We start from the raw sequence: 230,885 nt of genomic DNA on the forward strand, positions 1-230,885 counted from the left end.
TCATTAATAACATTTGTGAAATTCATGAAATTCTTATTTGATGATCGAACGCGGCTCGGAGGCGATACGTGGCCGTGGCTCCTGTCACCGAGACGGGCTTGAGTCGTCCCTGAATCGTTCGCGCTCATGTGCGCAGCAGCACGAAAACGCGTCGGTGCGCAACCAACTTTAACTGTTAATAACTCGTTAACAAAGCCGCAGATTGCATTTCGGAAAATGAAAAAGTCACTTGAAATAGCCTCAGCTACCCCCCATTTCCCGGTGTTACAATATTTGAAAAACACCCTGTATAGGTGAGGTCGCGTATTAAATGCTTGTGATCACTCGAGTGGATTCTCTATATTTTATTAACCAATGTATAAATATTAACGAATGTATATATATTAACCAATGACGACGCGCCACGGTTCTGCACCACGTGATGGAATTATAACTTAGGTTTTTGAATCGGGAGGCACACGTGTTTCTCCGACGGAAGACAATGTAGAAGTAGGAAGAAAGAAAGGAAGGAACAAAGGGAAACGGTCAGAAACAAATTCGACACAGTACGCGCGAACTATGTACCATGAAGTATGTAAACTCGCCTCGACAACCCGCGCTGCGGCGGTCGAGTGCGGAACTACGCATCCGCCACATTAGACTGCGCTCACCTGCCATCTAGCAGTAAAAATGTGTGACCCAGAAAAGTGTATAGTATCTGTAGATGCGTGCACTGAAAATGAAAGAAATTTGTACCTGCACGTTAAATTGAGATCTCGATATCTCAGCTATTTCTAGCCCAATTCACATATTTGAGGACTTTTTGTACGCGCATGGTGATCCTTAACAACTAGACAATCGTTAAAATTAAATACAATGATGTTGAAAAGAATAAATCGCAGTTGAAATTTTCGGCCGCTCTAGTCAAAGATAGTTATCCTTATCCTTATCCTTACCTTACCTTATCCTTAGCAGCGTCGCGCGCGCTAACTCAACTACTTGGCGCGAGACGCTACCGCCTCTCATGATAAGCGGACTACACGCACCACTGTACCGATCAGCAAACCGAATCACTATTAATGATTTGCACGCACTGTCTCCATACGTACGGCGAATCGTCTCTAATATTGTAAATGTTACATTTGAGAAACCAGTAAATCCTTTTTAAATGTGATTATTTGTGATGTAATAACATTGAAGATGGATTCTATTTGGAAAAATACTTTGGAAGCGTTAAAAGACTTTACAGATGCGTTAGTGTGTAATAAGTGGTAATGTATCATTCGGAACATTGTTGTTTATTTTGTATATATTTGAAGGTACAACTTACTTAGTATGTTATTAAATTTAAATTTCTGTTACTCGTTTATGTCCTTGATGATCATTGTGTATATTTATTGGAAATATTGTTTCAGTCATGGTGAACCGTTAGATGCTGTAACATTTACCAATTGTGGTCATTTCTTCTGCAAAAATTGTGTTAAAAATCAAACAGTATGTGTAAAGTGTGGCACACCTGTCCAGCCAGTTGAAATTTACAGTGATCATTTAATTAAAAGTCTCGCGTCTTACTGCAATAGTATCGTAAAAGTTATTGGAGAAAGGTATGTAAAATAAACAATATACATTTGCATGTATTGTCAAATTAAGACTTTTAAATAGTTGAGTATATTTAATATATTTAATAAAAGTGCAATTATATGAAAACATACACTTTTGTAGATCTAAATATTTCATAGATGTTGTTGATAATAATTAATACATTAACTGTCAATGACAGATATTTATGAATATGTATCACTATTGTATTTTGTGTTGTGAAAACTAAATTAATAACATCCATTATTTTGAAATGTTTATGGGTGCGCAGTTTAATTTACTTTATTTTTTAGATGTAGAACTTTTGTGATTGTATTTATACATTTTGGTTGGTAACACTAAAGTTAATACAATTCAATATATGTTGGATTGTAACATATGTTTGTTCCATTTTATTCATTTAATGGCAGAATGTTTATTTTTTCATTTTGTTTTAAAGTATGTATATGTGAATACTATTTGTCACTTTAACAACATTTCTACTACCAGTCTAATAAAATTTTATTATAATCTCCACTTGTAACATTTTCAACATATCAAAAAATTAAGAAAGTGCCTGGAATTCTATAAGAAAATGTTATTTTTTAAACTTTTATCATCTAAAGTGGTCCATTTGTAAATTAATCTTAAATGTACAAAAATTAATTTTTAAAATATTAAAGAAGTAGGACAAATATATGTTATTACCAACTGGATAACTATGTAAGCGATTACTTTTTTAATCAAATACTAGCTCTATAAACAAGTTAAAGTGCAAGAAAATTAAAATATTAATTACATATTGTAAAATTAATCTGGAAAATATTGCTGTAATTTATTGCTTTAATTATTGGTTTACAATTGCATTAGAAATATTCAGTACCGAACTGCAGATGCTTTTTGTGTCTCTCAAGTACTTTCCACGCCATTAAAAAGAATTTCTGGAAGTTCTAACCAAAAACACATTCCACAAAAAAATATAAATAAGAAAAATGGCAAAGGAGAGACAAAATTACACGTTGCTTGTATAAAGGTAGTTATTTGTTTCTCATTTATTTTTTAAAAATTGAAGGAAATGAATTAAAATAAATTCCATAATTATTTAAAAATTACAAATTATTCATAAATGTTAAGAAATCCTTGAGTGTTTTCAGAATGATATTGAATATGTAAAACTTTTGTTACTTGCTGGTGCAAATCCAAATACAAAAGATAATGCTGGTTGGACGCCTTTAGTGAGTTATTAAATTATATTTTAGTACCCAAAGCTTTAAAAATAACTATTTGTCTTACTTATACATATTTGTAGCAAGAAGTCGTTAATTCAGGATACACTAGTTTGTGTAAAGTGCTTCTAGGCCTTGGTGCACAGCCTAATATACCAGGAATAGAAAATAGAACAGCATTACATGATGCAGTGATAAATAAAAGACTGGCAGAAACAAAATTACTTCTGCAACATTCTGCTAAGACAGATGTATATGATAGCTATGGAATGAAACCTATGTATGTATTATATAAAAACGTTTTGAATGTGTTTATAGGGTTATACTAGTTGACTTATCATTTATAAATATCATCTTTGAAAGGATAACTGCATGTAAATTACTGAAAATTACTGCATTTTTGTGAATTTATTTTAAACGCTGTATTAAAACAGTCTTTTTAAAATTATTAGGATAAGTCAACAAACAGTTTTTGTTAAAAAGTGTCGGAGATAATATCGTAGTGGCTTATGTTCATTCTGACATGTCGTGTTTAATGTATTCATTAAAAATTCGAAATCCAAAAATAAATCTTTAGATTATCTTACAGCATATAAATATTTGTAAGTTGAGAAATCAAAAAATTATATTAACTTGACAAAATATTTATTTTTGAGAGAAATCATTGTTGTGTGCAAACTTAGGTAGATAATGTGCACAACATGTTATCACTTAAGTGTACAGAAAGTAAATTGTTATTTTTTATTAATTTAACTAATAATCCTTTTACTCTGTTATGTCACAGTATCCACATTGTTATAAATATATATTGGATTTATATTAACACTTTACTGACCGGCCGTCGATTAATCGACGTTTTGTTCTCAGCGTTTACCGACCGGCCGTCGTTTATTCGACTTTTATTCCACAGCGTTTACCGACCGGTCGTCGATTAATCGACTTTTGTTTTTTCCGTTAGATTTGGTTAGGTTAAACTGACAGGTAACAAGCAGCAAGCATTTCGAATTCTGTATTCAGATAATCGTTGCTTTTTTCTAAAATTTAGCCCTTAAAGATGAATGAAAAGGATAGTGTTGGTGAGTTTTATCTCGACGACCTGTCAGATTGTCTTTATTGCTGTTCAGCAAGTAGTACTGATGACGAAAGTGATAGCAGTGGTATAACGATTCGAAAGCGACGTTCTGTATCACTAATATACAGTGATTCAGAAGACGAGGACATAAATAATAACGTTGAAGACAGCAGTGGTACATGGTCAACGAACGACAAGAATATAATTTTAGAACCTTTTGAAGGCAGCCCCGGCGTAAAAATTATGCCAAGTTCCTCTGAAAGCATAATAGATATTGTGAATTTATTCATTGGAAGTGACCTGATTGAGCACTTCGTGAGGGAGTCTAATAGGTATCATGATCAAATTATGGAAAAATATAGAATTACATCAAAAACGAAAAAATGGACAGTCATCACAGTGTCTGAAATGAAGAAATTTTTGGGCCTGATCGTTCTTATGGGACAAGTAAAGAAGGACGTTCTCTATGATTATTGGTCCACAGACCCAACTATAGAAACGCCATTCTTCTCGAAAGTTATGAGCAGAAACAGATTTTTACAAATAATGCAAAACTGGCATTTTTGTAACAATAACCACATTTCTCCCAATTCGCATAGGCTTGTGAAAGTCCAGCCTGTCATCGATTATTTAAAGCAAAAATTTAATAATGTATATAAACCAGATCAACAATTGTCTCTGGGTGACTGTATAATTCCGTGGAGAGGTAGACTTTCAATCAAAACATATAATCCCGCAAAAATCACAAAATATGGATTAATGGTCAGAGTGCTGTCTGAAGCTCGTACAGGATACGTATCTAACTTTTGTGTGTATGCTGCTGATGGAAAGAAATTAGAAGAGACTGTATTATCTGTCATTCGACCGTATAAGAATATGTGGCACCACATATATCAAGATAATTATTACAATAGTGTCAACATGGCTAAAATTCTTTTAAAAAATAAATTGCGAGTGTGCGGGACAATTCGAAGGAACAGAGGCCTTCCTCAACCGCTTCAAACGGCCAAACTTTCAAGAGGTCAGCATCAATTTCGTAGAAATGGCCACATTCTATTACAAGTATGGAATAATGGCAAAAGGAACATACATATGATCTCGACAATACATTCTGCACAAAGGGTGAAATCTAGAAGCAGAAGTAAGACATCAGATTGCCCCATACAGATCTATATCTGTCCTATTACTCCATTTTTAGGAAAACAAAAAAATGGACGAAACGTGTCGTAATGTTCTTTATCAACTGTGCACTTTTTAATTCCTTTAAAGTATATACAACTCTGAACGGACAGAAGATTACATATAAAAATTTTCTGCACAAAGCGGCACTTTCATGGATAGAAGATTGCGAAGCTAAGGAACAAGATAAAGATCTTCCTAATTCCGAATCCACGAGAACCACATCCCGATTTGATCATCCCGGAAGACTGGCAAATTTCGGAAAACATAAACTGGTAAATATAGTGACCAGCGGTCGATGTAAAAAACCCCTAAGACAATGCAGAGTTTGTTCAAGTAAAAAAAAACAAAGCAGAACAGGTTTCGTCTGTAAATTTTGCAACGTTCCACTACACAAAGGTGACTGTTACGAGCGGTATCATACTTTAAAAAAATATTAAACAACTTCTTTTTTCGACAAATATTGTTATATGGATTATGGTATATTTTATGTAAATATTAAACTGAAAACGATTGTAATAGATAAAATAAATATTGTTTAACACTAATATCATTAAAGTAGAAGATTTTATTAAATTTGGTTACCCTATAATAACACGAAGCGTACAATTTTACCCGGAGTATAAAAAAAGCGCATATATTCCCGCGTGGCAGTCTAAGCCGAAACCGAGCCGGTGTCTCGGATGATCTGCGGCTGAGTGGCCAGTGAAAAGGCCATAGGATGTTCGAACCGCTACCGGACGGTAAAGTGTTAATTATGACCAAATTTTTGTTATCAATATGTTATTTGTCTTATGTCGTGTCCTTTGTAAATGTCAGAATGTAAAAAATATCGTCAACAGTAAAATAAAATTATTAGAAATATTGCAAATGTACTAATCCTATTTTAGTTTTCCATATAAATGAGTTACTTTCTTATTTCTTTATTCTTTAGAGATTATTGTGAGCCATCTAAGGATAAAATATCACATGAAATATGGACCATTCTAAAAGAAGAAAGTGGAATGAATAATACATCTATAACTTTAAATGCTACTTTGGATCAATCATATGCTGTTCCACATTCACTTAATACATTCATTATATTTGCATCAGCTTTAAAAAAAGAAAATAAAAGAAAACTGCTCGAAGTAGCTGAAAAACATAAAATTAGAGTTGTTTTCAGGAATCAGTAAGTTATAGGCTACATATATGCTTTTTAATATAGCTTTAACCATTTTTACTAAAAACATTAGCATGAAATCATATTCTAGAGCATCTGTAACTCATGTCATAGTGGAAGCAAATCAGCAAAATATAGCAAAAACATCGTACGATGTAATGATGGCGATTTTGCGTGGAAACTGGCTACTGAATACTGAATGTAAAGTTGTAAAACAGATTAATTTTCACATTTAACAGTAATTTATACATAATTAATTTTTGTATTTGTTTTATGTACAAGGGTTTCAAATAGCTATGGATATAGAAGATATATTAACAATGGAATTAGATTTTTTTGAAATTAACGGTGCACCGACTCCAGGAATTCCAAGAAAAGCTAGAGAAAATTCACAAAACCAAGTAAAATTATTTACAAAAGTTTTATACTTAGATTTAAATAACAAAGTTTTACACATTATTTTTTGTGCTTTCAGAATCCCGGTCTTTTTGATAATTGTTGTTTTTATTTTGCTTTACAACAAAACAATATTTATGATATAAATGACATGGAATTAACAAAAGACGCTTTGGAGAAACTCATAAAATGTGGCAGTGGAACAATTCTAAAAAGACAACCAGATCCAGAACACTTGAAAAAGGAAGATATTATTCCGTTTCACGTTGCCAGCAATCCTTCTCATTCTCTATATAAATGTACCCATTATATCATATATGCACTAGGTCGAGATGAACCACGTGTGAAATATAATATGCCACATTTAAAATCATTACCACTCGTATGGCTAATAGAATGCATAGATAAATTTACATTAGTGGACCCTTTGTGTCTGGGTATATTGTAAATAATTATAAACATTTTACTTTATCCTTAACCAAAATTCTGATATTTTTTTGTAACTTTACAGACGTGTATTTTTCATACTAATAATATTTTTATTATTATCTAATAGTAAATGATTATGGTAATAAATAATAAGAATAATGACTATTTTAAAAATTTCATAATTACATAATTTACGCTTAAAAATTATTCAATTTATAAGGTTTTTTTTTAACTTTATGAAATACTTTCTAAAAATAGGTTATTTATATAGTTGGAATAATCATAAATATCTGAATGTATTTTAATGTCAACTATACGATATAATACAATAAATAAGTGAATCAACATTGGTGACTTTGAAAACTCCTAAAAAATGGCCTTGACAAAAGATTAGATTTTTTATACAATATTTGTTGTAACATTATCCTAATGAAGGCGATACGAATTTAGGCATCCCATTTTAAGCTAACTATCCTATGTAATATTCATAATGCGTAAACTTTATTGCATACTTTGTACATATGAAACATATTTATTTTAAAAAATTGGATTCTTTTGATATCAATGGTTATGGAGCTTTACATTAGCATAAATTATTCGAAATGTGCATGCTTACAAGTTGGCAATTCATGAGAGTGTCAAGCCATTGATAACTTTAGGTATAAAACATATCAACATTCAAAATAAAAGAGTGTTTCACTAAAAGTGTTATATAGGAATATCTTTGTTATTGTAAATAATAATAAAAAATGACAAATTAATCCCTTGTACAGGGTTAATAACGAGTCATATTAAATCGAAATAAAATTTGGATCACCTGTCATCGAAATCTGGAAATGAAAGTAGACGAGAACAATCGGAACACTAATATCATTTTATGGCATCAAAGAAATAATTAAGAATGATATAGTCGTAATCAACGTAGCTCTGAAAGACATAGTAGTGCAAGGGGTTAATAGATGGATGGTTTGAAGGGACACATGTTTTAGTAGAAATAACTTTGATGTCTATTTAAGTAGGATTACATGTTTCTAATATTATATTGTGATAGTTAAAATCAAGACGAATCCAATTATCTGTAGTTTTATGACCCCATGTGACTTTGAATAGCTAAAACAGAGAGATCAACAATGAGTGCTATAACTGCTAAACGAGTAGTGCTATGTTCGACCAGCATATATTGTTATGTCATTAAATTCCTCTTCATCTTAGCTATCATAATTTTTGTTATAACTTCTTAATAAAGCTCTAGATGATCTATGTTTACATAACATTTTTTTCACTTTATGCCATAGAATAAACTGACAAAATTTGAACATTAAAATTTGGAACACCCTGTATAGTAAGAAAAACATTTAATGTCGTTTGAAATTGTTTCTACTATAACATGTTTCATCGAACAATGTAATTTGATCTTCTGGCATTCTGTAGTTCATTAACAGTAACAAGGATTTTGCTTTGCAACACCTTTTGTGTATGTACTAATAAAATGCCAATGATGCCAATAATTATTTATTTAGTCTATCAAAATACTGAAGACATTGCCCAATCAGTTGGTTGGTAGCGTACTTTGCGAGAAAATTTATGTAAATTTAGTGTCAAGGTTTTGTTGAAGGAAGGTACTAGCTCAGTGTTTAGAATCAAAGCATGCCGTTGCCAAATCAATGGCAAATCTTCGTGGAATCTTGTAGCGGAACGTATTGTTTGAAGAGGGCAGATCGGTCACACTCTTGTAGTAGATGTGCAGCGCTATAATATTTGGTAGAGGTAGACGAGTACTCGAAAATTTCGGGTACCTGAGCCTTGGATCAAGTTGAAGTTGATTAGATTAGAACCTGAAAGGTTGTGATACTCGGGAACTTGACATCAAAAACGCATCAAGTAGTGCGGGAAGTATAGGTAACTTACCGACTCGACTATAGCCCCACCTAACCCGAGTTTGATATGAGGTACCTGAAATTGTCGGGTACTAATACCAAGAAAAATACTCGACTGAGTAAATTCATAATTAGTGAAATAATTAATAAGTTTATTAAAAAAAAATAATATAGTATAAGATTAATTTCAGCTAATAAATTCATAAGTATCTTATTCATACTGTTATTAAGTAAGATATGATTTAAGTCATAAAATATTTTTGCGACATAGAGTCATACAATTTTTCAAAATCACAAGACGCTAAACATTCGTTTGCAAAATTTTTAGCCACAAACTTCGAATTACGGAAAATCCTTTAGGCAAACTTTATTTTTATGCAACATGAAGCTATGCAAATCGTGTGTGATCATTTACGGGAAGTTCCCCAATTTTGAATTATAATTTTTTAATTTTAATGATCATGTTTTGGATTTTACATTTTTCATTGAAATTTTATTGGTAAATATAATTTTTTTGGTTATTAAAACTTTACCTACTAATAGGATTTTCAAGAACCGCACATATTGTATCCAAAAAAATTGTTTTTTAAAATAGTTATCAGGAAGAAATCATAAATTATATAATTAAGAGTAACTTTTCGATTTATAAATAAAATTACTATTATCATTGAAAAATTGTTTAATAAATCTTTAAAAGATACAAGAACATATTTCAAAAATAATAAATGAATAAGAAAATTATGATGCAAATTATCTACTGGCGGTAATGGAACTATCAGTAGTGTCGACATTGACAAAATAATTTGCAGTATTAGCTAATGTTCCTAAATTTGAAAAATTGAAAGAAATTTTTGTGTTAACAATGAACATTACTAGTAGTGAACACTAGTAGTATCTAATATTCCTGTACATAAAAGAACACGTTCATAAACATATGTTTAAACATGGAAATAGAGTTGTTCCTACGTCAAAATAATTATAATTTAGCAAATTATATTCTGAGTATTCCCATCCATATTTTGCAACTGGATTATAACAACAGGTGTATACATATTGGTTATATTTTTCGCTACTTATCATTTCAAAAACGAAATTTCAATTAAAGAATAAACGTTACTGCCTCAAGTAATAAATTTTTCAATGTATTAATTTTCTAGTTATTTGTGCAGTTATGAGTTAATTTCTCAAAGAAGAGGACGTCAACTAAATTGCTTGCATTAACAAATAATAATTAGCGTTAATTGAAATATTTATTTCCAATTTTTGTTCGTTTACCCAAAACATTCCAACTACATCTGTAACAATCTTATACAGGGATTCGCCAATGCTTTGCTCTATTTTGTGAAATAGGAAATATTTTGATTTTGTACTATGATTATGAGAGATCAACCGTTGCGTAAAGAACGATAAATTCCAAAGGGAAATATCGTACGGTATCTTGTACATTTACGGGTAAAGTACCGCTAGTCGTGCACATATACATCTATACGTGCACGGCGAGAAAGAGAGAACTAAAGAAAAAAAGACTGGAGGGGACCGAGAGAGAGGTAAAGAGGAAGAACAGTGCGAAGATGGGAGAATATAGAGAAAAAAACGATATTCTAGCATAGGCGACACAGTCACGAAAAAGTATCCAACAACGATCAACAGCATGATTCTATCGAAAAGTCATTGGGACTTTTGAAGATTCCAGCAAGAAATGTATATAACGAAATTTTGCTTCTAATAGTATTATTAACAAAGGAATATATGAGACAATCTCTATAAGGCTTATACAATTGATTTAATATTTACAGCATCCTAGAAAGTAAATTTAATAAATTTATATTGATAATATATTGTAAATTGTATATTGTATATTGTAAATTTAATATTGAAAATGTTGATGTGTAACCCGAAGGTTGTAAAATGTTATGCGTTGTATTTTTAAATTGAATATATATATAAAATAATATCTGAAAGGTAAATTCAATAATTGTTACTCTTTTTAACTGATCAAAAAATCAGTCTAATATTTTTTTTATGTTATAAAAATAATTGTAAAATAATAAATATCAGTAGAATTTAATAAGCAATTTAGTGTTCTCAACTTAATTTTTTACGTGAGTTTTTAATGCAAACAAACAAAATGGTGTTGTTTCGTTTAAAAGATTTTTTTCTTATTCTATATGACGTATATTTAGGTAGTAGAAAACGATTAATTAAACGAACTTTTCGCTCTGTCTAATAAATTATTTTAAGCAATTAGAATTGGGATTACATCGATAATTCCGAATACTTATTGGTACGAAATGAGATAATTTGGCAGAAATTATATCAGTATAAATGACGCGGACGCGTATTAAACATTGAATTGCAAAAATAGGTAGTTGCGTTGTACAATACTGTAACGGTAGATGAATACATGGAGGTTTGAATGTTTGTACGTACTATTGTCTAATAAAAATGAAGCGTAAAACATTTTACCCGATATTGATTTAGTTCGATTATTTTGTTATAGAACTTCCCTTGTATTATATTTTTTAAGTGTTCTTTTGGACAATTATGTATCTAACAGTTATCACAGAATATATGTGTGGACAGTGTTATTTATTCAACGCAACTAAAATTTAGTAAAGAATGCATAATACAGTAAATACTAATCTAAATCATTTCAGCTGAAGATCACATACATAAATACCTGTAATTTAAGTGGCGTAAATGTAGTGAAATATATCATCTCTAACTTGTTATTATTATTTTCTTATAAAAATTATTATACAGTGTAGTACAATGAAATCTATTAAATTGTATAATGTAGAGTAACGCATAGATTAAATAAACACATTTGTAACTTATAACTAAGGACTCTGCCACATATACATATAAAAATACGAATTTTCGTGAAGTAAATGTAGTGATTATTAGTTTAGATAACAATTAAAAACATAAATATTAGTATGCATAATTTGCTAAAACGAATTTGTAACTACAATAAGTAATGATAATAATAGAACGAAATATATCAGTTATCTTGAACTAAACATGGTAAAACACAGTAATTACACATTCCTATTGTTATTTGTTTACAGAAAATCGTGTGAATTATTTTAGATAAAACTTATAAGTTTAGATACGAACAGTTCTAATTATATATAAACATGTACAGTATATTAATATCAGAGATATCATCGCAACCAAAGAATAGAAAAGTTAGAGACAATGATAACCTATATAAATTATTTTGGAATAGTCTAGACGCAACTTATAAACACAAATATAAACAATTACAATAATACATAAAAAAGCAGAATAACAATAAATTAATTTTCTAGCTAAATACAATGGGCAACATATAAAACTACAAATTTTCTTCTGGTAAATCTAACGATGATAGTAATTGTATATTTTTTTATCTCTTATTCATAAAAGAGTGACCGAGCAAGGAATGAACCGAATTAGTAGATATAGAAGCAATAAGTGATAGCAATAGCCGAAAGATGCAAGTTTTCCCGGTGTGTATCGAATATTCATACTAGTCACCCCTACTCCCCGGTTTGACTGATTCTCAGCGAGGTCGGACGGTGTGTGTAGTTCTCTCTACTTCTCCGGGTTCGTTCTTTTCTCTCCTTTTTCCGGGCAAAGCGTAAAAGAGGGGGCCCGCACCCTGACCCACAAGTGGGCCCCGGTACCTCCCCAGTTAGTCAGTCAGTCAGTCAAACAAGCCAAGCAGGCGATGCGGGCTCGCATAATACCGTGGCTGCCGAACTCTCGCGGTGAAGTAGTTTGACACGCACGTGGTCAAACCTGTCGGACACACATTGAATAAACGATACGGCGCGTCTTCCTTCTCCTCTCTTCTTCGTTCTTCTTGTTGTCACTGTTATTGTTGTTGTTATTGTTGTTGCTGTTGTTATTCCTTCTCTTCGTTGGGCTGTTTTTTCGGCCGCCGTTTCGAATTGACCGACGGGGAACAGAAACAGTGAACCGGGAACGAACGTGGGAGGCTGCCGAAGATGATACTGCGAACAGCCCCCGGGGCCATCGTCCTTTTTCTCCTACTTACGGGATCCATTGCTCAAGACGACGATTCTTTGGCTGGTAGTTTCCTGACAGGTAAATAATTCTTATCCTTGCTGCTCGTCGTTCTGTTAACGGGAATACTTTATTCTCTTATTTTGTAAATAGAAGATTTTCAGTTTTTAACAAATCTCAGAAACTGGACAAATTAGGTTCGATAACACTGTCTATATGAATATATTTTGCATACTTATTTTTATTGAATCAATTTTATAAAAGTTACAGGAAAAAGGTACTGTCTTTCCAATTAAGGAAATCTGATTCTTCTTGGAAAATAAATTTATACAAAAATGTTAAGAGTTGTGTCTCGATCTTTTACTTTCGTAAAAGTAGTGTTAATCTCAAAATTTGTATACATTTTTGATGTGCTTGTGATACACACTCAAATTTTGCTTGACTATAATGTCTATGTGTGTTACCGAAGAATTATATATTTGAAGTTGGTAAACCGGGATCTCCCCCTGAATGCAGTCATTTTTTACATTATTTTTTACATAATTTCGTTTTGTTGTTGTCATTTTCGGAGAAGAATTTGCTACAAAAATTTTAATTGATTGCACATGATTGTAATTTAAAAGAGAAAATAAAATTGAAACTTTTATCCGATTCTGGATTTCTTTATGCATAAATTCAGAAGAATTTAAGGCTTCCGCTACGTTATCTTCAAGTTATTATAAAACAATTTCGAAAATTTTAAAATAATTTAGAAATTATGTTAAAATAGTTAAAAGAAGAGAATTAGGATTTTGTATAAATACCTGCAGACACTTCTTTATGATAATCTTCTAAAAATTAGGGGAAATTTTGAATTTGAAGTTGAAAATTTGAATTAATATATGAAATACTTTGAATTGATATTTATACGTAGTATAATATAATCGAAGGAAGGCAAATCATTTAAATTTGTTATAGTAATCTCCTAAAAATCGGTATCATATTTTACGTATCATTTTATTTAATCATTTGAATAAATCTCAAATAAATTTAACCAATTAATTTTGTAGGTTTTAATATACGGATCATTATATTTAATTATTTGAACAGGTTTTAATAGAACAATATCTATAAACTCCACTAATGTTTTTACATCACAGATCGAATAAAGTATTTAGTTTTTGTTTTTCGCAATTTAAACAATTGTTGCTTGTGCGGAACCCTACAGTTTAGTTACAAAAATCTTCTAATCGGTATTTAAGTGTAATTAATCAAAATTCAAGTGTAATTAGTATAATCGAAAAATTAATTGAATTTAAAATCGTTGCAATAATCTTCTAAAAGTTAGTGCATATAATGAAACATTTTTTAGTAACATGTGTATTCAGAAACTAATACTGTACTGGAGAAATTGGAACTGTATTAACGTAATCAGCTGGTAAGGCTTACAAATATTTAAATTCGGAATTGTTATGCATAATGATATCGATGTTTGACTGAATCGTAAATATGTATTAATATCTAAGACACATTTCATTCAAATTTGTAAAAAAACAACTGACATTGTTTTTTTTGTTTTTTTTTTTTCTCAGAGGTATTACGTCGCATCAGCTGCAAGGCTATTAGCGACCTTCTATTTAAATAGATCTTATATTTTGTTTATTAAGCCTGTATCTCTCAGAAATTTTAATAGGTCCTTGATTTTGTTGCTGTTTTGAGATTGTTATGTAAGTTAATTCTTGTTAAAAAAATTATCAGGATGTCCTGAATTATTTATTACTGATTCAAATTATTACAAAAAACATTTACCTAACACAGTACGTTTGAAGGCTGTAAAATAAATTTACAATTAGAATAAGTACCAGGTTCACGAGGCAATTTTATATTTGACGTGTTTTTGTTTTATCGAAATGACTGTAGAACTATTAAGGTATATTATGATTAAATTTACAGTAAATACAAAGTTGACACAGTAGTTTTATACAGTGTGACCCGCATTTTTCCTTGTATAATTTGGCAGCGTATTTTACAAATAAATATAAAAATGAATGTTGTATCAAAAATATTCATAAATGCTTTGTTAAGAATTTATGTCGAAAACACAAAGTATGATTTAAATGTTGCTAAATATAGCAATTGTATTTCCATTTTAAAGCGATGACCGTCTTTATTGACATAAAATTTTCACATTGACAAGTTATTTTGTTTAATCTCTTCGCACGCGATGTTATCGTATCTTTTATATTTCTCATTTCTGTGATTATTTTTAACAAAGCATTTATGGACTTGTTTATTTATTTGTTACATAACGTTATAGTCTTGTACCGAAAAATATGGGATACTCTGTATTATTACAGAAAATTGATATTTCAATACAAATTGATTAATCAAGTCAACATTAATTTCATAATTTAATAAATTCAACATTAATTTAGTCTTGAATTTTTTATCAGCACATAATTTTGTTGAATGTTCGATGTAATCATTTAGGAAGAAATTAATTAACACCACTTTTAACAAACGAGTCGAATGACATTTATTCAAATTTGTAATTAAAATTATTATTAACAGACAAACCAAAGGCCTCCTTTAAAATTTTAATTGCGAATTATTTTCTGAATTTAAACACTTTTTCTGAAATAACTTAACACGGTAATTTTATTTTAGAGCATTTCTTGGAGTTATAGTACAAGCTGTTTATTTACCTTCGATTCGTAAATGTTCATTAAATAACTTACGCAATATTGAGTAACTATTAGCTAACTCGAAACCTTTCAAGACTGTATTGTTTATGTCTCAATATATCGAAGCATTTTTAATTTCTCGAGCATACGTATAAAATCAAATATCGATAGGTGTTCGTGATAGTCAATCAGTTGTCACATTGGATTAATTAGAAGGTAGTAAGAAGCAGCCGTAAATAAGATGAGTTCGTAGTTGAGGAGGTTTCGAGAAATAGAAATTGGCGCGCGATAACGTACGCCGTGCACGCTTGTGCACAGACCGCAGGTAGTCAGTAGTACTGGATAGGTCGTGTAGTATCTGGAAGGATGTGACTGTCCCACTTACTTAGGACTCGCACAACGCACAACGCAATGCGGATGACGCTAGAGTTCAATTCTACTGCTACTGCCATTGCCATTGCCATTGCCATTGCCATTGCCATTGCCATTGCCATTGCCATTGCTGCAACCGCACCGGTGAGAAGGCTGTTGGTGTACTTGAAAACCGTGTGAAAACCGATTACAAATTTCAACACAACTAATTATCGTATTATTTTAAATTGAATATAATTGCTGTTTCTATTTTTCATTATGTTAGTGCAGAATATTTAACAATTATTCTTCATTCGTACCTAATCCTTCTAATTATTATTTCTTCATGTTCACTCATAAATTTTATAATTATTCTGTCGCTATTTGTGGACTTCACTTAAATTGTTTGAAAATTTTTATTGAAAATATTTTCTATTTCTTTCTCTATGTTTCCAATGCGTGGTAAAGGAAATTTTTAAAATGTGATGAAAAAAACGACTAAATGTCGTTTAAAGTTAAAACCATCCGCGAATACCAAAACAACTAACAATTTATTACAAACAAAAGGAATTCATGGAATCCTTCATGGAATCGGAATCACAAATTCAAGACAAATTTTTAAAAATTTTCTTTCATTCCAGACAAAAGGATATCTTAAAATAAATCTTTTCTCTCAAAATATGCTTTTTAATCTGGCATTTAATTTTAGTTTCACGTTGTTTTGCAACTTCTATTATCTTTTTCTAATCTTTTTTTGTCAAAATTTTACCGAAAGCAAATTCTATTCTGCTATATTGTGTTAGCCGAATTCATACAATATTACATCCTCATCTCGTCTTACTTTAATCAATAGTTATTATTTATTTAAGCTTCCACATCTCGATTATGTCAATACTCTTCGTTTTTATTTTTTCATTTTTTTCACTTCAACTAGACCCCAATGTTGTATTTATATTTCATTTTGTTTAACAAATAATCAGAGTTTAAATTTCTATGTTCTTCTTGTTTGTTTATTATATTACTTGTTAATTATCACATTTTTCTCACCGTTCACTTGGGATCTGTATCTTTATTTTTCAGTACACTATTATTAATATTTATATTTCACCTTTGCAACTATGAATTGTGAACTTGATTTACAATGTTTTTATATACGTATCTTTTCTTATTTGACATATTTTTGTCTTTTGTTTTCTTTTTCTCACTGTTTATGCAGTTAAAAGTAGTCGATATAGTTCCAAGAAAAGTTAGTCAGTATTTAGTCGATTATACATTGAAGTACAATAAAAGAACTATCGTCTTTCAAGTAAAAGTCAAGATCACTTTGACTTTTTTAAATGGTACCCTATATTTTGGCGTTCGTAGGATCATTGCTGATGGAGAAATGAACTGAACGATCATACTATGACCTTCAAGAGACCATGATTTTATCACTTTGTTATTTTCAAAAAAGTAACCGACTGGATACTAATTAACTTTCATTCCAAACATTTTTTTGTCAGAGTAGCGAAAGTCATTTACGTTACGTATCATATCCTGTATATCATGATCTGAGTATGCCAGTCATTTTTGTGAAATTCATTATAATAATCAAGGATACAATATCGTGTTAGCTGTGCGCAATGCTTCGCACAAATATAGAATGTATAAATATAATGCTTGTGTGTATATGTTTCTTGGTTTTCTATCATCTCATTTTCTGCCTTTAGCTACACTAATATTGAACCCGTTTCTTCTAAAACAATTATATATGTAAATCTGTAAGGAGAAAGTTTGTTGCACTAAAGTAACACATTTCTGTTAATCTACCGTTATTATTTGGAATGAACAGCTTCAATCATTTTGTATTCATTGGTACGTGTTTAAAAAGTTAGGGATTTTTACGATGACCAGTGACTTGAGTTTGCGCCTCTTTTAAAAGAGAAAAGACCACGTTATTTAAACGAGCTAGCCATGGAATGGGGAAGGCGACACTAACCTTGAGACTTACTGCAAAACCGTTCAGAAATGTGTATAATTATACAGGCGAACAATTTTCGTTAACATGCACGGTGGATTATGCACCGTAATCAGCTCAATTTATTTCTTTATTCTACTGGTAGTAGTTCGATTGGAAACTTTTGGAGCTAAAATAACATGGTTTAAAGTGAGATTTAATATGATTGTATCAAATGTTTTGTAAATCCTTCTTTTTTAGAATTATCAAGGCTTTTTAATAGGTAATGCTACAGCTTTTCTTGTTTACATTTTGCAAATATGTTACGATGCTTGCCGAATTCGTCTCAGCATTTCCTAAATGATAGGTACAAAAAAATTGTAGGTCTACCCTAAAAAAAACTGAAGAAAAAAACTGACTTTGACAAATCCGGGGAGAAAAGGGTTAATAAAACATGTACAATCATCTTAAAAAAAGTTTCCAATCGAACAACTAGCAACGAAATGAATTAAGATGGTAATTCCTACTGTGTCTTTTGTTTATTTATTCATTCACAAACCTTTGCATACGTTTATTCAGACACAACGCATAATACAACCAAATGCATAGATTACAAACTTTGAGGGAAACATCAATAATAATACAAGATTCGATATTAGTGTTGATTATGAAGACATCTACATTTAGAGGTAGTTAAAAATTTAAATAGAGACTTAAAACTGTTTGCAAAATATTCAGTTTAGAGAAGCAATCTTAAATTTCAAGGACCATCTCTACTGTCAAAGTCCGGATTCTGAACAAGTTCTTCATATACATAAAGGGTGAGTCATGTAACTTGGACATTTCGAATAATTTTTAAATTATACGTTTTATGACAAATTCTTAAATGTAAAAATTGACGAGCCATCATTTGGTTGCTTTAAAACTGTAAAACTTTTGTGTTTAACAATTATTCGTAAAATGTATAATTTATAAGTTATTTGAGACATGAAAGTGACTCGCCCCGTATAAGAGGTTTCTTCTGGTTTTTGAAATATTCGTAAGAAAAACTAAAAAAATGGAGATACAATGAAATTAGAAAATTCATGTTTTAGAGATTCAACTAAAAAGCAATGTTTTAGATTGTTTAAAAAAGAAAATGTTATATTTTTACTATTGTTTTCAGTAGAGCTGGATTAAATTTGAATTAGGTTTAGATTAGGTCCGAAACAAAAAGATTTTTATACTATTATTATTTTAATAAGTTGGGTTTAATTTAAGTTCAAGACCAAAAAGTTACTATATTATTATTATATTATTCAGTTAAGTCTGGAGTAGAACTGGGTTAGACTAATGTGGGTAAAAACTAATTGCAAATTAAGATTTGAAAAGGTGTCTCTCAACTTCTTTGATAAAAATAGTATTAATTAATTTAGGGAGACCTAAATTTTTGTATCGTGTAAAATTTTATGCTGGCGTAATTTAAAAGTATTTAATTCATTATACCGTTCGCATAAATAAGTTCCCAATTTCTGTGTCCTCGAATTAAAAACGTGTAGAAGAAAAGTGTTGTATATAAATTGATGTTTTAGTTTTTTTTTATTATGTTTATCTATCAATATTTTTATTAATCAATAAAATATAATATAAATCAATATTTTTATTAATAGAGGCACAGAACTATGGACGAACACAGAAATACGGGGCACAAAAATATGGACAGAGCTCGTTCAAGGTCGCGAAATTAAGGTTAAAAATACCTTCCTTTATTTCATTAATGACATTGTTAAATTACTAATTTTTATCATGCAAAAAATACATTTAATATTCAAAATTTTAGAGCATTAATAATTGAAACATCTACCTTCTATAGGAAAAAATATTCGTGTTTTTATAGTCACGTTTCGAGGAAAATACGTCAAATATGTATGCCGTTAGAGGAAAATTGACGTTGTGCTTGTTGCTAACGTATAGCATGCGAAACAAAATCGAATCGTTCGAATACACGTCTTTATACCACAGACTCGAATGCTACGCCGTACCGGCTTGAGTAACACTTGAGGAACCGGTTGTACTAGGAATGTACAATTTGTGAGCAATTCATTGAATTCAAAGTCAAATACTGATACAAATTTTTTTAGAGGACGTAAATCATGAACATATATTATCATCATTAAATAGTTCTGGTATGACTCTTGTTGAATCTTTTACTGAAATAAGATGACCAATATACTCACATTCGAAAAATAATCTATGTTATTACCGTTTCAATTTGATTCACGTTGAATTAAAAATAGTTATACGCTATAGAATGCCGATTTTATTTATTTATAAACAAAATAGTTATATAGAATAACAAACTGTAAAACATTAGAAAAATGTATAAGTACATAACCTTCTCTCTACTTGATTAAAATGATTAAAATTTCATTTCTGTTCTCTGTAATTGATTCAAAAATGTTTAGAAAAAGAAATCGACGAATTGAATGTAGCGTAACACGTTCGGTAATGTTACAAAAAGACAAATAGAATTTCGATGTTCTAATTTTGTTGAAAACTTCATAATAAATGTACTAAATCTAAGCTAGATCTAACCCAGTTTTAACCCAGAATGAGTTTCAAATTAAAAACAAAAATATGAAACATGTTCAGATTGTTGTTAAAAGAGAAATCAAATTTCAATGATCTAATTATTGATATCTTGTGCAAAGTACGTAATAAATATCAAACTCAGAGCTAACCCAAAATCAATTCAAATTTAAATTCTCAAAAAATTTATTGTATAAATTTTGTAAATGAAAACCGAACAACGATAACATTTTGTAAGGAAAAGCTGTTCAGAAGAACGGTATTGATTACGTATTTCAAATTCATCGAAATCGGAGAGTAAAACAATTACCGAAGTTGGTATCGATTAAAGATCGAGCGTAAATGAAAGAAGCATAGGTATGCTTAATTCCATAAAGGATTCAAAATTTATTGAATAATGATGAAGCGATTGTGAGATGTTCCGAAATAGAATAGCGTGGTGGCGTGAATCAAGGACTACGGATGAATACTAAATGCAGCTGTCATTGGCCTACGGTCTAAAACGATTACGTTAGAAGAGGCACGTGTCCTTACACATACATACAACATGCACGCATGCGTCCCGACACGCCTACCCGACGGAATCGAGCTGTTTAATTAACTACCGTTATGTTTGTTTGGGCCGTTATGCCTGCCAAAATGAACACAGCTAGGAACTCTATGGCGGCTACACGACTCCATGCAAATTTTCTCAAGTTCGTTTGCTAACATGTCGGAAACAGTTCGGCTGTATTTATTACTTTTACCGAACTTTCATCGGCTTTCAGTCTTTAACGTTTAACTCTTAATGTTTTTACACCACTTGTTACACTTAAAATAATTTACTTGAATAATGTAATCATTTATTGATGGTGGAATATTTTCTCCTCTTTGTATCATTATTCACGTTTTACTTACATTGGCGTTATTATACACTAGCGAACAAGTTCTCTTATTTCAATTTCAATATTGTATATATGCAGTTTTTAAGTAAATTTAACTCATTAATAATTTAATTTGATACGTGTATTTTGTTTAAATTTCCGTACTTGGTCTTTTATTTACTCTAAATTAGTTATTTGCATTCAGGTATGAAATACATTTAAGTCTTCGCAATTTGTTAATGTTTCAATGTCACTTAGACTAACATTTCTGAGCTTATAGACTAATAGATATTTAATAAAAGTTTTAATATTTGAATAACTGGTCATAAATTTATTTAATATTTTATTCTATTTATTTAATAATAAATAGCGAATTTCCATTCCAACTTACAATAAATCTGATATTTTACGAAAAAGAAAAATTCATTGATGGTGTATAAGTAAACTAGCATTTCTTAGAAATAATTTCGTAAATTTATTATAATAAAAATTATTAATATACATATAATATTCATATTATTAATAAATTTATTTGAGTTACATATTCCAAGAAGGGGACAGTAGTTGTTAATCATTACGACGATTAACTTGTTTTGTTAATAATGTTTCTACATTTTTAATTAGTAGTAAATAAAAACATGATTAATAATTATTATATTGATGAAATACAGAAGCTATACATATACATAGATTTTGGTAATTGACTGTAATATAGTAAAATATAATGAAAAAAGCACTTAAAAGCATAGGATAAATAAACCTTATACAACTATTAATCAATAACCATTCACGTGTAAGAAAGTTAACCGAACAATAATGATGATTCATATTTTCAAGAACAGAATACATGATAACTGTATGAGTCAAAGTAGTTAAAAATTAAAACAAACCGGATGTATGGTTGTGTGGAAATAAGTATAGACACCGTAAAAGGGTAAGTGTCGCCGTTCGGCCTAAATTTCCAAGATATTCATGGAAACAGTAACGCTACTGTACTAATGCAGACTTAATTTATGCTTGTTCAAATATGAAGCTTGCAACGGTTGCAATGAACAATATTTTGATCATTTTTTGCATTAAAAAATTATTAAAGAATATCTCGAAGAACATTAGTTTCTATATCTCTGTTATTTAGAAATTTTTGCTTTTGCATTTAACAGATTTTGGAATGACATGAGTAAATGCACATCATAGGTAAAAAGCCAAGACGGCCCTCGTGAATGTATAAAGGAAAGTAAATAGCAAAAAGTTAATTTTCGCTTTGAACGTTTCTTATACAACATGTAGCTTACAAGAAAAACTAAGTTGAAAGAGTTAAATAACACACCCTGCATATAACGGTTGAAATATTATTTCTTAAAGAAATATTCAAGGCTTCAAAAAATATTAAAGAATTATTCAAGAAATAGTCCAGACTTAACACCTTTGTTTATAATGTTTGCAAGTTTATAGTTTTCCAATCTGTATTAAGTCTGAATTAAGTTTTAAATATTTGCTTTAACTTTTTCTAGATGCAATATAGTGGTAGGTACAAGTTTCGCGACAAAAGTTATTCAGAATATTGAGTACTTCAACGTATTTAAATGTTATCAAAATTAATGACGTGTAATCTCTTGTGCGCAATTACCAACTATGATTTTGACCAGTAATGAGCTACTCAAATTTTAACAATGTTAGAACCAATCGTATTTTCTATATTCTGACTTTCACAATAGTACAGGATGTAAACAGAACATTCACGTGATCGGTTATGTTAAGGTTATGCTGAGTGACTATTAAGACCAATATTAGAGGACCCTCATTAAGAGCCTTTCTGCGCAGAGTAGGCTCATGTAGAAAAGCCCGAAAATTGTGATTCGTTGAACGAAGTTCAGTTCTATAGTCCAAATTATATTCGTAGATGCTATGCTTTTGTTCATGACTAGGCTAGAGATTCATCTATAAAGTAAAACTTTTTTACTCCAATGTTAGAAACGAGGTTCATGTTGGAATTTCATTAATTTCTTTATTGTTACTTCGTTTTTTAAAATAACTGATCTTTCTAATATTAATTCCCAGACACTAAATTTGATGTACTTCTGATAAAAATTTTGTAAACAAATGCGGTATTAAATAAAAATAAATATTATTGTTGTTATTATTTTCATTATTATGGAATAATTATAATATTCCAACAAAATATCAGGTGGTTTTATGGAAATATTGTCCGATCAATATATTAAAAACAATACATCAAATTCTAGGAATTTTTGTAGTCCTTGAGGAACAGTCGAGTTTATGACATATTTTAGCCAATATCAACGTAGGCTGTGGATCGAGACTCGCTTTACGGAGTCTGGTAGCGGACAATTTAGTGCTTTACTCAAGAAAAAATTATTATGAAAGAAATTTAAATTTAACGCTAAATTAAATATACCAAGTAATTAATGAGCATCGAACTACAATACACAGTTTATAAAATTTTCAAATAATATCGGTGCTAGATAAAATAGTATTTCAGATGGTAAATAGTAAATAGATATTTCATTTTAGATCGTGTGTACATTTTTCAAAATAAAATATTTTATTTGCTTGAAAGAATGTACATACTTTTAAAAGTAGAAAATTTGTTCATTGCAAACTATTAGGTCGTTCGGAAAATCGTTTCGTTTTTTTCTTGGTGGAAATGAAACACAATAGATTACTAAACAAAAACTATTGCAAAGAATCGAACAAAATTTTTAGCAAACAAGACTTACTACATCAGTTGTCCAATTATATAATGATTATGTAGCTTAAGCGAGAAGTTGGCTGTGAAAAAATTAAGTCTTTTCTTGGGAAAAACGAAATTACTTTCCGAACAACCCAGTAATTTCATTTGCAAATTTTGTTTTCTTGCGTTATTCCGTTTTACGTCACATTAATCGTTTTGAGAATTTATTTTCAGATTAAGTATTATGGAAGGTATTCTATTTTATGCTTTATGTTAATAAAATAAAAAATATTTGATTTTATATTTTATTTCTTGATATTTAATTTCCCATTTGAAATTTTTTTTTGTTATATTTTGAAGAATTTAAAAATTCACGAAAAATTTAAAGTAATATCTTAAATATTTTTTCGATGAAAAGTCAGTTGTAATGCCTCTTTTAAACGATACAGAGTATGTGTTATTCCATATGATTGCAGCTGTCGTCAAACAAAGTTCAACAATCTACAATGCACAATATTATTTTATAACCTTTACATGACCTTGAGCTCTAATATCAGTATTTGAGTCATGGGTATATTTTTTACTATGAAGAATGATAAAAAATTACCAATACAAAGATGTCTTCTTTTACTGTAGAAGAAAAAATTCACGAAGAAAAAGCTTGATTTCTATTTAAATAAAGCCGAAAGACATTCAAGTAAAATAGACGGGATTGATGTGTTTATTCTCAAAATTTGTATGTAGTATTTTTCCAGCCAGAATTGAAGTTATCATGTTTCGTGAACAATATATTAAAATATTCAAGTTAGATATTCTAATTAGAATAGATATTTGTGAGTAATCTTTATAATATTCAAATGGAGACTTAATCCTCATTTATCTGTTGCAGTTCTTATTTAGTTTTAATATTCAAAACAGCTGTATAATGTTTTTAAAAGATTTGTTACTGAGACAATTGCCTCATACGTTTTAGAAGTTTATTATACCTTAGGTTATAAGAAAATATTGTACTACATATTATGTCGTTATATGAAACGTTTGTATTAATATTAATACATACTAAATTATATTAAAATATAATGAAATAATTATATTAGTAATTAATGCAATACGTAAAACTAAATATGTGATGTATATACTATAAAACTAATTTAACCTAAGAATCAATTAACAATAATAAATTTAATAATGTAAATGATTCAATCACTAAACTGTGTTACATTTTCAATCTTATAAGGAAAATATATAACTATTAAAAGTTAAGTGGCACTACTAGTTTTTCAATGCGCAGACGTTTTCAAGATTATTTCGAGATCATCTTTTTTTTTATCATAAACCTATATTCAATATCCAATATTTTTTAAGATATCTTTTATGTTTATATCAAGGGTAATTTTGTGTTTCTATTGAAATGACAACGTTATACTTTCTCCTAAAAAGTATATTATTTCATTGTAGAACGTCATATCACAAAAAGTTGTTTCAAAGAAAGTTATTTAACGCTAAACCTCTAAATGAAAAAGTTCTGCACTTTCTTACATAGTATATGATCCTGAAATAAAAAATATATGTTTATGATAATAAAATACTAAAATACCATTAAAAATAACTAAAATACAAAATACTAAACAACATGTACTAGTTTGTTTTCATAAGTCACGTGTCTACGAGATTTATTACAATCTTAATTTAAACGGAACAAATTAAGGAAGTGTCCCAAAATTATTGTAACATAAAATTTTCCATTTTTAGAATTTTCTTTCATACTAACGCTATTATCAAGAAAAAACTAGCCGCATTGTAGAAATTCATAATTCATGCTGCATTTTAACAGAACTGAACTCATTTCTGTACACAATTGTATAACTATTCAAAATATAGAGTCTAAATGTATGTCAAAGCTATACTGGTGTCCCAATATATTCGTGACCTACTGTACATGTATGGTAAATGTACCAATTACTGTGGGTGTACACTTTATATACTTTATTAGTTAAATCTCATTGGTTTAAATACCTCAGTAATGCGTAAATCCGCAATAATAGATAAGTACATACAACCTACCAATCGATACAATTTTTTAACGTTAATGTTTAAGGTTAGTATATATTTTTCTAATTATAGCAGGGCTTAAAATCTATTTAACGACCTATGACACTGAGATCTCCGCGTAGCCTTGAATACAAACAATGTAGAAGACGATGATTTTCGAATCGCGAAAAATATGACGTCGAGAAAAATATTTCGTTTACCAAAAGGCTTGCTCGTTCAAAATAAAAAAAAACCTGTCACTCTGTCAATAGTCGCATCATCGAAAACAAGTAAAACATACAAAGTTATCAAATTCGTTCACAAAGTTATCTTGATCACTCTGTACATGAGTCGATCGCCAGAAAATAATATTTGTCAGGTTTTCGATGGAAATGCCCCCTATGCGACGTAAACGCTCTGTCTGAGATACAACGACTCTCAAGATCAAGTTTAGTCATCCTTGACCATTTTGTTTTATAAGTGGAGCATAGGATTACGTATGCAGGAATTTCTCTCGACTCACGGTACCTTCGCACCTGCACCCGATATACAGTTAATGTTGAGAATGCGTGATAGGCAGTTTATTTGTCATAGATAGATTACACCCCCGATATACGGAAAGGTGATACCGACAATGGGAATGTTTTAAAAGTAACACCATGGAATGTTCAATGTCCATCTTCCTATACCGTTTTCCAAAAATACGTTGCACACTCGAGAGCGGTCATTCTTGTGCATTCAGGATTTTGTCATGTCAAAACAGCTGAATATAAAAATAATATCTTGAAATAATATCTTGAGGAATGTAAACAAAAATTTTTCATTTAGAAAATTGACTTTTTAATGAGGTATCTTGACCTTTTGGGTTTCTTCTTTAGAATAATAGTAAACGTTTCTTTCAAAATTTTGGATACCTATACTGATATATGTAAATCCATTTACTACGATTGAATTGTGTTTAACTCAAATAATGTCCAGCTTAGAAAATTGATCTTCTAATAAAACAATACAGTGATATCAATTCTTTGAGGATTCATAGTACCGAAATGGTTTACAATTGAGTTTCTGATGGAGTGATATGTATGAAATATGTATGAATATGTTTTTTCATATGTATGAAAAAAATATTTGACCACTATTTTAAATAATAGATTCTTAAGAACTGAAGTAGAATAGCATTTCAAATAATAAATTAAACAGTACATAAAATATTTTATTTTGTAAATATATTTTGATGATTGAAAAAATAAAATAAAATCTGTTATTTTAATGATCTGAAGTATAAAATAAAAATCCTTATCAATGAAGATTAGTATACGCTGTTCTGATAAAGGTCCGCTGTCCTGTTACAGAATGACATAAGCTGTCTACGTTTATTAAATTGTGTTGATATACAGAAGAAACGAATTAGTTTATCAATCAGATCATGTTTCCTCGGGATCACATTACTTTTTGAAGGGTAGATACAACATTGATGCCTTTCGGCTAAAACTAAGTAAAATAAAATACAAAACATGTTTCATGTTTTCCGTTAATAATTCGTTAACAAAGTCGCAGAAGACATTTTGACTAAGGAAAACGTTACTTCAAATGACTTCAGTAATTGTACCTTTTAAGGTTAAGAGTTAAACAAATAATATACAGTAAACATACGACGGTACTGTGCTGACCCAATGTTGTCATGGGGCATAGTATGGCCACTCGGGACAAAGTACATACATATACATATAGTAAGTAAGAGAATGTCAATCATTTTTTATGTGAAGCTTGAAGTTACTTCCAACTTCAAGTTAACATATCCCAGAAAGAGCACAAGTATCCTGAGATTGAAATAGCTACTAATTTGTTGCTTAATATATTATGTATGTTGCGTAATATATTAATATATTATATATAATATAATATATTAATATATTATATATAATATAATATATAATATATATATATATAATAATATAATATATAATATAATATATTATATATTACTATATAACATGTACGTATATATAAGTATGTAATAATTTAACAAGATCTGATATCGTTATACGAGAACGTTTGAATTTTACATTTTCATCCCGCAAGACTTTATTCTTATCGCATTGCGCGGCATATGCGAGTGCACGCAAAATACAATATAGTAAAAAATTAATGCCAAGCAACTAGTTGGGTGAATCTACTTATTATTATGTGTGTATATTTCACTGCGATATTTTAACCTCCGATATTATAACTTTGATATATACATATGTCCTATATTTTTAATAATTTCCTAAATTATTTCCCCTTATTTCCTAAATTGTGTAAATTATAGTATAAACTATGAATTCATAAATTGTGGCTAGTTTCTTATTACTAATAGTGTTAATATAAAAGAAAAATTCGAAAAATGCAAAATTTTGTCACGAAAAGGTTTGGTTATTTCATTAATTTGAGCAAACAGTTAAAAATAATACTTTCAATATAATTATTTAATTCCTTGTTGGATGCCTTTTATTTTTAATTAATAATATGATTTAAGCGACTTGCAAATAATTTTTATTAATTTTATTACATTCTTTTCTTAATTTGTTTTTCAATTTTTTTTGTTGCTGACTGCCTTTTGTTAGATTGTACGATAAAATTCATCCCAGTTTATTATGGGATTTAAGTAACCGTTAAGTTTTACACAATTGTACAGTAAAAATGTCAGTACGACATGTCTTGGATTATTATCTTGGTTAAACGTCCGTTTAGATACTATATTTTTGACACTTCTTCGGTTTGTTTCAGGTTATATATGTACTTATTTTTATCAAAAGTATCTGTCCGCAGTAAATACAGTTTCAGGAAGACAGAAAGAGAGTACACCTTGAAAATAAGTAATTTTTATTTACTTAATATTATAATTAAAGTTTTGTTTTTATACAATCTTGCAGAACACTGCCATAAATATATTCAAATGAGATAGAATTAAATTCGGTCAGCCCAAACAATTTTATTTGAAAAAAGCATTTTTTTTATTGAAACCTGATGCGAGAAAATGATGGCACATTTAACTAAAAATTACGTGCAGTAGGAATCAATGAGTAATATTTATTCCTTAATATTTTATGGCTCCTCCCTTATATTTATTAACAGTTACTTTTATCTTTGGCAAAGTTTTATACAGATTTTTAATAGCTGTTTGCTCTAATAGCTCTTACTCATCTTAAATACATTCTTTTTCATTCGATAACGTTTCAAAATGACTTGCCGTCCAATCTAAAACGCAATTCTTTTTTTTTTCTTGAGAAAAGTATTCTTTTACTAATTTGCAGTGTATATTGCGACGTTATCTTGCTGAAAAATACAGGGTGTTTCTGAAAGTATATACACTCGGATATCGGATAATTCTTTATAAAAGAACATGAGAAAAATAGAATAATTATTTTTGTTTAGGTCTTAGTTCTTAAGAAAATCGAGTTTGAAAGTTATTTGCGACGTACAATATAGTCTATATATACAATATACAATGTATATAGCCAAAAAACTTTGTTTCGTTTGTTCTATTTAAAAAATCTTGTTTGCCATATTAAAAAAAAAAATAAAAAAACACTTACTTTTAGAATGCATATTCTTTTTGTCGCGCATTGTACTTCCGTCATTACGACAAAGATTAAATTGACTTCCGTTTGAAAAGCTCGCGGTATCTCACCAAAAGGCTTGTTTTACTATGTGTATACTTGTTCGCAAATTTCAACTTCTTTTTCGATTTGTAGCTTTAACGAACAATTTTTTTTTTGCCAAGGATTCGACCAAGAATTCTTCATACGTTTTCCACATTGTCTATTAGTCCAAGTTCTTTGCGTAATTCAATTTGCATTTTTTCAATTATTCTCAGATCTTTCTTATTTTTTACATGTAGAATTTGGGGTACCAGTATGTGCGAAAAACGTACGTAGGGTCATTGATAAATATTTCTAGTATTTTGATGATGCTACTTTGAATAGTAGTTCGGAACTAATTGCTAGCAATAGTGTCACAGAACAGTTAAACATAATCAACTTTCTGTGTATCGTAATGAAAAACACGTTATGCATATATTTTACATATACAGTGATTTGTTGTAACTTTGTTACAAAATGTCTCCTAACAATCATTATAATCATTATATAAATACATTTTGTCTTAATAGTGATGTGTAAAGTAGAGCCCGATAGTTCAATTTTCTACTTTTTGGTAGCTATAACGATATTCCAATCAAAAATACAATTTTGAGCTTTGGTTATGCAAATTAATCATGATAATATTAATGTTCAATGATGTAACATTTATGTCGACAAGATGCTAGATCCTTAGTAGTCGTTATAATAAGTAGTCTGTCTTTACTGTCGTTCAAAAGTATGTGGACATCTCGTTAATTTTTACTACCATTGGTAATGCTCTTTCTTAGGTAATGTCAAGTTTTAGAACGAATTTCGACACTTAATTCGTTTCTCACAGTACTTATTATGCAATCGCGAGCTTTCCAATTCGAACTGACTTGGAAAAAAGAATAGAACGGAAATGTTTTTACACTAGATCATGTTTGAAAATACTTACGTTAGCCTAAAGGAAACTGGAGAACGCTCTAAAGTAGATCAGTCACTGTATAATGAAAAAAGAAAATCATACAAACCATCCACATGGAAGCAGAGAATAATGCAATGTTACATATCCTGCGCAAATTCTTATTAATTTAAAGGATTTAAATACTTAAATTGTTTAATTTAGTGTTATCAATATACATTATAAATATTAGGATATAATTTAGCAATAATCATTTAAGAATAGTAATTCACATTATCCTTTGTTATTTCTATAAAATTGGTAACTGTCCATATACTTTTGAACAGCAGTGTACATGTGTAACGTGTTTGAATAATAGCTCGATATTCTCTGAAATAGTTCTGCATCCTCAAACATCGAAAAATATAACCTTGAGAAAAAATATTCTCTATGCATTTTTTTCTGTATACATTTATTCGTATCGTTAAAAATAATAAACGGAGAATTGATTTAAAAAAAAAAACTGCTAAGCGATTCATCCCGAGTATGCAAATCTGTAATTATTAATTGCTTAATACCGCCTCATCTAAATCATATATTCAAGATCTTATAATTAATACGTTAAGTATCACATCGTCAGCCCTTTGCTAAAGGAATAACTTCTTAAAAATCTGTTAAAATGCTTTTAATTTTTTGGGGATATTAGTTTAGTACACAATGTTTAAAAAATGTTTACAAAAGTGGTTGGAATGAAAAACAAAATAAAAACGTTATAGAAAATTAATTATTTATCTGAGTTTATTAAAAAAATTTAAACAATCGGTTTACTATATGTCGCTAACTTATGTGAATGTTGTAATATGGTTTAGATTTTTTACAATTATTGATCGAAAGTTGTAAAAAGATTACGATTTTTCTATTTTTAATTCTTTGTAGCTCATAACAATTAGTACATATAAGTTAACAAGATTTACAAATTGCGTCGCCGGTGGCTAAATCTCACATGACCCATAATGGAACGCATATACATATACATATTTGTACAGAAGAGCTTTATTGTAGTTCCATTAATTTAATTATTTCTTGATTATTGCTGATATTACCATAATGTATAAAAAAATTCAAGTTCTGTGAAGGAATTTTAAACAAATTGCTCCCCTGTAATAGATTTTCGAATATGTTAGTGAGTAATTATAGATCTTAAAGAAGTTCGGTTCATTTAATCGTAGATTGTAAGAAAACAGTTTTTAAGAGTTCTGAGACAAGAATTGTGTCAATTATGTATGGACAGCGTGACATTCAATCCGTTGAATAAATAAATAATTTTATGGAATAGCTATTGTTAGAATAATATTACGGTACGGTATGTTACAGGCTTGCTCGATTCCATAACGAGTACAGCTAACAGTGCAGACTGTCCAGGAGTATGCGTGCACGCGTTCGCAACCTTGATATGCTACGAAGTACTCGAGCATGTGCAATGCCCTACTAGCATGCGATGTTGCATCGAGGCACCGATAAACGGTACCGGAACATCTACCGAGAATCTTCTCGAAGATGACAATCCAACTTCGACGATGCTCACCACCGTTAAAACGACGATGACGTCTATGAACGTCACTACACCTCCGCCAACAACAACTACAACGTCTGCGACATCATTGGCCCCAGTGAAAACTACCTCTGTAAGTGAACATCTCAGTGTTTTCAATAATTTTTGTACTTTCAGTCAAACAAGCCAAGCATACCTTGAGTTATACTGGTATTCTAGACTTCTAATTTAAACGATTTTCTGCTATAATTTTTGATACTTAAACTGTCATTATTTCATAAAAAGAATAGTGAATAGTTGCAATTGGGGAACATCCCAAAATGATCTTGATCTTGATGACGGTTGTACCGATCATACCTCGAAGTAACAGTCAGTGTTTTTGCTTCGCTTGTTTTTCGTTAAAAAATTATTAACGAAAGAATTTGATACCTGTATGCAATAGGGGAACATCCTCCAGTATTGTTAACACCATCTCCGCCAGTGTGTTTGTTTATTAAAATATAAGCTTGTCGCCTATTAAAAAGTTATTAATACAATAATAATGGTTTATTGTCAATGTTTAAAAGAATGATCGGAGTAGGCCTAGGTTAAGTCTGGTTTCGTTATTTGTTCTAACAACGTTTTCCTGTTATACATAGAGTTTCATGTATAGTTTTTCCCATTTTAATATTCCATGGTGTGCAAAAATGTTTCAGATAGACGTTGTATGGTTTGGCGGGGAGGGGGGGTAGATGATATTGTAATTTATTTAACCTTAAAATAATCTTTGAAAAGCTTACAAATGTAAATGTTGAATTTTTAAAACAGAGCCTGCATTTTTCATTACATATTGTTGTCGTGAACGTCAAAACGTTTTCAAGATACTACTAAAATGTAACTTTTGTGTATCCCCTATTCGATATTGCACGAATTTTCTATTTCAATTGTATATATGTATATGCTTGAAGGAAACACGGTCATCATTGTTTTTTAAATGAACTGAAATAACTCCTATGTACTCGATTAGATGCACCTTGTAATTCTGAATAAAAATGTGTTAACCTATTTACGTCAACTATCCAATCTATTATATCATCTCCCCTGTACATTCATTCTCTTTTACCTTCCTTTACAACATGTCTTCGCAGTAAAGTCTTTTTCTCTAAATGGATCTCTCTTCATCACCTTTTCTTTAAATACACTTCCGCATCTAATATAGAACTATTAAATAGATGAGGACTTATTTAGCATCCTTGAGTTATCCCTCTAGTTGTCCGAAAGCCTTCTCCCTTGTTTCCTCCTGATGTTGCCCTGTGTCCCCCCTCCTTGTACATCTCCTTCCTTCTCTTCGTCAGTCCCTCGATCTCTCTTCTTTCCCTCAGCACCTATAACTTGCGTCTAACTTCCCCTTCCGTTTCACGTACTTCACTATACATACAGTGGGCCGCATTAATATTCGGACACCATCGTATTCGAGAAATTTTTACACCGTCTCTTTACTATTTGTTGAGTTAATGAATTTATATGTTTTTAATAAGACAGGACACTTACTTTAAATTCTAGAAACATAAGTTTTATTTACATAATTTGTATAGTTTTAGTGTTAATTGATATTAAGTGAACTAGTACTTAATTTTGACGTCGTTAAAATATTCGGATACATTACAAATTAATATCTGGTCATTAAGGATATCCATATAGTTTAACAAAAACAAATCGATGTTAATACTTTGTTGGATTACTCTTTGGCCTAATTACATGGTTTAATCGTTTAGGCATACCAGAAATAATTTTATTTAAATATTCTAATGGAGTTCGTAACCATTCTTCGGTTAATCACAATTTTAATTCTTCTTTGGACTTTATTGGCGACATTCTGATTCGACGATCTAAGTAATCTCATAAATTTTCAATCGGATTTAGATCCGATGAGTGGAGGAGTTTTCAATACTTTTGGGCAATTATATAATAAATATTCTTGAATTATACGTGATTTATGTTTGGGGTCATCAGCTTGGTAAAATTTAAAATCGCTACGAAAGTTCATTTTAATAAATTTTAATAACTTTTTAGTAAATTTTGTTTCAAAATATTTAAATATTTATTTTTGTCTAAAATTCCATCAATAAAAACTAATTCGCCCAATCCAACAGCTGAGACACAACCCCAAACCATCACACTTCCTCTCCATCTTTTCCATCATGTTTCTTCTTTAGAAGTATATTTTTTAGCGAAGAGTAATTGCTTCTTTCGATTAATAGCGTTATATATGGCTTTTTTCTTGTAACTATGCCACGATTTCCATTCTCATGAAGCATCCGACGAACTGTTTTGGATGAATTTTCTTGCCGGTCTGCTCAAAAAAATCTGCTGTCAATTTTGTGGCACTTAAACTACGGTCTATTTCTATTTTCCTAATAATATCACGTTTATCGCGATCGTTAAGAAACTTTGGACGACCTTTTTGAGGGATAGATTCAATTCTATTCTCACGATTTGATCTTCGTACAATGTCCGCAATCGTGCTCTTGCTCAAATTTAATAATATCCTTTTTTCGCGATGATAAATGACAAGTTGGCGTATATTAAACGAGATATTATTCCCTTTGCGTGGCATATTCACAGCTAATATGTGCAACACGAACAAGATTTGAAGTGAAACTAATTCTATGAGATAGTGCTTACATCAGATGTTTACAAACATTGCCGTTAAGCAAAGTATTCATCTTAACCCTCTTAGTACCGAACAACGATATATCGTTGTTGGCTATTTTTTGACGTCAAAATTAAGCACTAGTTCATTTAATATCAAGTAACACTAAAACTATACAAATTATGTAAATAAAACTTATGTTTCTAGAATTTAAAGTAAGTGTCCTGTCTTATTAAAAACCTATAAATTCATTAACTCAACAAATAGTAAAGAGACGGTGTAAAAATTTCTCAAATACGATGGTGTCCGAATATTAATGCGGCCCACTGTATAATGTAGCGCATACGCATTATCCACGGGTTCTATTAATTTCCTGAATCTAGCTTGAATATTGTTTGGCATTTCCTTCTTCTCTACTTTCTTAACTAACCCTTCTGATACTCTTACATTTGTGTAAACCCTGCATACTGCACTCATAATTATCACTCCCCTGTAAAACTTTGTTTTCTTCCTCCCTTCCTTTCTCTTAATTAACACTCTCTTACTTTCTCCCCAGTTTTGTGGTTACCCTACTTTCCATATTTTCTTTCACATATTTTCTACACTTTCCGTTTCGTATATCCAACCCTCTTATCCTATCGTGATCTCTTTTGTTGCTATTTGTACCTCCTCTATCGTGATTCTTATCATTGCTTTGTCCCCTTAATCTACAATTCATTCCATGCAGTATCCTCACGAAGTACACTCCTCATTCCTTGGTTGTTATATAAAACTTCTCTCTATTTCCTTTCTATCTTTCTGTACTTATTTATCACTTTCCTCGCTCCAATTTCGTTACTTATGCCTCTCTCTCCTTTTCTTCTGTTTTTCTCGTCGGGCACGATTCATCAAACTCTCGTTACTGGAAATGAGCTAATGGAGTCCTTATTTCTCGATTGCAAGTGACTTTTGAAATATCTTGTATAAGCGACGTATTTGAAAATGTGTTGATGTGCAGGGTAGCGTGCTCGCGCATTTGCAAACACCTCTGCATTCCAAAAAATAAAAATGCCACGTGTGATACTACAGAAATGTACTCTTATGTTCTAATAATAGGGATTCATAACTTCAAAATATCTCTCAAAATAATAGCTTTCGATATAAATAGATTAATAGATTTTTATTTAGAATTTCAATAAATTACTTGATTCGAGTTAGAAAACAATGGTGATTTCTGCGTGTCCTTGAAGCGTATACATAGAAACAAAACGTGAACCAGTGTTCACGTATGTCCCTCTCAAAATAGAAAAAGTTTCATACGAAATATTTTTTTCAAATAAGAAATAGTTATTGAAATGAAGCCATAATGGATGTACGTTATAATTGTCTACTACAATCGTATCATACAATAGAATAGTAACACCTGCTATACCTCCATCTCCGCTGTGCTGGAGTATGTGTATTCCATCGATTTGAAATCGAATTTATTCTTCTGGCTACCGTCAACTGGACTAATGTACAACTCATAACACTCTTTCGTGAGTTACGTACAGTAACTCGCGAAAGTATTTTAACACTTTTTCAAATGCGCAACTTTTTCAAAATTTAACTAAATGACTTGAATTTTTTGTGACACTAGTGGAACTAGTTTATCGCAGAAGTTTCAAAATAATTTCTCCAAAAATTGAAATTGATTGGAATTACGAACAGAAATAAAAAATGTATGTTCTTTAATTTTATTATTTGATGCTAAATAAGAAGTTATTTGAAAGTTTATGAAAAATTTTATTAAAAATTTCACTTTCTCCTTATTTCTGAAAAGAAAATTCCACCTCGCAACATGCTATGCACTTTATAACTGTTCAGAGTTTCAAGATTATATTTTAGTAGGTCGTTAAATATTATGAAATCAAAAATATGTATTTTAACTTTTGAAAAAACACAACGACTTTAATTTCTCAATAAAGAAGGACATTATTATTGGCATTTTATATATCGAGGTTTGTAGAAAAAATGATGTCCGAGGATACTGGAACACAGATGTAATGTATTGTATAAAAAGTTTAAAAAACATTTAATTATCGATAATTAAAAATTTTTTAATCATGTTTGGTAAAAATTTCATGTGTTTAATAGTTCAAAAGTTATAATAGAATGTCACTGAATTTCTCGATCCCAGCTATTGTGGTGTCGTTGTGTCAACAACAATTTTTGTAAAGTAAATCATTGCAAGCGTAGTCCGACTGTTTCTCACACATTCATAAACACTAATTAACCGCCACTATAGCTTTTTTAAAATCTTATATATTTGTTCTATATATTTTAATTGCCGTTCGGTAACGATAGAATTCATCATCCTTAGTCTTCACCTCATTTTGGTTGATAGAGTCATCTTGAAATATTTCCGACACACGACAAAAATCTTCTGTAATAAATTTATGCTTCTTTTATTTTTCAGGATAACCAAGTGGATACAGTCAACAAAACGTTGCGTACGTATCTCCTATTTTTAACGATATCATTTCTAGATATCAATTGTATAAGGGGTTATGTTTAACGCTAAGTTTCTTTGCGATAGTTTGCAGGCATATTATAAAATTCGAGACAGTATTATTAATTTTTTTACAGTATCCTTTCCATAATTATCAAATATATCTACTGTAACTGAAGAAAGTTTTGCTAAAATTACAAATGTGATTGATAAATTCTTGCAGAACTGTTTACAGTGATATTCAAGGAAGAAAATATGTATGTTCTTAGTAATTTTTCGAGACGTGAAAGGAAAATTGTCAAAAATACTGCAATCTATTGTAATCTAAGCAACAAGAATTCTCAACTATAGTTGCAAGGAGAAATGTTTATTTTCCATAACTTATATTACAAATCGCATAAAGAACCTCTATCTTTTCAGATGCTATTCAATAAGTAAATATAGATGCTAGTATGCCATTCCGAGCATAGTGGTAGTGTTATTGTGAATTATGAAACTGTTAAACATGTTCCTTGCAAAAGCATTACATTCACTTTAATAAATGTAGTATAAATGTTAATATAATATGTGTATTAATAAAGTAATATAACATAATTGATGTAGTATACAGAGTGTCCTAAAAGTTACTCAAAATCACAAAACGATGGATTCCTGAAGTCATTTGAAGTGATTTTTTCGGAGCGAAACTGGTCTTCGACCGTTCGTTGGCTCGACTGCTTTAAGCTAGCCGACCTCATCCACCATTGGTCAGTGTTTCTTGTTAATACTCGTAAACAAAGCAGCGGATTGCATTTATGTTAAGGAAAAAGTTCCTTCAAATAACCTCTCATTTTTCGATTTTGGGACACCTTGTATAATTCCAAGGTCATTCAAGATCATTCATGATCTTTTTATATTTTCTGTTTGCTACAAGATTTTTCTCACTGTGTTTGAAATGTTATTATTTCATCCTACCTTAACGGAGCATTCTATGTCCGTTTTTAATAAACGCAGATCTATTTTTACAGCGAAAGCGTGTTCCGGAATTTGCATGGCGGAGAGAATCGCGGATTACTGCGATGCCGTTTTGGTAATAGACAGTCTGTGTAAGCCAGGATTAAAGTGCTGCGTATCTAGAGACGCGTTCGGGGATTCACCGCCACCGGAATTGTTGATAATCGATCGGACAAATTCGAGTCGTTTCGACGAGAAGACCGGCATTAGCACGTTGCACAAAGGATCCCCTTCCTCCACGATCGCGAAACTGAATGTATCGACGTCGACGAGTGTATCTACAACTGCGTTAACTACGACCGTCGCAACGACAAAACAGTCAACGACAACGATAAGGCCGAAGATCACATCGAAGAAACCATGCAAAGGTGAATGCGTCAGCGGTTTCTTCGCTTTGCTTTGCGATAAGGTCGACGGCGAAGCTGAATGTCCTGACGATGGGTCCTGTTGTGTCATCGATGCATTCTTAAAAACGGTAACAAATTCAATAGAAACTGTATGATACACTTATAGTCCTCACGCGACAAGAATGCACTTTTGTGTTTACATTCCCCCTCTTACTAGTTGCCCCATTGCTACAATTATCGCTTGCTATTGGCCGAAAACAGTGACGAAGATCAACAAAACACTATCGAGCAAGTTAGCATTACCGAGAAAAGTTATTAAACTAAAAGTTATTAAATAGTATACTAATAGTAATGCTATCTCTAAAAATCTGAAGAATTTCAGTTTTTGTAAATTTTGTAATTTTAACCTCTTAGACACGACGCGCCATTTAGTGAATTTCTTGGTGTTTCGTACTTTACTCAATTGTATGATTAGTTATTTAAGTAAACGATTAAAGTGAAAGTGTATATGTACAACACACTAATAGAAGAATATATATAGTTAATACTATATGTAGCAATACCAAAAATAGTTATAAAAAATTTCATTCGCGCAAAATCCAGTCGTGCTTAAGAGGTTAATATCCCAATTGATACACAGTATTATTAATAATCGGCAAGTATAAAAGCTCTTCTGTTTCTTGTAATTTCTTTGTATATGTGGCATTCGAAAAACAAAATGGTATCCCATATCTGACTGCATTCTCTCTACATGTACATAGTTTCGTTCCAGTGACAATAGTGTATAATAGATATACAGTATTTTGTTAAAAAAAATTAAATTGCAATATTGTTTTTACTAACACTAAGCATCGTACAAATACATTTGCCATCGTTTGTAGTAATTTTGACTTTATTTGAACAATCAGGAAAGTACAACAACGATTCGGCCAACCACAAAATCGCCGCAGCCGAAACTGCAACCATGCCCTGGATTTTGTTTATTAACAATTATGGCAGCCTTCTGTGAACGACCAAATGTGATAATACCGAAAACATCCACCTGCCAATCTGGATCTATCTGTTGCGATAACAGGAAAAGCCCGCCGCAGGTAATGTATATTTATTCAGTCTCGTATAACAATGGTTATCAACTGAGGATACACAATGTTGTAACGATTTAGTAACACTTTACTTTAAACATTTCAATTCTGTCGTATCGAAAATTACATGATATTTATTTTAAAACATGTAATTAGAAGACACATTGAAAAAAGTAAAATTTTACACATATCATTTTTCATCTAGGAGATTACTTTTCTCGATCGTGATAAATTTTAAAAATTGCTGATAACGTTATTTATTATTTCATTTATAATTTTTATTCAGTCACACGTTGAATTAGGAATTACTGTTTATAATTTTTTAAAACAGAATTATATTCAATGGACTAATGCAGACTTCTATAAATTGAAGTACTTTCAATTGAAATTTTCTAAAAAAGTTCTTCTGATATCAGGAAAAAGAGAATTTAAGTTATATCATTTAACTTCTACAAAGATAAAATATCTTAACGGAAGAGCGGATATTGTTTGACTGATTGTGCATTTCTGGCAGATGCATTAAGCTTAAACGGTTTAGTACCACTGTTATACAGAGTGTTTTAACTAAAATAGTCTACTTAAATATCTCCCTTATTTTGAATGTTCTGAAAAATGTTTTTAAAACGAAAACGAACATGTTTATTCATGTTTTTTTTCAGTTTTGTTCAACGCCACCGACATTCTTGTGCAAAAAAAGTTAATTTTTTTCTGTTGTACTAATTTTTACCATGAGACTAATTTTTTACTAATTTTAAAAATCCATTTTCATTGTGATATATTCGAACAACCTGAATTTGACTTTCCAGTTTCGGTGTAGTTAATTAAATTTTAACGGTGGCTTGTCGATGCTAAACATATTAAATTCACCGTTGTGTAAACATATTAAAAGTGCCTTTTAGTATGCTATAAGACACAATAGAAAAATTAAACGTTTCCTGCATAAGAATATTTGCGAGTAAATTAAGACAATTTTTCTCTTGTCATATTTTTTTAAAATTATTCAAGTTGTGCCACAAATATTTCTTATAAAAAATGATGGAAATATTTAGATGGCCTCATTTAGCTGGACCTTCTGTATAAAACAGAAAAAACACATACACATTAGGACAAATAAGATAACGGATAATCTATAATTTAAAAAGGACTGAAATTAAACATTGGTACGTAGAAAATAAAGATAGTGACACCATCTTCTTCGTATCAGACTCCAAGGCCGAGGCCCAAGCCTACATCACGGCCGCAGATTACAACGGTTTTATCGTCGCCGGATCCTCGCCCAGAATGTCCTGGTTCCTGTATCGTTTCTTACTTATCTTTCACTTGTTTCAGTAAGTATTCGTCCATTTTAGATTTTGTTTCTTACAAAGGGTTTGATGCGCCGAGTGGAATTAATAAGTATTTTTTGAAATATTAATTTTTTTGCCAATTTCCCATTTCTGAATGATTCATTAAGTGTTTAGCCACAATGCCATATAGTCAAAATAACTTTGTCTTATACAGGGTATCCCAAAAGTTAGGATATAATATCCCAAATCAGGAAATAAGAGTTTCCTGAATTTAAAGTATTTTTTACTTAGCGCAAACACAATCCATCGCTTTGTTTACCAATTATCAATATGAAATAGTGACTAATGAGCCAAGACAAACTGATTCAAGGCTGCCGAGCGGACGAACGTTCGAATCCTAGTTCCGCTTATTGGCTTGACCGCCTAGCGCCAGCCAAGTTCGCTTCTCATTGGTCAATGTTTTTCGTTAATAACTCGTAAACAAAGACCCGGATTGCGTTTGTGTTAAGGAAAAAGTTACTTTAAATGACTTCAAGAACTCTTCATTTCACGGAAGTAAGCGGTATAATTACAATTTTGTGATATTCATAAGTCGAGATAATTTTTTAAAGTATGTTCATCGCATATTAATTTCTACTGCAAAAGATGAATGTCGAGTAGGGATCATCATTCAAATACTGAAGAAAGTCTGTGATTAATAATAGCACATTTGGTACTATGAAAAGTCATTTGCAACGGATACACATGATGGAAACAAATATTTGAATCTAACTGATACTTTTAAATATTTCGAGATTGTTGTTCTATTTTTCTGATATAATAGACACTGAGGCATAACCTTTTGCTGTCCTTTATACAGCAACAATGCATTATTATATGCGCGCGCATATGCACATATGTACACAGTGTTAACTTGCGTTAGTGTCGTTTGTTTTTATACCAAACATGTCCAACATCAAATTCTGAATTTGTATTTTTTTTAGTATTCTAAATATTGAAATGCGTACATTGAATTAACGATACGATTGTTCCATAATACATTTGATATTATGAAATTTATTTCCCTAGCTACCAGATTATAAGAAATTAAGTTCGCACGAGAAAAAATTGTTCTTATACTATTTTTAGGAAATGCTGAATTAACAAATTTATTCAAATGCAAGAAACAAGGACATCAATGTTGCGCGCCAAAATCATTGATACGAGAATTTAGTGGTGGAAACTCAAGTGAACCAGTTTTTGATAATAGAAATGATACAATGTATGTTACATCGAGACCATACACAACGCCGCTCACAACGATGACGTGTAAGTTGTACAATTAAGAGTATTTCTTTACTTTTTTGTTTATTTTTATACAGACTAGAAACTCACTAACAGTAAATTTTTTATTATTGTTCACAACGGTTTACATTTAATTTGATAAGAAACCAGTTTTTTTCATTATTGATAGATGGGATAGTGAAATTGATTACTGTTAGAATAATCAGTGGTTGAGCCTTTGTTGTTTCCCAGACTAATTAACTGTTAATTTTTTAATAAGTTTTTGTATTTTTGTATTATAATGTATTTATGATATAATTATTATTATGCTATTCCTTTATTTTATTTATCTTTGAATAAATAAATTTAATATGTCTTATTCGATAAAAATAAAGTTAATTATGTTCGAAAAAAAATTAAAGGCACGGCAAATAGGTCATTCAACGGTAACTAGATCTACCAATCTATATGAAAGAAATTAAAAAGATTAAAGTGGTACTGTTTGTTGTAAACTTCTAATTATAAATTTTGAAAATTGAAGACCATACGAGATCATGAATAAAGAAAATATTTCGAACATTTCATATCACTGTATTTAATGATATTTCTTATTAATGAATTTACATGTCACATTTTATTATAATATGAAAAGAAGGATGATGTGATACGCACTTAAAGTGCAACAACGAAACAACGGAAGTACGAAAAAGAATATCCATTTGCTTGCAAGAAAAATCTTTAACTAGCTACTGAAGTTTTTAAATTACGTGGTTACAGACGTTTTTCTATAAACCTAATACTATATGGTATAAAAACCAGAATGGCCAGACGCAGCGTTGCCGAAAATGGGGACAAACGGAACATTGGTGACGTCACGTGAATAGTAGAAATGGAGATTGGGGAATGGGAAGGAAACATATTTGTTTTTGCGGCTAGCAAATAACACGAAATTGGTTGTGCATACATAAAATTAATGACTTTAAATTACAAAATCCTCAGTATTATTAATTTTCACTCGATACAAACAAATCACGAAAATAAACGGAATATTTTATGACGTCACGCAGAACAATTTGTATCTTTGTTTTTGACAACGCTACTTCTACGTAATGTTACGGAAAGAATTCCCTACCTTGAGGACTAACCACATGGTCATTATTTTATTCATACAAATCCCATTCTTTTCTTTCTCTGTTACTCTACTATGTATGTCCTCATGGTTTCTACGCGATCACATTTATCCTACTTCTGAAACTCTGCTTTTAGCCACTGCAACAAAAGCTAATAGAAATTGATTCGGTACGTTTGATTTTTGTGGATTTTGGGACAAAATTAATGACTCCTAAACTAATTTGTTTTTATTAAAAAAAGACAACAACCTCTTTTCTTTCTCAACCTTTTTCCTTTTTGTAAAAAAATTTAATAAAAAACTAATAAGGAACTTTCTACTTGTAACAAATAAAACTGATTTTAATGTAAAAGTTTAATGTATCCGATAGTAGTACAAAAAAAGTAGTAAAAAGTTTCACCTACAAATTAGTGTACACTCAACAAAAATTGTGAGTGGTTTAAAAGAAATTACATTTCGCCATCAATATTTCGCGAAAAATGAATTCTTAGATTTTACACATGGAATTTCTTACTTTATTATTGTAATAGCAGAAAATCTAAACAAATTGTTCACGTCATCGACCTTAATTTGTACTTTCGGTTGCTTCCTTATTCACGTTATGTTATAATAATATTAATAGTATTTAATTAACGATATCACATTCAAATTAAGAAAATTTTAATTTTGATACCTACAGAAAATTACTTAGCTTCTTTCCTATTATGTGGGTCTTTTTTCTCCAGTTTCCTGAGTCATTCCTTCAATTCCTCTACTTCCTTTCTAGCGGCCTACACTTTACTATCATGTGTTCTAAGTTTCCGAACGAATCACGTATCGAATTTCTATTGCTTTTCACTACTTGCTGACTCCAGTCTTTTGCTTCTCTTGCCAGGTATTCCGATAACTTAAAAATCTATACCTTTCTTAAATTATCTCAAGTGCATGGTTTTAAAAACCTATACCTTTAGTTGTGTCTAGGACTTATACTATTATATGACACTTGCTGTTACACTATATCCATATTTGCTTTATGGTATTTGCGTTTTTAATCCGTCTAAGTTTTTTTGTTTCCTTTCCTTTTTCTTTGTTTCACATATTTCCTTTTCTAATTTCTCAGTTTTTTCAAATCCTTCTCTATTAATTATCTCATGATCAATAATTCATGCTCCTCTTCCACCAAATTGTGTATATTCTTCTTCAAATCATTTTATATTGCTGTTTAAAATATACATTCCTCCTCCTTGCACCATCTTAAACCTCTCATCCATCAGTCCTCTCTTACATCTATCAAAATCATAATTTCTTTTTTCATTTCAAGAACACTTTTACAATATTAATAATTATAAAGAAAAGGTCAGAAATTAGTTACTTTTACTAATTCGGTATTACAGTTTTAATGCACAAAAATTCAAGAGAGCAATAATAAAGTAAAGTACATATAAAATTTGTTATCATCCATAAAATAGGTCTACCGAGTTTTATAATTACTTAATTGGCAGGAAACGGTATTGCTGTTTTTTTTTTTTCATTTTATCCATATATGTATTTGCAATTTAAAATAAAAATACTAGTTTACTATTATCTGCAATTTAGTAGTTAAGAGATTGGAATAATATTATTTATTTAACAGATGAAACAACAACAATGACAACTACTATAAGAAGTCCTGTATACAGTAAGTATGTATGTGGTGTAAAAGGAACCTCTCGTGGACCGGTCCAAGCACGTAGCTTTGAAAGAGGTGCACGTGTTGTTGGAGGAGAAGATGCTGATGCAAATGAATGGTGTTGGCAAGTTGCTTTAATTAACTCCCTCAACCAATACCTATGCGGAGGTGCACTTATCGGGACACAGTGGGTTCTCACAGCAGCACATTGCGTTACAAAGTAAGTTCTAGGGATAGTTCATTTGAAATCAACAATTAATTTCTATAGTTTGAACTTCCAATATCTAAGTGCCGAATATGTGTGCCATATTGCAAGAAACTTATTAAATTAAAACCTAGATGTTATATAGAACTCTAGTAAACTACAAATAGATAATGATTCAAAATAAATAAAATAAAAACAAAATAGAAGTTATTTATGACTCGACCTAATATTTTATTTGTCGTTTCTGCATGATCATTTAAAATTAAAGTGATTTCCCTGAAAAATGTATCTCTTTAGTCATTATTATGTATAAGTAATGATTGTTTGTAGCATTGTGAGATCGGGAGATGCAATATACGTAAGAGTTGGTGATCATGATCTGACACGGAAATATGGAAGTCCTGGTGCTCAGACTTTACGAGTTGCAACTACATACATTCATCATAATCACAACAGTCAAACACTGGACAATGACATAGCACTGTTAAAACTTCATGGACAAGCAGAATTGAAGGATGGTGTTTGCCTTGTGTGTTTACCTGCACGGGGAGTTAGCCACACAGCTGGAAAGCGATGCACTGTCACTGGTTATGGTTACATGGGTGAAGGTAAAGATTAACACGAAATTGAACATCTTTTTATTGTAAATGCTGAAATTAGACTTAATAATGTAGTTTAAATGTGATCAGTTGTTGCTTGACACATAATAAAATGAAAAATAAATGCGAAATTAATAATATAAACATAAACTGTATAAACAAATTGGTGGGTCCATAGTAGTTGAATGAGATGAATAATTGTTTGCATAATTACATTTCTGTTGCAAGATTTGCTTTTGTAAGTAAACCCTTTTTGTCATGAATACTTTAAATGTAATAACAATACACGGTAATTTGAAAAAGAGATTATAATCATCTCAATCATTTTCTAAATGATAGAGAGATCAGTCCCAATATATTTGAGAAGTCATCCGGTATAAGCTTAAGTTCATTTGTAGTACATACAGGATGTTCTAAATTTTAATGTTCAACCTTTGTGAGTGTATCCTATGGTACAAAATAAAAAAAATGTTATATAAACATAGGTCATATAGATCTTTATTAAGTAGTTATAACAAAAATTCAGAAAACAAATAGTAATCAACTTGCTGCTTGAATAGATTAGCACATGCCGTGTGGGATCTTTAGCTAAAATACTAAATCTAACAAATCTCATTAAAACAGAAAGATTCGATAAATTTCAAAAATAGCCTGAAGTCACTTGCGCACCGTAATCATAAACTACGCCCTTGATCAGCACTCGGTACCCTGCCGCGGCCCACACTGGTCGCGAACTCTCAGATCCCTTACACTAATAGCTATTACTGACGAAGATTCATTTAAATGTTTGGTGACCTCAGATAGTAAACATAACTTACATAAACACACTGAAAAACACAATATTGTCGATCTGAGTAACAGCAAGTTGATTACTATTCCTCTTCTGAATTTTTCTTATAACTTCTTAATAAAGCTCTATATGACCTATGTTTACATAACATTTTTTTCTTACTTTGTGTCATAGAATACACTGATAAAGTTTGAACATTAAAATTTGGGACACCCTGTATATCACTGACATGATTGATTAATAGAACATAAACTTTCTTAATTTATATAGCTGGCCCCATTCCTCTGAGAGTACGTGAAGCAGAAATACCAATTGTAAGCGATGCTGAATGTATAAGAAAAGTAAATGCAGTCACAGAAAAAATATTCATCTTACCAGCAAGTAGTTTCTGTGCTGGTGGTGAACAAGGCAATGATGCGTGTCAGGTAATATTATTAATAATAATATTAATAGCACTTATTATCCATAAACTGGGATATCTTAAAGGTTTATTTTATTGCAAACTAATAAAATCCTGCACACAATCATTTATTTGCAAAGGATGCATTCTTGAAAGTAATTTTAGTATCTAATGGTACACTTGTAACATCTATCATACTTCACCAGCATTTTATACAACATACGTTTATAAAATTTTTAGCTCAAAGATGTATTATTCAGTAAAATATTAAAATTTTTATATGTGTTCTCATTTTAGATAAGTAATTCATTACTCTGACTTCAACTGTCTAATGTTTAAATGTCTAATTAAGAAGATCACATTAGCTTTTATAAGAATAAGAAATAGTTTATTTATAGGATTATAGTTTATTAATTTATTACTTGTACAGTGAATGAAGAAATCTTTAGCCAATTAACAAAATGACCACTATTCCTTATTGGACAATTTTTCTTAATATTTCTATGCATAATACATAATACATTTTATAAATTATGAGATCTTTTCATCCAGCAATATGCCTCTTACAAAAGTTTTATAAAAATCTATGTATCTTGTATTAATTTAATTATTGTCATCTGTTAGTCATATTAATAGTTTTTATATATTTTTTAAAGAAGAGAATTGTAATTGTAATTATATATTATCTAGGGTGACGGAGGAGGACCCTTAGTATGTCAAGATGATGGATTTTATGAATTGGCTGGACTTGTTTCATGGGGTTTTGGTTGCGGAAGATTGGATGTACCTGGCGTTTATGTGAAAGTTTCAGCATTCATCGGCTGGATCAACCAAATTATTTCTGTAAACAATCTTTAGCTTGTTTTACAATCTATTTATAAAAATTAAGAGATTTATTTATTAAGAAGACGTGTAGTACCTTTACGCGCTTGATGACGTAGCATATTTTGCTGCGTATCTAGCAAAGATTGCGAAAAGAATTTTGTTTTCAATGTATGATAAATACGTACTTTCCTCGTGATGAATTCGACTTCAGAAAATGTTACAATATTTGTAACATATTAACATAAATGTTTTAGCTTTAACAAAGTGAATAAAATTTTCTTATTAATATTTTATATAATCTTGCGTAAAACGGCAAAAACTTCCGTTTGTTCAATTTTTTTAAGATACTTAATCAACATGTAGAATTAAAGAGTTCATTCAAGAGTTATTTTCGCCAAAAATATAAAATATATTTATTATTTCAACAAAATTTTGACGTTGTATAAACTCTGGATGAAGCGTTGGATTTGCGTTTTTATAATACCAAAAACATACTTATATTAAAAAGTTATAATAATTTGTACATACCGTGATAGGAGAATAATTTGTTTTAATGTATCTTAAAAAAATTTGTTATTCAATTAATCATAATTGAGTTTATAGCATAGAATAAATGGAAGTTTATTGTATCTTAAACGAACATATAAAATTTCTTAAGTATTGGTAAGATATGTGAAATGAGGATTTCAGTGTAACAGCTCTAAAAATAAGAAATTTGTAAGAATTTCTCAGAGATAATTGTTAACGATGGCAGAGTAGATTTTTATAGAACATAACTTCAGACCTGATTAAATATTATCTTAATCTCTTTTTATCTTATACAGTGGGTCCTTGACTTTCGCACACAATTGGCTCCTGAAAGTGTGTGCGAATATTGAATGTTTGAAAGTAGATAAACAGTATTTTCAAGTATTTATTTAGCTTTTGAGGGTTATCTTTTTTATAAACTTGTCAAGAGTAAGTTAATTACCACCCTTTTTTTCGTGATAAAGATTTCTATAACACACAGTGTCTTTTGTATTGCCCTACATACTTAACATATACGTTCTCCATTGTGATCACATTCTTCTATAACAGATAAAAATTTGTCTAAATGCATAACGGCTTCATTCATATTTTTAATTTTTAAAGCCTTGATTTCTTGATTGGAACAACATTGTAATTTGATGGCTACAGTTTTATGTCCCCTGCGAGGGGCCATCCAATTACAATGTAGTCTGTTCGACTCACGATGTCCGTTCAGAGGGAACATTCAACCGCAAAGAACACAGTTGAATTTTTTAAAATGAGCGAAATAGCAAATTGTGCGAAAGTTGAGAACCACCTGTATTGTTAATGTAATCGTTATTGGGGTGCAGTATTGCTTCCGGTACATGAATGTAAGAAACATTAAATTTTCTGGATGTTTATTATTTTAAATAGAAAACGATGATGTTCATAAAGGTCTAGCTCTTAGAAGAAAGTTGAATTCTGTGGATAGGAAAATTTACAAATAAGAAATAGCATTGTAATTTTGATTATAATTCACAGAAGAAAGTAGAACAACTAAAATCAACCTTTTGTAAAAAAAGATATTAATTGATTGGTCTATGAGTTATCGTACACATCAACATAGAAAACCTGATTTCGCAATGAAACTCCTAAAACTTCTGATACTAGAGTCTCGATGTAACAATAGACTGACTCTAATTGTAAATAAAAACTTGTATTACAGACATTAATGATCTGTAAGACATATTTCTGGAATGTTGTATTTTTTATTCAGAAAAAAAGAAGCATATCGTTTCTGTAAACTTGTTACACGAAAATTCCTCGTTAAAATAATTTACGATTTTTCTTCGAGTAATCGTGCCATCAAGTGCGTCAATACTAGGTAACAAAGATAATTCTTACGCAATCTGTGGTGTTGATTAGCGCAAGCAATTATTTAAAATTTGTAGTAAGGCAATTATATGCATGTTATTTATTTATATTAAGCTTTGCAACATGAGCATAGACTAATGTCATAGAAAACAAATTAGTTTAATGTCGCGTAATAATGGCATCAAATTTCACTAATTAAATTTATGCAATTTACATGGTGTATTTAAACATTGAATGATAGCTATAAATGTACAGTATTTTTTCTATATAGTTATTACCAAATTAAATCATTATATCAATTTTTCACTTTTTAAACCGTATTTAACGATATTAAAGCGTAGAATAATATGAACGTAGGAAATGGTTATTGAATTTGGCTGATACTGCTATAATGTGAATGGTAGCAAAAGAATACTACCATTTGTGTAATTTATTTTTCTAAAATATTATACAAGAAGGTAAATAGATAGCTTTTTATAATTGTGAAATTAAATTATTCAGAAAACTACATCATATAAGAAAGATTGTTTCGAAAAGACCAATATAATTTATAAAAAACTGCAATAAAAAATCATTATTTTCATGTTTGCTCAATACGTTTTGAAAATTAGAAGATTAATAATTTAAGCAACAGTATTTGTTAACTGTGACATTTGTTCCAGTTGACAATGCATGGATTTAACGATATTTCGAAATCAGCGACCATGGAGTTTTCTTTGGTCATGTCAAGTCTGATATTTTGTCGGTTTCACTACAGTTTCTAAAATTTAATTTAAAAAATAATTTATTTCGGACTGATTGTAAGAAATTTTACTAAGCTACTGAGAACATTTTACTGAACATTATTTTTAAAAAACACTAAATCAATGCAATAAATTGTAACTAAGTGAATTCACACTTTCTACGTGAAATAAAGATACTTGAACACCTAGACTTCTGTATTTTATTTTATGATCTGGTCGTGTCAAGTCTTCAAATTAATATAATGCCTACTTAATAGAAACATGCACTATAAACAAATAATAAAAGTATTTTAAACTTAACATGTTATTGTATTATTATGTATAAATATTCTGTTGATCCCACACATTGGCATTAATATCTTTCAAACTCAACATTTCATTGTAGAACGAGTCACTTAACATGTTCACCTGTAGTAAACCTAATGGTTATTTTTAATAATACGAGGAAATGTGTAATGAAAACATGTGCTTCGGTAAGGAAATTATCATTGTGAAGATTTCAGGATCATCGTTTCCGGCATTTCAAGGTTATCATTGCTTTTCAAATGACATGACATATTTTGATCACTGTCATGACGTACAGTCTGAAACTTAATAACAATGGCTTACAAATATTAAAAACAAGGCTAATGTTAAGGACTTCCTTTTGACTTTTAACAAATATGATATATGTTACCCCCAAAAATTATACAATTATAACATAAACGGATAAAAATTCATAAATTTTGAAGGATCATAACTCTGCGAAAAATCATCGTAGGATGATGACTTTTCCTATACATCCTCATCACTATTAAGTGTGAGTTTACGTTTGCCATATTGAATATGGCAAGATTTCACGAAATGTACTTTACAACATTTTTTCCAAGATACAGTTTGGAGTGAAGTGATGTTTAATCCTTTCTCTCTAATTGAAAAAAGAAGAAACATGGCTACGGTTTTTTCCAAGTTACAGCATCTTTGAATAATGCTTCACTTTTCTCATGTACCTTCGGCGTTTACCGATGATTAAACATCGCGTGTGTATGAATGTACATATCGTTTTTTAAAAAATATTTCTTAGCAGACAGTTTGCAGTATTTTTTCATTATCTTTCCTATAAATCAAGGCTGTTTGGTATACATTGTTACGTACGGAGATTACTCCCGACGTTTTTTCTGCTCCTTCTTGAGGGTTTACGCTAGCTAACGTCGGCCGGGAGCACGGTTCCGCGATCATAATATAAAAATGTTTAGTCTTCCGACGAACGCCAGCCTAAGGGCTGGGACCACCCGTTTCCGAGTCACTGTATCATTCGCGGTGTAGGCCCCCACGATTCAATCTTCAAAAATGTTTAGTCTTCTAACGGACGTCAGTTTAAGGGCTGGGACCACATGTCACTGTATCATCCGCGGTGGAGGCCCCCACGATTCAATCTTCAAAAATGTTTAGTCTTCTAACGGACGCCAGTTTAAGGGCTGGGGCCACATGTCACTGTATCATCCGCGGGATGATCTGGTCACATAGGCCCAGTCCCCACCACCAAATATTCTAGTTCAGCCTAATATAAAAGGGAAAAGATTTTTCTTCTCAGGGGGCAGTTTTAAATCAAATCGCGACGCGAGACGTAGCAAGATCGAGCCGAGTTCTCCTTCGAGCAATAGTTAACCCCCGCCGACTTGGTGCGTAAACCAGGGAGCGTGTCTTAGGACCATCGCGAATCTTACACTACACTCATACACTTGTAATAGATTGAAGTTGTTAAATTATATTAGTTTTACTTTCAATTCAGTGTACAAGCTTATTTCATTCCATCTCCCAGTTCGAGTCAGTTGTTGGTAACGATCTCACAAAGATACACCTTTGCCGCTCGAGGTGTATCAATTAATATTTCTTTCGAAGTTACGAGGCAAATCTAACCTCCGGCCACGTGTGCAGTGGCCCTCGGCTCGTAACAACATAGATGAAGACGTTAGACAGTATAAACAATATTCCTAATATTTTAACATGAAACCCTGTATTTTCTTTATTTATAATATTGGATCGTTTGTTGAGACGAATATAATGGCTTACTACGTGATATTAATCTAGTGACCGTAACTGTCGAAACTCTCCATCGAACCACTATCAATCGAAAACATGCTAGCGATGAGGAGTGCAGTGCTCTATTGTGCTAAAACAGAGGTCGGCAACCTATGACCCTTTTGATAATTTCAAGTGACCCACTTTAGTTCCGAAAATAAAGTATAATATCACCATATCATAAAAAGTTAAAAAAAATGTCTCGGAGTAAAATGACGAAATAAATTGCACAATGAATTTTAAACAAGTGTTTTTAAAATGATTCATGTGACTGTTAATAGGAAAACTGTTTTAATACGAAAACATTTCTGACTCTAACGTCTCTTTAATACTTACATTTTACTTGATTTTGACCCAAAAAAGTGCGGCCAAAAAAGGTTGCCGGTATTTGTGCTAAAATGCAGTAATTACTTTATTATCGGAAGGGAGACGGTTATTATTCTAAGAAATTGTAACCCTAACAAACCGGATTTTTTGTTATGATAATATCTAATGGCCTGAGATCACTCAAGCCCTTCTTGCGTAGAATGTATAAATCGATTTATCATTACATTCTAAATACATCCAGCAAAATTGATTGCGACATCTCCAAAGTTGGCGAAACTACGATAAATTTTATATTGACATGTGTCGTTCGTGAATAAGATTAATCGTCATGTTTCATACCACTCTGTTTGACAAACACGAACCTTTGGTGAACGACAATTTGTGCTAGAAATAGGAGAATTGCAGTTTTCTTGTTCAGCGATAAGAAGTTTTTATCGGAGTTAAAGTTTTTGCCTGAGAACGTTTGGAGTCACGAGTCCCGGTCGAAAATCGTCGACTCGGCGATCGTTGAAACTCGGCGACCTCGGCAAAAACGAACGATAATAGAGACGATATCAAAATCGGGACAATAGACAAAGGACGAGGCAAATTTAACGGTCACCGTAAATTTGCCTGGTAACCAGGTATAGAGAGAGAGGGAATCGCCAAGTTAGAACGGCAACGCTAACTCCCCGAATTTAGCTGATGCACCGCGACGGTACCCGAAGCTACTCTTCGCGGTCACCTCTGCTCATGGTACGTAGATCATTAGTGCTGTGAACCTCGTAAGAGACACGTTGGTTTTCGAATGCTAGTCTACATTCGTCGCTCGGCCTGCACTATTGCTGTGCTCGAGCTTTGAGTCTGTATGGCCGTTTAAAAGCAGTCAGGTGATACGCGAACAGTCCGAGTTCTGCCCGTCCTGTACTTTTACAGTGCATGTGCAGAATGATCAGGTCGCTTTAACAACCTTTCCCTGACTTGCTAGACAGTTGATTCCGATTTGGGCAACTGTCTCGCACTTCGATTCGAAGTACATACACGGCGTCTGGCGCGGATCAACGAATAAATGTGGTCCCGCTGTGACCACCATCTTGGGTGGATCCACGAATAGATGGGGTCCATCCGGGCGTGTGAGCGTATCGTTTCACGCCCACCCTAGGCAGGCTTGTGGGAGGTGCACGAGCCACCTTTGCCTAGGCATCGAGCTCCGGTAGTCGTCTAAGGACACTGCTCAATGTGGTATATTGGGTATAGCTGGGATGCTGCAGATCCCAAGTGCGGCCCCTCTCCCCGTTGCTCCTCGAGGCCCGTGCACCTCGGATGAGGAGTGCGTAGTTTCAATAAGAGAGTCAAAACGTCCTGTCGTTCACAGAACAGATCTGCTGGAGATTTACGACCTCCAGTAGACGAGTTGCGGACAGAAGTGCATCTCTCAAGCAAAGGACTGCCCGCGAATTCGACGTAATATTCCGAATTTTCGTGGCGCGGTTTTTGCCGACCATCGTGGTATATCCGACGAGACATCGGCTGTCCTTGTCTAGAGAGAACGAGACCGTGGTTTCGGAAACAAAGTATAATTCCACGCGCTCGCCGCCGAATGCTTTCCTTGTCTTTCCAAGGAGGTATCGGTGTGGCCAAACAACTGGCTCACTCAGTACGGTTCAACGACTGAGTGGTCTCCCTCCTCTCGCTGAAACAAGCGTTTCGCTGCTGACCAACTGAGATGGAGAACGAAATAGCTGATTGACAGCTTTACTATTTTTGCTGGTGGCTTCGGCCAATATTTCTTATTTCCAGAAATCAGACGCAAGCCAGCACTTGAGCGGCGCCCGGACCGAGCAGACTGCGCCAGAGGAAGCGGCAAAGGAGGCCACAAGCGACGAATACCGCCATGTAGAAGCCCCGTTAATAAACCGCTTGGGTTGCATTCTAACCAGCAAGAGTAGATTTTGTTCAAGACCTTTAACACTCTCCTATCCCTCAGTACCGCAACACGTTAGAGTCACGGTTAGCCGATCTCCTAACAATGATAATGAACTAATTTTGCTAAACCCTGTGGGAAAAAGACTTCGTCAGGAGGATACTTTAAAACGTAATTATAGTAAAAGATGGAAAACTCAAGCGATGACAGATTACAAATAAGATTTTTAATCCAATCCTTACCTGTTGCAGCAATAAGCGTTAGAGGTGCCCATCTTGCATGCCAAAAAAAATTGTATATTAATCTTTCCAGGACCTCTACTTATCTGGATGCATGGTGTGAAAAATTAAGTCTAGGAGTATTAACTCAAAATAGAGGCCGCATGAAGTGAAAGTGTTTTATCATATGTAATAGGGTTGTTAATTTATAGTGTGTCAAAAATATTTGCTTCAACTTTTTCAAATTTTTGCGATCGCAACATTGGATTATATTCAAAGGAACTGAAAAAGTTCTGCGTTGTTACCATTCGACTAGATTATGATAAAATAGCAACAAAAAATGCAGAAGTCATTCATGGAAGGGGCATTAGAAAAACATGTAACAGATCTTGAACTTCTTTTTATTAGAAGGAACCTGCAGCAAAGGGTCACGCTTCACGATGCAAAAATACTGCCGTATTAAATATCAACATGCTGAACTAGCGGCAATATTTTTTCATATCATAGCAAATCAGAAAATCAGAATAGCTACAAGTTGGCATGGTTTTTGGAATGGAGATAAAGTAAATTGATCTGAAGGACAAGTTAAGAACAATTTATCGGGAAATATACAATATGTAGATTTTGATTCTACAATATTTTGGATGGACCAAGTGGCATTGAAAATATGGATGAAGCCGGATAAATTGAAGTAGATAGCCGGCACTTTTTCATTTTTACGTTATGAAATTATCCTTTTTAATATTAAATATTTATAAATATTATATAAAAATTATAAACAATAATAAAAATTGTGGTATAAAATTCATTTATTACGTAATTCGTGTTACAAATAAAAAAAATAAAAAGAAATAAAATTGAGATCATAAATACCCTAAAGAGTAGTACAAAAACTTCACTAGGCACAAGAAATTTGTGTCTTCATAATGATTAAAGACTTTTCTCTCGATACTCGCTTTCATTATTCAGGCCCTCTTTACATCCAAGTGTTTAAAAAGCTATTAAGGTGAAGCAGAAAAAATTGTATGTACAAATGTTTCAGACAATTAAAAAAATACGTACCTTGACCACAAAACTTTAAGGAAACTAATGAATAAAAAATATGCGAAACAAAAGAAGGATTTAAAGAAGGAATTACTAAAAGTTAGGCATGTGCATAACTACGGGCAGTTGGACGAGCATAAATACTGATGTCTTTTTTTCAATTATTTGTCACGTTATTAATCCGAATTTTTAAATGATATCGTGTATGATTGGAAAAATTTAAATTACCAGAAAATCGAATGGCTACGACAATATTTGATTATTTACGTGGAGCATTTGTAAGATTGAGAATAGATTACGATTTCAGTAGTACGATTAGAAAATGGTTACACTAGTTTAATGTTATTGTGATTATTTTAATCATTTTAAATATGAAATAAATATAGATGTTTTAATAAAATATTGAATAGATAATTAAGTAGGTCTCGAAAAGGGGTGAAAAATAGAAAAGGGGAAAAATCGAGATATTAAACATCTCGAAAGGAGTGAAACGAGTGTTCAAATCCTCACAGAAGTCTCAAACTTTAATATTTTTAATATTTTGTTATTGAATTGCTTCAATATCATTAATGGAATCGGTATCGGTTCTCGACCATATTATCCAGCGTTGGACCATATTGTCCTTTTGCGAACGTGAAACGTAGATTTGTGAATTTGACTTCATTTGAAACGGAGATAATTTCTCCAATTATTAAAATTTACGAAAACGCATAAGCTACATTTTAAATAATAGTTTCTAGTTTATAAATCTGCAAATTCTTTTTACGTCAGCCATCCCAATATTTATCAGTTGTGGCGATCAGTAATCAATGTTTAATTTTTAAGGGTCATGCTCAGTTAAGAGTTAAAAAAATGATATTTTTTGGGAATTTTTTTCTCAAGATCTCCTTTGTACACATTGCATACAAATCTTCAGTCACTATGAAGTCACATAGTAAAAAAATCAGAAAATTCACCCTACGCGATTTGTTCATGCCTTTAAATACGGTTCAAAGCATAGACCCCTCTTACCGTCGACCACGAAGTAAAACAGGGTTCCCCTCCTTGACTCGACCATGTAGCAACACATTGAGTTTGCGCGCTATATTCTCATCGGCCACACTTTTTGTTAATAACTCATAAACAAAGCCATGGATTGCATTTAGACATTTAGTATTTAGCATTTAGACGCCTTATACATTGCAGGGACTGCAGTCCTTAGGCAATGATGCCACGGTCACTTGAAGCTGCCTCACTCTAACATCTGCAGCCCGCGTGTGGCCGTAGAAGGACTTTCCGTAATTTTCACGGTCACAGTCTTTTCCCTAATTGCTTGCGAAAGATCCTTCGATGTTCTAAAACACTCGAGACATCTGTTTCTTTCATTCCCTATTTTATGACTTCCACTCTCGACTATTCTGCCGACGTACCAGTCTGGCTTTAAAACATATGTCCGTTGCTCTAACAATCGTCACAATCTGTGTGAACATCTTCGTGGAGACCGTCAGTTCCGTTCAAGATTTCGTCGCTATAACTTCTCCGTTCTTTAAAATGTACATGTCGCAAGAGCAGTACCAAATATTGTTTGTGTATGCGCAATGCAAAGGCAACGTGACTGCTGCAGTAAGAAGATTACAAGAGGAGATATTACAACACCGTATTTGAAATTAATCGGCCCTTTTCAGGATCACACAAAATAACGCTGAAAACTTCGAACATGTGTCAATTGTTGAATAATTCGTGATCAGTGTGGAATAATAGTGCAGTGAAAGTGAACGTTAGTGAAATCTGTATCGTTTTACATACGTGAATTACAACTTCTACATTACAACATTTACAAATGTTGTAAAGTGGTTAAGTTTTCTATTAATTATATGTGTGAGATTTGTGAAATTAATAGAAAATTCAGAAAACCCTTGTTCGTTACGTCGAACGCGGCTCAAAGTCTGAGCGCAGATTCCTTCTGCCCTACCCTGGAGTAAGGTAGGTTTTAGCTCATTGGCTCGCGAGCGTAGCAATAGGTTGAATTCTCATGTGCTTTCCTCTCATTTGCGACCGTTTTTCATTAATGAGTTGTTAACACAGCCGCGGAATGCATTTTCGCAAAGGTAAAGGTTACTCGAATCGTCGGATGACCCGTCTTCCGGTTGCAGATTGGTGGTAATTGGTGGTTCGACGGTGCGCGTGCGGATGGGAGTGCGCGAGAGTCGAGCGCGGAGGGGTAAAAAGCCCGCCGAAACGAACGGTGTGGGGGTGTGCCGCGCGCGAAGATTTCGGCTCGAGGACTGAGTAAGAAAGAGAGGTCAGAGAGGGTTCCGAGAAGTCCTTGTCTAAAGATTTACGACGTCTTGTAGTTGAGAGATCCGGGTTTGCTATTGTGACTCGTCTAGTTCATGTGAAATTGGAGAGGGACTTACGAGAGGCTACGTGACTTTCTCTACATTCCTCGATTAGTCTCGCTAAATAAAAAAAGGCTCAACGAAGAATTTCGTGGGAACTCTCTCATTATCTTCTTACATATTCTTAGTTATTCCTCTCGAGCGATACAGTGTCTCTATATAAATATACGATATAAATCTGTATTTATATTCGAATTTCCCTCCTGTCGGCATCAACTAAGTATATGATTAGCATAACCAGAGGCACTACATATTTATAACTACGTTCGCGTGATTTTTTTTTTTTTAAATGCTTGTGGTGAGGTGGGGGGAGGCCCGTTCCTGCCGGTAGTACCGGCTCACCAGGCAAATGAGGTAGATGGCGTTAACTACAGGAAAATGTAACCTGGAAGGGAAAACATTTAGTAAAACGAAGGAAAATTTCAAAAAACTTCGTAACATGCAAACAATTACATGAAGAGATAGGGGGAGGGGGAAGAGGGGGTGGGTAAGGAGGAGCACGAGATAAAACAAATGGAAATTATAGAACAAACAAGTAGGATGTAGGAACGAGCAATGCCGACGCATGGAGATCAGTCGGTTACACTCACACACATAAGCATTAGCACGAAACTCCACACAGATGCCAATGGTAAAGCTGGTCGTGTTTACGTGATCCGACCCGAGCGGCGATCCAGTTTAAACAGACGCCAATGTTTTGACGCTGCGTGCAGGAATTTTTGATTGATAAGACACTGGATCAAGTATGCTGGGTTTTATAAAAATTTGATGCAGTACAAAACAAGGGAGTAATAATCAGGAACTTGAGTATAACTACGTTCGTGTGATCACCCAACAATTGAATATATATTAGTACATGTAGCGACGCCACTTCCGACGGGACTAAAACGAACCGGTCCTTCTTTTTCTTTACGTTCTTCTTTATCTACTGCACTGACTTCTCTGGTCACACATAACAAATACGTGTGGCGTCACAGACGAAAATAGTATCGTAGTCACAATATTTAATTAAGAAGAAGCTTTTTAAATAAAAACATAAATAAATCTTGCACAGTTAACTTTTTAAATTTACTAAACGTGCAAAGATTTCTTATAATAATATACATCTGACATATCGGTAACGCTGATGGCAATACGGAAATGGCACTAAGCTCCTGAATTCCATTTGCTGAATGACAAAATACAAATGTATTGAGTATCTAGTCTAATCTTATATTTCGTTTGTAACATGTATTTATGCTTTATAGTTACATGTATTTGCCTGCGCGGCTAGGGATGCTCAGTTCTGTAGATAAAGACGAGCAGGACGAAAAAGAAATGAATATTTCGCTTCGGCCGCCGGAAATGGTGACGCCACATACAAAGATTGAAAATTTCAAAACGGAACGCTAACCGTTTGTGCGAATTGTAAGCCTAACGAAAAAGAAACGGTGTCAATGATTATTTTATATTAATTGTTCAAGTTTCTGTATAATTTCATAAGTGGTTTTCTAATTTTATAAACGTAAAAGACAGGTATGTATACATTTTAAAATAATTATTGTATAAAGAATACCAATTATCGGTCAATTATTTACTGTGAATTTTTGTTTAGAAACAAATCATGAATTATTCGTGCACTAAATTTGAACATTAATTGATTAAAGAAGTCAATTGAATATCATGAAGTGTTTAATCGATTAATCTCAATGGAAAAAATTATAGTAGTTAATTTACTTGATGTTCAAACAATTAATTTAATTTTATTCGAATAATAAGTTACTAATATCAGTTAATTACAAATTAATAATTATAAATTAAATTCTTAATTACACATAATTACATATATAACATATATGGCTAATATTTTTGAATTATTGTAGATGGACAATACATTAGATTCCATTAGACCTTCTTATAACTTAAATTCGCAAGATGAAGTATCATATTTATTTGGAAGAGACCCAAGTATTTTGTCTTATGGACAAAGACCACATATTTCAGAAAGCACAAAAAAGAATTTGATGTCTGTTTATGACATTGAAGAATGCGATTCTATAGAAGTGACGAACAACTCAGTGTCAAAGAGTTTTCAGACTATTCAAGTCTACTTACGACTGAAACCATTTCCCAAACAGATTAAATTAACACAGGAGCAACAAGAGGCATATAAAATTCTGAATTCCACCACGTTGCTGACAAAACTTCCTACTTTGGATAATACTAGTAATTGCTTGAAGAGATCTAATAACAGTGATATTGTACATAGAAAATATACATTTAGTCAAACATTTGGTCCAGAGGTTACTCAGCTAGAACTGTTTGAACAAGCTGTCAAACAGCACATGGTAGATTTTTTAGCTGGTCAGAATTCAACTATCATGACTTATGGTAAAGATATAAGATATCTTATAGATAATATTTATATTTCAAGTGATTAAACGAACGACTTGATTACTTCTGTTATTAATTCCTACATGAGTATTATAACTTTTATAGGTACCACCAGTTCAGGGAAATCATTTACTTTACAAGGAAGTACTACATCTCCTGGCATTATACCTAGATGTTTAGAATTTGTTTTCTCCAACATTACTCCAAAATCGTCTCCATCTTACAAACCAGTGAATCATTGTGATGTTGTTGCCTTAGGTCCCCTTGAACGTCCTCAAGAATTAGAAATGAAAACAAAATTGTTAACATTTGCTTCAATGGATAAAAATCACTATATCAATGCTTACACGGAAATGCAAAAGTTGTTGCAAGAGGAATCACCAATCAGACCCAGTCAATGCACTAGTGCATATTACTCAGTTTGGGTATCTTTTGCAGAAATTTATAATGAAATTGTGTATGATCTTTTGTCGAATGAGACACAAAAAAGAAGAACCCCTTTGAAATTAGTAACTGATACACAAGGTACAGCTTTTATCAAAGGTCTCAAAACAGTATGCGTTAGTTCAGGCTCTGAGGCTTATCAGGTTTTAATGGCTGGACAATATAATTTAAAAGTAGCTGCAACAGCTCTAAATGCAAGAAGTTCCAGGTCGCATTGCATATTTACTATCAAATTATTGAAATATTCTGTTGAGAATGAACCAAATGCTGTTGAAGTTAGCACGTAAGCAATAGTATTTCTTATTGATTATAATGTTTAGCCGAGAGTAATTCTTATATATGTAGTTGTTTTTATAAATATTACAGTTTTGCCTTCTGCGATTTAGCTGGTTCAGAGCGATTGAAAAAAACATTAAATATTGGGGACAGATTAAAAGAAGCACAAAATATTAATACAAGCCTATTAGTATTAGGAAAATGTTTAAAAATGACTCATGACGGACAGTTATTTAAACAAAAATCACAACATATAGGTCCATTTAGAGAGTCAAAATTAACAAGACTGTTTCAGAAAGCACTTTCTGGTAAAGAACGTATGGCTTTGATAGTGAATATCAATCCTTTACCAAATTTGTATGTAGAAACACAAAATGTTCTGAATTTTGCTGCTATTGCAAAAAAAATAGTTTTAGAACAGAAACGGAAAGAAGATAAGAAAAAGTCGAGATTTTCACAAATAGTTAGAAAAAGTATAAAAACAGTTACTGATTGGGATGCTACAGAATTAGAAAGTGAAGGTACAGGTATTTTTTAAAATTGCTTATATGTTTTAAACTGATTTATGTTAAGTATACTTTATCTACATTGACAGAATGTCATAACACTGGTAGTAATCATTCTATACCTGATTATGTTCATACTGAAGACTACGATGAGTTGCTTTGTGAAAATAAAAATCTAAAAGATGAAATAAGATTCTTAAAGAGTTCTGCATTAAGTCGCGATCTAGAGATTCGTCAAGAAATGGCGGATACTTTTACGACTATGATGAAAGATCTCGAAAGTGAATGGAAGTATGTTACTAATTTTTATGATTTGTTGTAAGAATAGATTAGAAAAGTATAACCATTGTAATTAAAAAATTATACCATTAATTGTGATGTAGGAATCGTATGAACGACGTAGAGGAACAACATGAGGATACTCTTCAATGGTCCTTGAAACAAATTGAGGATTTCTATAAACAAAAATTAGATGAACGTAGCTCTAACAAGAGAAAACGTTCGTCCGTTTTAGATGACAATGTTGACGATAGAAAAAACATTGACAACTTGGAGATTCAAAACTCACAATTAACATCGAAGCTTGTACTACTCAAAAGTAGTGTGAAGCAACTAAAAGAATCAAATCAGACTTTGGCAGTCGAAAAGAATAAGCTATCTTTCGAATTAGAGTTATTGAAAAAAGATGTGAGCAACATGAAATCTTTGTTGAGTGCAGCTGAGAAAGATATTTGCACTAATGAAGAAACAACATGTTATGTAGAAGAATTAGAGTCTCAATTGTTTGCTAAAAAGGATCAAGTGAAGGTGCATGCATTAATAATTATTTAATATTGTCTATGATCGTAAATACATACACCATTTTATATTTTAATGATATCGTTTTAGAAATTGAAAGTATTTTTAAATGAAGCAAAGGAAGAGTATATTACTATTACTTCGGAAATAAGAGAGAAAGAGTATACTATTAAAGAACAGGAAGAAAAGTTATTAGAAAAACAGGAGACGATAAATGATTTAGAAGCCGAGCTTATAAATATTAATATTTGCCTCACAAAGGAGAGTAAAGAAAGAGAGGTGCTAGATGAAAAATTAGAAAATCAAAATGAGAAATTGCTGGATTACGAGTGCAAAATACAAAATATGCTGGAGACAATAAATAAATTGGAATGTGATAAATTGGAATTATTACACGATGTGCAAGTATTAACAAAGTCAGCTGCGTTTAAAAGTTCAATACATGATTCATCATATAACAATGATGTATGCTATACCTTAATTTTGTAAAATATGTAAATAATCTTATGAATCGCAATTGACATCGCTAATTGTCACAATAGGTTCCAGAAACATCTCATGATTTTCCAAAGGATGTTGAATATCAAGGGATCGCGATTAAAAAGGAAATTTCTACCGATTACAAGGTAGGATCGTTAGATAAGTCTACTGAGACTGATAATAGCGATCCAAATATAGGTAGGTATAAGATTTTGATTTATGGTATTTAACGACAGTATTTATCATATAATTATTTGCCGATTGAATAGGATATGCAAAGATTGATGCTCAAATGAGAGAAAAGATACTTGCTGTAGAAGTAGAGAATTCAACACTAAAAGAGAAATTATCTCAAAGTACGACCGAGATACAGAGTTTGAGAGACGAACTGGATAATGCTAAAGTGAAATTAAAGGTTATATCTGACCAAATAAGTAATTTGCAAATGGATAACATAAAAACTAAAGTTGGAAGTGAAGAACCCGTTCAACGGAAAATTGACGAAGAAGCAGCAGAAATCATTTATGTGAATGGATATAAAATTCAAAATGAATGTAGTCAGCCTATTAGAAAAGAAGAAGATACTCAAACAAGCTTTGGTGGCGAATTTGATAAATGCGAGCTTACTCTGAACGAATTATCGAAATTAATGGTAAAATACGATGATGCGAAAACCCGGCTACGGAAAAAATGTAAAGTACGTAGATTCATAGTAATATATACACATCAGTTTCTGACACATTTCTGATAGAACCATTATATTTAAGATGTTAGTTGAGTTTCGGCAAGAAATATCATCGTTGACGCAGAAATTGGAAAGTCTGTCAGAAGAAAACATAAAAAACAAGCTTGTTTTAGAAGAATATCGAAACTTGATTGAATCTTTGACAAAGCAGCTTTCTCAAGGTGTGGTTGATGAAACACACAGTCAAAAATTATTAGAAGATAGCGATCAATCTAAGGCCAAACTAGATATAAAGATAGAGGATTATGAAAGACTTATTAATGAAGTTCAAAAAGAACTTTTACATACTAAGAGTAATTATAACAAGTGTATGAAAGTACGTAGAGTTTCGTAATCTTGCAATTGCACAGCACCATAAATTTTAACCATTTCAACTTCTTTAATTCCTTAAAAGTCTTGTCGCTCACGTAGTTTAGGTTTCTTAAAACATGGCAATTTATTCTGTCACATTATATTATTCTTGCAGTACTGGAACGTACATGTTGCGAAAATCATGGAACTGGAGCTCAAACTTGAAACCGTAAAAGAACTTGAGCATCAAATAGAAGAATTAAATAAGAAGTTGGAAATATGTCAAGATGAGAAGGAACATCTGCAAAAGTTATTAGATGAAAATAATTATAAGCTCTTGGAATGTGAGGAACGTTTGGAAAGTGCAAAGGATATAGAACAGGAGAAAGATGCCGAAATATTGTCGCTTCAACAAGGTCAGATATATATATTTATAGTTGAGTAAGTAATTATAAATGTTACCTCTGTAGTGAAGAAAAAGAAAATTTGCCATTATTCCAGAAATGAAACTTCTAATTCAGAAAACGGATGTTGCTGACAGCGACGAAAATCTTATGGAAGTAGAGATGAAAAATACAATAAAAGAATTGACAGAAACAAAACATAAACTTTCTCAAAGTGAAGAACATATTGAAAACTTAAAGTCACGTGTTAAAGCATATGAACAAAATGCCAAGATTTTGGAACTTCTTCAACAAAGTACTCAAGAGAGGCAAATAGAAAATGACAGGTTACGGAATATGAATGAAGAACTAAAGAATAGTTTGATTGAGAAGGAACGGGAAATGGAAGCATTTATGAAAAATAGGGATGAGATGGTTTCCAAATATGAGACATTAGTAAGGAATCAACAAGAGGATTTAGAGAAACAAAAACAAGTAACACTTCCTCATTAAAAATTGTTTAATAAAATTTAATGCTTACGAGTAAGTTGTACATAATGATACTTCTTTTATAGACAACAGTACATCATGTTAAAATGAAAGGCCGTTACGAAGACGCGTCAGAGGATGAAGTGATAACAAGAGAACGTAGGACAAGGCGGCCACTGAGAAAATATTCTCCTACCTCAGATGATGTATCCATAATCGAACTACCTGGTTCAGAGACTAAGTATGAACATAAGCGTTATTGTATACATTGGACTAGATGAAGAGGTTCTGAACAGAACATTCTTCATAAACATACCTGGACTATATTTCCATTTTTATAACTACATACTCGTTTTATTTCGTCGGCTTCCTGTACTTCTTCTTAATAGAGTGAATCAAAAAAGGCAAATAAATGCAAAGAACTTTTTCGTTTTACTATTGTATAACTATGAGTTCTTGGCATGGTAGTTCGAACAAATGTTATTCAAAACGTATTCAAAATGTTATTACTTAACCTTAGGCGGAGTGATAAACGTACTGTGCTTCCACCTCCCACGGAGTCTCTTTCGGACAGAAGAAAAAATATCCGTAAAAAAAAATTATACGTGACAGAAGATGAATCTTTTCATGATATTGAACCAGTCGAGGTAAATTTGTATGAAATAATTTTAATAACTCCATAGATTATTAATATATTTTTTATTTTTTTCAGTGTACAGTAACAAGTACGCCTACAGAAGTGAAAACTCGTAGTTTAAGATCCAAACGAAAATGATAACTATGAAAATCAAAGAAGCGGAATGATCACAGCATTGGTGACTTTGTACAAAAGAATATGTTTACAATGCAAGATACGCATGCAATCTGTGATATTTCTCTTTTATTATCTGTAATTTAAGGGATACTGTAAGATGAATAATTGAAACCAGTATTTTTGTATCATTAAATTATTGTCTACATCAAAATAATATATTTTTTAAGTACTGCTTGGCTTTCCATGTTTATTCAACCACGTGCTTGAAGATTCAAGGTGTTACGTGGACACTGTGCTATAATTTATCCCAGTACTTATCAACTGTGATAGTCAGTACTCGATGTAAGGGATTACGTTTAGTCAAAAGTTGGAAAATATGGTGTTTTATAGAAACCTTTTATTACTAAATATATTTTTTACTTAAAAATATACAGAAATATATAAGTTGTTATGCTAGTCCTCTGGAGGGCTTTCTGAGCAAAACAAGTCTCACATACTGGAATAGATGAAAACACGAAAATGTGAGCAAAAGAAGGATAGTTGTATAGGCTCTGCTCACCCGCTGCAATGTGAGGCTCAATATATCCCATAGTAGGAACACATTCATATATACACATACAGTAATGATTCAGTTAATGTCGCCAAGTAGGAATCGAAAGTCGTCACGAACTGAATCCGAAGACATGATTATCGATCCTCACGGCTCGCCTTTGTAGTTGGGGACATCTCATAAAAGAGAGAGATGGAACGAGACTCGAGGCGAACGAAATTACATTGTAACCTGAGAGGCAGCCGCCGCATGCCGGTGTAGATTACTATGAATACATACATTTTAACGCTAACATAAAAACGATTACTTAACTTTCTTATTTCCAATTTTTTATACATGAAAATTTTTTTAATATATTGGTCAGATTTTTCCAATTAAAATGATACCAAACACGACATATTTTACGCCGTATTTATTCATTATACGAATCAAGTATTTTATTTTATTTACGAAGAAAAGCGTTAAAAAAACCAATTCGTAATTATAAAAGAAGTATTAAAGACAATGCTACATATGGTATTGTGTAATTCGAGCGACAGCAAGTGTAGACTTCTCTACACGCCATCGGCCACACGGTCGTGACCGCAAGTGAATCAAATCGTCTCGCGTTCGCGACAGGAACTGCAGAGATCGCGCCGACTTCGACGCGGTAGGTTTTGAGATGGCTTCGATTTCGAGACATTCAGAATTCTACGCGTTTGACGGAAAGTGTGGCGGAACAATTTATTGTATTTTTTCCATCAATCCTGGAATTTGAAGGGGCCTTGGAGTAAGCATGGTTGAACAGTGAGAAGCTGTTTAGATACGAGCTCCTTGAAACTCAGCACCGATAACGCAAAAGATGGTTTGCAGATTCATAGAAAGATGGTTTAATTGCTAATTATTAATAAATTGGTAATTTTCTATGGGAAATCGTCCAGGTCAACCTCCTACGGTTTCGGTACCGTCGCGTACTCGACCAAGATGACCCTTCGGATTATCCCGGTTTACGGCACGTCCTGCCTGTAGGCTTTTTCGAAATGCTATTATGAAATTCTCTTAGAAATCTTAACTTTGTGACACGTCACGGTTATTGAAGAAAACGGTAAAACTATGTCATGTTTAGTCTCATTTTAATCAAAAAATTATCAGCAATATGTTAAAAAGAAATTCAGTTTTAAAATCTTAAAATTAAAAAAGTTTTGTTATAGTATTATGAGTTGTCTTCCGGGAATTAGAGTCAAAGGAGCCGCGGCGCGTGACGCAGCACACGTGTTCATCGACTCCGTCGAACCTCATCATCGGCGTAGCGAAGAAATCGATAAATTACAGTGGCGTAGCAATAGCACTGCGACAGGAGTAGAATCGAAAAGTTGCGACAGATATCGAACCATTACTGCGAAGACTGTGTTGACTCACCCTTTCTTTGTTTGGAATACTTCAATACGGCACATCGTAATGTGCGCACATAATAAATCTATATTTCATGTATAAATAAGACTATTTTTAAATGTTTTATACCGCATTCATTTCTTCACACAATATTGACACTAGTTTAAATTATATATATTTCTATTAATTATATAAAATTTTTATGCAATTTGTACGGAGGATATAAGTAGCCCCATCGAAGTCCGTAAATGATATCGTAATTTACAAAATAAGTCCATCTCCGAATAGAATTCAGCAACTAATTTGCAAAGGTATGCTATTGATAAAGAGCCCCGTTAAAGGATATATGGGATTTGTTTATTTCAGAAATGTAAACAATTTTATTAATATGAAACTCACCTATTTAGTTATAAATCCCTGTCATGCTCGGAGGATAGTCCATTGATCTCTTACAATGTATGATGAACGCTACAACTGATCTGTATACAACCGTTACATGATTGTTAAAAAAACAGTTGAAATTCGCTTGCAGGAAAACGAAGTACACATATTGTCGGCCACCGTACAGTATTCCGCAGTTTTTTCTGCGAGACTTATTAAGGGTTATTAATATTGTTAAAACAATATTTTTTCAAGAGTAGCCAACGGCGACTACGAGGCACTAAGAGGGTTAAATTCTTCAACGCTCGATTAATGGCACGCTGAAAGATCGCAGGTTCGTTTGACTCACAATATCCGTCTGGAATCATACACGCAGTTTTCTCAACAGAATATTCTGCTTATTGGGATTTGGTAAAATCCAGATTGCCATATCTAATGTTGTAAAATATTTACCCTTATTCAAACAATCTAATTTTCTTTGATCAACGGTGGCGGATAGCGATGCTTAGGAGACATTTTTCTATACGTCACTATCATATACACATCAAGCTGTGTCCGAGCATGTCGTGGATCTATAACTAAATGGGTGAATTTATTATTAAGTTTATTATTATATCTAATTTCATATTAGACCTAGGAAATGACATGAAGAAGGTACAGGATAGAGGAGTTGTAGTGAACAAGCAAAAGATAAGAGGCAATGAAAGAAACAATAAGACAGTTCAAGAAGTATGTAGGGAAAAAAGATTTAACGGTTAATATTAAAAAGTCTATGGTGATGATGTATGAAAGAAGAAACAATGGAAGGAGAAGAAAGGAGTGGAAATGGGAGATGAAAATTTGGAGGAAATAAAAACAATGAGACATCCGAGACATGTATTACAGAATAATGGGAGATCTAAGGAGCATGTGCTAGACACAATAAGAAGGGCAACAGTTGCAATGAAGAATACATGGAGCATTGGGAAATGTGGTACCATATGAGGCAGAGATCTTAGAGTGGGGGCTAGATAATAGATTTGATGTAATAAAAGGAAGATATTCAAAGTGGATTTTGGGGCTGAGTAGAATAGATGACCTAACTACACTATAAGAAACAAAGGAAGAAGAGATGAAAGTGAAAGCTACAAAAAGAGCAGTGAATTATGAAGAACTAGCAAGGATATTAAGGAAGAGATTCATGGAAGAATGCTTGAGAAAGACGAGAAAAAATCTATAATAACTGGGAGGAAATTAGCAAAAAAGTGAAAAAGAAGTTAAACCTTAAGAGGGGCGAGATGGAAAGAATAAGAAATTGAGAAAGTGGGACTATAGTACAGATAGCAGGTATGCAGAAAAGTAAAGAGTTTAAATATAATGACAATTAGAGGAGTATATAAATGAAATCAAAGTATCTAATAGTAGAGTAAACAGGGAAGAGAGAAGTTTTACTACCAGATACAAATGTGGTAACGAGTTCAAGGAATATCGGAGACAATCGGAAGATAAAGTATGTAGGGTTTGCAAAGAAGAAGAGGAGACAATAAATCATGTGTTGTACAGATGTAAGAGAGTGGGTGAAATATGGGCAATGGAAAAATTTTTACGTAGAGCAGGAGAGGGATTGAAGGAGATGAAGAGAATAGGGAGGAAGAAAAGACAAAGGGCAGCAAGGAATGAAGGAAAGCGGAGTGAGTAGAGTGATGAAAAGAGAAAGAAAAACAATGTAACAGACAACTAACGATGAACAAAGAAATCAGGACTAGAATCAAAGAGGAGGTACGAAATAGGTATAAGTCCTCATGGTTTGTCACAGGGATTTAGAGAATGCGTAAGAATATTAGTGTATGTCAAATCAAGCCAACTGCTGAATATATTAGTATTTGTTTTAAAATAAGTATAAGAAAAAGTATCAATAGATGTAAAGGTATATATTTAAAAAATGTAGGGCAAAAGTCATTGTAAGCCTTGCAATAAAAATTATAATAAAATCGTTATATTAATCTTATATTTTGATCTGTTTATAAAACTATGGAAACGTGTTGGAAATCATAGAACTGAAAAACAATAAATAAACTACATTTGTGGAAAAATAATTTAATGGAAATTAATATAAACTATACAAAAAATACATTAATTTTTAATTAAAGTTTAATACCTTAACTGTTTATTCAGGATTCTCTGTAGATTCTTTACTTGATTGGAGATATATTTGTTTTAGAAGAATATATATATCCTCTGGGGATATATGTAACGTCAGAAGTTCCATTATCACTCTAAAGAAACAATTTAGTAAAACTAATAGCATTCATAGCATTTGATTTATAATAGCGATATATTAAACAAAAGAAAATACAAAAATATATATAAATAAAACCATTGAATGTCATTATACTTATAAATATTTACCGATAGACTCCTGGAACTGATGAAACCCCTGCTAATTCTGCTAGAGCCATTAATTCTACTTGATGGGTTTCAGGTAATGACATTCTATCCATTAAAGATGTGAAACAATGTAAAAATATAACACTTATAAAACAGAATTTCTTTTTTCAGTTAACGTATTTCTTCTTGTCAATGTATACCATGGATATCTAACATATAATAATGGAACATACTTCTGGATGCTTTTCTTACTCTCGTGGTGCGCACATCCTCACCATTTTACTGCGCATTCCATTTGCAGTGGATCCTATCTCAGCAGTAAATGGTTAATCAATCCGAGTAAAGAAAATTTCTATACCCATTTTTGCTAACGTATTATACTGCGGCCGGGAGCTATGCAGGAAAAATTCGATTACTATTGTTACGTTATCACGTTTCATGAGCGACGCGAACATAGTCACAAGTTTATATTACGACCGCGCTATTAGACTATACGCTTTCAATTAATGGCGACAAGAGGAAAGTTCGAATGTAAATACAAATTTATATCGTATATTTATATAGAGATACAGTATCGGCCGAGAGGAATAACTGAGAATATGTAAGGAGATAATGAGAGAGTTCCCACGAAATTCTTCGTTGAGCCTTTTTTTTATCTAGCGATACTAATCGAGGAATGTAGAGAAAGTCACCTAGCCTCTCGTAAGACCCTCTACGATTTCACGTGAACTAGAGGAGTCACAATAGCAAACCCGGATCTCTCAAGTACAGAACGTCGTAAATCTTTAGACAAGGACTTCTCGAAACCCTCTCTGACCTCTCTCTCTTACTCAGTCCTCGAGCCGAAATCTTCGCGCGCGGCACACCACCACAATGTTCGTTTCGGCGGGCTTTTCACCCCTGCGCGCTCGACTCCCGTGCACTCCCACCCGCATGCGTACTGTCGAACCACCAACCATGTTCGAGCTGCAACCGGAAGACGGATCGGCCGACAAATCAACGTCTAGCAAATTCACCAGCGCCCAGCTAATTTTCCTATTGGCTAAAGAAGGAGGGAAGGAAAAGAGGCTGGAAGAAAATGCAGAACTCCACAGAAAACCTCAGATTTTATTCGACAGTCAAAGAAAGTACATCTTAGAGCTCTATAAATAAAGTACCTTTTGCTTAAAGTATTCAGAGTTTGTACATCTCCCTACAACCTTTCACGAGCAGAGCGGTTCAGCGTTCCACGGGCATCCGAACAACACCGAATTCCCTACATCAAACAATCCAGACCGCAACAATAGTGTTACGGTCTGAATTGTTCAGTGTAGGGAATTCGGTATGGTTCGGATGCCCGTGGAGCGCTGAACCGCTCTGCTCGTGAAAGATTGTAGAGAGATACAATACAAACTCTGAATACTTTAAGCAAACGGTACTTTATTTATAGAGTTCTGAGATGTACTTTCTTTGACTGTCGAATTAAATCTGAGGTTTTCCGTGGAGTTCTGCATTTTCTTCCAGCTTCTTCTCCTTCCTTCCTTCTTAGCTAATAGGAAAATTAGCTGAGCGCTGATGAATTCGCTGGACATTGATTTGTCGGCCGGTCCGTCTTCCGGTTGCAGCTCGAAGGTAGTTGGTGAAATTTTCGCGCGCAGCAAACCACCACTTCGTTCGTTTCCGCGGGCTTCTTACTATGTTGATTTTATTTAGCAAATGATTATATAATAATTAAGACGCAGCTCTGTTGCTTTTGTTTACGTGTTAATGTTAAAACAAAAAATAAAAAGTTAAGTATGAAAATGTGTTCAATTATATTAAATTATCTGTATTTTTCCATATTCATCATATGTCTATAATTATGTACAATGTATTTACTTACAAAATAAATATATACTATTACGCATAGCCAGACTCAATTATATATTACATTCTTTTTCTAACTATGAAATCATTATTACATTTTAATGAAATGAAAATAGCTTTGATATAAGATTTTTTACGAGATTTAAAACCAAAACAATTGATTATATTCTTTAAATTACAATTAATTTATGCTTATCTATTTTTACTACAATTTTCACTAATTAAACGGAGAAACTTTCTCCGCATCCACATGTTCCTTTAATATTTGGGTTGTTAAAAATGAACTCAGAACTTAATTTAGATTCTATGTAGTCCATTTCTGTACCCAGTAAAGATAATTGTGCTTTCTTGTCAATTATAATTCTAACTCCATCTTGAACAACTTCTTCATCGAGTTTGGACTTTTCTTTAGCATAATCAAGAGTGTAACTGAGACCGTTACACCCTCGCTGTTTCACACCAACCTTCAGACCTATCTGAAAAATAAAATATCGTCTTTATACAGACTGTAAGATTAATTAATATATCTTAAAAATTGTTTCTATAAACTGAATACAACTTCTGTTTAGAGGACACAGCACCAATGGTCTTCATCTTGACATATGTTGTTAAATTCATGATTCTGAGTAGCACCTGAAAGGTTGTAGTTAGTGATCTTGGTTTTCAAAAATGTAAAATTGAACAACATTACTCCCATACTATGATACATAATTTATTTTTCAAATCTAAAATGTATCAAAAAACTGGGATAGTATTTTTGTGTAATAATCCAAAGTATTCCATAAAAATATTTTTTCTTAACTGTGCACTTTGTCAAAAAATTAGATTCGATTCATAAAAATTACATTTATAATATATATATAACTTAACTTCTCTATGAGCAACAATTATTAACTAGAACTTCTCAGATATTACATAGTATCATGACCTTGATAAAATATGTCAACATGAAGGTCAATGTGTCTGTATCTCTTAAACAGATGTTTTACCACAAACTATTGATTTTGTCATTTTTGTTTTAAATAGTAATCTATTTTTATTTTAACCAACCTTGTATGAACTATTTTATGTTATGATCAATAGTTTGTTATGACATGTCATTATAAAACTATAAGAAATAAAAATATGTACATATAAACATAATTTACTCACATAATTCTCTTTATTTTCCAATAGTTCCTTAATCTTTTTTACTGCATTTGATGTCTGTAACAAAAAGAATTATAATACATATGTAATTCCGAAAAGAATGATAAATTAATGTTAGTGATAAAAATAATGTTATCAGAATTATACACATATTGGCTTTGTAGTATAATATAAAAGACCTACAATGTAATACAAAATTATAGTTATAGAATAGATTAATTTTAACGTTACGTTACAATTTCATCACATTGCATGTTCTAATTCACATTACATCTAACCTATAATACAAGAGATTTTATAGTAGAATGATATTGTGACAGAAAACGATCACGTAACACAATCTTGTACCTTTTACAGTCATAGTTTGTCATTATATTAAACTTACTTAACATTCTTAATAGTTATTTTAAGTAACTGTGTCATGTTTCAAATATAAAGACAATATATACAACATTTAAAATACTTTATAGTCTATTATTATGATATACAATACTTTATATTAGAAACGAAAGTAATAGTTCTCTTAACCTTGTATTCTAGAATCCATAGATTTTAGCAACTTTAGTAATAATATTGATGAAAACTAAAGACATTAATTTATGTATACGACAACCTAAATTACCAGATGCTTATTATCCACTCACTAAAGTAAGCGCCGCTCTGGTGGGGAGAATTCTCCTGCTTTTGACAGCACGAACTGTCGCTGTAGCGACCACGTTAGATGCCATCTTGGTTTTAATCTATTTTAATTTGGTGGCCCTCCGCTATGATAATCATATGGCATGCATGATAGTGAACACTCGTGAACTTGGTAAATGAGAAAATGTCATGATTGCAAGGTTGAAGTCATTGTCAATTCAATCAAATAAACCGCATAAAATGCGGCTATTATGAATAAAATGAGTTTTAATACATTATATAGACGTTTCTGTGACAAAGGATAACATTGCAGGATATTATGAAAGAAAATAGGTTAAAATAGATTGAAACTGTATCGCTGCGTCGTGCGCATATCGACCTAGAGTAGGGTTGCTTGCTACCGAAAGATAGGACAACAGCATTATAGAAGAGAAAGGTTGAGGAAGGGGGATGATGTTTTTATTAAAAATTAACTACGTGCGACGACGCATGTGCAGGTCATCTATCAGGTAAACATTATAAAACTATCTGCAGCTCTATGTCGCGTCACCATCGTAGTTTATAATTAAAATATTCACCTGGCAGCTGCCCTGCGCATGCGTCGTATGTGCACTGGTTCATCAGTTCATCTGGCATTTGCCATTGCGCCTACATTTGAATGAGACATTGCACGTCAAATTAATATTTCGATATTAATTGACATATGTGAGATCACGTTTTATGCGCACATTGACACTTATCAATTGGACAATCGTTAAAATTATTATAATATGGTTTAAAAGAATAAATAGCTATTAAAATTTGGTGCCTTTTTGTTTAAAGAAAAGATATACGGGTTAAAGAAGCATTGCGTGCGCAATTGAACAATTTGGTGCGAGATGCTGTCGTGTTTCCTGATCCTATAAGATTATCAGTAAAAATCGTAACTTCGTACCTTTAAGAGTTCCGTTGATGTAAATTTAAATGTGAAGGTATTTTTCGTAGAAAGCTGCAAAAAAATGGGAACTTCGATGGCTTGTACTTCTTAAACAATTTCGAAATATAATTATCGTCTTTATTGAATCTACTAAATATTATTAGGTGGGAGTCCACACTATCGTGGCCAAAGCCGCCATTAGTACCTGGGGGTCCAACTCGACTCCAGGCGGGCCTTCTGGCACCACATTTGGCAGGCGGCTGACAGGGCGGCGAGTGCTGCGTCGTCTCTTGCACGCCTCATGGCTAATGTAGGGGGGCCAAAGGCTTCGAAGCGGAGGCTGCTCATGACCGCCGTACAAGCTACCATGCTTTACGCTGCGGAGGTCTGGGTACCAGCCTTCCGCTTCGACAAGTACCGCCGCAGAATGGCGGCGGTGTAGTGAAGGTGCGCGCTCCGTGTAGCGAGTGGCTACCGGACTGTTGCGGAGCCGGCTGTTCTGGTGATCGCCGGAATGCTGCCCATAGATCTGCTTGCTTTAGAACGCAAGTAGGTCTATGAGGCGAGGCAGGCCGGCAAAGATGGAGCGGAAGCGAGGAGGGTGGCTCGTCGAGATGCCCTCCACCCCTGGCAACAAAGGTGGCAGGAAGAGACTCGGGGGCGCTGGTCGCGGGCCGACCAGCCGATTCGAAACGGGCCAAATCCTGCTGTGAGGTCAGAAAAGGGCACCGCGTCTCAAGTGACGAGCAATGGCGACTCGTCTCCCGAAGTAATGTGATAAACGGTTCCGGGAGGGGGCTCAAAGTCGCGAGTTTGGGGAGCGGTTTTTTAGTGGGTAAGAATTCCACATAACCTGGGGAACATACGGCCCACCCCGCGTATCTTGCTGAAGATTTTTCCGCTTCCCTGCCCCCCCCCCCCCCCAGAAAAAAACTAAATATTATTACTTTTTAATTATGTATTCTAGGTATGGAGATATGTACGAACAAAATGAATTACATTCATTTTATTTCACTTTGTCTCAAATATTAAATCAAATTGAGTGCTAACCGTTTGTTATTCTGTTATGGAAAAACTTTTGCCCCGCAATTAGTTTATACAGTGGGAGTTCTACTGTATGTCGCTGGGTGGAACATTCGATCTCTTCCTTTAGCGTAATTATGCACGCTTCTCAATGCTTATTGGCTTACGTTTCGAACTTATGTATCTGTTTTCAAAAAATGTTACGGAAAATTGCGTAAGATCTGATTAGACCTATTGTATCATCGCTGTGAATGCTAGCACAAAAAGATGTAAAATTTTTTAAATTATATAATGAATGAAATGTATTAAAAATTCTTCTTTGTATACGAACTTTCAAGAACAGGAAGTCTAGGGAAGCAACAAGACATTCATAACATATGAGGCAAGGGTAGGAAACTGCTTGGACGATAGTGCATGTTGTATACAAGTTGATATTTAGAAATTTAGAAAATGTAAGGTGTTAAAAATTGAATGTATGTTAGTGTGGCGCGCTTAGAAAATTGGAAATTTGGAGGAGCGAGGAGCGGGAAAAGAAAGGGGAAACTGTTTCGTCCCGGGCCCGCTAGGGGACTCGTCAGTAAGGCGTTCTAGCGGGCCCTGCCTTAGACAGGGATAAGGGTAAGGACGGTTTCGTTGTATACTGTTATGTACTGTATACATATACAGTATATCCAAATCGGGACGGTTTTAGGTAGTTATAGAAAAGGAATCCATCTGCTGGCGAATGGCGGAGGTAGTCGCCACAGTTAGCTTATCTAACAGATGTTAAAATATACAAAAAATAGGAAAATAGATTTTTACAGTTATTTTTGATTTTGTTTATTATCAAAGTACTTTAGGTATTTTTTTATTTGTACATTTATTTTATAATTTAAAGGAACATTTTTAGAATAGAATATTTAATATAAAAATCAAATTACTTTATTGTATCTCATTTAATTACGTGACAAATTATTTCTTTTATATAATATCTTATCCATGTATAATTTTGAACTTTTAAAAAGTAATAAACTATAAAAGAGTCATATATTGATTATCCATTAGACTATATAATATCAACACAGGTCGTAATTTTTCTTTCCTCGTTTCCCGTAATTCCTCGCATATCTCCTTTATATACTTTTTGTGTCTTGTATGTCTGAAAAGAAAGATCAAAAATTTAATGTACATAGATGTATTGAAGATTACTTATAATCTTTGACGAAGAAATAGTACAATGTATAGATTTATGAAATTTCAATAAATAATAAACGAAAATATAATTCATGAAACGTAATACTTTTGAAAACTAGATTTGATAAAGATATAAATATTATAAGAATTCAGTATAAAAAGATATATGGTACCATGTCCTGTAAAAAAAGAAAATTTACTGATATTTACCAATAATGTAATTCTAATATCTATTAAAGTTTTTTTAATTTCTGTGAAAGTTTAGAATTTTAGCCAAATCAGATATGACTGATTTTCAAAAGTTTTGTCTAAACTTTCTTTATGCAATATATGATTTCATCATACTGAATTCTTTTAATATTTTTATTTTTGCTAGTGAAAAGGTTTACTTTTACTTCAAAACTAGTTTTTAAATTTATTTCATTTAATGAACTATTATTATACTTTCTTTTGTTGTTTAGTAAAATTTATATATTGTGCTATGTTTATGAGTAATACTGTAGTGGAATATTATGTACTTACTTATCGATAATGACTTGTATACTTTTCAAAAAATCCTGATCTTCCTCATCGATTTCTAAAAAACTTATAATTGTTCTAATCACACTCATTTCTAAGTACATTGCAAAAATTTCAATTGGCACTTTATGTGCGATTCTTTGAAAGTACGTGGACATCTGTGCAAATATCGAATTCTTCAAATTTCTTCGAGAACTACCAGAAAGTTTGTCCTTTTCAGACAAAATAAAATTGATATTGATATTACTTGGATTATTATTACTTAAGTAGTTCTCGCTTGTCGATGCTTTACTTTCAGTTCTATTTAAAATAGGTATCGATGTATCCAGTCTTTGAAAAAATTCCCCAACTTCTTTATTGGCTATTTTTTTTTCTTGATATCTATCTCTTTCCCAACTATGGACTCTCACTCCTCCTCTTTCATTGACTTTTAAAATAACAACTTGATTAATCGAATGTTCTCTGCAATATTCGAGAATTTCTTCAATGGATGACAAATCCAAAATTGTAACTTTTAATCCAAAACTCCAAAACTCTTTCAAAAGATCTATCATCTCTTTCTTTCGATGAGGATTGCCCAGACAAGAAATTGCAACATCGATGCCATATTTACTGTCAGATGATTCTGACGATTCCAAAACCGCTGATACAAGTTTATCCAACGAGATGCTGATCCCAGCACCGTATTGTTTAGTTTCTTTGCAGGCCATTCTGAGTTTTTGGAAAGACGACAACATTTTGTCGTAACGTCCACCTGCTGCTATTGCTTCTCCACATTTTTTTCTACGGCGTTTAACTTCGCACGTTATTTGATAAATTGTACCACTGTGTTGATTTATATTATGTACTAGGAGAGGAACAACTACTACTGTCCACTGAAAAATATAATGTTCGTTACAATTATTAATCATAATAGAAAATTACACAACGAAAAAAAAAATAGAATACTTATTCTTTTAAACTAATTTGACAATGAAACAAAGGATCAAATATTATTATTAAATAGATTAAATATTAGTATCAATATGCAAAAATCTTCTTACTAGACCATAAGGAAAATCTTTCCAGGAGAGTTACATTTAGTAGAGAATAGTACTTCACACTAAAAGAGCTCTATTACAATATGTAATGTTATGTACGTTGCACATTTTTTAAATTTCTGCGCTTTTGGGACATTTCAACGTATGGAATATTCAGAGAACTTATTTAGGATATAATGAATTACTTTACCTAATTCACGATTTTTATTTTAGGAATGGCAAAAAAGTAGCTTTATTTTTGATAAACTTCAATTAAATTATTTTTAAATGATTGTCTAGCCATACGTATAAAGTCATTTAAGTTAAATAATAATGATAATTTCACAATAAATATTTGAAATTAAACTTGAAAAAAATATTGTCAAAATTCTTCTATACTGTAGCAAATGAAAACAACCTCTTCGCAACTGGAAATCAGGTGCCGTTATATGTTTAAGTAAAACTTTCACTACAAAGTATTAGAAAAGTTGTTTCAATAGAAGTGTATTAAAATAGAACATAAAAAGTATACTAAAGATATTTTATTTGGATTTTTAATTTGTCTTACTTTTCTAAATTTGTTATTTGAAACTTACCTTAATGCCTAACGATTCAATATTTTCCATTACAGTCTCAATTTCTTTTAAGCCCTCCTTAGCTAATGCTGCAGCATCTCCTTTTCTCTTTGTTATAGTTTTCAACACACTGTGAATCTTAGCAATAGAACTCTCAGTCTCAAGTAAATTAAATAAGGTTTCCATAGCTTGATCAGTTAGACAAAGACTTATTAGATGTGTTTGGATTTGAAACCTTGAAAACTTTCCATCGCGTGCGTCCCGTAAAATTGAATAAATATCTTGATATTTTTCTGGATCGATTCCACAGTATATTAACACAGCTTTCAATAATGAAGTATGATTCAGGCGGATGGTGAAATTTCGTTCTTGTAATTGAGGTAGTTCATTGATGACTTCCCAGACAATGTGTATCAATTCAGCTTCCATTAAGAAATTATTGGCAGTTGGACTTATTATATCAAATGCACATTCATAAAGTTCTCGAGGATGAAAGCCCAGAACCTATGAAATATAAACGTTTATCAATTAGTATGCAGTTTTCAGGGGGATTGTGAGGGCTGTTGCCTCATTATTTAAAATTGTAAGCCTATGTGTACTGCCTATGAATTGTCAGTTTTAATAGGAAGTAGTTGCCAGAGGAAGTAGTTGTTTACAACGAAATCGGGAATTTGTAAATACCTTTTTTTCTCTAAAAACTTTTTCGATAGCGTATCTTCTGATATGTAGGATATTATTCCACACCACGTATCTTGCGAAAGGCGCACGTAAATCGTGAGGTATGCAAACAATGTTTCCACTACGAGTCATTAATCTGACACCAGAATCTAAAAAACTATAAGACTGGCGCGACTTTGGCATCAAAAGCGGTGTGTCTAAATGAACACCACCGTGTCTCTGAAAAATTTCAATTACTTTGCACTTTACTCCTTCTTGATATTTTTTCCAAGACAGAAAGTTTATGTAGCCTCTACTAGGTAAATTCATATCGTATGTAATATCGTCGGCTGGCGTAACTTCTTGCGTAAAGCAACAAGAAATTAAATATTTATAAGCTTTACTCTGATTATTCGATAACGTGCGTCGAATCATTTCTTGTAATTCTGTTTCTTCGAGACGTGGGGGAGGTAGGTATTCCGAAGAGAGAAGTTCTTGTGATGTCGGTCGTTGACTAGGATCATGGTTCAATAACCACCTATAATTACAAGTTAATTTTAATAGATTTAACAACTGATCAGAAAGAGCGGTTTATCATAATAAATGAAAGGGTTAATACAATTATTCATAAAAATCAAACATGATACAATGTGTATGGAATATACTACCCTGACAATATTTCAATGTTTTGATCATTGAAGATAAAATTATAATAATAAGTAATTTTAGAATTATTAAAAATGGAAGATTAAGTAAATAAATATTACTTCAAAACATATGAATAGAACTAGTCTTGGTTTTTATAAAAATTGAAAATAATCAAGTATTTCACAGGTTATTAATTTCATGATATTTCAGGTTTATAAGAATACATCTTTAAGGCACTAATAATGAAAAATATAGAATTTATATTTGTTCTAACTTATTTGTACTAACAATGGTTGTCGATAAAAATAATGGTCCAATATTTTCACATGTAGACTCATTACTTAGAAATAAGAAGCAATATTAATCTACTTTCGAAAGACCGAATTATTGAAAGCTGACAGGGTTAAAATACATATTTATAACATGCAATTCGTATAATGTATATTAAAAACCTTATAATACAAATTAAAGTATTTGTAATTGGTTACACTACACAGAACTACTACAAGTTCAAAGAATAGCTCAAAAAGTAGCTCCAGAAAAACATAACTTTTTCTACTTCATCAATAGAACGATTTCAATGATACGCTGCTGAAAAGTAATTAGAATTAAAAATAATTATACAAATTCTAATTCATGCTAAAAGATAATTCGAAAACATACTAGACTGTAATTTTTATTTTAATCATGTTACCTATAATAATAGATAAATTCAGAGATAATGTTGTCGGAAGAAAAGTATTAGAATAGTCAATGCTTAAATAAAGTTTTTTTCTAATTACCGTAAGATATGTGTTTGTCTTGTCATTTCTGATTGCTGCATTTCTGGAGGTAATATAATTTCTTTAGATCGTAAGTTGAGTAAAATTGCAATTCGTTCCATTCCTGTTTTCAGTGGCTTGTAACACATTTCGAATAATATTATTCCCAGACTGTAAATGTCGACTTTTTGATTGTAAATGGCTTTCACTGCTTTCGTTGTTAATTCCGGTGCTACGTATAATGCTGTGCCCACTTGTCCTGTTAAAGAGCCTACGTCTTCTGTACCAAAACTGAATCCTACAAAATCATACAGGAGAACACCATCGCTAAATTAGGAAAAAATAGAATAGTTTTTATCATAAATTCTTTGGACATTATTCGAAATAAAATTATTTTTTGTTTGCCAATATGACATTATCTAAAGTTTAAAAGAATAAAAATAACACTACTTAATATCAATTTTATGTTTCAATAGAACAGATCAAAAATTGTTTTGAATGTTTCGTGTCAACTATCTATTTTTCTACTTCAAACGTAGTAATTACTACAAATATAATTTTTGGGAAAATTATTATTAGTGTCTCAGAAAGAGTACCTTCTTTAAATGTTAGTTAAAAATTAGACTATACTAAATTCTTCTTTTTTAAAAAATTAAAAATCAAAGTGTAAAAACCAAGAATTCACAACCCTGTATTCTTCATTGAAACATAAAAAAAGTTAACATTCGTTGGAGTAAGATTTTATATTCGGTTTCTTCATAATTTTGCATGAGTAATGAGAATTCAACGAATTTCTGTTAATCATTTGGTATTTACCTTTTTCCATAGTTTGTGATTCTTTATCCATTTCCATGGTCTGTACAAATGTCGAAAAAATATTTGTAGTGGCGAGACCAAAATCTCCTATTTTAACGTGGTCGTTGCTGTCCAAAAATATATTCACTGGTTTCAGATCCCTGTGTATCATGCCTTGTTGGTGAATGTGTGCTAAACCCTCAACAATTTCTCGAAATAATCTCCATACTCTTTCTCGGTCCTCGTAAAGGCCTCCATCAATAGCTGTCCGAAGAGTGCTCTTTTCACAGAACTCCATTTGAATGTACATGAACTGTATTTCCCTTGTGGTTTCTTCTGATTTATTTGTATCTCCATTTTCGTTCTTTTTCGTATCCGGTGCAGATTCTTGGAAATTTGAATCCCTTTCAAATTCTATACTATCGGAAGAGTCTATTCGCAACAAATTCCGCACTCTGGAAAATAATTCATAATTATTGTCTACACATTAAACATTTTTTAAGTCGAACTATTGTAAGAGACAGCACACGAAATATTCAATTCTTATTGTTATATTTAAGAAAGAATGATATGAAATTTATTCAAATAATAATATTATACGAAGAATAGAAACTGAAATATTATATTCTATTTCATTACAGCATTTTTAACTTTTATTCAATAAAGAGTGAAATTTAGGCTTATTATTAACCATATTTATTTAAACAAACTAATTGGAAAAATATATAGATTATCCTGGTGCTTATTTTGTTTACAATCACATATTTCAAAAGTTATTATTGCGTATATTTAGATATAACTACAAAAAATTAGACATTTTATATTTTACTAATTTTATTAATTTATAGTTTTATGATATATCTTAATCTTTTTTTTAGATAGCAACATTTAAAAAAAATTAAATTGGGTTGTACTATAGAACAAGCAAACATGTTATTCATAATAACTACGAGTACTTTGGTTCGTTTATCAATTTTTTTAAAAGATTTATTTAAGTTTAAAATTTGTTGGATGAAGTGATCTAACCATGCTCTACTTTGAATTTTTACACATATAATTTATCGCTTCAAAAATGATTGATTTCTTACAAAAACGCACAATCTTCATCACTGTCGGTATCACTAGAAGCATCGCTGTTGTCTTCATCACTATCCGGTGGTAGTGTGGTGTTTGTACGAGATTTGTATGAAACATTCCATTCGACGTCTTGTAATGGCGGTGCCAATTTTTCGATATCGTCTGTGCCCAAATGCTAAACAATTAATTTCAGGTTATAATAGTATACTATATTAGCATATTTTTTTCAAACCACTTTCCAATTTTACAAAACAAACTAGTTTTCTTCAATTATTAAACATACAGATTTTGCGATACTTTATACATAATAAAGTTGCTGCAAACATGAGGTTGTTTCATATTATTGACCACGAGTGTTCAATCTAAATTTTTCCGTTCTATACATTCTATTGAATTTATACATTAATATACAATAATAGGAATACCAAATCTCGTAATAAGCCTACTTACGTTTAACAAGTCATTGTTCTTCTTTCCTAGCGGCGTTTCGTATACTTTCTCTATTTCATCAGTTATAGTAGCACTCTCTATCCAAGAATTGTAGTAGCGCACCACATTTTCATGATTCATGCGTGACAGTAATTTTACTTCTCTGGTTATCTTTCTGTTCAGTTGCTTGTTTTTGGGATTAAGCTCGATTCTTTTGATAGCATAAATTCCACCATCTAATTTGTTTTTCACTTTAAGTACATCACCAAAAGCACCTTTACCAAGCCATTCAAGCACCTCAAATTCATTTGTAATTCTTGAGTGACCACCCAAAGGTGGTACAAACTGCCTAATATCTGCATCACTTTCATCAGGCTCTTGATTCTCTTGTTCCTCCCTGCGTGGCATCTTTGGTGGTGACAATGCTCGAGCTAGAGGAGCTTTTATGAATGTATGTTGCAGCAGTTGTTCAGCGGACCAACGCTTCCGTTCATCGTTGATGAGGCATTTTTGTAAGAAATCTTGAAGATCAGGCTGCAAAATTCATATAACATTAGTATAATAAATTGCTAAAGGTTAGACAAAACAATGAAAAGAGCTCGCATAACGAAAACATTTCTTTATTCTTATACAACATGTTTGCTAGTTAATATTTTGTTAATGAAAGTATTATAAATAATTCAAAGACTTGGGTTTTTTAAAAAGTTAATTATTACTTTTCTATTTCTATTATAATTTACAGCTATTTTGACATCAAAATAATATTTTTCGATAATTTGTAAATAATCTTTTGTCCAGTTACTGTTATCCTTTTTCTACACATCATATATTTCAGTGAATATTAATACGGCTAGACCTAGAACAGTAACTAGTTTTGTTAAACAAATTTAACGATTATCATTATAATTGTCTATCTTATTTAGATTCAGGTGAAAACTGGCAAAACATGTGTAGTTTTAAATATAAGATTTACTTATCACTTTTCGTATAAATGCGCAATAAAACAGTATAACGCAATAAATATTATGGTAAGTAGTTAAGGGTATAATAAAAGCAAAGTAATGAAAGTAAGGTAATGAAAATTCTAATTATGGTAAACGTGTAAATACCTGATTGATCATTGCTGGGTTAATTTCATCTCCAGAAACGATCATTCCATTTAATAAAGAGAACATAAGTGCGCCAAAACGATAAATATCAGCTTTCTTTCCACCTCTTCCTTGGATACTGGGAAAATCTTGTTCAGGTTTGACAACTGCACATGTTTGATAAACATCAGACAAACGTTTGTTGAGTGAATAGTCTGATAATTTAACTATTCCTGTACGATCAATGTAGATGCTTGTGTCACGTAAGTCTTTGTGGACAACATTATTATCATGGAGGTACTTCAAAGCAAATAAAATCCCAGTTGCCAGATAACGAAGAAGGTCGATGTCCACAGGAATGTTCTCCAACAGGAAGAAAGAACAGCTGGTACCTATCTAATAATCAACTATTAATGTTTAAAATTCTTGTTTATATTTTTCGTGGAAATATTTGTACAAAAATTTATAATTAGTATTACAATAAATATATACAATCTTTTTTGGAAAATTAATTTTAAAGTGACTTTACAATCCCTATAATTATATGCATTCATAAAATTAGAATAATACTACACTGCTTTTGTTATGATTGCTGTTAATACCTTACATAGGATAATTTAGTAAGTTTCCTGTAATATACACATTTAATGACTATCTCAATAATTATTAGTTTGTTTTCCTGTCCCCCTACAGTATATACCCCTATAGTATTTTTATACAACATTCAACTCTCTTTTGAGAATTAAAATTTACCTGTTATAGTTAAGAAAAAAACATTGAAAAATAGTGCAACCTTTATAACCTTGATAAGTAAGCAAAATAACAAAAAATTAATAATTGCATGTAGTGTGCACTCCTTGATATTGCAGGATTGTTATAATCAAATACTTTACAAATAATTAGATGACCAATTTAATTAAATTGCTCTGTATATTTATTCATCTAATTATTAGTTTGTTACTAAAATTTCTATTACTAACATTTCTCTGTGGATAGTTCTTGCATATCTGTAAGTTTTACTAACTACATATTTACCACAAATTCTTGAAGAATGTAAACAACTGTTTCATCTCCATTTAATAAGTACTTCATACTTATGTAGTGTACAAGATTCGGATGGTGCAATTTATTCAAATGATTCATCTCTTGCTCGAGACTTCCTATTTGTTTAGTAATATGTTGTACATTATTTTCGTCGATATTGTGGTTTCCTTTAAATGTCCATTCACTAATTGCAAACAGTTCACCAGTTATCATATCCACACCAGCATATACAACAGATCCTTTGGTACTGTGGCCCATGCATTTTCCTCTGTATACATCCCGTTCATCTGTGAGGAGTACAATACTTCCTAAATGCCAGTTTAAGTTTATGTAATTATTTCGGTGATCAAAGTTCTGCCAGCAATTTTATTACTATTACAGTAACATCATTTTTTTATACTTATACAAATCTTATTTTATTAATTATTTAACATAACAGATTAATTTCACAATAGACACATTAAATGTTAATAAATGCAACTAGAAAATGAATTGTGCGATAATACAGGGTGGGGCAATAACTATTGCCACCTCAAATATCTTCGAAACTATAAGTTTCACAGAAATATTTGCTGAAACAATATTGCACAGTACGAAGGGGGCCATCCGGTGGCGATAATAGTTTTTTTGCAGGTGGAGGTACTTCGGACATTTGAAAGTCACCTTCATTTCTTTAAATGGATCGGTCTGTTTTTGCTTCCATATCATGATAGAGGATCTTAAAACGAGTTCAACGACCTATTACACAAGGTCATTGAAGGTCATAGAAAGTAGAGAAAGGCGATAATACTTACGGTTTTGGTAGTAAATAAAATATACGTTTATAGTAGGTGTTCGAAATGATGACCATCACTATCAATGCAATATTGGATTCTTTTTACGATTGATTGACTTGTAAGTCTTACAGCGTCAGAACTTATTGACGCACAGGCTGCAATAATTTTTTCTTTTTTTCAATGACCTTGTGTAATAGGTCGTTGAACTCGTTTTAAGATTCTCTATCATGATACGAAAGCAAAAACAGACCGATCCATTTAAAAAAATGAAGGTGACTTTCGAATGTCTGAAGTACCTCCACCTGCAAAAAAAACTATTATCGCCACCGGATGGCCCCTTTCGTACTATGCAATTTTGTTTCAGCAAATATTTCTGTGAAACTCATAGTTTTGAAGATATTTGAGGTGGCAATAGTTATTGCCCTACCCTGTATATCGCATCCACAAATGAAATGATAATGTTTATATAAATTAAAAAAAAAATGGTATTATTGATAGATATCTTTAATAGTTACAAACAAATATTATGTATTTATTCGTTTATCACTAAAATTTGCTGAAGCAATACCAAAAATGATTACCATTTATAAGAATTCAACTATTTAAAAAGGAAATAGTTTGTATTGCTTACGTAGATCAAGCGTTTTATGAGCGATACATTTTCTGTTCAATAGGTTGATTTTGTTAATCATGTCACAAGGTTACGTCAATAAGTAACTTATCCGTTCCCTTCCTCATTCACAAAATATATATATAAACGTAGTAAATACTAAGAAATAATAGAATAAAGGGTTGCTTAAGAAATTTCTATACAAAGTGACAGAGAAGCGTCGATCTCTACATTTATAAATCATTATTAATAACTAGTGCGGTTTGTTAGAAAACAAAGAATTTATGGAGAATCTTTATGATTTAAGATTTTGTATTTTTTTATCACGTTGTAATCTATTTGCTTCAACTACGAGATTATGAATAATATAGAATAAGTTGAATTAATGTGCAAAACATAATTGGATAAATATTGGTAGAGGAAAACTGATGTACGTATTACTTGGATGTAATGTAAAAAGTAAACGTTATCAACTATTTACCTTTGTTATGATCGAAGTGCAACGATTTTGTGCCTGTATGTTCGCATAAAAAACCATCAGTACTTTCGGAACTACTGGCGCATCTTCTTCGAGAATAAACGCGTGTTCTCTCTTGCGGAGACGTTGAAATCAATTGCGACAAATTGTCTGAACGATCACTATTCAAGCGAATCGACTCTTTTCGGTTACGAATTTCAGCTTTTAAAACCTCTTGTCTCTTTTGAATTTGATCCTGCAATACCTGCAATTTTGTTTTTTTTTGTTAATCATAAAATTTTATAAATCAGACACAGATACTATAAATAAATATACATACAGTCAGTAAAAACTGCTACATAAAATAACTCGTCTCTATAAAAAATCTTTCAAATAAAATTTGTTCTATTAATATCATTAATAGAGGATTATATAATATAATGACTTTAAATTTAGCCTGTTTAGTGTTTCTAGTTCTTTTCACAGAAATAGTGGAAGATACTCTGTACAAGTTTTACAGTAGAAGGCCAATTGAAGACCATCATATTATAGATTACAGAACCTTAAATTTGCTCTAGCAGTGGGTATAACAAAATATAAGAAACGTGTAAGGCAATTGTTGAAGAACTCAAGGTTGCCATTATATATCAAAAAATTGAGGAGAACCAAAAAATTAATGTATTTATATAAGTATATATGTATTCGTTTCATTAAGTTTGTAGTAGAACCGCCATGTGAGAAACGAGTAATTTTCGGATGAAGTCTAGAACTTGAGCCCGTTAGCTTGAGAATCCTTATAGGAGACGACTTTCCCGAGTTATTTTCTTGGAGATAATTCTCCCATTGGTTTAAAGGAAAGGGAATTTTCCTCTACTTACAGATTCAAAATGTCGTCAACTAAGACAACTGTACCTCCTTTGATACATGGATAGAATGCGGTCAATAGTTAAATTGTCTAGATTTTAGATCGTAATTCATCGAAATTCATCTTTGCTCATACTATTTGATAAACAATTCAAAGAATGCTTTTTTACCAAGCAAACCTTTTTCGCGCGGGTTAATCTATTTCCGAAAAGCACGTGGAACGATTCTCTCGCGATTATTACGAGTTACTATAACTTATAGTTTATTGGTTTATCAAGTTACATTTCGGTTTAGACGGCGAATTAGAATCCTTGTATCTATTAATTGCATTAGGTTTTACTTAATAAACAGGCTCAAATACTTTCCTTTGTAAGAGATAGAAGGTCACTATTTACTTACACAATAGTTATTGTAATATGGTAAAAAACAAAATATTTCGAAAATACGCATACGCTATCTGGGTTCATAGATCGTACATGCAAATTTGAGTGAAAATGGATTATTATTTAATAATACTTCCAAAAGACACAAATGTCGATATATTCTTTTGAATGTTTTCCAGTCCTTACATCGGAGGCTGTTTTTATCTCTTTAACATGAACAATGACCGATGAAATAATATATCAAATATTTTTTGGAGAATTATCTCTCCACTTTTATTAAAATGGGAATATCTGAATTTAGTATATTACTTAGTAAGAGCCGAATGAACTATCTTTGAGTTATAAACTGTACTCGATAACCTTGCATTTTAAATTGTAAAAGTCTTTTTGAACTTCGATGACTAATTCATCGACTCATTCATAAAATGATGACTAATTTAGTCATCCTTTGTTGAGGGCTTTTGCTTACAAAACCTGGAGAGTATGCCAATTTTATAAAATAGATGAAATTAATTATGGAATTAGTTGTGTTTATACATTTCAATGTAGTTGTTTCTGATTATAAGTTATATACATATGTATACGTCGTAATATGTATAATGTGTCGTTACTGCATAGACTTGTATCTATAAATGAATGGTTTACTCATTCGTTTAGCAGGTGTCATTGAAGATATTGAAGATATCCTTTATAAGAAACTGTATGTTACTTTTTTACAAGAAATCATTAAATTAAGCACATAGAGTATTTCTGTACAGGTCATAACAGTTACTTGTTTATAAAAAATGTTTTATGAACAAAACTAGAAAAAGTATGGTTCTATACGATTTTTAGTGTGACCGACTATATCGTTTGTTCAGTATCCTCTAAGTAAACACTGTTATAGCAGTTTACTGCTTGTCTTCGTGAGACAATGTTTTGTTACAATTCTTTTACTTCTTAGTTCTGCTAAAACTGACTTTTGCCATAACATAATTTTGAACTGTCATATTAAGTTTCAGTATATGTTTTAAACATTTGTAGTAAACATGGAAAATAGAAAAAGACAAACAACGACAGAAGAATGAAGACTTGCAGTTTTACATTGTAATCGAGAGTTTTCGCAAAGAGAAATTGCAAAAATGATAAAAAAAAGTCAAACTACAAGTGCAGAATATTCTAAAAAAATACCTAAATGAAAATCGTATTGCAAACAAAACAAAAAAAAATAATAAGAAAATTTTAAATGAATATAATAAAATGGTATGTTTTATGCCAAATAAAACAAGATTCAAGGAGAAGTGCTCTAAAAATTCCTGTAGATGTAAAAAAGTATTTGAAAAAGGAAGTTGATCCGGAAAATATTAGAAGAACTTTACGAAGAATACAATTACCATGGACGAGTAGCAGGTCGAATAACTTCACCCGAGGAAGGCGATGTACTTTTAGTCGCGCGCGATTGCAGAGCTACGCATAAACTGCGCACGCGCGCGGCGCCAGTACACTCGTGCCCGTCGACGACGCCGTCCCGATGAGGAGCGGGCTGCACAGCTGTATGGGCAATACAGGGAGTCGGTGGTTGCCCTGCAGCTGGCCATCAGGCAAGCAAAAGCCCAGACAAGGCGGGACCTCCTCGGATCGCTTAATCAAGTTCCTTGGGGGCGCCCGTATAGGCTGGTTATGGGACGTCTTCGTCTCTGGACGCCCCCTATTACGGAGAGCCTTGACCCCCAGTTGCTCGGGAGGGTCGTGGATGTAGTGTTTCCGCCATGTGCGGAGGCGCCCCGGCCTTATCCCGAGACGGAGGACCACGCATGGTCCTCCGAGTTGGGGGTAACCGAGGAGGAAATAGCCAGGGCCATCATATGTCTCCGGAGCAAAAATACTGCCCGGAGGCCGGACGGAATACCTGGCCGCGCCTGGGTGCTTGCCATGAGCGTCCTGGGGAAGAGGCTCATGGCCCTTTACACAGCCATGCACAGATTGGGGACATTCCCCGACCTGTGGAAGGTTGGTCGGATGGTCCTCTTAAAAAAGGAGGGGAGGCCGGCGGAGTTCCCCTTCGCGTACCGGCCAATTTGCCTACTGGATGAGGCGGGCAAGATCTTTGAGAAGATCATCGCTGCCCGCCACACCAGGCACCTGTCCCGCCTTGGCCCCGATCTGGCGGACAGCCAGTTCAGCTTTCGAGAGGGACGGTCGACGATAGACGCGATCGACCGCGTCAAATCCCTCTCGGAGGGGGCCGTGGCATGGGGCGGGGTGTGCTTGGCGGTATCGTTAGATATCGTCAATGTCTTTAACATCCAGCCCTGATCCGCCATTATGGAGGCACTTGTGGTCCATCGGGTGCCTCCTTATCTAAGGGCGGTGGTCGGATATAATTCCGTCCTGGTGGCCCCCCTCCCTGACGGGGCCACTACAGTCTCCTATGCAGACGACACTTTAGTGGTCACCGTCGGGGACTCCTTTGAGAGGACCATCCGACGAGCGGAGGTCGCGGTGGCGGTCGTCGTCGCGAGGATCCGCGATCTGGGGTTGAGGATTGCCCCTGAAAAGACCGAGGCCATCTGGTTCAAGAGGCCTCGGTGCAGGGCACCCCCGAGATCGTGGATCCGGGTGACAGGAGCCTGTGTGGAGGTGAGATCCGAGATGAGGTATCTCGGGCTGACCCTCGACAGCCACTGGAGTTTCGGGGCGCATTTCAACCGCCTCGTCTCCCGAGTGGAGAGGGCGGCGGCTTGCAGGAGCCGCCTTTTGCCCAATCTCGGGTGATCCGGGGATGCGGTACGCCGCTTATATTTGGGCGTGGTGCGGTCCATGATTATGTACGGGGCCCCAGTATGGGCCTCTGCGGTCCTGGCTGGCCGGCGTAGGAGACTTCGAAAGCTCCTGCGCCGGCTGCAAAGGCGGATGGCAATCCGCCTCATTAGAGGATACCGCACCACGTCTAGCCGGGGATCTTTCCTTCGAGCTCGAAGCGGCGGTGCGGGCCTACGTATATAGGACCCGCATCGTCAGCCGAGCTCGGGGATTCCCGTCGGAGCCGGAGGCCGTCCAAGATCCCGAGCTTCGGGCCCGGCGACTAGCGTGGGCTACGTGGCGTGAGGAACTTCGGTCCCACGCCGGCCAACGCGTCGCCGGGGCTCTCCTGCCACACCTCACCAGGTGGCGAGAGAGGCGGTTTGGCAGGCTCACTTACCGGGCGACGCAGGTGATAACTGGCCATGGTAGTTTTGGCCAGTACCTGTGTCGCATCGGTAAGCGATGTGACGGCGACATGCGACGATGCGGTGGACTCGGCGCAGCTCACGCTGGAGGTGTGTCCCGCCTCTTTAGCGCTGCGCCGAGTCCTAATAGACGAAATTGGGCGCGACCTCTCGCTCTCCGACCGTAATTGGGGCAATGCTGGGGAGCGAGAAGAAATGGAAGGCGGTGGTCTCCTTCTGTGAGCGGGTCATGCTGCAGAAGGAGGCCGCCGGGCGGCGTCGGGAACGACGCATCGCCGACGCCGCCAGTCGTGCCCTGGGGGGCCTCCCCAGGCACCCAATGGCCTTGCGTAGGAGGGTGCGCAAGGCCAGGAGGAGATGATAATGGCGAGCGGCGGGCACGTTGATCCCGAATGAGTCCTAGAATGACCTTGAGTTATAGTTCGGTGGATTCGTCTTAAAATCGGTAATAATGTCATCGAAAAAAAATATATAGTTCCATTTGAAAAAACATCGATGACCTTGAAATCTCAAAAAATATGACCTTTAAAAAAACAATTTCCACCACAACATGTGCCCCTTCGAACCAAACAATTTGTTCTTCAGCATTTCCGCGTATCATCAACGATAATGGAGATATTGCTTTGTAACACTTTATTTGCCCCACCCTGTATAATGTCTCTTTGCAATGCAAATTTACCTGCACGTCGAAAGTGACGGCTACATAAATCACTGAAGTTTCATTAAATAACTTCAAAAGGAAACGATAAACGGTCGAGCCAGTGAATCGATGTAACACAATTCTGCTTATTGGCTTGACTGCCTAGCATTTGCCTTGTTCGGCTCTCATTGGTCAGTGTTATTCATTAATAATTCCTAAATAAAGTCGCCGACTGCACTTGCGTTAAGCCAACAGTTACTCGAAATGACCTCAGGAACCACTCATTTCCCAATTGTGAGTGATTTTTGGGACTACTTTATACATTTATGATTGCGGTTCACGATAAATTAATATCCTGATTAAACTGTTGGTTTTAATAATAAATCGTGTTGCTTACTTGTCTCGCTTTGTCTTCCTTCAGTTGTTTTTCCACCTTTTCAAGTTCAATTTTTTCTTGTCGCCGTGAAACCATTTCTTCATAGAAGCTACGATAACTTGGTTTCTGGTTCTCGTGTAGGTATTTCTGAACATGTTGAGATAGCTCAAAGATCATTACTTCCCCTTGCAGTTGTATTATCAGATTCATTAATTCTGTGTTCAATGTATCAACTTGTTGATGAGACAGGCCTTTGCTGTTTTGCAATTCTATACGCGGCGCTCTGTAATTTTATAAAAAAAGAAATATGAGATGGATGTATAATATGTTTAATCGCGTAGGAATATGTTCAATGTTTCCACATTACTTTTGTAGAAATCCTTCAAACTGGGAAATATTATGGCAGCCAAAAGAAACGTGTCACATGCTGATAACATAATGCTAATAAACAATTTGGACGTAGATTGGCAACAGGTTTGAATCTCATTCGAAATGAAACATCAAATTGTGCACCTACTTTAGCTACTTGGCAGGAAGTATCCTCCACGATAAAAAGATAACATTTTCTATGGATAGTATAATTTTAATAATTATATATGGTATTGGTTTTGGCTAACACAATGTTCAAATAAGAATAACAAATATAGATCTATACTAATATCAGAGCGTTATAAAGATAGTACACGTACTTAAATAAATAATAAAAGCTGAAACTACACTTATACAACACTAGATTTATATTTTCGAGAATGCCTTTTTCAATACCTTGAACGTTATAAATACACGTTAGTCTAGATTAAGTTTGGATTAGATCTACAGATTTTCGTGCATATTTCGTTGACCTTTTGTCATTCTTAAGGGGTGCAGAATACGATACCGGAATTTGATTAATTATTTTAGAGACATCCCAAAATTATTGTACAAGCCGGAAATGCGGAGTTCCTGAGGTTATTTGAAGTAATATTTTCTTTAGTGGAAATGGAATCTACGGTTTGTCTTACGAGTTATTAACGAAAAACAGTGGTCAATGAGAGATGATTGCGGCAATTTCAAGGTGGTCAAACGACTGAGAGCACAGTGCTTCAAATAATTAAATTCTTTAAAATTCTTTAACAAACATATCCTTTATTTTCTTTAACGTGATTATTTATTATTATTATTAATCATATATTGTTAATCTTTATTGCAATCGACTCAGTTCATAATTAAAACGGCTGTCACGGTTAAACTACTTACTATTTCGGATCTGAAAAGTTACTAAATATTTTACAGACATTCTAAAATAAGAATGAACAATAAAATTCTTAAAATTATCATTGTCTGGTATTATACAAATTTGAAAAGTTCAATTTTGTGACTTGTCCATTACTTCTTGATCGCCTAACAGTTCCCACTACAGCCTCGCATTGATCACTTTCGTTAATAAGTGGTAAACAAAGCTGCGGATTACATTTTCGCTAAGGGAAGAGTTACTCCAAATAACCTCGGAAACCCCGCATCTACTGCTTCTACAATCATTTTGGGATATATAACCTTGAAATTTTGCAAAATGTAACATTTAAAAAGAAATTATTTCCATTGCAATACAGTAGATATCGTGAAAGTCGTGTGAAATTGGTGTTATGAGTTAAGAAAGTTTTATAATGTTTATAATCTGATTTATATAATATAATCGTTATTATTTAATAGTGTATTTTACTAAAATACATTTATAATTTCATCTAGAGTTATATGTCGCCATATTTTTTAATTTCAGGAAGGCCTTTTTATGTTAAAGAAAATAATCAGAATTTTTATTGTACACAGCAAATTAATAAAATTGAAAAACAATAGATAGTAAGTTACTTACTCGTCAGGATAGTTGTTGCTACATGTTACGTGTAAGTCGATTTGTGCGTGTACTTCAGCTGGACCGGACATGCCTTTTTGGGGCGTTAGAGTCACAATAATATCCAGCGGCTGCCATTTTCGCTTATTTTTTCCACATCGTAGATCACGAAGCTCGTCTCCGAAAATACTCTGTACAACAGAAAATATTGTTTCATTGACACTACATGATTACGTGTACAATTGCTTGATCATCGTCTATTTTTACATGTATACAGGGTCTTTCAAAATTATACATACTCCGGGAAAGCGGTCTAGTACTTCACAACAGACTACAAAACTACCTCGACCAGATTTCACACTACTTCCAAACCTGGAAACTGCAGATTAATCCGACCAAAACCCAGGCCATCTGCTTCCCCAGGAAGACAGAGGCTCCCATCACCACCTCCTTAACCCTAAACAACCATCCTATATACTACTCCCACCAAGTAACCTATCTAGGGATCATCTTCGACTCTAAACACAACTGGACCCCGGCTACCCAGGATAGAGTTAACAAAACTAAAAAAGCAGCCGCATCCATACACCATCTCCTTTCTCAGGGATCCAAACTGAAGAGAACCCTCAGACTAACCATCTACAAAGCCTGTCTTAGACCAGTTCCCACCTATGGCTCTCGAGGCTGGTGCGTCGCCCCAAAATCCACCCTTAAATCATTACAAATCCTACAAAACAAAATCCTAAAAACCATCACAGGCAAACCCCCACGATATCACACCCATGACCTACATACAGAAACCAACATGGAACTGATACCCTCTTTCATTCGTAAAACTATATCCAAATACTCTGTCTCCGATCACGAAAATCCGCTCATACGTGAAACAGGTCTCTACGACATAAATAGGATACCCTACAAAACCAAGAAAAAATTCCCCTTGGACACTTCCAACCTGAGCTAATCCCGCTCTACGCCTCAACTTCATCCAAAATCCCCCCTACATCCCAATCACCTCAAATCACACTGGCCTACCTCACGGGGTAAGCAACTTCGAGAACCGGGGTTTTCTTTGAAAATTTTTTCCCCAATAATCCCTCACTACAAACCGGTAAGAAGGCCATAGTCTTCAGGTACGGTTGAAAACTCTACCTCACAACAAACCCCATTAAAAAAAAAAACCCTCATCGGGTTAGTTTCAAGTCAAATCGCGACGACGAGACGCCGATCCCCGGCGAAAATTTTAACCCTGTAACTACCCTCACGGACAAGTTACAGGGTTAAAATTTTGCACAGATGAGTTTTTATTGGTCAGCTATCGAATGGTATATGACTCATTGAAAAACCTCTAAGGGCAGTTTTGACCATCTTAATCGGCTATGCCCTTTGGCTTAGTGTCAAGAGTATGGAACGCATTTATTGAAAACAATCAATAACATTACAGTGGACGAACAGCTTTTTCCTACGACAGCTAGAGATGTAGGTTCACCCAATACATGCCGAACAAGCCCGATAAATTTGGCATCAAATTTTGGTTGGCGTCTGATGTCAAATGTAAATATGTGGTGTATGGGTTTCCGTACTTAGGGAAAGATGAAATGAGACCAAATTTCATAATGAGATTAAATTTTATAATAGTACAAAATGGGGGATAGATATGACCGACCAAATGGCGAGAAAATACAGTGTGAAATGTAAATGCCATAAATGGCCTATGCATGTATTTCATAACATCCTCGATTTGGTCGGCATAAACTCATGGATCCTGTACAAAGAAACGACAGGCGAAAATATTTCACGGGTAGATTTTTTATTCCAGTTAGGTGAAGAACTTTATAAAACGTCTAAAACGTCCAAAACGTCTAGAATGTCAATCAGTCTCTTGTAAAACCACATCGTTTCCAAGTAGACGAAAAAAAATGCCAAATCAAGTATTGCTCAAGTAATAGAGTAACGGAAACGTGCTTGCAGTGCGAAAAGTATGCATGTGGAAAGTGCTTGGAAGAGCAACCATTGATTTGTAAAAACTGTGGTATTGAATAAGGAACCGATGTTATTACAATGTTATTTTTATGGTTACTATATTTTGTTACAAAGATTCAATTTTTATATATGAAACTGAAAGTTTGCTAAGTTAAAGCTGACGATATTACAATGTGCGATTATCTTTATAATAAAAACAAAAATGAAGAAGGTAATATTTCTTAATTATTGTTCCTGTTATATCACTCAAATTATCTATATTTAACCGGTAATTTGAAATCCTGACAGTTTTCGCAATTATTTGCAGTCAAACGCAAAGGTGTCAAAAGATACAATGTATACACAAAATCGTGGTAGAAATAGTGTTAAGAAATATAAGGAGCAAATTTACGCGAATTTTAAAAAATTATAATAGTACAAAAATATATATTTCAGAAATAATGACAATAATAAATATCTTTATCAATAAAGTATAACAAATCAAGTTCCCGCTATTGTGTTACACGTTATTCCAAACATTATTATTCGTTATTCTACATAAAATTAAAATAAATAATAATAAATTAATTAAATTATTGTATATATAAGAAGAAAATTAATAAAAAAATTCATCATAGATATAGGAGACTTCTTTGTTTGATGCTAGGTTAGAATCAGACAGGATGACCACAATTAGAATTTCTCCGTGCCTAAAATTTGTCTACATGTTCAGACCTGTAAGTTCACTTGCAAACCCTCTATGGGCAATTTTTACTATCTTAAGCGGTTAAGCTTTTTGTGTTAACAACACTAGGTATAACTGCATCCAATGTCTGTGTGTAACCTTGCATGACCAACATACCCTCGCACAGTCTCTTTTAACATATTGAAATTTTAAAAATGAAATGTGAAGGTCAGTACAAAGTAAAACACGAAAAATGTTGATTTACTCAAAATAATGTCCTAATTTTTTGAACACTTGTATGTAAAGTACGTATAAATGTATACAAATTATACAAATGGATACAAATTATACATATACATATATGTTGAATATTGAAATTCGCTAATTTCTGCATTAACTTCTAATAAGCGAGATGCCACAGAATTACGTTTGTCCATTATAATATTTGTATTGTCAGCATAAAAACTTATTAAATTATCAATGGAGAGATTATATTTTTCAGTGTATATATCAAACATAGAAATGAGCTCTCTGCATTCGCAGCCTTTACTTCAACTAAGTCTAATAAGAACATTTTGATATCATCTTCATCTACATGTATGTATCTTACCAAAATACACGTGTTTCATGTTTGGAACGTCTATACTCTTTTCCGCTAATAACGAGAAGTATTTATTCCTCAATATACTTATAATTTTCAAAATAATATATTTGTTAATATGTTCCTTACTATCACAAGAATTACTTGGCTCTTGAATTGCATATGTTTAATGATTTCACAACTCATTAGTACAGCTTTTAATATTTCAACAAAATGTTGGAATAAGTAAACACTCCCGCTGTGTTCCATAATGTCCAATACATATTTAATTTCTTCACTTGTACCTCCATAGGAGATAATACAACTCCTTCTTATGCTCCAAAGTGTTACATATTTAACATATTCATATCTGATTGTCTGTACATATCAAGCACACTTTTATGTATCACAAACATTTGCATGCTTTACTTCGTCATCTTCACTTCACATATGAAGAATTCTCTTCCTCAAGTCTTGAAACTTGTATTCTGATTCGTACACCTTTTTTTTGAATACAGGAAAAGAAACAATGTGGAATCTGGGTTTGCTTCCTATTAATACAAAATGTATATATGTATAGTTTATTCCAATTTAATTTCAACTTTCAAATTGAATTCATACAAAACCATGAAACATCTGTCTTACCTGCTTCTCTAATCATTCTGGAGATTTTTATAACAAAAGCTTAATAAAACAAAAGGTTCAATTTGTTAGAAATAATTCACAGCACTTGTCTTGGTGACACTTTCTTCTGGTCACGTCATTCTTAGTGTTGCTTTGATAGTATCAATACCCCTCCCATTTGTTATATTACTAAGCCAACCCCTTCCCCAGCCAACTCACAGAGCTTCCATGTCATCACTACTACCAAACATGTTGTTTTTTTTGTAAATGTAGTATAACGTAGGTATCCATTGTAGTTATAGCAACAACAGTTTTTTAATAATTTCTAGGAAACTGGTAAATACTAGAAAGTATAATTGCATATTTCATATCAAATTTTATTTTAATCGACCGAAGCTTGCTGTCAAAAGTTTTCAGAGAGTTCAATGCACCAAAACAATAAGTAATTTTGTAGCAGAAAATTTAACTATTTGAATGATCAATAGGATCGCTAGGTCTTAAAATTATAGAAAATTGTTGTGGTGCCTTTGTTGATGCAATAAATCAAAATTGGAAATAATTTGAAACCTCATCGTTTTAAAAAAGTGATTTTGATAGATGAATACAAAAATACAAAAAAAATATTTGAAAATTCTATACATCGTTGTCGAAAAAATGATTGCTGTAATTAAATGTAAAAGGGATGGTATGAAGTACTACATGTTAACCACAATGTTTGCTTGATTATATACCATGTTTACATTTTTTGATATAGAACTTTCATCAGCTTTGAGAACTTACCTTTATATCACACTATTTTTCTAAAGAACACTTGAAAAGATGTACTTAAGTAAAGGTTTAATTAGATTTAATTAACGCATACTGATCAAATGGAACAATGATATTTTAGGGATGGTTATGGCTTTCTTGATGCCAATTATTGATCATGGCCCAACGAGATTGCAGTTCCTGTTATTTTGTGACTTGTTTAGTGATTAACGGATGTTCGAAAAACATCTGTCACTTGTGTATGTTACTTTCCAGAAACCAAAAGATAGATATGTAGTCAAAAATTAATCAGTACAGAAAGCAAAGGAAATTGGTCAGCCACTCCACCTAATCTCTTGATTAAATTGAGACATGATTTGAAGGAGTGGACGAATACCTCCTCTTGCCTCTTGACTGATCCATCTCAATTTTTTTAAGACCGGTTTCTTCTGTTGAAACAGAAACTTTCCTTTATAAAACTTTTTCTTAATTATTGAAAAATCATACACTACTATGATAAGAATATAATTTTGTTTGAATTGATATATATTATTGTTATTACACATCATACAGCCATCTTTAGTGCTGGTGTCACCTTATAAGATCTTGCTGGGCATAAATTTTAATAATAATGTGTAAAGCTATATTTTGTGACTTTAAAGCAATAAAAAAGATATGAGAATAAAGGTGAAATATTGCTCACCGTTTCCTATCTAAAAAGCTATAAAAATCCTTCTTTATACAGCACTTTGATTATATTGAACAAAATTTTGTTACTCACTTAATTTCATTAGGTTTGCATGATGCATACCCTCTTAATCAGAAAATATAAGCATTATTCTAAGAAAATAGGACATATTATATTGGAATAGTCAATAGTCTGTGCGTTTTTTTTTAGTAAATAACATAAAACTGTATGTATGATGTGAACAACAACTTTATTCAACAATGTATTGGCTTTTTTCCAGCCTTGTTCATATTTCTGCATTTAATGAACTGATCTACAATACCATCTGATACCATCATTGAAATTAAACTTTTTCCTTTGGAAGAAAACGAAATAATCAAAGTCTGACAGTGCAAGGTTTAATGTTTTCTAACAATATAATGTTATACATAGTCTGATGTTATGGTAAAAAAGGACAACTTCCTCGTGATTCACTAATTTTGATCATTTTTGTTGGCACTACTTAACTCATTGAGATGTCGTTAGTATACACTTGAATTAATTGTTTTGTCTTGAAAGCAGTTCAAATACACATTGGATTTCCAATGTCATCAAATTGACTACTACAGGACCTTACCTTAATAAAGGTCTGCTTTTGATTTTATTCACATTTACTGACATATTCAAACAGTGTAAACAAATTTTCATGCTGAATTTTTTTCTGTTGTGTTTAGAATATTTGCAACTATTTGAATCATGCAGTATGAATTATAAATTATATTGTCAGGATGTAATTATAAATTTTACGTTTACCAAACTATATGTAATTGAACTTCTCCTTTGAATTATAATTAGGTTTGGAAAACTATTTTTAATAAATTATGAAATTTATGATGGTATGAGCAGTTTTAATATTATGCTATAATGTGTTTAATTATTTCTACGTACAAAAAGAATTAAAAATATTTAAAAAAACCTGTGAATAATTCAAATTTGTAAGACAATTATTTACATGTTAGTAATTTTGGGTAATATTGTCCATACCGTTGCAAAAATTTTGATAGCAACTTTGTTTTTTTACTTAAATACTTAATTAAGTAATTTAAAAGGCGAAATTTCCGAAAATCGGTCACATTCGAAATTTTGCAAATAGTTTCATTTTACATAAAAACAATGTTTGCCAGCTAGATTTTTTGCAACTTAAGTTTAAGGTCCAAAATTTTGCAAAGAATGTTTTTACCGTTTTAATGTTACTCGCTGTGATTTTAAAACTCCTACAAATTGTTTTCACTGAAATTCTAGAAACCGTTTCGTTTTAAATAAAAACAATGTTTCATGACCTAATTTAGTTCTAACCCAGATGTGGGGTATAAAAGAAATTTTAGGGATAACTTTAATTAAGAATAAACCTAATTGAGGTATTAGTTTTAGGAATTTTATTGTATAGAGTAGAATCAGAATATGAAAAAGGAAAAGAAAAGAGGAGTAGGATACAAATCAGATTCCTAAATTGGCTGAGCGAGGTAAGTATGCAAATTAAAACAGCAACTAGAACAAGAGCTTGGAAATTCAATGAAAGGTAGAAGAAGGGTAGAAGCAGCAAGAAAACATAAGTTAGAAATTGGAAAGCACAAAAAGGTGGAAAGAGTATCTGATGAGGAATGGATTGAATCAACTTAGAATATGACAAAGGAGAGAAAGAGGAAAAGAAGTAATAGAAGAACTAAAGAAAGGGACAGAGAAATGTAATATAAGTGCATAAACTCAAGATTCAATCACATGTATAGATTTGAAACAACAATAGAATTACTGGAATATCTCAGAAAAGAAGGAAAGGACAGAAATCAATGATTACTAGCATAAATAAGGGAAAGAACAATATAAAGGTGAAACAGATATTGGGAGAAAGAGGACAGTTAAAGATATGAGCTATGCATTTATTTGTTTGGAAACTTAGAGTGTAGGAATTAGAAAGGGATATTAATATAGAGGTAATATATTGAGTGAGGAGGGATCAAAGGAAGTGATAGAATTGCTGAGGACACTGAAGAGGAAAAGAAAATAGGAAAGATATAGATAACCAAAGAAAAGTAATAGAAGGAAAGCGATATGGATAAATGAATGTCTGGAGCTGTAGAAGTCACTCATGCAAATAGTTACATAATTAAATATAACAAAATAAAGAAATCCTTTGTATGTATTACATTAATTAAAGGAAATAAAATTACTTTTCATTAGTACACTGCTTCAATTTGTACAGCAAATTATAGAAAAACTGGTTACAAAAATCTAAGGAAAAGTTATTGTTGTCGCTAATGCTAAGCCTTAACTTTAACCCTATTAAATACATCTGGCATATTTTAAAGAGAAAGATTTAAGATCACATAATCCAATTGAAAATATTTCTTAGCCAAAACCAAAAATTTTACTTGTTTAAGCAGAATTTTTACATGCGATATTAGCTATTCTGTGCACATTATTATATGTCATAGAGAGTAAAAAAGAAAATACTAACCACTAAATAAATAGGTGAGGATAAGAATTATGATTTCATATTTTTTCATAGTGAAATGAGGTTCTAACAGAACAGTTTGGCTTTTTTTCTAAAGTCTTTTGAGTGATAACTATATCTTGACATTTATAAACTATTCTTTTGCAATATAAATGAATGTATACAAAGCATTTTTTAAATAAAGAATGAAACTTATACATAAAATACTTTTTAAACTAATTTAAGTATATAGCAAATTTGATATACGTACAAATTATATAGTACATTTATTAGATAGGGTATATAACATTTTACAGTTTAGACTTAGATAAGATGAAAATTGAATTGCAATTCTAAACTTACCTTCAAAACCTCAATTTCGTTTTCCTGTCGATCTTTAGAAGATTCACAGGACATATTTCTCACAAATTTTTTCACATGGTGTTCAATTAAAATGATAACGTCTGCATGAGTTTATATTTCAAAATTTTTTATGAAATCTTCTAAACTATGAAAACAGAACTAATACTCACAAGTACAACAATAGTTTTATTAGTTTTTCTATTTCAGTAACACATCAAACAAAACTTTTAACATACAACAGTTTCAAAACAGTTCACAAAACTAAATACATTTGCCACTTCCCTTCTACGAATGCTATGAACATCTTACGCATTGATAGGCTAGGGTACTGTGCCATGCACACAAAACATTATTTATACACATACATATATGTATAGCTGTATATATATAGTATAACTATTTACCATATTGGATTAAAATCCCGGGAATTTCAAAATTTCAAACAGTGTTGATGGTAACATATTATTACTTTATTATATGTTACGCATCTACAATGCTAAATGTTTAATATTATTACATGTTTTTAGTTTATATAAATAATGATAAATCTACTACCAATATCCACAGTTAAAATATTATTACTTGTTAACACATATAACTTTAAAAGATTTATTAATATTTAAAAAAGTAAAAGAAACTTAGAAACAACAATTTTCCTATGATGAGATGTCAAATAATTAAATATCCAATAATTAAATTGAATACTTTAGAAAAATATTCTTAAAAACTAGAATTCTATTTTCTGTTTGCTATTATCATTGGATACAGTATAATATAATATCTCTTAAATTTAAAGTATTCTATTATTAAATTTAAACTGAAAAAATTAAAAATTAAATATAAAAGATATAATTAAACAGTATGGTGGTTATATACATATACACAGTATATTTTTTAAATTCAATTATATGTAATTAAAAGAGCTCACTAACAAATTTATGTCATCAAGAAAACAATTGTACAAAGTGTATAGTACATTAATAAATATTTTGAGTGTATATTTACAAAATGATAATAAAGTAATACATTTAATTATCTTCAAATAGTTTGTTTCAAAAAGTGTCAAATGAAATGTACCCTGTTTCGTGAGGGGCTACTTTTTATGTAAACCCTTTTTTGTAAATTCAATTGACTCATAACTTTTTGATATTTAAAGATCGTTCAAAGTCATTTAATGTTGTTTATATCTTCGTTAATAATCCTAAAAATTTCATCTTCCTCCAATATTTCATCGTTTCGTATTTAAACATAACGCAATTCGCACTAAAAAAAGTACAGTTTAAACAGCATAGAATTAATTTGAATGACCTTCAAAGATCAAAATATTTAGTTCAACGAATTGACCTTGAAATGCACTATACGTTTACATAAAAAAATACAGTTCTATTAAAAAAAGATCAAGGTCATCTTAAAATCTTTAAAGTATGTCCACTCAGCAAAACTTTGTAAACATTATAAATTGTCCCTTCAAAACAGAGTCAGTTTAATTTCACATATTTTTCCAAACTATAATTTAGAAGATAATTGAGTACGATACTTCAAATGAAACACACTGTATATAAAATTAAATTAAATATGACCAATGTTAATATGTATGCACATAAGAAACAATCCTTACTAGTGTATATTTAATATAAAATGTGTTAAAGAAATAAAAAACATTTAATAGGTGAACTTAACAATATCCAACTTAAATAATTATAAATTATTAATATATCGTAAATTTATGACTTGCGTCTTAGTTTTAAACTAAGCACGGTTTTGTTGTAAGTTGGCTAAATTGATCAGCATAAATGTATTGTGTCAGTGACATCTTCAAATTGACACCATATGTTACAAATGTATATACTTTATTTGATACCTGTTATCAATGGCCTAACCTGACGTAACATAACCTGTATATTTTGTCTACGTTTAAAGGGTTATATTGTACGTCAAACTGAAACTAGTATTTGACAAGAATTTTTTGTAAAAACAGTTTCTAAACAGTTTTAAAATTTCAAATCCTATTTTTTATATAAACAAATACAAGGTTTAGCTTTATTCTGCTCTAAAATCCGAATGTCTCATTACAGTGTGCTGGCAAAATTTGGATAACGACTGTGTACATAAATCTTTTCATTTTAACTGTGTAAGAGTTAAATAGTGATTACAAAATGGTTCTCGCAGATTTAGGTCGTAAAATTACATCTGCTTTACGATCTTTAAGCAATGCAACTGTTATCAATGAAGAGGTAAGTATTTATTTCTGAACATAACCTAAACTTTGATTTTGACATACAGAAAATAATAAAAACATTTAAGCAATATAGACAACACTGTTCTTTTATAATGTTACTATTCATTTGCTTAACGACATTTTTTTCTAAGATAAACAATATAGTTACAAGAAACATAGATTTTTGTTAGTAATAAGTATTTTTATAAATATCTAAATATGAATATTAAATGACATTTTATGCTGTCATATTGTAATAAATATGTTGAGTTAATATTTAAACAAAATAATACTTCATGAGTTATTTACAAACTATACAGATGATTATAGTTTTAATAGAAGCATTCTAATTAGTTAACATATGTTCTAAATGATTCAATAGATGAGACATTATTTTGCTCAAACAAAGTAATTATATTGTAAATAAAAACAATATGGTTTCTATAATTGACAATTCAATTATAGAACATGTATATTTGACTAACAAATAATATAATTTTTATTTAAAGCTTACATATTTTACATTTAAATGAAACAGTATTTGAATTAGTTTAATAAAACTGGTTGACTATTAGTAAACCATAATGGATAATATTACCACTGATAATCATTTCAAAATCTCTAAATAATATTGTTCAATGACACAGCATCATTAATGTTTTGAAACCAGAAATTGAGATATGACAAATCTGAATTTGTACTATATTATTAATTAAAGCAATTCTTTTAATCTTCTTATGATGTGATCAGAATAGTATACCTATATTGTATTAATACATTTGTAGTATACATTGTATGTTTTTTATAAAGGTAGTTATACACATTGTGGTATACCAGAAATGTTCAATCTTTTTATCTATGCCAGAGTTTAAACTATAGCATGCGTGTGAAGCTCACTAGTCTAGGTTTGAATTTTTATTGAAAAATGTCATGAAATCGTACGTGTAATAATATATATAAAGCAGAACTTTGTCTCTGATATAGAAAGAGCAAGGATTATTATGATCGTTCAAAGAGATTGGCTGCTTATGCTAAATTAGGAAAAAAATCAATGGAATTCGATCCTAATGCTGTTGAAGATACTGTAGTCAAAAAAATTAAGAAGCAATATATATAAATAGAGAAAGAAATATGGAACACATCATCTTGTACTGATGTCATGGATTAACAAACTAATAGAACTATAGTTTATCTTTATGCTCTCTGCAGTTTATCCTTTGTTTATGAACTCTTACCTTGTGCAGCTATACCTGTGCACCATATAGGTATAACTGTGCAGGTAAACCACATTGTGTTTGGTCAATTTAAGTCTTTCTGTAAAAAGATATGTTTAATTATCATTGTTGAAAAGAACAAATATTACCAGATAGGTATAGTAATGTGTCCATTAATATTGTGGTAATATTTATTATTTTACTTATAGGTACTTAATTCTATGTTAAAAGAGATATGTGCTGCATTGTTGGAGGCAGATGTTAATATAAAACTTGTAAAGAAATTAAGAGAAAATGTGCGTTTCGTTATTGATTTTGATGACATGGCAGGTGGTCTTAATAAGAGGAGAATGATACAAAGTGCTGTGTTTAAAGAACTTGTAAAGGTAACTACAACATGTTATTCTTTATTAGTAAGAGTGTTATATTGTTATTTTTTTATATTCCAATAGAATAAGTAAGTATACAAAATTATCAACATTGATTTTATCAAAATAAAGAGATAACAAAATTTATAATTTTTATGAACTTTACTTTATTGTGACTTGCAATGTTATTATGATTTGTACATTGAGTACTGTTCTTCTTATTTTTCAAAACTATTTAGAGTTATTCTTTATTTTCTTAAGGAATGCTTGAGTTTAAATACAAAATACATTTAAAAATGTAAATTCATTAAAAATAAAATTCACAGAAGATTTCAAATACAATTAGTAGAAATTTATTCATTTTTAGACATCTCCAATATACCAAATGTGATTTTTTACAGTTGATTGATCCAGGTGTAAAAGCTTATCAGCCTGTAAAAGGAAGACCAAATGTTATCATGTTTGTTGGTTTGCAAGGTTCAGGAAAAACTACCACATGCACAAAACTTGCATACCATTATTTAAAGAAAAATTGGAAAGCATGTTTGGTTTGTGCTGACACATTCCGTGCTGGTGCTTATGATCAAATAAAACAGAATGCAACAAAAGCTAGGATTCCATTTTATGGGAGGTTTGTAAAATTACAATTTATTGTGTTTGTATGTGCAATATTGATTTAATTTTTCTTGATATATTAAATAGTGAGGCAATTAAAAAATACAGATATTACCTTTACAAATGTAAGTATTATTTTTTTAGTTACACAGAAGTAGATCCAGTAGCAATAGCACAGGACGGTGTGGAAACATTTAAAAAAGAGGGTTATGAAATCATTATTGTCGATACAAGTGGCAGACACAAGCAGGAAGAGTCTTTGTTCGAGGAAATGCTTCAAGTTGCTAATGCTATTGTAAGTCATTCACTAAATATGTGCTTAGTATTGCCCAGTTATGTCACAAATCTGGGGTAAGGTTTTTCTCAATCTTATTTGCCCGTGGATAATCTGGCGAACAAAGTGAAAGATATTGAGAGCGAATGGGATTATATATATAAATGTTTATTCTAAGATATGGAATATTTCATCTTGATTTCAATTCACCTAATCATTCAAATAATCATCATTATATTCGACAATCATTTAGACTTCTCTTGTATCGCATTGAAATGAGATAATACTTGAAGTGTTAACTTAAATTTATTTCTCAGAATATATTTAATGTTTATTTTTATATTAAATCATTCTTAATAATTTGTGTTTTAATCATTTTTGTATATTTTTTTTTGTATGAAAAGTGATAGCAAAATTGTTTTTAGCAACCAGATAATATCATCTTTGTGATGGATGCGACAATAGGGCAGGCTTGTGAAGCTCAAGCAAAAGCTTTTAAAGAACGTGTAAATGTTGGTTCTCTAATCATTACAAAACTTGATGGCCATGCAAAAGGTGGAGGGGCTCTCTCAGCGTAAGTTTGACTCATATTTAAATTTATTTGAGTATAATATTTGTATGGAAGTACTTCATATTGTAGAAATCCTTAGTAAATTTTGATTCCATAAAATTTCTCATATTATTATTTGTTTCTCTAGGGTTGCTGCGACGCAAAGTCCAGTGATTTTTGTAGGTACAGGGGAACACATAGATGACCTAGAACCTTTTAAAACGAAACCTTTTATCAGTAAACTGCTTGGCATGGGTGACATAGAAGGTCTTATAGATAAAGTAAATGAATTAAATCTTGACGATAATGAAGAATTACTTGAAAAAATCAAGCATGGTCAATTTACCTTGAGGGATATGTATGAACAGTTTCAAAATATCATGAAAATGGGCCCATTTTCTCAACTAATGGTTTGTATTATTCCGATAGTAAATTTATGTATGTTTACTTTTATTAATATTAGTAATTATTTCACATTTTTTCTCATATTTAATATTAAATTTCAAAAAGGTATTTACGAGCAATTATGATGTGCAATAAGAATATAATGTCACAAGTCTTGATTTCTTCTTCTAAAATGATATTACATAATTGAAAACTAAGTAAAAGTGTATATGTGTATTTATTGCATAGTAATCATACAGCATTAAAAAACGAATTAAACCATTAAATTTGTGGATCCATTACTATTTATTTCCGTGATTTGGAACCAAAAAAAAGTAAATGAATGTTATTTTTTAAATAGGGGATGATTCCTGGCTTAAGTCAAGATTTTATGTCAAAAGGTTCAGAACAAGAGTCCATGGCTAGGTTAAAACGTTTAATGACCATTATGGACAGTATGAATGATTCAGGTATGTTTTTTCAGTAATTAAGGTAATGTAACTATATTTCCAAGTTATTATAATTTGATTTATTATATTCGTTTAATCTTACGTAGGAAGTTCATACATTAATTAATTAGCATTTTAATAAAAAAATTATTAAAATTTTAAATAAAAATAAGTAAAAGTGGTATTGTTTTTTATAAACGATATAATGGTGTATATTAATTTGTTGAGTTCTCAATATTTTTTTAATAATAAGAGTGACCCGCATTATTAAGTGGCAGAGCGTTTATTTCTATTATTATATTCACAGAACGATTTCAGCTTTCTATTTTGTAAATTTTTTGATGATATTCTAATGTAGTATATTGTTACTTCGAAGAATAAAAAGTAGATATGATGTATACATATTATCAATACGATCAAAATAATTGATACAGAAAATGGAAGTATCATGAAAAATATCCAGAATGATTCATAAGAAATAAGACACATTGTTATAGAGAAATTTTATCTGAAGAAAAAGAAATTCTTATGCAAGCATACAAATTGCATTATTTTTTTCACATTTATATCGTTTACTTAAAAAATGACTGGTTAGTAAATATATGAACGTCCAATGAACTAAAATATAAAATGCATTTAGGACTTGTTAACATTAACCAATATTTATAGAATTAGACAGTAGAGATGGTGCCAAATTGTTTAGCAAACAGCCAGGCAGGATAGTTAGAGTGGCCCAAGGCTCTGGAGTTACGGAAAAGGAAGTCAAAGATTTAATCACACAGTACACGAAATTTGCAGCTGTTGTAAAGAAAATGGGCGGTATTAAAGGGTTGTTTAAAGCAGGGGACATGACGAAGAATGTAAATTCTACACAAATGGCAAAATTAAATCATCAAATGGCAAAAATGATGGATCCACGAGTCTTACATCAAATGGGTAAGTCATTTTCAAATTGAATGTTCTTATAATGATATTTTATTATAATCAAGTTTTTTCATAATCATAAACAAAACTACTGTATATTTACTGCAATGGTTTCTGCTGACTGTTTATCAATCATGATATTTAAGACAACAGATACTTGTGAAATCTGTCAGTTTTCAGTTAGAGATCAAGCGCTTGTTGAAAAAATATATCACACTTAGAACCTGCAATTGAATTTGTGGTCAAAGTTCAGTTAGTTATATAAAGGAAACCATGAATGAGACAAGAACCACAACAAGTTGACTGGTGTCATTACAATCCAGTAATCTTTACTTATTAACAAGAAGAAATTGCATGATAATCAAAAGAATTAAGAGATGCATTGTAAATGTAAAAATGTTATTTCTAAAGTATATTCTTATATCATAGAATACTTTCTGATACTAAGTACACTACGATTTTTCTATAATAACAGAAATTAGCTCTAGTTGTACCAAATTTCAATGAGGCCATGTATTGCTGCGAATATGCAGTAGTTTAATTGGTATTGGTAATTGGTATTGGTAACACATTCAAATTACCCTAAATTATTAAAAATTTAAGTTTAGTACTGAGAAATACGTTCAATTTGGCTTTTTCTTAGAATAATTCTCCTGTGAGACAATGTCATCTGGAGAAAATGGATTAATTTGATTTTCCTAATAAACCAAATGGTATTTTTAGGTGGCGTGCCAGGGCTGCAAAATATTATGAAACAGCTTCAACAGGGTGGTGCGGGAGGACTTGGTAACTTAATGGGTGGTTTTGGTGGGAAATCGTGAAAGAGGAGCACATGGGACAGATCCATTTTCAGTTTCTGATGTATATCTCCATTAAACAACATCGGTTCGAAATGGAGGAGAGCAAGAGATTCAAAGCGTCGACTTGGCCGAGATGATCTCTTGGAAGAAATGATACAAATCTAGAGAGAATTTTATGTTTAGGGATTTTTCTCATCGCGAAACAAAAAGAAATAATAAAAAAGAATTTTCTGTATTATATATACGTCTTTCGCAGTTTTTCGACATTACCTTTGTAAACTCGTCTCCTTTTTTACTCTGCATCTTTTTTGTATATAAGCCGCTTTCACAGTATTTGATCTACTACTATCTTTCTACTATTAGTTGTCAATGAGCTGGAAGTGTGTATGTACCAATAAATGGAGCTTATTTTTATTTTTCATTGTTTACCCACGCTATACCAATTATCATATTATTAGATATTTATCTGAAAATGTTTTTAAACCATGTTATACCTTCTGTTTTGTTACAATAATATCGCGATAGTTACTGGTACCTTTAACAAAATTTTGCGTAAAATAATAAGTATTAGATACTGCCTTCGATGATTGATGCTAATACTAGCTTCGATCGAAGCGCTTATCTTAAATACATTAGTTTCTGAAGATCACAGAAGCCTCATAACGACCTCCAAGAGGTATCAAGGCCATTCAGATTTCGTTAATAACCACTATGGCCTTCTCAGTGGTTCTCGGAGATCTACACTTTCTAAAAAGACCATCAGAGGGCAAATGTCAATAATGACCGTGGGGTTCTAAAATTGCGTCCAGAGATGACATAATGATCAACGGGAAACCCAGAATTCATGTGTTGTACAAAAAATAGTACAGTTGTACAGAATTACTATTGAACTACTGTATTAATTAAACAATTAAATTGTATTTCATTACTTCGTAATTCGTAATTCAAATTTTTCATATAATTTAATTACGATTTTATTTACAATTGTATTTGAAATACAATTGAAGAGTGTAAATATGATAAATAGAAATTGCGAATTATGAGATATGAAATTATTACTAGTGATAAATATGGTATTATTCCTAAATTCGCGATATTTGAAGAGAATTAAAATTATATTACAACTCAATTAGTCTCATGATTATTCTAAATAGAATCATAATGTAATTAAATATTACATGCATCTTTATTAAATAAGAGTCTGAATTAACAAATGATTGTTAAGTAGACATTTTTCTGATACTGAATATAGTGATAAATCGATTTTTTTTGCATAGAATTGTTAGTTTTTAGTAAAGTAATGGTATTTCTAAGACTTCTAACATTACTATGAGAATTAAAATTAAAAGTAACTGTGATACTAAAATTGATATGTTGTGATATGGAAAACATTTAATATGGGAACCCAAAGAAATAATTGTTCAATATCACATATCACATTTATCTATACATATATTTACCTCAAGATAGAAATGTCAGAATTATTTTGAAACGACTTTAAAACGAAAGTGCTAATAAATAATTTTTCAATATTTCATGTCGTTCGAGAAACTTGTGTAATAGATTACGTACGTGATTCACGTTACATGTGGACATATACGTCGATTCCCTTTTTTACTTTTCCCACTTCTTTCACTCCCACATACGCATACACAAAAGCATACATCATCGGATAAACATTTTCTCATGACTCGCATACCAGATCTAGACATCACTCGTAGAAAAAAATCATACCCGAGCAATCAATATATAGTCAGTATACAATTTCAATTAAATATATTTCATAAAGCGTTATTTTCAAATACTTTAACGTCCACTTGCTTAAGTACGTAAGAGATCTTGAAAAGATCCGATTATTTTGTTTAAACAAATTTTAAATTCTCGCTCATAAATGTAAAGAAAACTGAGAAATATTTCTGCAGAATTATATTTTTGAATTAATATTTTTGCAGAATTAATTATGTATGGTCGTGATATTTTTTTCATGTTATTTACTTATTTATTTAGATTTTGATTTATTATGGTAATATGTTATTCAAAAATTATCCTTAACTGTTCAGTCTTTTAATATACTTTTCGCTTATTCTAAAACAAACAAAAATTTGTTAATTATCAATCACATTAACCATTATTTATTACCTATATGTAATAAAAGTTGTAGTTTGATAGAATAAATAAAAATGTATCTTAAAAATTACCATCTAAATTTTGACAATGTATCCGGAATTTTCAGTACAGTGAAGACATTAACATTGAAAACATGCAATCATAAAAAATTTATTTTTACTATAGAATATAATAAAGTCGTTAAAAATTATAATTTAAAAAAATTCTTCACCTTGCAATTTCTAACTCGATGATTTTAACTTTATATTGAAAATATTCAAAAACAAAAGAAGAAGTATGAAACAAATGAAATAATTTTTGTAATTAATTAACTAATAAAACAATAAATAGTTGAATTCAATAACTTTGTTATAAATAGTGGAAACGAATATTGTTTACATCAAACACATTTAATGTCAAAAATAATTCTTGAATATAGTTACAAAACAAAAAATAATCAAAAAATCATATTCATATATTATAGTAATATATATTCAATATATTAAAGTAATTTATAAACAATTGATTCATGCATAGCTAAAGATATTACTGCTTCGTGACACATTTGCATTGTAGTTATTATTTCTTTATGTGTACCGATTGCTATCGAATTAAAAGAACAATTTCACCTTATACTAATTTTTAGCTAAATGATAGTGCTTTGCATATTTGATATTTTTTTGCATTTACAAATTTCATGTATATCATTTATTTTCATATGTTTTATTTATATTTTATTTTTGAAATAACACTATTTTATATGTGATATTAATATTATTAAGATATCGATTAAATTAATAGTAATTGATTATCAAAAGGTTAGACAAATAATTAATTCGTATTTTTACATTACAATTATTATTTATTATTATCTATATATTTTTGGATAGAATTGTATTTCAAATCGTTGATCGATCCTTGATAAATACCAATAATTTTATATGCAATAAATGTGTATAAATAAATAATTGATACCAAATAAACGGTTAGCACTATATAAATAAATAACGTGTATTTCGAGGAATGTCATTATTTTGTTGAATCTATAGGGATGTATTTGTTTTCACAATAATGACGGAGTTTGCATGGAAGATGATCCAGAGATTGCAATTGCGATCGAAATGGTAGGGATGGAACCAAAATCGGTGAATCGGTATAAGAGAAGGACGAATACTAAAGCAGCGTCAGTTTTATTGACTTTCTTTCAGGTAGCACGTGGAAGAGTAAATTCCACTCTTAGCGACACTTAATCGTCACATACGAGTCCTTCGAGCACGTAAGTTTATTGTTTAAACATTATTTACCGTTAATCATTTACTTTATAAAATCACGTATATTTACTCCTCTATAAAATTACTAACCCAAGTTTTGCATACTTGAAAATATTTTAAACATTACATTATTTAAACTTTCTTAAACGCATGACTGTATTATGTTACATTATTAGTTAAAATATTTATCGATGGAAGAATTTTGAACATGTTTTTACGGAAATTTCTGTGGAAGTTTATCATTTAACTTCGAATACTACAGAAAAGAAGTGTGTGTTTCGTATGATATTCTTCAGTGCCCAACATTGTTTTCGAGTGAAATCCAATGTTTTATTATGTAAGTTTTCCCATGTACTTTTATTCATAAGTTTATATACAAGGAATTCATACGTTCTTATTGCTAGGCTAATTTTTCACCACGTTTCTCATTCAAAATTTTGTGACAAATCGAATGCTTGCATATCGTTTTAGTATTGCCTAAATGTCAATTAAATAACACGTGGATCGACTTACATTTTTTATAAAATACCAAGTGGTGTATTCGAATCTCATTCAATGAAAAATAGATTGACACAAACATTTGTTTATATACTTACCTTTCACGTAAATAAAGTCTTTAAAATTGCTGCGCGTTGATCGTTTTTTCTACTTTTATCGTTTTTTGTTCGAGAATACATGTCCGTATTTTTTTTTAATTTTAATGTAAAATAACGTTTTCAACAGATTCTCGAATAATTAGTTGATTAAGAGACAAGCTTTGTTAATCGTAAAAGTAAATTTCATTATTTAGTAAGGCATTTATTAGCGTAATTTCTATTCATAATTACATATGTATGAAAAATCTTATAGTGAAAATTATTTATTCCGTTTTATATATAGAAGAAAAGAAAGTATGTTTTATGTCTCATTTCTAGAATTTTAAATTAATTCCTGTTAAATATATTACAGTATTTCTGTATACTTTTATTCAGAATTTCATGCGGAAGTAAGTTGTCTATTTTTTTTGTAGAGCAAATATTGTTACGATATTTTTCATCCAGTGTCGCATTTATTAACAAATCGATTGGCTATGATTTAATGAAGGTATCGTATGTTCCGACTTTTAATAACTTTCTCTGTTTTTACGATATTTTAAGTTATAAATTATTTATCTATGACTGAATGACACGTGCTTCTCTTATATTTTACTAGATCAGGTTAATTAATATATTTTTTATGTATAATTTTGCTTATTATTTTTTAATTTACAGTAGTTTTATGTGAACCAGAAATCATTGTTTTGAAAATATATAATATCGTAATATTTTTGTGAAAGTGTAGTTTAAATAATAATGGTACTCAAATAAAAAAAGATTTCGAAGCCATGGGATAAAAGAGAGCTCGCGCAATAGAAATAAACAATGGAAGATGGGACAATAAAAACTTCAACTTTTATAAGTTCGATAAATAGTTAATGAATATCACTTGCATGTACTGCATGGCGTGAGCAACAATAGGTACTACTTTTTCTTATAAAAAATAAAATTCTTTTCTCAGATTTTATTTATATTGTTGCACTTATATTATTTTATTTATTAAATTTAAATCATTAATATTAAATTATTTTTTTAATCATTCTTTATTTATTAACGGAGCATATAATTAAAAAAAGAAGTAAAAATTTTTCGAAATATAGATGAACTAGGAAAATATAGAAGCAATCCAAAGTAACAAAATACATAAAATGAAATCACAAAATGTTTTTTTTAAATTCTGTTCAAATTACAAAATCATAATTAAAATTCCACTTGCAAAATCAATTAATTTCAAATAAAATGAAATAGTTTAATAAAAATAGGAAACTATTTTATTATAATTTTATTATTTTTTTAAAAATAGGAATTGTTTTTAAACAATATAATTTGATGTGTTCTTAATTTTTCATATTGTCACATATTTCTTCGGTTTTCATAAAAAAATTTGTTATATATTCTTATAATTTCATAATTGCATAATATACAATGTTATATTATAATAATGAACGTAATAAATGCAATTTTACGATAAATTCGTAATTATAAGGATTTATGAAAGAAACAAATGCTATTTTTTAAGGAAAAGCTTATTGTATTTACACAACATTTAAAATTAAAATTATAATATGGTTTCAGCTCACATAGTTATGAACTTGTGTTTCTGTTATTTAGTATTTATTACTTCATAATTAATAACTGTAAGCTATAGATAATATAAAGGTGCTTTGACAAGTAATGCTGCCTACTTTTCTAAGAAAATTAGGCCAGACAAGGAAAACAATTTTTGTAATTATAAATTGTATTGGGCATATTAAAAAATATACGATTAAATTGAAAAGTAGAATTCGATTTTCGTATTTCAACTGTATCTACATGTGAAAAAAATATCAACGTCAAATCAGATATGACTCAAAATTATTTAATATTTATTTGAAATATTTCCCAATGAAATTATTATTTACGCGATTGTTGAAGTGATTCTAGATACTTGCTCTACCTTTTGAGCCCGCAGAGTAAAACATGCAATGCATAAATATATATGGGTAAATCGTAAATCAGCTTAATAATTTTTGTTTTACACGTGTTTGGTAAAAATCCTAAATGAAACGTAGCTGATAATGAATCTTAACTGTCGGTTGAATATAACACTAAAAATAGACTAGCGAAGAATCTTAATCAAATAACTAATTATTCATTGAAATTAATTAATCTGTAAACAATGAGAAGATTTCTTGAGCTCTTAGAATTTATTGATTTGTCAAGTGATTATTTTATTTATTTTAATAATCACATAAACAGCAATCATAAGAGTACATAATTATCATAAATAGTGTATATTGTACATAATTGACTTGTAATTTTGTCAAATTAATCAATCTCTAAAAATTTAAGACCTTTCCTTTTGTTTTATTATATGTACATATATATTATACTGTTTATACTATTTACTAGTTATTAATATTTAAATTTTAATTCTAATTAATCTGACATTTCAAAATTTCTAAGAAGTTTTACACTTTCCCAATTTTTTAATTCATCTAATGCACATGTATATGATAACTATTCCACTAAATAAATTAAGTAAGCACAAAATTTTTTATTAATTAACAGCACAAAATCATAAAATTTATCATGCAGTAAAACACTGTTTACTTAATTTATTTAGTGGCGCAATTATCATATACACGTGCATTAAACAAATTAAAAAGTTGAGAAATTGTAAAAGTTCTTATAAGGTTTGAAAACGTTGATTACTTTGTAAATTAGAATTGAATCAATTTTGAAGTAATTGCGCTGCTTTCTGCTACTTCTTCATATTTGCACAATTTTTATTGTCTTCGTAATACATAACTTGGTAAATTATCTATTAATAACAATTCAGTATATCCATAGGTCAAAATTTTCATGAACAGAGGTCAACCTTATTAGTTTTTAGAAATCCCAAGTTATTTGTTTATTCTATATTAGATATAAATAACGTATCATTGAGAACTGCGACAAACTTTTGCAATCAATACATTGAAATTTTAGTTGCGTAGAATAAGTAAAGTTGTATTACAAAACTCACACTTTCGTATTGTGAATATTTGTTTTATTATTATTTGTTGTAGATATATTTTTTTAAGTAGTGGCCATTGTTCCTAAGGATTTTAGATTTTCAGATATTTCTAATACTATTTAAACTATTTTTTTCATAGATAAAATAAGTAATCATTTTACATGAAAATTTTATTATTGCCATGATATGTATAATAAAATTAATTAAGTAATATTATTTATTAAATAATTTGAAATTGATGTTGAATGGAATCGATTAAGATAATTGTCTCAATTTTTTTTGTAGGTATAATTCTTGGAGAGATTAGCATAATATTAATACGGTATAAAAGTATGTTTCAAATATGATTTCGAAAGGTTAATCTTCGGAGCATATACAAGTATATAACATTTAGAATAAAAATAGTAAGGAGAACAAAGAAACGGTGACACCATTTCTAACTAAAAAAGTTTCTGCAAAAAAGAAACTCGGGAGGATTAAGACTTACAATTAAAAATACATTGCAATATAAAAATGCTAAGCCATTTATTGTAAAAAATTTCTGAATTTTAAAAGTATTTTGAAACGAGATATAACAATTTTTACTGGCATCTTATAGTTACTACTAAAGTGCGAAGACTTAGTGTTCAACAAATCAAAGTTTTAGTTGGTAAAAGTCCACCTGTTTCGTATTCCCCCTTCCTTTGCAATGTATTTTTAATTGAAAGTCTTAATCCTCGCGAGATTCTTTTTTGCAGAAATTTTTTTGGTTCAGGACAGTGTCCCCATTTCTGTGTTCTTCTTACATTTTTTATTTTAATCGTTGTATACTTATACATGCTTCGAAGCTTAACGTTTCGAAATCACATTTGCAATATACTTTCACACTGTATTAATGTTATGTGCATCTCTCTAGGAATTATACTTACAAAAAATTTGTAACATTTACCTTCGTTGATTCCATTCAACGACAATTTTCAAATTACTTAATAATATCATGGCAGTAATGAAATTTTCATTTAAATTGATCGCTTCTTTTATCTATGAAATGTAGAGTTTAAATGTTGTTAGAAATATCTGAAAACCCACAATGCCTAGGAACGATGGCCTCTCCTAAAGAAACACATCTACAACAAATAATAATTAAACAAATATTTACAATGCGAAGGTGTGAGTTTTGTAATACAACTTTACTTATTCTATGCAACTAAAATTTGTCACAGTTCTCAAAGATATTTCATTTATATCTCATTTAGAATAAACAAATAATTTGCGATTTTTAGAAGCTAATAAGGCTGGCCTCTATTTGTTCTTGAAAATTTATGGCCTATATTATATATTACGCAGACGGTAACAAATGTGCAAATATATATATATATAGTTTAAAAGCTTTTTATAGTTCGAAAGTATGTTGTAATGACTTCATTGGTACTCACTGGAAAGTGATTCGAAATTCTATATGAGTTTTTTTAAATATGACCGACTCTGAATTGTTGCCATTTTTGTTTAAATTACGAACTATTAGAATGCGAATATTTATGGATATCCTCATTTTCCTATGTCAAATAGAATTACAACATAATGACAGGTATCACATATCAGATATTTGATATGATGAAAAATTAGAATATAATTACAAATATCATATGTGAAATGTAGAATGTGAAATGTGAAATGTGAAATGTGAAATGTGAAATGTGAAATGTGGAAGACCAAATGCCAAATGTTAAATATTTCTATCTCAAAAAACAAAAAAAATTTTTTTCATTATCAATTATAGTTATCGGTAACAGATTGAGATTATTACAAGTTTCATATCGGTGTACAGAAAACCTGATGCCGTAGAGGGAGCAACACGAAAAATCTGTCGAAGAAAGTTGCCAAATAAAATAATGAATGATCCTAAACATGCTCGGTCATATTTTCACCCAGAACGTCCGCCGTCCTGAGTGTTAATCATTGGCGCCGATCTAAATTTCCGGCGAAGAATGCGGGTTACGAAATGAACGGGATCAGACAGGCGGCTAGAGGCGATCAGGTCGGATGTTTTGTTAGAAATCGATCGAATAATGAAATTAAGATCTTGACAGGAGTTTACGAAAGCCGCACGCGGTTCCTCGAAAGTGTCCCTATAAATAGTAAATCGCTAATAACGATGGAAGGAGGGACAAAAATGGTTGGGCGCCGACCCTCGATCCAGGTAGTCGCGGGTTGCGAGAGAAGAACGACAAGACAAGAATGGCGAAAAAGTTCTCGAAGATACTGGCAGTGAAACATACTTGAGGTCGTCGGAAGAATGACGCGAGCCCGAAAATATCGTTCTAGGAATGTAGGACATTAGAAAAGTTAAAATCACGCGTGCGAGATACACCTTTCGCGGATTCCTTTCTCTTTCGATCGAGACGATCCGATCGGGATCGGGTATTTCCGGATGATCGGTCTTCCTTTTTCCATAAATTACGATTATTGCTTTCCACCACCTCGCGCCAAGTCGGGCCGTGCCGTTTCCTTATGCCTTACGTCTTCGACGCTTTCTTCCGTTCAGGCTGCCTCGCACATACACCTGATCTCCCATTTCAATACATACGGTGCACACAGTGGTCAAGCAATTTTTTTTCTGCGAACATAATTATTTTACCGTTGTTTCAAGATTTAAGGGTATAGAATCGTAGGGATGGGCAATTCTTGAATAAAAAAATTGATTCTGAATCGCAACGACAAGGATTGAGTCGCTAGAAATTCGAACGTTAATATTCGAACGATGTAAATGGTCCGGCTAAGTACGATCTATTCTACAATAGTTAATGATGACTTTGAATCGAAGATCACTTCGTAACTGAAACAATCAATTCCTTTGAAAATCGATTTATTTGAAAAGTGATCAGAAAATGCATTAACATTTAGAAAGTTTTTTTCGCCAGGACAGCAGAAATGTTTAAAAAATCGTGATTTGTTTTGAAATTGAATACGAATGTTCAGCAACGATCGCGCTTACTGGATGACTGTTTACCTAGGCGTTGAAATACTATTGGCATCTATTTGTTGAAATAATTCTACACGAGAAGATTGCGTGTAAACTTGACATCCTCTTCTTATCAGTTATTTAAGCTTTCATGTAAAAATGGTCCTATGTTTACAAATTTTTACAATTTCTTTAAAACTTTGCGCGTGGTTTAAGTTATTTTAAATACGACCCTTTTTGTATATGAATTAAAAAAATAATTAAAACTAAATTATAGTATTTCAAGTGCACCAGCTAATATGCAGGGTATCCATGAATAAGTGTTGTTTGAAATAACAAGTAAATGGTTGATTTTATGAAAAAACAATCGATTGTGTTTTTGATGTTTTTTTTTTTATTTTACTCTTTTTAATAGAATACTGTATTCTTGTTTCGCCATAATGAAGGAATATAAAAAGTGGATTTAAATAAATAGTAGAGTTTTAGTCCAACAGATAAGGATAGGCTTCTTTGCGCTTCTATTTACTGCGTCTATAGAATTTTCTTAAAATTTTTTTCTTCAACTACTTATTTATTCATTAAAATTTACTTTATCGCCTTCAGAATTGATTCCAGCTTATTTAGCATAAATTTTAATATTCCATTTAGTTTAGATAATGTCTGCAAGTCTGCAATATGGTATTATATTGTTGAACAGTACATATCAAATTGCAAGTGTTTATCACTTGTATGCTATTAGTTTATTCATCTATTGCATTTTGTTCATTCAATCGAATCCAGGATACATAATATGTTTTGTTCATTCGTGAACATTCTATAAAATGCATAGAACCAAGGAAAATCAGTTTTACCGAAATTAGTTTGAAAAATAATAGTAAGACGCCGTGGAAATAAAATTTAATTTTCTTTTATAAAACTGACAGTTATTTTTATTATAACGTAAAATATTTATAGTTGTTACAATTTCATATAATTGACTTAAATATATTTGAAAGATTATAACAATTTCATGTCGGATTTTCATATTTCTATAATCTTCTGTAGGGGTCCAATACTTTTAGAGAGGGTTGTACACCAACGCCTCTCTCAGTCTTTAAAAGATTTTTTAAGCTCCACATATGATATTTACTTCGATTTCTTCTGGGAATTCTCCTTTATGGCTTCGATTGTCTTAAAATGCCTTCTCCGAAATGGTAATTTGAGTTTAGTAAGTAGGAAAAAATCGCACGGGGGCCATACAGTGATTCTCAAAACTGTTGTAATGCATTGCATCGTGAACTAAAAAGAAATCGAAATCAAATAAATGTTCTTGAGAAAAAATTAGTTTTACTGAAAATTAAAATAATATTATTAAGTTTTCAGAATTACTAAAAAGAAATAAAAATATAACTTTATCCTGAGAATTAAAAATCATTTTTTATATTTTAACACTGGTTTTTAACACTTTCGAAACTGAATAAAAGATAACGTTTATAGTACTTTGTGTAGCCATATTTGGCTTTATATTATTATTTACTTATTCAGTTAACCCTTGCTTTTCGACCGACTTCTTTACCGAACTAAAATGTATACTAAATTGCTTATATTCTAAGAATAACAATACAAACAAAATAAAACTATCAATAAGAATTATCAAGGCTTTATAGCGGCTGATAATCGTTTGGAAACACTATTCATTAAATTAATCAAAATGTTCTCAGGAATATCATTATAATTCACGGTGAACTCACTCCAAAAGTTCACGAACGGCGTTCATCTTGCCAACAACGTTGTTTTTGATAAAACCCTGAACCATATTATTGTCATTGAAAACTTTAAAGTTTTTAAAACATGGTTGTTGGTTAGCTCAGATGTTAACTCAGATCATATTCTATATCCACTGACAATCGTCATTGATTTTATTTTTTTATATTTTTAGGGGCTTTTAGTATTTTAAAGCTTTCTCCAATGCAAGTATGCGTTCCTTCAAATCATACAAGCTGTTCCTCTACAATTTTTTAGTACCGTCGATGATAACAGAAATATTGCTTTGTAACAGCTTTTGTGAATGACTGTGTATAGCTTAAGTTCTACAAGCAACATCAATATTGTCAAAAATATTTAATTAAGACCAAACGGTACCGGTGATTGTAGAAAATAATGACGAAGATTGAGGATAACAGTACATAGATCGTCTAGGGTATGTAAAAAGAAATATGGAAGAACAAAGTATTAGCAGATGCCTTTGATAGTATCGTTGTTTCATTTTTTTAGTATCATTAATGATAACAGAGATATTGATTTGTAACTAACTTTAGTGAAGTTTCCTCTATATTTAGCATAAGAAAGATAATATATTGTTGCTGCTAGGTGTGAACAACACACCTAGGTTTTTCTATTAATTTAGTATAAATTGTACTTCTTCATTCAGTTTCGGTAATCTTTCAAGTTTAGGTAATATTTCAAGTTTAGTATTTTTATAGCACTTCTTATAGCACTATTGTAATAGATATTAAATTAGAATTATTTGCCAACTACACATTCTCGATCGGATTTTTAAGTTTTTAAATCGTTTGTCTGAAGGTAAGGATGTTTAATATTCCAAGAAATCCTAAAAATATTATTAATAATGCCTACGACATTCTTCTCTGTTATTCAAACATAAATTGCCAAAGTCAAGCTCATCTGAAGGTCATTGAATTAATTTTTGCCATCCACTATAATTCTGCGAAGTAAAAAATGCAGGGTGTCATACAAGCGATCTTGACTTTTAATTGAAAAGCAATAGTTCTTGAAATTTGTTATTTTTTAATATGTAACCAACTGATTCACTTTCATTTATAAGTGAAGCGAAAATTGTTAATAGCGCGTGCTAAATTCTACAGTGAACGAATCGAACGATGGCGGCGGAATATTTAAATAATTTGGAGAATACGGAACCGCGAGCAGATGGATTTACGTAATAAGGGTATAAAAAGAAGAACAGAGCTGTCAGTAGTATTTGATGTTTCGTAAGCACTTAAGTGCGTCGCTAATCTTTCAATAAAATCCCGTCCCCGAGCAAAATGGGAATCACATTTTTGACTTTCTCTACTGTTGTTGTTGGATAACTGTAGATCGAACAGCCACGAGGAAGCGAACGTTTCGCTTCCATGGAAATAAATGATTGCTCGTCGATGGAACATCTTATTCCTGTTCCAGAGATGAGTTTCCCCGTGCAAGATATTCGGTTTAATGTTATTGCACATTCCGCACGGAGAAAATCAACATTTTTACGATCCGAAATGTATTTCTGGGATATTCGTTCCTTTTCTCCTCGTTAAGGAGGCCGCGATACTCGACATCCGTGAACATGCTTTAACGCGCTTGTTCCGTCTGTCGCGTTAGCGCTTCATTAAACAGTTCGTATCATTAATAAGATCTTTTTAAGTGTCGAATCCTTGTGTACAGTGGGTATTCAATGTGATAGCAACTTTTCGATTAAATTCATAGTTCAGATTGGATCAGTGAATTCTCTTAAATGTTAATCTTAATATTTGATATACCACACAGAGTAACCCACTTAAATCGATCCAGTCAAATATCTTTCCTAAACCGTAGACAATACTAAAAAAGGTTTTAAACGAAGTTTGGATGATTTTAGAGGGTACGTGATATGACATTAATAAGTTTTTTTAAGTGAACACATCGAGGACATATGAAGGTCAGCTTTATTGTTTTAACTGGAATCAGATATTTTTTATTATAAAAGTTGATTCAGATCGTTATTCTCTTCATAAAAATACTGTGACATTTATTGCGAAGAATCACTGGTTCAGAAGATATTTAAATTTTAATAATGTACTGTTGTGATCCGGGCGAAGAAATGTTCAACAGTTAGAATAATAATAACTGTATTTATTATGAGTTATTCGTTCACTCGCGAAACCACAGTAATTATGGGAAACTTCTTGAACATTCAACGTGGTACATTCGTAAAATACACGGTCCGTTCTGAGAGCTCCTGGAGTTTTTCGGGACCTTTATATATTTTATCGTAAACCGAAAAAGTGGAGGGGGAGATGACTAGCCCTTGACTATGGGATGACTAATTTAAGGTCTGTTTGGATTTTGGACGGGTGACGGATAGAGAAGTGACGCATTAGTCAATGGATGATTCTCATAGCTAGATGAGTAATCAGCTGGGTATCTAACAGTACAATGTTAGCGCTTACCTATCTAAAGTTTTTTTTTTGTTTGTTTCTGAGGGTATTTGCAACCCGTCTGCTTGTAGTAAACTATTAACAAATGTATTGTAGGTTCGGGCTTTTTTAATGAAAGTAACACTTCTGTCTTCCCCTTTTGTATGTAGTTGGTAAGTCCGTCGTATAACGCTCACTTCTATCAGATAAAGCACCTACCTAAAGTTGATATACAAAACTACGACCTGCAGCTTGATTGGAATGACTTCCTTCTGTCTGTAGGTGATATTAAAATAGAAATGTTTAGATAGTATACTATACTAAAATAGTATTTCTATGCAGAGAATGACGAGCTGAATTTCAATTAAGACAATAATACCAAATTACGTGCCCCCCCAAAACTATTCAAATTTCGTTGGAAATATTTTTTGGTATCACCGACGATTTTGGAATATATTTGACTGGATCAATCTGTATAGGTTACCCTGTATACAGGGTGAGTCTAACATGACGATATCGAATAACTTATAAAATATTTGATGTATGAAAAAAATATTTCAGATAGAAATTGCATGGTTTCCAAGGGATAGTACCGTAATCAGTTTTATATTATTTTGCCTTTTTATCAAGGTATAAAGGTCACCTTCAATTTTGTGACTGAAATAGTCAATATTTCTTCTTGTAGTCGGACAGAGCGTTGAATTTTAAATAAACAAGTATTACACCAAATTGGATATAATGTACACATTTACTGAGATATTAGCAAAAGTAAATTACGTTGTATTAGAGAAGACTGTTAAAGACTGAAAAGACTGTGAAAAGAATGTTACTGTTAACACGCGCAGTCAGAAGACTTTGTTTACGAGCGGCTGATTAGTATAGATTGTACCATGAGTAACAATGTAGACAACTACGTTGTTTTTATTAATCGTGTGTGTTCTGCAATAACAGATAAAATTACGTGGTTGTATTGATTGTTACAATGCTGCCCGTTGTGGGCAGCAGTTTAAATATCACTTAAAATAAAATTTATTTTGCTAATATTTCAATCACTACGTATATGGGACACCATTTGGTGTAATATTTTCTTCATGTAGAATTCAACGCTTTATCCGAATTCGGAAACAAATATTAGGTATTCTATTTAAAAAGTGTGTCACTTATTCGTACATTCAATATTTTATGATTATAACTGATTTGCTGGTCTTGAAATTTTGGAATATGTGGGGAAGTGTAATACAAAATGTATAAGTTCTAACTTTTTTCAAGTGAAATGTATTCAAACGTAATTACGATACATACCATTTGTGAAAAAATTATATTACATTAATAATTAATTAATAATATAATAATTTTTAATTGTTCATAATAGTATTATGGAATTGATTGTTTTCTATCATAATAAAGTACTTATTATGGTTTATAAATACATACATTATTTATTTACTACACATAGCTTTTTGCCTAACAAACGATACACTGAAGTATGTAAAAATTTGACATTTTAAATATATTCGGACACCATAGTTTAACTGTAGAAAGAAGTTATTGCACTACAATGGCTACGTCGTTAGTACATATTGTTTGAAAATATAACGTCTAATGCCTCATTTAATTCAAAGAATAGGGGAACACATGTCAAAAACTATTAAATATAAACAAGGGTATTGAGGAAATTATACGTTAATGTATTTGTGGGGATCGAATCAATTCAATTACTCAAAAGGGTCATCCAAAATTACTAAATTCTCACGATAAACGCAAGATAATAAGGAAAATAAAGGAAGATCTTAAAAATTAACAAGAGAATTATTTGAAGAATCCGAAGAAAAAGTGCATCCAGATACAGTTGCGGTATTGCAAAGCCGTGATTTCAACGGCCCAGTTTCTCGTAGGAAGCCGTATACAACGACGCCATCTATAACGAGGCAAGTCGTGAAAAAGGACTTAATTTTGTAAAATACTATGTTTATAAAGATCTGTCAAGGTAGAATCATGCAAAGTGGTATAGCGTGAAGTAAATAATGAATTAAAAATTAAAAATCTGAAATCGATAGTGAAACATGGGGGTAAAAATGTGATAGCATGGGGTTGTATCTTGACTGTAGATGTAGGTGAATTAGTTTTTATTGACAAAAACTATTTTGGACTAGTAGTATGGATAGTGTTACGGATAAAAATAAGTATTCGGTCATTTTAGAAACAAATGTAATACAAAATGCTAGTAATATGAACATACGTGACACTTTTAAATGTGATCAGGACAATGATCCTAAATTCAGATCAAGAATTTTGCAGGAATATTTATTATGCAAGTGTCCCAAAGTGTTTCGTTCTCCTCTTCAATCGCCGGATTTAAATACGATTGAGAATTTCTGATATCTATACGACACACCAAATCTTTACATAATTTAGTGTACTATTTATTATGCAAAAAACTATGTCAAATAAATAAATGAAATTCATGTTTACACTAACTATAATAGTAGCACGGTGTCCGAATTTTAATGCGAGTCACTATACGTATTCCATCATGAAAATTTTCTCGCTAACTCCGTAGTAACAAACAGTAACATGACACATGTCTTTTAGCTGACATCGAAGTCTTCGGAATTCTTTTGTGGAGGAAATATGAGCCGTTCAGTGCACACATCGACTAACTCCATAAAACAAAAAGTCGAGAAACGCGATGAAATGATGTACATTGATTTTTAAAATTCCTGTTATAACATAGATTCACATATATAATGTAGAATGAATAAATACAGATATAGCTTTCATTTAACGTATAATTTAATGTATAAAATTAATATTATTTAATGTATAAAATTAACAAGAAAGAATAGCTAAAAAGAAAAAAAGAAAAAAAAAATTTTGCCGTTTAATGGTGTTAATCTTTATTATTCAGGAAAGTTATTATAAATATAAAAAGTTATGACTATACCAAGTGCTTTGACACTTAAATTTAAGATTTTTCAAAAAGTGGAGTTAATCGATGTGTGCACTGGGCGGCTCATATATATGTGGATAAAAGGAAATTGTGTAGACAGGCCTGGCTAAAAATAGATTACTATTTTCATTAATTATGAAAATTAAGCAATCAGGCACAAGGAGAAGTCAAAAGGAATTTACACCGTACCACGTCATAATTTCTTTAAACTTTAGTAAATAATTCGCGTAAGTGGCAAATTACGAAACGATTGGGCAGTTTTTACGACCGGTAGTGAATCTCTGATTGAATAGAATAGAGGATTGAATAGACAATATTCTGTGTATATTATACAAGCACTCCTTGTAATGTGACTTCGTCGAATGTGCAACGGATTTTATTTATAATTAACCCTTTATGTTCAAAGCCAACCTAGACGTTATCTATCAGTAACTCGGCGATACTTTCTTGTGAAAACGTGCACATAGAAATCGTCACATTATACGGTGTGTCCCAAAAGTGACTCTCAGTTGGGAAATGAGGGATTTCTGAGGTCATTTAAAACAACTTTTTCCGTTACAAAATTTTTCTCCGAAGCATCGTTAACAAGTTATTAATGAAGGACAGTGACCAATGAGAGGCGACAGCAGCTGACGCGACGCGGCCGAGCCAATAAGCGTAACTGGGCTTCGTTTGCTCGTTGGTTCGATCGCTTTGCGCCCGCTGAGCTCATCTCACATGTGTTTGGACTTTCTGTATGCGTATGGTGACATTCGATAATTGAGCAATCGTTAAAATTCATTACAATATAATTTAAAAAAAGAAATCTTTATTAATATTTTTGGTCGCTCTATTCAAAGGAAAGACAATTGGCCACGCAAGTACTTGGCACGAGACGCTGCAGCGTCTCATAATCAATAACGCAAACTATAAATCATTAATGTACAAAATCTGTAGTTTTATTGTAGAAAAAATGTCTTATGATTATGTGCTACTTGTTACAGATGTACTCACGGAGACTATGAAAACAATGCTCGTCAACCTTCTAATATTAGCAATCACAGTATTTTCAACAAATGCGTTTCCATCGCCAGGGGACTATGAGCAACAGATAGGTCTGTATACTAGCATTCTACATTTGAAACATATTCTGAAACACAATCTGAAACACATTAGTAGATTTAACGTTGCAACAGCTACTCATTACGACAATTATTTAGAAGTTTACCCCCGGTTATTAATTTTGATAATTTTGAAATATGTTGTTGTTAACGTCACCATTCAAAATAACTTCTCCCTGAACTAATTACTGGCAGAATTCTGTAATTAAATTTATTGTTGGATTATGAATACACTTTATTCCGAGTTATACGGCGAAAGGTAATTGAAACAATGATTAGATTAGGTCTAGATTAGATTTCCTGGCGGTACGTAAAATACATTTCATATCTCAAATTATTGTATACAGGATGTCCCAAAAATAAATCATAATCGTGAAATATAGGGTTCCTGAAGCCATTTGAAGTAAGTTTTTCCTTAGCGTAAATGCAATTAGCAGCTTTCTTTATGAGTTAATAATGAGAAATACTGACCAATGAGAACTGAGATCAGCTGACGCGCAGCTGCTAAACCAACGATCGGTCGAAGACAAGTCCAGTTTGCTGGCTCGGCTGCCTGGTGCCAGTTGATATTGCCTCTCATTGGTCACTGTTTTTCGTTAATAACCAGTTAACGACGCTTCGAAGAAAATTTTTGTAAAGGAAAAAATTGCTTCAATTAACCACGAGAGCCTCTCATGTCCCAATTTTAAGTAATTTTTGGAGATAAACTGCAGCACCGGGCTGATGCACACAAACGTTTCTACGGGGCGTACACGGAATCGCATGGTTCAATGTAATAGTAGCTACAATTTACTGCAAATGAAAAATTTGTCGAAGGTGTATTTAAATGTTACAATAAAATGTTAAATATGACAAATTTATAAATATCGTATTCATTAGGGATATAAAAAAGTTTTATCCTTTCCTTCATTTTTTTATCTATGTATACGTAATAACTTTCGAAATGTTTTCTTAACACACCAATACTTCTTTGCAAGGCCAATGTTAACAAAAACCATGGATAGTATGGATTTTGAAAAAAATTATAGATTCATTCCGGCAATTTAAAAATTATCCATCCATTGAAACATTTAAACTGATATAAGTAGAAAGTTATTTTAGAATTAATTAATTTAGATGAAAATAAGCAGTTTTAATTAACTTACTTTTCAATACTCCACTGAATATTACAAAAGATCGTATCTATTGTTTGTCAACAGCAGATTTTTATTCTAAAGGAACAAACTGTTCATTCAGTCCAAGTATCCAGGATTTTCGCGATTATGTATACCAGCATTTTTTTTGTAAACAATAAAAAAACCCTTCATTTTTTTAAATAGAATGTTACATATTTTTTACGTTGTATGAAAGCGTTCATTAAAACGAACTCAACCATGTAGTATACTGTAATCGTCAGGACCACACAAGAGCTGAAGTAAAAGAAATAAATTTAACATTTCGTAATGTTGTATCTCTCGATTCGTCACCGCTAGATATTTTTTGTGAAGACATACTAAAGATATTGTTTACTCTGTACCACCATGAAATCTAGAGGACTTGTAAATTGAGATAAAAGAATTGTATGCATACATATCTAATACTACTGTGAACAAAAAGTAAGGTGAATTTGTTTATATAAAAATGTAAATTCTTTATTTATTCTTACAAATCAATTTCATCCCCTTCAAAGTAATCCTCGTCCGCTAAAACGCACATTTTCCAACGCTTTTGCCAGTCCTCGAAACAGTCGGAATAGTCTTTTTCCGGTATAGCCTTGAAGACCTTCTTCGATTCGGTTTTTATCTCCTCAATCGTGTCAAAACGGCGTCCCCGCATTGGCCTTTTGAGTTTGCTGAATAGCCAGAAGTCGCACGGAGCCAAATCAGGCGAATACGGTGGTTGCGGAACGATATGAGTCGAGTGTTTGGCAGAAAAGTCGCTAAGAACCAATGCAGTATGACATGGTGCATTATCGTGATGATTTTTTCTTGTTTACAAAAACATGTGTAACTCGGTGATAATTAAACCTTTTGACAAACAGACGCTTGGCAAATGTTATAGACAGTCCTACCAATCTAGGAAAAAAAATAAAAAATTGAATATTTTATGATCCTAAAAACCACAGTATGTTACATGATTTGGTTTGTTTTAATGTACGTATTTATATGATGTAAAAAATATGTAACTTTCCATTTGAAAAAATGAAAGTTACCTTTGATTCTTGAAAAATATTAAAAACATCAAAAATTTGAGATACACTATTATGTTTCCAATAAAATATAGTATATCACAGTGTCTCGACTTAGGCGATTGCAATAATCGAGAATAAAGAATCAAAATGAAAGAAAGGAGAAAATTTTCATTTTCGTGTTACTATTCTAATTGTAGTTCCAATGAATTGGAAGAGAAGTGGAAGCAGTGGACGCGGCGGGTCTACTGGATGAACGTTATAATTCTGAACTACGATCAAACAAAAGGCTCTATTCCCACTTCTTTGCAAACCTGATATATGTACATAGTTCATGGCTGCCAGGATGAAATAAAGATATTAATAAAAATATCTTAACGTATAATTTTAGTTATTAGATTTTCCATCATCATTGTTGAAGCGCATAAATTTTACAGCGAAGATAGAAAGAATTATTTGTGTTGATAATTTTGCTGTTTTATAAAAATATTAAAAAAGTGAAGGTGATGGACAAAATTAGATCCGAGTTCGTGTTTAGCACGTAAAATCTATGAGACTACAAGTATTTGTCATTAAAATGCATAGGAAATGTTAAAATATCTTACAAGAGTCTTGGAAGGGAACTCAGAAATCAACCTTTAAAGTTTTTGGGACAACTAAACTTGTCAGGGATAACTGATGCAGTTTTTTTTACATAATGTGTATTGAGAAGAAAATTATGTTTATATAAAATTATCGATGAATTCGATAATGAAGTTTCTGATAGAGTTACTGACGAAGTTACTGATGAAGATCGGACATTTCATGTGCAACAACCTAATAACATTGTTGTAAAGTTTGAATTCAGTCGCTGATTATATACGTTTCTTGTAAACAGCATTTCAGGTTCCCGAGCAACAATTTATTCAACAAACGGATAATGCAAATTACTTTGACGTCCACGACTCAAAATCGTCGTCGTTCTTGGAGCAGACGGCAGATTTTACCATCAGCTGTTTTGGGCAAAACAGGATCTGCGTCAAGAAGGTCGATTGCCTTAATGGATACGTTCACATCGCCAACAATAATCTCTTGGCAAATAAGGTAAAATTTCTCAATTTCCTTCTTTTATGTCTAATTCTGTAAAGAAATTCGCCAAATGGTAAACTTCCAATAAATTTAACTTTATACGTTAAGTGAACTGTAAGCTATAGAGTGCTTTCACGAGGTTACGTCTATAATACATCACAAGCCGAAAAGGGTGATTTCTCAACTGAGTCGAAACAACTTTTTCCTTAGAGCAAATGCTATCCTCGGTTTTGTAAACGAGTTATTAACGGAAAACACGGACCAATTAGGAAGCGGGAGCGGCTGACGCGTTCCAGCGTAAAAAACGTTAAGCGCTACGCGCCGGTCCCTAGATTTTCCGTTCGAGCCGCGTCGGTCCCTACGGACCGACGACAGATATTTCGTTCTTCTATCGCGGCGAATGTGTCGGTCCTTGCGTATTTGTGAGACTGAACATTTAAATTATGTGATATCAGTTTTTGTTTGGTTAATCTAGACCGAAAAGTCTAGCGTCGGTTCCTAGGGACCGCTTATAGTAGCGCTTAAAGTGTTAATGCAGCGTCGAATTTTCTATCGTGCAGAAACGTATTTTCTGTAGATACTCATTCCGTGTTCAATCAGTATTTATCGTTAATAATTCAATAGCGATGCCGTGAAGAACGTTTTCGTTAAGGAAAAAATGATGTCAAACGATGTAAGGAATCAACTAGTACAACGGATTACAACATTTTGGGATTCTCTGTAGTATTTATATATTCATTAGAAATATTTATTATTTATTAAATATATTTATTAGAATCGTGAAAACAAAGGGCATAGCCGATTAAGATGGTCAAAATTGCCCTTAGAGGTTTTTCAATGAGTCATATACCGTTCGATAGCTGACCAATAAAAACTCATTCTGTGCAAAATTTTAACCCTCTAACTTGTCCGTGAGGGTAGTTACAGGGTAAATTAGATTTCGCGGTTTTCCGGCATTTTTCCACCTTTAGCGGCTTTCTAAAATTTTGAAAAAAATATTACTTATTTTGGACCTCAAGCCGGATGTTATAGAATTTTTTCAGATTTTTCAGTTGCAAGCTGTGATTATCAAAAATGAAAAACCCCCAAAAAATCGGAAAATTGAAGATATCTCGAAAAATTAATTACTGTAAAACTATTTCATTAATTCCCTGACAAGGTACTATCACGGCTCGTGTACTCAATTTTTCTCAGATTTTTTGTTCGCCTGCAACGTTGTCAAAAAAAATGAAAACCCAACGTGTCGATGTTTTTTGCTGTCAGAATGAAGCTACTACTTTTCTAGTTTACCGCGAGTGTGGATTAAGTAATTTTAAACGTTATTGCATCGAAACAAACAATTTTTGAACCCTGAAAATGCGAATGAAGCGAGCAAAAAAATTGTAACGAGCGGAATGTATGCCAAAATGTTTCCAATCATTACAACTCAATGGTTAGAGCGTACGATTTCGGTGCTGCAGGTCTCGAGTTCAAATCCCGTTGGAGGGAAAGTTTTTTTTTCGTAAAACACATTTTATTTTTCCAATTCTATATCACATGGTTTATTTAAATGACTTTACATATATGTTTGTAATGTTTTAAAAATATTTTTTTTAACTTTTGAAAAATATTTAAGTCAGCATACATACAAAAATTGTTTTGGAGTATCGCTTATTTTATTCATTCTCTAACTACATATGTTTGTCATTACGGCTTTGTTTAACATTCTTTAGATTACAGTTCATTAATTTAGCTTCTAAGCTTTCCGTCTTCAGCAAATACGGGTAGAAATGAGCCTTCGTCCTGGAAACCTATTCTTTTTTATGACTTCCTTTTATGAGAAAGTTTTTTTTTCGTGGAAACGGTCAACGATTCTCTTTCGACGAAATGAGTTTTTATTGGTCAGCTATCGAACGGTATATGACTCATTGAAAAACCTCTAAGGGCAGTTTTGACCATCTTAATCGGCTATGCCCTTTGATGGGCTGAATAAAATAATAGAATTTAAAATGCTACTAATAGGATGAATTAAAGATAAAAGGTCAAGCGAAAGTGAAAATATGTGACGTGCACTGTTTTTTATTACAACATTATTGTGCTTAGCATAATTGGGATAAGAAATTCTTTGTTCAAATATAGAAGTTAATTCTTACATTGATGGATTGAGTATATCCATTTCAATCGATAGAATGATTAATACCATACATATTAACTTCTCGGTCTTCGTAAGTTGTTTATTACAATTTTTAAATTTTCATTTTATCCAATATTTATCTAAGTGGATGATTAATGTGTTAATTAGATATCGATTTGGTATTAGCAACTAGACAATAAGTATGAAATTAATTTACAGCAAAAGGATATAATTTTTATTGTATTTACTTTTATATGTCTTGGTTATGGGATTATAATTATATTTATTTATTGAACTCATTGATTAATTTAAAAACAATACAACATGTGTCATTATTACAACATTACAATTTGAAAAATACAGTTTATTCTTTAAATTTTTGGACTGAGCGTTTAGAAATTATAGAAGACATTTTGATTAAACATAACTCACTAGAAAATATTTCCCTTTTGCACAATCGAAACATTTCTCAATCTCCTTTGATTTTGATTAATTTCTTGTAACAGAATTTATAAGTATTGCATTACATACAGGAAGGGACTACCTTTTAAACTGTTAGAACTTTTTTAAAACTGATCTAAATGACTTTTTTTGTAAATGCTAGAGGAAATTTTTTATTACTTGGAAAATAAAAAAATGTAAAAAAGTGTTGAAAATATGTTAAAAAATATGTTTTGTGGATGTCGATAATTTGCAATATATACACGCAGACAATTTTATTGAAATCGTTTAATACTTAGATGTGCTACAGTCGCTGGAACATCTGAAAATAAGTTTATTGTGGTTGCAATTTGTAAAAGACTGCTATTTTCACGAACTTTAAATTGTAACAGTTCACAATAACATCAAAGGATTTCAGTGAAAGTTGAAACATGAATGTAAGTTATAGAGAAATACCAAATGTATTTTTAAAAAAGTTACACCGTTTTAAAACGACGGTAACCATTTCTGCACCTTACTGTATATATATTCCAAACTTACATAAAAAGATTGGCTGAAGTTTTCCAAACAGGACTTACCTTCTGCAATTGATCCATCTATTATAAAAATGAATAGATAAAATATACTAAAACGCAAGAACATTATCATTACGTAGAAATACCGTTAAGATTAACTCCGATCTGATTAAATTATTTAGAAGGGAACTTCTGTGAACAAAAAGTAAGAAGAATTTGTTTATAAAATGTAAATTCTTTATTTATTCTTACAAATCAATTTCATCCCCTTCAAAGTAATCCCCGCCCGATAAAACGCACTTTTGCCAACGCTTTTTCCAGTCCTCGAAACAGTCGGAATAGTCTTTTTCCGGTATAGTCTTCAAGACCTTCTTCGATTTGGTTTTTATCTCCTCAATCATGTCAAAACGGCGTCCCGGCATTGGCCTTTTGAGTATGCTGAATAGCCAGAAGTCGCACGGAGCCAAGTCAGGCGAATACGGTGGTTGCGGAACGATATGAGTCGAGTTTTTGGCAAAAAAAGTCGCGAAGAACCAATGCAGTATGACATGGTGCATTATCGTAATGATTTTTGCTTGTTTACGAAAACACGTGTAACTCGAATATGATAAATCTTTTGACAAACAGACGCTTGGCAAATGTTATAGACAGTCCTATCAATCTAGGAAAAAAAAATAAAAAAAGAATAAATAAAGAATTTACATTTTATAAACAAATTCACCCTATGTATGTTGAGCTGATGACCTTGAGTGACCTTGAAAGATTTTCAGAATAGGTCATTGTATTCACCTTGAAACACTCTATCCGAATGTATGTAAAGAAACTTGCTGTTGCATTTTAAAAAAAAAGAATTGACCTTCATACCTCCTTCACGCTTCCACCTACAGAAAAATTGGTAATACCAGATTATGAGCCCCCCAATACCAAGTAAGTTTGGTCTAATTCATTTTCTCCTATCTTCAAAGACAAGCGAGTTATTCAGATGACCTGTTTAAAATGCCCTATACATATTCCGCGAAATGAGGGGTTCCCGAGGCCATTTCAAGTAACCTATTCCTTTGTTGAAATGCAATCGGCGGCTCTGTTAACGAGTTATTAATGAAAAACAGTATCGTATAAGAAACAAGCGCGCGAGAATTCAACCTGCTGCTGCGCGCGCGAGCCAGCGAGCTGAAGCCTATCTCATTACGGGGCACGACGGAAGGAGAGGGCTGTGTTCCGCATTTGAAGTCGCATTCGTCAGTCGCATTCGAAGTAACGAATGTATTGTTTTTTATTATGATATAAAAGTCATCTCCAAATTTTTAAATGGAAAAGCTAATATTTTTTCTCGAATTCGAATGAAGTGTTCAATTTTACATAGAAAAGAATTTTATCAAACAAGGTCTAAAATACATAGTTACAGAGATAAGTTTTACCCTAAGCGAAATTTGAAACTGCTGCCCGTTGTCATCGATACAAGAATGTAATATTATTTACAGAATTATTTATATTGGAGAACGAGAAACATTTTCAAGAACATACACGACTAATAAAAACAACATTGTTGCCTACATTGATACTCATGGTAGAATCTATACTGATCGATCGCTCGTAAATAATGCTACCTGACTGACTACGTTGTGTTAACAGTCACATTGCTTAACACTCTTTTCTAACATAAAGTCATTTACCTCTGCTACTCGGTGTAATACTTTTTTCCTTAGAATTCAATGCTTTGTCCGAATTCGGGAAGAAATATTGTCAATTCCATTAAAAAAATTGGTGGTAACCATCATATTTGTAGAAATAAGCAAAATAATATAAAACCGATTAGTATAGTATATGTCTTTCTAAAAGCCCTGCAACTTCTATTTGTGACATTTTTTCGTATAATAAATATTTAATAAGTTATCTGAGATCGTTATGATACAAGATTCACTCGGTATAAAAAGTAAAATACAAAGCCCCAAATAAATTGTTCAATTTTAGTTGGATGTAATGGAACATTTTGTTAATTCCTTCGATATAGTATAACATTTAACACAATTGTTGCAAGATTCGTTCGAAACGACAACATAATACGGTAATGACAAGATTGCGGATTTTTGTGGAAAATAGAAATTGTTTGTATCAATTGCAAGAAATAGAGACTAATTATCAAGTCTATTTCTTTTTTAATCGTTTTCATAGATTAAAAATGACAGATAATTCATTTTAAATTTCTTCAATTTTTATACTAATTTAAATAATAGCTACCCAATCTTATAACCAATCCATAAAATGTGCGGTACATTAATGACTAAACGGCTACCGCTTGTAGCTTCTTACGAAAAAAGGGTGTCCCGGAAATCGTAGTACAACCGAGCAGGTGGTGATTCTACATCAAAAAAGAAGAAAATATTTTGGTATACAATTTTTTCATCCGGAGCTCCGTTTTCGTGATAATCGACTTCAAAGTTCGTTCCACTTGTAAACGATTTAATACAATTTGCTTGTCGTGTATTTCACTGCTCTGCTTGTCTCTGTCCGGAACAGTGTTTACAAACAGTGATAATTGTACGGTTGAAACAATACAAAGTGTGTCTACTGATTACTTATTTTTTATTCTTTTTTACTACTTACTATTTCAATGCTTTAATAATTGTTGAAAATGTCCTCCTCGCTGCTGCATACATAAGTTTGCTCGATGAATTAATGACATCCGGACAGATTGTAAGTTGTCATCGCTTTTTAATTTTTCGAATGCCTGACTAATCTTATGTTTCAAATGTGTTACATTTGGAATATCGTTCATGCTATAAACTTGTTCTTTGATATGATCCCATAAATTAAAATCTAAAAGCGTGAGGTCCGGAGATCTTGGTAGCAAACGTATCTTACCGCCGTGGTCGATCCAACAGGAATAATTGTTATTTAAAAAATTCGTAACTTCCTCGTACAATTTTCACTGTTTCTAAACACTGTCCCGGACAGAGACAAGCACAGTAGTGAAATACACGACAAGCAAATTATATTAAATGGTTTACAAGTTGAACGAACTTTGAAGTCGATTATCACGAAAACGGAGTACCGGCTGAATAAATGTTATACCAAAATATTTTCTTCTTTTTTTATGTAGAATCACCCCCTGCCCGGTTATACTACGAATTCCGGGACACCCTGTATAGTAGAAAAAGCGTTCCCTCGGAGCAAATAAAATAGCGATATTTTTTCCTCACAACCGATCACGCAAGGAGAATCTGATCTTTTTCACAAAATACTACACATTTTTAGGCAACATTGGTTCGAATCAAAACAAGATGGAGTTAACGATATCTGATGCAATAGTTAAGGTCATATTACGAAGTCAGAACGAATTACGTAGTCGGCCGAGACTTGTTTAGATATCAAGTAGAGGGGTAAGGGATTCGTGATTCTGAATTTCTTATTTGGAGGACCGCTTTCGAAACGAGGAGGAGACTGATGATGACTTATCGAGTGACTCATTATAATCTTACCGTAATTTCAATCATTATTCCGCCACGAGTCTGTGATCATCCTCTTCTGATTTCGTAAAAGGTGCGAGAAAGGATTGACTTATTTATAAATTGAAATTAAACATTTTGACTGATCGATTCGGTGAAAAGACCATTCGGTAGACATTGGCAAACATTCGATTGAAATAATTGAATATAACTTAGATGAATTTATTCATATCAATTTTTAATTGATCACAAAAGAATAACATTTTATGTATTCATAAAATCATATAATTGTTTAAAAATGAAACTCAATAACAGCATTCAATAATTTTATACGTATCGAATTAATATTACTAGTATACAATTCTGAATGAAAAATAAGAATTCGGATATTTTTGAGATTACAAAGTTCTACACCACGTAATAACTTTTCATATTATTTGCAAAATGTAGAAGCTAACAAGAAATTGATTCTTACTTTTAATAAATTTTGACATTTGTCAATGTGGTTTGTACATCAGTCATAAATTTTTGTTCTGAATTAATCAATTGCAAGAAATAATTTTTTCATGTTTCAATTTTACATGAATTAATTTAACAGTTTGTTCGAACAAATGTCATCTCTCTGAATCTGTGGATTTCTCTATTGAACTAATTTTTTCATAATAACGCATTGATATTTGCAACTGTGAGAGATCATCGAAGATCGAATACGAATCCATAATTCATTTTAATTTTCAGGTGTAGTTTTCATCAAAATGAATCTTGAAAATAATTCATATTTTATGTTTTAGTTAACTAATTTACGACTACCGTTTGAAATAATAACAGATAATATGTCGTTGAATTTATATCCCAAAATGCTAACGGATAACAGTGACAAAATATATACTTTCCCATTTGAGAAAATTAACATGACCTTGAAATCTTTGTCGTCACTACACCTATACAATTACTATTAAAACCTCGTAATCTGCTCCATGAAATCAAACAACTTTTGTCGGAATATTTCTTCGCTATCTTTCTCGTATTTTCCGAGATATTCTGGATTCCCAGGTAGAACGGATACCCTGTAGAATGATGCTAAAATATATATGTATCACAAATTACATACAGTTTACTCATTTATTTCTGTCACAAATTTTATAAAAGAACTTCAACTTTTAACATTATATTGCTGCAAGTATGGTGGTCCATTACAAACAGTAATGGATACACACAGTGGGTACAAACGGTACAAACTTCGAAATACTATAAACTCGGTTCAAACATAATTTTTAGAATTTGTTATGAATGTGACAGAACGCAGTCGAACCAAATATCAAGCCAGCTATTTCCGCATATCGCACTGATTTGGCACCAATGTTTTGTTCATACCAAATACACGACACACCTTATAGCGCTGCCAACGTGCTCGCTTCAAATAATGCGTTTCGTTACAGCGTTTTGCGAAGATATGTCATTGATTTAGTAACGTCATGTTACGTGGTGCCAAATACCGAGTAGAGTCTTTTTTCAGCAAAGTCGTAGCACCAAATTCAAATAAATTTTCTCGCAAAGTACACTACCAAGCTTTTTACATGTATTTCGCCGAAACGGACTTTGTTGACTGGATAACAACTCCTTGTTAGGAGTCGTGTAATGCATTGGTCTTATGATTTATACCTTTATTTCAATATTCTTCAATTCTGTAAATAATACCAATAAATTGATTAAATCCAAATTTTATAATTTCCTTAATTATAGATTTCCTTGTTATTATCAATTACTTTAATTTCTTCGAAAAAATAATTTATTATACAAAATTAATCTACCCAAAAATGATAAACTATCTAATTTAATAAAAAATAAAAAAAAATACCAATTACAAAATTAAATTAGAACATAATGATAAAAAACATATTTTCAAGTTTTGTTCCTTCTATAAAAATATATTCATTAAATTGATTTACTTTAATTTTACCTCTTCAATGCTGCAACCTTCGTATTTGGTTTACAATTTCCCTGTACATATCTATCTCATTTCACTTCTTTTTTCATTAAAGCTTATTACTTTGTATTATTATTATTATTATTTATATATAAATGTATTATATTCTATTATATCTCTGCTGTACTATATGTAGAATGTTGTTTGAACACTAACATTATTTATCTTCTTTTCGAAACCCATTTAACTATTGCTACATACAAAATACGCCAAAAGTCACTTACAATCGGGAAATCAGGGGATTCCGAAACTATTTGAAGTAACTTTTTCCGTAACGCAAATGCATAAGTGTATAATTGATATCCCTAAATCTAGCGTTAATTCATTATTTGGACCGCTTATTTTTAAAGTGGTTCATTTTCCGAAACCATTGAGCTAGCTACTTTAATATTTACATTTCTACGTTACATATAATTTCCTTTTAGTAAAGTCTCTAGAATGTAATACCCCTTATAAACATAAAAACATTATATTACCATGTTATCTGATATCAATATTTTAATTATATTTAATTAGTATATTCCTTCTTTCGTTTCTCCAGCGGTTAGGAATCTTGTGCTATTTGAGGTTTAATAATATACAATTAGTGCAAAAGTACAAGAAATCTACTAAAAAGTCCGCCTTGATCAATTCATTGGTATTCAAGTATTCAGTTTTTTATCTCGTCGAAGAGCGTATAAAATTTCGATCCGATTATCATAATTTGTTTTTTTTTTCTTGAGTTTAATGAAGCCGATGAGATCCCGTTACGTACACGACCTATAAAACTTGAAGGATGCTTGAGGAATAATTTGATTCGTGAATTTCAACACAGTGATTCTTATTAACACTTTTGATCAACGGTTATGTCGTATTTTAATCATTAATCATTCGAATCATAGTTTAATCATTAATCATTTGAAGATCATTGAACTCGGTTTGACGTCAGTTATGACATCACGAAACGAGAAGTAAATGGTTTGAAGTGCCACTCGAAGAAGACCTTCCAATCGTCTTAAAGGTGGCATAGAAAAAACTTGTTTGCAGAATTAAATCGGCATCGTAGAATTTACACAAACCTTTGTTCGTAGTATTCTTTCCTCTCCATCGCGTCGTTCGATTTTAAAAGCGTGTACCCACGCTTGCGATGCTTTCTAAATATTTCATCAGTCAGACCGTGTCCAGTCTTTTTCAAGCGAATCTTTCAATTCTTCGTCTTATTTCCTATTTCGTTCTCCGCTAAAAATATTCGAGAACTTTGAAAATTCACGAATACGATTACTGTCGCGCAAAAATTTTAATAGAAGTAACAGGTGATAACTGTAACACAGTTACCTTTTCTTCGTGACTATACTGCAAACCTATAAGACGAAATAAGAGAGTCCAACAAGTTGCAAATCGTATATCTTTTCTTTATTTTACCTAAATTTTGATACTATTTTAAGATTTAACATTTACATTTACGGTATATTCAATGTCATAATTTTGACCATAATTTCTGTCCTTGATGTTTACTTTACAGTTTTTTCTAAAATGTTTACTCCATCATAAAAAACTTTGATAATTATACTTATAGATTATATATTGATAGATTAGGGACAATGACTTTTATAATCTTTAGTATCACAAATTCTACAAATTCAATCCTATCATTACATTTCTTCCGTCACACAAGTGAAATTTTTCATTATATATATATTATATTACATATTATATTAAAAACTGTTCACAGTGATAATATTGTTATTGTTGTTGCAAGAAATAGAGGAAATTACGATCGTAATATACTACGCAACAAAATAATGTGACACTCTTAGATTGTTCGTGTTTCTGAATACCCGCGTTTTGCAAAACATTTTTTTTTGTACAGAGTGAACAGAAAATAACTTCATCAGTTTGAATATTTGGCTTGTATTTGATAACACGAAAGCAGGTTAGAGGTAGATGTGGTTTAATTCTAAGGAATATACATATACATATCGTGATGAACAATTTCGTACTTATTTACAAAACGGTCCTCTTGTTAGATTTTTATAAATATGTTGCATTGTTCGAAACTTCGTATACCTTCTTCCTTTATAAGTACATTAATTTCTGTTTATTTGCTGTTTCCATGAACACGTAATGACAATCAGTAAGTAATCGAATATACGATAAAACAAATAATAAAAACTAATTCCTGTCGTTTTCGGAACGGATTTTAAAATGTTTTAATGGTTAAGAGTAGACTGTTGTAATGCACAGATACACCATTGTGAAGACATTGGAAGAATATTAGGATACAGTCGTGAAAATATCGATTTGTTTTTATTTATTTTTAGTTTCATGTAGTTGACTCAAACAGCTTTTGCATTTGTCACGTACGGAGATTACCTCTGACGTTTTTTTGCTCCTTCTTGAGCAAAATACAAAATATTACATAATACAAAAATGTTTAACTTTTGATGGACGCCAGCCTAAGGGCTGGAACCACCCGTTTCTCAGTCACTGTATCATCCGCGGTGTAGGCCTCCACGATTCAAACATAAAAATGTTTAGTCTTCTAACGGACGCCAGTTCAAGGGCTGGAACCACCTGCCACTGTATCATCCACGGGATGATCTGGTCACGTAGGCCCAGTCCCTCCTACCAAATTTTCTAGTTCAGCCGCATAGAAAAGGGCTAAGATTTGTCTTCTTATCGGACAGTTTCAAGTCTAACCACGACGACGAGACGTTTGCAAGATCGACCTCAGTTCTCTTTCACGCATTAATTACCTAGTACGTATACGAAGGTAGTTAGTCCCCGCCGACTTGGTGCGTAAACCAGGGAGCGTGCTTAGGACAATCGCGAATCGTACACTATACTTACACACTTGTAATAGACTGAAGTTGTTAGATTATATTAATTTTTACTTGCAATTCAGTGTACAAGTTATTTCATTCCATTTCCCAGTTCGAGTCAGTTGTTGGTAACGATCCCACAAAGATATACCTTTGCCGCTCGAGGTGTATCAATTAATATTTCTTTTGAAGTTACGAGGCCAATTAGAATCAATCCAAAACCCCATTACCCAATCAGTGGCGACCCGGTGATGAAAGAGGCAACGGCCAGTCCGTGAACCAAACCTATCCCCAGTGGCAACCCGTTGATGAAAGAGGTAACGGCCAGTCCGTGAACCATCCCTACACCTAGCGGCGACACGTTGATGAAAGAGGCAACGGCCAGTCCGTGAAACCTTATCCTACTAGTGGCGACCCGGTGATGAAAGAGGCATCGGCCAGTCCACGCATTCCTTTCAAAATATCCGCACAAACTCATTTACCTCCGGCCACGTGTGCAAGTGGCCCTCGGCTCTTAACACATTACATAAAGGATACACAGTCTAGTTAAGTGACCTTGAAAACAAAATAATTTAGACATCGACGATTTTAAAATTGCAAAAAATATATTCCTGAGAAAATTTGTTTATCATAACATTTATTTTCAACCATAAACTTTGGTTTGGTTTGTTATTATTTTCACACATTATCAAAAACATGGAAAATACTGTTGATTAAGTTATTTTGTTCACTCGATATACAGTCTCTGGGACAGAGAATACTGTTTGGACGCAACATGGTCCAACCATTTTATGGGCCAGGCCTCGGTTCCTCGACCGTCCTAGCGAGCACACTCATAAAGCCATTAGAATCTTAAAACTTCAGCCATCAAGGCCCAACCATTTCCCGTATCCAGATTTTTTATGCTCCCTTGTTATTCCATTTTCACTTTCCACTTCCTCTGCCACCTCACCTTCCACCTTCCTACTAGCTGACAAATGAAAGGCCCGAAAGGGAGCGAGCGAACAGCATTATTATAACAAAGTAACACCGAGCACTATACTTCGACAACGCGTCGACAAACACGACTTTTTGTACTACCGGCAACAACATTACATCCACGCATCTCTTCATTGCATAGTTACCACGTTTTAAAATATATGTATCAAACATTAATTATCGGGCGCCGTTTTAACCGTTCCCGAAGTGACGGATGTTGAGAACCGATATACCGAAACTCCCATCCAAGCATATACAAATACTTCAGAATGTATACGACGGGACAGTCACTAATACTTAATTTCGACTTTTTTTTAAAACAGGAGCAAGCATGCAGAGTTCAAGATGAAGTCTGTTGCCAAGCAGTTGTTAAATATCAAGTAGGATCTTCAGAAATAGAACCGTCTGGTCAAGATTCGGTCGGCATTGGTCAAAACGCAGGATTCGTGAAACAAACACCTGCGATACCTCAACAATCATTTGGTGGACCTTCCACTCATCAGATTTCTACAAGTAAGCTGGCACATTTTTTGGATCCCAACTTTTAATATTATTTTTACCGACTTATTGTATATGTACATGTTTTTACTAAGTTAATTTCATAAACGTTCTAGGAGATATTGAAAAGTCTGTCGTTAAAGCATGATTAATAGAGTGCGGATTTTTATACAAAATAAAAATGTTCCGCAAGTGTTGTCAAATACACGGACCAATATTTACCTTTCCTTAACAATTTTATTATAACAAAAGTAATATATTGTGGTACTCTCTAATTCTTGTGTTAATATTTTTATTTTTCGTAAAATCTGCAGTTTAGTGATTAAAATTAAAATTGCGGACGATGTATTTTGACTCTTTTGGTAAAAATGGTATTAATCTATAATATAGTTTTTACAACGAAGATAAAAACTCTGGTCGTTCTATAGTTTATAAGAACTAATATGTATATATTTATTGGGATTATGAGTTATTTAAATAACTTTCCATTTATTAATATTAAACTTCCTTTTATTTCATAATATTAAAGAAGGTATATCTTTCTGGAACTGCACGCGGTGAGAGCCGAAATCAAAGTGACAAAAGTAACCGACGAACTATACAGTTCGCTCGGTTCCTCCAATTCTTAGAAGCAGTGTTCCCAGAATCAATCCAAAGCATAGCATATACTTATATATTGTATAATAATTCTTTATGGATGAGAAAGATTCTTTATAAACTGTAAATCGGCCTTCCTTGTTTGAAGCTCGTCCTCGGGGCCCTATGCCCAGGACGGAAAAAGTTCGATACGACATTGGTCGCGAACCGAGTATTCAAGAAAAGGGGTGATGCAAAGACTAGGGTGAATATAACAGTTTTGAACTACAATCAGATAGAGGTTCTACATCGTGTGTTTTACAATGCGAGCACATGGTTAACGCGCAAATGTCTTTTCACCCTTCCGGGGTTGTAAGGTCCGGATGGATCTGTTTGAGGATGTGTTGACTTGGGTGTCTCCGATATATTATATTACCCGTCAGGTTAATATTGAGTAATCGGATTCTGCTTATAAAGCGGTATTTGCGCGTACAATATTTGCTCTCGATTGTTGGAGACTGAATGAGAGTTGAATGTATGTTTCGACCGTTGGAGACTGAGAACCTGAATTCTTCGACTGATGGAGACTGTGTGTATACCTCGATTGCTGGAGGTTGAAACTGAGAGACTGACTGACTGTCTGTATATGACTGATTCGACTTGCGGTGGTCGTCGAACCAGGAAATGGTCGTGCGAACTTGAGAGCGTTTCTGTTTTCGGGAGTCTCCTTGAGAACTTACGTTTCAGTATGAGAGAAATGCACTGATTAGGTTACCGAACGCTGCATTTTCCCAATCAGAGCCTTCTTGAAATGGACCACCCCCTTTTTAAGTCGTGAGGGTGGCTTGTCATAAATGCTGTGTACGTTTATGGATTTCTAAACATGCCACGTGAAATCTTCCAGGTCTACCTTCGATAGTCACGAATACCGTTGCGTACTCGAATTGAGCTGATCCTTCGGAAATACCCGGTTTATGACACGTTTTAATTGTTCAAAAGGCCTAAGTTTCGAAATGGTTATTTGGAAGTTCTCTCGGAAATGTCGATTGTATTATAGGTCACGGTTATGTAGGAAGACGGTAATGAAACTAGTATGCTAATTGTTCGCCGGATGTATTAGGTTGTCTCATAAGTTTCTTCCGTACCACGCTATGAGTGACTCTAAGTGGCTGTGTTTATATCAAAATGAAGACTGATCACTTTGCCGTTTATGGCATCGGTTTCAGTCGTCCCAGAGCTCTTTCAAAGTACGTTTCGTTGATGACAAAGTCTCTTTTAACATTTTTTCCGCACCGTTCAATATAGAGAGCCAAAGAAAGCATTTGCGGCATGTTATGTTTCATTGCTTTAAAAAGGCAATAGTGCAAAGGACACTGCAGACGAGATTTGCAGCGTTTACGGGAGTGGTACTATGACTTAATAGTCATAATAGGACCGTTCGCAATTGGTTTAAAAAATTTAGAGCTGGCAACTTCAAGTTGAAAGACGAAGATCGCAACGGCCGCCCAACAACGACGGATACGGACATTATCAAGACTGTGCTCACTGAAAAACCGCGATATAGTGTGCATGAGCTAGTGGATGCCACTAATAATCCCAAAACAACGGTACATAAGCATTTAATCAAGATGGGATATGCGAATCGATATGAAGTTTGGGTTCCACACCTATTGACGGAGACTGGCCTTATGAACCGGGTCTCTACGTGCGATTTGCTTCTCCAGCGACATGAAAGAGATCCTTTCTTAAAGAGGCTTGTCACTGGAGACAAGACGTGGATTTTATACCAAAATGTGCATCGAAAACGCACTTGGTCTAAGGAAAATAGACCTTCAACTGTTGCGAAGCCTGGACTTCATCCGAAGAAGGTGCTTTTGTGCATTTGGTGAAACTGGAAAGGTGTAGTGTACTACTAGCTCCTTCCTCAAGGTGATACGATCAATGCTGACAAAAATTGCAATCAACTGGATCAATTGAAAGCCGCTATAGCAGAGAAACGGTCAGAATTGGCGAACCGACGAGACGTCGTTTTCCATCACGACAACACAAAACCACATGTTGCGTTGGTCGTAAGGCGAAAATTATTACAATTTGATTGGGACGTTCTACCTCCTTCTCCGTACTCCCCAGATCCTGCTCCATCCGATTATTACTTGTTCCTTTTCTTAAAAAATTCTCTCCGTGGTAAATCTTTCAAATCCATAAACGAAATAAAAACGCACCTAAATGAATATTTTGCAAATAAGTTTCAACAATTTTGGAAAGAGGGCATAATGAGGCTTCCTGAGAAATGGAAGAAGGTTATAGAACAGAACGGTTCATGTATAACATAATAAATCCACCTTAAACAACAAATATCGTGTATTCATTTTGCAACAAAAAAAAGGGAAGAAACTTATGGGACACTCTAATAAAAGGGTCTTATTCTCAAAAATAACCTTTGTCACAGCCGTCTGAGGCTGTAGCAGTACATGTTTGGCGACCGTAATAACAATCGAGCTATCCGCTTGCAGATGACAAGATTTTCCGACACACCCACTTCCCATCAAAAACGCTTCATTTCCTCCACCAAAAACTACCCTCCACCAATCAACAGAAAACCGAGGTGACAACAGACAGAACAAGACAAACGAAAACATTCAGAGACGAACGCATTCAGAACGAAATCCTAAGTCGAACATAACACATTCAGAAATCGCAAACATTATACCTGTATAATGTTGTATTAATAAAGTGTAAATAGAAGCAAACAAGCGTCTTCATCACTACGGCATTGTACCAAACGCGTATACATAATTTTGGTCCTTCGAGCCGGATCAAAGTGAAAATCGCGTTTCCTATCCACCGCACATCCGTAAACTCTATCTCTTCTTCCATTTTCCTTTTCCACATATCAACATTTTTTATTTCGTCAAATTTAATACCATCAACTTCTTGTCCACGTACCCCGTTACATCTTTTATTTTTAGTTCATACCCGATAAATATTTCGAAAATATCGCGAGACCCAGCCTTTTCTTACTTTTTCACCTGTCTAAACTTCTTTCAATACTACCCCCTTCGCTTATCACATTCCTTACCTCTTCGTACATTTCCTCATTACTTTTATGAATCCTGCCTCTACTTCTCTCTTTTTCATACACTTACGAAGGTTTCTTATATTTACATTATCGGATGCTGCGTTTGAATCCATAAAAAATGCGAACACTTCTTCACCTTTTATCGTTACAATCCTTTCTACTGTCACCATTCTACTGCTACAGAAACCTGACTGTTTCGTTCAATATATTTTACTTTCCCAGCTCTAAGTGTGCATTACTATATGTAGTAGTTAATTAAAAACATCTCATTTCGAGATAACAACATTATGTAAATCTTTCGTCATGTTCATATTGTTGTACACTCGCAAAAGAAACTTTATGTAAATATTATTCATACACAACTTTTTCACACATTTATTATGTTTTCGCCAGATCTTCGAAATACCTATGAAAATCCAGAAATTAATTATTAATAAATAAATAAATAAATTTGATATGTATCCGTCTCTGATAAAAATAATGTCAAACATTACAGATATTGGTGTTGGTGTGCCGACGCACGTGCAGCTCGGTTGTGCAGCCGCTCTGTTGTGCGTCGAAGAACAGTTTTGTACTGTGGATGGTACAGTTGCCACTGAACCAATTCATTTGACCAGCAAGCAACTCCTACAGCGAGTACCACTGAGTGTAAGTAAATGATAGAAAATTAATACATTAGTAGACAGTAGAAAATCTGCATTAATACCTACTGTGGGTAGAAGAAGTATTGGATGGATTTTTAAAACTCGACTAAATGACTAGAAGTTTTCGGCTACGTTAGAAGGATTAGTTTACTATATGTATAATGACAAAATACTTTCTGCTTAATTTTGCTTTTACTTAGGATCACAAAAAAGCAAAAAACTTTTATCTGAGGAGTCGGAAGATATCAAAATCTCTAAGTTTTTCATAGTTTTTGTGTCAAATGTCGTGAAGAACTATGATTTTCGCTATCTTCAATGGTTTAATAGTTAACAATTTTTTAAATAGTTAACAACGTCAACCGATTTCGAATAATTATTAAGTCACATTTTGTACATTTCTGACAAATATATGTAGATCAAATACAAAATAATCAAAACAGTTAGTGTTTAATAATATTATTACATTACATTTAAACTTATAAAATAATTCAAGGAAAGGATATCTATATAGCTCCTTTGTTTAGCAAATAATACAAACCATTTTTATTTTGAATAAAAATCCATGGTATAATAACACTGTTCAAAAAAATTAAAAATTTTGTCCGCCTTTTAATTAACCACTGGTTGATTTTTGTAGAGCGTCACATCTCAAACACGAATCCAAAAATCGAATTGCTCCATCAGCCTCAGTTTCCAAATAACACAAATTTTTAGGTCCAACACGAAGTGTTTGGAACACTTTCAAACATAATAATATTACTAAAATATGTTGTGAAACTCAAAAAAAAATGATTTTTCTGAAAAAAATTTATACATAGAGTATCTAAAGCCTTCAAATTACTTATAATATAAAAGAATATAAAAGAAAACAAACGATTGAACAGTTAAATTTCGCGATAACTTCGGTTCTATTTAAACGTAATGCGCCACGATTAGTTACCGATAATATTGGGTTGAGGAATAAGTTCGTAACGTTTTTATATTTTCTTTTATTGTACAACGATTTGTTGTTGTTTAACAAAGTATATAATATTCATTCGATAGAGCTGTTTCTGCTCTACAAAAATTTGGAATAGTATAGTGCGCATCTCACGTATTATGAGCCGAAAGGGAGCAATAAGCTGTGACGGTATTCAGAGGCTTAGCCCACATGGCATCAATGTGTGTGCATGTCTTTTCGAGTGCTATCTTACAGCATATAATCTATTTAAGAATAGCCAAAACATTAGAAATTATAGTGATGTATTTAGTTATTTGAAATATAGTATGTATTTCATGTTAAAAAGTGTAGAACGACGCCTATTCAGATATTACTAATACGTCTATCTTCATCGTGGTAGTTTCGTCTGCCGCATCCGAAGTCCAACAGTCGATAAAGTAGGAACGACATGGGTTTCACTACCTATCTCTAGGGTTTCCAAACAATTGGAGTGGGTTACGTCTGGGTTAGTTTTTTTTCAAGCGAGTGAAGCGATCGATCCACTTTAGCGATTTTCATGTTCAGCAATATTAAATATTTCCGAAATCCGTGAAACCTAGCTTGCTATTTTACATAAAGAAAATCCTTCTTTTAGAAGTTTATCCATTACACTGAAGCTCTGGGCGTATGCTGTCCAACTCGCCGTTATAGATGCATAGATATATGCGCAAAATTTATTATAGTTGTAACTTAGGATTTTTATTACTATCATGAAAACTATTAAATGTCCAAAGCTAAAAATATTTTCCGTGTGGGGTCTACCCACCCTCCTCCTTCAGCTGTCCGAATGTTATCTTGGTCGAAGTTGGATCTTTTTCCAAGATTTACCCAAAAGTTTCTTAAAGAAAAAGAAATACTTCAATAAATAGTTGAACAAAGTCGTCAACAAACAATCACAAAGATATACATGGTTTATTGTCAAACTATAAGTAATTTTTTTAACAAAGCAACGCAGCTTTACATGAAAAAAAAGTATTAACATTCAACTGATGATCACTGTTTTAATATCACAGTAACTCCGTATCAATTATACTGACTGGGCGTTAAATAGACTTCCTATCATTAATGATGACTTGGGGTCAAATTAGCCGCATATTAATAGTGGCATTTCCAGCAAAACGGAGTCGATTGGATTTCAAATGACTTCAGTCAATCTGACTTTAAGGTCTCATTATTTATATAAAGTTAATTTGTCTTCAAGTCTATTCTACTAATGCTGAGTCAATTTGACGTATATCACCACAAGTGTTACGAGCAGTGCAGTTACAAAAAATCACTACGCGAGGAGTGACTTTTATGACAAATGTAAATATACTTATTATTGCAATTTAATTTCAGCGAGCTCCGTTCACATGAGTTATTAATGAAATACACATGTAACTATAAATCAACTATTTAATATAAACGTTCAAAGAAAAAATACGGCATGATTAAAACATGCGTCCGCACTACATATTCGAATATTCGCAACAGACAAAGCACACCAAACATCACACATAATGGTTCCCACCGCGTGCATTGATAAAATACGATCGCGCATTGATTATCCAATCATACATTTCTCACACTTTTCATATTAATATAAATTTAAATATTGTAAGAAATATTGTAAGAATACCTTGGTCTCGCAAGTTATTGCCGGGCCTTCTCACTTGCCCTCGGCTCGTTAACACCCTTGTGTAAGGTAAAAAGACAAATTCAACGAGGTACAAAAATGTATGACAGCGATATATTTTAATGGAGTAAACCGGGTTACAAAAGTAAAAAGATTTTCAAATTCTATTTGCCACGCCTTCCCGTTGTCCGATCAACTTCAGATTTTGCATAGATGATTTCTTCATTTAGCAACACAATTCTAAGTGGCCTCTCAAAAAAGATCACGGAAATAGTTTGTCAGCAAATATAACTAAAATTCATCCTATTGTACAGCTTTAAACCATTTTTAGAAAAGCTATATCGTTTTGAAAGGTGTATGGATACTTTTGTTTATCACTGCAAGTTCGAAAAACAAGAACAGAAACTATTTTGATATCGACCTAATAAACGAAACATATCTCTTACGAAAGACAGAAAAAGATCAAGTCATCTTCTTTAATGAAAGTTCAATTTTAGAATTTAATTATCGTTATTTTAACTGAAATATAAAATGCATAATTAGCATTTGAAATTTAAATTAATGAGAACTCGAAGTGAAATTTTCATTTGTAATTAAAAACGTTGTCGGCGCGGTCATATTACAGAGAGATATTTAAATTTCTGTGTATTTTACAGCCATGCAAAAATCCTGAGAGCGGAATAATCGGCAAGTGCTGTCGGGACCCAAATTACGTGGATCCATGGCCGGCAGGAAATCTTCCGGCGAATTATACCGGCGGCTTCGATGAACAAGGTTTCCCAACATTTTTGAACATTGCCAAAGTGAGGCCTCCGATTACAAAAGTACCGACAGTGGTGTCAATTCAGACAACCCCGAGGCCCGTAGTCCAAACGCACAGACCAACATCGGTGGAGGATCAACCGGACCACTCTGACATTTCCTCGGAATTTTTAGTTCCGCCACCCGAGACCCCACTAGAAACTGGAAACATCGTCGACAGTTCGAACGTTGTCGAAACGAAAGAAAAATGTGGTGTCAGGCACAAGGTAATTGAGCAACTTATTTAAATCAGCCGCTAATAAATTAAAGTGAAGGAGATAAAGTGTTTCGATGATGTAGCAATAATTATCTTTTAAAATTTTTCGAGGATTTGATCCTGCTTTATTGAAAGTGTAGATTTTATATTACTCGTTGGATATACAATTCTAGCGTTTTAAATTTGTTCTTTTGTAAATTATATTTACCCTTTTGTAAATGAAATTAAATCATATGAAAAACAAATCAATTCTTTTGCAAGTCAAATTCATTTTATTGTATTGTATTTTATGTGTAGCTTTGCGTGATGTCGTCATCGGAGTTCAGAACGATGTTACGTACGGCGATTACCGACGTTTTTTTGTTCCTTCTTGAGGGTTTACGCTAGTTAAGGTCGGCCGGGAGCACGGTCCCGCGATCCAAGCACAAAAATGATTAGTTTTTGATGGACGCCAGCGTAATCGTAGGGGACCACTCGTCCCTGAGTCACTGTATCATCCGCGGTGTAGGCCCCCACGATTCAAACACAAAAATGTTTAGTCTTCTAATGGACACCAGCCTAAGGGCTGGGGACCACCTGTGTCACTGTATCATCCGCGGTGTAGGCCCCCACGATTCAAATACAAAAACGTTTGGGTCTTCTGACGGGCGCCAGCTTAAGGGTTGGTACCATCCGCGGTATAATCTGGTCGTGTAGACCCAACCCCCGCTACCAAATTTTCCAGTTCAGCCGAATATAAAAGGGCCAAGACTTTTCTTCTCAGCGGGTTAGTTTCAAGTCAAATCGCGACGATGAGACGTAGCGAGATCGAGCCGAGTTCTCCTTTGAGCAAATAGTGACCGAGTGTACGTATACGAGGTTGTTAGCCCCCGCCGACTTGGTGCGTAAACCAGGGAGCGTGTCTTAGGACTATCGCGAATTCTACACTACACTTATACGCTTGCAATAGACTGAACTTGTTATATTATATTAACTTTACTAGTGATTCAATGTACAAGTTATTCATTCCATTTCCCAGTTCGAGTCAGTTGTTGGTACGATCCCACAAAGGTACACCTTTGCCGCTCGAGGTGTATCAATTAATATTTCTTTGGAAGATACGAGGCCAATTAGAATCAATCTAAATATCCACGAAACTTATTTATCTCCGACCACGTGTGCAAACTGGCCCTCGGCTCGCAACAACTATAATGTTCACTTGGTAGACGTGTCGCGGCACTGTACAGGATTCCTACTTTTCCTGTTGTAATTTATCTAGATTTCTTTAATATTTCATCAGTTGCATGCATTTTTATTTAATGTTACGAATACTTTCGGCATTTAAAGTCATATATTTGTGAAATTTACCTAACAATTGTTTTCTGATTTACAAACTATAACTTAATGTAAAGTATTAAACAGTGTTAGTGATACATGTATAAGTGTTTCATATTTTGTCGAGTTAAGCTCATATTTTGAGAGACAAAAAACTACAAAAATTAATTGTTACTGTATTCTGCACAACTTTCGTTCGAAACAATTTTTTATACAACATGTACTTTACAAGAAATATTAAAGTGGAAAACTCAAATGATTCACCCTGTATCCATGTAAAGTATACCATAAGTATACATATATAATACATACTCTCTTCTATCTCGTCACGCATCTCATCACGGTGAACGATGTTGCCATAAAGCAGCATCGTTTCTAATAGAAATATCAAAACTTTTTATGATATGATATAAGGAATGTTAGAAAATCATTAAGGACAAACAGGAAGTATCCAGTTATTGTATAGAATTAAACAAATTTTCAAGGTCATTCCAAGGTTACGATGTTTTAATATGTTGAATTTATCTTGAAACCTGTTACGATATTACACTACAAAAAACTCGTTATTCAGAAATTATTAGTTTAGAATTATTAGTAGACTGCGAATGTCTATGTATACTTCGTCTATCTGCTTCAGTTCCAAGGAATAGAAACTGAATAAAAAGTTCATTATTTTTTTAATAATTTTAATGAATAAAAGATAGCGCATTGATATTTTCAAATTCTTTCAACACATATACGTCTGGTAAATTTTTGCACCGCCATTCATAGAATGCCGGCATATTTTGGCACTATCTGTAGAAATGATTCTACAATTTTGGTAAAATTTTTCATTTCAAGAATTTTCCATCAAATCTGAAGTATGAAAATTTCATAATTCTATCAAAGTGAATTATTCGTTTACTTTCAGGATATGTTCTTCCGGGTTGACGTCCATTACCCTAAAATTCGATAGATAGAAAATAAATTGAAATATAATAAATAGAATAGTACAACAGATAATATACCAATATTGGCTAACAATAAATAAAATAAATATAATAAATAAAATACAATAATGAATTAGTAAAAATGCTACAGGCTAAAATCATAACTAAATTTAATTTTTGTTTACAGAACCTTGAGACGAGCGACTCTCGAACAGTTTTCGGCGAAATCCCGTGGCAAGCCATGGTACTACAGTCGAAAGATAGGAAAATTCTTTGTTCCGGGGCTCTCGTCAGCACTCATGATATACTGACTGCGGCCAACTGCATCGACAGGTAAGAGATTACGTTACGTTCGCACGATATCTAATCAATACGATTACAATTTTCGCCGAATTTTATTTTAGTTTCTTTATAGTCCCTACAAGCAACTTTTTATTGGAATCTACGAAATAAGAGAAAGTTACAAAAATAATTACTTTAAGGCTGGATTCGTGTGTAAAAACTTGAAAATTAAATGTTTTCTCCTTAATATATTATTTACAGAATCAAAAGTTATATCGTTCTAGTATTTTGATGGCCATAAAGAGAAACCTTCAATCTGCACAACAAAATTTGTTTCTATTATATATACTTATCTTTGATGATCTAGCCATGGTTGGCGGACAATGTAGCATGTATGAGAGATAACAGAAAGTAACAAATTCAAATTTTTTTAAACGTAGATAATTTGAAAGTATTATAAATGAAAAGTAAAATTGAATTTTATGTGCAATTCTTGTAAAAGTTGTAATAAAAAATGTAAGCTTTATTTAAAGTCAATTAGTTGGTTGCAAATTTAAAAAAAAATACGATATCGACAAAAGCGCGTTTAAATTACGGAAAGAAAATTGACAGGGCACATTTTTGACACATTGTCGTATCGATTTATGAAAAAAAAATCGATTTCTTTACCGACTACATGAGAGTCCCTTCTTAACCCTTAGCACTAAATGATTTACTCCTATTATTTCTCATCAGATGTAGTGTAGTTTGACACTAACGATGTAAGTACCTTTGATATCTCGTGTACTGAAGTTCAACTTGTGGGGAATCGATACACAAACTCAAGTTTTTGTACAGGGTACCCCAAAAGTTACTCAAAATCAAAAAATGAAGGATTTCTGAGGCAATAGAAAAAGTAACTTTTTCTTTAGTGTAAATGTTATTCTCAGTTTTGTTTATGATTTAATAACGAAAAACACTGTCCAATGAGAGACGAGATAAGTTAACACCAAGTGTTTGAGCCAATGAGTTGAACTGGACTTCTACTGCTTCATTTACGATAAGGAAAAGTTATTTCAAATGACCTCAGATCTACCCACATAATATTACATATTTCCATCATTACATCTCGATAGCTAAGTTAAGACGACTCCAATGACGTATACTAATATGGCCTCTGCAAGACTTTAAACAGGTCGAGCGTTCTATTGCTCGTCACAGTTTGAATTGCCGCGCAGGAATCGGCTACGCTTTGAATAAACACACTTATTACAATAGATTTTTCATTCTTAATCTTTCTTTTGTAGTTATCGAAGCATGCGTGTTCATATCTATATGTTTTAAGTTTAATTTATTTTTACTTAAGATTTCTATTATGATACATTGATAGAAATATATAATTCTATTTTAGAAAACATCGATGGCTTTCAAATCTCGAAAAATATGACCTTTAAGAAAAATACTATTTTCCTTCAAATCATTATTATTAATGATAACTGAGATATTGCTTTGTAACAGCTTTAGTGAATCACCGTGCATAATTTGAAAATTACATTTTAGTCAACTTTTTCGAAAAATCTAATTAAAAATACTAATATCGTTTAGTTCATTTTTAAAAACGTTATTACGTTTTGTAGGCTGCGCAATGACTTTTTTTAACGACTGTACATGCAGGAATTACCGTCAACGAGCACATACACAGGGGTCTTATTCTAATCTCGCAAAGTATTCTCAAGATATTCGCTCACCGACCAAAATGTTTCAAGTGAAATTCACTCTGCTTTCAGATGATTATAAATTTTATATAATTAATTATGTGTGAGATTTCGAACGTGATCTTTGTGTTTCCATTTCAAAGTTACCTTTGTGTTTGAACTAACGTAATGTTCCATTTACGTTAAACATTCTTGAAATCGTATTTGAAAAGACTGCACACAATTATCCGACAGCTGATAAACTTCTATCAAAAAATCCTATTAGCATCGTGTAAAAATATTAAAACCAAAGGGAATTTAACTTTTACTCTAGGAAATACAACTACCATTTTAGAATAGAATGAATGATTGTATCGATGTCCAAGATTGTTATTTTGGATAAAACAGATACGGAACAACTTCAAGGCCATTTAACAAATATATTTCTTGAACGATGACGAGTGAATTTTAATAACCATCAGAAACCGACGTGATCGAGGTCAATGAAATCCTCTCGAAAAGGGCTACAAAGTCTGCTGAACAAATATTCATATACAGATTCTGTTTTTCAAAAGTGCAAGTCATTTTGAGATTGTGGCAACACTTTCGCCTAGAGTATCCTTTACTTAACTTGTAAAGGATACTGAGGTATATTTTATAGACTGTCTTCCTCAAAACAGAGTTGATTCGATCTGAAACTTTTGTGAGAGTAAATAGTAGGTTCGGTAGAAAAGTATGAGGATTGGTTAAAATGAGACATCCGGTGTAACAGCTGATAAGATTAATTTCAACGAAAAGATTAATCGACGGTGTAGGATGTTGTTCTTTGCATGAGAATTTACTTAGCGAAATATCGTATCAAGTTATCTTGGTCCGTATAAGTAGTGCAAATTTTCTTTGGTATTTTTGGAACACGAAATTCGAAATCCTTGTTTGTTTGTTGAAAAACGTTGCTTTTATGAGACGGCAAAATATCCGCAATTCCCCTTTTTATATTTATGAATTGAATTTCATTTTTGCATGTGTTAAACCTCACGTTATCCCAACTTCTTTTTTAGAATATTTTCATATGACTAATAATAAGAAAGATACTTAAGTTTTTATCCGTCTAGGGACGCGGTCACCACTTAAGAGAATATCTACTGCATAAGCATATCAACAATATTTACTTATAAATTGTCATTAAACAAAAAAGTTCAGCTCCGATTGAGTATTTAATAACGAGTAGTAGAACGAATTGTGAAATACGTTATAATAAGTTATTCTTTATAATCTATAAAATTTGTTATGTATTTGTCCAGTATGGCGCCGAACGATGTATCAATAAAATTGGGCGAATGGAAGCTGGGATACGAACTGCGGCACGAGGAACCGTTACCTTTCGAAATCCTGAATGTGTCATCCATCAGTATGCACCCCGGTTACATAAGAGGATACGGAGAACATGATCTCGCGGTTTTGCATCTTGAAACCCCAGCGATCTTGGATCATCATGTGAATCCACTCTGCTTGCCTCAAACGAATCAACAGCAAGCGAATAAATCGTGCATTGCCACTGGTTGGGGAAAATCAATACTCCAAGGTAAATAACAATTGGTTAAGCACTTCAGTACTTATCAAAAACAGTATCCTATTCACGAACTTTTTCTAGCATTTTCTAACTTTATTCGCCTTTTTTGCAATTATACAATTTCGGAAAGTCACTTCCGATTTCAATATCCTTGAAATATGCTTTCAATCCTGTTTTTGTGCGGTCTTTTTTTATGCGTTTTTTTTTGTGCGATTCTTTTTTGTGCGGTTTATGAGTATCGACACATTGAATTGAAAATAAATAAAAAAAAATAGTTTATTATAGTTGATTTTTGAAATAAATCAATTGTAGTATCTTCAAGTGACGAAAACGATTACTAAACATTACTCTAGCAAGTAGTATTGAATTATGTATATTTTGAAAATTTCTCCATGTTTAAAATTAGAAATTAAGATTTTTTAACATGTTTCAATATGTAATTTAATTATTTATTTTGTTTGGAAAGCACTTACTTGCTATCTCGTGAAGTTTTGACATATTTTTTAAGTGAGATTTTTTGTATGCGGTCCCTCTCTACTGCATAAAAAAATTTTCTTTAATATGTTGTGAAAAATTATTTCTTATAGCTATTTATGAAGTTTCTGAATATTTTTTTTGTGCGGTTTCTTTTCTGCGGTCCCTATTTGCCGCACAAAAACAGGTTTGACTCTATCTTGAACGATGTATTTCTGCATATAGATATAATAGCTGATCTCTTTTAGTTTTTAAGATATTCGTAATAAAGTTAAAGTTCGAAACAGAATCCAAACCTTACCGGACTTAACCAAGCCTTAACATCTTAGATTTGTGTCGCGCGAATCTTAACTAAAACACTATTGTACTATTGCTATTTAATTAAGTTAAATTTGAACTACAGTCAGGATTTAGTTTGGGATAGATGTAGATTACATCTTAAGTAGGTTTGGTTTGAGTCCAGATTCGGTCCAAAGCAAAAGAAAATAATTATATCATTGCCGTTGTGTTTATACTTTTATGACTTCAAATGTAATGTAGTCCTATACTGGTAAGAACACCTATTTTGTAAGGCAACATATTAAATTTTAATATATTTTATTCTACCAATAATAACAATGACAAAAAGAAGAAATGAAGCACTACAATTAGGTACAATTCTCCTTATTGTGTATTCGCAATTTTTAAAAATAATAATATAAAATAATTTCATGAGAATTATAATAATAAATGTGTATAAATATTATCTTTAATTTTACGTAACATTCACTAAATTGTAACAACTTGATTCAATTGAGGGTGGTTACGCTCAGGGTGTCTATTATTTCGGTGTAAGGTTTGAAACGGAGCTTCGTTATAGCACGGTGGAACGCGAATTTTTGCACGCGATCGATGGGAGGGATGGTCAGAGCCGTGTCTTGTCCTTCATTAGATCAGGATAAGTTATTTTCAGAAAAATATAATATGACTAATGCAAATAACTATAATACACGAAAATATAATTTGAATTTGTAAGTATTCGATAATAATATATAATAATATAATATCTTCAATTAAATAATATACCTAAATGAATTTGTTAGGGTACGCACAGGTCCGCAGGTAATATTTGCGAATCCAATGTACATCTTCGACTGAACCCAATATTCAGCGAAGGTGTATAAAGTTGTAGACATGTAGGACGTGAGACAGTTGATCACCAAATATAATACGTATAGTTTAATAAAACAGCAACTATGTACAAAACAACGTGGTGTGTGATCGGCGGTTGATGAAATTCTGATTTGAATGAAATGAAAAATGGCAACAACTAAATTGACCGTATCCTAAACCCAAACGAAAAGACGGGACGGTACGATCGTATAACGCGTCTTAACAGAATTATCAAACAAATAAAAATTCCTTGTTTTGAATGACACATTTTTTCAAACAACTTAGCCTTAGAACATGTGGTTATATTACTTTTACAATACATGGTGTTTCGTAAAATCGTGTTTAATTCAGTAAAAATTATTTATATTTAGCTCACTACACCGGAGCAATCATGCATGCAGTGGATATGAATATACTTCCAACGGACTTGTGCAAGGAGCATTTGGCAACTGAAGATGTATACCAGAGTGCTACAGACGGAATCATCTGTACCATTCCTAAAGAAGATATTAATAATGTTTGCGAAGCCGATGTTGGTGGACCTCTTGCCTGTCAAAATGAGGAAGGATATTATGAGTTAACTGGAATTTATAGTCAAGATACAGGATGCCAATCATCGAATCAGGTAAACATTTCACGTATATTAACGTGTCCTACTCCTGTACACCTTCAGGTCGCAGCTTGATCCGTTAGTGAGAATCGATGCAGGAATTTTCTGTACTCTGATTGGCTGACGATTTACTGCTGAGACAGTAGCCACTGTGGATTGGATGCGTAGTAAAATGTTGGGAATATGCGCGCCCGCTCAGGAAATGAGAAAGGTGTGCAGGAATAATTCCCATTACTGTGTTTTACACGGATGGGCCATGTAACTACAGAAGTTCACGGGTGTAGCCGGTTACGGAGGTTAAAATTAAAAGAACGTATAAAATCCTTTAAAAAAACTAATACAGTGGGTCCTCAACTTTCGCAAACAATTGGTTCCTGAAAGTGTGTGTAAATGTTGTATGTTCGAAAGTAGAGGGATGTAAAAATAATATGTATACAGCAAAAACAACGCTTTAAAGTATTTATTAATTTATTTAGCTTTCGGGTATGTTCTTTATAAACTTGTCAAGAGTTAGTTGAGTAGCTCCTTCTTTTTTCTTTTCGTGATAAAGATTTCTATAACATGCGGTATCTTTTTGTATTACCCCACGTACTTGAGTTATACGTTCTCTATTGGTATCGCATTCTTCCATAATAAATAAAAATTTGTCTAGATGCATATAGGCTTCATTCATATTTTTAATTGTCAAAGTCTTTATGTACATAATATGATCATGTCTTCGTTACATAATATTGTAATATGATGGCTAAAATCTGATGTACCCTGAGAGGGGACATTCAATTACAATGTAGTCTGCTCGACTCACGATGTGCGCTCAGAGGGATCATTCGACTGCATAAGCTTACACGTCATTGCTCAAAGTTCTACACTATTCCACTTCTTTACGTTGTATCTATATTCTACTTTGTTAAGCCATGTTAAGCTCGAGTCAGTATTTGGAAAGAAAAGTGTTATATAAGTTTAAATTTACATACTGGCTGTCAAAGTGATAATCGTATATTACTGTACATCACTTTAATGTCTGAATACGTGGGAATTTCGGGGAGTATATTGTTTAATGTAACTCGTATCTTTATAAATAGATGTGTAGAGGACATATGAGTATCAACTTCGTGTTCTAAAATGGAAAATGGTTTTTACACGTCACCTTCAACGATCTTGAATGACCTTGAGTCGTGTGCCTTTATACGTGTCTTAAACTCTTTTATTAAAGTGGATATGCAGGGTGTCCCAAAATTATATTACTTCCGGGAAATGAGGTGTTCCTGAGGTTATTTGAAGCAATTTTATCCTTAGCCCAAATGCAGACTGCGGTTTCGTTTACGAATTATTAACCAAAATCAGTGACCAATTAGCTCGCGCGAGGCGACCGGGCTAATGAACGGAACTGGACTTTGACCGATCGTTGGTTTAGCTACCTTGTGTCAGATGAGTCCGCCTCTCATTAGTTACAGTCATTCGTTGATAGCTCGTAAATAAAGTCGTGAATTGCTTTTGCCTTAAAGAAAAAGTTATTTCAAATGACTTCAGAAACCCCTCATTCGCGATTGCGAAAGACTTTTGGAACGCCCTGTATTTCGTTGCAGAATATAATTGAAATAATATGTTGCTTATTTGTGAAATTAACACCTTATTCTGTAACAAAAGATCCGACTTGCGACGCTGATGTCATATATTATTGTTGCGACCTTCTGTAACCTGGTCCGATTCCCGTCGCTCCGTTCCGTGCGTCCGCGGCATTCCAGGCGGCACTGGTCATCCATCCGGTGTTCGCTACATTATATAATCTATTAAATATGAATTTCTTATGTCTCGGAAGTAACAAAATTTTGGCATACCCTGCAGGAAAATAGATCATTTCATCTAAAAAAATGGTGTTACCCTTTGTATGTTTTATACATTTCCGACTACAAAAAATTGCAAATTATCCCTTTGCACTCGAAGTCATTTTATTTGTAAATCTGAAATAACAATAACAGTTTCACTACTTAACAATTTTTTAAACCTAAACTTTGTTGGTATAAGAATTATCTTGGGACGTGTTAGAACAATTTTAGTGATGCCTCAGAGTCACCACTCGAGTGCAAGGGGTTAATATAAGTAAAACTACATTTGACGACAACGATTGAACAAAAAACGTTTTCTTACCATACACTTACAAATGAGATACGAAATGAGATAAATTTTTCGTTTCAGGTTGGAATTTTTGCACCGTTAGACAACAAGTGGCTGAGTAAAACAATGTTGAGTCAGACGTACGAGCAAGCTCTGTCAACAATCTCAGAACAAACAAAAACGAGTGGGAGACACGATCAATTGATAATCTCAAACGACTTCAGGGAGAGTACGCTGACCGAAGACAATCAATACCTGCCGCCTAATTGAAGATTGATCTGAGAATATATTTCCTATATCTATTTATTATATTATCATGATTACACGGCAAATCTTTATGTAAATTCATATTTAACGAAACTATTTGCTATACTGAGCTGTTCGAAAAATTCGCAGCATTCTAAATTTCTTTTTGTAATGCTGTGTATCAAAGTAATTTTTTAATCTCTAATCAATCGAAGTATTTTATTGTTAAACGAGCTTTCAGTACTGGGAAACGATTGGTAAATAGAAGACGATAAAATACATTTTTGACTTTTGATATTATTTTATTACCGTACGTGATAAAATGTCTCCCAACCCCTAAAAAACGAATTATGCTATTTATGCTAACGACACTATTGATGGACACAGATTTCACAAATAATTTTCTCAAATTTGAAATGGGTATTGTAAGGATGGGTCAAAGTGGGCGAACAAACGTGGTGGTTTCCGAAAATCCATATATTTCGACCACGCGACACGAAGTGACCCTGACTATTGCCTATTGCAAAGTGCCGTCCCTCGTCTTCGGCCGTTAAGACAAACGCTACACGTTGCCCAGCAACCGCGTGTGTCTTCGGCACCGCGCCCCGAACAAAGGCGCTACAAAGTATGCTCGATACGTGATCGCTTGGCGATCACGTTACCGGCTACGCCGAATGTTCTCGGAACGCATTAGGATGACATCAACGCTTACAGTATGACTATTACATTAAAGACTGTCGCCGTACTGGTAGATATCCCGCATTTGATGACCACCAAACATGGGTAGTATAATTATCTGTTGAAAATAGTCCATATAAAACCATAAGGATGATTGCAGATTTGCTAAAAATATCGAAAAGGGTAGTTGCTGATCGCTTTCACAACATAGTATTGTTTGCAATGAAACAGATTGTATTTCTCAAATGACTGTTTGAGAGCAAAGAAACTGACAAACCGTTGACGCAACACCCTACCGACGTTATACTCTAACGCAGTATGCCCAGATGTGGTGGCAGACAGAACATAAGGTGGAGGGGAAGCATTGCGCGTTAACGTGGGAAGGACTTTATTTATCAATTTATATTTTTTATTTCAAAGTTTTTTGGTTGGAAATATAACAGTTTTGTTAATTGTGAACGACCCGTGCTTGTTTCACCATGGGGACCCACAGGAAGGTTACTTGTGGACGAGTCGACGTTTGTTTCATTGTCGAGACCTATGAGGAATAATAAGGTATGAGAATTGCTGGTTTACCTCGTAACTTATTAAGTTGAGCACGTAGAACGGCAAAAGTGCACCGTAGTGGATTTGATACTATTGTAGTAACTGAAATCGGTAAAAGGATGCGGATTGAATACATCGAACTCTAGATTTGATACTAATATAAAGGTGTATTACATGAAAAACAAGGCTGTTTCAACTGTTGAAGTGTAATCGTGTCGCGGAGCTTACTCAGTTTTGATGCACCGCGAAATGCGCAGGTTCGTATAACTTAACCGTACTTGATATGTACTGTTGATTCGATATAGTCACGAAAGAGTGTGAGAAGGAAGGCGGGAGAGAAAGAGAGAAGGTGAAAGGGAAAGAGGTAGAGACATAAAGTGAGAGAGAGAGAGAGAGAGAGAGAGAGAATGCAGCTAGTAACAAAAAAGGATATGGGCCATAGGGGATATATGACCGTTTATTTTAGTTCATGTCGGACATAATTAGCAATTTGAAATCCCTACAGTTTAGGCAATTATTTGCACTTAAATGCAAAGGCATCAAAAGGCACCTTTTACTCGAAATAGATATACACCAAATCACGGTAAAAAAAAGTATTAAAAAATCACCAACCAATACAAAAGGGCGTAAATTCACTTTATCTTTTAGATTTTAGACAATCGCAAAGAAAGAAATTCTGAGTGCCAACCATAAATCACACTTAATTGCTTGTAATTTTCCTGAAATGATGATTTTTCACGGATCAAGTGCGTTCATTTCGCCGATTGAACATCCCATTACTGGTAGAGTTTCGATTATCCGAAATGTCGATAATTCAAATAACAGAATATCAGTTACGTTTATACCTATTTTAAAACTTCTGTTGTTACGAGCCGAGGGCCAGTTTGTGGCCGGAGGTAAATGAATTTTGTGGATATGTATTTAGATTGATTCTAATTGGCCTCTGTAGCGCGCCGAAATATCGCAAATCCGTATGCCGGATTTCGCGGGGTCGTAAATCCCGTTTCGCTTGCACGCGACGATACTCGGGGCTATGGCGAGGTTATAATGTAACGACGCCTAATTAAATTGGAACTTGACGAAGGAATAGTAACAAATACTTATATATTTTGTCTTAATCGTACAAAGTATGCTCGTGGTATTATGTCGAGAGGCTGAGCGTTAGCGCGTGTATTTGTGTTCTACGATGTGTTATGAGCGAATGTGTTCTGTGTTCTGCTGGTTCCGTCTCGTGTCGTGTATAACGTCGACTCTGTGACGCATCCGGCCAACATACCCTTTGTACCATCAGTCATACTTCGGCCACACCATGACGCACCCCGCCAACGCATCGAACATCACAACAAAATGCCAAATATTTTCGCCACTCGGAAAAACAAGATAATCAAGCCAAAACACCGCGTCATCTCCGGTCCCCCAGATTTCCCCAAATGAGCAATAGTCATCCCCACCAGACCTTAACCTTATGGAAGGGCCAACCTGGAAAAACATATATATACCTTGACTTCAAAAATAAAGACATTATTCATTTTCATCTCAAGCAAGTCGTTACTCTGTCCGATCCCTGATCCAACTTCGTACGGGTTAGCCATAAGTCGCGCCTAAGGAAAGTAATATTACGAAGTACGACACAATTGTTCTAATCTACGGATAGACCAATTGTCCGTACGGTTACTATCCTCGATATAGTATTTTGTTTAAACAATAAGACTATACTATAGTCTCTCCCTCACTACGGTTAGGGCGAGTCAGTTGGACCATATCCTATTTGTCCGGTTCGCAGTCCCGTGACAACTCTTATGATTTTTCTATTGGATGTCTTAATATCTATATGGGGATGAAGAAGGTCTCTAATTGGTGAGTGGGTGGTGCAATTTGGTCGTCGGAGTAGGAATGTGATTTGGAGAAACTGTGCTTAATTTATTGATTCGAAGAATGTGAAAAGGTCTGGAAAAATGGTTTGTATATTCTGTCAATGGGTTCGTTCACGGAGGTCTCGAAGTGGTGTCCGATGACACCCGATGATTTTGGGTCTAGTCGCGTCGCGTCGCGTCGAGTGGTTTGGCTATCGCGGCCGACCGCGTTTATCTCTTGTTTGGCCTTCTTGAGACCGAACAGCCTCGTAACTTCCAAAGAAATATTAATTGATACATCTCGAGCGGCAAAGGTGTATCTTTGTGGGATCGTACCACAACTGACTCGAACTGGGAAATGAAATAAATAACTTGTACATTGAATCACTAGTAAAGTTAATATAATATAGCAAGTTCAGTCTATTGCAAGCGTATAAGTGTAGTGTAGAATTCGCGATACATATATATGTATAAATGACATCCCTATGTCTACAAACTGTCACCTTGCACTTTACGCAGATGACACCACGCTTCTCTCATCTTCCTAGTCTCAACTTGCCCTTCACCACAGAATGCAAGCCTACTTAGACGTTGTAGCCTCCTTCTTCACCAGCTGGAAATTAAAGCTAAATCCACACAAAATCCAGGCCATCTGCTTCTTATCATTCTCATCTCATTCCTATCATCTAACTCTTAATGGTCACACAATACAGTGGTCGCCCCAAGAACATACTTGGGAGTAATCTTCGACCAAAAACTCAACTGGACTCCAGCCGTCCTCGACAGACTCTCCAAACTTAAAAAGGCCGCTGCTTCCATCCACTCCCTCATCTCACACGGCTCCAAACTCAAACGTAAAATCAGATTAACTCTCTACAAACAATGCCTCAGACCAGTACTTACATATGGGCGCACATCTATGGTGCGTCGCACCCAAAACCACTCTTCAAAAGCTCCAAATCTTCCAAAACAAAAGTCTCAAGATAATCACAGGCAAACCCCAGAGACACCATACACATGAATTACACAAGGAAACCAACATGGATTACATGTTCCCATACCTAGCTAACTTGATTTTAAGATATACAGTAACTAATCATCCTAACCCCCTAATCCGGGACACTGGACTGTTTGATAGAAAGAGAATATCCTATAAAATCAAAACCAAATTTCCCCTAGATACTTCAAACCTCTCACAGATACATTAATATGTCACCACTCTTCCACATCCACTCCCACAATTTTTCTCCTACCACCCTCGAGCCCAGCCCTGCACACCTCACCTTAACTTTCCCCCAACCTGGGTGAGAAGTTTTGTCCTCCACTAAAGGGGTTTTCTTTGAAAATTTTTTCCCCAATCACACCATAAAATTTCAATCCTCCATACCTCACACAGGTAACACCACACGTAAATTTTCTCATTCCTACTGGTAAGAAGGCCACAGCTTTTAGGCACGGTAAAACAAAAACCCCCTCGTACAACCTTTAAAAAAAAAATCAGTCAGTCAAGAATCAGAGTCCATAGTCAACAGTCAGGAGTGAGAGTTGGCAAGAAGGAATCAGTAACGCAGGAAGGAATCGAGGATGATCTGCAGTGACGGAGTGACAAACGAGCAACAATCCAAGGAAACAAGGAAAGGAAACAACCACCAAAGGCAACGAAGAGCAACGAGAACAACACATCGCAACAGTCCTTCTATCCAACATCCGCTCCGTCACATCCGAAGCATATCCCATATCGAACATCATTAAATTTCAATAAATAGTTAATTACAAAAACCCGTTGATTCCTCAATTATCTCAACGTACGCGCTATCGAGTGATCTGTACCAATTGCGTACGCGGACTCGACGCAACAATAATTACTTTTCTTAATTTATTTGTTTCTGGTACGTTTCATCCGCATACAGTCTGTTCAAACGACTTAACGTTCGGTAACGTTTTATTTGAAATTCGTAATAAACTACTATACATATGTAACTTTATTATTAAATGAAAAAATTAATACAAAACTGCATAACTTTCCTTAATATGTTGAAGATGCCCTTCCAATAGCAACATAGGATCCTCAATTTAAAAATATTTATATATTGACATCAGTGTGTAAATTTTTATTAAAAAGTTAATTAACTAAATTATTGTTATATATTGTTAAATATATAGAAATTAGACTCCAAGAGTAATATTGTTTGTACAATGAATTCAGCTGTTAGATTTGACAGCAAGCACAATCGTATTGGTATCTTGCACTTAAAATATTAATTTATTTTTTCGGACAGACATGGACAAGATTTACTTTCGAGATATTATTTTATACATATTTATAACTACTTCTTCTGCCAAACAAGCATGCCTGTGATGAACTTTGTTATTTAAATTGAAAATCAGCAGAATGATTTTTTTATGAAACCGTATATTTTGGACTCTATAATTTATACGTGCTTATCCGTGATCACGAAAGTAAAATTTAATTGTTTAATCATCGAAGTACAATTTTCAATAACACATTTATCTTCCAAAGTGTATAGATTTAATATAATACGTATGAAAAAAATAAGTAATAATAACTGTAATAATATTACAGCTCATAGTATTTGAATGAAGGAAGACAAAAATAAAGATATAATTTAGCAATGCATGATTGTTATTATCCCCTATAGTTTGAACTATTACTTTATATCATAACTCAGATGCTTCTGGGTGATTGCATACTGTGCGTTGTACCGTGCGATCATATGCCTCTCCGTTAATCAAGGTTATGCCAAGGTTTGAATAATAATATTTCTTTCTCTCAAACTTTTCATTTTTGTTTATAAACTGAAATACAATGCGAGAGAATATACTATATTTTTTAGCTTTAACGACAAGTCCATGGCCTTAACCAGTATCCAACTACAAAAATCAATATTTTTGCCGCGTTCGTCATGTTACTATTGTGAAGAGTGAATATCAGTGACAGTAAAATGACGAATGTAGTATAAATACAGGTTACGATGACTAATAAATGATTCATGTGCATTGGCCCTAATTTTTATGGTCCGTTCATGGGTTACAATTTAAGTTTACCTCTCAGTAGCGCCAGTTTGACGCAACCGTGTCCACTTTTAGTACTAAAATATTGAATTCCATCCTCTGCTATCAACCGAAACGATATCAGTTCAAAACGTTGCATGCATTTAATGACAAAAATCACGTTCCCAGAGTAAGACGACGTACTCTCGAATTAATTTCTAGACTTCTAATTCTACATTATATTTCATATTAATCGAAGAATCGTACTTCCATTAAAACATGGATGGAAGAAAAATGTCGTGAGTATTTCATTACCACCATTTGAACAATATTAGTATGCAATTCGACTGATTTTTTAAAAAGTGTTCGTTATTTTGCGACGATGATGATCGAATTGAATTTACCTGCGTTGCTTGTCAAATACGTTTTGAACGCTAAAATATATTACAAATTTCAACATATGTTAGGTTAAACGTTCCCGTTCGTTCATTTTTCATTTATTTCAGTATTTTCATTACGATCCACCGCCCGATATTGGTAAACGTACAAAATAATAATTTCAGTGATTGAAAATATACGGTTTAACCTCGGACATTTTTAAAATATTAGGTTAGTTTACTAGTTTTCAAATATCATTCTAACACGATTGCAAATAGTTAAACTTGTGTCATAAATTGAAAAATATAAATAATATATTTCATTGTTATATTTTTGGTTTTTAAAATAGTGATCGTAATTTTCGATCTTTTAGTGTGAAACATTCTTTGAAGGATTATAAATTTCATTATATCTACAAAATTTAATTGTGAAGGAATCTGTCAAGTCGAACTTTTAAGGCTTACCCAAAATTACAGTATGTTTTCCTTTATCTCGTATTTTTATAATATATTATTTTTAAAAACTATAGGAAGTTATGATACATCTAATGTAACATAAACTGGTGCAGCATATAATGTCTTTATATCAAACATTAGAAAAATTATATAATGTACCTTATTAAATATACAATTAATGTAAATAAGTAAATCTTTATTGTGCATATACATGAATTGCTACCGGGCTTATAATATTTTGTTGGAAAAACGCTTTATGGCAAATTACTTATCTTAAAATATTCTCCACCAATGTGAATTCATTATTAACTGTCTTTGTATTGATGAATTAATTAATAATTTAGTTTACTCCATCATTTATTTAAAAATCGTAGGTGTTTTATTCTTATATACCACTTGAAATGTAAATATTAGCTTGTTTAACACAAAATTATTGGGTTTTTAATCATTTGCAACTAGAAGTCTCAAATTATTGATTAATCTTTTAATATTTAAATCTTTCATATTACCTTAAAATTTATACAATTCACTTTCAGTTATTGTTCTTCTAGGTTTTATATATCTGTAATTACTGCTGGTTTTGAATGCTAACAGTATTATTATTTTGAAATAATTAGTATAATTAGTTTGAACCCGTGCAAAAAGATTATTTTCATTTCTTTGATTGATGTCATTGAACAAAATTATAGATATCCAATAGCTAAACAATAAAATGACTATAATTGAAAAAGAACTATATGAACTTTCATTTAATACAAAGATACTCTATCAATCATGCGATTAATGACATTATGAATGATTAAACATCTTATATTTCTTATTATTGTATTGTTCATATTGATGCACAATGCGAATTATACTTTTAGTAATTAATTTAGTTGCTTTATAATTTTTTTAGAACGGCGGGGGATTCCCTGTACCAGATATTAGAGATTTCAAAAACTGCTACACCAGAAGAAATTAAGAAGGCTTATAAAAAATTAGCATTAAAATATCATCCGGATAAAAATCCGAATAACCCAGAAGCTGCAGATAAGGTAATCGTAATTATGCAACTGAGGGTCTGCATCAACAATTTTGAAAACATTTAAATATGTTGCAAAACTTAATATTCTAAGCAATCTTTTTTGCACATGTAACATAGCTTATTACTCGAGCTTAGCTTCCAGAACATTTATAGAAAATTGCTGCTACTAGTATTTAGTAGTAGTAGCAGCAAATTTGCACAAATATCTTGGAAATAAAGTTTGAGCAACGATTAAATGTATAGAAAGAAGTTGTTTAGAACGTTGAGTTTTACAACATATTAACTCTTTTAATGCCAGGTCCACCTACACGGTATATGCGACGACTGCCACGGTAGATTTGATATGTACGCTTCAACTTTTATTAACCAACAGCACACAGGAGATGGAAGAGAAAACAACTCATGAACTTGCAGACCAAAGAGTAAAACGCAACTTGATATCGAAGTTAAGAATTAAATGTAAATGACAGAGATTTGATATTTAGAGGAACGGTAATTTGATCGCAAATGCACGGGGCCGATACATCGACCCGTGGTAGTTCTCGCATAAGTACCGAGGGCCGATATATCGGCCCATTGGTAATAAAAGGGTTAAAAGGTTATCGAAATCGATAATGTGGACTCTCGACTGCATGATATCCAAGGTAAATTATTAAAAGCCGTATTTTATGAGTATTTTATTAAGTATAAGCTAAGTTGTAATAATATATTATAACTAAACTTATTAAGGTTAAGGAGCATTTTTTTTAAGCTACCATAAATATAAATGCTTTAAGGTTTATGGAGCGTAACCATCTACGAGAGTAAAATTCTCGAATGTTGCTCTATAGCCTCAAGGCTGAGTTAATTTGGATCCGCAGTAGAATTACTCTCATAATCCAAAACTGGTTCGTATTATGTCGCGTTGTTGTCACGTTATATCGTAGTGGTATATTACGAATGTACTTGATTACATAAAGAAATTGTGTGAGAAGGAAGAATGACTTGAAGGTGCTTTTAAATGGATACACTATTTGCGAGTATTCGCAAGAGCAACTTGTACGAGAAACTCTCAGAGGGATATGCGTGAACTCTACATTATAACAGAGAAGGAAAACTTATTGTGGTAAAAAAGATTTGTTTTGTACTCATGTTGATTGAACATTTTTTACTATCTTCAGTGAGTACTATAAATCGTCAGTCTTGAACCACTTTTCGTAAAATCTTATACATGTAAAGTTTTGTTGTCAAATAGTGTCTATATTTTTATCGAGAAGCAAATAGTACTTGGTAGGGTCAAATTAATCAGACGACTGCCACAATAACAAAACTATACATTTCCTACAAGAGAAACTCATTCGTTTATTTTCAAATCATGATCCTCTAGATATGCACTCGTTACCTGAGGGTAGCCACAGATGTATCGCTTTTTGCGATCGCTAAAATTGAATCAAATATAAAGTATAACAATAATAAATTATAATCAATATTAAAATAGACAGTACAAAAATGTAGGCTAATAACACATTTTTCTTGATGTATTTTTCATGAGACACTAACTTCTGTATATATTAGATGTCTTCCTTTGAAAACTCGTTGAATATTAATGTCTGATATCAGACCAAATGACAGTATACATATAAAAATTAATAACATATACGTATAAAAAGAATATATTACAATGAAAGTTTGTATGACTAAGTCATTAAGCTTGTATGACTTAATGCAAGTTTTGTAAGTCTAGAACATAACAATAAGTCATACATGAATGCATTTCAAATTAGATAAGATTTGCTTAGAGTAGAATTAATTTTTTGTCCATCCAACTAGTTTATTAGAAATAAATATCATAATTTCAATATTTGTACGGGCACGTCGATCACCGATGGCCCCCATGGCGTCACAGCCAAGTTAGGTACCGGTCACCGGTGACCCCCGTGGCATTCAACCTGTTAAAGAAGTAAGATTAAATTGGTATTTACACTAATTTGAAAAATTGTTTAAAGGAATAAGTGAAAATAATAAATACGTGACAAAAATGTATGTGTATGTAATTTTCATGCATGTTAAAAAGGTTAAAGCTCTCTTTAACTCTGAATAAATTACATATCTTGTATTCCTTGGAGATAAGGTTTTTTTCTTATGAAATTACAAATATTTGATGGTACATTATTATATAATTCTTAGAACTAATATAAAAATATTATTTCTATAAAGTAATTAATTTAGTTCACCTTATATTATAATTAATTATAAAAACAAGTTATAATATGAATAATAATTATACAGTTTATAGGACACATTGTATTGAACAAAAAAGCAGTAAACAGAGGTTGTTAGGTGAACCGTTTCTAAGATAAACATTATTGGTTGTTAGTATCATGATTGATATACAGCCATTGCATGTGATGTTTACTTAAGTGTTTATAAATTATGTTCTGGATATCTTCATTCAATAGTTGGTGGTAGATTTCATAAAAAATTAGTCAATTTGTATTATACAGTTAAGTCAATATTACACAGTTGTTACAAATTATAATGCTAGTAAACAAAAATAATTATATCTCAGAAACGGTTAACATTGTTTTCAACATCCAATATATGAAACTAGGATCGTAAAATGTTGCTTAAAATGGTGGCAATTTAATTGCCATCATATATATAAACTTTAATAGCATAATAATTTTATTCGTAAAGCAACATGTTATCTTGTGTAATATAATTAAAATTACGATCCCGAAATTATTCTATGTTTCAGTTTAAAGAAATAAATAGAGCGCATACTATATTAACAGATTTGACAAAACGCAACATATACGACAACTATGGATCTCTTGGATTATATGTTGGTGAACAATTTGGCGAAGACAATGTTAACGCTTACTTTGTTGTTACTTCTGGATGGTGCAAGGTAAGTTTAAATGCGTAATCTTTATAGTTTACCGCAAATTAATAAAGTTGAACCAAACTGTTGATTCTAAATATTGAAAAAGTTCCATAATAATCCTAGTTATACAGTTTCCTTTGAAAGTATTCACTTTACAAATACTTTTTACATTCATTATAAGTAAAGTAGATAAATATTACATTAAATTTTTATTTTGCCTCCCACCTTTTTTTTTTTACTTATAACGAAGTGACTAAAAGAAATTTATAACTTGATACATTGTTGCAGGCACTCGTCTTATTTTGTAGTTTGATAACTGCATGTTTCTGTTGCTGTTGTTGCTGTTGTTGCTGCAACTTCTGCTGCGGCAAATGCAAACCAACGCCACCAGAGTACAGTGGAGCATACCACAATCTTCCGGTAAACTTTATATCTTATTATTTAGTTATAAGGTAAACAACTATACCTAAATTCACTACACAAGGTATGAAAGTACACATATTTTATGTACACTTGCAAGGAGTGTAACGCAACCTTTATTCTCCGAGTTTAAAGTAACTTTAAACTAAAAGATTTGTAAAAACGTCTGAAGTTAGAAAAAGCATTTATTTTATCATTGGAGACCTCAAGTTAACAGATAATGTTACTCTTTGAAAATTGGAAACTATTTTAAAAACTGTTCAAGACAAAGATATAGTGTGAATGATAAACTTTGTACAATAAAATGGAATTCTTATTTTGACTTTCATACTCTTGCTAATAATAACTAAAAACAATATGTATTCCAAATTATCGAATATGGAATTGATTACATCTCATTTCCAATTATCATCAGATGGATAAAATTTAAAATAGGTTAAGTTAGATTGACCAGATTCTCAGTGTAGAATTTAAAATAACAGATGTTAATCCACATTTCTTTACAATCTTTTTACTTCATAGGGAAATTTATCTATAACAGTTTATAACATAGTTTCAGTAATAATTTTCAGTGGGTATTTTTGTTAATTACTTTATTTTCATTGACAAAATAAATCTTTCTTGTTGTTTGTTTGTTTGCAAACATACAAGAAGTTCATCCAAAATTAAAAAGAGATAATCATGTTACATATCTTCTTACAAGAGAAATTTCTCAAAACACAAATTTAAAAAATTATAAAAGTCTATAAAATTATAATATTAAGTAAGGAGTAGGTCAGGGTCTTACTCCAAAATTGCAAGGATTTTGTATGATCTATGTGTTATGCACATTTTGAAAATGTCCACAAAGTATTATTTTGGCAACCTGTATCATAAATTGTATTAAGATTGTAATTCATTAATGTTTGAAATGGTAAAATTTTGTTTTGAGGGTAACAAAGCATTGTGTAGAATATACAATGTATCCCAGAAGCCCCGGGAAGTCCAGTATTTTGGAAACGGAACATTTTAGAGAAAAATTTTTCAGGGTTTCACATGTTTCACTAACCAGATATATTCAATTTATCCTGGGTGGTAGAGTTAAGGTCACGTAAAAATGAACACAATTTTTTTAAATAAAACATCTGACTTTTAATCATGCAGCATTAAAACTGACTTCAAGATAATTCCAAGATTCTGAAATATGACATACTACTTTTCAGAATTGCCTGAATTATAGTCTTTAGTAGTTACGGTATCAAAATTAGCATTATATACTTATGCACTTAATTTCTAAAGATTATAATTAAGGTAATCAAGATAAATAGATCATGTTACAGTGTTTTCGAAAGATCTTAAGATCACTTTTAATACTGTATAATTGAAAGTTGTGTGTTCCATTTAAATAAATTTTGTTGATTTTTATGTGATCTTTACCCTTCCGCTCAAAGTCGACTGGATATATTCGGTTAATAGAACATTCGAAACCCTGAAACTTTTGTCTGAAATACTTTCCTAATGTATCCCGTTTCAAAATATTGGATCCTTCCCGGACTTTTGGGACGCATCGGAGATTCTTCTGTAACAGAGATCAAAACTTTTCATGGTATTTGAATATGTTCTTTTAATACAAGTTTTTTAGAGTTTTTCTAGTTTTTACAATATTCGGTGTTATTTATTTAAGCGTTACTTGTTCTTTGCATATTTCTCTCATTCCACTGAGAAAAAAAAGTGCTTTGAATTCTTCTTCAAATTTGACCACTCTTCAATTGTATACAAACAAATTTAAAAAATATTTTGATGCCTTATGAGATATTTTATTTATTCTCAATATGAATAGAATAAAAACTATACTACATATAAGTTATATAAAATCTATTTAACACATTGGTACTAGATAAAGCACATATACTGATACAAGTTTTTGACTTTGATGGGATAATACGTAAATTCGTAATTAATATTTTCCAATATTTATTTCAAAACATGTATGGTTCATAAATTTGTGAAATACTTGTTATAAGACAAATAATGAAAGTTTGAAATCATTTATAATATTTTACACATTTTCTAACTTTTCACAAAATTACACAAAACAATTTTAGTGAACCTTATATGAGATATGGTTTTTCGAAAAACATTCGACATTTATTTTTTTGAATCAGCCATTAATTTTATTGAAGGTGAAATCAGTTCTCTAAGTTGTAGGTCAAAAACACGTTTTTAAAGATATCCGAAACTAACAATTGAATCAGATTGATGTTCTTTTAAATTATGTGTTTCTGAATGGATATTTCAATCGCACAAAAAGACCAAAAATATTTGTTCAAACGATATATTAAAAATCCGATTCCTTTTTGCAATGTCTCTTATTTATTGTTAACCCATTTTAATGTAAACTTAGGTGTATTAATTCTGATGAAAAATAGAGAATATTTGTTTTTGGATTTTTTGTTTTTTGCATTTTAACAACAATTATGCGTACTGGACGATGTTCTTTCATTTTGTGCGGAGAAAGGTATTCAGTTTTCTTTTGTAATAAATATTATAACCTTTTCCATTTTGTGATAAGTTAAGTATGACTTGGGATACAAATCAGTGCAATTTATGATACAAGTAGTGAAAATTGTACGGCACTTTAGAAATAAGTCTTTTTAAATAAATTATTTTCTTGAAATTTTTAAGTAAAATATTACTATATTATTTGATTAACAATTTCAAAAATAAAATACCGAATTACGCCGTGGGCCCAAAATGTCTTATGTGATAGAATATTTAGCGTATATCAGAATAAAATATAAATAAATTCCGCGCTTCCAATAAACTTGTTTAATATTAAAAACAGTGTTCAACAAAGTTTACTTATTTTCAGATTTCTGATTTTAAATACGCATTTCTGGCAGGTTTTTGTCAATTATGTTCACAATTATACATCTTTCTAAATTTCAATTTGTAGTTTTCGAGAAAATCAAATTTTCCGAAAATAGAACAGACAAACTTTCAAAATGTAAATAACTTTTGTGATTTAACAATAGTAATAGGTGTTCAGAGTGTTTCAACTACACAGGCTCACCTAAACGTCACTGTTATTTTTAGAAATACTGGAAAATTTCATTAACGAAGTTGTTCAGCTTAGGGATATGGCGATAATATTTGTTTGTAGCTGGTACATTTTTGGAGATTTCACAGTTATCTTCACTTTTTTAGATAAAATCATATATTTTTATACATTTGTTGATACAGTTCGGCATTTTCCAAAAAAATGAAATTTCCGACTCAACGATCTTCAAATATCTTCTACGATCATCTTGTACGTAATAATATTGCAATAAAATTAACAGTATTTAATGAAAAATCTAAAGAGTTCTACAAAATTGCATATGTCAATATATTTTTTTTACAGAAAATTTTGAACTGCATCAACTAATGTATAAAACAATATATAATTAAAAAAGTAAAGGTAGTCTTGAAATCTCTGAAACTTCTCCAACTTAAAAAATTTTTATCACGATATTATACAATTTTCTAATCTAAACAAGTTTTGTTAATAAAGTAAAGTTTTTCAATATTTCCTAAAATAACATATATTTAAATGGACTCCTTTCTCTGAGACACTGTGTGTAGTTCTAACTTATATTGTAGTATTCTAATATAAAATATGTGTAAACAAATGCTAAAGTAAAAAGGATAAAAGATATTGAAGCATCTGGAAAGAATTCTAATTACACCACATGATAGAGACAACTTTCGTCATATGGCCAGTATCGGTATTAATTACAATTTATTTTCGTTTGCTTGATGAAAACGAAATAATTTCGCAAGGAATATCATTATAGCTGGCCACTTTTAATTGTCTCTTTTGCTTTAATTACAGTTTGTAGTCTTTGTTTGCCAATTATTGAAACGCGAGACATTTTAAAAGTTGTCAATATGTTTTTTTTAAATATGATTGCTTAAAAAACTACACAGAACAAAGGACAAAATGTCTTTTTTTTATCTTTTTTCTTTGTCAATGTCTTTTCTGACTATGAAATCCGTACACATGTTGGATCATTAAGAATTATTATCTAAAATAATTCTAAATCAATCCGTTGTATCAAGAAAATCTTTAGGAAATTCAGTAGCATTTTACAGAACTCATCCTCATGAGTACAATTTGATTTCTTTCATATTTTACTTTTTTTAAATATCAGAGAGTTATAAATTCAACCGCTTGAGTTCTTTTGAAATCAATGCACTTGAATTTTAATATTAGGTTGAGGAGAAAGAAATCCATTATTTTTACGTGTACTTCATGACTTTATTTAATATGTTTCCAATTGTCCGATTTAGGTCAAATATGCACCGTTTTGTTCTATAATTTGTTGCCATGTTAAAGGTACCTTCATAATGCCTCTCTCGTAGAAGTCTTGGCCCCTATTAGCGAAAAACTCCTGTAATCGACTTTCGCAATCTTCTCTCGATGCCAATTTCTTATCACTAAGGAAGTTTTGCAATGCAAGATAAACATGGTAATCGCATGGTGCCAGGTCTGGACTATATGGTGGATGCATTAAAACGTTTTAGCCAAGGTTCTGAATTTTCTGACGAGTAACTATAGACGTGTGTGGCCTGGCATTGTCTTGATGGCACACAACACCTCTCCTGTTGGCCAATTCTGGCCGTTTCTGGTCAATCGCTAGCTTCAAACGGTCCAATTGTTGACAGTAGAGATCCGAATTTAGTGGTGTTTGACCATATGGAAGCAATTCATAATAAATGATTCCTTTGCAGTCCTCCCAAATGTACAGCAGAACCTTCTTGGTTGTTAGTCCTGGTGTGGCCACCGTCTGACCTGCTTCACCAGGCTTTCACCATGAACGTTTTCGCATAATGTTGTCGTATGTGATCCCTTTTCCATCCCTAGTCATCATGCGTTCAAGGAATGGACCGATCTCATTCCGTTTGGCCAAGACATCACACATGGAAATTCGAACTATCATGGTTTTTTGTGTTAATTGATGTGGCACCCAAACGTCGAGCTTCTTTTTAAATCTAGTTTTGTGCAAATGGTTTAAAATCGTTTCATGGTCGATCTTTAGTTCCCGGGCGATGCTACGACTGCTAACATGCAGTTCAACTTCGATTATTTCTGTGATTTTGTCAACATTTTCTACGACAGGCCTATCTGTACGAGGCGCATCTTTAACATCAAATATACCTGAACGGAATCGACGAAACCAAAATTACGTGTAATTGGCTGTTACAGTATTGGGACCATAAACACCATCCACAATTTCAGCCGCTTGGCTTGCATTTTCACCTTTATTAAAGAAAAATTGTAAAATGTACAGAATTTTCTCTATGTTGACTTCCATTTTTAACACCTTGAAGTAACAAGAAATGTCACCTTTCCAAGGAGCATAAATCTGAAATTCTTTGATCGATGCTTTAACAGATATTGATCACTATAGCCGTCTACCAAAAAAATAATGGATTTCTTTTTCCCCAACCTAATATCACATTTTTGACAACGGAAAAACAAATTCAGCGATCTATAATACGATGATCCCGAGTTTTAAAATTAAAGTCAATTCAAGATCATCATATTATAAGTCACTAAAATCATCCGTCCATTAGAGATTGTATAATATTTAAAAAAAAACGTACTGATTTTGATAAATCTGTGACTCGGATTTTGAAAAAACTGAAAGTCACCTCATAATGTCTCACAAGGTTGAGATATGAAAAAAACAAATTGTATTCATTCGATGTGTCTCTTCAAAGACACCTTGTATGCGTGGAATAGTGAAATATTCTACTTAATGTTTCATTGTTCCATTTAATTAAGAAAAAATAAACTTGATAGTTCCTAGTTATGGAAAAATTGTAGATTTTATAAGAGAAATGGGGGTTGAAAATATTATGTCTAACAGTATAAGTAGAGAAAAATACGATAAAGAAATGTATAGATAGATAATATATTTGGAGAATTTATGAATATTAAAATAGTGTAAAAACGAGTAAAACCTTATATTATATTAAATATAATATTTTACACTATACAATAAAATAATAATGACTGCAAGGGCCGGCAAAAGAGTTCACAATTTTAGAATGGACGATGAAATGAAGTTTCTACTGAAACAAAGAATTTAATGATAAAAATCATTGCATATGTATTTATTACTTTTAATTACATATGATATATTGACATTTTTATGAAAATTGTATCCAACGAACAATGTTTGCCATTCACATAATACCATATTAATTTTAATTTTGAATAAATATTTCATTAGGATGTTATATTTTACACAGATGTTAATCGACATTATCTTAAAATCAAATTTTCCTTTCAATATCATTGTTTAATAGGTCTGATTCAGTACTCTCTTCAAGTAAACTTTCAATTAATTTTGGTATTATAAATTCAATATACATATATGCATTATATTAGGTCTACTGAAAAGTTCTGTCTGCGAAGTGAAAGAATATAATCGATTTTTCGTACATTTAATATATACATATATGTACATTTGATTACTTACTTGATTACTTGACTACTTGAACAACTTTGTCCATTCTAAGTGTGTCTGATTTTTCTGTTGGTGAATTTAAATCTACGTGCTAATTTTTATGTATGCTTACGCGCATTAAATATTATTTCGTATCTTACGTTCTATATATTAAATTGAAATATTTTTACAAAGTGTCACAAAGATATTGTAAGTCTTTCAAAGGGTTAAATCCTCAGATAATTTAAAGTAACATCTTCCGTGATAAAAATGTTCTCTATAGTTATGTTAACAAAAGGCACCAATTAGAAGATCGGAATGTCCTACGAATTCTAACACGATGACGAACTACCACAAGTCGATGACTAATAGGAAATTAATAGGAAACACGGCCGTTTAATTAAAAATTTACCTGCTGTTCCAAATGTGCGTCGGGAAGTCGGTGTAGGTAAACGAGAGTAACGAAAGGCGACGAGCATACAGACATGTTCCCCCGCTATGGTGTTTGACAGAGAACATGGCAAAGCCAGCGCACCGACCACATAACACACATTTGGGATTCTGTTCCGAATCCAAATTATTTTTATCAAATATGTGTCAATAATGTCACGTATGCTGAGTCGCAGAAATCTCGAGCTCAGTACGAAGTTAGCAATTATGCTAGTCGTAACTTGACAATGCACTAGAATCTGTAGGACATCTTCGTTGCCTGATTGATCCGTGTTCTACGTCAATAACTTTTTTTTTTTTAACGCGGGAGAAATCTGCATGTCAGACGCCCCCGTAACTCGGGGGCGTTGACGGGGGTAGTGTAGGTTTCGACCCACTAAAACCCCCGCGGCGACCTTCGGACGCGCATCCTTTACCTGGCGGATTCGGGGGAGCCATGGGAACTCTCTAAGAACGCTAACGCGGCTCCCCCTCGCCCTGGACGGCCGTGTCCCGGGGGTACGTCAATAACTTGGTAACACAGCTGCGGAGAACATTTTCACTAAGAGAAAAGTTACTTATAAGTCACCTTAGGGATGTCTCCTTTGAAGGGCTTACACTCTTTTCAAGACACTCATACTTAAAATTATTTAGTTATTCTGTACATGCAGTAACAGTATCCGTAGTGATGTAGCATACCCGGTGAAACATATTAGGTTTTGTTAAGTATGTTAATAATTTGAGGAGTGAGTTGCATAGTTTGTTTAAGTTGCATCGTATTTCATTTCTGATTTCGAACAGTAAGTGCAAATTATTCTTTTCACGATTTATTTATTTTGCACACACTATATGTTAGTTAAAAAATAAAGCTGTCCAAATAGCTTTTGGTTTCAATGTGACCACTTGCATGTAACACTAAATTAAGTACATGTGAAGTACTCGATTTGATGTAATAGTACCTTTTACGTTTATTATACAGAATTTGTTATGTAAGTGTTGATTACAGCATTCGTTAAGTTACTTAGTTTTATCTTTATTTATCTTGCTGGTTATGTTTCATTACGATGAAGCATTAATTTTCAATTTTCAATATAATTTTGAAAAATATAAATGGTATACATGTGGTTGTACCACATCTACAAGATTTACATTTTAAAAAATATACATCTTATAGCATAACAAAAAAATAAAATATTTTAAACTCTGAAAGATAAAAAAATGAGCGAATTTTTACACTGGTGTATGTTAAGATTAATGTAACTTTGTATTGAAACAGTTTTTTAAAACATGAGTAAATTAATTGATTTTTATTCAAGTAATTATTTCGTGCATTGTTAGTCTTTTATATTTATCCTTTGCATTGCAGAAATATGTAGTTGTATACATTTGTATAAAAATGCATTTATTAATAAAGCTCTAATCACTAATGATCATGCACCAATGGGCCATGTCGCTAAATAGTTTCATATAGTAAAAAATGAAAATCAGCTGACAATGGTCCATAAATTTTAGCAATTGAATTTTGAAAACATTGTCACTTTATTAAAAAGTTAAGGTTGTGATCTTTACAGCTGATTTCTGGAATGCCACTGGTGGACCGAATACAAAATCGAAAGATTTTAATTTTTGACATAGACGTTCAAAGAAATTAGAAATAGTATCGAAAGTATTCTATTATAGGCGCTTTGATCGCGCTGCAACAATGCATAAAACAAAAATTACATAAATACGGTTTAAAATTTCGAATACTGCAGCATGTTTTAGTGAGATCATGTTGACAATATAAGATCTATAAAGAGAAACGCTGAGTATTGTAACGTGAAACCATAGAAATGTGTCTATCAAAAAAATGGGAACAGATTTTGGAATTTTTCAAGGATATTCAATAATTAGTACGAACTTATGGAAATGACAATCCTATTGTTTTTGGTTCGTTGTGACGTTATAAAGTGCTCTCTTTTTTTTAGTTTTTTCAAAGTCATTTTCATTTTTTATGTAGGATGTTAATTTTTTTTATGCATCTCTTAGCAATACATTTGAATATGCCTTACGCAATGACATCAAATAATCCTGTACATAAAAAAATGGAATTATTAAACAATAGTATGAAAACTTACAGTTTATGCTATTAAATGTTTGATAATAGGTTGTTTAGTGATGGTGAATTTTCTTAATCGCCCAATTGTGAATTATGAAGATCTTTGCAATAATGGTAACACCGTTAGATAACAAACTTTTCCTATCTGTTAGTAAACAAAGTCCATATTGTTTGTTGACAGAACTTCGAATATTTAGTAACACGAAACGTAAGTTTTCATATGTATATATTATTATTTCAATTTGTAATATTCAAGGTAATTTTATTGCGACACACATATTCGAATGTATTTTTCAGTCTGTTATGAAATGTATAAAAAAAGGTAAATGTATTTTGCATAAGAAATATCGATAACCTCAAAGAAACTAAAAGACAACATGAAAGTAAATTGTTGTTCTACAATACTTTCTTCCGAATTCAATTTAGACTGTGTTGCACACCTTTTTAATGGAGATATTTAGATGGTCTCTTTTAGCCGAGTCGCTCTGTGTACATTGATAAATTATGATTTTTCGGCTGTCACTATAAACTTTCGATAACAATAAAAGTATATCAAAATACAGATTTTGAGATCGATTAGACTGTTAGATCTTGAAATGGAGCTTTACACAATTATAAATGCGATCTTTGTTATAATACGTCCTTTATACAGGGTATCCCAGAACTCCGAACTAGCGAAAATTGAGTTATTAATGGACATGAGTTATTAATGGAAAACATGGATTTTTTCGCTATCGAAAAAGTTGTTTAAAATTACTAGAAATCATCCCTTTCCGAGTTTAACGTGGAACTTTGTGATACCTTGTGCAACAAGTATGACTGCCGATTTTTGTGCAACATATAAATTCTCTATATTAATTGCAAAAAATTGAAGTTACATAGAAAGATATTTCTTTCTTTAACATGTTTACTCTGGCGTTGTTATTTAAGTTTATCGATATTGGGCAGCTGTTTTGAGAGCATTTTGTTCGTCGAGTGGTTTTTGATCAATTTTAAAAATATATGAACTCTAAAAACAGACTTTAATAAACAGTTTCAAAATAGTTATTATTGGCGGTATTTGTTGTCCGATGAGAAATTTGGTGCACGCTACTTAGTGAGGCATTCAAATGTGAACCAGTGGTGGTACAGGTTGGTATGAACGTGTTAATAACGTTCACGCCGGTGTCACGGGACCGTATCAAAACCTAAGTAATGACGCACGATCCTTCACTTCTGCGCACTTGAATTATTCCGAAGTCCGTGGAATTTATAGAAGATTGGAGACACTACTAAAAAACGACAGCAAGGGTTTACGAAACAAAGAGACGTGACATGGTCTAAACGAGCTCAATGAATGCCTTATTCGTTGAACGTTGAGTTTTATATACAGGGTGTCCCGGTAATCGTAGTACAACCGAGCAGGTGGTGATTCTACATAAAAAAAGAAGAAAATATTTTGGTATAAAATTTTTTCATCCGGAACTCCGTTTTCGTGATAATCGACTTCAAAGTTCGTTCAACTTGTAAACCATTTAATATAATTTGCTCGATCGTGTATTTCACTGCTTTGCTTGCCTCTGTTCGGAACAGTGTTTACAAACAGTGATAATTGTGCGGTTGAAACAATACAAAGTGTGTCTACTGATTACTCATTTTTTATTCTTTTTTACTACTCACTATTACAATACTACAATAATTGTTGAAAATGTCTTTCTCGTTGCTGCATACATAAGCTTGCTCGATGAATTAATGACATTTGGACAGATTATAAGTTGTTATCGCTTTTTAATTTTTCGAATGCCTTCGTAATCTTATGTTTCAATTGTGTAACATTTGCTATTTGCAAATTATATTATTCATGCTATAAACTTGCTATACACGAGTACGACACTTGACTTGATTAATAATACACGATAAGCAAATTGTATTAAATCGTTTACAAGTTGAACGAACTTTGAAGTCGATTATCACGAAAACGGAGCATCGGATGAAAAAATGTTATACCAAAATATTTTCTTCTTTTTTGATGTAGAATCACCCCCTGCCCGGTTGTACTACGATTTCCGGAACGCCCTGTATTGTATATGTTCTTATCTATGGGTATTAGGTTCATGTTTTGGTTGTCCCATCGGACGGCGTGCACACCGATGTAGTCACGCATAAATATTCGATCAAACGCTTCGTACCATTAAAAATTTAGTTCTTTTGAATAGTTGTAAAGAATGATCGTATCTTTGAAAATATAAACAATGGAAATTTAATAAATATTATCTGAAAAAAAGTAGAATTTATTTTATTTTATGTAAACATCGTAAACATAATTTATAAAACGAATTTTGGTAGTACAGACATAATAATTCAATATTCTAAATGTAGCGTAATTGTTTACGCAATTTATTAAGGTCTTGAAAGATGAAGCTTGCCAAATGTGGAAAACTTTGGGACTGAGGGCTCACGGAAATTCCTGAATGTTTCATTATTTCCACATCTGGAAAACTGATGTTGAAGCTTGTTCTACTCCACCGAACTGAACAGCAGTAAGAAAATAATTTCTGCTTCAATGATGAGCTACACAAATTTCAAGATAACCGCATGCACTGTTACTGAACGGATAATTGTAACAATTGCATTATCAACAATACTGTCCCGCCCGATGAAGCGGAGCACGAGTTTGAGCTCCGCCTCGTAGCGAAAACTATAAAAATTGCCCCCGATGTGAACGTGTTAAATTATAGGGATATTTTTATTGCGCCGTATATCATCAACTTATTTCGTAACATTTTCGAAAATTTATAAAAATATACAATTTATGGACCGGGTACAATCTCGTAACACGTTATCGGTAGTTCCAAAATATATTATAAATTTTAGTAAAGGGTGATCTCAAATGATGCCAATACCAATATAATTATATATATTAAAAGTATAAATCTTACGTAATTATTAGATTATGCTCTTGGAAAGAGTCGTTTATTTTTGTTCATCTTCAAACTTGATTACAAAACAGTATGGACTTCTGTTTGAATGTCCTATTCAATTACTTTAATCGTAACCGATCAAAACGATTTAATAAATTGTTTCCTCAAATTTTATATTTCAACAAAAATAGTTATTGAAAAACCTGTTGACAATAAATAAAACTAGAAAAACCTGTTGACAAAAATAGCATCAATAAATACATAATGCATAATATAAATAAACATAATCGACAGAAATATTGTTCTTTCTGAGAACAAGTTGTCCTACTGTAAATAATATTAATGAACAATTACTATGAACGTGCTTTATGTGCTTGTTCCATTCAACTTTTATATGAAACGATATTGTTTATGATTTCGTTAGGAAAAAACAGGGTAGTCACGTTCAGGACGTTTGTTATTAAGTATTTGCTAATGAAAAGGTACTGTACCGTATTTTATTCTATGCTCTTGAGAAAGACGTATCGTATCTGATTTCCACTGATTTTGTTTTCAACCATTGTCACAATTATGTTCACACGCATATGAGGGTCGTATACAATTAGGAATAATATTGGGAGAACAAATAAGTTTTGAGGGATTTTTTTGTAACTTTGAAACTTTATTCAGAGAAATTGATAGAATTAATTTTATTCAAAGTATTGTCCATCGTTAGCTACGACTTTTCCCCATCTTTCAGGCACCATTCGAATGTCGCGTCGAAAGAAATTCTCGACTTTTGAGTCGATCCAAGAATCGATCCAATTTTTGGCAAAAGCGCTACCAAAGTGTCCTTGCGGACTTTTGCAACATGTAGTCGAGCGTTGTCATGTTAAAAGATCACTTTGTCATGTCTTTTGGCATATTGGGGGCGTTTGAGCTTCAACTCTCGGTTCAGTTGTATCAATTGTTGTCGATAAAGTTCCTCAGTGATGGCTTCGTTAGGCTTGAGTAGCTCATAGTAGATCACTCCGAGTTGATCCCACCAAATGCAAAGCATTAGTTTCTTGCCATGAATATTTGGTTTGGCCCTTGAAGTTCAAGCATGGCCGGGCCTACCCCACGATTTTCTGCGCTTTGGGTAGCGTAGTGGATCCACTCTCGCCCCCCGTCACGATTCGAAGCAAAAAACCCTTCCTATTCTGACTTTGGTATAATTGTTCGCACAGGAAAAAACTGCGTTCGACATTTCTTGGCTTGAGCTCATGCGGAACCCAATCTCCTTGTTTTTACGCATTATACGTGGCTTGGAGACGGTTTGATATCGCTTGTAGAGTCACTTCCAAGGTTTCAGCGAGCTCCTTCTAAGTTTAACATGGATCTTTGTACAATAACGCCTCCAATTCGACGACTTCAAACTTTACTGACTTCCCTTCGCTTTCTTTGTCGTTGATGTTAAAATCGCCATTTTTAAAACGTCGGAACCACACGTTTTTATTGATGGAGCATGTTCCCCATATGCTTCATACAGCAATTGATGTTCATCAGCTATATTTAGTTTTATCCAAAGTTTTTGTTTTAGTGTATTAATTACTGAATATTTTTCACAGAGGATAATAACTTAGGCCTTGACTGACAAAATAAAAGTTTTGTATGGAATATGTTTCTATATGTCCTGAAGAATTATGTTTTATTCGTGACATGAAAATGAGCGTACTTTCCGTTTTTCTTTTGTTAGTTAAATAACTACGTATCGTAAACAAATATTTCTTACGTTTTTGTAAACTACACACTTCGTGCTAACATACGTGAAACCCCTTTTTGTTCTCATTGTTTACATTTCTGAAGTATGAAATATAATAGTAAAAACTATAGTGGTGTCCGAATATTTTCGTGACCGACTCTATATACAAATCGGGACGGTTTTAGGTAGCTGCGGGAAAGCAATCCATCTGCGGACGAATGGCGGAGATAGTCACCACAATTAGTTATCCTGAAGATGATAGAAAAATTATAAAAAAGCAGGATTTTTCATCAATAACAGGGAAATTTTATGAAATGAGCGTCATCACTCGTTAAAACAGTCTTATATACACGTAATAATGATGTATTAATAGTATGCATTCTAAAATATTGGATACTGCGGATTTAAAGTAAATTATTGTTCATCTGTATGCAAACTTGTATGGTCAAATACTTTTTCCAGGATTTTGCCTGACCAAATACTTTCCTGCAAGCATCGTTTGCGTTGCGTACTATGTCTTTCAAGCAAATAATTTTAAATATTAATTATATGTTGCGTATTTATTTAATATATCGTTTTTCTAATTCAATACTAAAACGTTGAAAAGTTAAAGTGATTCGGAAATATTCTACTATTTCATATCAAATAGCATTGCCTGGATAATGCAATACTGACTTATCTTTGAATGTATAAAATAAAAGCATTAATTACCATATCCAACTTTTGTATCTAAACTTCATTATTTAGACATATCTCATTACTGAATTAAAGCAACGATATATCCAATTTAAAATTGCCACGACTTGTATATTTATGTCGTATCAATTACGTAAAAATCCGCGATATAGATGTGACAGTGAATTGACATTCAAACTGCAGATGGACGATAAGGAATATTTAATAATCAAAAATGGAGGGGACAATTGTGAAAACTGTACAAGTCGGTCGAAACGACTGGCTAGCAGAGAAAACAAATTATTTGTCTAAAATACTCGACTATATCTGTAGTTATCAACAACCTTAAAAAGGATATTCATCTTGAATTATGTCACAGCATCTTCGAAAGAAAGATTTCCATGACTGAACTCTACAGCTCAAGTTATTGCTTTAAAACAATTTGAAACCTAGTTCCATATATTTGGTTTGGACAGACATTATTATCTTTGGCGGAAACATCGTTCTTATAAATGGAACTGTCCTGTTCAAAAAGTTCGTAGAATGTTTTCTTGCTGTTATTTCAACATTGTTGGAGCTATTGAATCGTTCGCTCATGGCAACGACATTTAATATATGTATGTTGCGCTTCGTCGTTACATTTTCGAAAAATATCTAGTAATCAGTTGGAAAACCAACGTATTAATTTTTTTGATATAGTAACTCTGGTTACAAATACAAGGTGTCTCAGAAGTTACTCGCAAACGGGAAATGAAGGGCCCTGAAGTCGTTTGAAGTAACTTTCTTTAGCGCAAACAAATTTTGCGACTTTGTTCACGAGTTATTAAAGAAAAACACTGACTAATGAGAGACGTGATCAGCTGATACCAGGCGGCCGAACAACCAACGAGCGGTCCAAACCCAGTTCAGCTCATTGTTTCGACAGCCTCGCACTAACAAATCTCGCTTCTCATTAGTCACTGTTTTCGGTTAATAACTTGTAAACGAAGTTGCGGATTGCAATTGCGTTAAGTAAAAAATTACTTTACATGACATCAGGAATCCCTCATTTCTCAATCTTAAATTACTTTTTGAACACCCTGCATACCATACACAGTTCTTAATGTATTCTCTAAGCATTTAATTATTGTACTACTGTCAATTTATTAGCATGATAAGGAAAATTTTGATTAGAAAAACATTTTCTATCCATATTACAAATATCAAAATTAATATGTCATAACACTCCTACCATATAATGCCCTTTTTCTTTAGTGGGAGTAATTTATTTTTGTGTCTCTTCCTCCGGAAAAGGAATAAAAAACCAGCCCTGTAATACTATTTAAATATTAAATTCTTATTTAAATATGTCCAATATATTTGCAACTTGGTTTTGATGTTCTCGAAATTCAAAGTAACTAATGATTATAAAAATTATAGTGACGTGAAGAATGCATTATGAAACGACAGCTTATCGACTGCGGCTTTGAAAGTTCTTTGTTTAGCGTCTCTAAACTGCATGTGACTGCATCCGCGTCGCCCAAGCATGTGCAACGTAGTTCAGTATTACAATGTTCACTCGCTAGATGCCCCACAAAGCTGTACGGGACTCCCCGCGTATGCGTTGCCGTGTGTAGTTAATTTTCATGTCTGCACTGATCTAGACATGTTTCTTCGAGCCTCGCGGTTTGCCTTTGTAGTTGCCGACATTTCATGAGAGAGTCAAAGAGAAAGATAGAACGAATATCGTGGCATTCGGCAAACTTCAAATCCAGCGACTAGCATATCGGTGTACATTAATACAAATACACAATAATTCTAGAATAAAAACAATGCTTTAACTTTTTCATTTTATTGAACAGAACTTTTTTATTTAACATGAATGAGATCAAGTGATTGATTCTATTTTATGTAATTGGAAATATCTGTACAAATTATATCGTATTTGGTCCCATTTAAATCAGAAAATTATCAGCAATATGTCAAAAGAAAGTTTAGATTTGAAATGTTAAACTTAAAAATGTTCTGTTCTTGTATTATTGGTTGTTATTCTGGAAATTCTAGTCAAAGGAGTTGCGTCGCCTGTCGCATTATGCGCTTGACCAAGTCTGTCAAATTTTAGCATAGGCGTAAGAATAACGGATATAAACATGGAATAGCGCAGGGTCAATCTCAGCAAGGACATAACATAGCACATATTTTGTAAGAAAATTGAAATGTTAAATGTTGGTGTATTTCTACGAACTTTTTTTTTTGACCACAGTAGTAATAAGTAAATGTATAGGAAATATCGGATATATTTGGAAAGTAACAAGAACTAAGTTTATCCATGTTCATTTTTGTTATCAAAAGTTTTGCATATGTTGCCGGCTGTTTATTACAGCATTGTTAATAAGCCTGTATTCGTATAGAAAAATTTTACCGACATTAACTGAACCCATATCTAACATAAATTAGAGAGTGGTAAATTTGTATCGCTGAAATTTGTGAAAATTGTTTTGTAAGACATATATTCTCGTAATAGACTATCGGGTTGCTCAATAGGTAATGTGTCAAACAAAAGAATAACAGAACCAGAACAAGAACATTTTATGATCAAAGTTCGATATAAGAGATGTGCACCAACATACACAGGGTATATAGGTAGTATTTTTTGTGGCTATAGGAGGTGATTCTACATTTTTGAATCTACGAAGGATTTACCATAAAAGTGATTGCGAAATTGATCTTAAGTATGATTTCTAAGATTAATATCCTTTCTGATGAAATATTTAGAAAAAAGGGTTTAACAAATAATAACATTCTGTGCATCGGGTGGTCGTTAAATAATTTTAGAGGAATTTTATCAATTAACACGTTAAGCGCCACGCACCGGTTCCTAGATTTTCCGTTCGGGCCGCGTCGGTCCCTACGGACCGACGTTAGATTTTTCGTTCTTCTATCGCGGAGAATGTGTCGGTCCTTGCGTACTTGTGAGACTGAACATTTAAATTATGCGATATCGGTTTCTGTTTGGTCAACTTGAATCGAAAAGTCTAGCGTCGATTCCTAGGGACCGGCACGTGGCGGTTAACGTGTTAACACAATTTGAAAGAACGAAAACAGCAAAAAGTTCGCAATAAGAGCATTTTAAAATTTAAAATTTGATTTTTCTTCCAAAAAATATTTGATTAAAAACAAAAAAAAAATAAATAAAAGACTACTTGAAACATAATTTAGACATTTGTTCAATTATTTAAATTATTCTAATAACGTACACCACGGTGTTTGACAAGTATTTGGAGGGGAGTTCAGGTATGAAATATTTATTACTTTTTTACATTTAAAGATCATATTTTGAAGTAACAGTTAGGAATAGCACCCTCATTGCTCTTGACAAATTTTCTCGTACCTCAGAATCTTTTATCTGCGAAAAATACAGTACTATGCAAGTATGACTTGTTAGACACATAAAGCTAGATGTCTATTTTAGAATTTCTCGTACTTACTCTTGAGAATATTTTGAAATTATGAATCTATTTGAAAGCAGCTGCCAGAGTTATTACAATCGAATAGTTATTAATTTGGCTTTTGAATTTCACAAGAGAGATTCTTCCAGATCATCTTTTCAATTTTACACAAAACATCAAATTAACTTATAGTAGCTGTGTTCTCCAGTCCACACACCTAGGACTACTATAATAGAACGACTACTATTACTGTATCGATTTTTATATTATTACCACATTATTACTATTCACATTAAGATGCCTTGATTAATAAATAGAACTAATTTATAACTAAATAAAACTAATATATTTCTATATCGAGTGAAAATCAATCTGTTGTTATTTCTTCATTTGTTTCTTATTTATGTCCGCAGAATATGCCGATACTATTTGACCGATAAAGGAACAAATATATATCATATAACAATATAGTACGGTTACACTGGGGTGCACATTTTGTTGGAGACAGCGTTCTTTTTCATATATCATACTTTTCTCAATTTCTTATTATATGATTAACTATAATTTTGTTATTATAATATAATTCTTCAACAGAATTCGAATCCTAGCTTTGTAACTCACTCCGTCAATTGACAATGTCATAAACGTTGCGAATATTTCGATATATAGGTTGTCCTAAAAGATATTCATAAAATCGGAAATGTAGGGTTTCAGAACTTTTTTTATCGCAAATGTAATCCGCAACTTTGTTTACAAGTTATTAACAAAAAACAGGAATCAATGAGAAGCGAGATTGAATCAATAAGCAGAACTTAGGCTTTGTCCGCCTCTCATTGGTCAGTGTTTTCTGTTAATAACTCGTAAACAAAGCCGCAGATTGCATTTACACTAAGGAAAAAGTTACTTCAAATGACCTCAGGAACCCCTCATCTCTCGATGTGTAGTAACTTTTGGGACACCCGGTATATCGCATGGTGCACATTGAAATTTTTGTTCTATTATTTCGCACTTCCGAGGTTCAAAAGTTGCTCCTTTCAATTTAATAATGTTTAAAATTACTTGACGTACATCTGCACGTATGGTTTCACGGTCATACTGAATTTTTATTTGAAATAATTACTGTTCTAAAATCGCGTGTAAGAATAACAGATTTCTGATAGCTACTCTAGAGTAAAGATTCACAAAGTTGCTGCCAAGTGCTCTCAAATGGAGATCCAATGTAATGTTAGAACATGATAATGGTGGGGATCGATTACATGCGAAAGTCAAGAGATCTCAGAAATTGAAAATTTATATCTTTTTCCCAAATTGAATGTCTTAAATAATAGAAGAAAACCGTTTTCAGATATAAGATCTGCGCATCAACGCCGATACAAATTGTGTATTAGTTATCAGTAGTATGCGGATTTTCTGCATTTATGGCTAGAATGAATTGACTAATACAAAACTATATAGACATTTGAATTGTTTCCAGATATTGGGATATTATTCTTTATTTATTAGGAAAATTCGGTTTTCGTTTTTTTTTTTGACAACGGTCAACTTTAACAAAAATCTAAGAAAAATTGATCGGACTGCTTGTAATAGTACCTAATTAGGAAATTAATGTAAAAATTTCCTATATTTTTGGTAAATGCTAAATCATTTTTTGTAACCACAGACTTTTTGTAAACACAGAATTTTTAAAAAGCCACTGAAGGGAGAAAATAGGCGGAGAAGTGTACAATCTATTTTTTCTTCTAATTATTCTCATGGACAAGTAATAGGGTTGAAATTTTGCAGAGTTTTTTTGGTCAGCTATTGAATGGTATAATATTCATTGAGAAACCTCTGAGGGCAATTATGACCATTCTAAAATCGGCTTTGTTACAAAAAGAGCATGTTTTCAATTAATTTCCGTTTTCTACAACTGTTTCGAATAATTTTTATTTTGTATAGAGATTCACAGTCTAGTTGTTAAAATATTAAAAATTTAGTTATGCCACTTCGAATAATTGAAGTTAAAATATTTCGTACAGTAATTGTTTTTCTGTATAAGCAAAAGTTAACACATCGTTGTATCGAGAGACGAGCTGGATCTACTGATGTAATATGAAACTTTTAATTTTGTTATAGAAAAAATCACTTGACCTTCATATGCTCTCTAAGTATTCATTTGCAAGAAAATCATTCTTGTCGAAGTATAGTTACTTGAAAACAGTTTTCCAGTAATATTGTTAACATCCTAATCGAAGTAGTACCTTTCATATACTTCAGTTTGTGTGTAATTTCGATACTTGTATCTCATAGTAGTAACAACATTACTTTTCATAACTCCAGTTCACACGCACAATTTCACAATTTAATGCCAAGCGTATTTAACTCTCAGTAACGAGAGTTGGAATACTTTTTTTAATTACGGTATATTATCCTGCATATGCAAGATGTACTATTTAATCTTGTGTATTTCTAATATCTCGCATATTATTAATAATAAAAAGACAAGTCAGAAGAAAACATAATTAGGTTTAAGGTGATAGACATTGTGGTAGGCAAAAATTCTTCCCAGGGTCATGTTTTTAATCATTTCAAGACCTACGATATATTAACAAATGGGTTTGTACATTCTTACACCAATCAGTTAACAATGTTATAATTCAGGGATCTTCAATGTTATAAACTTAATTAAGATTGTTGCAAGTGAAAGTTTTAATTTTAAGAGATCCTACATATAAAATTAAAAAATTATGTTACATTGATATTCTGAATGTTATTTATTTGTAATATTTATGTATATGATTTACAGTTCATATCTTGTTTGCGTTTCTTTAACAGAACCTTGTTGAATAAATAGCTGTTCCACGAGAACAGTTCAAAAAAAATTTCAGGTTAACATTTAATTAATAACAATAACATATAGCTTCTTAAAAAAAGCATACACGTTAAAGTATAGATATATTTTATCGCAAAATGTATTTAATCAAATAACATTCACACGTGTTTCTCCATTATTAACCATTTGCACTCGAGTGGTGACTCTGAGGCACCACTAAAATTATTCTGTCACCTACTAAAATAATTTTTATAGCAACAAAGTTTAATTTTAGAAAAATTGTTAAAAATGATAGTGTTGGTATGAATCACAAGATTTAATTTGGTATATGTAAAATACACGTTGTCGCTTAAAATGGAAATACTGTACACTAGAAAAATTATTTCAGTTAAAATTTACAGTTAAAATGGCTTCGAGTGCAAAGGGTTAATATTACTATGCAAGGACACGCGAAAATCATGCTGCTGTAACAATGATGCGTGATACCTGGAAAAATTGATACTGGTGATCTCGACTAGAGATTTCTGCCTACATTAAACCTAATCGTGCATCTCTGACTTCTGACATTTTGTTCTATAATCAATATTAAACAAGATAAATCGAGGTGGTCAAATTGTGTTTGTGATTCATGAAACATGTTACGTGGTTCAGCGACATGTGTCGATTATCGAGGAGGTATACCTACACTCTTTCTCAACATTCAAGCATTTTTTCTGGCTATCGCTCTCGATCAATCATGTTCCATCGATCCATCAATTCGTCTCGTAAAATCTTCTTGATTTAGCCTAGCATGCACTCTTTATGTCTGCCTTTATATTAGAATACGATAGATTAGCGGTTTTGTTTACGTTGTTGTTGTATTATAGCGGGCCCAGAATCCAGAGGGTGATGTCGTGACGAATCAACCAAGAAGCCAGAATCAGGTAAGTTTTTCATTTAGTATCAGTGGTTCTTAGTTCTATAAGTTCGTCGGGACTTTGATTGGAAGAAAAATAGAAAAGATCTTTCAATATTTACATTTGCAACCAAGAGAGTACATTAAAACGTCGAAAATGAAATTATTTGAAATCGTAACCATTTCTTCTATTTCGGTGACCTTGATTTGTTTTGTTCAAGGTCATTATTCTTTTCCCTGTACGCATTATCGCCACTCGATTTTATTACGTACATGAATATTATGCTAACTATGAAGCATTTACGTGTGATATATATATATATATATATATTTATAATACCGTACCAGTGACGGTAACACATAAAAAGAAGTGGTTCAGAGTGATGACTTAAGCAACGTACTCTAAGATTATGATTACGACTAACTGTCGACGATTTTAAACTAACGAAAATTTCTTGGGTCTCGTTGTTAACGTCATCGATGACATAAATAATTGATTAAAATCTGTCTTTTCGGAGAACACACCTGAAACACGTTTGTAGTTGTTATAGCTATCCATTGCACTCTTGTTACTCCAAATGATTAATATAGCAGTGCAGTGAACAGTTATGACTATTAACATGTCTCAGATGCTTCTATTTTCTTTGTAGTGTTCACCGTTAGACTTTTCCCTTCAATCTTTTTCTTTGCATTCCGAATGATTTGATGCTATGTGATTTCGTTTAATGAATTTTCGTTCGTAGTAAATTCCAAGAGTTGGAAAAAAGAGAATCAGAGCCGCGTCGTAATATAAAGAGCTGAGAACCATTGAGACGAATCTGTTTTACGCAATATTCGGCTCATAATTATTCATCCAGCTTCTCGTATCTCTGTCTTCGCATAATTCTCATCTTAATTTCGTACGTCTTTTCCGATCTCAGAGCAGGATTACATATATAGGACGTGAATTGCAGGTTGGTATGCTCCGAAAAATCGATGGTACATTGTAGACCTATCACCGTTACACCTATGGCAGACTGTTCGTTTCTCATCGATGCAGTCGATATTGTACCACGTAGACGTTGTAATGCAAATTTTTTAAGTATCATATCACTTGTAAGATTGTTTTAATGTAATGACGATGCAGGATGGAATGTGAAATTGGTGCCGCCTCGATTGCTTCGTAAGTAATAACTACAATCGAAAATTTTTTGAACAAGATTTCGATGACTATCAGATCAGCATACACTAATTGAGAGCTGTGAACTGATGGCCCACGTGTTACACGTATATTCCCGCTGACGCTACTGTATCCCTATCCTTGTTTATTAGATCTAGCATCATTTCATTTATCCTTTTTTTTATTTAACATCGGTAATCTTCATTAGTCGTGTTGAAATGTGTGCTCCAAGTAGTTGAGGAAATACCGGAAGGTTTTCCTCTATCATTCAGTAATACATTTCATATCGTCACTGATTCTAGAGATGTCAGAAAATGTGCTATAAACCACCTAATCAGTAGTGCGAGCGAATGGAACGCAGGATACGGGATGCAGGTGACACCGGTTATCAGTGTAGTAAGAAACTCTCCATGTTTAATCCCCTATCCCAACTGCTAATCGCGTGGTTTTGGCACATTCTTTGGAATTACTGACTGTTGCGTTATATCAACGCGGGCGCAGGGGATTCGGTGTGGTGGGGATGGTATTGGCGTTATTGTACATGACACATACTATTTACACGATGCATATGTGGCACATGTGGCCATCACCCATAGTGGGGACGCGAGGGACGCTTCTATGACATTGACAAATGGGAACACTGCTTGTGATCCTGATCCTTAAGGTCACAATTGCACCACTCTTAGTTTTATTTCCTACTTCCTGCTACAAGTATTACAGTAATGTCTCGTCGAATGTCGCGAAGTTAGAATCGAAAGGGATCTTTTACCGTAGACAAGACACGATTATTTAAATCTCGCGGCTCACTTTCATAATCGACGATTGTTAACAACTATAAAAACGAGCTATGAGGCTCGAATAGTCATATCACCTCTTCCGAAATTGTCTATTTTTGTTTAGAAGTTGGGGAACAATTGGAGAGAATTTATAGTATGTAGTTACTCTCGGAAATGTTCGGACATTTGTTAAAACAGAAGAATCGTATAAAGATTGAATGAAATGGCTTGAAATTCTTGGAAAAAAGTAAAAAAAATGATGTTTTTCACCTGGACAAGAAAGGAATCCAAATTATCCAGAGATACTGTATCCACATTAACTATAACTACGATAAAAGCCCAAAATTCATCCCTTTTCACGTTCACCAAATAGAGATATTAGATATATCATTCATGTTTAGAACATTTTCTGCCTAATTCTTGGTTATGAGTTATGTTATTATAATTTCATTCACGAATCGTTTCCAACATTCTTCGATTATATCAATGTCTGGGGAACGGGTTGGCTAGTCTAAAGTTTGTATATTATTACTTTTTAAGTAGTTGCTTTCAGAATTACATTAATTAATGTAAAGACAAATTACAAGTAAACACGGTATAATGTTACCAGTTCCACAACTTAGAGTTAACGTAAATAGAAAAAACTTTTGTCTGTGCTGTCTTTCTGGCATGACAATGATCGCTTTATTTATGTCCTGAGCTATCTACGAAAATTACTGCTTACAATTTGGACAGTATCAAAAAACAGTTTTAGCAAAGATTTGTAACTGCTACACAACATTAGAAATAATAATTCTCCATTGCATGTAGAAATAATAATTCTGGCTTAAATTACAAGGTGTGTTATCTTTTTGTCGCATACTGCAAATATATGGTCGTCGTCTTGATGCAGGTCGTTCATGTATATTCAAAAGAGAGTTAGGCTTAATAACGGTCTCTGACGAACCCTAGCTATGTTGTTTCTAGTGATAGAATTGCTACCATTTATGGATAAAGTTTGTTAAGCACTGTTTGAGAATTCTAATGAAATAGATAGAAGTATTGATTTGGTGGAGTTTATGTATCAACTCTCCTTGCCAAACAGGGTCTAAGACTTAAACAATTATTGAATGTTTGCCCCAATAATGTTATACCTTTATAAAGAGGAGGATAAAATCTACATTGTACAAAATACAAACTAAATCGGTGACTCGATGATCTTGTATTCTCCTTGTAATTAATGAAGAGCACTTCAACTTTATTAAAGAAGAAAGAAATATTCTTTTATCCTCATTCATTCAACAGTTACAGATTTTTTGACATGGAAATATCGAATATTTCCACTGTGCAACGACATTTCATGAAAGAATTAATGTAGTACTGATGTCTAACAAATTTCAATTTAAAATATGTATTTTCTCGAAATTTTGGTATTTTTCAATACTTTTGACCCTATTTGCTTAATAAAATACACATTAATAAACATAAGGACTCTCTATTCTACTATATTCTACTAGGGTAGGAATGTAATTGTAGCATCTTGACCACCTCGTTCAGAATTCAGCATTTTAAAGTTTTCGGATTTAAAACAAAATCAAATTTTTAACTAAACATTATAAAGATGCAGTGTTGCGTTCTCTATTCGGTAAAAGATACATGAATTTTTCCATTGAGTAGAATAGAATAAATAGTACACAATCAGTCACCTACACAGGGTGTTTCAAATAGATCTAATAATACAGAAATGGGGAGTATATAAACTCATTTGAAGTGATTTTTTCCTTTACAAAATTTTTGTCCGAGGCATCGTTAACGAATTATTAACGAAAACATTCACCAATGAGAGGAGAGTACTGCTAAACGTTCTGGTAACTTATCGTTAAATGGCAAAATGTTTCAGAATAAAGTTCTCATGCTATTGTGAGGAATATACTCAAGGATTTCAAGTATGTTGTTTCAAGTAGGTCCGTTTCAAACATATAATAATTATTTATAAGGGAATTTTAGGACATTCAAATATTATACAGCTCAATATTCCGATATATTCGTGAAAATCTCTAAACCTAATCTAGATATTTTGTTTTGGTGATATTTGGGATAGGGCATTTCAATTATATGTATTATGATCTTGGTGGATCCTACGGTAGGGGTATGTACGAAGTCCATATGGCAGATGACAAGAAAGCTGTAGGTTATAGGTAAAACAAAATTCTTTTAAATAAGAAGTTAAAAATAAAAAGTAACAACAGCGGGAATTTGAGCCTACTACCTACAACTTTCTAGTCAACCGCCCTGTAGTTTTACCCATAACTTGTTTTGCTAAAGAATATTAGATACGTACATTAAATCAAAATATCTCGAAAATGAAGGTCTATTGTGAAGAAAGCTATTAGAGTGTTTACGATACTAATCTACTGTTACTTATGCTTACTACCGTATCGAGAGCGATTTCCACTACCGCAGTGTCCCCTTGTTATACCATCGCAGTGGTTTCGATATTGGACTATTCGAATAACGCCCACTCTTCCAGTAGACGTTAGCTCACGCCTTTGAATCGAGTCAGGAAAATTCGATTGAGATCTAACGGGCTGCTGCAAATAAGATACGTTTTGGGCCCATGACAAAAGTTGGTATAAATAGAATGTGTGCAACAAAGCTTTAAACTTCATACAAAAACTGATCTTAGGCTATAACGGCTAACACCGAGAGCTCCGATGGAACACTACGGGTACTTCCCAGCCATGCATACATACATCCTGGCAGAAGGATGCAGCTCCTCTCAAAACTTATTCTACTTGGAACGATGAGCGATTGTCCCTCAGCGTACCCCCAATGGATGTCCGAGACTCCACCTCAAGCAACGACACCTATATAATAACGCCAAACTACTGTATATATGCGAGCCTGACGTCATGCTTACGAGATGTGGCATCGACAGCATTTGGCTTTCTTCTATAGGTGGTGTTGGCTTAAGTTTTCCTCTCTCTCCCTCTCCCCACTACGTATCTCCACTCCAGTGATTCCACGCAACGGTCTGCAAAATAGAAATTTTGCCTGATAACTTTTAACCAATCGGGATCTAGAAACAAAACGTAGACGTCATGTCACCCAGTGTGCCTGTCCGGATTAACATAAATTACGGTAAATTCTCAGCTTTAAATCGAAAATGTGGAACTTGGAAACACCAGATACGATTCTTCGAACCTCGCAGCTCGTTTCTATAGTTACCAACATCTCGTGACAAAGAGCGTGAAAGAGAGAGAGAGAGATAGAGATAGAACAGCGGATTTGCTGTAGACCTCCGGTAAATCTGGTTCGAATGTCACCTAAAGAGTACAATTTTCGTAATTGTAAGAAATAACATAATATACTGTTTGATAACCAAAAATTGGTATTTGTACTTAAAAGTGTCGTGTTACTTTTGTTTGTTGTCGTAAAAATATGACTGAATGTTTATATGTTAACACCTTGGCAAAAAAAAATTAAATCAGCGGATACTCTTAGTAATATTCATTTGTTTTTGAAATTCGATCTTCTTTATGGAATATATCTTTTTATCTAAATATTCATTTTTAAGGATTGTTTATCATGAAATTTCGAAAATAGATGTGTCAAAACTACAGTGGAGTCTCGATTAGAAGGATATTCTTTAACCCTTAGGGCTCTAAATACTCCGGGCCGAAACGGTCCGTAGGGACGGCGCGCGGCTAGCGCTTACGGTCTTTATGACTTAGAGTAAACGCATATATGCGTCCATAGAGCCCTAAGGGTTAAATCTTGACTTATCATTTTATACAGTTATGTTAATAATTTATAGAAGCTAAAAAGAAATAAACTACCAATTTTTAATTCGGATAATGAAGTTTTACTGCACTTAAATTTACAGAACAGAAGTGTTTAAATGATTTCACATTTTTGATCAGATTCATTAAATACTTAGTGGTAGTGAATATATTAATGAAAGAATACTGAGATATCATAAATTCTCTCCAATTGTGTCCCAGCTTGTAAAATAATGGACAATTTGGGAAAAGGAGATATGATTATTCGAACTTTGCGGCTCGCTTTTACAGTCGCTGATTGTCAATAACTATAAAAACGAGCCAGGAAGCTCGAATAATCGTATCATCCCTTCCTAAGTTATCCATTTTTGTTTATAAACTGAGGGACAACTTGAGAGTATATACTGTACTGTTAATACGATATTTATGAAGAATAAATAAATATTTAGAAAAAAAACACGAAAGCAAGTATAAACAAATAAAAATGGTAACGTGGAAATATGACCGCCTTCCAACGACACTTTGGTTGCTTTGGTTACCAGGCAACCTTTTTATTCTGCAAATCTTGTCCTTTTCTTGCTTACTACTCCTTATTACGTCATGTGATGCGAACGCCGATGACGTCACGATTTATCCAGCAGTATAACAACTAGTGGTGGTCTAAAATCGTCTGCAGTTTAGGGGAGGTAGATCTTACAAATAAGATCGTATGATACCAATAGATTCCAATGACAATTTTCAATAACAGTCTCGCTAGCAAAGTGTACTCCCCTCCTCCTATTAATCTGCAGCATGTTCCAGGCCAACACTGATAATAACACCTATAAAAACATGCGTACTCTATATTATGAAATTCCAACGTTTGCTACAACAATTCTCTATTTTGGTACATAAAGAGTTTCTTCATAAAAATAATTCCAGTAGTTGAAGAATTTTCTTCAGAAGTATCTGAAGTTGCAGGTATTGCTAATTATTTGTGTGTTTTTGCTATTTTTGGCTATTTAATTGGTCTAATTTATAATCTACCATTTTTACGGACGCAAATAAAATCTTAATTGTATTTCTGCTCAATAAGTTACAAATATGAGATTTAAATCAAAATTATTTTCACTTTCATCGTCATATACGAAACGTATGACAGATTTCTGGAATGATCGTTGTTGATGTAGACGTTGCGACAGAAACAAAGTAAGTCGAAGTCTTGTGGCAAAGCTTCAAATAATTTGCTTCGTGCAATGATTCATGTTCTACATTTGTGTATTTCGGATCCGGCAAAAATATGAACTAAAGATATAATGCTATCTTCGTTACATTCCAGTTTGAAGCATAATGAAGTTTCAAACATTGCTATTTTTTGAGGGCATGAATAAATTCATTATCATTTCCGGAAAATATTTAAATTTGAATAGCACTGGCAAATACATCTAATCATTTTTATTATGTTAGTTTACGTTTGTAAATATAGGGATAATGTGTTAGTGCGACAGCAATGGAGACTTAGCATTATTTAAAATAAAACATTTTCTAAACTATTAATTTTTCGGCATCATTCGATTTAAGAACAAAATAAACTTTCATATGATCACGAAAAAATCAATAGCAGAATATGCCTCACTCGGTGCCTCAATAGAAATATAATAATAACTTTTTCCTTAGCGAAAATACAATCCGCGGCTTCGTTTACGAGTTATTAATGAATAAAGTTGGCTGCACACGGACGAGTTTTCCTGCTGCTGCGTATGCGAGCCAACTGACTGAACCTATCTCATTCCTGCGGCGATGATTTGATACCTCGGATTCATGGTGCCGTCGCAAATGTACGCGCGGAAACGCTTGCGTTAATAACTCGTAAACGAAGCCGCGGATTGCATTTTCGCTAAGGAAAAAGTTACTTGAAATGATCAGAGGTACCCCCCATTTCCGGGGTGCGAGACATTTTTGGGACACCCTGTAGATCGACTGAATCGATGTTTACTACATTGTTTATGAATTGCGTTTTGAATATTCTTATTTAGTTACTAAGGATAGATTTCATCGAGAACTAAGCATTTATGATTAGTGTTATTTATTACGAAATTTGCCACAGTAACAACGAAAACGGGAACTTCATTTTTTATAAATACTATAAATTCTTTCGTCTAATTACAAAAAATCTTAACAATAATTAATCCTATTATTTCTTTCCATAAAGTATATGATCTTATGACATGTGCATACAGTTCCTTCCTTTCTCTATGTTATTTACTTAATGATTTTATTATCTATTATTTATTATTTAATGTATATGAAATAATAAAATACCTCTAATGTTGGCTGCTGTCATATAATTTTCTAAAAATGTTCCTGCTACATTTCCTGTATTTGTTGCGCTATAACCTAGTTTCGGAATGTTCACCAATGCATGCATTTGCTCTTTCAGTTTTGTTTGGATCATCTTTCGCCTTTGCTCATGTTGTCCTTTTTCGTCGGTATTTCACCGTTGTCACTTTTTTATTTCCAATTAGTACAAGATACATATGTAATATTCATTCTGTACACATGATTCAGGTATGAGGAATTGATAAACTATAGTGATAAAAATCTATGTTTGTTGTCAGTGTTTTTAATATACAGGGTGTCTCAAAAAATATACAAAATTGGGAAATAAGGTCACTTGATGTAACTTCTTCCTTAACGCAAATGCAAGCTGCGGCTTTTTTACGAGTCATTAAGAAAAAATGGTGACCAATAAGAGGCAAGTCCTACAATTTATTCCGAATCCAAGTGTAACACTTATACCATGGTTCTTCCCTGAATTTGAAAAATCTTTCACATTATAAAGTCCTTCTGCTCCCAATTATTTTTTCCTTGCAGTGATTCCTATTCGCAGTTTATTAACCTTTTCTTTAATATCTATAATTTCTATTGCAGATATAATAATAATAATATTACAAATACAATATTTGATAAAATCATTATAATTGGTTTTAGTATTGACTACAGGACTACATAGATTCATTATCGCACTATATTTTTCCAATTCGTAACATATATCTATAGCTTGAGATATTGCTGCACATTCGGCAGTGAAGACCGACGATATTGACCTCTGGCGGCTCGGACAGATGGTCCTCTTAAAAAAGGAGGGGACGCCGGCGGAATACCTCTCTGCACACCGTCCAATCTGCCTGACGGATGAGGCGGGCAAGATGTTCGAGAAAATCGTCGCTGCCCGCCTTACCAGGTACCTGTCCAGTGATGGCCCCGATCTGACGGATAGCCAGTTTGGTTTCCAGGAGGGACGGTCGACAATCGGCGCGATCGACCGAGTCAAGTCCCTCTGAGAGACGGCCGTGGCACGAAGCGGGGTGTACTTGGCGGTATCGCTAGACATCGTCAATGCGTTCAACACCCTGCCCTGGTCCGTCCATAGGGAGGCACCCGCTGGAGTACGAGTGCCTCTCTATTTGAGGGCGGTGATCGGGGTCTACCTGCGGCACAGGTGTATTGAATACCTTGGCCGGCATGGGTGGATTCGGAGGGGAGTCGTGCGCGGGGTCCCACAAGGGGCCGGTTTTGGGCCCACTGCTGTGGGACCTGGGCTATAACTCCGTCCTGGAGGCTTCCCACCCCGACGGGGCCACTTTAGTCTGCTATGCAGACGACACTTTGGTGGTCACCGTCGGGGACTCCTATGAGAGGATCATCCGACGAGCTGAGGTCGCGGTGGCGGCCGTCGTCGCGAGGATACATAATCTGGGGCTAAGGGTTGCCCCGGAAAAGACCGAGGCTATCTGCTTTGAGAGGCTTCGGTCTCGGACACCCTCTTGATCGTGGATCCGGGTAGAAGAAGCCTGCCTCGAGATGAAGTTCGAGATGAAGTACCTCGGGCTGATCCTCGACAGCCACTGGAGCTTCGGGCTGCATTTTGACCGCCTCGTCCCCCAGGTGGAGAGGGCGACAGCTTGCATGAGGCGCCTTTTGTCCAGACTTGGGGACCCGGGGATGCGGTGCGCCGCTTATATTTGGACGTGGTGCGGTCTATGATCATGTACGGGGCCCCAGTATGAGCCCCAGCGATCCTGGCTGGCCGACGTAGGAGACTTAGAAAGCTCCTACGCCGGCTGTAAAGGCGGATGGCGATCCGCCCCATCAGATGATGTCGCACCACGTCTACTGTGGCGGCGCTGGCTCTGGCGGAGGATCTTCCCTTCAAGCTTGAGGCGGCAATGCGAGCCTACGTATATAGAACCCGCATTGCCCGCCGGGTTTGGGGGTCTCCGCTGGGGCCGGAGGCGGTTCAAGAACCCAAGCTCCGGGCCCGGCGACTGTCGTGGGCCACATGGCGTGAGAAACTTAGGTCCTACGTCAGTCAACGCATCGTCGGGGATCTCCAGCCACACCTTACCAATTGGCGGAGAGCCGGTTTGGCAGGCTCACTTCCTGAGCGACGCAGGTAATAACTGGCCATGGTAATTTTGGCCATTACCTGTGTTGCATCGGTATGGAAGCGACGGCGGCATGTCACCACTGCGACCATGCGGTGGACTCGGCGCAGCACACGCTGGGGGTGTGCCCAGCCTTTTCAGCGCTGCGCCGAGCCCTAATAGACAATATTGGGCACGACCTTTTGCTAACCGGCGTAATTGGGGCAATGCTGAGGAGCGAGAGGAAATGGAAGGCGGTGGTCTCCTTCTGTGAGCGGGTCATGCTGCAAAAAGAGACCGCCGGGCAGCGCACAGTGGTCCGGATTGGCGCAAGGTGTGCCGTGGCCCTATAACTCGTCATTCGTAAGAGGTATAAACGCGAAATTTAAATTGATCAATGAAATAATGACAGATTATGGATTAATTAAGAAAAAATACATTAATTTTATTACTGTTATTATTATTGTTATTAATATTCTAATTATAATTACAACTATTAGTATTATATTTCTTATTATTTAATTATTAAATCTAACGCCTCTGGATCTAATTTCTTATTCTTTTTAGTACACGATTTGATTCGAATGGTGGACATGTACGGATCTAATGTCAAAAGGAGACGATATAGTATATCTCAATTTGTTTCTATCCTAGAATATTTTCGGGTGTTTCGTGTTCTAATTTGTTTAAAATCTTTATGTCGTGTTTCCTCAGAAAGTTGTCCTATTGGTACTAACGCATATTGAATAATGTCAGCTCCGTGAATTAATAATTTATGTACGGAAGGTGGCATGTAATACCACCCATAAGTTTGTACATAATATTTTGCTGTATTTTTTGTATATTCTTCAAATTTGTATATATCTATTTTATGAATTGATGATTACCTGAACAAAGTACGGATTCCCTAAATTAATAATAATAAAATATCTAATAATAAATAATATTAATAATAATGTTATCAATAATTAATTAGTCTTATCGAAATCGTAACATAGTAACTGTTATAATCTAAACAATTCCTTCAAATTAGGCGGATGTTTAGCTCTTCTCTTCACGGAGTTTGGAGATAGGCGCGCTGACGCGTCCAACGTTAGGAACTTTAAACAAGTATAATTTGAAAAGGTGGACAAAGGTGGAATAGTTTCCTTCTTAGCCGTTTAGAGGAAGCTGTCCTGAATATATTCCAATTTGTCACAGGCTGGGATTCGTTGGGCCTTGCTAGATATTCTCTACCGAAAATAAAAAATTTGAAGAATTTGTAACAGTTTATTTGACAATATTTTCCCAGCACATTTTTTGTGAAAATTATTATTACAGGAATGAATTTTAATCGCAAAAGGATCCCCTTTAATGCAAAAAAAGTTTGAAATCAAAATATTAAATGGTTTCGTCACAACATCGAAAAGAAGACATGCAGTTATTTTTGACAAAAACCGCTATTCTGAGGAAGTCCAACTTTAAACCATTATTTCTATTACAAAATTGTATTAAATCATGCAAACATTTTTATTTTCGAGGTTGGTAGACATTTAAGAAGTAGTATATATTCAATTTAGATCGATATGCGAAAGTTCATTTATTGGTCAAATGGCACACCTTGCGTCAATCCGGACCACTGTGCGGCGCCGGGAACGACGCATTGCCGACGCCGCCAGTCGTGCCCTGAGGAGCTCCTCCAGGCACCCAATAGCCCTGCGCAGGCGCGTGCCTATTGGGGGGGGGGGGGGGGGGGGGTCACTGGCCACTGCCATTATGATGCCATTATGTGATGGCGGTCGCCGAGATCTGAGCTGTGCGGGGTGCGGCCCTGCACCGCTATGTCATTTAAATGGGGGGATGGCGTAAACTCCCCCGGGACGCGGCCGGCCATCACAAAGGTGACTGGTCAAGGCGAGGGAGAGTCGCGGTAGTGTTCTTTGAGAGTTCCCGTGGCTCCCCCGAATCCGTCAGGTGAAGGATTTGCTTCCGACGGTCGCCGCGGGGGTTTTAGTGGGTCGAAACCCACACTGCCCCCGTCAGCGCCCTCGAGCTACGGGGGTGTCTAACAATTAATTTTTATACTTGGATATCTGTATAGTTTCATTAAAGGATCGAAACAGATGGGTTGGCAACTGTGGATGGTACATGGATTTGTACTCTCATGATCTTAATCTTACTAGAGATAAATTTTTTTTCCATTTTCTTTTTCTTGTATTGTCATTCTCCCGTTACTGGTTGTGCAGGCTAGGGAGGGAGGGAGGGTGACAGGGCGGATATAAGAATATCACATACTAATGATTGTGTATTCATCAAACAATTTATTGGTATATCCTCTTCTCTATACGAAATATGGGGTTTCTTTTTAATCCTATCACTCCTTCTAGGTTCTGATAACATTCTTTTACCACTATCTTTACTATCAGTATTTTTATTATTTTGAGAAGAAGATCTATTAACTATTATTTCCATATTATCATTATGGAATTTTTCATTAATACTGTTCGGATTTATACACTCTAGTTTGTCTGTTTTCCCATTACCAGACTTACTAGATTCATCCACTGATTTTGACTTTATGTCAGAAATATCAGTTTTATTTCTATTATTTTCCGAACTTAAACTATCTGATTTACCATTATCAGATTTCTTTAATTCCTCCATTGAATTTGACATTACGTCAGAAATTTCAATTTTACTTCGAGATTGTTCACAAACAATCTTTTTAACATTCGCTACTGGCCTTGACTTTAGGAAATTTATTTCGTCAAATATAACATCTCTCACAACGAAATACTTTTCCTTTCCCACGTCCCACACTTTATACCCGTTTGTTTCATAACCTACCAATATTCCTTTCCATGACCTATTGTCAAACTTTGTCTTATTGGTTTTGTTATGAACATATACCGTAGAACCAAAAACTCTTAAATACTTTACTTGTGGCTTTTTACCATGCCACAATTCAAACGGTGTTTTATCTTGTTTCAATCCCCTCGTCGTAGATTTATTTATTAAATATGTAGCAGTAAGAACGGCATCACCCCAGTAATTTTTATTTAAACTTGCACCGGCTATCATTGCTCGGGCCTTTTCTGTGATCGTCCTGTTCATTCTTTCTGCCACACCATTCAACTGTGGGATTCGTGGAACAGTCAAGTGATAACTTATACCCTTTTGTATACAATAGTTCTTCATCTCATTTGATAGATATTCTCTACCAATATCAAAGTATAAATTAACCAACCTAAAATTAAAATATACTTCGCTTTTTGCAACATAGTCTTTAAAAACAGTAAACAGTTCCGATTTATGTTCCATTAGACACGTAAGACAATAATGAGTATATTCATCCATGAATGTTGCAAAATAATTTTTGTTATTTATCGTAGAAGGAGTGATTGAACCGCACACATCAAATGTACTATAAATAAAGGTCTTTGTACATGATCTTTATCTTTTTTCTTTTGAAATGGTAATCGGGCTCGTTTTCCTTTTATACAAGCGTCACATAAGTTATCATTTGGTATTATTTGATGTACCAATTCTACATCGCTAATCATTCGTTTATTTCTTAACTCTAGGAATTTACTTTTCCCAATATGTCCCAAGCGTTCATGCCATAATTCAAAATTTCCTTTTACGGTTGTATATATTTGAGCAACCGAATTTACTTTCTCATTTTCAATTTTAAAAACAACACTAATGAGATTATTTGAGGACTTACCCAATATTATAACCTTACCATTTCTCAAGATTTTTACTCCCTCTTGATCAAATACAATCATCATACCCATTTGTTAGATCTTTGATACTGATAATAAATTGTATGGAACATCTGGTGAGTACAAAACGTCTTGCAGTTCTCCTGTAACTCCTGTATCACTAATTACGTTTAAGGTACCCCTTTTTGTCGCCATTATAAATGCATCAGATTTCGCCACACAGATTTTTATTAGAGCTTGTAACTTCTTAAAGTTACCCGTTAAATCTTCCCTATTAATTATATGGTCCGATGCTCCTGAGTCCAATAAAAATTGAATTTTGTGTGAACTTCCACCACTGCCCTCAGCATATCCTGCCATGAATGCAAAATCGCCTGTAATTGCAGCACTTGTACTTTCTTCCACACACTGCACCGTTTGCAATGTTCTCTTCTTTTCATTATTTTTATATTTCAGTGATTTTTTTTATAATAGTAGCAATCTTGCTTCATATGACCTTTTCTTTCGCATTGATAACATATGGTCACATGTTTTGCGTTTGCCTTTACTTTTGTAAATGATTTATTGTGCGATTTAAAATTTGTATTATTTCTTTGATTTAGATAACTATTTTGATTGTTAAATTTGTTAAATTTTCTTTTATTGTTATTTTGTTTTACCGCCTGGAGAATTTTTACACTCGTAACAGCATTTTCACCTAACAATTTTACCTCGTGATCTAATAGTCTTGTTTTCACAAATGCAACACTCAAATTGCTTTCAACTAATGTTTCTATTGCTGTTATTACTCCATCATAAGACGATGGAAGTGTTAATAATAAATGAGATATTACATCTATCTCATCTAATTTCGCACCCGCTGCTTTTAATTCACTGATGATATCATCAGATATTGTGAAGTGCCTCATCAATGAAGTACCACTCTGTAGTTTTAACCCTTTTAGTGCCGGGCGAAATAGAGGTGCCTATGCGAAAAAAACCGGCCGAATTTCACAGTTTTACAAGGGTTCGGAAAAATGCTTGTAAAAACCAAACGAGAAACAATATTTACATGATTCAAAAAGCTGCGTATTGTGGATGAAATACAGAACTAAACAATGACACTAGTTTTTTCGAACTCGTTTGAAAATTATAGAAAAAACAAAGTGTTAACTATTTATTATATGAATTGAGTGAATAATGAAAAGTATATTACAAAAGACGCGATCTAAATTTACATGTGACTGACCCGCATGGACGCTGAGTGAAGACTACAAAAAAAAAATCAATAGAAGACGCCGCGCACGTGGCGTGTTGCGAGATCCTTCGAGAACATTCGATCGTATTCGAATGTTTTCCTCTGTAACTGACGTCGCGGGCCGTGACGTCAATTATCGATCGCCAATGTTCGAACGCACAATCGATATTCATTCGCTCAACATCTCCCCTCGTTCGATACCATTGAGATGCATCATTTGTAGACATCGGTTGAACTTTGGTCCATACATCGGCTTCGTTAGGATATCCGCAATCTGCTCCTCCGTTGGACAGTATACAACTTCAATATCTCCCCTGTTGACCATCTCTCGGATGAGATGCAGCTTCACCATGATGTGCTTGCTTCTCTTTGAGACTGTCGGGTTCTGGATCAACTTGATGGTCCCTTGATTATCGATGTGAATTTTCGTCGATTGATCTTTCACAGATTCACCCAAATCAGTCAGGAGTTGTCTTATCCACATCACCTCCTTGAGTCCTTCATTCGCGGGGATATATTCCGCTTCAACAGTAGATTGAGCCTGTATATCCTGCAGCTTCGATTGCCAAGCAACAGGAGATCCGTTGATCATGACCACGTAGCCACTAGTTGACTTGTACTCATCAAGATCTCCAGCGTAGTCAGCATCCGTGTAACATTGAAGATCAATGCCATCACTTGCATGATACATGATTCCAAGATCCAATGTTCCCTTCACGTATCGAAGAATCCTCTTGACTGCAAGCCAATGATGATTCGTGTGATCCATCAAATATCGAGCAACTTTGCCAACTGCAAACACCAGATCCTGTCTTGTTCCCGTCATTGCAAACATCAGGCTGCCAATTGCCTCCCGATATGGAACATCCGTGATTTTTTCATCCTTGCTGATAGCGGACATTAGCTTCAGCGACATGTCATACGGTGTCACTGATGACTTTGCATCATCCATCTCGAACTGCGTGACCACCTTTTTCAGATATGATGCTTTGTTGACCATGAACAAATTATTGACCTTCGTGATCTCCAAGCCCACAAAACAGCTGATATCATCAACTTGGATTTCGAATTCCGCTTTCAAGTGATGCACGATATCATCGATGATAGATTGATCCGTTGCACACAATAAGCCGTCATCGACGTAGAAGCCCAATATCACTCGCCGGTCTCCATCTCTCGCTGCATACACACATGGGTCCGCACCACTTCGGCTGAGACCATACTTCTCGATGAAGTGATTGAATTTATCATTCCAGGCTCGTGGTGATTGTTTCAATCCGTACAAGCCTTTGCGTAACTTGCACACCTGATTTGTGCCATTACCGAAACCTTCAGGCTGCTGCATGTAAATGACCTCTTTCAGTTCACCGTGAAGAAATGCAGTCTTCACATCTAAGTGAACTATCTTCATGCGTCTTGCACTTGCCACTGCTAGTATCGTTCTGATACTATCCATCCGCACAACAGGGGCGAAAGTCTCTTGATAGTCGATGCCGTATCTTTGGGTAAAACCTCGTGCCACCAACCGTGCCATGTACCTCTGAGTGGTACCATCTGGTTTCATCTTGATCTTGTAGACCCATTTGCAGCTGACGAGATTCGCTTTATCAGGCTTCTTAACAAGATCCCAAGTTTTGTTCTGATTTAGTGCATCAATCTCTTCTTTCATCGCCTGCTTCCATTTGCTGCAATCAGATGATTCAATAGCTTCCTCGTAGCTCTGCGGCTCGATCCTTGCTATCATCAGCTTCGTGTTGGACCGCAGCGGTCTATCAGCCTTCTGGTACTGCTTGTTCTTGGCTCCTTTCGGTCGTCCTCTTGGTTTGTCTTGATACGCTGCATCCTCTTCGACTTGATCGTCATTATCAGCATCTCCCTGATACTGATGATCATCCTCTTCCTGATGCTGTCGACCACCCTCACATTCTCCGTCGCTCGTTTCGCCACCGTCGTGATAATATTTATCACCGTTGATGCGATGAGTTCCCTGAGACAGATGATCAAACTTGACATCTGTGTACACTCCAATCCTATCCGTAGATTCCTCCCAAAACTTCATGTTACGCGATGAGTCAGTGTATCCCACGAATCGCATGACTTTAGCTTTAGGATCCCATTTTCTGCGGTTCACCTTCGGAGTGTGCACCCACGCCTTTGTTCCGAATATGATCAAATTACTCAGATCGGGTTTTTCACCAAACTAGTGTTCATGGGGAGTTTTCATATCGCTCTTTGCTGGAACACGATTCGCTAAGTATGACGCTATGTTAACAGCTTCAGCCCACAGCCTCTTTGGAAGATTCATATGGTGTAACATACATCGAGCTCTATCTACCTCGATGCGAACTTCACGCTCAGATGTTCCGTTTTCTTCATGAACATAAGCTACGGATACTTCATGCTTGATAGACATGTTCCGGAGATACTGCTGAACAGCCTTCGACATGTACTCTGGGCTCTGGTCCGTACGCAGAATCTTCATGCGATCTCCACGATCAGCTCGTTGTTCGGATACAAACAATTTGATCTTGTCTAACAGCTCGCTCTTTTCCTTCATCGGGTAGGATCTTCGGTAACCGCTTACTTCATCTTTGAACACCACGAAGTGCCATGATCCACCAATTGACTTCACTTCCATTGGTCCACACATGTCACTGTGTATCCGTTCGCCGACTTCCTTCACCTTGGTGTTACCTGATGGATACGATCGTCGCGTCATCTTCCCATACGCGCACCCATCACACGAGAACTCTTTGGTGTCAGATAATGTCAATCCACTGACCAGTTGTTGCTTTGCCATCCTCTTGATTGTATCCGGAGCAACGTGTCCGAGCTTCTCATGCCATGCTTGAAGTGTACCGCTGGCCTTAGCTGCTCGTTCGGTCCTGATTGACTTTATCATTAGGTAGTAGACACCACCTTCTCTGCGACCAACAAGAATGTCCTGATCATTTTTGCTAACAATGATTTGGTTCCTCTTGATGTGCACGTCACATCCCTTCTGCGTTACTGCACCGATCGAGAATAGGTTCTGATCGCCAAGGTCAGGTACATACAGAACGTCGCTTAAATGTCCATCTCTCCACACAGAACCGTCGAACATCTTGACTTTCACCTTTCCCTTGGCCGTCGCCTTGATCTTTCGATCATCATCAATGGTGATATTCACTGGTGGCTTGAGATATTCAATATTATATAGCAGCGACTTGTCATTTACCATATGCCTTGATGCGCCACTATCACCTAACCATTCTCGACATTCCTCGTACTCTTCATATGCAGTAAGAGCCACGTACCCTTGTCCTTTGCCTTGATGAGGTTTATCAGGCTTACTTTGCTGATGCTGTCGAACTCTACTGCGCTTCGGGCAGTCAACTTTGAGATGACCAACCTCACCACATCCATAGCAGTTTCTTCTCTCCTTCTTCGAGATCGGCTGCTTAGATTGACCCTCTGATTTAAACTGCCCATTCTTACCTCGTGCAACTAGAGCTTCCTGATGTTGCTCTTCACCTTCCCCCTTTGTCATCATCTCCTTCTCAGCAGCCAATAGTTGTTTCCGCACATCCGCAAATCCGATCTTTGCTCCAAACGATAACTGGATGTTGTATGAGTGCTTGATAAGATGAAATCTCTCGGGTAATTCTGTGAGAAGCTTTGCTACCATCCGTTCATCAGTAACATTTTCCTTGATTGCGTCCATCCTCTGCTTGATGACCATCAAACTCGAGCAAAATTGTGCCACACCCATGCCTGGCTGAAACTTGAGATTCGCAAAATCCGCATTCAACTGCACTTTACTTGTCTCCGACGATGCCTCCATCATCGCGATGATGGTTATCCACATGTCTTTAGACGTCGCGCAGTCCCGAATGGCCGTGTGATAATCATCGTCAAGTCCCGACGAGATCACACGCCTCGCTTTTGCATCTCGTTTGCGCAATTCCTTTATATCTATCTTGTTGTCCGCTGCTGCCGCTAGACACGTCTCAGTTCCATCAACGATATCGAGTAAATCCTTGCTCTCAAGGACAGCCTTGACCTCATATTTCCACCGAAGATAGGATGAGCTGGTCAGAGTAGGAATCGGGATCACAATTTTGTCGTCGGCCATTTCTGAGTCACTTCACTAACACAGTCGAAATAAATCACCGTCACGTTATTGCACTTTTCACTTATCACTGCAGATTTAACAGTTCCGCGATGTCTGAGCCCATAACCTGTTAACTATTTATTATATGAATTGAGTGAATAATGAAAAGTATATTACAAAAGACGCGATCTAAATTTACATCTGACTGACCCCGCATGGACGCTGATTGAAGACTACAAAAAAAAATCAATAGAAGACGCCGCGCACGTGGCGTGTTGCGAGATCCTTCGAGAACATTCGATCGTATTCGAATGTTTTCCTCTGTAACTGACGTCGCGGGCCGTGACGTCAGTTATCGATCGCCAATGTTCGAACGCACAATCGATATTCATTCGCTCAACACAAAGGTATAAACGTTTGTAAATGAAATGAATTTGAGATCTCTTGTAGAAATCGTATTTGCACATACAAACAGTCATCTTTTCATCATAATTTTATATGGGTCAATTATTATAAAGTATATACTTTGTATTTCCAATATATATTTTGTAACAAGATAAACAATATTACATAACAAAAACAAAACATAACTTGAAGGTACATGGTAGGCGCCAGACGGATTTTCTCTTTTGAACTATGTAATTGTTATCGGTAATATAACATTGCTGAAACAAAATTATGTTGTCATAAATATTTATATTTATATATTGTAAACGTGTAAAATTTTGTTATTGTGACTCACACAAATAATTTATTTAGCATTCGTGACTACTGATGCACACTCCATGCAATTCTTCATTGCACTTATTGCAAACTGCGTGATTTTCTTTTTCGTCCACCATCCTTCCTGCTGCACACCACGCAGACCCTTTCTAGTTTTCCTGGTAGTTTGTGTACACCTATGCGGGGCACATTGGTTGAAGTCTCCGCTAATGGTGTGTTGTGTGGTATCCTCTTTAGTGCCAGCCATTCAGTGGTTATAGATTGGATAATATCAGTGATGAAATCTAGTCGAGTTTTGGTTTTTCCGTCTGTATTCTGCTGATATAATATGTACGCATTGAGCACCATTCGGGAGAAAATGCAGAAAACCACCTTCTTCCAATATTTTATAGTTCTTCGTTCATCCAAGTATGAATATAACATCATATCTGACGTGTCTACGCCTCCCATGTGTTTATTGTATTCTGCTATGATTGCCGGTTTTTCAACTTGTATTTGTGCATTGTTTTTTCTGATTGTCGTCGTTTTTTTTTGAGCCTTTTCGAATGTGGATAGGAGTAAAACATTTTTCTTCTGGGACTTTTTCTCGCGGTGCGCTAATAGTAGTACTTCATTGTTTCGGGCGTACTTAGATCCACCCTCTTGCAATTTAGCCTTCATAAATGATGGAATATATTTCCTGTTGCTGCGTATTGTGCCGGTCAGATATGTCCCTTTTTGAAATAATGCTCTTGCTAACAAAATAATTGTGAAAAAATTGTCTGCTACCACGTGATAACCTTTCATAAAATAATTTCCCATATCCAATAATTTATGGATCACAACGTGGCCAGGACCATTCTTCTTTATTTCTTTTTTATCCGTTTGATCCCTAGCTCCTCTGTAGCAGTAAAACGATAAACAGTAATGGGTTACTGCATCAGTCAACATCCAAAACTTTATGCCCCATCTGTGATGCTTTTTATTTGGCATATATTGAGTCAACGACGTCCTACACTTTGTGCCGACTAACGATTCATCAATACTTAGATGCTGATTAGGCGAATAATGAAATTTGAATTTATTATTTGCGTGAACCACGACTGGTTGAAATTTCGCTGTGGGGTCATATTCGGGACTATTACGTGCTGGTAATTTTTCATTATCTACCACATGGAAAAACCTACAAATTAATTGATACCGGTTGCGACTGAACATTTTGCCAAACCACGGGATATGTCTGTGCTTTGTAGACCAATAACTAAAAAGTGTCGGTCTACGTGTTACACCCATTTCCAGAAGCACAGCAATAAACGCCCTCATCTCTGACACTGTGTTTGCCTTCCACTCTGTTGCTCTGGATCCTGAGGTAATATTGATCCTATTCAGGAACTGCCTCGCATATCGGTTCGTCTCATTTCTCAATAAACTCAAAAATTCTTTGGTGAAAAAAAGATCAAAATATGCTCTCGGCATGGAATTTCTTGCTGGCATATGTCTAGGTTCAGCAATTTCCATAAATTGTGGGCGAGGATTATATTCGCTATCATTGGCCACGGAAACTTCGCGGAAATCTCTCAGCTCTTCCTCAGCATCGTTTCCCTCTAATTCAGATTCGTTATCTTTGCTTGCTTCGCGGCAGTAACATAAATGACACTTTGAAACTACAACTAGGACGAAATAAACTTTTCACAACAACGATCGAGGAGAAACTAACTGACCCTACGTCTTGCTGCGGCATCGTGACGTTATTTCGTGAGAGTCTCCAAACAGTTGTTTATATAAAACGCCTTCGACAAGTTCCGATAAGGACCCAACGCCACAGCCACTTAGGCCGCAGGTCGGATGTCGCCTGAGCGGCGACCATCGGTGTTTATGTTAGATTTCGGTACCTCCAAGCGATAGGAAAAACGTCGTCCACAAAGAGTTCAAACAAAAAATATTGTTTTTTAATTATCTTGTAATGAAATTAGATCATTTATAACGCATTACAAATTTATTTTGAGATAGAGTTCTCCCGCAAAGCGAGTAGTAAACCGCTACAAGGCGCGAGCCGATATATCGGCTCTGGCACTTTTCGCAAGTACAGCTGGAGCCGATATATCGGCTCCCGGCACTAAAAGGGTTAAACTTAAAAGTCTTTTTCGCAAAGCAAGTTGAGTGGCGAGACTTCTTCGCTCGTATAAGTAATACAAATTTCTAAAAATTTCTCTCGCACTTAATCCAGGCTTCACGAAACTTAGTAACGAATCTGCCAAATATTCTACTATTACACCTCTAGCACTTCGTTCTGCCTTCTCCCATTCTTCCGTTTTATTTAATGAACTTTCTTCATCAATTACATGAATTATGTTTAATTCCGTTAATACAGCACGTACTCGAAACTTCCATACGTTATACTTCTCACCATTAAATACTTTAATATTTCTTTTAATGCTCGTGTTTTCCATTACTTCAAATTTTTATATTTAACGTTGATTATATTATTTTCAACTATGACACTTTCACTATACACGAATCAGAAATAGTATTTAATTCGTAAAATTAGAAAAAACGTTAACTGGGCCCATAACCTATTAGAATTATGAATTTGTTATGGGAATAATTAATTATTTAAACACTATTAGATCTATAATCAGATCTTTAATCAGAACTCTAATTATTTAAAGAAAGGTATAAAATACGTCCTTTTTATTTGAGATATTACAGGTAACTAACACGAATCAATTCAACAAAAACAATAACGATCAGAAGAGATTCAATAAACCATCACAAGCCTTCACATCTTAAACATATTCGGTGGTAAATAAGTAAACCATCCATTTGATTGATTTTTGCATTTCAACTTATTTGTTGAAATTCATCATTAACAAAGTGCATAGTAGTAGCTACAAAATTTGCTATAAATGTTACAAGCTTTAGTACAGTTATAGATATTATTAAAAAGTACTTAAATAGAAGGAAAAGTGAAAAATAAAGAGTGAACGTAGCAGAAAAATCTTGAGTGCATCGGATGAACGTTCTACAGCGAAAAATGTGAAACAAAATCCCGCAATACGTGTTCCCAGAATGGTTGCGATGTTAGGAGATTTTTGTGGACAAACTTTTACGAATTATATGATGAAAACTCAGATGAAAACCATCTGTAAGTGTCGATAATAGAAAAATGCAATTAAACTTTATCAAAAAATATTTTAAAACCTATCAATCTTGGTGTGTAATGTAACACTCTATGACCAATCATAATTTAATGTCTGGAAATCGAGTGGTTGCTGAAGATGTACTAAATCAAATCGCGAATTCGATCTTAGAATATGGGGAACTTTTAGTTATTAGGGCGTAGGAAACTTGCATGTTATTGAAGAAACTAGGAGCTAACCAGTGTGCATTTGAAAAATAATTTAATGCTGATTGCTTTAAGAATAGAAAGTGTATAAAAGTTGTTGTTATATCAGAATAACAATTGAAAATGTAAAATGTAGTTCTCAGTGATCCAAAATTAATGCGATTTTATAAATCTTGTCCATGTTTATGTTTGTTTTAGAATGTGTTACTCTTAACCTTCTGGGCTCTAAATACTCCTCCCGACCGAAACGGTAAATAGGGACGGCGCGCGGCTAGCGCTGACGGTTCGGGACGGAATACTTTTATGTTAGACTGAACTGTGTATTTAAGACGCAAACAGTAATAAATTATAGTAATCTTCTTGCACGGGGTTAAAATAATTAAAGAGTGTTATTTATGACTCTAATGGCGCTTGACCGCTACCTGAGGAAGGCAAATTACTAACAAGTGCTCCTGTATTATTTTTGAAAAAAAGTAACTGTATATTGATCGAAAAAATCGACAGACACATATATGCGTCCTTAGTCCATGCCGATGACTTAGAGTAAACGCATATTTGCGTCCTTCGGCCACAACGGCGACTTTCGCCAAACGCATACATATATGCGTCCATGGAGTCCTAAGGGTTAAGCATCGATAAAATCAATCGTCTGCGATTACGTATTAAATGGTAATGGCTTGAAATTAGTTCAAATAGTTACAAAACAAGTATAATTGTAATGGCAATGTCCCATTTAATGTGTGTCACATTCATGATAATCTTCCCATACATGTTATGTTGGATGTAAGAGAATATCAATTATCTTTTAGGCGATGCTCGATTATTTTCTACTTCAAGTAAACATACCTCAGAAGCAACGAATGAGCTAAGGATCTGAAAAGTTTTTGTGCTTCGGATGGCAACGAACAGTTTTATATACCTTTACCTGTTTAATAAAACAGCTGAATGATAGCATAGCCGGCAAACAACGAAAATCGTTTATGAAGTACAGTAAATTCTCTCCAAGCGTCCTTTAGTTTGTTAGTAAAACTGGACAATTTGAGAAGAGGAGTATTGGAAATGGTTGTTTTATCAAAAACATATTACATTATACTGGTAAAAAAGGCTTTATTTTACAATACATCTTGAATGTGTAAATGGTTTGTAGCGACTGACATTGTTACTATCAAAAGAAAATTGGAATTCCCTTGTATCTCGAGGCTCTGTGTTATGCTTAGGCCCCACAAGTCCAAGCATTCATACAATGTATACAAGGCGTCCCAAAAGTCTCTCGCAATCGGGAAATGAGGGATTCCTGAGGCTATTTAAAACAATGTTTTTCTTAGAGAAAATGCTATAAACGGCTTTGTTCAAAAGTTATTATCGAAAAACACTGACCAATGGAAGGTGTGCTCGTCTATCTTGAAGCGGCTGAGTCAACGAGCGGACGAAACCTAGATCTACTCATTAGCTCAGTCGCCTTGCGCCAACTGAATTTTCTCTCTCATTGGTAAGCGTTTTTAGTTAATAACTTTTGAACACAGCTGTTTACTCCATTTTCTCTAAGAAAAAAGTTGCTTAAAATGATCTCAGGAATCGCCCATTTTCGAATTGTTGAACATTTTTGGGGCATCCAGTATTTTTCTATCCCTCTTTTTAAAAACAGTTCTGAGGACATTGAATTGTTTTTGCTCCTAAACAATGATACCATTATGGGCAATATGTAACGATATTTTAATGAGGAGATACGATTATTTGAGCCTTGTGTCTCGCTTTTATAATTGATGATAATTGGTAATTATAAAAACGTACACGCGTCTATGCGGGACACCTATTTATTGCCTGACGTACAATTTTTTCTGACTGTTCTGGTTATGAACTTGTAAAGCAATCGTGACACCACAAGATACGTACTAAACATGTCAGGAATTTTTTAACCAATACCGACGCTTTATTGTCGCAGTAAGCGGGTTGGGAGCAATGGTGGCCACTGTTAGGATATTGTCGAATTTAGAATATTGTCAAATTTAGAATATTATGTTTGTCATTAATATTCAGCAGTCGCGAGCATATCCTTTTTTACGACTCGCGAGGCTTTCGAAGCAAGCGTGATTTCACGAATGTTACACACACAATGTCACATCCACTAAAGTATTCGAACAATTAGTATAACCGTGACATCTATGCCATATATTTGAATAAATATACACTGAAGGGAAAAATTCTTTACGGTATATCAAAGTAGAGTATACAGGGTGATCCGTAATTATGGAAACATCGGTAAAAACGGGAGGGGGGAGGGTTTCTGAGGTCATTTCAAGTAGCCCTTTCCTTTGCCGAAGTGCAATCAGCGGCTTTGTTAACGAGTTATTAATGAAAAAAGATAGCTGTACGTGGACGATTTTTCCGGCTGCTGCGCATGCGAGCCAGCTGGCTGAAGCCCATCTTGCTCCCAGGAGAGAGGACCGCGCATCGGCTGTGACCCGCGTTCGAGCAACGAATAAAAATTTCATGAATTTCTTATTAATTTAAAAAATTTCATAAATATTATTAATGGAAAACTTACCAAATCAGTTGTAAGTGTTGTAATCCAGCAGTTGTAAAATGTATGTAAAATGACACGGATTACACTAACGTTCACTTTTACTGCACTATTATTCCACAATGATCACGAATTATTCAAAATTGACACATGTCCGAAGTTTGCAGCGTTATTTTGTGTGGCCTTGTAAAGGGCCGATTAAATTCCAATTCGGTGCTCGAAATGTCCACCGTCCACATCGAGACATCATGTCGCGCGGGTGGGTTGTACTTGTCTTTCGACGGCCGCAAGCGTCTCCGCGTGTACATTTGCGACGGCACCATGAATCCGAGCTATCATACCATCTGCATCGGCTATCATTCCCGTATCACTCTTGTTGCTGCAGCACACGCTTCACCATTACACTGTGCATGCACCCACAATATTTTTTACTGTTCTTGTGGCGCGTACATTTTCAAAACCGGAGAAATTATACGGACGAAATCTCGAACGAAACTGTGGACTCGTAGAAGGAACTGCGGCATACTGTACGATGGCCAACAATGCTTCGTTTTCTTAGAATCGAATTTCAACTGTTTTTCTTCGATCGCAAAATAGTCGTTTACAGACCAGCTGTGTCAGTCTAATCGATGAAAAATAGTTGAAGTTCGCATCTAAGAAAACGAAGCATTGTTGGCCATCGTTCAGTATGCCGCAGTTCCTTCTACGAGTCAACAGTTTCGTTCGAGATTTCATCCGTATAATTTCTCCGGTTTTGAAAATGTACGCGCCGCAAGACCAGTACAAAATATTGTACCAGTCACCGATGCGGCTGATTTGATAGCTCGGATTCATGGTGCCGTCGCAAATGTACGCGCGGAAACGCTTGCGGCCGTCGAAAGACAAGTACTCACCCGGGCGACATGGTGTCTCGATATGGACGGTGGACATTTCGAGCACCGAATTGAAATTTAATCGGCCCTTTTCAGGGCCACACAAAATAACACTGTAAACTTCGGACATGTGTCAATTGTTGAATAATTCGTGATCAATTTGGAATAACTGCAGTGAAAGTGAATGTTAGTGTAATCTGTGTCGTTTTACATACATTTTACAATTTCTGGATTACAACATTTACAACTGAATGGGTGAGTTTTTCATTAATAATATTTGTGAAATTTTTGAAATTAATAGGACATTTCTAAAATCCTTGTTTGTACTTCGAACGCGGCTCAAAGTCGTAGCGTAGACCTGACCTTCCTTCGCGCCGCGGGAATGAGATAGGTTCAGTCAGTTGGCTCGCATGCGCAGCAGCAGGAAAACTCGTCCGTGCGGAGCCAACTTCATTCATTATTAACTCGTAAACGTAGCCGCGGATTGCATTTTCGCTAAGGAAAAAGTTACTTGAAATGAACACAGGTACTCCCCATTTCCCGATTGCGAGACATTTTTGGGACACCCTGTATGTGTATGAGTGTAGATAACGTAATAACCTGTGTTATCTGCTTGAATTATCATTAGCACCTTGCTCTACGTAAAGTAACAGACGATCTTGTCTGCGATAGAATTTTGGGTCGAAATCACGAGGTAGTGTTTAAATAAGTAAGTAATCGACTAAAAATACACACTACCGCCTTTGTATATGGCCAAGTTACGTTGGTCGGATCTTATTTTTCAGATCGTAATGTAACACGCCGTATGTTGTCGAAAATTACAAATTATTCCACAATAATATTGGGTTCTTAGGAATCATAATGTGCCATTTCTGAATTGCTCACTTTTATAGTCTAGCGTTAGTTTGGGTAGAAAATAAGTCTGGCAAGTTGTTTATACTTATATGAATTTCTTCTATGTGTATGTAGTAAGACTATGGACTTGTACTGCTCTTAGTACTCATATCAGACTATATGATCTAGGCCCATTGTTCGCAGTGAAATAAGTTAGATCTGACTCTGAAGGAGTAGAGATAAATTCAGAATTATAATGATCACTCGGTAGCGTGCTAGGTTGCTGTACAGGACTCCCGGCGCATGCGTAACCTATCCTGACTCCTTCAAAGTCAGGTTTGATTTGTTTCTCTGCGAACCCATCAGGCTTATACAGGGTTTTTCACTTGAATTAAACATCTAAATTATTTCAGTTATTATGAAAGATATGAAAAAATAACTAAGTAGTATGTATATCTGATATTAAGACATTGCGTACGGCGCATTTTTACGCTCTCGAAAAGATGACATTCATTTTTTTCTGCTAACCATTTGTTAAGGGGATACGCAAGACTTCGTTACCTTGGTAACATAACAGGAAAGTCTATATTTAGTTCCTTAAATCGTCGGTTGAATCGAAAAAACCTGAAAACGAGATATCCCGTTTCCCGGCCACAACGTTCGTATTGCTAAAGACAAGAAATCTCGTCTCCCGTACGCAATGTGTTAACAAAGTTGTTTGTATTAAAACAAGCTCAATAAGCACAATATAATGGCCTTGACAATTGACAAAAAAAGTTATAATAAAATAAAGTAAATCACACTGTTTCTGTATTTCCTTAGCATTATGATATTATAGATCACTGAATCCATCTTGGCGCAAATGGTAACATAGCGCTATAAAAAATAAACGTTAGTGTGCAAAAAGTGTGGATGACCTTATAGATATGATTAAAGTGACCTTTATAGAACGATTCGAATGCTTTGTAATGAAATCATTTATAAATACAACTTCGTTTTTTTTCACACCTTTCATAGTAACAGAAATAACTTCAATGTTAAATTTTGGTGAAACTTATTGAGTCGAATACTATTTGCGTAAGTCTTCGTGAACGCTGTAAGAAGTGAAATAAAAGATAAAAATGTGAATAGAAATGAATAGAAATAAATAGACATTTTTGTTTGTCAATAGGAACAATATGAATTCGACGATGACTGTTACACGTGTCAACCACAGGCTGGCCAACAACAACAAAACAATACCACGAATCAGCCAATCTTTGCCATGCCGCCACCAAGCAACGCAGCCGTCGATGAGAACACAAACCTGAACAGCGGTGCTGAGAAAGTTATTTACACGACCGGTATTACCAGCACTTAAATACTAATGCACATTATTTATCCGAGTACCGTTATTGTTTTCCTTAATCAATTCGATCTTTATTTGCGAGTCCTTTTACATTTTCTTCCCTTATATTGTTGCTTCTCTCTGATTTTTGCATCCCCCGCGATGCGTTGTTAGGACACGTTCCACGTGAAGCATGCGTGACTATGGTGTCGTAAACCGTAAGCTTACCACCATCGTTCTCGAAGGTTATATCGCAACAATGCTAGTTCAAGTTTTATATTGTTCAACGCCATGATCGCACTTCTAGATCAGTTGCATTGAAAATGATCTTGTAGATCATTCGAGAATGAGAGAAACAAGAGAAGGACAAACGGTCAAAGAGAAAGAGAAATACAAGGAGTACAGGAAAACTCGAAAATTATCAGATTAATTTTTCTTGTACAAAGTGCTCCAAAAATCACGTTAAAACCGGAAATGACTGACCCTTGAGGTGATTTGAATTAACTTTTTTCTTTGTAAAAATCTTCCGCACGGCTTTGTCTATGACTTATTAACGAAAAACAGGAACCAACCAGAGAACGAGTACGGCTAACGTCTCAGTCTCGCGACTAATGCCGTATCAAGCTTGTTTTCACATCTGAACGCGCCAGTAGTACTTGCTATGATTGGTTCGTGTTTTTTTTTTTGTTAACGAAGCTGTAATCAACATTTCGACTAAGGAAAAAGTTACTTTAAATTATCTCAGCTACCACTTCTTTCCAATTATCAGAGAAGTTCTAGACCACCTTACATATACGAAGCAAAAAATGGCAAATAGATTGATGATGTGGAAATCTATTTTAACGTGCACGTTCGAAATCAGATTGAGAGAAAAAAAACGTGTTTTGTTTTTGTGCATTCTGTTTCGGCGAACGATAAGTCATTTAAATACCAATTCGGCGTAATGTTTATATTTTTTTATAAAGTTAATAAATTAATGATTCAGATCAACCGCTGCGAATTTTTCAGTCTCTTCTCGAATGATATTAGATGGAGGTTTGTACCGAAACGTTAGTATAGTATTAGTATATTGAAAACGCTAGTATAATAGACTAGATATTTGTTTTGTTTTATTTATTGTGATAGTGTGAATGGATCCGTGTACAGAATCATTTTAAACCCATTTTTGTTTACATATAGACCTTTCCAAACTTGTCGAATAGAGTGGTTTCGTGAAAGCGTAGATTTCTGATCTGAATGGTTTTTTGAAAATTTTGGGACAAACAGTTATTAGCGTGGGAAGAGAATTTCAGTTTTATCACGTTCAAACGACAGAAACGGGTATAACATGGTTTTTTGTTTCGGAGTCTTTCCTATTGCTGTTTCGTTGAACACAAGTTCGGATGTGAATTAGCAACACAGAAATAAACTGTTAAAGTTCGTAAACATACACATGTATCATCAGATTCGCTTTGAAATGCGGATCTTTGATTTAGTGTTTACAATTCAAAGAAAGCGTTCACATTCGCCAAATGCATTATACTTTTTATTTTATTTCTGCTTCAAATATTTAGATGATTCAAGATTAGCTATGCCAAATAATATAAATTTGGTCACTATTGCATCGATTTATAATTTGCAAAATAATGAAAACTTTTACGTGAGCTAAAATTTTGTAGTATTAAGAGAGAGAGAGAGAGAGAGAGAGAGAGAGAGAGAGTTGTTAAAATCAGAATTGAGAAATACTTGAATTAGATTTTTTTCTATTTAAATATTTCATATCTAATAACTAGACTGTGAGTCTTTATGCATTTATGCGTTACGCATTTTGCAACTTTATGCAAGAACTGCTTCCCTTCTATAGATTCTCATAACACGCATTATCGGAATCGGGAATTCGCATAATGATCCGCAGTCTACTAATAACGGTTAATCGAATCATATTTAAATTCTGTTACTTGAACAATGTCTTGAAAAGAAGGTATACCAGGACAAATATTTTATGAACTTTGAGCATTGTTTCTGCAAGTTTTCTTCATTTCGGACATGAAGGCTCTATTCCTTATGTAATGAGAACGTACTGTATATTAGTTACCCTAGCGAAATGTAATAGTATGCAAAACATTGTTTTCAAACAGAGAAAATGGTGACAGCGCTTATTTGGCTTGCGAATATTTTTCATATTTCTTTACTTGCATGAATTTTTGCGATTGTAAGTTTTACTATATTTATTGTTTTAGTCTTTGTATACGTGTATTTTATATTGACTTGCTACTATGAATTTTCCAAGTGTGTATACGGTATTAAAGATATCTTGTCATTTATCGTACACTATCGTGTACTACATGTCCGACTTCCGTTGCCTGGGAAGCCATGTAACCTACTATAGGTTATTTAATTATTTTATATCGTGTACAGTCAGTTACAAAATTTCACAAGTTGAATGCAAAATTTGACGAACAAAAACAAACACTTTGTAAAACTGTACTAAATTTGATATAATTAGGAGGATTCGTACTTTTATTTAGCTAAAAGTATAAAATAAATTGGAAACAGAGAAATTCTGTTTTATTGTAAGAATAAAAATATATGTTAAAAATTACATTTTAAACTATCCTGAAGTATTTGAGATCTTCAATTATTTCCAGAAGCAATAGAAATATAGATTTAAAAAAACTTTATATGTAATATAGTTGTTCGCATAAATAATATGCGGAGTGAGTCATTTAATTCCTTCACCTTAATTTTTTTTCTTTGTATTTTATATGTTGCGTAAAGAATGTTTCGAACGAAAGTTGTTTGGTATAAAGAACGTCCCGAATAGCATGATTAAATGTAGAACATTAAGACGAAAGTAATAAATAGCAAAAAATTAATTGTTGCCGTTTATACTCATAACCGACAACTTTCGTTCGAAAATTTTTTATACAACATGTAGTTAATAAGAAAAATTAAAGTGAAAGATTTAATTCACTCAGCCTGTATCATACTTAGAAATAAGAGGATGTTAGTACATCCTCTATAACATCTAGTTGTTTAGTAATAAGAGGACAGTTTACCTAAGTGTTCCAACTAAATTACTTTTAACGTACTGTGTACATAATTTAGGATTACAAGGTGTGATACTTAGTTGAACAAAGCGAATGTAGAATTTTTTGAGATGATGGGGAACTGCCCACAAAAGTACTCTAACCAGTCATTTCGGAATAACAAAACATTTCATTGTAATATCAGGAAGGCATCTCTGTCATAGAAATTTCCAGCATAGAAGTTTTTAAAAACGGTATGTGGAGGGCATTACAAAAAACCACTATAGCGTCTTTTCATATAGAGTAGACTAAGGTCATCATCTACTAGCATATTACGTCCTCCTTTGCTACAAAAGCCATCTATATTAATTGAAAGATTTTCATCGATTACATATCATCTATTCCTTCGAGATCAAATGTAACCAAGCCAAGCAAGTTTCGTTGTACAAAATGTTTAAGAAAAGAAGCTAGATCTTGGTGTACAGACTATAACGTTGCTTCGCGTATGTCTCACTATTCCAAGAAATATCATACCGCATAACGATTATTTCAATTTGTTTAATTAATTGAAGTGAAATAAAAAACTAAAGTAGATATAACAAATAATTTATTCATCCGCTGGGTGGTTACGGGTTCATTCAGAACGTTTACGCCGTTCAACTTCTCGCAACCGAGTGTTCTCTCTAACCAGATCTCTCCTTCGCCACCCGTCCTCCAATTTCTACTTCGCCCCCCTTTCTTCCAATGTTTGGTCGATCACTGATTAGCCAACAAACGAACACCGTAACACTTCTCGGGACCAGCGAACAGGGGATCTTTCCCGAGCTTCGCTTTCATTCGGCCATCCTGAAAAGGTCGTTGTCCTCGTCGACATCTCCGTATTGCCTTCCTGCGAAAGAATAATAACCATTCTGCTTAGAATAATCGATGTTTAATATATTTTCATTGATGAACTTGAATCAGAGCCACAATCCCCAAATTAAAGGCCATCATTATGACTTGTCTCAGCGTAATTACTGTCAAGACAAATACAATCAATTTTACGGTCGCTAGTCTAGCCGAGAATACCCGCCGACTGAGTAGGCGACCAGCTGCCTCGGTCCAATAGGACTCTCAACTCCGACTACTTCTGGTCCCGATCTCCGCCCAGACCTTCCTTCCGGTACGAAACTGACCAATTTCGTACCTAGAAGGACTGAACTCGATCTTTGGTCCTGATCTCCGCTTGTAATCTCCTTTCATGCGATTCTGACCAAGAACTGCACCGGAGCGCTACAAACTCGACCCTAATAATAAAATTGCTCACCTTGCTTACTGTGTGGCGTCGAACGTGATCTATACTCGCATTCTATCAACGGCCACGACACTGCGGCTGTTCGGTTATTTCTTTTGATTCCGCAAAGCCTGTACCTCATACCGGTCATTTGGTAGAACTGCCGTGACCCGGAAAGATCCCATCGCTACGGCCAACAGTCTCCGATTCTCCCCAGTTGCCTTCGGATTAGATGTTATCATTACAACGTCTCCCACAGTATACTTCTGAGGTTGATATCTCTGTGCATCGAACCGCCTTTTTTGAACTAATTGTTCAGCATCGGTATCCGCTTTGCCCTCTCCACGCATTTTTCACAGGTCCAGTTGGTTCAATGTATTTTGGATTTCAGCCAGCAGCCTCGTATTCGCCATACTGCGTGGCTTATACCCGAACAAGAGTTGCGTCGGAGTCTTTTGTGTGGTCCGATTGATAGTGCAGTTGATAGCACTCTGCACCCTTTTCACGCTCTCGTCCCACAAATCCTCAGCTTTGTCGGCACAGGTTGCTGCAAGAGAATTCGAAACTGTCCGGTTCATTCTCTCGCATTGGCCATTGCTCGAAGTGTAGCTATTGCATTAAGGATATGCTTCATTAAGATGTAACCTATGGAATGGTATTGCAATTTTTTTGAGGGGTTGCAACAAACCAGGTTTTCGGCCGCCCGGTTTTTTGTAATATAAGCAACTGAGACATGATTTCACATATTTTGTGATAAATTTTCTCATGCTCTTAAACCAATAATTTTCTCGGACCTTCTCCAGTGTTTTCTCCAAACCGAAATTACCCTGATCGTCATGATAATATCTCACTACGCTAACCGTGACATTTTCGACACAACCCACGTATCCCCATTTTCTGTTCTTCGGAAAATAACACCCGCCTGTCAATCATGCAACATGCTATTGGATTTCTACTCACGTAATCAACGTGGGCCAATTCCGTACCTGGTCGTTGAACGATATTAAACTGAAAGTCTTGCATATAGACCCACCAACGCGCGAGCCTCGGTTAGTTGTTCTTCTTATTTGCTGTTGCTCGAACAGCAATACAATCGATTACTATGGTAAATTTTATTCCCAGGAGATATACCCTAAACGTCTTTAGTGCCATAAAAACCGTTAGCGTTTCGATAACCGATAGGGTTTGTGATAGGCATGTGTCTGATCTATTAACTTTATCTTCATCTCTCCCGCATTCGTTCGACCTAGCTCCTCATAGGTAAATGAAATGCAATCTCTGTATGGACTAATTAACTTTATCAATTGAACCCTAATACTTTCGTCACAATCATCAGTGTTAATATTGTTACGAATATGGATCGATATCTTTTGATATCGAGATATCGAGAGTTCCTCGTGGCATCGTTGCTTGGTAAATATCTCCTGAGCAACGATTTAACAAGAACGACTCAGAGTTGGGAGAGACGTCGTGGTAAACGGTCGAATAGTAGGTTCCCCCTTTCCCGAATAAAGAGTTCTGTTGTTATAAAAGTCGTGACGTCGTTATTCAACATACCGAGACTGTATTGTAAGACTACTATTGTTACGCTCACGTAACAATATCTTCCTCTATCATCGGTCTCCTTTTCCCAAGGTCTACCACATTAACGTCTAATTTATTAATAATATTCTGCACTTTATTGTACGTGAATGTTACTGTCGAGAAATCTGAAATAGCTTGAACCCCATTTTTACGTAGTATATTTCGTCCGATAATGATTTCCTTTGACAGCTAATCGTCCGTAACGATAAAAACTTTGATTTGAAAGGAATATCGTCAATACGTATTGTTGCGAAGGGTTCGGCCTCGCCTCGCCGGTGAACTCGTTGTTAACACTTTTTTCTCAATTAATACAATAT

General features: G+C 33.2%; 9 protein-coding genes across 22 annotated transcripts in view; 6 read left to right on the forward strand and 3 right to left on the reverse strand.

Annotated features, from left to right (window-relative positions):
* The first annotated feature begins 1,013 nt into the window (after positions 1–1,013).
* On the forward strand, positions 1,014–7,820 carry LOC144472868 (BRCA1-associated RING domain protein 1). Of its 2 annotated transcripts, none has more exons than XM_078186280.1 (9): positions 1,014–1,250; positions 1,395–1,583; positions 2,428–2,590; positions 2,703–2,792; positions 2,867–3,063; positions 5,969–6,205; positions 6,288–6,397; positions 6,479–6,597; positions 6,672–7,820. In XM_078186280.1, exons 1-9 carry the CDS (start codon positions 1,180–1,182, stop codon positions 7,038–7,040), a joined length of 1,545 nt encoding a protein of 514 aa, XP_078042406.1. In that variant the 5' UTR covers positions 1,014–1,179; the 3' UTR covers positions 7,041–7,820. The 2 variants fall into 2 exon arrangements, with proteins under 2 accessions (XP_078042406.1, XP_078042407.1); XM_078186281.1 differs by having other exon boundaries at positions 1,016–1,250; positions 2,712–2,792; positions 6,672–7,817.
* A 4,833-nt stretch (positions 7,821–12,653) lies between these two features.
* Mas (trypsin-like serine protease domain-containing protein masquerade) lies at positions 12,654–50,528 on the forward strand. Of its 2 annotated transcripts, none has more exons than XM_078186931.1 (11): positions 12,654–12,993; positions 31,897–32,207; positions 37,144–37,177; positions 38,184–38,644; positions 39,425–39,607; positions 40,767–40,926; positions 42,013–42,192; positions 44,889–45,144; positions 45,460–45,737; positions 46,789–46,943; positions 47,609–50,528. In XM_078186931.1, exons 1-11 carry the CDS (start codon positions 12,894–12,896, stop codon positions 47,774–47,776), a joined length of 2,286 nt encoding a protein of 761 aa, XP_078043057.1. In that variant the 5' UTR covers positions 12,654–12,893; the 3' UTR covers positions 47,777–50,528. The 2 variants fall into 2 exon arrangements, with proteins under 2 accessions (XP_078043057.1, XP_078043058.1); XM_078186932.1 differs by having other exon boundaries at positions 40,803–40,926.
* A 9,172-nt stretch (positions 50,529–59,700) lies between these two features.
* Positions 59,701–66,024, forward strand: LOC144472641 (uncharacterized). 2 transcript variants are annotated; one of them, XM_078185919.1, is made up of 15 exons: positions 59,701–59,795; positions 60,143–60,650; positions 60,759–61,380; positions 61,464–61,894; positions 61,969–62,170; positions 62,263–62,686; positions 62,768–63,142; positions 63,220–63,355; positions 63,427–63,854; positions 63,925–64,218; positions 64,369–64,609; positions 64,695–65,071; positions 65,152–65,306; positions 65,586–65,712; positions 65,778–66,024. In XM_078185919.1, exons 2-15 carry the CDS (start codon positions 60,143–60,145, stop codon positions 65,838–65,840), a joined length of 4,383 nt encoding a protein of 1,460 aa, XP_078042045.1. In that variant the 5' UTR covers positions 59,701–59,795; the 3' UTR covers positions 65,841–66,024. The 2 variants fall into 2 exon arrangements, with proteins under 2 accessions (XP_078042045.1, XP_078042046.1); XM_078185920.1 differs by lacking the exon at positions 63,925–64,218.
* LOC144472642 (uncharacterized) lies at positions 60,917–70,871 on the reverse strand. 5 transcript variants are annotated; one of them, XM_078185926.1, is made up of 3 exons: positions 70,510–70,871; positions 70,259–70,376; positions 60,917–60,926 (listed from the first exon to the last, which is right to left on the reverse strand). In XM_078185926.1, exons 1-2 carry the CDS (start codon positions 70,599–70,601, stop codon positions 70,268–70,270), a joined length of 201 nt encoding a protein of 66 aa, XP_078042052.1. In that variant the 5' UTR covers positions 70,602–70,871; the 3' UTR covers positions 60,917–60,926; positions 70,259–70,267. The 5 variants fall into 5 exon arrangements, with proteins under 5 accessions (XP_078042052.1, XP_078042049.1, XP_078042050.1 ...); XM_078185923.1 differs by lacking the exon at positions 60,917–60,926 and adding an exon at positions 68,676–68,699 and having other exon boundaries at positions 70,510–70,869; XM_078185924.1 differs by lacking the exon at positions 60,917–60,926 and adding an exon at positions 70,081–70,157 and having other exon boundaries at positions 70,510–70,870.
* Positions 70,872–72,274: 1,403 nt separating this feature from the next.
* On the reverse strand, positions 72,275–74,517 carry Magr (Iron-sulfur cluster assembly 1 homolog MagR). The gene is made up of 3 exons (XM_078185211.1): positions 74,127–74,517; positions 73,486–73,539; positions 72,275–72,809 (listed from the first exon to the last, which is right to left on the reverse strand). The coding sequence occupies exons 1-3, from the start codon at positions 74,208–74,210 to the stop codon at positions 72,555–72,557; spliced, it is 393 nt and encodes a 130-aa protein (XP_078041337.1). The 5' UTR covers positions 74,211–74,517; the 3' UTR covers positions 72,275–72,554.
* A 2,441-nt stretch (positions 74,518–76,958) lies between these two features.
* Gcn2 (eukaryotic translation initiation factor 2 alpha kinase Gcn2) lies at positions 76,959–103,410 on the reverse strand. 4 transcript variants are annotated; one of them, XM_078185938.1, is made up of 15 exons: positions 103,278–103,403; positions 103,108–103,139; positions 95,010–95,179; positions 93,182–93,443; positions 87,713–87,953; positions 85,837–86,153; positions 84,823–85,197; positions 83,735–84,247; positions 83,296–83,459; positions 82,229–82,662; positions 81,434–81,710; positions 80,028–80,541; positions 79,368–79,850; positions 77,756–78,627; positions 76,959–77,198 (listed from the first exon to the last, which is right to left on the reverse strand). In XM_078185938.1, the coding sequence occupies exons 3-15, from the start codon at positions 95,078–95,080 to the stop codon at positions 77,072–77,074; spliced, it is 4,650 nt and encodes a 1,549-aa protein (XP_078042064.1). In that variant the 5' UTR covers positions 95,081–95,179; positions 103,108–103,139; positions 103,278–103,403; the 3' UTR covers positions 76,959–77,071. The 4 variants fall into 4 exon arrangements, with proteins under 4 accessions (XP_078042064.1, XP_078042065.1, XP_078042063.1 ...); XM_078185939.1 differs by lacking the exon at positions 103,108–103,139 and having other exon boundaries at positions 103,278–103,410; XM_078185937.1 differs by having other exon boundaries at positions 85,837–86,132; positions 103,108–103,407.
* A 1,490-nt stretch (positions 103,411–104,900) lies between these two features.
* On the forward strand, positions 104,901–111,143 carry Srp54k (signal recognition particle 54k). Its single transcript, XM_078186601.1, has 10 exons — positions 104,901–105,036; positions 105,183–105,341; positions 106,749–106,925; positions 107,309–107,538; positions 107,667–107,817; positions 108,222–108,370; positions 108,495–108,756; positions 109,092–109,200; positions 109,849–110,115; positions 110,827–111,143. The coding sequence occupies exons 2-10, from the start codon at positions 105,264–105,266 to the stop codon at positions 110,922–110,924; spliced, it is 1,521 nt and encodes a 506-aa protein (XP_078042727.1). The 5' UTR covers positions 104,901–105,036; positions 105,183–105,263; the 3' UTR covers positions 110,925–111,143.
* Positions 111,144–128,904: 17,761 nt separating this feature from the next.
* Positions 128,905–163,556, forward strand: Scaf (inactive serine protease scarface). Its single transcript, XM_078186058.1, has 9 exons — positions 128,905–128,998; positions 132,049–132,254; positions 144,844–145,033; positions 149,170–149,321; positions 152,568–152,939; positions 155,360–155,505; positions 158,429–158,709; positions 160,695–160,948; positions 163,130–163,556. The coding sequence occupies exons 1-9, from the start codon at positions 128,905–128,907 to the stop codon at positions 163,316–163,318; spliced, it is 1,884 nt and encodes a 627-aa protein (XP_078042184.1). The 3' UTR covers positions 163,319–163,556.
* Positions 163,557–169,476: 5,920 nt separating this feature from the next.
* The window catches only part of LOC144472461 (dnaJ homolog subfamily C member 5), an 86,862-nt gene continuing 25,453 nt past the window's right edge, over positions 169,477–230,885 (forward strand). For 2 of the 4 annotated variants that reach the window (XM_078185569.1, XM_078185570.1), the window contains exons 1-6: positions 169,477–169,682; positions 171,115–171,253; positions 173,981–174,133; positions 174,398–174,529; positions 195,937–195,993; positions 224,548–224,719. In XM_078185569.1, coding sequence (XP_078041695.1) covers positions 169,663–169,682; positions 171,115–171,253; positions 173,981–174,133; positions 174,398–174,529; positions 195,937–195,993; positions 224,548–224,719 — 673 coding nt within the window. In that variant the 5' untranslated portion in view covers positions 169,477–169,662. Of the gene's footprint in view, positions 169,683–171,114; positions 171,254–173,980; positions 174,134–174,397; positions 174,530–195,936; positions 195,994–200,565; positions 203,879–224,547; positions 224,720–230,885 lie in introns of those variants that run through there. The other 2 variants (XM_078185572.1, XM_078185573.1) reach the window with 2 other exon arrangements.

Source organism: Augochlora pura, chromosome 7 (genome assembly GCF_028453695.1).
Source record: "Augochlora pura isolate Apur16 chromosome 7, APUR_v2.2.1, whole genome shotgun sequence".
NCBI lineage: Eukaryota > Metazoa > Arthropoda > Insecta > Hymenoptera > Halictidae > Augochlora > Augochlora pura.

Excerpts from the sequence above, each read along its gene's own strand:
- LOC144472868 (XM_078186280.1), top strand. The coding sequence starts at position 1,180 with ATGGATTCTATTTGGAAAAATACTTTGGAAGCGTTAAAAGACTTTACA. Across the intron at positions 2,793-2,866 it reads ATGCTGGTTGGACGCCTTTA|CAAGAAGTCGTTAATTCAGG; the intron begins GTGAGTTATTAA and ends ACATATTTGTAG. Across the intron at positions 6,206-6,287 it reads AGAGTTGTTTTCAGGAATCA|AGCATCTGTAACTCATGTCA; the intron begins GTAAGTTATAGG and ends ATCATATTCTAG.
- Srp54k (XM_078186601.1), top strand. The coding sequence starts at position 105,264 with ATGGTTCTCGCAGATTTAGGTCGTAAAATTACATCTGCTTTACGATCT. Across the intron at positions 107,539-107,666 it reads AGGATTCCATTTTATGGGAG|TTACACAGAAGTAGATCCAG; the intron begins GTTTGTAAAATT and ends TTATTTTTTTAG. Across the intron at positions 107,818-108,221 it reads TTCAAGTTGCTAATGCTATT|CAACCAGATAATATCATCTT; the intron begins GTAAGTCATTCA and ends AATTGTTTTTAG.
- LOC144472642 (XM_078185926.1), bottom strand. The coding sequence starts at position 70,601 with ATGGATAGAATGTCATTACCTGAAACCCATCAAGTAGAATTAATGGCT. Across the intron at positions 70,377-70,509 it reads TCAGTTCCAGGAGTCTATCG|AGTGATAATGGAACTTCTGA; the intron begins GTAAATATTTAT and ends TTGTTTCTTTAG.
- Mas (XM_078186931.1), top strand. The coding sequence starts at position 12,894 with ATGATACTGCGAACAGCCCCCGGGGCCATCGTCCTTTTTCTCCTACTT. Across the intron at positions 32,208-37,143 it reads CCCCAGTGAAAACTACCTCT|GATAACCAAGTGGATACAGT; the intron begins GTAAGTGAACAT and ends TTTATTTTTCAG. Across the intron at positions 37,178-38,183 it reads TACAGTCAACAAAACGTTGC|CGAAAGCGTGTTCCGGAATT; the intron begins GTACGTATCTCC and ends CTATTTTTACAG.
- Scaf (XM_078186058.1), top strand. The coding sequence starts at position 128,905 with ATGAAAACAATGCTCGTCAACCTTCTAATATTAGCAATCACAGTATTT. Across the intron at positions 128,999-132,048 it reads GGACTATGAGCAACAGATAG|CATTTCAGGTTCCCGAGCAA; the intron begins GTCTGTATACTA and ends TCTTGTAAACAG. Across the intron at positions 160,949-163,129 it reads GATGCCAATCATCGAATCAG|GTTGGAATTTTTGCACCGTT; the intron begins GTAAACATTTCA and ends TTTTCGTTTCAG.
- Gcn2 (XM_078185935.1), bottom strand. The coding sequence starts at position 103,161 with ATGTCCTGTGAATCTTCTAAAGATCGACAGGAAAACGAAATTGAGGTT. Across the intron at positions 84,248-84,822 it reads ACCCAGCAATGATCAATCAG|CCTGATCTTCAAGATTTCTT; the intron begins GTATTTACACGT and ends TGAATTTTGCAG. Across the intron at positions 81,711-82,228 it reads ATCACAAACTATGGAAAAAG|GATTCAGTTTTGGTACAGAA; the intron begins GTAAATACCAAA and ends ATGATTTTGTAG.
- Magr (XM_078185211.1), bottom strand. The coding sequence starts at position 74,210 with ATGGCATCTAACGTGGTCGCTACAGCGACAGTTCGTGCTGTCAAAAGC. Across the intron at positions 73,540-74,126 it reads CCAGAGCGGCGCTTACTTTA|ACATCAAATGCAGTAAAAAA; the intron begins GTGAGTGGATAA and ends TTTTTGTTACAG. Across the intron at positions 72,810-73,485 it reads TGGAAAATAAAGAGAATTAT|ATAGGTCTGAAGGTTGGTGT; the intron begins GTGAGTAAATTA and ends TTTATTTTTCAG.
- LOC144472641 (XM_078185919.1), top strand. The coding sequence starts at position 60,143 with ATGGACAATACATTAGATTCCATTAGACCTTCTTATAACTTAAATTCG. Across the intron at positions 63,143-63,219 it reads ATTCATCATATAACAATGAT|GTTCCAGAAACATCTCATGA; the intron begins GTATGCTATACC and ends TTGTCACAATAG. Across the intron at positions 63,356-63,426 it reads TAATAGCGATCCAAATATAG|GATATGCAAAGATTGATGCT; the intron begins GTAGGTATAAGA and ends CCGATTGAATAG.